Source organism: Polychytrium aggregatum (assembly GCF_025602895.1).
Source record: "Polychytrium aggregatum strain JEL109 chromosome Unknown BJ171scaffold_45, whole genome shotgun sequence".
NCBI classification, from domain to species: Eukaryota; Fungi; Chytridiomycota; class Chytridiomycetes; order Polychytriales; genus Polychytrium; species Polychytrium aggregatum.
In genome coordinates, this window is record NW_026516247.1 from 9,178 (window position 1) to 264,190 (window position 255,013).

Here is a 255,013-nt window from a genome sequence, read left to right on the forward strand (position 1 = left end):
TTCGAGTCGCGCAAACTGTCCCAACACGAGATCAACTATCCCGTGCACGAGAAGGAGCAGCTTGCGATCATCTACGCGCTGCAGAAGTTCCGAGTGTACCTCCACGGTACCGCCAAGCCCTTCAAGATTGTGACGGACCACCAGTCACTGCGTTACCTCGACACCAAGAAGAACCTGAGCCGACGCCAAGCGCGATGGATGGAGTTCCTCGCCGAGTACAACTACGAGGTTGTATACCAGAAAGGCAAACTCAATGTGGTGCCTGACGCACTGTCCCGACGCCCCGACTACCAATTGGCGTCACTGTACGAGTCGACTGTCAGTGTCGACAACACGATGCTGGATGTTGTCCGAGACAACATCGCCAACGACAAACAGTTCGGAGAACTGTTCCGAAAGGTGTCTAAGCTCCCCAAGGACGACGAATCATCCGAGTACACAGTGCGTGATGGCCTGCTCCTCCTGAAGAAGGACAGCCGTGTCTGTGTGCCGGACATTCCGTCGTTGAAGACCAAGTTGCTCCAAGAGGTCCACGACTCGCCCCTCGCTGGACACTTTGGAGTCGAGAAGACATACGACCGACTGGCCAAAGTCGCATACTGGCCTGGAATGAAGCGCACCGTCGAGAAGTACATCGAGTCCTGCCATACCTGCAAGATGGTCAAGTCACGCACGACCCGAGAGCAAGGATTGCTGCAACCCCTGCCTGTTCCCGACCGCCCCTGGACCAGCATGTCCATGGATCTCATCACGCATCTACCGACGACCAAGTTGGACCACGATGCAATCGCTGTCTTTGTCGACAGGTTCAGCAAGATGGCACACTTTGTGCCGTGCCAGACGACATGCTCCGCGCCTGACCTTGCACTGCTGTTCTTCAAGCATGTGTTCAAGCACCACGGCCTCCCAAAGTCCATCGTCAGTGATCGAGACCCCCGATTCACCTCCTTGTTTTGGACAAGTCTGTTCGACCATCTCGGCACCAAGCTGAACATGTCAACCTCGCACCACCAACAAACGGATGGACAGTCCGAGCGGACGATCCGCACCCTCGAGCAATACCTGAGGACATACGCCTCGACCAGCCAAGACGACTGGGACATACAGCTGAGTCATGCAGAGTTTGCATACAACACCGCCAAGTCGAGCACAACTGGCTTGAGCCCCTTTGAGGCGCTCTACGGATTCCAGCCTGATGTTCCCACCTCCTTGACACTGACCGAGTCCACGGCTGGATTGCCTCCCAAACCAAGTGCCTTTGTCAAAGATCATCAAGTCCGACACAAGATGATCGCCGACGCGCTCACGGATGCGCAACAAGTGATGGCGAAGTACTACGACCGCCGACACCAGGATGTCTCCTTTGAAGTTGGAGACCTTGTCTACCTGGACGCCGACAACATCAAGGTCCCCGAAGCCCAGTCAAAGAAGTTGTTGCCCAAGTACCGAGGACCGTTCAAGATAGCGGCCCGACCCAGTCCCCTCAACTACCTGTTGGACTTGCCACCTGGAAGCAAGCTCCATCCTGTCTTCCATGTGTCCAAGCTGCGTCGCCACACGACCCGCAGTCCAGCACAGTTCCCCGACGCCGACGAAGGTGTCCCGGACGACGCACCACTGGAAGACGACCTCGGACAATACTATACTCAAGAATATGAAGTCGAAAGGATCGTGAGGCACAAGAAAGTGGCTGATGGGTCACTTCGGTTTTATGTCAAGTGGGTTGGTTACCCACACTCGGGCAACACATGGCAAACACTGGAGGACTTGTCCCATGCACCCGAGGAGCTGAGTAAATACGGTAAACACCTCGAGGAGCCCCAAATAAAGAGCACACGCAGGGCTCCTCGCAGGAAGCCTTCTTAAGTGTGGGAGTGTAGGAGATGGTATCTCCGACGCTGTGCTGCGCGTACTGCGCGTACTGCGCGGCGCAGTGGGTCGTGACCTGTGCTGCGCTTTGCGTTTTCACGCACCGCAGGCAGGCCACCGCAGGGTATACCTGCGGGTTGCCCCCGTTCCCCCCGTTTGTCTGGAGTTCGGTTTTATCGTGAATAAACGTAAGTGCTCCCCGAGCTCACCCGTCCGCTAGAGTAGCCTAGCACCGCCCTGTTCTGCCCCGTCCTGTCTTGTCTTGTACCCCCTCCCTCCCCGTCTTGCCCCAACGTCCCAGTAGTGGACGTTACACCCTCCCTCCCCGTCTTGCCCCAACGTCCCAGTAGTGGACGTTACACGTTGACTCGAAACTCCACCAGTGTCAAGGTTGCACTATCAGCTTCCACCAGAACTGCAACCACAACCATGTCCATATGTGTGACTTTTGTCGCACAGGAAAGCTGTCTGACTGTGGGCTGTGTGGCAAAACTACCGTTATCGAGCCCGGTACCAAGCCGCCGGCATTCCGTTGTCATCGCTGCTACCTGCCTTGGCATCTGGAATGCATGAATACCCTCGAGCTGCCTCCGATCGGCCGCTATCGCCACAACCACAAGTGGAGCTGCTGCTTTTGTCAGTCCATACCTGCGAACGTCAAAACAATTCTGACATATACCGAAGACTGGAGCAATACCAGCGAGGCGCTTGGCGACATTTACAAGCGTGTCGCCAAGGTCTACAGCGACCATCCCTTTCGTCTGTACTTGGTCAAGCTTGAGAACACCGCCTACCGGTGGGCGCTGTGGGTTCCCGACTGGTGGATCAGCCGCGTGTGTGAGCCCAAGCTCTTGGCCTTTCTCAAAGCTGCCCTCCAATCGCCCGGCCTGCATCCGCGGCCCAAGAGTGCCGTGATCATGGAAGAGTGGACGCACGTCAGCCGAATCTTGCAGTTCAAATCCAGGACCCAAAAGTACACCCATTCTGCGCCACGAAATATCGCCTCGATCGATGAGGTCCTTGTGTCTTGGAAGGGCTTGGATATCGAGACCTCGACCTGGGAGTCCTGGCCCACACCAGAGGATGCCGAATACCAAGAGTTTGTCGATAGCTGGAAGCGAGAGCTCGAGCTGGAGAATCGGTTGTCGGTCAAGAGCCTCCCTCTCCCCAAAGCCTTCCGTCCCCCGGACGAGAAAACTCCTGAATTTTTGAACAACTGTACGCTGAAGCATTATCAGGTAATCGCGATAGTCCGCCGCACGTTTGTATGCACTTTGGCTGTTCCCGTTGATTAACTCTGGGTATCGCTCCTCCTATGCCTCAGATCGAGGGCGTGGGCTGGCTGCTCTACAACCACTTTCATACGGTTTCATCGATTCTCGCCGACGAGATGGGGTTGGGTAAGCATCGACGTACGACCGATATTGGCTGCTCAGATCAGGGCATTTGGCCTGTGACTCGCGTGTGGTGCGCCGGATTCGGAAGCATTGGGGTCGCGCACATCCAATCGAGACCTCGGAGACAGTCGACACGGCGATCACTGGACTTGATGATCTATGTACTTGGTGATCACCTTCTCCGCAGCTCGACTCCATCCTGATCCCATCCTGTCTGCTCGACTCTGCATATAGGCAAAACGCTCCAGATTGCCACCTTTATCGGGCACCTGATCAAAACCTACAACCGCTTTCCGCATCTGATCGTTGCGCCGCTCTCGTTGATCGACCACTGGATCCGCGAATTCAAGCGATGGACTCCCTGGATCGAAGTGGTGTCCTATTGCGGCGAAAAAGCGTCAAAGAAAATGGTGTACGACCACCTCATGTTCCTGGACAAGCGACGGTCCAGGATGCGATGCCACGTTATCATATCGACCTACGAGATTATGCAGAACGAGAGCCAGTTGTTTCGATTCGTGCCGTTTGAGACCCTCATTTGTGATGAAGGCCACCGAATCAAGAACGATAGCACCAAAACCTATGCCGCGATCCAGGCCAATATCAAGGCAGCACACAAAGTCGTCATGACCGGTGAGTCGTGCGTCCGTTGGTGCCCATCTGCGTGCTTGTCTGGCCCCACTGACCCAACCACTTGCCTTCGGATAGGTACGCCGCTGCAGAATAACTTGAAGGAGCTGCACAATCTGATGTGCTTCCTGGTATGTGCCGCGCCGCACTCGATGTGTTGCACGACGAACAGCATGGCTTGCTGGAATGCTCATCTCCTTGGTTCTCAGGATCCTGCAAAGTTCGCCAACTCCTCGTGGCGCGATAACAAGATTGAAGATCTCTCCGAAGAGAGCGTCAAGACACTCCACGACGAGCTCGTGCCATATATCCTGAGGCGCACCAAAGCCAAGTATATGAGCGACCTTCCCCCCAAGGTATAGTGTTTGGCGCCATGCGATGGTCTCTTATGCTTCTCGGTTATGCCGACCAAGCACCCACCCAAGCATCGCGCTGTCGGCACCACCGAACTCGTGCGCAAGGCTCCACGAAGCTACAGCATCACATTCTTGCCAATAGCGCAACGCCGGTCAAATCAAGGGACGCCGGGATGTGCTCATTGCGACGAGATTTGTGCCAGGAGTCCAAACGAGACAATATACAGCGCGAGCGAGCTTCCGTAATCCCGTACACTCAATGACATCGCCTCTTTTCGCTGCCATTGCCCATACACACCTAGATCGAGCGGTTCGTTCCGGTCAGCTTGACGCCGCTGCAACGTAAGATATACAAGCTAGCGCTGATGAAGAATGTGTGGCTCTTCAATCCAGACACCAAGAAGGGCCAACCTGAACAGGCACTCAGGCGGTGGGTAAATGGCAACTGTAGTGGCGCCAAGCGGCCTATATCTGCCAGCGTCGCGCCTGCGGGCAGTCGGGTCTAGCACTGAGCTCTATCGGTGCAAAATGGGTGGCTGTGTCTCATCGCTGCATCGTCGCAACCGGTTGTATCGAGGAGCGTGTGTCCTTCGCTCGGGCCAGCCGCCGCTGATGCCTGTGTCTCTGCAGCACACTTGCGGATCTCCGACTCCTCTGCATCCATCCGTTCATCGAGGAGGATAACGAGATTGCTTACTTCAAGGAAAACTATCCCGAGTTGGTGAAGCTGGATCCCATGGACTCCAGGCGAATCGCAAAGATGATAGAAGTCAGCGGCAAGCTCGAGCTATTGTCCAAGATGCTGCGGAAGCTGAAGCAAAATGGCAACAAAGTCCTGATCTTCTCGCAGTTCAAGCTGGCTCTGAACATTCTCGAGGACTTTCTCGACTTTGAACGCTACAAGTTTGTTCGCATGGTATGTTTTTGCGGTTCGCTGTTTCAGTATCCACGACAAAGCGCTGCCTGCGGCTTCTGCCCGCCGTTCCTGACTGCCTCTGCTTGTGCGATGCGTAGGACGGCGAAACGACCCAGTCGGACCGAGTCGATGTCATCGGCAAGTTTGAGGATGCAAACTCGGATGTGTTTGTGTTTCTGTTGACCACGCGAACAGGCGGTCTTGGCCTGAATCTAGTCGCGGCAGACACGGTCATCATCTTCGACCCCGACTGGAATCCCCAGTTGGACAAGCAAGCGGTTGCGAGAGCGCACCGCATCGGACAGACGCGGCCGGTCTGCATCTACAGGTTGTTCACCCAGCACAGCGTCGAAGGTATGTTGAGAGCCTGTCGTTGCATTGTCGTAGAAACTCGAGTGCACTCATTGACACATCGACCCATCTTCCGCATGTGCTCGGGGGCTACACAGAGAAAATTATGGAAATCGGCAAATCCAAGATCATCTTGGAGCACTTGATTGTCCAGAAAATGGACGAGAGCCTTGACAAAAACGAGGTCCAGGATATCCTCAAGTTCGGTGCCCAAAGCATCTTTTCGGAGAACTCGCCCAAGGCGATCGTCTATGACGACGAGTCGGTGGACAAGCTCCTTGATCGCACCGTTACTGAGGAGCAAAAAGCCGCTGCCGAAGCCGAGGAGCTCATGTCGTTTGAGGTCGCCAAGGTCTGGACCGAGAACGGGGACGAACAGGCGAAAAAGTCGGAGGAGGAGCTTGACCAAGAGATTTGGAAGCAGATCCAGATCGAAATCGAGCACAACAAACAGCAGCGACTCGAGCAGTATGCCATCGACGAGAGTGGCGGCCGCGCAAAACGAGCTTCGCGTATGGATATCAACTACCGCGAATCACAGCAGCGCCACAGAGTCGAGGACGTCGCACGTCTCGATCCCGAGTTTGTTCCCGTCGACTCGTCGTCGAGCTCCGACGACACTCTGCCTGAAGATCAGGACGACGACATGATCGGCGTCGACAAAGTTCAAGCAAAGCCAGACCCGCGCGCCACCAAGACTACCCGTCCCGGCCTGCCTCTCCGTACTGCCCAGCCTGCCGCGGCCGCCTCAGCTGCGCCCGTGCGGGCACCGATAACACAGACCGGATTCACTGTGATGATATCGCCGTCGCCGTTGGTTTATTTCTGCTGCTGGCTGTGCGGAGAGCCCACCTATCATCCTGTCGAAAGCTGCCCCAAAGCCCTGGATTACCATCACCTGCAGCTCTGCCGCGGAATCTTGACACAGCAGCTACAGCTCAACCTTGGGTCGATCATGGAGCTCAATGCCAAGATCTATCTGGTCGACTGTTGGATGAAGCGACTTCGACCCCAACCCCATGTCAGCATGGCGCCTCCAAGCACACCTACGGTGGCAGCGCTTCCTGGAACCGCCGCTGTTGCTGCCGCGATCCCAGAACCGGGCCCTTCTGCAGCCCCGCCTAACAAGGGGGGAAATGCCTCTTCTGTCAATCAATCGCATTCAAGCGCCGGCCCGGCCTCCACCCCTTCCCAGCCGCCGAAACCGGTGCCGGCTCAGCAATCCTCCACACCTAATCGTGCACAGAAACCGACGCTCCTTGCTGATAGAGAACCTCTCGCAGCAGCCAGCAATCCAACAACTGCTGCACCTCTTCCTCTTAGCAGCAACAACAACAACACCCCATCAACTCCCGCTGCTGTCGCCAACCGCCCAGCGGCGGCCAATCAACCGCCCACGAGAAAGTCTGCGGCGACAACTCCAACGTCCGCGCTGCCTGCTTCCCTGATCAGTCTCATTGGCTCTCTCAAGAAGCGTGAGTCTCCGTCGTCTGTTGCAAAACCTGTGCAGCCGGCGCAAAATGCAAAGGCCATCCTGGACGAGCTCTTCAAGGGCAGTGCGGCTTCTGAAGAACGGAATGAGCCAAACATCCCGCCCCAAGGCCCAGCTGCTCCCGTCGTAGCCCAAGCCTCTTCACACCAGGGTGCGATTGCGGCCGGGCTCGTGGGAATCCCTGTAACCACAATCTCTCCAACTGCGCGACCTGCTGAGTCGGCCCCGATCGGCACCACAAATGAGGCACAAGTCCAAAAGGCGATGACTGAGAATGGCTCTGGGAGATTCGAGCAGCTGTCACCGGGTCTGCCGACGACCGCACAGCCTTTGCGGGCACCTCAAGGCAATGTGTGCGAGCTTTGTGGCGAGAACGGACATCGAGTGATCGAGTGCGTCGCAGCCAAGAAAGACCCCCGTCGGATGGAGCAGGTTGCCAGAGAGCGACAGGCGCAAGGCTTGATCTCGCCAGCGCAGATGAGCGTCATCAGCAAGACCATCGAGCTGTTCAGGGGCCGACGGGATGCGCTGGAGAGCTCGGCTGCAGCGGCGCAGAATGACATCGAGATGATTTAGGAGCAGTGCTGGCCACGATGTGAACTGCGATGGCTGCATGTGGAAGTTGAATACACGCACATCCATCATCCTCAGCGACGGCCATTCCTCTTGATCAAAGTCTTGGCAACCTTGCAGCGAAAGACTGCGGGCTGCTCTCCAGTCTCCACCACCATCGAGCAGACGGCCATGGCCAGCGCGCGTGATGTTTTTGAGGCAGCAAGGCATTTCGTCGCTGATCAAAAGCCTGGGCGACCAACCATTTTCATCGGACTTGCTTTGCCTTTGAGCTCGGGTGCAGATCGCTCTCGAGATGACACCCGGCGATGTGCCGATTTATGTGGTCGATGATTCGACCGATGCCGACTCCACCGACGTCGATTCGGACAACGGCTCCTCGGGCCTGCATCATCTGGCAGCCCCCACAACCCTCCAGTCGCTCGATCGGAAGCGGATGGAGGCCGAGCGACTGGAACGGCTGAAGCAGAAGCGTAAATGCGATGCTGTTGAAGCAACCGTCGTCCAGCATATGCCTCTGGGAGTCGGCGACCGGCCGTCGTCAGTTTGCAAGAGGCCCCGCTTGGATACCAGCGAACGAGAGCAAGGCAAGCAATGCCTGCTGGCTGCTGCATCGCTGGGGCCGACCCATGCGAGCGACTGCTGCTGACTTCCTGGATCTTCTCTTTTTTTTGATGCCCCGTCAGCCTGCACGCATCTGCCGCAAGCTCGATATCTGGACGGTGTCGTGAGCCTCACCAGCTCCAGCGACGACGATCCCGCTGACGGCCGTATTCGGTTCGAAGACATCTTTGCGCCGCAGGTCCGCCAGACGAGCACTGCGGACGTTGCTACGAATCTGGGATGCGGAATACCCGATCGGGCACTGATGCCTATCTTTGTTTTGCTGCCCAGGGCCTGACAAAGGTGTTCTTGGCCGCCTTTGATATCGACGATGAGTGGCTCATGCGCAAGCTCCCCCGAAACCTCATGGTGTTCATAGCTCGGCAGAGACCTGCGGATCACCCAGCAAATGTGAGCACGAAGGCGGTTCTCCTTCGGGGATATCCGCATCGCCAGCCGAGCATCCAGGCCGCTGGAGCTCTAACTCACAATCCGGATTGCCTCTTGATCCTCGCCAGCAACATGTCGTCCAGATATCCCGAAACGTCACTTTTGTATTTCCTGCGCTTGGGTTTCAAGGCTACGGATGCATGCACATCAAGCTGTTTGTAGGTTTGTTAGCATTCGCGATCGCCCCGAGATCCATAAAACCCTGACTATTCACAGACACCGTGCGCTCGTATGGTCAGCAGCATGGCTGACTCTCACCCGCTGACCATATGCTATGGCCGTCTCAAGATCCTGTGGTATCGAGGGTTCCTGCGGGTCGTCGTGGGCTCGGCCAACCTCGTAGCTCACGACTGGAGCATCATCGAGAATGTAGGTCATTCCCGCACAGTTTGGATAGGGCTCTGGAAGGAATCACGCCCTAATCCTCGGATCTTGGCAGATCGTCTTTGTGCAAGATTTTGTTCGCTGGGACGCCGAGGCTACCAAGACAGATGATCCAGAGTTTCTGCAAGACTTGCGTGCTCTGCTGGGCGACATGAATGTTCCCGAGCCACTCCGCCGAGAGCTGGACGACTTCAACTTTGGGACAGCCAAGGTCAGTTGCCGTCGATGATGCCTGGGATGGGAGGCTCGCGACGGGAAGACGGGCTGATATGCTCGTCAACCAGGGACACCTGGTTGCCTCCAGGCCAGGTACATTCAAGAACGAACACATCCACAAGACTGGGCACATGAAGCTGCGGGCAGTTGCGAAGAAACTCGGTCTGGCCCTGGGCGACAACTTGTCGGACTGGGTCATACGATGCCAGGTCGGTTGTAGAAACAGTCGTCGAGCGAGATGCACACCAACCCACCGCCGAACGCCAACGAGATATCGGACCGAGCTGCTAACAAAAGGCGCCGCATCATCAGACATCCTCGCTGGGAGCTCTTCGCGAAAGCTGGGTCCGAGAGATGGCTGAATCGGCGCTTGGGTCTGAGAATCTTGATTCTCCGCCTGGCCGACTTCCCATCAGCGTACACTTTCCCACCAAGAAGAGCATTGTTGCCAGCGGCAAGCAGAACGTAAGCACCAAGCCGACCGCCGACGTAGCGCTGCCAACAGTGCATCCGCCACATCTTAGATGCTCATAGTGCGAGCCCTGCCTCGAGAGCTACGTGACTCGTTGCTGATCGCCTCGGCCATATCCCGCAGCATGCTGGAGTGCTCTTCTTTGCACCAAAGTACTGGACACCGGTGTTTCCCAAGCACTACATGCACAACGCCGAGTCGGCTGCTTCGGATCGAGTAATGCATTCCAAGGTACGGCCTCTGGCCATGCTGCTTTATCTGTTTCGGTCTCGAGGTTTTCCTGTTCACAGAGACCTTTGGTTGTCCCGAAGCCCGAGTCGCTAAGAGTGGCTGTGCTTCCTCCGTGCACACCTTTCGATCGTGATCGGGGTGTTGCTATGACGACCAGATCATGCTTGTATGCAAGAGCCAGGACGAGAGCAGTCCCAAGTTCACCAGCGGCTCGGCAATGCTTCCCAACATGCCCGATCTCGATCCAGAGGACCAGCCCATCGGTCTGTACTATTTAGGGTACGTTCTTTGCTCACCGGCACATGAGGACGTTATGCGAGCAACCCCCTGGTTGGCTGAAAGGACTCCCAAAGACATCAGATAGCTGATCGACTTGCTCATATTTCACCGACGCCGACCCTTGCCCCCTGTTTCCCGATCGACTCCAAGCAGGAGCCACAGCTTTACCTCGGCCGCCTGGGGAACTTTGACTCGGCCGTCGAGATCTGACCCCAGCCTCCGACTGACGATCCGTAATTGGGAGCTGGGCATTGTATTCCCGCTGGTGTCGGGGCAGAGCAGAGCGAGGGACGACCTGGTGGCCCTGCCGTCTCCGCTCAAGACTCCTGCAGAGAAATACGGCCGCGATGATGAGCCATGGAGCGAATGAAGAGTCAGGGAGGATGCAGACCAGGATGCAAGGGGGTCGCTGAGGACTGGACATGCTGAACATGGGGAAACGCTGTTATCAACATGCTGAACGCGCTGCGCACATGGATTGTGGGGATGTTTCATGGACATGCGAGGATTCACCAGCGCGAACGGATCTTCGATGCCATTCCCCCAGAATCGATTCGGTGCTGCCGTCCCCAGCTACGCCGTGCTTCGCCGGCCTTCCTTCCTGCCGGATTGTTGCCCCGCCCTTTCGGCCGAATGTTGCCATGCCCTTCCAATGGCTTCGTTTCGGTCACCAGCGTCGGTGGCTCCGCCTTCAGGTGATACGACTTCGCCTCCCAGGAGAGCACGGCCATTCGCCCCCGGGGCCAGCCAATTGCAGATCGCCAGCCCCATCGCCGGCCCCGACATAGCCGAGGGGCCGTCAGCATAAATGGAGCCGCTCGGGCCGCTGCAAGTTTCGTCAGCACACTCATCGCCAGCGACACATCCCAGGCAACAATGGCCACGAAAGCCACAGCCCCTCCCACCGCCAACGCCAAGGCGATCGCCCAGATCTCACAGATCAAGCTCAAGACGCTCGAGCAGCAGTTCCAGAGCTTTGAGCGCGAGCTGACCGAGTTCGAGAAAGCCTATCAGTCTGCCAACTCGGGCATCGATCGCCTCCATCTGATCAACGACCTGTTTGGTAGCAACTGGGACGACATTGACGACGAACGCGACAAGGTCGATGACCTCTTGGTGTGTATTGACTCGGAGTTTCAGGACAAGTACGAACGAGTGGCCCAGACCTGGGCCGACAATGTGTATGAAAAGGTCAAGCTGATCAAGGTAGGTGTCGGATGTTGACAAGGTGTATGATCGCCGCTACCGCACTCACTCACCCACTCACCCACTCACTCACTCACTCACTCACCCACTCACTCACTCACTCACTCCGACTCTCGTTTGTGCCCCAGACCAAGCACCATTTTGCCCAAGCCTTCTCGGCCATCATTTTGGAGAGAATTCAAAACTCTAGCAGCGATGTCTCTGTCCCCGAGCCAGACGTCCAGGGTGACACCTGGCCAGACACTGCCAGCGAGTGGTCGGTGCTTTCCGAGTCCAACAGCTCCATGAATGCGGATCTTCCCGAGCCGTCGCTGATGAAGAAACAAGCCATTCAGATGTTCGAGCGTACTTGTTTCGGCCGGGACACCGTGGACGGCGACAAGCTGACCCAATTCATCCAGGAGAAGCTGCTTGTGCCGCACAAGAACTTTGACGGGCCCTGGGGGATCCTCACCGAAGCGATTCAAAACTTTTCGTACAGGGCGCTGAACGACAAGATCGACAAGGATGGCCTCAAGGAGCTGCTGGGGTCCATGTCCAAGAGCAAGTACTTTGCCTACTGCTCCGAAGAGATCCAGAGCATCCTCGGCGACGAAACCACGCTCGCGGAGATGATTGAGGTGCTCCACCTGATGCTCGACGATGTCCAGGCGGGCCGGTGGATATGGAGAAACGGCGGCAACTCGGTCGCCTTCAACCGCATGTCCCTCAAGGACAAGTATCGTCCCCAGATTTCGATGGACACGATCAGTCAGGTGTTTGTCGAGTATGTCGGCATCATCTGGAGCGAGTGCTTTGCGGAGAAGCTGCTTCAGTTTACTGCTTCCAGTGCCTGGAAGTGGGGAGGCGATTCTGCTTCCAAATCGATCACCTCGGTTCGAAGCACGCTCCACCGCTCGACTTTCTGCAACGCTAATCTCAAGCCATTCTTGGGCAACACCGCCAGCTCAGGCAGAGGCAGAGGCCGAGCTGGACGGTTCAAGCGATCGCACAACTCTTATGACCGCCACGATGAAGACAACTCCGAAGAGCCGCCGATCGACCGGTACTTCCGGGTGCTCACGGCCGACTGCCGGCTCTACCAGGCGATCCAGCCCACCGAGGCATTCACGGCGATCCAGACCGACATTCTCAACTTTGGCCCGACCGTCTCGCACCGAGTTATCCTCGAGCTGCTGAAGGCCCTCAAGGTCTCTGACAGATGGATCCAGTTCTTCATGGCGTTTTTGGAGATGCCCATCTTGTGGGGCCCGTCGCAGACGCCTCGACAGCGGACCCGAGGCATCAACGCCAACTGCACGCTGTCCAAGCTCTTTGGCGAGCTCATCCTGTTCTTTATGGACTTTTACATCAACCGAACGACCGACGGCGTGACGCCAGCACGTTTCTACGACGACATTTGGATCTGCACTCCAAGTGCGTCGGCTGCGACAACGGCGTGGAAGAGCATGAACGAGTACCTCGGAGTCGTGGGCCTGAGCCTGAACCTCAAGAAAACGGGCTCCGTCTCCGTATTCTCGCCCGCCCACCTCTCGGATGTCCAAAAGACCGATGTATATCTCTACGGACCCAGCCCGCTCCCGCGCTCCCCGATTGTCTGGGAGTTTTTGATCCTGAAGAGCGACGGCCAGTTCTACGTCGATCTCGAGGCCATCAAGCCATACATTGCTGATCTCCAGGGGCGCCTTGCTCGAGCCAACTCTGTGATCGAATGGATCACCACGTACAACCGCTTCATGAAGTTTTTCCTGCGTGGCTTTGGCAAGGTGTCCAGGGCCTCGGGCGAGCACCACTGCCGGGAGATTGTGAAGGCTCTGGACTTTATCCACGCGCAGCTCTTCCCTGAGCATCATGGCAATGCCGCCGACACCGTCAAGGACCTGATTTACAAGCGCATTGCTGCGTGCGCGACCATGGAGATCCCGGACTGGTGGCTGTACTGGCCATCGTCCTCGGGCGGACTGGAGCTCTTTGATCCGTACATCGACGTACTGGCGATGCTGCGCCAGCTCCATCGCCAAGAAGGCTTTGTCGAGCTTTTGGAGGGGGACGAGAACCTGTATACGGTGCTCGAGAAGCTGTATGCCCGCAAGAAGCTCATCGTCGACAAGGTCCTGGGCGCTGCTGCCGAGAACAAGGAGTTGGAGGAGTACCTGCTCGACAAGTGGAAGACCAGCTTTGGCACATTCTTCAAGTCCAAACACAACGCCGACCGCCGCGATGTGGAGCTCGCCAGTTTGATCAAGCTCGATGCCACCCGAGTCTGGAACCTGGCCCTGGGTGCCCGCGAGACTGTCGAGCAGTTCCAGCTCTACGGCGCTATCGGCGACTACAAGGGCCAGGCCGCCAGTCCGTCCGTCCCAGCCAGTGCTGACTCGACTGTCCTTTCCGATGCGCAGTTCAGGGAGAGCATCGAGAAAGAGTTTCCAGCCCTGAAACTCGAATCGGGCGACAAAGTGATCTACAAGTCGCATCGGTTCACGATCGACGACTACTTGCGACCGGCCGGCGATGCCCAGCGCGAGAACTCGACGGAGATTGTCCGACTGATCTCGAGGGAGGAGTTCAAGGGCCTCCGGATGAGCCATCTGCCGCACTGGAACTCGGTCTTTACCAAGCTCATCAATTCGGCGCCAGAGGTCGAGGTCTCCGTCGACTTTAACGATGATGACGACTATGATGCGGGACACAACAGCCCGTACTGGAAGAACATCTTTGGACAGTTCCACTACCAGTTCCGACGCTCGGTCGGCAACAGCGTCCGGTTCATTTCTCCGACGCAGATTCCAAACAGACTGATCAGTCTCTGGAACCGAGAGGCGGCCACATCCAACTCTTGAACGGATCTGTGAGAAGGTGGGGGGGGAGGCAATCTGGGCTTTGGAGTGGGAGTTTCTCAGTTTCTCAGTTTTTCAGTTTCGTCGTGTGTGAACAAGAGGCTGCTCTTGCTGGACAGCCTCGATGCAATAGCAAAATATAGCCCTTCCAGATTGAAAATGGGATACTTGGCGTCGCGGATGGCTTGTGCGGGTTGAATGGTATTGATCGGTCGCCTGGTGGAGTAAAGTCGGTCGGCGCTCGCGCTGCTGTGATGGACTCGGCCGATGTGATATTGAGCGCAGAGATATTGGAGTCATGAGTCTGCTCCACGGGACGGACATCATTGGCTTACTGGTTCGTTGTTGGCCGAGTGAATGGCATGGTCCAACGTCAGCGTTCGTTCAGCATGCTGTACAATCGTCGGCGCTATGTGATTCCGAGCTGGATGGCACTGCGACACGGACTGCAGAGGCGGGCCGCTCTCTGCTCCTGGTCTGCATCGGTCCTGCCCTGGTCTGAACTTGGGCGGACAGGACCAGCGAGCGACCCGGTACATTCGCTGCTCCCGCACTGCCTCCGACATCGCTTCGATCGGGCATCATATGCAGGCATCAGTAACGCCGCCGCCGCCGTCGTCGCTGCTCCCTGGTCTTGGCCAGATCGCATGTGTTGTTGATGACGAAGACACCGGCGAGCCATACATGGCCTGGTCCGAATGCCTGGGGCCGTTCTCGAGCTGGAATCTCTTTCTGATTGCATGTGGCAACCAGGCAATCTTCCAGCTCGAAGGCGATCGCATGGCAGATACAGGTCGAGGAGATCGGCCTGTGATCGACCAGACGACGGCCCAAATCCGTGAAGGTCTCCGAAATGGCGATGTCGTGTTCCGATCGTCCGAGAGCAAGGTAGGTGAGTGGGCTTGGTATCGGGTGGTCTCAGTGGATTCGATGGGAGGGAAGCGAGGGGAGGGAAGCTGTCGATCCGATTGCATTGTTTCTCGACTGACCAGACCAACATCCCCTCGCTGGTGGAATGTGCAGCTTGTGGTGGGACGGATGAGCAGGCAACCAACGGAGATTGCGATGCATGCCGTGCCTGCAGCCCAGTCTGGGGAACTCTCAAGGAGGCTTCTGGTGCAGGTACAGTATCTCGCTCGATAGCGAGGCAAGAGGCTGCCGCAAGCAATGTGGGCTGACCGCCTGTCGATCGACGATAGGTTCTGGGCAGAGTGGCTGCGAGCGAGTGCGGCGACACGGACAACAACGAGCGACGAGGTAAGTGTGCCAGATCGACTGATGAACGACCCGATGAATAGCTGGATGGGTGGCCAGATGGCCGACTGGATGGATGGCTGGATGGCTGGATGGCATACGGACAACTGACCCACAAACTGACCCACAAACTGACTCAGCAGCAGCACACCAGGGCTGCTCAAGGCAAGGATCGAGCGAAATTGATGCACTGAGACGAGAAAACGAGCGGCTTGAGCGGGAGCTGGCCAGGGAACGAACGATGAACGGCTCCTACAGTGCCGGTGCGTATACCCAGCACCGCAGAACCGGCTTACAGGGATGGCCATGCGGTGGTGTTGCCTCGTGGTGATGCCTCGCAGTGGTATAGTCTTGCTGCCGATCGCCCAGGGCTCGCTGTGACAGAGCCTCTGGATCCAGATCACCACGCTGATCTCTCGGGTGGATCTCAGCATCGATGACATCGCTGCGAAGCCAGGCGACATCCAAGCGACGCCCGGTTCGTCCACCGGCTGCGAGCCTGGTCAATCCCAGGACCAAGATGTGAGCGTCCGCATGCTGTGCTGTGGCCGAGTGTAATGGAGCTGAGTGCTGGGTGCTGCCGACGATGATGGTGCACTGACGTTGCATTCTTTGGCGGTGGACCGTCACATCCAAGGACCAAAGCCCGCGGCACCGAGTTCGGCAGCGACAGCGAGGCGGACGGCTGACTTTCCGAGTGACGGGGGCCGTTCGTGCCGGAGGAGGATTTGAGCTGGGCGGGGCTGGAGCAGGGCGTCGCATGAGTCATCTCCAAGTGCAAGAAAATCGACTGTCCGCTCAACCGTCTGTCAGTCCGCCTTGGTGCGGCGAGTTGCGGCAGAACGCAGCATCGTTGAGAGCATTTGTCCGCGGGGCGGTTTGCATGGCGATCGTTGCTGGTGCGGTCTCGTCGCCGTTGGGGCCGGGTCGCTGCTGTTTCGCTGGGGGGGAGGCGACGCAGCCAGCATCAGGACAGCTCCGAGTTGGCATCATGATCGTTCAGGCGGTGCATGGGTTGTCGCGGCTCTGGGGGTGTGCTGCTGCGGTATCGCCGGGCTCCTATCGCAGCGATAGCGTCCTGGTGCAGCGTCTTCGTCAGGCGGGATCCCCGTTGGAGGCGAGAGCAGCGGGCCGCTTATGGGAATCGGGCTGCCTCTTATGGGAGGGCGCCGTCCTCTAATGGTAGGTTTGGGGGAGGGCGACGGGACCGGCGGCCATGTGAAAGGCGCCATGGAGAGCGACGACAACAGGGGGGAGAGAAAGGGTGGCCTTTGTGGACAGCATCGACAAGCCTGCGATTCCCATAAGAGGCAGAGCGATCCCGCTGGGTGTCGGAAGCAAATGCAGATGATGGGGGGGGGACCTCAGCGGCGGGTGGTGATTGTCGCGGGGGTCGCACGGTGTTTGGCCGCTGTTGAAGCAGATGTGTAGCTGCTAATGCAGTCATTAACGCAGTTGTTAACGCAGTTGTTAACGCAGTCGTCGAGTTGAATCGCCACGATCGCCGTCGCGGCAGCAATGTGCCCACGGCCTTGCCTGCTCTCTGGCCTGCCGTCTGGCCTGCTCTCTGGCACCTGCACGAGCCCGGCGCCCCCCAGTGCATCGCAGCGGCCATGTGTGTGTGTGGGGCGCCTTGTTCGGCTGCCTTGCGCGCTGCTGTACGGCGCGGCACTGTCGCTGTCGACTGTGGACTGTGTGCGCAGCGGCCGGAATGCTTCCATCGTGACACTCTGTGCGACGGCGCTTCCACAGCCACGCAGTGCCGACAACTGGCGCCCGACTGTGGCTGTGCCCCCCCAACCGCCTTGCGCGCCAGCGTGACCGCCGGGTTACGGAAGCCTTCTTGGTCCCACTCGGTCGTCGTCGGCAACTTTTTTTTCGAGCTCCGTTGCTGCCCGGCGTGCTATAAAGCCCGTCGCCCTCCCCGCCGGGTCTCGACCGTCGCTACCTCTCGTCTTCTCTGGGTCTCTTTTGCCGATCCGGCGCTGCCGTCTCTGTCGTCGCTGCCGTCGCTGGACTGCCCCTGCTGCTGCTACACCTCCAGAGACTGCCCATCCCGCAAGCGACCCTCCTTCCCGGCTCGCTCCATCCCGATCGTCCCTCGGTAGAAGGTGGGGATCGCTCCTAGCGTACATGCCGGGTCGTGGATTGTCGCTGCGTTTGCCTCCGTCTTTGCCTCCGTCTGGCCTGAATTGCACCGATCATCGTCTGATCTCAAACTAACCCGCATCTCGTAGCTGATTACTCCCGTTCACCACCACCCCAAACTGCTTCTCTGCCTTGGCTTCCCTTTCGCATCCACATACGCATCCTCGCCAGTCATCCAGAAGAGATCCCGCCATGTTTGCCGCTGCCACCATCCGTGCTGCCCGCTATGCCTCGGCGGCTCCGCTGATTGCCGCTCGCTCAGCCTCTCGCCATCTTGTTCGCTCGGTCACCGCTCGATCCTCCCCCGTCCTGTCGGCCTCCTTCTCCTCTGCCGCCCGTCTGCACTCGGCAGATGTCTTTGCTCCCCGCGACTCTTTCCCCAGACGCCACATTGGCCCCAACGACTCGGATGTCGCGGAGATGTGCAAGGTCGTCGGTGTCAAAGATCTCGCCGATCTCGTCAACAAGACCGTGCCCGAGGCCATCCACGTCGTCAAGGGTACCAAGCTCGGTCCGGCCGTGCCCGAGACCGAGACCCTCGCTATCCTGCGTGAGATTGCCTCCAAGAACAAGATCTTCAAGTCCTACATCGGTATGGGCTACTACAGCTCCATCACCCCTCCTGTCATTCTCCGCAACATCATGGAGAACCCCGGCTGGTACACCCAGGTATGCATTTGTGTGCCTGCCGCTCGCATCCTCTGCCTGCCCTCGATCGCAAGCGGGAGCTTCATCCGCACTATCACTTTCGAATTGCATCTTCTGCCCCTGAATCGCACTTTGTGCCATCGGAATCACCCTCGTCGCTGTCCGGCTGGGTCTGGCGCGCGGTTCTGGACGGTTGCTTGCTCATTCTGCTCACGCATTTCACATGTCCCGGCTCCTTCCGGCTCCTTCCTCCCGCCATGCCATTCCTCGTGCCATCAGTACACTCCCTACCAACCTGAAATTTCTCAGGGCCGCCTCGAGTCGCTGATGAACTGGCAGACTATGGTCCAGGACATGACCGGCCTGCCCATCGCCAACGCCTCGCTCCTCGACGAAGGCACCGCCGCCGCCGAGGCCATGCTGATGTGCTTTGGCCAGGCCAACCACAAGAAGAACATCTTCTTTGTCGACCGTGCCTGCCACCCCCAGACCATCAGCTGCGTCAAGACCCGCGCTGAGGGCTTTGGCATCCAGGTCGTCGTCGGCGACTACGAGACCCTCAACTTTGACGAGTACAAGGGCAACCTCATGGGCGTCTTGATCCAGGTGAGGATCTGCTCTGGCAAACGGCTCATGCCGTCGATCCATCGTGTCTGCCACATCTCTCTTCCACTGGCAATCGGCCCTCCTTCCGTATTCCCCACCGCTTTGCTGGATGAGTCGCTGCATGGTCCATATGCTGGAACCCCTGTCTCTGCTATACCACCGTCTCTCTGCACTGCCTGCCTGCCTCCCGCGTCCGCCTTCAGTCGCCCTCAATCACCACTACCACCAATCGCGGAATATTCCTGCGCCCGTGTCCAGCATCAGCCGTGTCCGTGCGTTTGGCTGCACCTCTAACCTTCCACTCTCTGTGCTCGTCCCCAATCGCAGTACCCCACCACCGACGGCCGTGTTCTCGACTACGAAACCTTCACGAAGAAGGCCCACGAGCACAAGGCCCTCGTCACTTGCGCCACCGATCTCATGTCCCTCGCCCTGCTCAAGCCCCCGGGAGAGTTTGGCGTCGACATTGCCTTTGGTAACTCGCAGCGCTTTGGTGTCCCGCTGGGCTACGGTGGCCCTCACGCCGCCTTCCTGGCCGTTCGAGATGAGTACAAGCGCCGCATGCCCGGCCGTCTCATTGGTCTCTCCAAGGACACGGAGGATCGCCAGGCCTACCGTCTCTCGCTCCAGACCCGCGAGCAGCACATTCGTCGCGAGAAGGCCACCAGCAACATCTGCACCGCCCAGGCCCTTCTGGCCAACATGGCCGCCATGTACGCCGTCTACCACGGCCCGACGGTACGTGTCTGGTAGCTGGTCGCTGTGCTTCGTTGTTGTGTCTCGCTGCTGCTATACTGGCGGATGCCGCGGCAATCGCTACAGCAACTATCGCAACCGGCAATATCGCTCACCGTTGCTTCTGTATACCCACTGCCTCCCAGGGCATTCGCGAGATTGCTCAGCGCATCCACAACCTCACTGGCGTCTTTGCCGAGTCCGTTCGCCGTCTCGGTCACACCGTCGAGACCGAGAGCTTCTTTGACACCGTCACTGTCCGCGTCCAGGGCGGCTCCGATGCCATCGTGCGTCGTGCCGCCGCTGCTGGCATCAACTTGCGTCCCGTCGACGAGCACCGCGTCGGTGTCTCGCTCGACGAAACCGTCACCAAGGGTGACCTCGAGGCCCTGGTCTCTGTCTTTGGCGACAAGACCATCGACATCGAGGCCGTCGCTGCCGATCTCAAGCTGACCCCCAGCTCGGGCGCCTTCTTTGCCACCCAGCTCACCCGTCAGTCGGCCTACCTGAAGCATCCCATCTTCAACATCTACCACTCCGAGACCGACATGCTCCGCTACATCACTCACCTTCAAAAGAAGGACCTCTCGCTCGGCGACGCCATGATCCCCCTGGGCTCGTGCACCATGAAGCTCAACGCCACCACCGAGATGATTCCCGTCACCTGGCCCGAGTTTGGCGCCCTCCATCCCTTCGTCCCCGCCGACCAGGCCGAAGGCTACAAGATCATGCACGAGCAGCTCCAAGATGCCCTTGCCCAGGCCACGGGCTTTGACACCATCTCGCTCCAGCCCAACAGTGGTGCCCAGGGCGAGTACGCCGGCCTGCGAGTCATCAAAAAGTACCTCGCCTCCATCGGCCAGGGCCACCGCGACGTTGTACTCATCCCCGTCTCGGCCCATGGCACCAACCCGGCCTCGGCCGCGATGTGCTCCCTCAAGGTCGTCACCGTCAAGTGCGATGAGAAGGGCTACCTCGACCTTGACGATCTGGCCGCCAAGGCCGAGAAGCACAAGAACAACCTTGCTGCCACCATGATCACCTATCCTTCGACCTACGGTGTCTTTGAGGAGGGCATCAAGCGCGCCTGCGAGATCATCCACAGCCACGGCGGCCAGGTCTACATGGACGGCGCCAACCTCAACGCCCAGATGGGTCTCTGCAACCCCGCCGAGATCGGCGCCGACGTCTGCCACCTGAACCTCCACAAGACCTTCTGCATTCCCCACGGCGGCGGTGGCCCCGGCATGGGCCCTATCGGAGTGTGAGTCCATCTTCCCATTTGCTGCAGCAATGTCTCGCTGCATCGGTGTGCTGTTGTTCATTTGCCGGGCTGTCGGTCCACCACATCATGCGTTCTCTTCGACCTTGCGAGCTGTCCGTCTGTCCAGTTTCCGCGTGTCCCGTTGCCCCTTTGTCCCTCCGACTCTCCCCGCATGGCCACATGGCCGCTGGCAAGTCGCTCCTGGCTAACGCTCACTTTGCATACCTTGATCTTGCAGCAAATCCCACTTGGCTCCCTTCCTGCCCTCGCACCCCATCGTCCCCACCGGCGGTGAGAATGGCATCGGTCCGGTCTCGGCTGCTCCTTGGGGATCCGCCAGCATCCTGCCCATCACCTGGTCGTACCTCAAGATGATGGGCGACCAGGGTCTCAAGAATGCCACCCAGGTTGCTCTCCTGAACGCCAACTACATGCTCAAACGCCTCGAGCCCCACTACAAGATCCTGTTCGTCAACAAGAACGGCATGTGCGCCCACGAGTTCATCGTCGACTGCCGGCCGTTTGCCAACACCTCGCACATCCAGGGCATCGACATTGCCAAGCGTCTGCTGGTGAGTTTGTCTTGCACTGCCCCTTATGCTTCCCTTCTCGCCCTCCCCTTCCTCGCAAGGGATGCGCGATGGTTCGTGGTCTTGTCTCGGTTTCGTTTTCGGTTTCGGTTTCGGTCTCGATTTTGTTGATCGTCTCTCATCATATCCCATCCCATCCCATCCCATCCCATCCCACCCCGTCTGTCCAACCTTGCGCTTCCCTCAGGACTATGGCTTCCACTCCCCCACCATGTCCTTCCCCGTTGCCAACACCCTCATGATCGAGCCTACCGAGTCCGAGCCCAAGGCCGAGATTGACCGCTTCATCAACGCCATGATATCGATCCGCAACGAGATCCGCGAGATCGAGGAGGGCCGACAGCCCCAGACCAACAACGTCCTCACCAACGCCCCACACACCGTCGAGGATCTGCTCAAGCCCGAATGGGACCGCCCTTACTCGCGCGAGCAGGCCGCCTTCCCTCTGCCGGGTCTCAAGAAGAAGAAGTTCTGGCCGACCGTCAGCCGCGTTGATGATACCTATGGCGACCGCAACCTGGTAAGCTTTGCAATCTCTCGCGGACTTGAGATTGTCGATGAGACGGCGACCGATGTGAAAGTGCTAGCTGGGGGCTGCTACTGCTGCTACTCCGGATTGGAATGTATGCTGACCCAGACCTCGTGCTCTCCTTTGATTGCTCCTCTAGATCTGCTCCTGCCCGCCCCTGGAGGACTATGAGTAAACTCGCCGGGACGATGCCGGCTGTTTTTGCCCCCATCTCCTCCCCTCAACTCTCTTCCCCTATATTCTTTCCACTCGCTAATTTCACGCACCCACGCTCTGATGTCACACCGTCGCTGTGTATTCCCGAGCCTCCTCTCCTCTCCTCCCCATCCATCCATCCCGCTCCGCCCATCCTACACCCTGCGCACTCGTATGAACGAGCCGCGTGCATCTTGTCTTTGATAGAGAACCACCGGGCGCCCCATTCACCCTCTCCCCTCCCTCTTCGCTGGATCTTGAATACATACAAGCTTTGTCATACGATATGGCATGCTGTGCCAAGCTGTGCCGAGCTGTGCCGCCACTGAGGGCTCAACAAGTGCAGCGATCCAAGTCAAACAGCGATACGACCAGAACTGCGCTGGTGGAATAGATCATCCAACGAGGCCCCTTCTTCACGAGACATTTCGATCCAGAATACATCGTGCACCTCTGAGTAGTCCTCGATAGTCAGGATTTCATCCCCCTGTCACCGCAGCCATCTTCTGAGAGAGGCAAAGCCGGAGATGGCAACACCAGGGACGATGCTGTGAGGGAAACAGCATAAAGTATTTCGACACAATCTTTATTTTTCCGAATGAGGCTTGGTATCGCCAGAAATAGTGAGTGGCGACAGTATTCGGACAAAGTATGTCGAGCATTTACTGCCTCACATGCAAACTTGGGCGGTAGGCCTGGATGCTGTTCATGAGCTGCCGACGCGCATACGCTTGTGGATAGTGGCCATTTAGAATGAGCTCGCGCAGGTTGGGCATGTATGGAAGTCCATCGATCGATTTCAAGCCACTCACTTCCAGGACAGTGAGCGCTTCCAGGGTCGACGGAAGCCCTCGGAAAGAGTGAGGCTCGGAAAGAAGGTTTAGGTGCTGAAGCGCCGGCATATGCGGGAAGCCCTGGAAGAGGTTTCCGCTGGTCCGACTGCCCTTATTGAAACAAAGCGACTTCAGCCTCGGCAAGACTGAGGGGAGGCCGTGCATGGACTTGAGCTCGTTGGGGAGAGAGAGGGTCTCCAGGTTCGGCATGTCGGGAAGGCCCTCCACGGATGTAAGCACACGACAGGTGTTCAAATCCAGAACCCGGAGGGACGGGATCGTCCTCGGTAGCCAGCTGAAGTTGTCGATGGATTGAGGCGGCAACAGCGATCGCAGCTTTGGCAGTTGATGGAGCAGGTCTCGCGCATCAAAAAAAGAGCACTGGCGCATATCCAGCTCCAGAAGCGATGCCATACGAGCGCCAGAGATCCCCGGCTCTCGGATTTCCGGCGAGAGCACCAGCTTTTGGATATTTGGGAGATAGGGAAGGCCCTTCAAGGTTGTGAGCAAACAGATGTCGCCGAGGGTGAGGTCCTTGAGTGAGACGAGAGTCGCCGGCATCCCTTCCAGACTGGTCACGGGTGCGCGGATTATCAGCTCTTTTAACTTTGGCAGCTCGGACATGCCCTTGAGAGACTCGAGCATCTTGCAGCCATCCAAATATAGTCGTCTGAGCGATGGGAGAGCAGCCGGGAGACCTCGGAGATCGGCAATGTTGGCTGATATCGTGAGTTCCTCAAGCGAGTTCATGGACGGCATTCCCTTCAGTGACTTGATTTCTCCACTTATCAGATTGAGAATCTTGACCGATCCAAGTAGAGCTGATGCCCATTCAAGGGATTCGACGATGTTGGGTATGGCCACATGTGTGTGAGACATACCCGAAAGATCCAGGACCTGATTATCAGCAACGGGAAGCCTCGCGCCGGCCGGAACCTTAGCAGGGGACGGGCCTGCAATTGCCTTCACTGGTAGTCGGCCTTGCTTTATGTGGTTTTCAGCGAGCACCAGCATCGGCATGAGTGGCTTGCTCTCATCGATATCGCCTTTCATATAGCTGTGCCATCTCTCGAATGAATGGTAAATATCGAGGGAGACGGGGGGTCCCGCGATTTGGATCATCTGGTCCACTGTAGCATGGAGGTATACCGAGCACGCTTGGGGGATCGGCGGTAGCTGAGAAAAGAGGCTCTCGGGCCCATCCAAGACGATGTGAAAACAAGTAACTGACTGGAAAGCTTCCGACAGCGCCTCGATACCTCCAAGCGACAGCGACATTCATAGAGTCCTTAGTCTGGGGAAGACGGAGACAAGCCTATCCTCAGCGTCAACGTGACGTTTCCATTTCCGGGAATTCTTGAGCCAGGCAACCCAGTCAGAAATGCTCTTGAGGGAGATGTTGGACTCTGGAAGTCTCAATGAGCTCAAACTTGGCATCGGATGCAGCCCTTTCAGGGACACCAAGCGGTGACACCTCCACATATCGAGCGACTCGAGGGCGTCGAGCGACAGAGGAAGCCCCTCCAGGGTCTGGATGGGCGGCGGAAGCTTGAGGATATTCAATTTTGGCATGTCGGGGAGGCCACGAAGAGAGTTGATCTGACAGCGGCCAATGTCCAGCACCCTCAGATTTCCAAAGTATTGGCCGAGATTGTCGATACTGCGAAGCTGTGGGGGAAGAAGCAGCTCTTCGACTTTTGGAACGTGTGGAAATCCCTCCATGTCGACGACTTGGTCACAGCGAGACAGGTCAAACTTGGTCAGATCCGGCAGGGTGTGGGGCATGCCTTTGAGGCTGACGATGCCGCTTGGCATCACGAGTTCCGTCAGTTGCGACGAACTCGGAAATCCTTCCAGGCTGGCAAGGTCGTTGCAATCCGATATCCAAAATCTGCTCAACCAGTCTCGACAAGACGGTACACCATCGAAACTGAGAATACCACTGGGCATAGAGAGGGAACTCAATCGAGGCATTCTCGGAAACTGCCCTGTGCTGGTGATCTTCACTGTCGAGAGCGATTCATGAAACGTCAGCGTTTGGAGGTCATCGAGCGACTTTGGAAATCCCGAGACCGACGCAAATGAACAGTTGACAAAGTGGAGATCACTGCATTGCCTGTGCTTGAGGACAAAGGCTTCGTGCGGGAGAAGCTTGGATCTTTGCTCGGTGGTGAGGAATGGATGGGTTTCAAACCGAGCAATCCAGAGGACACAATCATCTTTGCCCGTTTCTCGAAAAGCTTCGCTCATATCGAAGGGAGAATCGTCGTCGTTGTCGTCGGTATATTCGATATCTTCTTCGCTTTCTTCACCACTGTAATATTCGTCGTAGCCGATATCATCAGGGAACTGGTCCGGCCCGATGTACTCGAGAATACGAGCGCTGTCAAACAGTTTAAATTGCACGGTCCGACCGAGTAATTTGATGTCGGCAATACCGCTGTCGTAGCTCTCCAAACAAAAGGGGAACTCGAGGCACAGATATCGCCTCAACTTCTTGGCCAGGGCTTTGGATTCGGAGGCCGCCCACCAGAGAGGAAGCTCCTTTTGGTAAGCTTGAAAGCTGCGAGGGTATCCGTCTATGCGCATGAGGAAGTGGAAGATCCCTTCGAGGAGATCCTTCCGACAAACGGAAGCGTTCACGCCTCTGGTGAGCGTAGCGATGGTCTTGGCGATATTGAAATAGCCGTTTGCTCCAGAGTAGTTTTTGCCAGGCTTGAGAGATCGCATATGCGACTGAGTCAGATGCGCCCATCCGGCCTCAGAGATCAGCGACAGGATGTTTTCGTACTGGGGAGCGAGATCAGGGAATGTGACCAGGACTGCTGGATCAATACTGGCGATGAAAGCGCTGTTGCAGACCAGGATGGTGATGAGATCGTGGTGGTTGAGGCTACTTTCGATTCTACTGGAGCCGGGCGGGCGGGCGGGGACGGCAGGCTGGGACGCTGGTTGTGAGTCAGCGCCCGATCGACGGATCTTCTTGGCGGAAGGACGATTGGGCAGGGGATTCCTGTCCCCGCCGCCGGCTCGAGAGCTGCGGGGCGGTGGACGGTCAGACAAAGATCGTTTGGGGGGCATTGCCGCAAGAGAATTGACCGAGGGAGGCCCGATTGCTGGATGGACGCGCTTGGACAGGAAGAAAAACCGAACGAGCCAGGGCCGGTGTGGCTTGGGCAGTGTCAGGGCTGGAGCTGTGGACACAAGGAGCGCTGGACTCGGAATCCGTTTTGCATCGCCGTTGCGAGGGAAGTGAGAGATGGGTGAGAGTAGGCAATGTTGGTGGTCGTGGAGAGATACCAGGAACCGCCGGCAATGCATTCGCCATTGCAGTGATCACCGACACACCATGTGAATCAATCGATGATCGTGGAACAACACAGGTTTGCATATTTGATAGAGTGTCAAATACAGCATCACTCGTGATGGGTTGGGTGTTTTCCCATTGGGAGTGGACTCGGGAGGAATCAGGGTCATTGGTCGAGTTCCTTGAATCTGTCGATAGCCAAACCGGAGCCACCACAACAGTGCCGGACGATCACTGTTGTTCAGTCAGATCGATCAATGCCATTGAATCCCAGTGTGTGGCAGCCCACAAAGCTCCGGATAAAGTGAAGCTTTTCAACACCAAGTGAGTTTCTCGGCCAAACGGTGTGCTCACAGTGTCTGGAGGCCATGTTGGGCGGTGAAAGTGTATTCAGGACCAAAACAATGACACACCTTACTCATAACAGGATATCTCGTTTCGTTTCAGGCGACCTGCATTTGTGTGTCGGTTGGAATCGGTCCACCACCTTCGACCACTCAATTTGCTCGATGTCTCTACTTTTCGACTGCATCTGGATATCGGAATTGATCCTGCGGCTGGTTGATAAGGGAGTGGTGCTGGTAGAGCTTTCTTGGCTCGGGCCCGGACTCAAGTCACGGAGTCTGTGTCGTTGAAGGCAAAAATCAAGTTGCGAATCAGTGAGCCGAGCCGGATGCTGATGTACAGGTAAGACAAGAACAGCGACTCGTTGCCCTTCGTCGTGAACGACTGTCACCTCTTGCTTTACATTGGCATTTTCCCCTTGTGATGCCTCCAGGTTGACTGTCGTGTTCCTTCGAACTTGAATACTCGAAGGTATTTGCATTGGAGGGTTCGCAGAACTGCCACCGGGTCTGGACACTTTGGCACATCCCTGGCGATGTGTCGTATCAAGATCCTGTCCACCAACGTAGCGGGCATGGCCGCAATGAACACAGTGGCAGTCGCACTGGAACTCATGCTTGTCCACAAAGGTGGCACATGCACAGCTGTGGAGTGATTTTTGTTGTTGTCCATACTTCTCCATAAGATGTGATTTCATCGAGCAGAGACTTGGCAACTTCTCCATGCTTTCGCCAAAGCAAGTATTGAAGAGGTCGATGAAGGATTTTGCAACCTCCTTGCTGACGTTGAGGGTGGCAAACATTTTAAAGAGCTCAACTGCAAAGTGTGACAGTTCTGGTGATGTACCGAGTATCAGTGACGTGTCCCATCCGATGGAGACAGAAGATCTCAACCAGTTCCACGTACCCTTGGTTCGGCGGACCTTGGGGCGCTGACTCTGCTGGTCCGTCTAATGATCCGAGGGAGTCGACTCGGTTGCGGATTCTGGATCCGGTCCGTGAGTGATGAGCGTCATGGAGCCGACGTTGTGTGTATCAAGTCGCGCAGAGACGCTTCGAGCGATTCACTCCGACACCGGGATAGTATGGAGCTCACCTGATGCCAATGACTCAAGTTCCTCGACCACATTTTGGTCGTCGTATAAAAATTGATGATGATCTTCGGCCAGCCTGGTGAGAACATCCAAGGCTAGAGATTGACTCGTTCGCTCGGCAATACGTCGCGTGAGTGTGTCATGGTAATATTCTTGAACTTCATCTTGAGCTGTATCTTGAGCTGTATCTTGAGCTGCATCTTGAATGTCTATATCATTGAGGACATCGTTTGTACAGTCTATTTTGGTGCTTGCTGATGAAAGAGAGCCAAGGGCAGCATCAACTGGCCCAGCAGCGGATTGCGGCCTTGAGTCAGACTCGGCGATTGCTATACCGTTGGATGAATCCGATACCGACGCGTCCTGGATCGAGATAGACTCATGCTCCATGTTTGGTGCTCCCATTGCTGCATTCTCGGTTTGGATACCGATACGAGACGTCGAGGGGAGAGTGCCCGTCGGAGTGGATGTATCACTGCTGTGAGTATTCGAACAGTCGCTGAGTGGCTGAAGGTGAACCTCGGCTGAAGCAACAGCCCGTCGTGAGTCGCTTGGATGAACTTGAAGAGTTGAGGGCAGGAAACCGAGGTCGTGAGTCAGATGGGTATTATCATATAGAGCCCTTTGACCAACAGGACAGCTCGCCGGATCCACTGAGAGGCCGAGTGACAGCCCGAGCCCTCGGGTTTGATGCCGCCAAATCATAATGAGCACAACTAGACAAGCACTGACCTGTCGTTGAGGTCGGCTCTGCCCCTCCGTTGTTCAGTCTCATGTACTTGTTGGCTCGGCTGAAAAGGTTCTCGAGCACGAGTTGCCGACTCGCCACAGGCTGATCCGGAGCACTCACTGGCGACGAGTTGACTCCACAAGATGCTCTTGGGGTCTCTGAGAAGGCAGCAGTGCGTCTCTGCTCCGCCCTTACTATGGGAGTGATCTGCTTCTCCTTCGGGATTCGTCTTCGCGCATGATATCGGTCTAATTTCTGGTGCTCGTTCCAGGTGAGCTCGGAGACAAGAACACCTTGACGGGATCGCTTCAGGCAGTATGCGGGGCACATGCATATCTTGGCGACGAACCCATCCTCGTTTAGACGATGGGCGATATCGGGCGATATGAATACGCCGTTGATATATGGAGTGGACAGCCTCTGGTGCGCCATACTGATATTGGGAAGGGCGAGAGTGCGATGTGGGCTTGGGATGTGAGAAGAGAGGCCGAAGGGGCAACGGGCTTGGTGGTGGGAACAGCGATGGGCCATGTCCGAACTCCGCTCTGCCACATTTCCATCGGCCGATCATGGTCGTGTGTGTGTGTAAAGTGTGTGTGACGGCGAGAGGCCTCTCGCCGACCGAGGTGACCCGAGAGCGCGTTCTTCGTTCTCGCCCATTCTGTGAGACGAATAGCTTTCACAGCGACCGCGACCGTCACTCAGGCGGAATCAGGTGCTCCGCCACCCGCACCAGTTCGTCTCCATCATCGTGGCCAGCCTCTCTGCCCGCTTGCTCGGCCATCGCCAGTCCAACGATACCCATCCAGCCATGTTGACCGCCACCGGCAGCCGGCTCTACGCCTGCAACAACCACGGCCCCGACCACGACCTGTTCCTCTCGTACCGGGTCGCCACCGATGCAGACACCGCCAGGGAACTCAAGCAGATGCTCTCCTTGGCTGCCCTCCGTCGATACGGCAAACCGCTTGCTGTCTTCCACGATGTCGACTGCCTCGTCGACGCCCGCGACTGGCGAGACGGCTTTCTTGGTGCCCTCCCCAAGAGCAAGGCCGTTATCCTCCTCCTCAGCCAGGCTTCGATGGACCTGATGAAGGACAAGGTCCTCTCGAGCCAGGAGGACAATGTCGTCCTCGAAATCAAGACCGCCCTCGACCTCAAGGATGCCAATCCCGCTCTGCCTGTCCTTCCCCTCGGAATCGCCACCAAGGAGACCAAGGACGGCGTCGATGTCTTCACTCCCTTCCTACCGCACAAGGTGTCTCTCCCCGACGACCCGGCCTTTGCCTCGGTCAAGGAAACCCTCGGCAGAATGAACCAGATCCAGATGTTTGGCATTCGTCCCGACCAGATGCACCAGCGAGTCTACCGCATCCTCAACCTGCTCCACCCCGTGCAAGTCGATTCCGCCACCAAAATCGCACTCTACGACTCGCTCTTCTGCGACTCCAAGTTCCGAGTCGATCCCGCCCACCTCGACACCTTGCTCAAGCAGCTCACCCTGACTGGCCGCGCCGTCATCTCGGGCATGGGCGGCATGGGCAAGTCCGTCCTGGCCCTCCAGATTCTCCACTTCATGATGGGCACCCTCGACGTCAGCAACAAGGACGACCTCAAAACCGTCAAAGACGAGACCATCGGCATCAAGCCGCAGTACAACCAAGTCTTCTGGATCAACTGCTCGACCGAGTCGACTGCCCTCGATGGGCTGTGCGAACTGTTTGATGGTGTCGAGCCAGAGAAGGTCAAGAAGCATGCCGCCAAGTTCCTCGCCAAGACACGCGGCTATCTCCTGGTGCTCGACAATGTCGATGACATCGGCGTGGTCGACTCTGTGTTTGAGCACTCCAAGTCGGTCGGGTTCAGCGGCGATGTGGTGGTGACGACCCGACTGGCCTCGCTGCCTCCCGGTGCATTCGCCAGTGCTGTCAAAGCCAAGAACCCTGGATATAGACATGACCCACTCCGCCTGGGTAACTGGGACGATACAACCACCCTGAACTACATTCTGTCAACGTCATCTGTCTTTGCCGAGAGGATTGTTACCGAAGAGGCTCGAGAGGCTCTCAAGCGAATCATGACCAAGATCGACGGATATCCGCTCGTTATTCAGACATTCATGACCTTCTACGAGAACAACGAGGTGCCGCTGTCCGAGATCGAGCGGCTGTTCTCCAAGGTCCTCGAGGAGCAGGATGGCGAGGACGAGACTCGGTCGTCGCTCAAGGTGATTGTGGATCTGTCGCTGGACTCGATTATGAAGCGAGGGAATGAAGGCATCGAGGCGGCCAGGCTGTTCGGTGCCCTCAGTCTGGTGGCGCCGACCAACATCCAGTTCGAGCTGATCAAGGAGATCGTGCAGAAGATGGAGCTCAAGACCGATGGTGAGTTGTGCTGCGTGGAGATGCACACAGGATGCGACCGAGCACCGCGGCTGCGTGTTGCTGACATTGTCTCATCACAGTGACTGATCTGATCAAGATGGTGATCCAAAGCGGCCTTCTCCGAAGCGGAGCCGAAGGGCTGTACTCGACCCACTCGCTGACTCAATTCGTTGCCAGAGAGTATATCCAAAAGCGTGAGGAGCTCAACGCAGAGGAGGCCCGGCGTCTGATTGGCAACGTGTTGATTTCGATGACGGACTCGCTTGACGCCAAAGCACTCAAGTTCTCGAGCCACCTTGATACTTATTCTGCCATCGCGATTCCGGAAGAGTACTCGAGCAAACTGCATCCGCTGCTTGTTTTCCGAATCTCAATGTTGGCCCACGGTCAAGCACAATATGGCAAAGCTATTCACGTGTTGCTCAGCAACCTCGACCGAATCAAGGCATTTTGTTGCACCGAAAGCCATCCGAACGTGGCCCAGGCTTATACATACCTTGGAAACGCGTATTTTAGCCAGGGCGATGTGAAAGCAGCCCAGCGGTACTACCAGCTGTCGCTTGACGTGTACTCCAAAATTCACCGGTCAGAAAATCACCGGTCGATTGTCGCAATCCTGGGAAACATGGGTATGATTTCGTACCAGCAAGGCCGAATGAACGACGCCCTTCAGTTTTATCAGCGATCGCTCGACATTGCATCCAAGGTGTACAAGACCCGAGAGCACCCGATATTCATCCATATTCTGAGCGGCATGGGCTCGGTGGCCCTCTTTCAAGATCGCTTTGACGATGCCATGCAATACTATCAGGAGTCTCTTTCCATCGCCAATACCGTGTTCAAGTCCCGCAATCATCCTCAGTTCGCCCGTACGCTCAGTGAAATGGGGGACGTTGCCCGTGCTCAGGGCCGGTTGGGAGACGCTATCGAGCACTACCAAGAGTCGCTTGATATTGCAGTCAAAATCTACGACTCACGCAATCACCCCATTGTATCTCGGGCGCTGAATGGGCTGGGCACAGTCGCCAGGCTGCAGCTGAGATTCAACGATGCACTGGTGTACTTGCAAGAGTCACTCGACATACGATACCGAATCTATGGCACCCACGAGCACCCCGAGATATCCACTGGTCTGCTACAGCTGGGAAACGTGAATGTGGAACTGAAGAACGATGACGAGGCGCTAAGGTGCTACTGGCAGGCATATAAGGTGGCTACGAAGGTGTACGGCACCGACGATCACCACGACGTTGCTGTCGCCCTGGATAACATTGGCCGGCTGGAACAAAGGCGAGGAAACCGGATCCAGGCTCGCGAGCTGTTTTCCAGGGCACGCGACATCTATCAGAAGGTCTATGGGTCTGCAGCTCATCCTGCAGTTGTGAAGCTCACGAAAAAATTGGATGCTACTCTCTCCGACACCTCCATTGGCCAACCGGATACTCAATGAAGTTTACTCTCTCGGCGCTTCGTCAGCACGAATCTTATTATACTGTACATTTCGGAGCAAGCTCCGACTAGTTTGTCAGATCATGACAGTACCTGATCCTGCAACATTTGAGCTCAATAGAACACTGTTCCTGACTGCTGCTGACCACAACTCATTCCAGTATCGCCATAATGCGAGTCTGTCCGTCAGGCCCAACGTTCTGTGTGTACTGAAAGAACTCGGGCCCGATCATCGAATATAGAGCCCGCACGAGCCTGGCGTTGGCACTCTTGATCTCGGAGCGGTTATCAGGGAGCAGTTTCAGCGAAACGGGCAGAACCACTTTGGTGACCAGCTGGGGCTTGGAAGAGTAGAGATTTTGGCATAGAACTGCATCGGGCACATGGTGAATAGCTTTCAGTCTCGATGCACCCAAGACCGCCGCATCGTCTCGAGACCATACGGATCATCTGCAACAGCCACAGAGCAGCGGCTCATGGCCGATCGATCACCCTCGATCCTGCCAAGATGCCACCGTCCGCTTGACCACATCAACTTAGCGGTGGCGGCGCCTATTTTGTCTCACCTATCATTTTTTCGACTACGGCGGCCTTGACCTTGGCGTTTGTTCCGTATTGGGCAATGCTCGTCAGGCTCTGCAGGAGCAACGCATTGTCGGTATGGTCAACCAGCCGGTCCAGCGTCTGGCCTGCCGCTGTTCGAAGTGGAAGATTTGACGACCCAACGAGATTGGTGACTGTTGGAACTATGTTGGCAACATATATATCCGCGCGATCCTGATTGGCAGCGTCCGAGTAAAATGGTCGCATCAGTGACGTCCATTGTGAACCAAACGACCCCCCCCTCAAGGAACATCGCATTCCGCTCTTGGTACCATTCGTGCAGTAACAATGGTGGGGATTTGTTCGACTATACCTTGAGCATCGGTAAGAGTGCATCGAAGCACTGGAGAGCACACAGAGCCACCTTGCTGTTGCCGTCCTTGATGCGCTCGTTGATGTGGTCCACCACTTTGACCATATGGGTCGATTCGATAATCTCGCCGCTGCTCTGAATCAGCTCCGCCGTTTTTACCAGTCCATCGTGGCGCTGTTTCCAATCTGAAGGACAAAATTTGATATGAGCGCTGGTTTCCTCTCCAGTCGCATCGGAGATGGGGCACAAGAATCGAGACGGTCATTGGCTGGGCAGACAGTGCTATCGACAACGCGCGGCCATACCGCTGGATGTCATCTCAGCGTATAGCCCTTGCAGCCTTTCCATCTCGTCGTCGGCGACCTCCTTGAGTTTGATTCTAGACTTTGTGCTCTTTTGGCGTGAGAGCGATCGTGAAGCCCGCCCTTGTTCAGCTGTGCAGATGCGATCCATTCGAATGTCAAAATCAGCACACAGCAACCCCTCATTGCGCTAATAATGATAAGCTGTGTGATTGCAAACCCACATGGTCCGATGTTTGAGTCTGACTTGACTAGCTGCTGCGTCGAGTCACGGGCGCTCTTGCTCGCTTGTCGCTGTGCATCCCGGATTTCACGGACGCTTGAAGGTGGAAGACTCTTCTCGACCGCTTTGTCAAATTCAGGGAGCTTGGACAACGACTGCACAATCTGGCGTGCTGCCTGTCGGGTTTCACTCGATCCATCCCGAAGAAACTGAACCAGCACCGTAAATAGCCTGTCGGCTTCCATAGGCTGCAGATACTTGACTGCCTGACCCTCGCCCATCCCGACAATCGCCCGAGAGAGCAGCGTGGCAACCTTGGTGCGAACGACTGTGTTTTTGTGGTCGGCATTGGGCAGAACGGCCGTGACGAGACGAGCCGGTCCAACGGCCCCGCTCATAAGGGAAAGCGCCTTGTCGGCCTCTTCAATGATGAACCCGCCCTCTCCGAGCTTCTTGAGTAGAGTGGCCGTGGTGATGTCCAAGTCTGCTTCCATGGCTTTGCCAAGCTTGACAAACATGTCTCCGAGCAATCCAATCGCCACTTTTGAGACCGACGATCGCAGATTCTGCACCTGGCCTACCACCGATAGCACTAGTTCATGGAGCTGTGTCTGGAACATGTCTGGACGATCGTCCAGGATTCCTCGCAGGCTCTCCAGCGCTCGCGATTTGACATCCCACTCTTGCTCCGATTTGAGAATCGCTAGGGCATCGCGGAACTGCTGGTCGGCTGGCATCGTGGCAGGCTTGGTGTGGTCGGGTTTCCGTCCGGGCTGAAGGCCAGACTTGGTCTTGGGCTTTTCTCGGGTGACACTTGGAGGGGACTCGAGGGCGGCGACATGCTTTTGCAGCGCATAATCGGCTGCTTTGTTGGATGGCTTGTTGTGGCTCTCGGTTGCTTCGTGTGATTCACCTCTTTCGTTCTGGCCGGGTTGCTGCGACTTTTGCGTTCGCATCGAGTTTGAAGCAGCGGCAGGCTGATGGCCTTGGATTTGATGGTCGACGTGGCTGCTTTTTTCCGGTTGATCGATCTTGGTCGTCGCAGCTCGCTTCACGGAACGCACCGGTTTGGCTGGGAGTTCTTGATCCCCAGGCTTGTCGGCATTGATTGCAGTGTTGGTCTCCTTTCTGAGGAATGCCGTTGGAATGTTTGCCGAGTCCTGGGCATCTCGTGCATGGGAGAAGGCTTGAGCCGAACGATCTGTATCTCTCTCCTGCATTGTGTATATCGCCGGTCTCTCAGCAGTGGCTTGCCTACTGCCAGGTACCATAACGGTCTCCGACGACGGCGCGAGATCGCTGCTCCTCTCATCTTGACTCAAGGCTAGCTGCCCTTCGCTCACCGTTGCCCGTCGCTCGTGCGATCGGCTTGGGTCCCTGGTCTTGGTGGTTGGCAATGCTTTTCTTGACGCCAGTGTCGGTACATACCCTTCCCCGGCATTGTCAAGAATGTGCTGCCTTCCAGACGGAGCGTTTCGTTCGCGCTTCGAATCATCAAGGGACTCCAGGACCCCACTTAGTTTATGCGATCCATAGGTTGGAAGATCGTCATCGTTGTGAGTCAAGACACTCCGTGATAGAGTCGACGGCTCTGCCGCAACCGATATCGAGCAGCTTTCATGGGTATCAGTCAGTGTATGATATGCGATGGAATGCGTAGCATCGGTAGTGATGAGATGAGTTGCTTTGTCAACATTTCTGCGAGTACTCGGCAGAGGAGATTTGCTTTCTTTCGATGGTGCACAGGAAGCTGCTGCCCTTGGCTTTGGGCTGCTTCGCACGAACGGCATATATGCGGGATCTCTGTGACTTGCTGATGGATCTGTCTCGTCGGAAGGGCTCCGCCAATGCGGCTCTGAGGATTTGGAATGTGGGTGGTCCTTTTGGCTTCCCAGGCGTGGCATCGCAGGAGTTTGTCCATGCAGCAAGTTCGCGCTGTCAGATGAGGCTTCGCGCCGGTGTGGGGCAGCACGGTGTGTCTGTGGACCCTGATTTTTCCAAGGACGGTCGATTTCGATGATGGTACTCGAAGGAGCCACCAAAATCGGCTCGGACATGGATGATGTTGAGCGTGCTGCATCCAGCTGCATATGGTCGTGACTGTTCTCTGCAATGGGGTCAAGTTCATCCGAGACAGCAGCACTCACGCTGCGGATACGCGGGAGCTTGGGACGCTCAAAGCCCGCACGCGCCGTTGCCGTAACTACCCTGCTGCCCATCGCGGGGTCAAATCCAGGGCGAGGTGCTGGATTCGATTCGGAAAAGCGTCTGGATCCTGCTCCCGGCGCCAGTACACAGCCGGGACTCAGCGTCTGGCGGCGATCGGACCCTTGGGCTGAGCTGGGCAAACTCGAGTCGCTCTTGAGCTCAATATAGTCCGAGGACCCGGTCGAAGTAGTCTGTGAGTAGCCAGAGCCATAGCTGACCGTGGTAGTCGTCCTTGCCGACGGACTGGCATCGCTGACCTCGTCAGAGTGACCGGGGGGTGTAGAAGACATGCTCGAGTACCGTCGGGGCGGAGACGGCTTGTCATCGTCACCGATCTCTGAGGCGATTGCGGTTGAGGCGTCAGGCGAAAACAGAGCTTGGCGACTGAGACCACGGCCAGCGCGGCTGGGGGTTTCCCGCGGCGGCTTTGCGAAGACTGCTGGTGGTGCGACCCGGCGCATATCAGCAGCTGTTGACGATGAACGACTTGGGTGGTATGCGGTGCTGGCGTCGTCCCTCTCGGTGGGAACACTAGAGCGCCGAGACGAAATCGAGCATTGGGTCGTGGGCGAAGTCAGGACGATTTGCTGTCGTACATCAGTCGAAGGCTTGGCTGGTGAGCGCTGAATTGTAGGGAAGGGAGCGGCGTCGTTGGCCAGTGAGAGTTGAGACAGCGGCCGAGGCGTCGTTGTGTTGGAACGGGAGATGATGTGCTCGACCAGCCCGTCGGCGTTTAGCTGTGGGATTGTCGGATCAGAGAATCGGAGGAGCAGTAGCTGCAGCGTTTCGTCGTCGACGCCATACTCCCTCAGCATTCGAAGCAGGCGCTCTGGGGTGATGAAGGACGAGATGACCGAGTATGCTTCGACGGTGACGTACTTGACCTTGGCCTTTGGGTCGCGCAGAGCTGTCAGCAAATCGACGACCAGCGACGGCACATCAAAGTTGCGAACCTCAAAGTTCAGAAGCGCCGTGGTGATGCAATTGACAATTTCTTCTCGTACTCTTGGATGAGGGTGGCCGAGACTCCGCAGGAGACATGCCAGGACGCTCTTGGGAGAGTGGATGGTCATCAGCAGCGTAGTGATCTTCATGGCTGTCTGGCGCATGACCATTTTGTTGTCTGCAAACTTTTCGATGAGCGATGCAATCACGGCGCTGAGGTGCGGCCGCATGTCCTCGCCCATGTCCTTGGCCATCCTCCCGAGGATATGCAGAGCCGTTAGAGAGATCTTGAAATTGTGGTCACCCATGAGTACGCTCAAAAAGCTGAGAAACGACCTGAGGTGGGGCCGGAGCGTGGTTTGGTTGTCGTCGCGGAAGCACAGGTCCTGCAGCTCTTCGATGGCGGCCGCCCGAGTCTTCCAGTCCCCGTCGACTTGTAGCCGGGCGATAATCGAGAGCGGCACGAAGCCAAACTCCAGGTTCAGGGCCCCACCCGAGCCGCCGTGCTGGCCCTTGCCCAGGATCTTGATGCTCTGGTCTGCTTGCGCGCGATATCCAGATGCCTCGTCGAGGGCATGGGCTTCCAAGGAGACTCCAACTCTCCGGGGCAACGCCGGCTGCTTTGTTCTCCCAGAGGGCTCTGCCGCCGAGTGAGGGCTTGCAGAGGCCACGAGCTTGCCACCCATGCCTTGCGGATTGGAGCGGAACACTTTGTAGAGCTGTTTTTGAGTTGGCCCAAGCATCTGGACAGACTCCTGAATGGAGGCGTCGCCAAAGAGCTCCACGAGATGAGCGAGGGCCTTGCCGGCGCTGTTGACGACAGCATCCGACACATCCCGAAGGCGACCGACCAAGCCGCCGACAAGCTGGTCAAAGTCCCAGCTGCCGCTATCCTGATCCATCACCACAAGGGCAGCGTCGATGGCTTCCTTACGGACCCGCCAATCCTCGTTCTCGATTCCGTATTTTACGAGGCAGGAAACGGCCATTTCGGCGCTGCTGGCGTGCCGCAGGTACGCCTGGAAAGTCTCGAAGGCGGCCTTGCGCACCAAGAACTTTGGGTGGCCAAGCGAGACCACGATCGTTGGAAGCAGGATTGCAAATGCGGCTTCAGCGGGAGAGATGGTATAGCTATCGGCTTCGTCGTTGCTGTCGCCGCTCCCATCAGTACGGTCGTCACTGACGCTGCTGCTACGGCTGTGGGTCTTGCTGCCGTTTCTCGATCGACCAACCAGGAGAGGGATCAGCTCGATCAAAAAGTTGAGGGTCTCGATCGATACTTTTGGATTTGAGTCCGAGATGCGGGACTTGAGGCGCGAGAACAACGTGGACAGATCCGTAAAGTTGCTTGTCGACACGATCGGGAGGTGGTTTTGCTTCAGCTCAGCCCGGAGTGCTTCGACGGAATTAAGGCGCACGCTTGGATTCTCGCTCTCGAGGCCGCTGAAGATACTGCTATCTAAACGAGGAATTGTTCCGTATTCCAGACTCATGGTGGGGCTGCGCTGAACGTGGGAATGACGGGGGGGGGTGAAAGCAAGCGCGGCAGCCATCAAGCACCGCGATGGCCAGAGGTCGAGAGAGCATGCAAGGGATGGGGTGAGCAGATCGGCATGCGGGCTCGCATGTAATGCAGAGCGAATGCAATCCAAAGCCCGTGCAATCAAACGGCAACCAGTAATCGCATCTGGAGGCCATCGCTGAACCGAGCATTCACCCGCACCGGACTTCCACTCGCGGTCTTACTCAGGAGCAAAGGCCGCGCGGAGGGATCAGAAGGGCTGGTCAGTTTTTCGGTTTGAGATGGGGAGAGTCGCAGATGGGTTGTTTGGAGAAGGCCGAGGTAGGGCGAGGGCAAGGGTCGGCTGCAAAGGTCGCATCGGCAGGCAGGCAGGACAATGTCGCCGACGCAACCACACCCCCTGAATCAGGGGCTACCACGTGAGCGGGGCTCCCACATACCGAAACGGAACTTTTCAACATGTGGATGGCTTGTGGGGATGGAGCGCTGTCGATCGGGGCTCGCACTGTTTTGATGGACTCGACCGAGGGAGGGGAGATATACCGCAGAGATATGGAGCCCTGGACGGACTCTACGGGATGGGCATCCAGGAGACGATTTGTGGACTCGTAACATCACCACGACCATGTACCACACACTTGACTTTCACACCGCCGCTCGATCGAAGAGGAGGGGTGCGGTGCTCGATTTTTCTGAATATATATCGGCCGTCATGCCAGTAACGGCGTTGGACAAAGCCAGGCCAGTGCGCCGAGATACTCTTGGCTGCATTTCGTTCAGGCCGAAGCCACTCACCGCGCCGCCATTTGCTGTTTGGCTTGCGAAAGCCTTGGGTCGCATCGACAGCGACCGCATGCGATCGCCGTCTGAGCTCTTGCCGAAAGGACCTCAAGTTGTGCTCCCATCCCCGCTCTCGGCCTGCACAGGATGAATCATACTGCGTGCTGTATTCTGTTATGGTGACGATGCACGGGAGGATCCTGTGCTGTCCGATCCTTCAGGCAGATCCTCTGGCTCCAGCGACATTGGTCGTGTTTTGCGGATGACATCGAGGATCTCGGTCGAGTCATCCAGATTGGCTCTGGGGATGCGCGGCAGTGGTCCCTCCGCAAAGCGCAGGTGGTGTGCGCCGGATCCTTTGCGCAGAGTCCTCCTCGGGTGCACCTCATCGGGCATCAAGACGGTCTGAGACTGCGGCAGTGCAAGCAATAGCGATGCCATCTCGTTGGTTTCCGGTGAAACGGCCCTCGAGGCTGGCTTGGAAGCCGATGGCGCTGATAGAGTCGACTCGGGCTCGGTGGAAAGTTGCAATGTCTGAGACGAAGCTTGCTTGGAGGGCGACGTCGAGGGCCTCCTGGATCGGGTTCGGGGTCGTGTTGCGGCCGTTGACCGAGGGGCCGGATCCTCGCTTGGAGCAGATGCCGGTGTTGTGCCTGCTGCGCCGTCGGCAGGAGCAGCGGGCACCAATACTTCTGTCGCATCAGTAGAGCCGCTCTCCGCGGCGTCATTGGAAGGGGGCTCGGTTGCTCGGCCAGAGTCGGACTCGGTAGTTTCGTCGGCCAGTGCTTTTGCTTCTGCAAGGACACTTGCTGAAGGCCGGCCTGATTCACGGAGCGACGACGAGCCTCTGGTGCGTCCTTTGCTTGGTTCCGGAGTCTCTACGGTCTGTGCCGTACTGGATGTCGATGGTCGATCTCTCTTTCGCCTCGAGGATGGTGTTGGTGTCGCTAGGGGCAGCCTTTGGTCTGTCGACAATCCATCCGCGGGCATCGGAGTTGCAGGTTCGTCGATGCGTCGTTTTGACCGCGAGGGGGGCGTGGCTCCCTCTGTCTCTGCGGGCGAAGAGCCTGACTTCTCTGTGCTGTTGTTGGGCGCCCGCGACCTGCCTTCGCTGACGGGAGCCGCGGTAGGAGTAACGAGAGCAGGCTCTGACTCTCGTGATCTCGCCGATTCTCCTGCTCGGTCCTGAATCCGCTGCGAGCGCTTCCGTGGCGTGGCGAGTCGGCCAGACAGCATATCTGGAGCTTTCGGAGCCTCTACTGTCTCTGGCAACGCATCGATATCCATTTGGTGCTCGCCATCGTGGGAATGGACCGCCACCGGAGATGAGTCTGCTACAAGCGTCGTCTGTCTGTGGCCACCCGGAGTGGCTGATCGCAGTTCCAGCAATCTCTTGCTGCTTCGCGGGGTAGCTTGGGGAACGTCAGTGGTCTTTGGTCGCTTGACTCGCCGGTTCTTGTCCGCTGTGGCTTCGCTGCCATCTGGCAGAGTCTGATCGGGCAGTTGTCCATCCCTCGTCTCTTCCGGACCAGCATCGCTCGCGACAAAGTCCTCAAAGAGGACTTTACCACCGCTGTATTCCTGCGGCGCTGCTCGTCTTCGAGTAGAGGATACCGAGCCTCCGTGGGTTGCCTTATGACGGCGAGGCGACTTTCGCGGCGACGTTGAAGTTGCGGCAACCAGAGCCTGGTTGTCTGTGTGCTGCTCAGCAAGAGCCTCCTTTGCAAGCCGGTCGCCGGTTGGGTCTCCGTACCCAAACAGCTCCAGCAGTGGCCGGTAGCTCATGAGCCGCCGAGCGGCATCGTGTTGCGCGAGCACCTCACACCGAAACTTGTACTCGGGATACAGGACTTTCGCTGCCTTCCTTAGTCGGTCAGCAGCCTTCCAGTACAGGGTATCGGACCTATTATAGAGCATGGCGTTCTCCCAGATCAAAGTCAGGTCGGTCTGGAGCCGGAGATGGGAGGGAGGAACGGAAACAGTCGTCTGAGTATGCATGTGACGAGATCTGTGGCCGAACATTGGCCGCGATGCCGTGCATTGGGGGCGTCCTTGAGCTCAGGTGAGACCACAATACCCCACTTGTCGGCGCGACAACAGCCAACATTGCCGCGCGGCAGACACTGACGTACCCAGAGTTGATTCAGGTCTTCGTACTCGTACTTTTCGATGCGCTTGGATATCAGGGACATGTCCATCGGCGACTTTACAACATCCAGATAATCTGGAACATCAAACAGCGATACTGGGTGGAGGAAGAACTTGCGACTGTCCAGCCTGACGGATAATCCGGGCGACATGCCAAGGGAGTCAGTGGCATGCGTTCCTGTGACTCACTCAGCAGACCATGAGCAGTCGGTGCAGAACAGCATGGCTAGCAGCATGGCGGATCAACAGCCCCTTCCGGCACATCGCAGCACGACTGTCAAGTTTTGTTGACACAGCGGCAAGATGCCTCCAGCGGCACCGCGTGAAACATACTTTTTGAACTCTTCAAGCACAGCCCGGAAGATTCGGGTCTGGGGCAGCAGAACCTGCTCAATGTACTCCTTGTACACACCGTACAGCTTGAGCTTTTCGCGTTCACGCTTTCGGACGAGCTCACACAGTGTCCGCACTTTTTCGAGGTCGGTTCGGAAGCGCACGAGGAACTCGTAGCGCTTGGCACTGATCATCTCGTCCTCCTGGTTTGCCGATGTCGTTGCTGTCCATGGCTGAGGGCAATAGATGCCACACGAAATGCCAGAGTGCGAATGCGTCAGACATCGCGTTCGGGACAGTAATGCATCGGTACCATCCTCGACTTACTTCCAGATGCAGTCGCTTGAGCAGCGGTGCCCCCCGCCGAGACTCCCGCTTCAGTGCCCAGTACTTGGCAAGGACCTCGAGGAAGTTGGATTTCTTGATCGAGGCGAAGCGCTTGCCGCTGTGTTCGCGGATTTTGTTCAGGATGTAGATCGGAATCCGCGGCGCATCGAAAAAGCTCCTGTTTCCCTTGATCGGGGCTGCTCCGGGAGTGGAGCTTGCAGAAGGTCCCATGACGGACTGGTGGGCACCGGATGTAGAAGCGGTGCTGCCTGATATGTCGGCGAACTCATCGTCGGTATGGCCGTTGCTCTTGGCCGAGCCATCCCTGCCTGCGCCAACAGAGTGCCGGCCAGACAGATCGTGGTGAGTCTTTTCGCGGTGCTCCTTCTAAACATATAGCGAAAGCAGGACCAGTGAGTGTGCTGTCAATGATGGAGCGCCATCGGCGATCTGTCGTACAGCACCAATTGAATTGGTAGCCCATGCAGCTTACCGGCGCATGGCGATCACACAAAACACGGAGGCCGTTGCTGTCCTGTGGCGAACCGGCCTTCATCTTCATGTATAGTCCCGCCTCGCGAGCACACATGACGTGGAAAGCAAGAAAGCAACTCTTATTGCTGCACTGGATGCACGCACCCATCTTCTTCTTGCAAATGCAGCACACCTGGGTGTCGTCAGCGAAAAAGTTGGGCACAGCGTTAGAGTCGCGGGCCGCGCATTGCGACTGTTCGCCGAGAGACCGATATAGCAACGGGGCAGGCTGCCTCCGGTTAGCGTACGCACCAGCTTCCAGCGATCGCGCGGCACTTTATCAATGTTGTCGATGGGCTCCATATATATGGTGTTCGATATGATGACTTCGGGTATAAACAGTGCACACAAAAGATGTGCCCACTGGTTGGTCGTCGTCTGCTTGAAGGCCCCGCCCTCCACTGGGCAGAAGATACACGCCTGGGAGCCATCGGTTGGTTGCGGGTTGTCAGCGATGCATCCAGCGTGCGTTTCAAGAAATCGAGTATGCTTCAGACGCCTACCACTTTGGCTTCAGGATTGATCATGCATTTGCGACAGAGCCACTGGCCTTCGGGGATATATGGGATGCCATAGCAGTCTTTGGCGACGGGTGGGAATCTTGACGTTAGTTCATGATTTGCAGCAGCCGGGATGGTGCCTAAGCACCAACTGTGCAGCGGGGTGATGGGCGTACCCTGATGAACTGCGAGATTGCAGCCATCGCAGAACACAATGGCGTTGCTGTTTTCGCACTCAGCGTCGTCGCAAATCGCACAGGGACAGTCCTCGGGCACGGGGACCTGCCCCTTGCTTCCTTTCGGAAGATCCTTGGTCTGCGATGATTGCGAGGCCGTGATCCGAAGCAAAGCCGCAAATGAGGCGAGACGTGAGATAAAGAGCTGTCGTGAAACGAAGCAGGCGGGCAGTCGGTTGCCCACACAGCTGCATGCATAGTGCGGCATTCGCACAGCGCAATCTATCCACACTCTCCTTGAGTCAAGAGCATTGTGCAGTACCATGCCAGGCAACGCGACTTGTCATTCAACATACCAACTCGAACCATTCCTTTTCGAGCAGATCCATGATGAGTTCGAAATTCTCTTCGGTCAGGAGCGGAAGGCTGTGCATCTTGCGCTCCTCGTTGAGCGAGGCAAGCCACACTTGATCTGCAAAAGCGCACCGACAGATCAGCTGCGCTGTCTCTGGCTCCAGCCATTCCAGGTGCATCACATGGGGGCAAGACGACTGTCGATTCAAACACAACATACCTTGCTCGTCCATATCGTATTCGATGCGGCTTGCCAGTTCATCCTCGGAGGGATCTGCATTCAGAACAGACAGAGTGAGGCGAGGCGAAATGCCTCGACGCGGACAACTTTGGTCTGCATGGCAGATCCGCAGCTGCTATGAGAGCAGCAGGCACATCTCTATGGGCAAGTTTGAGGATTCTGCGCGTCATGGACAATCTGCGCAAGACGGCAGCCTACCCAGATATCGAATAAAGGGCCGATCGGCGATTTTGAGCACATTACTGGGCGTCTGCGGCTCTGACTCAGGCTCCGGTATGGCATGGACGCAGTCGATTCGGCGGAAACTCGGCTCGGGAGGACGGACGTTTGGCATCAGCTCGCGCAGCGAGGGAATGATGGTGGGCAGGTGTGATCCGTCTTCATCGCCAGATAGCGGCGAAGACGGTGGCTGCCAGAATCGGTGCTGGCGGTTTTCGTCGTTCAATCGGGCCCACGGACCAGCGGTTGCGCCGACATCTTTCTCGCCCTGGCCGTTCTCCAAGGGTGGGCCGTCGACATCTTCCATGGGCTCGCCTTTGATTTCGGCGGATAGCACCGGCTGCGGCTCGTCGATGGCCGGATCCACGGCCGGATCGACGGCCGGATCGACGGGTACCGAGCGATCGTCTGACTCTCCTAAATGAGGTTGGTTCTTTGCGACATACCTGCGCACACGAATCGGCAGCTGGATGTCGAGATCCGGATAGAGCTCCTCGAGGGCGATCTCTTCCCGAGGTTTGTCGTCCTGGGCGGCGCGAGCCGATCGCCCGGAGCCATGATCGAGAGGCGATTCATGCGAGGAGCGCCGGCCATGGCCGCAGCTATGCTGTATGAGGTCGTCTTGCTGGCCCCGCAGGGGTTCCGACGACTGTCTGAGCTTGATTGGAGATGGCGGCTCGGCCGAGAGCGAGGGCTCCTTCAGGGGTCTGATTCGCCTCTTCCGGGAAACAGCCCCGTCCGAGGGGGTGTCCGAGACAACCGAATGTCGGCGGTGTGGGGAAGCTTCCATGGCGGTTGGGATGCAGCTTTGCGGATTGGATCTGCAACGGAGCAGTGTTGGGCGATGACGCTGGATCAGGCCGATCCGGACGAATGCAGGGCTATGTGCCGGGGGGACGCTGATGCAAGTGTGTCGATGCCGATGTGGGATGATCCTATGTCGATGCCAATGCCGGTATCGATGGCGATGTTGATGGCGATGTCGATGCCGATGTCGATGCCGCTCGATGCCGCTCGATGCGATGGTTGCTCGAGCCGGTTGTGCCGATTCGCAGCCGGGCTGACGAGCGAGGGCCGCCGAGAAGCCGGTGGGGGCGAGAGCGCGGCGAGAGCGTCCTCGGCCCTCGGTCGCGTCTCAAAACGTTCGTCGTCGCACGTCGATGTTCGACCTCATCGCTCAACCCCATCGGCATCCGCATCAGCATCGGCATCGGCAGCCGTCTCCAGTCCCCGGACAGCAGCCCCGCGCACGCCCTGCATCTCACCGTCCCAACTGCTTCGTGTCCACGCATCTCTGCCGCCCTGGCCCTGCCGTTCCAGCCTTGCCGCCTGATCGTCTTGGAGATTCCCCTGCCGACCTTCCCATGAGCGTCTTCGAGTTTGCCAAATCCACCATATCCAGAGCCATCGGCTCTGCCGCCGGCCCCGCCCTGCCCTTTTCCATCGGAGAGCCGATCTCGTCGAGCCCCTCGAGTCTCTGGGCCATCCACCGTGGCACGAAAAAGGTTGGCTGCTCATGTTGCTGCCTGCATCGCTGGCGACCCGCCGGCGACTCGCTGGGAGGAGCGCCGGCCCCTTCAGCAGCGTCGTTCGCTGCGATCCGGCTCCCTTGACCGGTCGCGTTCTTATCAGTCCGCCTGATCACTCGAGAGGCACTCCGCGCCACATCATCATGCCACGACACGGCATTTCACTCGGAATTAATAGCACTTTGCACGGCATGCAATCGCCTGGGCAGGACGACAATACCCCCGTATCTGTCTTTGTCTTTGACTGTGCGCGATTCAAAGACAAGGTTGCCATCGCCCGCAACTGTCTCAAGCGATTCAAGACCATTCGCCATCCCGACATTCTCAAGTTTATCGATGGCGTTGAAGTAAGGGGATTGAGCTGCCTGGCAAGCCTCCTCAAAGTGCTCGATGTTCACTCGCCCCACATTGACACTGACTGACTCGAATGTGTCTGTTCATATCTGCAGACCGACAGCCAGATTATAATCGGCACCGAAGCCGTCGAGCCTCTGAGCTCGCAGCTTGCCGAATCCTCCAACGAGAACATGACCGCGTGGGGACTGTTCAAGATTGGAGTAAGTGGTCCGACCCAAGGCGGCGCTATCAAGAGCACAGGGAGTCATCCGGCTGTGCATTTCCTTCAACGGCAGCCTTCTCGTGGCCATTTGCGTGTGGATGCTGATGCGCCATGATCAACGACCTTGTCAACGCAGCGCGCCATCAAGTTCCTGAACACCGATTGCTCAATAATCCATGCCAATGTCCGTATCGATTCGATCTTTGTGACCAAGGCCGGCGAATGGAAGTAGGTTCAGCACCGACCCCAGCATATGGACCAGCTCCGATGACTGGTGTGCGTTCGTCTCACACTTCGTGTTGCGCCGCGAATCAAACCGGATGATTCAACAGACTCGGTGGGCTGGAGTTACTGTGCTCGTTGAAAGAAGAGCGGCCATTTGTGGTAGACTATGGCAACAGCCTGCCGGACTCTTCAAAGTACATTCCCCCCGAGTTCCGCAACGGAAGTTGGTCGATGGTCAAGAGGTGAGTCTGTCCATCGGTGCGTCCCAAAGGATGCAACTACATGATGCAGAGTCCAGCGCACTGCTGGTGGGCCCGAGAATACCATGCCAACGTCAAGGACCAGCCAAATCGCCTGTCAAAGCAAAGGCCTCTCAGACTGACTTGGTTCGGTGGGCAGCATTCCTGTGTGGGCGATTGATTCCTGGCAGTACGGCTGTTTGCTCTACGAAATCTTCAACCAGCCGTTCTCGCGCCCAGAGGAGCTCGCAAAGAAGGGCGCGATTCCCCAGGTTGGTCCGAGCATCCGTAATGGTCGTCGGCCGGACATTGTGCATGCATGCGTATCGCTCTCGTCCACTCTGCCTCGCATCCCCCATGTGTATGGGGGGGGGCAGTTCTGATTCGTGCATCTAATGCTGATCCAATGAACGCAGTCGCTTGCCTTGGCATACAAAGGACTGCTCAACAGCGACCCCAGATCGCGCATGGATATCGAAACTGTGCTGGAGCGTGGCGACCGCCAGGGTGGATACTTTGACAATGACTTTGTCAAAGTCAGTATCTTCCTCGAGCAAATCGCCATGAAGGACGCTCATGAAAAGGATCAGTTTCTGAGGTGGGGTCGAAATTGCATTTGATGCGCTTCAACTGCGGCCTTCGTCGACCTGGCTGATAGGCACACACCTTGCGCCCTCGACATGCAAGCAGCGAGGCGGAACGAAGAATGGCACGAACTTGGCGGCTTTAGAGCGGCCACACTCTCTCGCTGCTGACTCGTAACACATCTGCTCATCCTCGTCGTTTCCTTTGGATCGCTCACACTCTTGCTCCGCCCAGGAAAATCGACGCCTCCATCGACACTTTCCCCACAGACTTTTGCAAGTACAAGATACTGCCAGAGTTGATCAATGCCCTGGAATTCGGCGGGGCAGGTGCCAAGGCCCTGACGCCCATCCTGAAGATTGGGTCTAAGATGACGCACGAAGAGTTCGACTCGCTGATCACGCCGATTATCGTGCGGCTCTTTTCCTCCAACGACCGGTCGATCCGCTCGAGCCTGTGCGAGAACCTCGGCCACTTTGTCGAGCACCTGAGCACTAAAGTTGTCAACGACAAGATTTTTCCAAACCTGGTGCGCACTTGCATGCTGTCTTGATCTGCCGCTTTCTACATGATACCTCGCGCGTCCTGTTGCTGTCGGCATCTTGTGTACGTCGTCCTCTGCGTGACGTCGGCGGACCAGCGGCTGACTGTTTACCGTTTCCATGCCGACATCTCCTTCGCTTGCACCACCAGGCGACTGGATTTGGCGACACTAGCGTAAGTACCGGCACGAAGATAGTCCACCGGCCACAAGGCAGCCACCGGAGCAACGACCGTTGCTGCGATCATGCGGGAGATCGATAATGACATTGCTCGCAGCGACGTGGCGGATCTGACCGTCTTATCCGCCTCTGACCCAGGCGCTTATACGAGAGCTGACACTCAAGTCCATTCTGCTGATCATTGGCAAAGTAAGTTGCTTGCCTATGAGGCCGATTCAGTTCCCAGGTGTGTCCATGCTGCCAATCTAACGCTCGTCACTGGCGTCTCCGTTTAGCTGAGCGAACGTGTCATCAACAACGACCTCCTACGCTATCTGGCCAAACTCCAGACGGACGAAGAACCCGGCATTCGAACGGTAGGCCTGTGCACGGTGTCTTGCAGCCGCCCGTACGCCTTCGCACTGATACAGCCAGGTTCTAACGCAGCTTGATGCCACCTGAATCGACAGAACACCACCATTTGTCTTGGCAAGATCAGCAAGCATCTGAGCGACTCTGTAAGCAGCCGCCAGAGACCCTGGCCGTTGGAGGGTCGGGAATGGCTTTGTCGCCTGCGGGCTGCAGAGCGTTGCGGAGCGCTGCTGTCGATACGTCGATCCTGGCTGCAATACTGCAGCTCTGCGGTGCTGTGATATCGCTCGTCCAGGGCGCCGACCTGCTGACGCCGATCTGGGCCCGCTCTCTTCTACCCTGCAGACTCGCAAGAAAATTCTGATTCCGGCATTCACACGATCGCTGCACGATCCCTTCCCGCCATCCCGAAACGCGGGCCTCCTTGCCCTGGCCGCCACCCAAGACTATTACGACGCCACCGATATTGCACTGAAGGTCTTGCCTCATATGTCCCCGCTGCTTGTCGACAATGAACGGTGAGGATCCAACAGGCACTTTTGCCAACCTCCGACTGGGGTGGGCTGTTGCTGCTGCTGCTGCTGCTTCTTTGTTGGCCCTTGGTGTGGCTGTCCGGCCTTCCTCCCATCCCTCTCCGTATTGGTGTCGACATAACTGAACCCGCATCCGGTTTGAATTACCCATCCATCCCACAGAAATATCCGCGAGCAGGCATTCAAGGCCTTTGACGTCTTCATCAAGAAACTAGAGGCCCACTCCAAGTCCATGCCAGAGCCACAGGCCCCCGCGGTCTCCCCTGCTGCCCAAGTCCCTTCTGCCACAGCCCCTGCCGCCACAAGCAACCCAGCCCAAGCTGGCCCTGCATCGAGCCCCGCAGACTCGTGGTCGTCGTGGTCGGCAGTGTCAGTCCTATCGAGCAAGCTCACCAACACCATCATCGGCTCTGCTGGCGCCCCAGCGACACCCACACCGGGATCAGGCATCGGCGCTCCTCCAAGCGCTGGACCAGCAGGCCAGGCTCGCCCCGTCGCTCTCGATCGAGCTGCCAGTGCCTCGCCGCAGATCCGCACAAACCCCCCGACCCAGTACGGCGCAAATAACGCCTCGGCCAGCAGGCCCGCTGCAAGCAACGGTCAAAGCTCCAGCAGCAAACCGACGGCCGGCGATGGCTGGAACGACGACGACACCGGTGGATGGGATGTCGATGAGGAAGCGGACTATGACGATGGATGGGGTGGGTGCCAATCGTCTTGCGAGTGGACTCGTTGGTATCTGATGGTGCTTTCGACGTCGGTGGCGGCTGGGGCCGCCTGATGACGCCAGTGCGCTGACCTGTGTGCCAACTTCAACCCTGACAGAGAAAGCCTCTGGCTGGAGCACCGGTCCCGCCGCTCCTGCCAAAGCCGCCCCATCATCTAGCGCCGCCAGCGCCACCCGAAACAAAAGCTCGATGGACCACTCGGCAGTGCGAAGCTTTGGTGGCCACACGGCGCCGTCCTCTGCTCCCGGCCGGACCCAGACTCCCTCGTCGGTATCGTCGCAGGCCAAACCCAGCACGAGCGGCTGGGACGATTGGGGCGACGATGACAACAACAACAACAACAACGATGATGATGACACCGGCAGCAGAGCCCCCAACACCGGACGCGACAGCTTCGATGACTGGGGCGCCGCCAGCTCGTTCCCCAAGACGACCGGCGGCCTCGGTGCCTCTGGCTTTGGCGCAACGTCGTCGTCGTCAGCGTCCTCGGCCGTGTCGTCGTTTGGAGCACACGGGTCGTTTGGATCGACCAGTCCGGTACCATCCTCGTCCAAGAGCGTGGCCGACCGAGAGCTCGAGAAAGAAAAACGTCGGCAGGTGAGTTTGCGTTTGCACGCTGTACTCGTTCGCCCGTGGGCCTATGGTCACTTTCCCCTTGATCGGCTCGAAACGGCGCTCGGTCATCTTGGCCTCGCAAGCCCATATGCACTGGACATCTGTCCGGTGGCATATCCATCCCGAGCTTGCGCAAGCTGACACTGCAAGCCTGCAAACTAACCTGCAAACCCACATGTACCAACAGAAAATGGCAGAGGCCCGCGAAGCACGAAAGACACAGCGAGCCAGCGTCAAGAAGCTGTAGCCTCCCAGACCCCCCCCCACACGATCACGGTATCGCTTGTGCCTTGGACCGAGCCGGACCGAGCTGGACTGGATGACACTCGATGAGATAAAACTGAACAGCAGTGGAATCATGCACCGCTGCAACCACACGGGGCTTCATGCCGTCCACCTTGCCCGGCGATTACCATCGACAATTGACATGTGCAGGAATGTGGATCAGAGGAACGATGTATTGGGTTGTCTGAGAGACGACGTTCTCGCTTCGTTCGCGAGGTCAGCCACCACACAACCCCACTCGCTCAGGTTGAGGGAAGAGGGGAGGAGGGGGAACTACCCTTGCGCATCGCAAATACAGGCGGCTTAGAGCCCAAAAATGGAAGGGGAGGAAATATCAACATGGAAATGGAGGTGCAAGAAAGGGATCACTCGCACAGGGGGAAGGGCATCATCAGCCAGGAAACAAAAAGAGCCAGGAGCAGTCACATGGCGATATCCGTGTGAACGGACGGGCATCCAGATCCTGCCGAGATCATGTCGAGGCCATGGGTCGTGCTTGTGGTCTGGACTCGCGGTCCAGCTCGACTCACGGCTCAGCAGACATCTGTGGGCTGCTCGGGTGAGCATCATTCACAACTACCCGAGAGGACTTGCCGAGTCGCGGCGATTCTCACTCCGGTAGCGACGCAGACAGAGATCCAAAGCTGAAGGACTTGCTCATGCGCATGCTGGTTCTCACGATCTTGTTCCGGAGCCCCTTGGGATCGGCAGCCTCGGGAAGAGAAGGCAGACTCGGACTCTTGGATAGGGCACTGATGGGCAGGGTTCCTTCGAGAGCGAGCGACGACGAGGCCGACGAGGACCGAGAGCGGCCCGAGAGGGTATCCAGGCGGGTGGCCAGGCTTCGCCGCTCTGGGGGAGGTGTGCCGACCGGCGTCGTCGACAGAGACTGGAACGGCGACGGGGCCGTCGAGGGAGGCGCACGGAAGAGCACCGTCAGGCGCTCGGCATCCGTGTTCCAGTGTGGGATGCAGAGTCGGTACTGGATGGGAATCACAGTGGGACCCGGCCGCTCCCACATGCGCCAACGGGTGGTGTAGTGTTCAAAATACGGCCCCGAGCAGAAGGAGCACTTTGACGACGATCCGAGGTACTCCTTGATCTCGTCCTGGGTAATGCGCAGGATGGGAATCTGCTGGCGGACCAGAACCCGTGCCGCCAGCTCCCGCAGCGTTGGGAAGGTATGCTCGCTGTCGTCATCGATGCGTTGCAGGACCGACTCGGACGGCGAGCACTCGAGGGAATGGCCCTGGACAAACCGCCGACGAGCCCTGCGGTCGCCCTCGTCAATCGCAGCAGCGGCTTCGGGTGTTTCAGCCAAGGGACATCCGTCGACTTGCAGCACGCGCAAGTACTTTAGCCGGGTGAGCTCGGCCGGGAGGAAGGGAATCGGATTGTGGGAGACATCCAGCTTGGCGAGGGCCTTGAGCGCCGCGACTTGAGGCGGCAGCCGAGTCAGCAGATTGTGGTCGAGATACAGCTTGTTGAGCTTGGTCAAGGACGAGATGGAGGCCGGCAGGGCGGTGAGCTTGTTGCTGCCGACCTTGAGCTCCTCGAGCGAAGTCAGGAAGCCAATCGTGTCCGGCAGCTCGGTCAGCTCGTTCCGGGAGAGGTATAGGATCTTGAGCGAGCGCAGGTAGCCGATCTCGGGAGGGATGGATTTGATCGAGTTGCAACAGCTACAGAGCCGGCGGAACAGGCGGGAGGGGTGGAGCAGATCGAGTTGTTAGAATTGGCTGGGCGGACAAGACAGAATCTGCGAGGGCAGGGTCTCGGGCGCTGGAGGAGGAGGCAGGACTGCATCGAGCGAGCCTCGAGGCAAAGCCAGAGGACGCTGACATGGCTCATCCGGTCCAGCAAACTCATGCGAACCACAGCAGGGTATTTGCGTCCAAATCAAGCGGACGCTCTCCATCCCAGGGGCTGGACATATCCTCTACGCAGAACCTTCGCTGCCGAGGGCGGCAGTGACTTACAGCTGCAGCGTCGTCGTAAACTCGAGCAATCCAATGTTCTCGGTGATCTTGACGATGGACTGCGAGCACAGACCGATGACAAATAGCGAAGTGAGCTGCCCAAATCGAACGGGCTTGAGCGAAAGGTCGAGGGGCTCGGGGCGAGACGGGGCGACCGACGAGGATACATGCAGGTCTCGAGCCCGGCTGAGCAGTTCGTTGAACCGGCTATGCTCGATCTCAAAGCCGGCAGGACCAGCGGCATGGTTGTTGGCCGAGATGCGCAGAGAATGCCGGCCGTTGTCGTTGTCGATACCGTCATCGACGACGGCTGGCAGCGGCGGCGGCAGGTCGCTCTGGGGGCTGTATGCATACGCAAGTACGAGCGAAGCCTGCTCCTTGGTGAGAGAAACGGCGTTGCCCATGGCAAAGACGATGGTTCAGAGGAGCAGCCTGCAAGCGAGCCAGCGAGCGAGCGAGGAAGAGCTGCGGTAACGGAGGCAGCGGATCGAGCTGGGAGGCGGCGAAAGGAAGGGGAGGGTCGCTGGGGGGGGGCAAAGGCAACTTGGAGACGGAGACCAGAGGACAGCTGAGCCGGAGGGTCCAGCGGCGAGAGGGTGCGACAGAAAACAGACGGACTCGGGACGGAGAGGGACAGCGAAGGACAGGGAGGGATCGAGAAGCCGCAAGAGGCAGCAAGAGGCAGTAAGAGGCAGCAAGAGGCAGCCAAGGGACGCAGCCAAGGGACGGGCTGTCCGGAGGAAGGCGGATGAATGCGGATGTGAGTAAAGGAGTAAAGGGGAGGGGGGATGCAGAGTCTGCAGAGTCTGCAGCGGATTGGGCAGATGGACAGACCACCCAGGCGGATCGAAGAGGGAGGTGGGCTCGGCACCAGGGCAGACGATCGGCGAGAGCGCAGGGCAGATGATCGCCAAGAGCACCACCCCGGGGCAGACGAAGGGCAACGGAAACAAGCCGGTCGGCCGAAGCACAGAGCAAACGAATCTGCGCTGGCGACGACAAACAATCGGCCGGGCTGTGCCGATGCCCTGAGCAGGCACAAACAATGCGGCCATGTGCCCAAGGGGCGACCAACTCTGTCTGGTTGCATCCGAGCACCGGAATCCGGGCGACGATCGCTGGAGGTTGCCAAGAGATGCACGATATCATGGAATGCGGGTGGACATTCTGTTGTTCGACACCATGGCGGCCGTCGTGGGGCCCATGGCGCATCGATGTCCTTGAATCCACCACCATCACCACCACCACCAGCACCACCACCAGCACCACTAGCAATGCTGTTCACACCAGGTCGAGCCGGTAGACGTCGCTGCGGCGATGGTTCTCCACCGGCATCTCGGTGCGGATCTTGTCGAGGCTGCCCAGATCGATCTCGGCAAAGCCCAGTTGCTGCGACTGTTCGCCGCACTGGGCAACGATCGTTCCTATGCACGGAATCCGGTCTCAGCGACCCGCTTCAATCGATCGGCTCTATGCACACCATTCAGATGCCTCGACTCACCCCATGGATCGACGATCTAGGCAATGGATATATCGGATGGATCGGATATATCGGATATATCGGTCAAACCCGGTCTGTCGCTGCATTCGTATCCCCACAGCCGGCGTGCCCGATAGACACATCGTTTGCTCCAACGAGCCACTCTTACCATTGCATGGCCGAACGACTCTCGCTTGGCGTTGTGCCAGCCGGTCTGTGCTGCGGCAACGACGAAGGACTGGGTTTCGATTGCTCGTGCCCGGAGGAGGATCTGGATTCCAGAGCTCGAGCGTCATCGACGAGCAGTCATCGTCTGCACCGCAAGCACGATGCTCTTAATCAGCTCCGCTTGGCGGCCTCCCCCATGGCAACGTTACCTCCCAGTGTGCAAGCCCAGTCTTCACTGTAAATGCTAGAGTGTCATCGAACGCAGGGTCCGGTGAGCCAACACGACGGCCGGACTCCATCGGTGCGGCAAGATGAATCCTGGCGACAACATACCTGATGGATACGTCAGGATCTGGGCGCCCATCCTGCGGAGCAAAAGCGATTGTTCTGAATCGACAACCATTGGGTCAGTGCCGGCCCGGCATTCTCGAACGAGGCCATCCGCTCGTGGGCCATCACAAAGCAGCATCCGGTCGACTCGTGAGCTTCACGAGAAATCGCAAGCCGGTGCAAGCCAGCCATCCCAGGGGGGGAGGAGAAAGTGCAGCTGGGGAGGACACCGACACCTACCCGGAAACCGAAGATCGTAGCATACAGATAGTCCCACTCGGCCAATGGGGGTTGTCACAGGAGCAACAACTGGAATATGGCTTGCCTGTCAGAGCTGCAGGGCCGAGCGGCGAGATCAAAAGGCCAGCCATAGCCCAGAGGCGACACCCACCTTCGCTTCCAGGGATCGTGCTGGCCGACTCAAGCAACTTGGGTCCGTCTGCAATGTCCTGGGTGGCCGGAAGACAGTATGATGAGGCCGCTCTCACATCAAGGGTCCGGGTCGCCATGAGGGCCGCCTCGGCCCGAGGCCAAGTGCAGCTTACCACATCGAACAGGTGGATTTTGCGGTACAACCCAACCAAAGTGCCGCCACGATCGATGACGAGGTGCGAATTGAAGATGCGCTTCGCATCGTCCTTGCTCTTCTCATGCACCCCGACCGAGATGAAGATGTTGTGTTCCTGGGCAGCTTTCTTCAGGGTGCTGACAAAGTTTCCCTCCAGAGACTCGGTGAGCTCCACTGGCGCACAGTCCGAAAGGGCACAAAGAGAAGCCACAGAGATTCAGTGCTCCAGACGGATAAGATTCGCTTTGCGCCAGCAGCCCAGAACGAGCCCCGAATGCATTTCGGCTTACGCGTCTGCTCTTTGGATTGGCCGATAAAGTCGCTGTGGTTGAGGATCGCTGCAAGGTCAGGAGCGGGCCAAGGGCGAGCGGCCAAGGGCGAGCCGTGGGTATGAGACTTACGTCGCCTCCGGGAAGAATATCATCTGGATCGACAAGGGCAGGAAAGACGGGATGAGCGGCGCTGGGTCAGAGAATGCCGAACAAAAGCTCGAGGATATGAACAGACCTGGGCGCCGCGAGCAGCTGCCTGTGCCGTCAGCGACAGACAGGCCGACAGATTGTCCGCGACCGCTGCAGTGGAGGTGATCTGGGCGACAGCGCAGAGAGCTGGCGACATGGTCCGGGCGATGCGAGCAGAGAATCTGGAAGCCAGTGCCATGCCGGTTGCGAGATGGTGGGCAGACCCGGAAGCCTGGCCGATTGTGCTTCCGCCCCTGGCCTGGTGGCGCCAAGTCGCGTCTGTGCGACGCCGGCACCGTGTGTGTGTGTGTGGGGGGGGCAGTGTTTGGTCACGATGATCGCACGTGATGTGTCGGAGGCGCGGCTGCACGTGTTTGGCGAGATCGCCAACCGAGAACCGCCCTTCTCGGTCTGCCGAAATTTTTTCATTGTGTTGCACGAATCGCGCACCCACAACACTCGCATCGCCTGCATCGTCGCCTGCATCGCCTGCATCATCTGCATCACCTGCATCCAGCCACGCCAGCGACCGCCGCAGACCAGTCAAGAGACACCGATACGCCATGGGAAAGCGACATCCAAAGAGCAGCAGAGGCAGGAGAAAGGTGCGAACACTGCGCACTCTGAGCCGCAGCCCATCCGGCCCCCCATCCAGGCCGGTCTGGCACATCACAGCGAGGCCAAGATCTAGAACGGCATTCGCAAGTCCCGGCCATATATCGCTACGAGGCTCCCTTCCTGTTTACTGCATGCTGATGGCTTTGCGGATGCACCCCGGTTGGTCTCTGCTGCTGCTTGAACTGACCTGTTGCGTACATCGGTCTCTCACAGGGCGGCCGTGAGCGCAATGCCATCACCCGCGGCGAAGGCTCGAGCCATTACATCTCCGACTTTAACCAGAACAATGAAAAGTTCAACACCTATTACAAAGCCCAGGGCATCTTGACCGAGGAGGAGTGGGAGGAGAACATGGCGTGCATGAAGACGCTGCTGCCCACCAACTTCCGATTCACCGGCAGCCGCAGGTAAAAACCGCTGAGCCGTCGTGAACTGGTCTAGGCGCCGTCGTCTCGGCTGGATCGTCGTTCTGGAGCGGCCTCGCTATGGCTGCAGGATGGATGATTGTTCGATGCGGTCGCTCCAGTGCGGTTGCTGGGTGTGGTCGCTCGAGCAGATCGCTCGATGCCGATCCCCTACGGCACACCACTCACTCACCCATCCGCCGATCCATTTTGTTCCAGTCATGCCGTCGAGCTCCGAGATCTGATGGTCAAGGAGTACTTCCCCGACATCAAGGACTTTGAGGTCGATGGCGAGCTGATCAAGGTGCCTCTGCCCACACCATTGCCGTGGTACCCCAACAACCTCGCCTGGCAGTTCGACTGTCCCCGCAATGTCCTCCGCCGATCGCCTGAGATTGGAAAGTTCCATCGATTCTTGGTTTCGGAGACGGAAGTGGTGAGTTGGCCAGCTGCAGATGCAGCAGGGTATTGGCCTCAGCCTGCTCCTTTTGCGGCTGATGAGGGTGGACACGCTTGGGGGCAGGTGGATGAACAGCGTCTTGGCATCGAGCGGCTCTGCAGCGATTGCTCGCACTGACGACTGTGGCAACAATCGATTCGACGGCGGGGACTTTAAGGAGCTTGGGCGCCCTGTTGGTGATGGCAGCCCGTATTGATCCGCTCTGCATGGCTCCAGGGCAACATCAACCGCCAAGAGGCCGTCAGCATGATTCCCGTGCTGCTGCTTGACGTCAAGCCCGAGCATATCGTCTTGGACATGTACGAGTCTGCGTGGCATTCACAGATAGCCGATTGCATCGCTGAGTCCCGAGCCTGGGCCTTGGGCACCCTTTCTTGATCGGATGTCGCGGTGCTAATCCGCACGATGTTTGCGGTGACAACCGGATGATCTCCCTGTCGGCTTCCAGGTGTGCTGCTCCCGGTAGCAAGACGGCCCAACTGATCGAGGCCATCCACGCCACTGAAGAAGTCATTCCCCGTAAGCACATTTCTCTGTTGAAGCGTGGTTCGGGAACGTCTGAGCCTGTCTCTGGGCGCTGTGACTGAAATATGCTATCTGCCCTTGCCGGAACCGACCACTCTGTCTTTCTCCAGCTGGGCTTGTCCTCGCCAACGACGCCGATTACGACCGCAGCCACATGCTGATCCGTCAGGTCAAGCGCCTGCAGAGCCCCTGTCTGATGGTCACCAACCACGATGCCCAGTGCTTCCCTTACATTTACTTTGGCGCAAAGGTGAGAGAGCGCAGCCGTGCCACTACGCTACGGGGGGGGAGAGTTGTGCGAGCTCATACTGACCTTGGTTCGGACAGGGCACCAACTGCAAGTCTCTCCAGTTTGATCGCATCCTGTGCGATGTGCCTTGCAGGTCAGTACATCCATCGACGACCAATGAACGATGACCGATGGATGATGGCTGCTGATGGCTGCTGATGGCTGCTGATGGCTGCTGATGGCTGCTGATGGCTGCTGATGGCTGCTGATGGCTGCTGATGGCTGCTGATGGCTTCTGATGGCTGATGGCCTCCTCAGTTGCTGCGGGCCTCCCCACTGATATATTTTGGCATCGACAGTGGCGACGGCACAATCCGCAAGAACAAGACCATCTGGAGCTCCTGGCATCAGAACCAAGGCATGGCCCTGCACAAGTATGTATAGCTGCGTCCATCTCGTGTTCACAGAGAGATAACTGTGCCATCGACTTGGCGTCGCTTCCTCAGCAAACGCCCACCCCCACGAAAGGCGGTCTCTCACTGACATTTTCATTTGCTGCTCGCAGAATCCAGGTCAACATCCTACAGCGCGCGTGCGAGCTGCTCAAGATTGGCGGCAACATTGTCTATTCAACTTGCTCTTTCAACCCTGGTGAGACACTCGCGCATCCCGCACATCATACCCAACGCAGCTGGGGCGGGGCAACGGCGCGAGACTTATTCACCCAAACCGTATCCATCCGTGCACGCCCACACCCTCAGTCGAGAACGAGGCCGTTGTCGCGGAGCTGCTGCGCCGACACAAAGGTACGCTTCTCAGCCCTGCATCATGAGCAGAACAGCGACAAAGTTACGGCCCTGTCCGTCGATGCTTTGGTTGGTTCAGTCAGCGCCAAAGCAGGCCCGCTCGTGGGATTGCATGTTCTCATTGCAGCTTTGCGGCCCATCACTGCTTGCGCGTACAGGCTCTCTCGAGCTGGTCGACATCTCGGAGACGCTTCCTGAGCTCAAGCGCAAGCCGGGCATCTCGACTTGGAAGATCCTGTGCAAGGACGACCAGTTCTATGACAAGTTCGAGGACGTGCCCAAGGAGAATCGCCGAAACTGCCCCGAGTCGGTCTTCCCACACCCCGACAACACCACGCTGCATCTGGATCGCTGGTACGGTGGATTGGCCGACACGGCTGCCTGTCTGCATGCCCACTTGCGAGATGGATTGGTGCTCGATCTTGCCAAAGCTGACTTTGCTTGTCTGGACTGCCCAGCATCCGCCTGTATCCCTACCTCCAGAACACTGGCGGGTTCTTTGTCGCCTTGCTGAAGAAGACGGGACCTATTGGCTCCTTGGACCGAACGGATGTCACAGCCGATCAAGTGCTGGCCGAGTTGGACGAGAAGGAGGCTCTCATCAAGAAGGAAAGCGAAGAGGCCGGAGGGTAAGGGCACGGGCACGGGCGATCCCACTGCTCGACCGCGCAGAGGACTCTACGGGGTGCGACGCTCGTTAGCGCGCGCGGCGCTGCTGGAATGGACGAGGGCCCGACAACTAACACCTCTCTCTGGATTCCAGCTCTGCTGGCTCAAAGAGAAAGTCCGAAAAGAACAGGTGCGAGCCGTTTGGCTTTGAACGGCCATCTGCTCCGCGCGTGTCTGCGACAGGGACCCATGCTCGAAGGCACAGTCAGTCCTCCTAACTAACAGACGTGCATGCATTCTTGTATTGCCCTCTGTCACAACAGCCATGGCTCGAGCAAGAAGACCAAGACCGACGACGACAGCGAGAAGCAGGCGGCCGATGCTGCCCAGAAGCCTGTCGAATTGGACAATCCCAAGCACCTGGACAAGGCTTGGTCTGGCAAGGAGGATCCCTTTGTGTTCCTGACTCCTGACCACACTGACATTGTTTCGTGCGGGTGAGCCAAACGGTCGCAAACGACCTGTACCTGTCTCTAGATATGCAGCTTCGCCAGAAGGACGATGCCGAGTGTATCGAGCTTGGAAGTGAGGGGGGATGGAGGAGCAGCAAGCCCGCTAGAGAACGCCTTGCTGAAGTGTTGTCTGGTGTGTCCATTGATGTGTTGTCTGGTGTGTCCATTGATATGTTGTCTGATGTGTCCATTGGTGTGTTGTCTGATGTGTCCATCTGCCCGCCTTCGCTTCCTCCAGCAACTTTTATGGTCTGGACGCCAACTTCCCGCGCGATCGATTCGTGGTCCGATCCGAGACGGCCCAGCACCGCACAATCTACTTTGTCTCCCAGTCGGTCAAGAACATTCTGAAGGCATACAATTCGAGCCGTCTCGAGGTGGGTGTGATCCGTCTGTGGCCATGGACTTGTGACAGACCAGAGCGCGGCGAGTTCGATGAGGTGGCGGACACACAGAGCAGCAATGTGCGGCATATTAACAATCAGCCATCTGTTACGACAGATTGTCAACTCGGGTGTCCGCATGTTCTCCCGCAATGTCGGTGACGGGGGGTAAGTCAGAAGAGCAGGGCCATGTCATGGCTTTCGTTGCACAGCGACCAGGTGGATCGTGTGGCTTGAACTTGGAGATTGAGGAAGTGGCCGACGCCTGACATTTGTGCCGTTCCTGCTCCACTCGTAGCATTGCCTGTCCCTATCGTCTGAACAACGAGGGCTTGTACATCCTCGACCCGTATCTGAACAACAGAACGGCCAAGGCTTGCCTGGCCGACATCCTGGTGTTGCTCACAGTCGACTACCCCAAATTCAAGGAGTTTACCCCAGAAACCATGAAGGTTCTTGAGACCATGGGTAAGCATGCGACGCAGCCCAGGAAGCTGCTGGCAAAGCAAGGAGCGGACGCTGGAAACATCGATGGCATTGTGTTGGTCATGCCGCTGGGACGGTTTTGGCTTTTGGCTTTTGGCTTTTGGCTTTTGGCTTTTGGCTTTTGACTGACGAACTTTGCCCGAATGCCCAGAGCAAGGCAGTTTTGTCCTGCGGTTCAACCCTTCCGAAGAGCCAGGCTACACGGGCAGGTGGGTTTCGCATCGTGTCTGAGGCATGACTTGACCCTGTGGGTGGATACACTTTGGCCCCTGTGGACCGATCGAGATCAAAGGGCTGACTCTGACGCTGTTCTGCCAGCCTCCAACTGCCCATCACGCTGCCTGTCTGGCGTGCCAATGTCAGCGCATCGCTGCTGCTCAACCGCCACGAGCGCCGAGCCCTCATGGCCCGCCTGACGGGCGAGGAGTGGATCGAGTCCAAGATCACGGGTGCGGAAAAGAGGGCCAAGCGAGTCGAGAGGGCAGCCGGTGCCGGTGCCGCCGACGACGAGGCCGGGGACAACGGGGAGGAAGACGGCGACGATGGAGCCGAGGACGACGAGGACAAGAACGGCGGGGAGAGCGATGCCCAGGAAGAATAGGAGACGCACTGTCCAGTGCAAATTTGAATACATCGGGAGCTCGCCACCCAACGGACGAGCCAGATGCACATGCACATGCAGGCGGGGGAGGGAGACACCCGACAGGAGACGGGCCATGTGCGGATGGATTTGGCACATGCCATTGGCTTGATTGGCTCCAGTTGCTGACGGTGAACCTGGGCTCGCCAATGGTGAACTTGGGCTCGCCAATGATTAGACCATCGTCACGTGCAACGTTAGAACCGTCATCGTCACCGTCATCGTGATCAATATCAATATCAATATCAATATCAATATCAGTATCAGTATCAGTATCAGTATCAATATCAGTATATCAGTAATATCACCGCCATTCCCACCGCAGCGCCACAATCATATGCAACACTGGTCAGCGCGACTCGCCGCCCCCATTGTCTACCGCCCTTATTGGCCCGCATCCTTTCGCCCGCATCCTTTCGTTCGCATCGATCTGCTGCCCTCGCTGTCCTCGCTGTCCTCGCTTGGCCCGGCCTGGAGCACGCTTGGCCCAGTCCGCCTGATCCGTTCCCTTCTGCCCTTCTGCCCCGTCCACCCCCGTCCACCCCGTCCACCACCCGTCCATCGCCATGCTCGATGCCCCGCCGCCTCCGTATCCGGCCGACCCGGCGCCGTCCATCCAAATCACCCTCACCGTCAAGAATGAGTCTCCGCAACCCTCTCGGGCCTCGATAAATCGACAGAACGTACGCTCTGTCCTTCCCTCTGTGTGCAGCCAAGGCTTCCTGCAGTGCCTCTTGGCCCACCGACCGTCGCAGCTCTCCACCCGCCCACTCATTCTTCCCGTCGTTGCTTGTCCGTCTCCGCTCTGCGCTGCCTCTTGCTCCCACCCCCCATTCTCACAGCTCGAGCGTCTCCGAAGTGCAATGACCTCCATCCACACCACCCAGCAGCAGCTGATGGGCGTCATGGCCGACCTCCAGACGCACATCCAAAAGATGGAGCCCATGCTGTCGGAAGTGTGCGAAGCGACTGCTGAACCATTGCCCAGGTATCATGTTCGCCTCAGGCTCCGAGCTACAACAGCAACTCATCAGCTCCAACGCCCATTTCTATCGCCCATTGCACCTCACTGTTGTTGCTCTCGCCCGCCCACATCCACTGACCACCACCTCCGCTCTGCTCTCAAGCATACACATCGACTCGAGCAGCACCAACCTCCGGACTCCGCCGATAGTCGTGCTCGAGCCCAGCGGCACGACCCAGACTCTGACTCCCGAGTCCGCACCCAAGGACGCTTCGCTCTCTGCCGACCACGACCAGGACAACTTTGACTCGATATGCCTGATGCTCGAAAGTCTCCTCAGCTCCGCCAAGACTGCTGTCGAAGCCCCCGTGCCCGACATTCACGACGACTCGCACGACGACTCGCACGACTCGCACGACGAGGACAAGCCCGAGGATATCTTCTGGGATGTCAGCGAGGAGTACCTGCCCGGCGCCGCCGATGCCCCCGAGAACTCGAGCGAGCGCATCGATTCGCTTGTCGACGAGGTTCTGGAGTCCATATCCACGGTCCATCAAACCTATCTGGAGCATCACCCCGTCGCGCCGAGTCGTCCTGACTCCGTGCCGGATACGCCCAAGGTCAGAAGGTCTCGGTCGAGCACGATACTGGTGTGGCCCGCAGACGCAGCCGATGCCCGACTGTCGCCGTCCCGCTCGCCTTCAGTCGGCAGCTCTCCGGCCTCCTCCCAGAAGCGCTATCCCTTCCGAAACCTGGCCGCATCTCCCCGAAACTCGCCCCGGCGGAAAACCTTAATCCAGAACCTATTCGACCGACCTGCATCGCCAACAGAGCACAGCGATCCCCACGACCAGAGCGATTCGCTGCCTGCCCCCCAGCTCGACGATTCAGGCTTGTCGAGCTCTGCCCTCAGGTCCTTTGGTCTGTCCAGCTCAGACTCGGGCGTGGCACTGTCGGATTTGTCCCCGAGTCAAGCCTCTCGACCGGCGTTCTCTCCGAGGTCGCCAGCAACATCAACGGCTTCCGGCCCTTCGCCGGACACACCGTACTTCCCGTGCACCGAGCAAGTCGGCGCCGGTGTCGGTCTCGGTGTCGGTCTCGCCGGTGGTATTGCCTTTGCTGCTGACCCCGACCCGGTCCTGGACGATCAGGAGCCGACCCTGCGCTGCGAGGGCGACGAGCTGCTCGAGCACGAAAACGGCTACGAAATCGAGCTGGGCCGAGGCGACTTTGGCCGCCTGGTGCTCGACCGGTACTCGGCAAGGGATTCCATCATGCTTTTGTGGGAGATCCACATCAGCCTGCTAATGATCTTGGTCACGGGCTGCTGGGCATCGATCTACCTGTCCTTTGTCCATGGTATCTACGCCGACACCAAGACCTGGCCGTGGTGGGGCCGTCCCAGCGACAAGAAGGCGCTGGAAGAGCCTGCGCTGCACATGCCCGGCTCATGGGACGCCGGTCCCGCCGGAGCCCTGACCGTCATCCTCGAAGACGTCGACGACTGAGCGGCCAATGCATGCGGCCTGGGCGACGACCGCAGAGACAGCGCCATTGCCTTCCAGATCCGCTACTCGCTGCATATAACCCAAACCAACTCGGCTGCATCTGCAATCCGCCTCCGCTCCTGACGACGACTTCGGGCGCATCGCTACCGCTCCCTGCACCCGTCGACTGTCCAGACCCTCAAGCGCATCCACTCTAATCTCTCTTCCGCTTCCGGGCATGCTCGTGCAGCCTGATTTTTGACGCCCCGCCTTTGCCGCTGTCCTCTCAGTAGAATTCAATAAACATCGTTGATCCTCTCGCTGTGCACGTCCGCTCGCCCAGAGCAAGCCCCAGCCACGTTCGCCCGATGCCGATGCATCCAGCAAGAATCCAATTCGCTCCGCGCCCTCCCGTCCACGTCTCCGATCGATTGATGCGGACACAAGCCCCCCCCCTCCGGCAATATGGGCGATTGAAGGCTGGATCGATGTGACGACACAATCCATCGGCTCTGCCCGAAGAGTAAGAAACTTTTGAGAGACCAAACATCCAAGTTTCACAAAGACGAGAATCCATCGCTTCCAAGAAATGGACAGATCAAGCAGGCTTGGAAACCTATGACACTGGATCATGATATGTGTACACGAGGAAGAGGTGCCAGTCGCTCTGCAGCCAGACCATCCGCCACCGCACAGGAGCCCATGGCAAGGGCATTGAATCGGTGCGGGACGGTGATGAGAGTCTGGGGGGTGGTGATGGTGATAGAATGGGAGTTCAACGGAGTATGACAGGGCGCACCCGGGAAACCGCTGACCGATCCGAAGCGTTGCTGTCGAAGCGACTCGGGTAAATCGATGCCGTTACGCATAGTACATCTCCAAGCTCATGCCGTCGTGGATCTCGTCTGTGAGGCCGGGCAGGTGGGAGGATGCAACAGGCAGAGGACACAGGCGTGAGTGTTGACTTCAAGATGGCCCTCGGCTGCTCTGATAAGATCACGCCGAAGCCCCGACTGTTCGACACAGAGGGAGGCGGACAGTTCAATCCTCCATGGAGGTTTAGCTTCTCCATGGAAGTTTAGCTTCTCAATCGCCAGCAAGCGCCATTCGCGATCCAGACTCCAGCGACTCCAGCGACGACTCCAGCGACGATTCCAGCGACGACGACTCTCTTGAGCCGAGCTGTCTGCGGTCGCCTCTCGCTCCCTGCCGCTATCCCACCCAGCCCTCCGGAGCGAGACACTGCGGCAACGTACAGTCTTCCAGAGTGATGTGGTCCTTGTAGATTGTATACCACTTCTTCAAGACAATCTTCTCCCACTGGGTGCCGGTCTGCAACGCAATGATCTTTTTGAGATCGCCGATGGTGTCGGTGGGGTCGCACTTGACACGCACCTTCTTGCCGAGGCGGTCGTTGGCGATGATTTCGATCATTCTCGGGGGCGGGGGATCGGAGGAGCGAAGGGAAGGGGCAAACTGCCTTGGGGCGTTGGACTGAACAATGCGCACCTCAACACGTGGGTGGCTTGTGGATGGCATGATCTGGATGGTGCTGATCACCGCCTGCGCTGTTGCGATGGACTCTGCCGATGGTATACTCTCGTGGTCGCTCCAGATCGGGTGTATGATGTGATTTAGCCCAGGTGTATTTTGGTCCGAACGAGACGACGCTACCCACCGTCAGGTCACCACGCTACAAACTCCCTCCCCTCGCAAGATGAATGTGCTCCCCTTCCGTTCGGGATGCTGTATTCAAAGTTACGTGGCCGGCACTGTTACTGCACTTGCCCTCGAATTTGTGCCCTGCACTTGCATTCAGCCGATGCCAATGGCGTGCTTTCTATCTGATGAGCACTCCGTCGACTTGACGCTGGGCAACAATCGATTTCATGAGCAGTCGACTGACCCTCATCGAGAAGACCTGTTTCGCCATGTTCGAGACGGAGACGCAAAATATCCAGCCCATCCACGATTGGTTGTTAGCGACTCTCGCGGTGGCGGCTCCATCACACTACCTTATCGATATGGAAGAACAAGCTTCGCTCCCACAGCCAAGTCTACCTTGAGTGTCGTCTCGACCACAAAGACGATGACCAGGTTGAGAGCGATCCACCAGTCATCATAACTGTATGCAGAGATTCTGCCGACCAGATCAAACGCCACCGACATGAGCGAGAGACGGTTGTACTGCAGCACCGTCGTCAAGTGCAAGAGCGGCCGATGGTAGGAGCCCGGCATACAATAAATGCGGCGTTCACGTCAAAAGTGGAATGCGGAGAGTTCGAAAACGGGCAATAGAGCCCAGTCAGCATGAGCATGACCACCGGTATTCCAGCAGAATATATAGAAAGGTCGGACAACTCGACCAGTCACCGATTTTCGAGGCGACCACTTTGCGCAGATAAAGTGCAGTCCTCACCAGCTTGAGCCCGGCAAGTGATTTTTGGTCTTGGCTCATGAACCCGAGCAGCTGTGCGAATATGCATGAATGATAAGAGTGAGTTGCCGAGAACACTGCAAGAGGCCCCTGCGAGTGCGAACAATCGGTTGTGACGCTGCTTCTGAACACCCGTTGCAGCAGCTCCGCAAATGACATTTGACCGCCATGGCTGTGCTTACCAGAATGATTGTATCGTGGCTGGAAGGGAACAAATCGATCGTCGTGATGGTTTCGAAAGTGTAGTACACTATGTTGACGGCCTGGAGACCGATATCGACGGTGAGGGTCGAATGCGGTGTGCTCGATGCCAAAGACCATCGCTCGCCAAGAGAGTTGGCGCGACGAGTCGCCCCGACTGATTACCGGGGCTGGCTGCTGAATAACGAACACTAGATGCAGCCATAGAGCACATCTTCGCGTACGAGCGCATTTGCACCCTCTCTCTCACTCTCCCTCATCGTCAGCGCGCCAGCATCTGGGTTTGATGGCAAGGGATTTTCTCACCAGCAACGCGAGCAGCGACTTGCGGAACAGCAGGGCCAAATCCGCCCACTCATCTTCAAAATCGCGAAGGTGACCTGACGGGCTGGCGGCAGTGGGGCCGGCAAAGGCCTCGCGGGTCACGTCGTCGAGCTGGATGGGTCCCGTCTTGGCTTGCCCAAAGAGCGATTCGCTCAGGTCCCGGATGGCTCGGAGGGGCCGTTGCCAGATGCCCCGTCGGCCCGAGTTCACCAAGCCGCGTCGTGAAGTATCGAGCGTTGCCCAGTCGTCGCCCTGGAACAGAAATAGAGCGGGCGTCGACGGCAGCGATCGTGGTGGAGACATAGACGCCAGCGACGACGGTGCCAAGGTCTCGCAGCCAGCAGCAGGCGCCGAATTGGCTCGGACGGCCGCATCCACAACCGCGGATGGAACGAGTCGCCTCTTGGTGGTACTCTCCGGGTTACTTCGGCCATTTGCTGCTGGCTCTTCGCTTTCGATCACGAAACGAGCATCCTTGGGCATGGGTGTGCCTTCGCCGCTGCTGCCTGTGGAAATATCTTGGGCAGGGCCGGATGTAGGCTGAGGCGAGTGGGCTGGTGCTGGGGCAGGCTGGACAGGGTCGAGCGGGATCGGGTCAAACTCAGACGACAACATGAGGGCGGCTGGTACGGAGTCGAGGATGCAATGTCCGCACACGAAGAAGAAACAGGCTTGAGCCGCAGTTTCCCACGGATCTTGAAGGCCCCTCGCCCAGTCTAACGAGACCGCCAGGCAGCTTGGCGCCCAAAATTGCAGGCCCGAGCCGGGCCTGTGCCCACTAGCGAAGCCGGGAGCATGAGCCCGTCGCCCATAGCCGCATTTTCCATAACCGACTCGTCATCTGCCCAGGCGAGCTACTCTGTATTGGTCCAGACCTGCGCCGAGTCATGGGAGCCCGCTGAGGAGCGGCCATTCCACACATCATCACATACAGCTACTTCTTGAGGAACATTTTACGAAAGTCATCCTGGGACTTTCCTTCCTTTGGGGCTCCCTTTTCGGCAGGGGTGGGTGCCAGCGGCTCATCGACGGCCATTGGCGATGCCGCTGGTGCAGCTTTAGGTTTGCGCGGCACATCGAGTCTCGGTTTGCGCTGCAGCACAGTTGGAAGACTGAAATCAAGACAAAGCTGATATCAGTTCGAGCTCCCACCGATGTTGGATTCAAAAGACAGGTATCCGAATGGCGTTCGCCCAAGCGGCCGAGCCGCTACTCCTTTGCGATACATACAAGAAGCCGGCTTGCGCAGAGCTTGCAGCGGCAGCCGGAGCCGGAGCTCGCGTTTGAGCCGTTCCTTGGAAGCCAAGACCGGGGCGAGGCTTTTGCGTCGAGCCCCGAAAACCACCGGCGTTGTTATCGGGGGCGTTGACATTTCTGGAACAAGCGAACCGTCAGGAATCGACCGACGACCGACACACACAGCATCCGAGTGTGGTGCACGATATCTTGACGGAGCAGGCGTAATAAGCAAAGCACATGGCCCGGGAGAACACATACCTTGCGCCGCCTTTCTTTCCCTTGCTGTTGGGGTCGGAGACACTAACGGCAATCTTGCGGCCCTGGACCAGGCTGCCGTCCACCTGAAGGGCTATTTGCGCAGCTTCCTCGGTGTGGAATGCCACAAAGGCGAGTCCCCGTAGAGCTTGGTCTTGGGTACGCAGCAGGCGCACGCTCTTGATCTGGCCGGCCTTGGTTATCAAACTCGTCAGCAGGATCTTGGATGACACAATAGCATTGGGCTTATGCTGCCAGGACAATTCTCGCAGATCGGGAGCAGTCTGGGATTGTTTACCTCTTTGAATAACTCGCGCAGATCGGCCTCGGTGAAGTCTTTCTTGGGCAAGTTGGCCACAAAGAGCTGCTTGGGATCGGCTTGATTGTGGCTGACATGTCATCGCATCCATTGCAGGCAAGGACACAGCAAGCAGCAGTGAGATGAGGCGCACACAATTAAGGAATGCTGGATCGAGCGCCAAAAACAAGCGATCGCTTGGGAAGGCAACACTTACCTCGCCTTGGCTCCAGGAGGGGCCGAGAGAGCGACGCCAACGAATCTGCCTGGCTCGATCTCGGTCTTGTCCAGACTCAGGCTCTTGGATGCTGCCTCCTGGGACATGAAGTGCATAAAACAATTGTCAAGCAGACCGTCGAGCGCTGCTGTGGCGGGACTCGATCGTACGGGGCGAGAGAGTGGGCCGGTGCAAGAGCTATGCAATCGCAGCAAAGCCCTGGCAATCGACACGATACCTCGCTTTGGAACTCCAAGTAGGCAAAGTTGTTCAAGCCATTTCTGCTCTGCATAAGGCGGACTTCCTTGACAGCGCCAAACTACACAGGCCAAAAACGGAGGGCAAATTAGCCCATTCCAATCGTCCAGATGCGGTGCTTCGTTATTGGTGCGTGCGGGTGAACTCGGCGACATGCTCCTACCTGCGAAAAGATTTCGCGGAGTGTGCGCTGCCGCATGCTCTGCGACAGGTTCTTGATAAAGATCTTGTTTTTGATGTCAACATCGACAAAGTTCCATGTTCGCTGCAGCGGAATGCAACGGAGCACCTTCATGACCTTGCCAGGGGCAATCAGAACCTCGTGCTCGGCGCTTGCCGAGCGACACGATGCCTGCGATAGACAGGATGAGCGCCGGTTGGTCGACAACAAGCGTCAAGCGTGGCTTGCGCGACTGAAGCTCTCTGGCGGTCCTTGACCCAGCGAGCCTTTCGAACTCACCACATCGTAGAATTCAATTAGGGTCTCTGGTTCGTTGGTGTCGGGATCCACGATAGGGATGATGTCTTTGATGTGCCCGTGCTGCAGCAGAGCAGAGGTACGGCGGTAAGCGGTTGTTGGATCCGTGCTGTGAATCCGTGCTGTGGATGCAGTCGCAGCAGCGCTAGCGCTCACCTCTGAGAAATGCTCCTCCAGTTGGGCCTCAGTCCACTCGCCCTGGTAGCCTGAGCAACAAACCATATTGCCAGCCATGGACCTGGTGTTGGCCGAATTCACGACAGACAGTTACAAAGTCGCAGAGCCGATAAACATGCCCGTCTCTCCCAGCCGAGCATCCGCATCTTCCAAACAATCTGTCTGAATTGCGTTGCATGAAATGATTGAGAGCTACTCACTGATCAACGGGCTTGAATTGGTCTTCCTCCTCAGTCTCTCGTTCAACTACTTCAAACGGTCAGTCAGAAGCTCATTAGGCACTCGGCGAAAGACACCCGACAACGAATAATAGAATGCCCAAAATAAAGCCAGTCCCGAGCCGGCGACCACGAACACATCGGTATGAATGGGGAATCATCGGCTCGCAAGTGTGAATCAACCCACCTTTCTGTCGCTTTTCGACTGCGAAATCGTCATCGCCGGCATGAGCTCGCTTATTTTGCCTTTCCTTGAGCTTGTCCTGCTCGCGCCGTCGGAGACGATACGTTCGTTCGCGATCTTTCTGCCTCTGGGTCTTTTTGGCCTCGCGTTCCGCAAGCTCGGCTTCCATCTGCGCTTGGACTTCGAGAGCCTTGGCTTCCTGTTGGCGACGAAGACGACACCAGCAGGGGCAAGAAATCAACGCCTGCTCTGTCTTGATCCAGTCCGCCCGACTGCCGATGGCGGTCATTTCGTGTCCATGGTATCTTTGCAAACATGCGGTCCGCCAATGATGAAGAAATTCCCACCTTTTGGCGCTGAAGCTCCACCGCCCGCGTCTCCTTCTTGATGCGGTTATACGCCTCGTAGTAGGATTCGATTGATCCACTTTCCTGTTCAAAGGACAGCCAGGCCGTGAAGATGGTCTCTGGCCAATCGGTTTTGTGGTTGACAGCGACCTTGAAGAGGCCGACGATTTCGCTTGCGGCTGCACCGAGGTTTCTGGCCGGCAAATTGGCGATCCACAGCGCAGCAATTCGACTGTAAGCCAAAGAGCTCGCCTAGAACGCAGTAGAGCGATGACCTGCCATGCTGCCCACCTCATGAACTCAATGTAGTCCAGCCACAGCGTGCTCGACTTGCTGTTTTGTTCGACGAGCTCCTTGTAAAGAGAGCGAGCCCTGTCGGTCTCGCCAAATACACGGTGCTAGAGAAGTGTTGATATGGTGGATACGTAGGCGTGCAGCAAGCCAGCGTGCCAAGCAGAGTACTGTCCGTGAGGACAGCGTGGCTCAACTGCGACCGATACCTCGAGACGGATCCAGCTGCGCTGGAGACGATAGTAGGGGTCGCCGGGAGGCAAATCTGCAATCCCGATGAGGCGTGGAAGGTGTCAGATGCCAGTCGCATGCGCAACTTGAACAAAGCAATGGACAAGCGAGTGTGCTTGTGATCACATCCAAAATATAGACACCAGCAAGAGAACGTGTGCAGTCCGTACGATACGCACGCTGGGCAATCGACGAAATCGAGTCCTGATATATCTGTCGAATGGTGTCCATGGCTTCCTGGTTCAAATGTCCTAGAATCGCCAAAGGGCAACATTGGAGTTTCATGCATATGGCAAAGTCAATAGGAGAACACCACAATAGCTCCGAAACAGACCCTGAGTGATGCTTTAAATCAGAGGAGCCACAAGGATAAGCACAAGCTGGGACTGGCTGGAGCTGCAGTTGATATCCGCAGCCGATGCCTCACCTGGCCCGGCGGTCAGCCGACGGCGATGAAACGCAATTCGCGCCTCGCAGATCTTCACCAGATCGTCAATGTTTGAATTGGCCGAGAGAAAGCCGATGGCGCGCCGGAAGGTATCTGCAGCAACGCAAACCAACAATCATCAGCGACATGCCGCTGCGGAGAGGCGGCTCGCTCTGGCTAGCGACCTGCATGCCACCTGAAACCAGAGTGGCCGAACGCTGCAAAGGACCGTGGCCGACCTTCGACTTCCTCTGTCGTGGCAAACTCTTCCTGCAATTCGGCGTGGATGTGAGAAGTCCGTGAGCAAGCAAGTTCAATGCACCTCCACGGCCAACGCAAGACTGACAGACACAGAGTGCAGTGGAATGGCCTCATACCTGCGCCCTCAAGAGGTGGCCCCATAAGTCTACAGACCACGAGCAATTGCGAACGGCCCTGTTGGCGACAGAGAGAATCACATTGGCGATTCTCATGTTTGCCATCTAGTTGCATGATCGCGACAGGGGCAAATAGACACAGCGGTAAGTACACTCTGGCTACTCGATGCTTTGGAATGGCTGACAGACCGCAACACTCACCAGAAAGGAGATAAAAAGATCCCAGGGCATGGGATGCAGACAGTGGACCGTCACAGCCCTCTCGAACAAAAGGCGCACACGCATTTTGTTGACGGGCTTGACGGTTTTCTCGTAGTCAATGTAGTCGACGAATTCGGCAAGCCCCAACTTGGACTCAGACTGAAGGACGACCATCAAGACAGCAGAAGGAGATAGGGGAGCGCGAGTCAGCGAATCTGTTTGCGACCGAACATTGGCGACAGGTCTCGAGGCCGTGCTCAAGAGAGGCGATGTTACCAGGCGGCGTTCATAGGGCTCCCGAGCCTCAAACTCGGCTTTTGCCTTGCTGTAGCTCGGCTGGGCCGATCGCAAGCGTTTTTCGTAGTTTGCGCCGTCGTACTTTGTCTCGAAGGAGGAGTACTTTGAGAACGTTTCATCGATTTCTGGATCGAATCGGAGAAGGGTGAGCACGACATTTGGATGGGATGGGCCATACGAGAACCCCGAGAGATACGATCGAGCCCGCCCTTGAAGGGGATATTGGGCAAGCATTCGAAGGAACCTCGGCAAGCGGCTTACCCTGGTGAGGGACCTGCAGTCGTTTGAGCAGCACATGTCGAACTGTCTCGACTGACCTTCATAGATGGATGGGTTCGCGATGGCGAGCACAACGGTAAGTACATCGGGTAGTCGACCAAGTGATGATTGCTTGTGTTCAGCAACACGACACTGACAACGGGGCTGCTGCGATAGAGATACAGAGCGGTCCTTCTTACGATTGGCCATTCTGGAGCCCAGGCGAGCGACAAGGGATACGGGGCATTAGCTTCCAATGGACTGTTGGGCCATATTGCCGCCCAGAGGCCCATGGAAGAGCACAGATCGCAGCGCCATGCCTGTGGTGACCTACCTCCAGAAGCCGGACTTCGAAGCGAAAGTGAATGGTCCACACTTGCTGGCCCTGATGGCGGATGGTGGGTTAGGCAAACGCAGTCCACGGCGATATGGGCACCTCACCCGCAAAGCTTCCTGTTTGATATGGCGGGATGCAGCAACCACCCGTCCCTCTCACCTCGGTCGGATGCAGCTCTACAGCGTTAACGGCCCGTCCGCAAACTTCTCGGACTTGATCCAATGCGATCCAGCGATCCGATACGAGATACGGATGCTTTCGAATGCCCAATTCCCCGTCGTGGCTGAGATGATCTTCGTCGCCTTCGTCGCCGTCCTCGTCATCGCTGTCGTCGATATCCTCGTGTACGAGCTTGAGCCCGTGGCTGACGAGATACTCGTTGCAGACAAATCGCAAGTAGGCCGCCCACACTCGTACAGCTATCAAAGTCCATCGGTTTGTGATCCGAAACAAGCGCCGTTAGCGTATATGCAGCTATGCCCCCCCCATCCTCATGTCTCGATGAGACCTCGCTAGATGCGTACAAAAATAGTCTTGAATCGCCCGATCGAAGAGCGCCGCCGCGGCCTGCTTTCCAGATATGCTTGAGTCCAGGCGACAGAGGTCGTCGATCCACTCGAGCCACAGGTCTGCAATAATAGGCGTCAGTCCCGGTTGCCAAGGCGATGCAACCCTCATCCGACAGCCGACAGCGTGCGCGGGCCACAGCGGTAGCCTCGGCAGCTGGCGAGGACCGATCTTGCTCACCTTCTGTAAGGGGGTAGTACGTGCTCATGGCCTCTCTGGCTCCCTGGAGTCGATTGGGTTCGGCGGTGCTTTGCAAGAGTCGGATGCGCTTAATGTGAAGCTCGTATTGATATGGGTTGGCAAGGAGCTGAAGAGATTGCCGTTCGGATCGAGCATGGGACAAGGAAGGCGGTCGTCGTCAGAGACCTGAAACAGTCCCATCCGAGACAATCGACAAATACATTCAGGTGGACGAATCTTGCTCGCGATGACACTTACGCTCTCATCGAGCTGCTTGAGCTCGGGGTTCTCCTCGCCCATACCGGTCGGCGCAGGGACCGAAGCGCCAAAAGCGACATCGAGCGGCATTGGCGAGGCTTCATCAGGCCCAGCCACCGACTGGCGATTGTTTTCCGAGACTTCCGCTGAACCGGGTTGCTTGGGAGCCAGGTCGGCCATCGAGGCGTCGAGGTTGTCATCGCCGTCGCTGTCCGAGTCGGATGTATCGGTGGAAATGTCGTCGATAAAGCCAGGATCGTGCGGTGGATCCTGATCACCTTCATCGTCACTGTGAGCGTATCTGTCTGCCATGGGCGGTAGATGGCGGACGGGAATGGATTGTTGAGGGATGATCTGGTCGAGCCGGATCTGGTCGCGCTGGATCTGGGGTCAGCCGCTCTCGCCTGAACTCGATTTCGCGGGATTCCGACCGAGAGAGAATACACATACCAACGGATATCGACCTCCCGCCGGGTTTCCATTGTGGGGGGACACTGGTGCATTGGCTGGAGCCGGTTCGGCACGATCATGCTGCGGATTGGTCTCGGGCATTTTCTGCTGATTGCCCACATCGCTTCATCATCACCCCCCGACCCCGGCTTTCACCTGATCTCGATTTTTCGGGAATCTTGAGAGAGCGAGACGTGATAGTAAACCTCACACTACCCCCAACGACCGCCCCCTCCCCGAGAGGGACTGGTCCTAGACTCCCCCCCATTCAACCAGCTCGCCGAAGAGCCATGCCAGCGGCGACTCCTGCGGTGCCCCAACCCCCCAGAGGCGCGGTCCCTATAGAGGGCCAGCTCGCCATCTTTCTGCCCCCTGACCTCGAAACCCTCACCGACAAGGCCCTCAAACAGGCCTGCAAGGAACGAGGTCTCGCTGTCACTGGATCCAAGAAAGACCGAGAGAACCGCCTCAACCAATGGAGGTTGAGCCAAGGGGCCGATCCGGCCCAAGATCACACCGCTCCTGAAGTGGCTGACCAGCCTCCAGCCGAAGACGAAACCGCCGACTTCGAAGACATGGCCGAGCCTCCCGGCCTTGAACAGACCGTCGCCCGTCCATCCGCCCTGACCACTCCAACCCTCGTAGAGAGAAGGCGTGAAGCGGCTGGGGACCGAAGTGGGCTGTCCATGCGAAACAGCCTCAACTACCTTGCTGCCGAGATCTTGGCGGAATCTCGAGAATCCCCCCGCGATCAGGCCAAGACCGCGAGGGAGCTCTTCAACGCAGCATGGCGACTGGCCAGCACCGTTGGCGAACTTAGATATGCCGCTCAACACATCCCGGTTGAGAAGATGTCCCCCGAGCTCTGGAGGACAGTGTTCCCCGAGCTCCAGCACACTGTGGAATGCCAAGTGTGCAAGTCCAACGCCACCTCGACCTGGACGCCCATCAAGAATGGCCAAGAGGTCCAGCTCCGGTGCCCCAACGTCCTCGACGGCACTCCCTGCCGCGGACAGATGCCAGCCCTGGTGTTCTGGGGCAGAATGACCCGCTCATCCAACCAAGATAGAGCGAGATACCTCGTAGCAGCCGAGTCGGTCCTAGGATCGAAAAAAGCCACCTTCTACCAACGCTGTGGCCTCAAGATCCAAGAGCATACACAGGCGAGGATCGAAGCCCAGCACAGACCAGCAGCTATCAACGGGATAGGGAAGATCTCCTATGCCCAGGCGGTGGCGGGCAAGGCAAACAACGCTGAGCCAGCCGCTCGGCGAGACGAGGATGCACGCCCAGACCCCAGAAAAGCTAGCCAAGCAAAACCACATCGCCCTCCTGGAGAACCTCATGGGCAAGTTCGTGGCCCAGCTCCAAAACGCCCTGAATGTGGCCCTGGCCGAGAAGCACAACCCTCCCACGGCAGAAGAAACCAGACACACGGAGGGTGCGCTCAACGCCCTCATCAAAGAAGGACTGGAGCTCTCGAACTCGAGCAAAGTCATCTTCAAGGCGGCCCGAGAGCAACAACGGGAGGCTGAGAAAACCAGAGAGAAAGCCCCCACTCCCCCTTCCCGCACATCACAGGACACCAAGCCTAAGCCGATGGGACATGTACCCGCGGCGAAACCAAAGCCGCAAGAAATTGCCACACGCATCGCCCTGCAGCCCCAGATCAAGCAGCCAAAGCTGTGGATAGGCATGCTCCAAGGTGCGCGCCAGAAAACGAGACCCGCGGCCATCAGTGGTAGCATCGAGAATGCTGACCTCGAAAGCCCAATGCTGAGAGATAAGTTCTCAAGAACCAAACGGTTGTACTTCAAGGGAATCCAGGCCATGAGCCTGAAGCTCATCCGAACGGCCCTCAAGGGATGCGGCATTGACGACAGAAAGATCGCCGACATCTCATTCCACGGGCGAGACATTATCGATCTCCTCCTCTGGGACAGCCGAGACGCAGACGCAATCATCAAGTCCCTCTGCAAACCCCCAGGACGACGGCCGGTGGTGACCCACCTCCCGAACTTCAACCCTGCAGCTCCACCGGTCAAAATGACATCGCCCCAAGACAAGCGCAACCATATGCGCAGGTTCCTGTATGCCTCGGTGACCCAAGCAGCCCGTGCACGCGGAATGACGGTCGTCCGAGACATCCAGATGCGAGTGCCCAGAGAACATCGGCCCGAGTTCGATCGGCTTCTGGCGCTGGTCCGACGAGGACTGACGATCGACAAGGACAGCGTCAGGGTCGACCCACGGGAATACCCCGTGGCGGAGAACATCCGCAACAGCCCCCGCCAGCGCGAAGAAGCACAGACCACCCCAAGCCAACGAGCTATAGAAGTGGAAGCGGAGCCTGAGACGCAGCAACAGACAGACCTACCGGCCGAGACGGTACCCGAAGCGCTTCGGAGCTCGTCAGACCTGGTCGAGGGGGTGATCGAAAGGTCATACCAGATTCATACTGAGGCCGAAGCGGCGGGGGCCGCAGAGCGATTATGAATCAGCCCCACGACGAAGGAGACGCTGAGGTCAAGACCAACCTCACCGTCGCATCCTTTAACGTAAATGGTCAAAGCACCGAGGATGGTGTCTCCACGGAGCACACCATCCGAGAGATCCTGAAGAACGAAGGAGTAGACTTCATCGCAATTCAGGAAACGAAACTGGCACCGGAAGCGCGGAACCCCTTGGCCAAGGTCACAGCCCATGAGGCCCGTCGAACAGACAGCCTGGGCGGTGGACTGGCGCTGGTGTTCAACCCCGAGACAATCGATCCCGACGACCTGAACATCGAAGAGACCGACGAGGGAAAGCTGTACATGTGGATCAGGTACGGCACCAGAACATACATCGGAAACTTTTATATCCCCCACCCGGTGAAGACCGAAGAGTTTGCGCAAGCGGTACAGTCGATTGAAAAGTATGCGCGGATGCCCAATGCCCAAGTCATCGGGATGGGAGACTTCAACCTGTCGCTGAGCGACCTCAACGGCGGAAGGGTGATAAACAGAGCCAAGGAGACCGCCCTCACGACCACCCTGCGGAGAGCCAGGATGAAAATCATCCCACCGGCAGCGATCCCGACCCCAACTCGGATCCGGGGTAACCGAAGATCGACCATCGACTATATCTTTGTGTCGGAAGCGGAAGCCAACAACGACCCGCTCCTCAAGGTGGACATGGAGGGACAATACCTCATATCCGACCACCGCCTGATCTGGACCACTGTGAAACTCACGAGGAGTGTGTACCCAAAAGCCGACAACTGGCAGTGGAACCTCAGACTCCTCGAGAACCCGGAGGTCTGGGAAACGTACAAGTGCTCCATTGAGCGAATAAGCGGCCTAGTCTTAAACGAGATAGAGAGGCTTCTCCAGCCCATCCACGACGGCACCGAGATACCCATCAGCCAGGCGGAAACACAACTGGCCATGGACCAAGCATGGGAAGTCATCAAGAATGCAATCAACACGGTGGCAGATAGCGTCCTGGGTCGATACTCGGCCAAGACAGTGACGAGGGTGTTCAAGACCTTCGTTCGGCCCATGCTCGAGTATGGACTGACCCTCAAAGTGCTCACGAAGCAGCAAGCCGTGATACTCAGACGAGCACAGATGCACTGTCTGACCCGACTCTTCAGAGTGGTGCGGAACACGTCCTACGGAGCGATGCACCTCGGATGCGGACTCATCACCCTGCCCAACCGCCTCAAGCAGCTGGCCCTCCAGAACCGAGCCGTCTGGGAAGACCGTCTGGACCACAACGACAAGATGGTCTCGATGGTGCTGAGATATTCCCGTACCCAGCCCAGCCTGATGGATGCATCCCTCGGCTCCCAGTTCTACCTCGACGAGTACTGGCGGCAGCTGATCGTGCTGAAAGAGCAGTGCCAGCCGGACTACCCGATGAAGGAGCTGTTCAGGAATGGCTACTACCAGCTCCCAGGGCCACCAGTCAAGCTGCAGATTCACATCGAGGACGCGCAAGGCTTCGACAGGTCAAAGGAACTGACCTCGGCCCGCACCGTGACGACGACCATGTCGGGACTGTGGGCCGAGCGAGGGCCCAAGAGAGATCGATACTATCACAACATGATGGTAAGATGGACCCTCGGTGCCTTCCCCGGACACCCGTATGGCCACTATCGGCTGTGCATCTCCTGCACGAAGAGCCGAGGAGAGTTCGTCGCGATGTGCCGGACCCACACCCAGAGCTGCGTCGGAAGAGGCGGCTCGTGGCAACGGATAGTGGACGAGCTCAAGCTGCGGCACCCCGAGTGGCAAGAAAGCGGCCACGAAAAGGTCGGTCCGATCGATAAGCTCCTGGACCTGACGAACGTAGTGGGTTACTACGAGCTGGATGGCATGAGAAGGCTCAACTGGCAAGACCCGGATGTACACCTCCTGTGGCGAACACTCCGAAGGGTGTTCAAGACGCTGATCATCGCCAAGGCGGGGTGGAAACCCCCCAGGCGATAGGCGGCATGGTCGAAGCAGAGCGAGAGATGAGGGCATATAGCTTTCATCGAACGCAAACTGCCCATTAGGCCAATTTGGACTCGATTTTTCAATCTCTCTTTTTCTTTTTCTTTTTCTTTCCCCCATGTACTGCTAGGGCCGACCAGGTCTTGATAGCTTTTAAGTGAAATATAAAAAAAAAAAAACTGGTGGGCTATTGGCAGGAACTGATAGGGAGAGTAGCACAACCGAAAGTACCAAGTTATGGTTTGGTTCAAAGCATGTGGCTCAAGTTCATTCCGAATATAGCTGGATGTACTCGTAAACAGTCGGAACTCAGGACTTTGCGATACCAGGCAGTGGAGGTGTACATGTTGATTGTTCGCTAATGCGCCAGGACCAATTGGATATCCACGAGATCGACCACCCGGTGGGCGAACACATCCATTGAAAGCTTCCAGAGGGAATCAATTGCGCATGGAGAAGACCGCAATCTTGGTGCCACGGAAGGCCGGTTGCTTGTTGGTTGGTTGAGAGTTGCTTTCTCGGGCACCATGTGACGGGTGGTCGGGAGAGTGTTCATTTCACCCCGCCATCAATGGCATCGGGACAAGTATCGAGTTTGAGTACTGAGCTTGTCGGTGTCGGGTGATTCGACGTTTCAATCGGTCGATCAGCATGAGGGATGGATGTATGACTATGTTGGGTGTGGAGTTTGTGAGGAACTCGGGATCAGGGTCACTTGCCAAGGCTCTTGAGTTGGTTGATGGAGTATTGGTGACCCTGGTCGGCGGACCTGCGATACCAAAAGGCGGCGGTCTCAACGTCTTCGGGGACACCATGCCCATTCTTGTAGCAGCCACCGAGATAATATTGTCCGTATCGATTTCCCTGTTCGGCAGACTCGCGATACCACTCGGCTGCCTTGGCGTAGTCCTGGGTGACTCCGTTTCCATAGAAGTAGCAGTAACCAACCATATACTGCCCATACGAATGACCTTGGTCAGCCGACTTGCTGTACCACTCGAATCCCTTCTCGCAGCTCTTTGATACACCCTGGTCATAGTAGAAACTTCCGATCCAGTACTGGCTGTCGCTGTGGCCTTCGTTGGCGAGCTGCTCAAAGATACCCGCTGCCTTCTCCTGGTCCTTCAAAGTGCCGAATCCACAATCCAGCCACAGAGCCATGAGATGTCTGCAAAGCCATTCACGGTCTGATCCCAGCAGGCATAGATTGAAGAACTTGCGGGATGCGGGTGAGTTGGATGAGGCCACGTAACCAATCAGGACACCCTCCTCGAGCCTGAACCCATTCGATTGGTTGAAGGCGTCGACATCGCTCTGGTCAACATCACGACCGATGAACGAGAACCAGCCACGGAGGAACACCATGTGGAGTCGACCATCTTCGCTGCCTTGGTTTGCAGCCTTGGAATACCACTCGATGGCTGTCGTGTAACCTTGATCGACACCTTCACCATTCTCATAGCATCGGCCGAGAGCGATTTGGGCCTGAAGGATTCCACGCTCAGCAAGACTGCGATAGAGCCCGGCGGCCTTGGTGTGATCCTGGTTGGTTCCAACTCCGCTGCGATAACACTCGGCCAGTTGGAACGGGGCCATAAAATGACCGGCGTGGGCGGCTTGCTCGAGCAGGAAGAATATGCGTTGGCATGTCGCCCACCACTCCCGATCGGGCACACGATCGAGTTCAACTTGAAGGATCCTTGCCAGGAAGCCTGCTGATTCGTAGGCTCCAGTGGGAAGCCACCCTGGTGATCTTGGGACATGGTGTGGCACTCATCCAGCGCATTTTGGGCTGGCAACACTGCCCACAATGGCAACCTTGATTCAAATCACAGAATGGTCATTCCCAGCGCGTGATGTTTTGAGGCAACAAACTATTTGCTCAACGGCCAAAATCCGGGGTGTCCCGTTTTATATTGGATTGCCCGTAAATTCGAAAATATCATCGATGATAGCTACTTTCCAATCAACGACACCCACTCGACAAAAGCAAGATCAAGAAGAGAGAGAGAGAGAGAGAGAGAGCGAGGGAGAGGAAGAGGGAGAGGGAGAGGGAGAGGGAGAGAGGAGACCGAGTTCCATCAGATGGCATCACTGTGCAATTCAGCGTGGAGCCGAGCGAGCTGTGAGACATCCATCAGGTCCTCGATCTGCTTGTTGCACTCAGCCACAACAACAGGCCCGGAAGCACCCGGCGTGTCAAGAGACTTGCTCGCAACAAAAAGCGCAGAAGAGTCGGCGGGCTCAGCGGCTGGTGGCTGGCCGGTCACTTCAGCGGCTGCGTCGGGCTGATCTGGGTTTTCGTGGGTAGACGAGGTCGTGTCAACGAGGATGGCGCTGTCTGTGGGACCGTTCATAGAATCTCGAATGTGATCCACAGCGGGCTCAAGCACGGACGAGCACGTCGTGTCTCGAACAGAGCCCACTGAAATAGGACTGCCCAGGTGGGTCTCTGTTGATAAGACCGATGCCGGCATGTGACGATCCTGGGCTGCCTGATCGGGCTGTAGTGTGTCTGCCAAGTCCAGCTGTTCTTCGGGCTGGGATGGTTTGGGGACAAAATCAGCCGAACGGTGTGGCTTTGGCGTGTCGGGACTGCTGGGAATCAAGGTTTGACCGGACTGAGTTCGGCTCATCGCCAGAGGCAGGCCGAGGTCTTGGTTGACCGGCAGGGGGCTCAATAGGCTTGCGGCGGCGTCTTCTTCTTTGGGCGAGGTCGAGTCCTTAGCCTTGGCTTCGAGCACACGCAGTTCCTCCAGCAGCTTTTCCTTGAACCGACGCTCCTCCTCGATCGTCTCTCGAAGGCCAAGGTTGCGGGCGCGCCCGCTCTCGCATGCATTTTTGAAGACCTTGAGCTCCAGTTCCTTCTCGTCCAGCTTGCTGTCGCGGGCCTGCTCGACGCTCTGGATCTGCTCCTTCATGCTTTCCTTTCGTGACCGGGCTGCCTCGATGCGGGCCTCAATCATCGCTGCGCCAGGCCCCTCGAGCTTCTCACGTTTCTTGGCCAGGGCCGCGGCTTTGCTCTGGAGATGCGCAAGATCGCTTAGGATCTGAGCGAGCTCCTGCTTGGTGTCGATGCAGGCCTTTTTGAGGCCGGCAATGGCTTTGGCGTTCTGTTTCTCCGCGCGCTTGATGGCCTCCTTGGCATCGGCGACGCTCTTGCTGAGCACCTGGATTTCCTCCTCTTGGGGCCCTCGTTGGCTCTGGAGCAGTTCCAGCTGGCTCTCCATTTCGCGACAGCGTTCTTGCGTCTGGGCCGTGTTGTCCTTGAGGAACTGCAGCCGCTGCTTGGTCCGGATATCATACTGCTGGTCCTTGATGATCTGCTTGCGACATGTCTCGAGTTCCGACTTGAGCCCTTGGAGCGATCGCTGGCAGTCGCGCTTGAGCTTCTTGAGGAAGGCTTGGATGGCTTTCTTGTTCTCGCGGCCCGTGGCGCACAGCAACTCCAGGTTACGATGGGTCTCGGCCTTCTTGGCGTGCTGCTGAGCAAGGTTTTTGGCAGCGCTGTCGGTGGAGGGGAGATCGCCACCGACGGGGCTTGCGGACTCGAGCACGTTCTTGGAAAAGAGGGTGCTATCTGAATCCGGAGAGACAGGCTTGGTAGCCGTGTCTTCGACATCGCTGCTGAAACTTCTCGCAACTGGTGGATTGCATGCCGGCAGTGAACAAGCGACGTCAGTATGGGACAGGTAGCGATAGTGTGTCAGGAACTCGTGAGCAGAGACACTCGATGCCGATGGTCGGTGTGGAAGATCGGTCTCGCAGCACAAAGATAGGGGGGGGATGTCGCCAGATGAGTGCTATCCAGAAAAGTGCCAGTTGCCGACAGAAAACGCCGACTGCTCGGAGAAATGCCAGCAGCCCACAGAAGCGCTATCTCCGCGGCTTTCAAAGCCAAGTTGCAAGGTGCACCAAAGGCAAGAGCGCGCAACCTACCATCGGTGTCTCTAGATGCGCCTTTTGGCTCAGAGACACTAGGCTGACTGCGGTGGAGTCGCGTTGCAAGGAACTGAGAAGGCTTGCCTGTACATTGATAGCAGCCGCGATCCAAGGGACAGGTTGTCGGGAGCCCATCGATAAGCATGCATCAGGGAGGCAATTACAGAGCCCGCAGGCAGGGTCGAGTGGAGTAAAAATCGTGTCAGCGCAAATCTCAGCCACAGCCTTACTCGACCAACACTCACCACGGCTACTGGCGTCATGACCGACAGCAGCGATTAGGACACATACCGAGCTTCTCGAGCGTGGTCATCCTGAGTGGCAGTGAGCGATAGCCCTTGATGGAGACAACAACCTCATACGGCGTGGTGGGCTCGAGGCCCTTGACGTGCATCGTGAATTCCTCCGATGTCGGTGTTGATGTCACGCTAAAGCTTGACCAAGCGCACGCATTGAGCGTGATGGTGGTCTCCTTCATGATGGTGGCGACGAGATCGGCTGGCAGCAGATGCACCGCGATGCTGCGTTGATGTGGAGCTGCGGAAAAGAAAATCGACGGGCTTGGTACTCGAGAGTACTCTGTGTCGGCCGAGCCCGAAGGCGGTGACGAACGTGCCATAGCTGTTGGCACGGAAGAGGAGCCGGGAGCTGCGCTGGGAGGTACAGCCAGGCTCGAGGGATCATTCGCGGTTGGATCGGCGTCTTTGGACGGGACCAGCTGGGCAGACGGCGCAACAGATGGATCCAGCAGCGAGGCCGAGGTCGGTGGGGCCGCGGTCGATGCCGAGGGCTGGGGTGCGGTTGGAGGCGAAGCAGCGTTACCGAAACTTGGAAGCGACAGCGGAATCGGAGGGACAAAAGTTGAGCCTACGAGGGTACTCAGAGTTACGACGAGCGACTGCGGCAGGCTCCAGGACAGGATCATCGAGTCGTGGGTAATGGACTGGAGACACAGCTCGAACCGGTTGTCCTCGTCAAAGTGGTTCGAATAAAAGTACTGGATCGTCGGCGAGGTCGGGGAGCTGAGGGGCTCGGCGTGCCCAAGGATGTTGACGGGCGGAGGCAGTTGCCGGTCCTGGGTGACGGCCGAGGGCGTAGTGCGCGAGGCATTGCGCTGACGGGTGGCATTGAAAAAATTGCGCTGGATGCGGGGGTAGTAGATTCGGTTGCTGATGTGGGTCGGGATGGAGGTGGTTTGTGACAGATACGAGTGGTAGGGTCGCAGCTCGCCAAAGATGGCGTTGTTGCGGGCGATAATCTCCTGCTGGTACTCGACAATGGTGACGACGACTTCGGAGAAGAACGTAAAGATGCCAAAGGAGATGCAGTGGACGGCAACGAGAATGTAGTAGCCGTAACGCGGCGGCTCCTTGAGCAGAAACTCGGCAACGACAAAGAGGGCCCACAGCAGCCACGAGAGCGGCTCGGACATACCGCCGCGGAAGCGGTTGACGAGGAAAAAATAGACCGACGACGTGGCGACGATGGCGAGGAATTGCGGGTGGATCCCATAGAGCAGCAACGAATAGACAAAAATGTCGAGGCCGAGAATGAAGAGAATGGCCGAGACAAAGGAGCGAAGCGATAGCTCCGAAGTCCGGTAGAACGAGCGCACCGAGTAGGCCGAGAACAGGACCCACTCGATACGCACGGGCACGATCGTGAGCGCATCGAGGATCATGATGATGAGCCAATAGCCGATAAACTCGTGGACCTTGTAGTCGGTCGACAGCCCTTCAAGAAAGCGGTCGATTTCGACGATGTTGTCGAGGAGTCGGGCAAACCAGCTGGCGTTCGGGGGCAGATGGGAGGTCTGTAGATGGACTTGAGGCGACGCAAAAATCTCGGACGGGCCGGCGCCAGACAGCGGCTGAACGTAGCTGACGGTCAGCGGACTCTTTGAAGCGAGCGCCGGCTGGGACGCTGGTGTCGATGTCAGTGCCGATGCCGATGCCAGTGCCGATGGTGAGGCTTGGATAGAAACGGGTGGAAGCAGCGACTCGGAAGAAGACAGATTGCCAGACGACAGATTGCCAGACGACAAATTGCCGGACAGGCGACCCGATGGCGAGGCTTCTGGCGGACGCAGGTACGCCGATTTGGATGCCTCCTTTTGTCGGGAATCAGCCGAATCCGAGTGCGAAGCGGCTCTGCTGGAATGCCGGGCAGGCCTGCGATGCCCCACGGGGTGGTCCGGGGAAGGCGGTAAGGGCGATGCCGGGAGCGACGGGTCTCCCGGCTCTTGTGCAAGCGAGCCCGAGCCCATCAGACGAACTTTTGGCCACTGAAAGGACGGGGCCGAGTCTTGTTCATGCTGCGCGAATGAAAGTCCGGAAGCAGCAGTTCCAGCCGCGGAGCAAGAAAAGGTGCCGACAAACGTTGAAGCGGCAGCGGGGTTGATACGTGCGAGCAGTGGCGATGAAGCCGGGTCGTTGGGGAACGATACGGATTTCGATTACAAACACCGAGAGTCACGAAACAGGACGGAGAGCGAGGACAGAGTTAGGGCAAAGCGAGCGGTGCTATGGTATGGATTTCTGGACTCGATGCACAGACAGCGCACAATGCGATGCGATTCAATGAGTCGTGGTTTAATTTGTCGCAACGGGATGTGCGATGCGATGCGATGCGATGCGATACGATGTGACAACTGGGTCGTGCATAGCAGCGATGCGAGCGTGGCAGCGAGCCTGCGATCGTGCAGTCGCCGACGACGGCATCGAGTTCCACGTATCGTCTGGGCGCAAATGTGTCGCCATTCCACCTTCCCCCCCCCTCAGGAACCTCTTGCTGTTGATGCAGATGTCGCAAGCACATGCCGGCCAGTACCGAGCCGTAGAGCGTGTTGAAGCAGGGATACGACGGCTGCCAAGCACCCGAGGCAGCAGCAGTGGAGAACGCCGAGCGGAATCGCAGCGACGTGAACAGCGCTTACCGAGAGCGGCGAGGACGGCGGGGACTTTTGCAGGGTCTTTTTGCGGGGGGAGGCCAATGCAGACATCAAGAGGCGGGTCCATCAATGGAGGAGAGCCAAGGGCGAACAGACGATGGCCAAAGGCAAAGACCGCAGCGAAGACTCGGAAGAGCACCAGCGAGGCCGAGGACGCGGCGAGGACGCGCAGAGGCGTTCTCGGCGAGAGCACTGTGTCTGTTGCACTGTCTGTTGCACTGTGTCTGTTGCACTGTCGGTTGCACTGTCTGCTGTGCTCTCTGTTGCACACCTAACAGTCGACTCAGCACCAGCCCACGGACTGTGGCACATCTCAACTGTCCCAGTGGCTCTCTCTGTGCCGCATCCGCAAACGCGCCTCGTCCATCCACAATCACGTCTTGTGCAACATGGCTCGCCTGTTCTGCACCACGCTCCCGGGCCGCAGTCTCTGTGCCGCTTGCAAGCTGGAGCCAGCAACATTCCCACGCCGTTTCCGAGAGCAGTCGGTCATTTCTGGGTCCGGAGTGCAACCTTTGATCTTCTCCAGAGGCACCCAAGGCAGCACTCGGTTGGGAAAGAACACATGCGCGCTGGCCATGGCCATTCTGTGATGCGGTGCAGCCCTCATCCATATTCAGTGTGTCCAAGAGCACCATTCACCGCTGGCACTCCGAGACCAGTGCAGGTCGATTGTGGAGACCGGAGAGCATCCCAATGCACTCGCTCGGAGGTAATCGGTTGAATTGCTTGTGGCATAGTTGGATGCATGCCATCGCATACCACGCCGACTTATGGGATTGTGAGGGTGCCCCGTTTGTTCATCTGTAAATTGTACTCGCCAGGACTACCTCACCCCTGATTGTCCCCCTCGCTCCTTTCGTTCTCAGACCTCGCCCGCCCGCCCAACTGGGCCCGGCAGCTCCTGTCCAACTACTGTTCAGTTTCGCCTCCCGCCCTGGGCACCATCCGGGCCTGTCGCCATCAGTCAGCAGCAGCATGCGACTCCCATGCTCCCGCCTGGCCGCCAGTCTCCCTCCCCGCCTCTTCCTGCTCGCGCCACCCGCCAACACCACCGCTTGCATCCGCCAAGTCGTTCGCTCGACGCCCCTTCGTCCTTTCCTTTCTCACATTAGCATCGCGGCAGGCATCAGCACCGCCATTCGCTGCCCTCGCCACCATCATCGCCAAGGCTTCCACCGCTGCTTCAGAAGTATCTTGCCAACAGTACGCACTTGTCACGATCCACCCTGATCTGGTCTGATCCCGCTGCATTCCCACGCGCATCGCCTCTTAGCAACACTTCGGTCCTCATCACGAGATGGACCCACCTGCTGATCAAGAGCAGCCGCAGGAGGAATTCTCACCGGCTCCTCCAGATCCAACTCCTGCAATTGAAGCCCCATCCTCGGCATCAGACGATGCTCCCCAGACCGATACCGCCAGCACTGCTCCGGCCGAAGGCGGTGGCATCGCCTCCGCCAGCAGTCCAAAGAAAACCGCAGACTCGGCCACTGATGATGGCGATTTCGGGGACGACTTCTCGCGAGGCAGAACGGGTGACTCGCAGCCCAAAGACGACTCCACCTCCCGCCAGGGCGACGCTTCTCTGGCTTTGGACAACGCGTCCGATTTCGCGGCAAACGAAGCAGGCCCTGCCTTGCCTGCAGAACCAACCATTATCGAGCCGCTCCCGGAAGCAACCTCCGTCGAGTCGATAGAGATCATAGACGTCGGAAAGCTGATTCAAAAGCTCAAAAGTAGGAAGACTGAGGCAATCGCGCTCGACTTTGGTCACAGCGTCTGTTTTTGAGAGCGGGGGTTGGTCTGGTTTACAAACGCGCTCCACGTTTGGCTTCTGGATGCATCCATTGTGGGTGCTATCTACAATCGATCTTTAACATTCCACTACTCTTTTCCACTCCATTTCTGATTCTCACGTATCGATTCCATCGCAGAACTCATCATGCTTCCTGGCTTTTCTCTGGACATGTGGGAATCGCATCACGAGCAGATCGCCTCGGATTTTCTTGGCAAGAATGATGCGCACACCAAGCGCCTGATCGCCTACGTCAACGAGGAGCAAAAGCCGCCTGTCTTGTGCCTCCAGAGCTCTGTTCCTGTTCATCGAGTGGACGAGTTCATGTACTTCCTGCGCGACTACCACTCCATCTCCGACGACTTTCTGCGCGAGAGTGACTTTGAGAAGCGCATCCAGTTCGGTACCGTCTCCGGCAGCCGCATGGGGAGTCTGCTCAGAACCATGCAGGGCATCTATGTTCCACTCATACTGGAAAACAAGAGCTGGCCCGACAGCGTCCGCAAGGAATTCACCAGCCAGCTGCACAAGTTCATGGCCTTTCTCACCGACACGACCTACCAGATGAAGGGCCACACCGTGCTGTACGTGCCGCTCGAGAACCTGGCCAACCCCGAGAGCGCCGCAAAGGCCAAGGACATGGTTCAGCGTCTGGAGTGCATCCTAGTGCACTGGAACCGCCAGATCAAAGAGGTCGTCAACAACCAACACACCTCCGAGACCACCGAGAATTTGGGCCCTCTCGAGGAGATCCAGTTCTGGAAGAGCCGCTGCGAAGACCTCTCCAGCATCAGCCAGCAGCTCAATCGCCCGGACGTCCGTCAGATCATCACGGTTCTCGAGATCGCAAAGTCGTCCTATGTCGAGCAGTTTGTGCGCCTGTCCAACTCGATCCTCGAGGGCACCGTTCAGGCCCAGGACAATCTCAAATTCCTGTCTACGCTGTACACCTCGTGTGGAAACCTGGCCAGCGCCGAGCCCAAGAACATACCTGCGATCCTGCCCAAGCTCCTCAGCTGCGTGCGCATGATCTGGGCCAACTCGCGCTTCTACAACACAAAAGAGCGCATGACCAGCCTTTTGCGCAAGGTCAGCAACGAGATCATTCTGCGCTGCTGCGCCAAAATCTCGCTCGAGGACATTTTCCGGGGCGATGTCCAGTCCAGCATGACCAGCTTGCAGGAGAGCATCAACTGCGGCGAGTCCTGGAAAGTCATCTACAAAAAGACCTGCGCCCACATCTCCAAGCATACTCAGTCGGCCTGGGACTTTGATCCCAGCAGCATCTTTGCCCAGATCGACGCCTTTGTCCAGCGATGCCGCGACTTGCTTGAAGTTTGCGAGGGCCAGATCCAGTTTGCCCGCAAGATCGAGGGAGGCGAAAAGTCGCCCATTCCGATATTTAGCGGATCTCGCGGACTTGAAATCACCAAGAGGTGAGTTACCAGAATCGAGAGGCAGCTGTGCTGGATAGCCATGAACAAATCGTCACGTGGAAATGCCATGTGTGGGAAGCCGTATGCTGGCGACCTTATGTCGGTGATCATATGTGGAGAGTCGGTATGCTCGCGGACATCTGTGACTCTTCTTCTGGCGCCTCGGTCGTCATGCCACGGCACCCATTGCTGAGATAGCTGCGATCGATGTGGCTGTCGCGGTGATTGAATGCTGATGCCACGGATGTCATCGGTTCTTCCCCCCCCCCACGCTCACCACACATCGCCGTGCCACGACGCAGCCTCGAAGACATTGAACTCGCTTTTGAAAAGCAAATCACCACCCTCTGGAACATCCGCAAATACATCTTGGACGTCAAAGCCACGCGATGGCACGACGACTACAACAACTTCAAACAGTGTGTCAAGGACCTCGAGGTCATGACCCAGAACGTCATCATTTCTGCCTTTGAGGGCGTCTCGACCGTCGAGGCCAGTGTCGAGCTCCTCGAGATCTTCCACCACCTGGCCAAGCGCGAGGCCATCAAGCGCACCGTCGAGAAAAAGACCGCCGACGTTTACGCGCTGTTCATGACCGAGCTCAACACCGTCAAGGTCGAGTTCGAGTCGCGCAAAAAAACGCCCGATCTTTGGCGGACGCACCCGGACTATGCCGGCTCGGCGTACTGGGCGCGGTCGCTGCTGCGCCGGATCAACTACTCCATGAGCATCCTGCAGAATGCATACTACCTCCCTGCGACACTCTTGGCCGAGGAGGCCAAGGCACAATACGAGCCGCTCGTCGCCGCCCTCGAGGATTACATCATCAAGACGCACTCGGACTGGTGCGCATCGCTGCGTGCGGACATTTCCGATGCGTTGGAACTGACGCTGCTTTCACGCCGCGGTGAGGCGCTCGAGGCCAAGTTTGACAACGACTTGATGCGTGTCTTCCAGGAGGTGCCCTACTGGCAAAAACTCAAGAGCGAGGTCCCCTTCCACGTCCAGGAAGCCTACAGCAAGAAGGAGGAGATCCGGGTCTTGCGCGAGAGTGTGCTGCTGGTCGTGCGCGACTACAACAGCATCATCGAGACGCTTTCCCAGGAGGAGCACTGGCTCTTCCGCGAGCGCATCCGCTTCCTCGACCGCAAGATCAATCCGGGCTTGACCAACCTGACTTGGGCCTCCAAGGGCATCACCGAGTACTTTATCAAAGAGTGCCGCCGGCACTCTCACGACGTCCAAAAGACCGTCTCCGAGTTCATCGAGTCCAACACGCGCATCCAGAACAACTGCAAGTTTGTGTCCGAGTGTCTGCTCTGGAGTATCGAAAACAAAAAGATCTACGAGCTCGCTGAGTTCGAGAAGGCCCAAGAGCGCCATCGCGACGTTGTGCGCAAGAAGCTCAAGGCCGCACACGACGACATTCTGGCTACTCTGCAGACTACCTACGAGGTCTTTCGCAACGACGGCAGGGATGTCTATAATCACTGGGTGCGCTACATCCAAAAGATTGACACGTCCGTTGAGGAGTCGCTGCGCCTGACCGTCAAGCGCTCGCTCCAAGAGATTGCCAAGGCCATCAACGGCGAGGGCAAGAACCGCGACGGCGCCACCGCAGAAGTCCATGCGCTCTTCAAGGTCAACGTCGTCCTGGACATGCACAAGGTCGACTTCAACCCGACGCTGCAGAAGCTCGAGGAGACCGTCAACAAAGTCGCCCGCGAGATGATCTCGACTATCGACGTCATTGCACGCATCCCCGAGATCTTGGCCTCGGACACCGTCAAACCCGGTCCGCGCATTTACGACATCATCTCGGGCGAGGAGGATATCCTCAAGATCTTTGTCAGCATCCAAAACGGCATGGGCAACAACGCCGCAAAATGCCAGACCTATCTCCACAACTGGGACTCGTATCGCGAGATCTGGGAGATCAACAAGGATGCCTTCATCCGCCGCTACGCCAAGCTCAAGCCGACCCTGTCGACCTTCGACGCCGACATCAACCGGTACAACGAGATCGCCAACAACACCCAGAAGGAAGAAACCCTCACCAACATCAACTTTGTGCGGCTGGACTGCTCGCCGCTCAAGCACGCCCTCGTGAGCCACTGCAATTCCTGGCAGAACAAGCTCACAACGCTCCTCAACTCCAATGCCAGCGGCGAGCTCAAGGGCCTGCACGACATGTTTCTACAAAAGACGCAGCAGTTGCTCACACCCCCGACCGACCTCGACAAGCTCTCCGAGAGCCTCTCGACCCTTTCTCAGATCCAGGGCGATATGACCTCCATCGAAGCGCAGTTTCAGCCCATCCACGACCAATACAAGGTCCTGGAAAAGTACGAAGTGCCCATCAAGGAGGAAGAGAAGATGCTGCTCGAGACTCTGCAGCCAGCTTGGGTCAAGTTCCAGCAGATGATCGTCGAGTCCGAAAAGCTCCTACAAGAATCCAAGCTGAGGTTCAAGGCCGATCTGCTCTACTCTGTCGATGAGTTCCAGAAGGGCATCACGGCCATGCGAGACGAGTTTGTCTCCAAGGGTCCCTTCAACGCCAGCTACGGCGTCGACCGCGCCCTCAAGGCCATCGCCGAGTATCGTGCTCTGATCCAGACTGCCACCTCACAGGAAAAGAACCTTGCCAAGGGTCTGGCCGTCTTCAGGATGGAGCAAGCACCCTCGAAGGAGATCGACGCCATGAACTCGGATCTCGACAATCTCAGTCAAGTCTGGACGCTCTCGCAGGAGTGGTCCCAGACTTGGGAGAACTGGAAGAGCAAGCCCTTCCTGTCCCTCGAAAACACCGAGATCGAAGAGACGGTGCAAAAGTACCTCAAGCGCCTCACCAAGATGTCCAAGGATGTCAAGGACTGGGATGCCTTCCTGACGCTGCGCGATCGCATCACCCAGATCAAGCGCACGCTGCCCGTTCTCACCGATCTCAAGAACCCGGCACTTCGCGATCGCCACTGGTCGCAGTTGATGGAAGAGATCGGCAAGACCTTTGACCCCCACGGGGCCGACTTTACCCTCGAGAAAATCATGGAGATCGGCCTGGACCAGTACGTCGAGTCCATTTCAAACCTCTCTGGAGCTGCCACCAAGGAACTGTCGATCGAGGAGGGTCTGGCCACCATCCGGGAGGCCTGGCGGGTCCTCGAGCTCGACATTGTCCCTTACAAGGAGGACAAGGGGTACTACAAGATCCGCAGCACCGACTCAATCTTTGAGCTGCTTGAGGACAACCAAGTGACGCTGTCGTCCATGAAGGCCTCAAAGTTCTTCCTGGCCTTTGAGGCCCAGGTCGACCACTGGGAGCGTGCCCTCTCGCGCATCGTCGAGGTCATCGAGCAACTCCTGCAAGTGCAGCGCCAGTGGATGTATCTCGAAAACATCTTTGTCGGCACCGAAGACATCCGCAAGCAGCTGCCCAAGGAATCGGCTGTCTTTGACGCCATGAACGCCGCCTTCAAGATCATCATCGGCGAGATGATGGCCACCAAAAACGTCTTGGCCGCCACCCACAAGGAAGGCCTGCTCGAGACCCTGACCGACATGAACACCAAGCTCGAGAAAATCCAAAAGTCACTCGATATGTATCTCGAAACCAAGCGCCAGGCCTTTCCGCGGTTCTACTTTCTCTCCAACGACGATCTGCTTGAAATCTTGGGCCAGTCCAAGGATCCAAATGCTATCCAGCCGCACCTGAAGAAGTGCTTTGACGGCATCAACAAGGTTGAACTTGCCCTCGTCGGCTCAGACAACCGCAAGCACTTTGAAGCCACCGGCATGCACTCTGGCGACGGCGAGTTTGTGCCTTTCAGCTCGCCGGTCGTGATCGACGGTATGTAGAGCATTCCAGCGAGGCTGTTGGCTGTTGGATTCCTGAAGCGGTCCACGGGGCATTGGCAGCACGCATGAATATCAACGCAGCTAGATCATAGAGACTACGCACACTGCACACATCATGCACATCACACCGCGCACCATATTGATTCTACAGAACACATCCTGGATACTGACTGGGCACTACTTTGTGCTGTCGTTTGTTGCTCACACACACACGCACTCTCTCTCTCTCTCTGCCTGGCACCGCATGGCCATCTCCACAAAGGCCCTGTCGAGGGCTGGCTTACCGAGATCGAGTCCATGATGAGAATCACTCTCAGAAAGCTGCTGCTGGGCACCCTCTTGGCCCTCAAGAAGGTCAAAAAGGATAAATGGCTCAAAGACTGGCCCGGTATGCTCCTCATCACCTCGGGTCTCATCTCGTGGACGCAGGACTGCACCAAGGCCCTCCAGGAGGTCGAGAAGGGTGGAAAGCACCCCCTCAAAACCCTCAAGAAGAAGCAAATCTCGAATCTCAAGAAACTCGCCGATCTCGTCCGCTCACCCCTCAGCAAGGTCGAGCGCAAGAAGCTCATTGCTCTCATTACCGTCGAGGTCCATTCGCGCGACGTCATCGACAGGATGGCAAAGAGCAACTGCTCCAACGTCAATGCCTTCGAGTGGCTCAGCCAGCTTCGGTTCTACTGGGAAAAGGAAGGCAAGGACGACGAAGACTGCTTCATCCGCCAGATCAACACACACTTTCGCTACGGCTACGAGTATCTCGGCAACAGCGGTCGTCTCGTCATCACGCCGCTTACCGATCGCTGCTACATGACCCTGACCACGGCCTTGCACCTGCGCCGCGGTGGCAGTCCGCAAGGGCCTGCAGGGACAGGCAAGACAGAGACCGTCAAGGATTTAGGCAAGGCCCTGGGAAAATATGTCATTGTCCTCAACTGCTCCGAGGCCATGGACTACAAGTCAATTGGCCGGACCTTCTCGGGACTCTCGCAGACCGGCGCCTGGGGATGCTTTGACGAGTTCAATCGCATCGATATTGAGGTGCTCAGTGTAGTGGCCCTGCAGATATCATGTATCCTGGCGGCCATTACCCGCAATGCAAAGGTCTTTGTGTTTGAGGGGCAGGAAATCAAACTCAACCCCACCTGCGGCATCTTTATCACCATGAACCCGGGCTATGCCGGACGTACCGAGCTGCCAGACAACCTCAAGAGTCTGTTCCGCCCCGTCTCGATGATGGTGCCGGACTCGGCTCTCATTGCAGAAATCATGCTCTTTGCCGAAGGTTTCTCCAACACCCGCAATCTGTCCAAGAAGGTCGACACGCTCTACAAACTGGCCATCCAGCAGCTCTCCAAACAGGACCACTACGACTTTGGTCTCAGAGCCCTCACGTCGGCCCTCCGAAGTGCCGGTGGTAGAAAGCGGCAGGACATGAACGTCCCCGACGAAGTCGTTCTGTACATGTCCATGCGAGACAACAACATCCCCAAGCTCACAGCCGAAGACGTCCCGCTCTTCCTCGGCATGCTCTCGGATCTCTTCCCGGGCGTCGAAGCCGTAACGGTCGACTACACAGACTTTAGAACGGCCCTGCTCGAAGAAATGGCGGCGCGAAACCTTCAGCCGAAAGAGTCGATGATCATCAAAGTCATCCAGCTGTTCGAGACCAAGCAAACCCGCCACGGAGTCATGGTTGTCGGGCAGACGGGCTCTGGAAAGACCTGCGTCTGGAAGTTGCTGCAATCCACCATGACCAAGCTCTCCAAACAGTTCCCCGACAAGTACGTGGCTGTCAAGACCTATGCGATCAACCCCAAGGCGCTGTCGCTCGGTGAGCTCTATGGCGAGTTCAACATTGCCTCGAACGAATGGACCGATGGAGTGCTGTCGAATGTTATGCGCACGGCTTGCTCTGACGAGAAAAAAGATCAAAAGTGGATCATCCTTGACGGACCCGTGGACACACTCTGGATCGAGTCCATGAACACCGTGCTCGACGACAACAAGGTTCTCACGCTCATCAACGGCGAGCGCATCGCACTGCCGGAGCAGGTGGCGCTGGTGTTCGAGGTCGAGGATTTGTCGACCGCCTCGCCTGCGACCGTCAGCCGCGCAGGCATGATCTACCTCGACTACCAAGACTTGGGCTGGCAGCCATACATTGAATCATGGCTGCGCGGACGGTCCGAGCAGCAGTCTGTCGAAACTCTGCGACGCCTCATCGACAAGTTCATGAACCAGGCCATGGAGTTTTGCAAAACCTGCCAGGCCTTGGTGCCCGTTCCGGAATACGGCGCAATCAAGTCGTTCTGCAACCTCTTTGATGCGGTGGCAATCGCCGAGAACGGTGTTGATCCAGACGACCAGGACACGTACCCACGGATGATCGAGTTGTGGTTTCTGTTCTCGATCATTTGGTCTCTCGGCGGCTACCTGACTGCCGAGAGCCGGAAGCGTTTCGACATGTTTCTACGAGAGCTTGAGGGGCAATTCCCAAGCAAGGACACCGTCTATGAGTATCTCGTCGACAAGCAGAGCCGAACGTGGGTCTCGTGGGAGGAGAAGCTGCCGAGCGGATGGCGATACGCCGCCAACATCCCCTTCTACAAAATCTACGTTCCAACGATCGACACTCTCCGCAACGAGTTCATCGTTCGGTCGCTCACGTACAAGAAGAGCCCCATCCTGATGGTTGGCGAAGTTGGCACGGGCAAAACCTCGCTGCTGCAGAACGTTCTGTACAATCTGGATGAGTCCCGGCAAGTGCTCGTGATCAACATGTCCGCACAAACATCCTCAAACAGCGTCCAGACCATCATGGAAAGCAGGGTCGAGAAGCGCACCAAAAACATCTTTGTCCCCATCGGCGGCAAGCAGCTGATTGCCTTCATCGATGACCTCAACATGCCCATGAAGGACACTTTTGGTTCTCAGCCGCCACTTGAGTTCATCCGCCATTGGCTGGATTACGGATTCTGCTACGACCGCCAAAAGCAGACCGTCAAGTTCATCAACGATATCCTCCTCGTGGCATCCATGGGCCCTCCGGGCGGCGGACGCAATCCCATCAGCGCGCGCATCCAGTCTCGATTCAACGTCATCAACATGACCTTCCCGAGCGAGCCTTCGCTCCACAAGATCTTTGAAACCATCATCAATCAAAAGCTTCAGGACTTTGAGGAGGACATCAAGCCGCTGGGAGACATTATGGCCCGTGCCACGATCGAGATCTACCACACGATTGTCGCCCAGCTCCTCCCGACACCGGCCAAGATCCACTACCTCTTCAACCTCCGAGACATCTCCAAGGTCTTCCAGGGGCTTCTGCGGGCAAATAAGGAATACTACGACTCGCGCGAGTCCATCACCAAGCTGTGGGTCCACGAGACATACCGGGTCTTCCACGACCGCCTGGTCGACAAGGATGATCGCGAGTACTTCCGAAAGCTCATCGACGACAAGCTGATTGCTCATTTCAGCAGCTCGCTCAAGCAGCTCTGTCCCGATAAGCGGCTTCCCATCTTCTGTGACTTTACCAAGGATAACGGTATGGAAAACGCCGTTTACGAGGAGATTCCCGAGATCGACAAGCTCAAAAAGTTCATCGAGCAAAAGCTGGAGGAGTACAACTCCGAGCCCGGGTTCATCCAGGTTGACCTCGTGCTCTTTGTCGATGCCATCGAACACATATGCCGCATTACCCGCGTGCTCCGGCAGCCCTGCGGCAACGTGCTGCTGGTTGGCGTGGGCGGTAGCGGACGTCAAAGCTTGACCCGTCTGGCGGCATATGTGGTCGAAACCGCCGTGTTCCAGATCAAGATCTCGAAACACTATCGGTACATTGAGTTCCGTGAGGATCTGAAGAAGCTCTACCGCATGGCCGGCATCGACAACAAGCCCACAGCCTTCCTCTTCACCGACACTCAGATCATCAACAATCTCTTCCTCGAAGATCTCAGCAACATCCTCAGCAGCGGAGAGGTTCCCAACTTGTTCCTTGCCGACGAACTGAGCGAGATCAAGCAGGCGCTGCTTCCGTTTGCCAAAGCAGACCGGATTGCCGAAAATAACGACTCGATGTATGCCTACTTCATCGAGCGCGTTCGCAACAATCTGCATGTCGTTCTCTGCATGAGCCCCGTCGGCGACGCCTTCCGCAACCGACTGAGAATGTTCCCGTCGATCGTCAACTGCACCACCATCGACTGGTTCTCCGAGTGGCCCGAGGATGCCCTGCTGGAGGTGGCCATGAAGTACCTCGGCGACGTTGATCTGGGCTCGGATGCGATGCGCAAGGCCGTCTCGCACGTCTTTGTCTCGGTCCACATCTCGGTCGTGGAGGCATCCGCCAAGATGATCTCGGAACTCAAGCGCTACAACTATGTAACCCCGATCAATTACCTGGAGCTCGTCACAGGCTACCGCGAGCTTCTCAAGGAGAAGCGGCGCGACATTGGCACGGCAGCCTCGAAGCTGCGCAACGGTCTCAGCAAGCTTGACGACACCCGCGTCAACGTCGAAAAGATATCCGTCGAACTCGAGGTGTCCAAGAAGCAGGTGGCGCAGTACCAGAAGCAGTGCGAGGACTATCTCGTCATCATTGTGCAGCAGAAGCGTGAGGCCGATGAGCAAGCCAAGAGTGTCGCAGCCAAGGCCGAGAAGCTTGGCGGTGAGGAAGAGGAGGTGCGTGCGGTTGCCGAGGCAGCCCAGGCCGATCTCGACCAGGCCATGCCGGCCCTCAACGCTGCCGTCAAGGCCCTGGAAGGCCTCAACAAGAAGGATTTGAACGAGATCCGGTCGTACGGCAAGCCCCCTCCGCTTGTCGAAAAAGTCATGGAGGCCGTCATGGTCCTGAAAAAGTGCGAGCCAACATGGGACGAAGCGAAGCGCCAGCTTGCCAATCCCTATTTTATCAAGCAGCTCGTCAACTTTGACAAGGACAACATCTCGGACAAGATCCTCAAGAAAATCTCGCAGTATTGCGCCGAAGAAACCTTCCAGCCCGAGGTCGTCGGCCGCGTCTCCGGAGCATCCAAGTCTCTGTGCATGTGGGTGCGGGCGATGGAAACATACGGTGTCATTGTGAGACAAGTTGCCCCGAAGCGGGAAAAGCTGAGAGTTGCGCAAGAGACTCTCGAGAAGAAGCAAGCCTCGCTCCGGGAAGCCAAGGGGAAGCTACAAGAGATTCAAGACAAGCTCATCGAGCTCAAGAACCAGTACGACGAGAAGGTCGCTCTGAAAGAGAAGCTGCGCAAGGACTCGGAGGAGACCGAGATCAAGCTGAACCGAGCCGAGCAGCTCGTCTCTGGACTCTCCGGCGAGCGCGATCGGTGGGAGCAAAGCATCAAGAACTACGATGAGGCCATGCGCTATCTGCCTGGAGACTGTCTGATGGCGGCCGGATTCCTGTCCTATGCCGGCCCGTTCAACAGCACATACCGCGTGATGCTTGTCAACAACGTGTGGCTGGCGCAGATGAAGACCCAGGAGATCCCCTTCACCCCCGATTTCCGATTCGAGGTCTTCCTGGGCAAGCCAACCGATATCCGCGATTGGAATCTGCAGGGCTTACCGAGCGATCCGTTCTCGTCCGAAAACGGTCTGATTGTCACCCGCGGTCGTCGCTGGCCACTGATGGTTGACCCACAGGGCCAAGCCAACACATGGATCAAGAACATGGAGGCCAAGCGCGACCTCAAGATCATCGATCTCAAACAGCCCGACTTTCTGCGCACGCTCGAAAACGCAATTCAGTACGGCATTCCTGTTCTGCTGCAGGGAATCCTGGATGTCATAGATCCGGCCCTCGATCCAATCCTGAGCAAGGCGGTGGTCAAGAAAGCTGGTCGCTATGTGATCAAGCTGGGTGAAAAGGAGGTCGAATACAACCCCGAGTTCCGCTTCTACATCACCACCAAGCTGGCCAACCCCAAGTACGCCCCCGAGGTCTTTGCCAAAGCAACCATCGTCAACTTTGCGGTCAAAGAGAAGGGTCTGGAGGACCAGCTGCTGGGCATCGTTGTGCGGCGAGAAAAGCCCGAGCTGGAAGAGCAGAAGAACAAGTTGGTCATCAATGTCGCAGCGGCAAAGAAGAAGCTGGTGGAGCTCGAGGATGAAATCCTGGGGATGCTCAGCAACGCACAGGGCTCGCTGCTGGACGACACCAAGCTTGTCAATGCGCTGCAGTCGTCGAAAGCCACGGCCGAGGAAGTGACACAGCAGCTGATTGTCAGCGAGCAGACAGAGAAGCGCATCGATGCTGCCCGCGAAGGCTACCGTCCGTGCGCGCAGCGGGCTTCGGTTCTGTACTTTGTGCTCAATGATTTGGCCACGGTCGACCCGATGTACCAGTTCTCGCTCGACTCGTACGTCGATCTCTTTGACAAGTCCATCGCCAAGAGCAAAAAGTTCGACGATCTGCAGGAGCGACTGACCAGTTTGAACGAGTACCACACATACGCCGTCTACAAGAACACCTGTCGCGGCCTGTTTGAGCAGCACAAGCTGCTGTTCTCGCTGCAAATGACAGTCAAGATCCTCGAGACATCGGGCAAGCTCAGCAAAGACGAGTACGACTTTTTCCTGCGCGGCGGACAGGTGCTGGACAAGGATTCACAGCTACCAAACCCTTGCACAGAATGGTAAGGACAGCACTGTTGGGGAGGGACAAACCCCTCCACTCTATACAAGCCCACCTATATCATCCGAGCGCATCCATGCTGTGCAAACCCTTCCTATGCTCACAGCATGTACGAACTGCCTTTTGTCGTCGCCATGCAGGATCACCGAGAGCACGTGGGATAATCTCACCGAGCTCGACAATCTCGCTGCATTTGGCGGCCTGGTCAGCTCGATTGAACAGAACGAGCGCGAGTGGCGCGCGTGGTTCATGAGCAGCGAGCCCGAGACGCAGACCCTGCCTGGCGAATGGGAAAACAAACTCAACGATCTGCAGCGTATGCTTGTTATTCGGTCGCTCAGAACCGATCGAGTCATATTCTGCGCACAGAACTACGTGGTCAACATCCTTGGCCAAAAGTTCATCGAGCCTCCGATCCTGGACGTGGCCGATATCCTGGGCGACTCGTCACCCCGCACCCCACTCATCTTTGTGCTCTCGCCTGGAGTGGATCCCACCGCAACCCTCGCTGCGCTGGCGCAGAAGAAGGGCATGGGAGACAAGTTCCACTATCTGTCTCTCGGACAGGGGCAGGCCCCCAAAGCCACGCGCCTGATCCAGGACGGCATCAAGGACGGCAATTGGGTGTTTTTGGCCAACTGCCATCTGTCCATCAGCTGGATGCCGTCACTAGACAAAATCATCGAAGTCATCCCGGCCGAGAATCCCCACCCCAACTTTCGATTGTGGCTGTCGAGCAGCCCGCATCCGCAGTTCCCGATTTCGATTCTGCAGGTCGGCATCAAGATGGTGACGGAACCGCCCAAGGGCATCAAGGCCAACATGAGCCGCCTCTATGCCACCTTCACCAGTGAAAACTACGACCGCTGCAAAAGCTTGGATATCTACCGCAAGCTTGTGTTCTCACTGTCATTCTTCCACTGCATTCTGCTCGAGCGCAAGAAGTTCCTGACTCTTGGCTGGAATGTGACTTGCGACTTCAACGACTCTGACTTTGATGTCTGCGAGAACCTGCTGGTCGTACTGCTCGACGAGTACGCCGAGACGCCCTGGGATGCCCTCAAGTACCTCATCGCCGAAGCCAACTATGGTGGACGCATCACCGACGACTGGGACCGTCGCGTCTTGCGAAGCTACATCAACCATCTCTTCTGTGAAGAGGCCGTCAGCGCCCCGCAGTACAAGCTCACGTCGATGCCGCAGTACTTCATCCCAGACAACCTGGAGCTGGAGTCCTTCCGCGAGTATATCGCCACATTCCCTGGATTCGACAAGCCCGAGGTCTTTGGGCAGCATCCGAACGCCGATATTGCCAGCCAGATCAAAGAGTCTGGCAGCATGCTTGCGTCGTTGCTGTCGCTTCAGCCCCAGGTCTCGGTTGGTGGAGGAGCCAGCCGCGAAGACAAGGTGATGGGGATCTCTGCCGATATTTCCAAGCGGCTGCCTGAGGACATTGACTACGACTACACATACAAGTTGGTCAAGCTCGACATGTCGCCCCTTAACGTCGTTCTCTTGCAAGAGATTGCGCGGTTCAACTATCTGCTCAGAAAGGTCAGAAAATCGCTCGAGGAGCTGCAAAAGGGTATCAAAGGCGTGGTCGTCATGTCTCCCGAGCTCGAAGAGACATTCCTGTATATTTACGAGGGCCGGGTGCCACCTCTGTGGAGCAAATCATATCCGTCGCTGAAAACGCTTGCCGCCTGGACGCGCGATCTGGCACAACGAGTGGAGCACTTCAACGAATGGTCAAAAGGGTAAGCGCACAGACACAGGCGCATTCAGTGATGCAGCGCAGAGAACCCTCTCCAGGCGGACTCGTCCATTGGCCTTACAATTTGCATCTTGCCTCCAGGGCCGAGCCCAAAGTCTTTTGGCTTGGAGCATTCACTTTCCCAACTGGCCTATTGACGGCGGTGCTGCAGCGTGCCGCACGCAAGAACAACGTACCGGTCGACATTCTCTCCTGGGAGTTTACTGTACTTCAGCTGGAAGACGAAAACCACATCCAGGCGGGGCCCAAGGACGGAATATATGTCCGGAATTTGTATTTGGAGGGCGCGAGGTATGCAGCGGGCTGCTTGACTCAGTGCACTGCCATCGTTGCTGTGCGTAACAACGAGTGCCACAGTGCGACTAACACCCCTCCTGCGGATCACTAGCTGGGACAAGAAGGCAAACTGCCTCAAGGAGCCGCGCCCGATGGAGCTCATCACGCCCCTGCCGCCCATCCACTTCCGGCCTGTCGAGGCCAAGAAGAAGGTCAGCAAGGGCGTGTACGTCTGTCCCCTCTACTACTATCCAATTCGCTCTGGATCGAGGTAAGCTCACGTCGGCTGGGTGCAACCACGGACAGCCGCTGGTACCCATCGAATTCATCGGTGTGGGCACGTTTATACAACTGAAACCCGATGATTAACCGCGAGTGTTGTCTGCAATAGGGAGCGACCGTCCTTCATCATTGCCCTCGAGCTCAAAACCGGCGCACACGAATCGGACTTTTACGTCAAGCGCGGCACGGCGTCCTTGGCATCCCTCGGATAGATCTGCGGGCCATCCGTAGCAATGAAAACCGCAGTGCTCTTTTGAATACATCCTCTGGGGCCACCCGTGGGAAGAATCTGCCCGAGCGCATCTCAAAATCATGCACATGCTCTCGGCTGGATGGCCGCTCAATATATTGACTCGATGCAAATCGCCGACCATATTGGATAGCCCAGCGGAGGATTGGCCGCCTGTATTGTCAGATTCCGCAAGAGTTGCTGGAGTCAGACCAGTACGCAGAGGATGGGATACGCCGTTAATACGGATGCGTCAAGAGAGGGCAGCAAGCGGTTGGCCGTCGCATCGCGAGCAACCTGCGCGTACTTGACGCTCAAGCCTACATCACCAGCACGCCCGTCGCTTTCAAATCTCCGATCTCACCTTGTGCGCTTGGATGCTGTACCGCTCTGATGACAGTTCCGTAACCAAGGATTTGGAGACAAATGAGTTTGGCGTGAGTATCAGCACGCTGCACCCACATCAATCAAGAGCCCTGCGCATAGAATTGCTTCGCCGGCCGGACGCACTCACCTTCATCGTCATTGGTAAGGTAGAGGAGCTCGAGAATCAGATTAGCCCAGATGCCCTGTGATTACCGTTCGACGATTAAATCGGGATCACGGGCTGCCCTACGCTTCAGCAAAGCTCATATCCATCCAGATACCGAGCGCTCACACCGGCGCGGCTCTGGTGGCTTCACAGCTCAACCCGGGTTGACATCCAGCTGCAGCAGAAATACACGCACCTTGATGGCCTCAGGATTCAAGTGCCCGAGGTCTACAGATTGCACTCCGTAATTCATAATTCTGATGAGTATCTGCTCGTCCTTGATACCAGAGAACGCAAAAATGGCCCTCTGCTTGGACTGGATCTGGTGCTGCCACTCGGCAAAGAGAGGCTCGGCGTCCACTTGGTATTCACTCGGAGGCTCTACTCCGATGTGGTAGTCCAGCTCGTACACTGCCAAACGCGCAGAGAGCTCCCTGAAATCGTCGATCACGCCAAGGACGGACTGTTCGTATATGAGCATAACGGCACATCGGTAGGCACGTATGCAGGTTTGCAGCAGCGGCCTCTGGTCATCTTCCAAGAGCCACGGGTTGAAGTGGAGCTCCTGAAACTGGCCCAGAAACGATTCATAGAGGGCGAACTGAGTGAGATAGTCGGGGCTGCCTGCTCGCCGGTGAACAGAAGCAGTCGACCAGTCGTGGGCGTCAGCAATGATTCAACGGTGCTCAGATAACCGCTGCGTGTCTGCCCGATGACCAAGTGCGATTCATCGATAAGCGGCAGTGACATGAAAACCCAAGATGGGTTCCTCCAGATCAGCTGCACATCTTGGGGCTTTTGGAAGACAGTGACATCGAGGCTGCCTGAAAATGCCCTCCGATCGACAACCCTCGGCAGGACGACACCGCAAGCCGATGCACGGCTGTATGCAAAACGTGGGAATCACCTGGATGGACTATAAAGGAGTAGCATGCTGCTGCCACAACCATCATCGACTCGTCCATGTGCCTCAGCTCCTGGAGACTGGAGGCGGAGCTCTCGGAGCGAAGAAAATCGTACCACTTGACGGGAAACCTGCGCCAAGCGGACTGCACAGTCTCTTTGCTCAACGGAAAGTCCTGCCACCTGATGCCGGCGATGGTGCGGAAGAGTGCGAGCTGTCAGCCAAGATACAGCGTCAGAGAAAGCGACCTGTGTGCTTTCAAGTCTGGACCACCCACGCAGCAAGCCCGGACCACCCACGCAGCAAGCCCGGACCACCCACGCCGCAAGATCCTCTTGGCAAAAGTTTCGGTGGATGATCCAGACAAGCGTCTTGTATATGGTTGCTGGGAGCAGGCGAAGGTTCTCCGGATTGTCCAATATTCCGGTGGCGACGGTCCTGGAGTCTGAATATGTGGGTATCTTCACCGACGAGAGCGGCTGAGGGAACCAGAGTAATCAATGCCATGTGCGCAATATTGGGAGTGCTGGTTAATCAAACCCCGCATCTACTTCCACAATCAAGCTATCTCCCGTGAAGTTCATCCAAACCCAACCTGCATGGTATGAAGAAAGTTGCGGTTGATTGCTGAGCCGGAGGATGCAGACTCGAAAACAGACTCCATTCCGGCAGCCTCGACGGTATGGCAGCTGGTGGGAACCAATTCAAGACCTCGGACGAGCACCACGACGCCATCAAACCACAGCTCGCAAATCCTGATAAAAACGATCCGCGAGTCCAGCTTGGCGACAAGAGTGCTTCCGGGGCGCATCGAAAGCAGAGACATTCGGATCACGGGGTGTGCTAGAAGCGATGGTGCGAGATCGACATAGAGCGGCGCATCCCGCGAGTGTCCGTCCATTGCCTCCGTTCCTACAGGTATACGCAACAAAGCGAAAATCAAGGACGTGGTGAGCAACAATGGCCATGGCACAAATTCACACCGGATAACAAACAGCTCTTACACGCAGCGCGCCGACGAAGCACTGCATGAGAAATGTGTCGAAGAAAACATAGACCCTCGATATAATGAACATGCTGTGGATACGAGCCAGTTGCGCAAACAGACGTACCTTCCCACGGCCACTGCGACTGTGTACGAGGATAGCCAACCCAAAACACGGGCAGCCCCAGGAACGAGAGAAGCGGCATCTCAAGCGCTGCCGATAGTGCGACCAGCGCCAGTATCAACGGCGCCAACACAACTAGGTACGCCAAATAGAATGGCCACCCACGGCGTCGCTGCTTCTTGTCCGTCTTGTTATGGCAGACCATAGGTGAGTTAGATCAGCATCAAGCCGCAGCAATACTGAGCCCATGAGCGACCTCGCATTACATGGGCTGCGGTGATTATCGCCATCGATTGGAACACCAGATATGACAACGCTTCATCAATCAATGTCATGCGCATACCAGAAAGTAGAAGACGGTCATCGTGGCAAACCCAAGCCGATCTTTGATTCCCAGGACGGTAGCGACAACTAAATACGATATCAGGAGTCGCAAACCAATATCCAGCGAGTTGAAGGTCGAAAGGACACTCCCCCCGGCAGCTTCGGCGATACGAACAACAGAGAGCTCACAGAGCAACGGCAAAACTTCTTGCCAGGATCTCCGAAACGCTCGTGCCAGGAAAATGGCCGAAAACACATTCGGCAGATTCGACGGCGCCAGGTCCAGAGCGACGAAATAAGGAGCAACCAGATGGAGCAGCATGAAGCCGGCCGATAGAATCCTGTGTGTCTGGGGCGGAACTGGATTCCGCACGACGCTGAATAAGTACGGCCGCACAAGACGGGAGCAGACAACCATGGAGCCGAAGAGGACATAAACAGCATAGGCTGTCCACTGATGGGTTGAAACGACTGACTGAGATTGTACATAGACGAGGCTGCAAGAGAGGGCGAGTCGAAAGGCCATATGAGCCAGTCCTCTTGCCAGAGTCCGGCCAGGACGCGGAATCGACAGTCCAAACGGCATCATCTGGTTGATCACCGTCGATGAAAGGATACACGCCGATGCTTGAGCAACGATCACCACGGCGCCGAGGCTGGATGTGCAGAGGTACAGGGCCAGAACAGCGCCCAATAGCAGGTAGCCGAGCGATCGTAGAGCCAGTAATCTGGCAGCACCCCCGATGAGAGGCTCCTCTCCAAGAATCAGTATGCCGGCCTGGGAATGCCCAGCGGGCGCGCAGACACGGCGATGATGGTGAGAAGGATGCAGCCACATGGGGACAAACCCAGCGGTGCTTGGAGAGGCTATATCCACCTTTTCGGCGAGGAGACACAGAGAGAGTCGCAGCGACGGAAGGACGCCGGTACTCCAGAACAACGGCAGCGCCAGGAAGAAGACATCCGAGTAGGTGTAAACTGCATACACTTGCTGGTGTGAGAGAGCAGCACAGATTAGCCGTCGCCAACGCAAGGGCGGCGCTGTGCGATGGACAGCAACGGCCGGGCCACAACCGAGCCCGCTTTACGACAACGCCGATGGCTCGGTATTGTGATACTCACTTCAAGATATCCCCAGACGATCGCGACGCAGACATGAAACGGACGCGTGAACCGATCGATGCCATTCGGATCCTCGGGGAAGAAGCTGCCACGAGCGACCTGATCAGAGGAAGCTCATCAATGCGAGCGCAACCACCAGGCTAGACATACATGTTGGGTTCCGGCGGAGGCCCACTGGCGAGGAATGTATCAAGTCGTCAACGGGCGTGAGAATGTGTCGTGGTGCTGATTCTGCTCGGCTTGGCTTGGCTTGGTTCGGCTCGGAATCTAAACCGAACCAAGCACCCGTACTCTTGGCGGATCTCGGTGAGCCTCAGCTGTGCCATGGATGTGCAGGATATAGCATGCACAAAACCCACCTCGTCAGCGACCACTGCGCCATCAACACTGGAATCCATTCAAGACCGGCGACAACTTGCGACCGGGAGGACAAAGTGGAGGACCAGACCCACAGCCCGAGAAAGAGAGCAGAGAGAGCAATCCGCAGCATTGCAAACACCCAGTGTTGAGCCTTTGTCTGAAAGATAAACTGGAAGATCAGATAGGAGAGCGATCCCGAGTCTCGATCCTCGATTTCAGAGGGAGCGATGCTGGCATCGTCCAAGATCCCAACGGTTGCATATCGAGCCCGGCGGGCGTGGAGGAAGTATCGATCGGCGAGAGCGACAGCAGCGAGCAGAGCCGCAATGGTTCCTGGTGGAGACAGAGCACGCATTGGCGACTTTTTAGCCTGCAGCTGCAATGCAACAGCTCTCGCCAAGCGTGCCAGGGACTCATATGCAAGACTGACCCATGAAGCCGTACAGAGCTGTTGTTTTGTTGGATAGCGCCGCATTGAATATGGCCCACACGATATAGGGGGCGAGTGCAGCCGCAAATTGAAGCACGACGAGGAGGACCGCAAACCCGCGGGATATCTCCGAAGGAGGGAGCCTCAGCCCCCCTGTCAGAGTCGCAAAGGCTTCTCGCAGCGCAAAAGCCAGAGTGTATTCGTTCAGAAGCGGTGCGGACATGCTTCCGGGATCACGATGGGCTCGGAGCAGATGCCGTTGCTTTTCGGGTCCCTTTGCTGGACGACGCAGGCAGCGGCCTCGACTCGCAGCGAGCGGTTGGCGAGGTCCTGGCGCCGAATCGGCCCAGAACGAGCCCACAAGGAGCAGCCCGCCACTACCCCTGGTGCGAGCCCAGGCACTATGGATGCGGAGGCCGAGATGTGTCCCTTGGATATCCATCCCATGGAGCTGCTCTGCGGCCGATGTCTCATCGACCGAGTCCATCGCGGCAGTGCAGGCGCCGATCGACATCATTCGGCTGGGTAATTGATCGACATCACTCAACCCACATATACACAGGATCCCGCTTCAGTCAAGAGAGCTGTATTAGGGCAATCCAAAAAAAACGGGACACCCGGGTATTTGACCATTCATCGAATATTTTGTTACCCAATGTTATCGCGCGCTGGCCATGACCATTCGCCGGACAGTGTGGAATCGCGACGTCAATGCGGCGCGCAACATGATCACAGTATGCAGGTCGATTGTGGAGATCGGAGAGCGACCGGTGGTCTTCACTCGGAGGCTGCCAAAGTGATCTGTTTTATTTCTTGTGGCTTTGCTTGACGCAAGCACAGCACATACTACATGTTCATGGAAACGGCTATATTGTCCCGTTTTTTTCTGAATAAAGTGTAGGGCCCTGGAAATGGCGACACAGGCTGACCTCAGAGCCAGCGCCAAGTCGGGGCGTATGCTCCAAGCCGGACATCGACACATTCTCGAATCCGATCTGATTGGTATCGAAAGTGCCTCCAGAACCGGAGAAGCAAGAAGCAAGGCGCATTGTGTGGAAGGATACAAGGCAAACCGGCGCAGAATTATGAGCTGAGGTACTTTTTGATGAGGTCGGCCTTCTTGTCCTTAGGCTGAAACCGGACTCGGGCGTTGCGGAGGAGATCCTGCAGCTGGGCAAGGGATAGCTTGTTGAGGTCCTCGGTGACGATCCTGTTGATGATCAAATCGACAAACTCTTTCTTTTCGGTGGCGCCGCGGGTGCTGACGCTGCGCTGCCACAGCAGAATCCGGAGCTCCTTGCCAGACATCTTCTGGAGCTCCTTGACGGTGTGCAGGGCCAGCGTCTTGGGAATGGGCTGGCTGGTTGCGGACGGGAAGGGCCGGTACTTTGGCGGGGCCGACGACTTTGACGACCCAAACATCTTGAGGACAGGACCAAGGCCCTCGACAACCATGCCCACCAAGATGACGACGATAAGGGCCGTGGTCAGGGCTTTGCCGATGAACGTCCACGGGCTCCGGGCCCTTTCATCGTCCTCTTTTTGGAACTCAAGCTCGAGTGGGTCGTCCGGTTCGAGAGATGCGGCGCCGCAGCAAGACTTTTGCGGGGCCTTGCGACGACGAGTCGAGTTGGACTCGTGGAACTCCTTGATGTCCTCTTCATTGAATGTCGAGTCTGAGCCCTGGTCGGCCTGGGCGGAGCCGTACTTGTGGATGTTGCGGATGAACTCGCGCTCCTCGTCCGAGTCGATTTCTTCGATCTTTGGCATGCTTGCGAATGGACGGGGATATCCAAAGAGCCAGATGGAGATATCGAGAGCGCCGGATGGGGCACGAGGACGGAAAGGGCTTGTGGGGCGCTGGACGGTGTCGCACGCTGGTTGGTGCGCAGCAAAGCCGGGGCGGCTCGCGTCTCCGCGCGGCTCCAGCCACCCGGTTCGAGCCGCACCGGGGCGGATGGCGCCAAGCGTCAATCCTCCGCCCATGCACCAGGAATCCCTCTTGCTGCGTCAAGATCTCGACTGTTTCCGCCCCCGAGCCCATCTGCACCCATTCACACGCAAGCCGCCACCCCGCTCCTGCCAGCAGCATGAAGATTCAGGAAGTCCAGAGCACCTCGAAGGAGCAGAGGTACCGATCTCATCGCGGTTGTGTCCGAGTCCCACCCAGGCTCGCCCCGAGCCGATCGATCGCGCCTGCATGTTGATCGCCCAGGTCCATAAAGGACGATGTGCACACGGATACGCACAGCATAATCGGCCGATATTGTATCGGGCGCAGAAGCTAATGCCGTTTCGTGATGACGACAGAATCGCCACCCATTCACACATCAAGGGACTCGGCCTCCGCGATGACGGAACAGCCGAGCCTGTCGCCGCCGGCTTTGTCGGCCAGGAGAATGCCAGAGAGGTATTTGTGCCTTTAGCGCGCTCAGCAGTCGCATGGGTGTCGCTGGTTTTGGCGGATCAGTTCCACGGCTCCTCTGGATCGATGGGCAGAATTGGATATCGGCACCAGAGCGAGTCCCGATGCTCAACTGTCGATGCTCTGGTGGAAGCTGCGTGCATGCCGAATCACATCTCTTGGACAAGAGACAATCTCCCATCATGATCGAGCGCTTTGTGACTCATGGCGTAACGAATGCCTTGTCGCACGCTTGCAGGCCGCTGGTGTTGTTGTGGATCTGATCCGGTCGAAGAAGATGGCCGGTCGGGCGGTGCTGATGGCCGGTGCTCCAGGAACCGGAAAGACAGCGCTCGCGCTTGCTCTGTCTCAGGAGCTCGGCTCCAAGGTCCCGTTTTGCCCCATGGTTGGCAGCGAGGTGTACTCCTCCGAGATCAAGAAGACCGAGGTGTTGATGGAGAACTTTAGGCGGGCAATTGGTGAGTCCGCAATGCGAACCACATTGGCGCTCTGGCTCAGCAGCGCAGCCCGCAGTGCGATCACCGCCGGATCATGCCACTATCGATGCTGTCATATGCGGAACGATCCTTGCCTCAACGATTACTACAAGTGCTGATCGAGTCTGACTCTATGTGATCCATGACCGTGCATCGCGGCGATCTCATCCAGGTTTGCGAATCAAGGAAGTCAAGGAGGTCTACGAAGGTGAGGTCACCGAAATCACTCCAGAGGAGAGCGAGAACCCTCTGGGTGGCTATGGCAAGACCGTCTCCCATGTCATCATCGGCCTCAAAACCGTCAAGGGTACCAAGCAGCTCAAGCTGGATCCGGTCATCTACGAGAGCCTGCAGAAGGAAAAGGTGGCCCCTGGCGATGTCATCTACATCGAGGCCAACAGCGGCGCCGTCAAGGTGCGTCCAGCAAGCCGATCAGCCCGCTAGGCTATGGCATGTGTTCTGCGGGATTGCTAATCCTTGGCGCTCGTCGACAGCGTGTTGGCCGCTCCGATGCATACGCAACAGAATTCGATCTCGAGGCCGAAGAGTATGTGCCCATCCCCAAGGGCGAGGTGCACAAGAAGAAGGAAATCATTCAGGACGTGACGCTGCACGATCTCGATGTTGCCAACGCTCGACCGCAGGTAGGTTTGCATTGCTGAGTCGTCAGCGCCGGCCCTTAACTGCTCGCTGCGGACGCCCCTCACCAACACACGGTCGGATCGCAGGGCGGCCAAGACATCATGTCGGTCATGGGCCAGTTGATGAAGCCCAAGAAAACAGAGATCACGGATAAGCTCCGCAAGGAGATCAACAAGGTCGTCAACAAGTACATTGAACAGGGTGTCGCCGAGCTCGTCCCCGGCGTTTTGTTCGTTGACGAGGCAAGTACTTCCTGCATGTTTCTGTTGTCCGGCATTGCGCACTGAACGGAGTGTTTCCCTCCTCCGTGTCCACTGACCCCGCACAATGCCACCCGATACAGGTCCACATGCTCGACATCGAGTGCTTCACGTATCTTAACCGTGCACTTGAGTCTTCGCTCTCGCCGATCGTCATCTTTGCGACCAATCGCGGTATCTGCACCATTCGGTAGGGCGACGAAACTATGATACAATCTGCTTGGATCAGCACGGCAGCGTGGCGTTTGAAAGCGTATAGACTGCGCGTTGCTGACGCTTCATCCTCCCTGCCAAAATGCTTATCCCAGCGGGACCCAAGATATCGTGTCGCCTCACGGCATCCCTGTTGATCTGCTGGATCGCCTGTTGATTGTCCGCACGCTGCCCTACGCTCTGGGCGAGATCAGGACCATCCTCTCGATCCGCGCCAAGACGGAGAGCATCAACGTTATCGAGGAATCGCTGGACTATCTTGCTGATATTGGCGTCAAGACGTCGCTCAGGTTTGTGATGCTAAAGCACGATGGAGATCAGACTCTCTGGAATGGCTTTCACCCGCAGGCCAGGTTTATTTGGAACTCGACAGCTGATCCTAAATCCCATTCTCAGATACGCGATCCAACTCCTGAACCCGGCGAACGTGCTCGCCAAAATCAACGGCAAGGAGGCGATCGAGACTCCTGAGATTGAAGAAGTCCACCAGCTGTTCCATGACGCCAAGACCTCTGCCAAAAATCTCCAGGAAACCTCGGAAAGCTACATCGTTTAGGACGACTCAAATCCGCTCGGGTTGGCACATCCACTGCGACGGCGCCACTGGGGGACTGCCCTGGGCTGGATCTGACCTGACCTGATCAGCACTTTACTTAATTTATGAAATATGGACAGCACAAAGCTTGGTTGGATGTGCTAGCCATGATCTTTTGTGATGCCGTAATACACATGACGCATGCCACCACTCCTTCCGGGACATGGCCGTTTTGGAATGAGCGCCACGACATCACTATGGGGCTCGCCAGCGGTGTGGTGGGGAGCAAAGAATTGCACCGTAGTGATTGTATTGCCTCTGAGGCGAGCATCATCGGCCAGCACCGCGATGCCACGACACTGGGCTTCGTTTGGGCAGCAGAGACGCAAGCTCAGAAGCAAAAATGTCTTGGCTATGCGCATCGTCAACTTGCTCGTGTCATTCGTTTGGGCCTCTGTTCCGCTTGCGTTTCTCGTCCCGGAACTCGCGGGCGGTTTCGGACCGCTTGCCGCTGTTCCATACCCGACCAAAGTTTGGTAGCCAGTCGTCGCCAACATCCCCGCCTGTAGGCAGCAGCCTGGTTAGCCACAGCAGATGCGCCAAACATAATAACTCGCTGCATGGCCCGGATGTCGCTCACCAAAGGTCTGGTTGGCACCGACTCGGTTGGGATTGAGCCGCCGGGCTGCCTCATGTTGCTTATGCAGCAAGTAGTCCACGATCGATGGCCCGCACGCCGGAGCTTGTCCGTCGTCGCTGGACACTGGCTCGTCTTGGAGCCATGGGGGGATGCTGGGCTGGGACCTCTGCGGGCCCTGAGAGCCCGAAGGGAGAACAATCCGAGCGAGCCCTGGGAATGATGGTGAGAGCACCCAAGAGCGGGCATGAGTGGGCATGAGCGGGCATGAGCCGCCAACATCGTCGGCGCGCGATCAAGAAAATGGCCATACCGATGGAAGGATCGAGGCGGCTGGATATCGGACGATTCGACACAGAGGCATCTGCAGCACCAGTGCCGTGTAGATGGATGGCGCTGCTTGGGCCGGCAGTCGCAGGCTTCAGAGTCGATGTTTGGTCGAGCCGGCCAACAAGCTGCGGGTCTGGCGGGTGTGTTGGCGATGACACCCTGGGTTTCTTGAGAGGCGGCTGCTGAGCAAGCTTGAGTCGAGCGATGCAGTGAAACTAAAAGACGAGCTCGATGAGGCCACCAACCAACCAAAGGACCATCGAGATCCTGTCGATCGAAGGATCTGGTGCTGGGCGATCGACATCTGCTCCAGACACGAACCTCATCCAGCCGCTCGGCCGTCAGAGAAAACTCTCCGAGCCGCGACATATCAATTTTATGGGTATAGAGCCATCGCTTCAAGGCCTTGAGGTGCGATGCGCTGGCCCAGTGCTCAAAGATGTGAATGCTGGCGTTGGAGCGGTTGAGGGTGGATAGTTTCGGGATGAGGAAAGTGGCGAGGGTGCGGCCACACATCCTCGAGATGCTCTCTCGACGCAAGGGCAGATGATCGCCATCGCACAAGATCTGATAACCGGAGGACCTCACCAGTATATGTGAAAATCCGGCACAAAGTCGATGCTGGCCTTGATTTTGGAGTCGCAGAACAAGCACTGTGGATGTGGATACAAGCGATCGGAGCAGAGCAGATATCGGATTTAAGACTGGGTCTGCGTGCACTGCGTCGCCGAGGGGGGGGGAGACCGAACAGGAATCGATCCCAAGGCGAGGATAAGAGCGATCGAGGGATGGGCACAGCCGTACCCAAGTGTCGGGCTGCTTGGTTGAATCGGTGATGATCAGGACATTGCGGAGGTGTTGGCGAAAGCCATCGTTTTTCTGGGTGGGCGAGCGACGGACAGGGCAATGGGCACAGCGAGAGGGATTTTATCAGCACAGCGACTTAATAGCCAAGGATTTCGAGTGCGAGGCGAGGACTCTGCAGCAAGACAGCGGGCTGGATGGGAATGACACTGCACCTCCTTCTGTCGAGACAAGAGCCGCTGGACATTCGCAGCATGGGTCTGGGTGAAGAAATGGCGCTTGCCGTTGAGAAAGTTTGCCCGGCAGAGGCTGCAGTATCCAGCCTTGTCTGTGGGTGCGGCGACCGAGTCCGGGCTGGTGCTGTTCATCGGCCCAAGGACGGAATCGGTGCGGTTGGCTCGACCAAGCAAGTCCGTTTGGATGACGAAAGCGAGTTCGGCGCGCTGTGGCCTGGACATGACCGAGCGGGGGTTTGAGCCGGCAGGACAGCAAACCAGCTCGAGCGCTGGGCAGGATCGGCCCGATGCAAGAATGGGTTATGCCAGGAACACTCACACCAAGCAAGCAATGGCGGGGGCTTTACTGCCTGTCCGAAGGGCCGATTGATTGACGACACTGTCAGCGACTTTCTGGTTCCTCATGATGCCAGAGCCTCGAGATCTCCAACGGAAGCGCATCTGGATGAGTAACTCAACTCCCCAAGTGGCAGACAGCCGCCGGGTCAGCGGAACAAGCTATCTGATACTCCTTGCCACTGCCAGCGCAATAACCCAATGTACACACAGAGGACAACACCCCACACGGACGGACCGATGGCGAGACGAAACGAACGGTGCGCAAGTTAGGTTGTTGGGCGATCGTAGAATCACAGCGTGTTGATAGAATTAGTTGGGTGTATATATACAGAGGGAGAAGGCGGTGTCAGGGAATTAGATGGGACTATTTGAGTATGGGGAATGGAAGAGCGGCGACGAAAAGGCAGCGTCGCTCTGTTCGAAATCGCTCAATTCCTGATAGTTTATCGGTGACAAAGGCTCGAAATTGGCACCAAAGGGATCTGGAAGGAACGACGCATCGTCGGCAACGAGGGCAGAGTCGGGAAACTCGGTGGTATCGAAGTGGTCCTGGAGAGGGTGGCTCAACGGATTGTTTGGCATTGGGACGGTACTTGAGGGGAGGGTGAGTATTTCGGTGAAGCTGCAGTCGAGCTGGCTGTGAGTCTTGGGGTACTCGTCGATCGCCAAGAAATCCATATCCTCAGGCGCTTGAAGGGAGGGGAAGGGAGTACCGGGCAGGATCGCATCATTCTCGGCAGCAAAAGCGGGGAAGTGCAGCGCCGGAGTCGGCTCGGTCGGATCAAGGACATATGGCTCGATGAGTTGGTTGTCGTCCATGTAGCCATTGCTCGGCCTGTTAACTTCGAGGGACTGGAGGAACTCTTCATTCATAGGAAGAGTGGGAGTATTAATAAGGACTTGATGGCTGGGCAAGGTCAAGTAGTACTCGTTGCTATTCGACTCGAGAAACAGAAGAACATCGACGGGAGATCTGCTTGGGGTTGGCAACACTTGCATGGGCTGTTGCGGCGACAGGCACGAGCGGTCATTGTCGAATGGATACAGAAAGTTGTTGTCGAACTGCTGCAGGAGCATTTTGTTGTGCGCCTTGTCCCAGTCAAAGACATTCATTGTGGGTTCCGGGGAGATTGTCGGGGGATCCACCACGAAAGTAGGGACATGGGGGCAAATGATGTTTTGCATCGTGGGTGGAGCTGTGGGCACGTTGTTCGCAGGATATACGTAGAGGGGGACTGGCTCCGGCGGGGTCACTTGGAGGATGTCATCGGGAGCAGCCAGTCCAGAGTCGATGTCTTCAGCCAACTGGGTAATCAGCTCGCGAAACTCCTTGGACCCATCCATGCTGGGACTGTGAGGAAAGATGAGGATCGACTGTTAGCTGTGGCAAGTGCGGAGCGAGGAACAACTGAATTAAGCACAGCCAGGGTGATAGCTAGGTCAAGAAGAGCAGATACATACGTTTGTGGTTCGATGGTCGGCTCCGTCTTGCTCAGAGTCTTGGAGTGGGCGGTCTTGCACCGAATCGATCGGGGGCGGTGATGGGCAGGCGACTGAGGGGGTGTGCTGACCTGGGACGGGCTCTTTGCATGCATATTCAGGAGCATGTCGACAAAATCGGCATGGCTGGTGGCGCCCGAGAGCTTCTTGAGACGATGGAACCTGTCCAGGACCGGGCGGGAGACCCAGATGGTCCAGTCGGCAGATTTGGCCTTGTCCTTGCGGCTTACGGCCGAGGAGGTTGCTTCTGTCTCCCGGACGGCAGCGAGGCTCGCGGGCGGGTGCTTCATAAACAGGTCGAATTCATCCAGCAGACTACTCAGGCAGCAGCTGTATGGTGTGTGGAAGAGGGCCTTGTGTTGCTGCAGGACGGGTGCAGAAGGAGCCAGAGTCAGGAGCTGTCTGGGTGCAGACGCAAAGCTGGGACGGAGCGGATGGAGAACCTCTCCGATGCAGCCCCGGGTCCGACCCACTCCTGGGCTCCTCGCTGCAGACATGTCTCGCGAGGTTGCCACTCAGCGGACCGCTGGGTCGACACCAACCTCTTTGAGCTTCAGATTGCAGCGGTTTTCCCTGAGAGGGAGATCGGTTGGGCGATACACGAGAGACATGGCGCGGATGGTTTGGCAGAGCGAGACTGAGAGCCAGGCCGGGCTGAGGAGGCAGAGGTGGGCGGGAGCATTGATGCAGGCGAAGATGGCCGGGGACGCAGGGGGGGAATAAATAGGGCGATGGCGATGGCGCTGGTGGCGATGGAGGCAAGCCGGGCATGAGGAGTGCATGGCGATGAAAGGTTTTGGCGACACAGACTCTGGGAGGACGCGTCGCGGACGACGATTTCTGGCCAATAGTGGGCGAAGGATACGCGCCGGTCAAGGCGGGTCGACATATGACTGGGGGACGAGGCGGTGGCGCGGGGGGTATCAGAGGAACACCAGGTGCGGGAAAAGTCAAACGATGCCGCCAGTGGGCCTTGCAGCAACGGCGCCAGCAGCCACCGAGGTCGCACTGCACCGAGACGGAACGCGGGGAACGCCCACACTGACATTCTGGAACAGGCAGACGAGGTGCTTGCGAGAGCAGCCATGGAAGACCAGCCGGCATCGGTCGTGCTGGCTGCGGACGGCCAGCGTGATGCGCGATAGCGGCGACGCTCGTCCTGGAATGGAAGTGGCAAAAGCAAGCCCGAGCACGCAAGGCGACAGAGTTGGGAAATCGCTCGGGGAGTGGTCTGCACCGCATTCGTGCGTTGACAGCCCGGTCGCACCAATAGGCCGGTCTGGTCGACACACATCGCTGCAGCAAAGGCCAGTGCGGCCCGCAACATGGTCGCGGAGCCCAAGTCTGCCGCCCACGAATGCCAATCCCGTCCGTTTGGGCGCGTGCAGTATGAGACCAAGGGAGTGCCCCGCTTGCCTCTGCGACGCCGTCGATGGACTCTGGTGCTGTCGAGCATGGCACGACGGGCTGCCGCTGTAGTCTGCGGTCTGCGGTCTGAGAATATCGAGCGAGCGGTGTCTCTGCCGATACACACCGAGCCAGCATGCTCCAAGCAGCAGCGACCTGTCCATTCCAGTGCAGTCCATTCCAGAACGAAACAGAACAGCCAAGCCAAGTCACGCCAAGTCACGATGATTCTCGAGTGGATCGAATGGATCGAATGGATCGAGTGGATCGAATGGATCGAGTGCAGATGGAGCTGGATCGAGTGCAGATGGAGCGCTGTGATTGGTCCGTGCCAGCCAATCCGATGGCGCCGTCGCGGGCCAATCGTCGCCGTCGCCGCCCACAAGCGGCGGCAGAAAAACTCATCGTGCACCAGCCCCGTCATCCCTGCCCTCCATCGTCCCTGCCCTCCATCGCCGCCATCGGCGTCATTGCCATCTTCGTCGTCGCCATCTGCACGTCGCCATCTGCATCCGCTGTTCGCCATGGACGTTCTCCGAGTCTCAGTCGCCTCGACCCGCCAGTCGCATCACCCGCCGAACTGCACCCACCATCGGGCCAGCGAAACCTCGTCACCGAGCCCAGCGAGCTCGCCCACCCACTCGGTGCTGCAGACCCCTGCGTCCATGTCGGCACAATCCGTGGACATGCTGCCCACTGCCTCGCTCGACGGGGGCTCGCTGCGGTCCTCGATCGAGCACTCTGGCCGCTTCGAGTCCGCCACCGCTATCCCTGGCCAGTCCAGTACTGCTGGACAAAAGGTGGGCCATCCTGGACGGCTGGGTGCGTGTGCGCTGAAACAGAGGCAGCAGTATTCGGCTGGATCGGCCATTCGGTACCGAGCCGTCGCAGCTTCGAGGAGGAGAATGCTAGAGAGGCTCGTCGCGCAGTGGCCTTGGGTGTGAGCTGGCCAGGCCGATTGTCGTCAGGTTGGCTCATTGCCGTCACTGTTCTTTTCTGCTTGCGCTTTCAAGGGCAAACTCGGATTCTCCCTCCGAGGCATTTTCGGCTTCTAAGCAGCAACGTCTGAGTGCTGCTACCTCCTCGCCCTCTCTTGGACAAATACGATGGGATGCATGCATGAACGCGACACGGCAGTCTCGCTATAGCCCGTATCATCAGCCACTCCATGCCACCAATGCCACCAATGCCACCAATGCCACCGAGCGAACATGCTGTCTCCCACATCCATCCCATATTCTTTCTTTCCCTCACTCGCTGAGCCCGTTTTTGATCCCCCTCCCTTTTTGGACCTAATATACTCTATCCACCGAACGAACAGTCCTGTGCTGGATCAACGGGCTGTATTCGCTTGGCCGCCATCAAGGACTTGCAACCCAGCGCATGGATTGCGATGTGGTCGTAGCTTGGAAGATCTTGTTCACATGGGGAGGAGACCATGTCGGTTTGAACTGTCGTCACAAGCAACCATCGGACCACACGTCAACTCGAACAAAAGGTAAGATGGAAAGGATGAAGCTCATTTTATCTGCGGTGATGATGCAAGCATGTTGTATTGCCAGAAGTGCAGGCAAAGTCACCGAGGCAGAGGAGAGCCGAGGAGCGCGGCGCATACAGGTGTTCGATAGAAGGGAGGACAAATTGGGGATGTGGTTGGGGAGAGAAAGTGGGGGGGAGATGAAACAATGGGTTGATGAAGAAATGGACAGGTGGATGGTCCGCCACATCGGCTGTTGCACATGCAAGCGGCACACAGTCAGATGGGAGAGCAAATCAAACAAATCAAATCAAATCAAAGCAAAGCATATCAAAGCAAAGCATACCAAAGCATATCAAAGCAAAGCAAGGGAAGAGAAGAAGAAAAGGGGATGGCGGAAGGAATGCTGTTGCGGCCAGCCAGCATGCAATGTCTCCATCCCCTCGGACGTGAATGATGAAATTCCAGCTTCAAAAAAAAAAAAAACGCAACAAGATGAAAGCAAAAGGCAAATAACGATATACAAAAAAGCAGCCCGGCGGGTGGGTGGACGGGCAGAGCCCCAGATTTTGAGATACGTCAAGTCGCAGGCAGACAGGCAGACAGGCAAACAGGCAAACAGGAAAGCAAGCAGATAGGCAGCCGGGGCTGACACCAAAGCAGGGCAGACCCCGAATCGCATCTGTCCTTTGGTTCAGTGGTTGAAGCTGTGGATGGAAACAAATAAAGGCGTTGGATGAGAGGTCAAGTCGGAGACAACGAGCGGGATCCGAAGGAGATGGCGAGGGGGTCGGCAGAGGGCAGATGTGGGTGACCATGCGATAAAGCAGCTGACATGGCAGTTGCTCGCTCACAGCGACAAAGAGAGGGAGGCGTGCAGCCAAGTTACTCACAGTGGCAAAAAGTTGCCCACGATCGCGAGCGGGACATCAAAGATATCTCGCTTGATCGTGAAGCAGAAAGCGCACGGCACGACGACGTTCATGGGCGAGACCAAGTTGCAGGTTGTCATGACAGATTGCTGCGAGTTGTCAAAGGCAATCAGGCTGAACTTTTCCCAGTACTCGACGGCCGAGGGGTTGTCCATGAGCTCGTAGATGTATGTCTTGGAAGCCAGAAGCTGCTCTCGCGACCACTGCGTCAGCAGCGAGAACTCCTTGCCCACGAGCGCAATCTCGCCCGTCCGTCGCCAGACCACCGTGGGCGTGCCTGAGAACCCGATGAGCTGCTCAAACTCCTACAATGCCCAAACCGAATGAGTGAGTGCGTGAGTGAGGGGATCGGCGGAATAGGGGACACGCACACCTCAAGACAGCAGCGCACTTGCAAGACACACTCATCATCCCGACCCTCGTTTCCCCCCCCCCTTTCATCAACTACAACGACAATCAAGCCTTTGACGGACTGGCTCACCATCACTACGCGCTGGAAGCATTGCTCCATAAAGATCAGGTCCTTCTCGGAGAGATGCATGATCTGGGCCATGAAACTCGGCCGAAACAAACCGACAGACTTGCAGATTCGGATGATGTCGTCCTTTTCCATTCTGCTCATCCATCCCACGCCCAAGAGTAGTGTCAGTTGTATGATTAGCATCAGATTGTTGGCAATTCGTTTCTGGATAATTCCACGAGAATCGGTGGTGACGCACCGCACCGCACGCACGCACATGCTCACCTGTTTGTCACATAGTTCACCAGGTAATGAAACCCTTCGCGATAGTCGTATGGCTTCGACACGCCGCCGTAGATGTCTTCGATCGTCATCCGGCTGTCGCCAGGTCGGTGGGCGGCGTCTTTTCCTTGGTGGTGCTGGTGCTGGTGATGCTGCGGCTGATGCTGATGCTGGTGCTGATGCTGTTGCGGCGGCGGTTGCGGCTGAAGATGTTGTTGCTGAAGACTCGTTGTGGACGAAGATGGCGGCGAAGGCAGCGAGATGGTGTCATCCTTCTGGCCAGAGGACGACCTCATCGACGGGGACGGCCGTTGCGGCGCCGAGGATTCGGGCAGCCGGTAGTGCGGCGAAACTCGTCTTAGCCGGTCGCCATCGCTGAAGTAGCCGTCGGGTACGATCGACGCAGCCGAAGATACCGACGGCGCTGGGATGGTTGTGGAGGCCATGGAGGAGGACGACACTGGGTACAAACTTGGTATTGACGCATGCGCGGCCATGCCTGTCGACGGCCCTGCAAGCGCTGGGCTGGCCAAGATGGCCACCGACGACGATGGCGGATGTGACAGCGGCGGCTGAGACATGTCCGAGAGCGAAGCGCTGCTTGGTGAGTATAGACTGGCGTTGGGCAGGATCACCTCGGGTGCGTGGAGCCCCGTGCTGCCACTGGAAAACAGCATATTGGAGAGGATGGCGTATTCCAGATTGACGATCTCGGAGCCAAAGTGATGCGATGGCTCAAAGCTTCGAATCGACAGATCCGGTGAGGCTCCGATCAGAACCTGGGTGTTGGGCTCGGGATAGGTGAGAGCAGGCGGCAGCACAAGAGTGGGATGGGTCGAAGTTGAGCCGGTATCTGGAAACAACGATGGCGAGAGCCATAGATGGATGATAAGTTGGCGTTGCTGACATGCTTTCGATTGAAAACGGCCCCCTGGGATCCTACAGGTCGGCTCGGCATCCGAGTACTCACTGGCGGCGGCCCTGCTTTGGACTCTTGGTCTCGGGTCGGGCTCGAGATACTTTGACTTTTTGCGGCTGCCATCGACACAGGTGTCTTGCTGGTCGCGCTTGATGCAGCGAGAGCACGGGCGCACTGAAGACACGGCCATAGACGAGTGAAGTTGACATTGTTGAGGACAGATTGGTGCAAATGGATTAATACGACTCCATGGTGTAAGTCGCGGCGGAGTCTGCGGTTGCAACGGGGTGACGAGCCAGAGTGATGAAGCCAAAATCACTCGAGCGAGTCGAAGAGGATGCCATACAGCTCTGTGGGCTGCACCGAGTGTGCTGAGAGCGACAGCGACGATGGCGGTCGACGCCATGCATACGGAGAGTTCCAAGAAGACACCGATAACGGCCGCGACGATGAAGCCGATGGAGATCATCCAGAAGGAGGAGACACATAGGGCCCGCAGCACTTACATCCGTTGCAGGTGACATGTGCCTTTTGGCACGCCAGACATGCTTTTGTCGAGCCCGCGACTGCGGTAGCGTCGGCTGTTGCGGTGGCTGGAGGGGTCATGTCGGCAGGGCCAGGGGTTTGGTGCCGCAGGATGGCGGTGGATGGGTTGCAACAGATGCCAGAGCGGGTGCTTGCTGATGCAGGGGACAAGGTCGGAGGAGGACGGTCACGCAGAGTCCAGGTCGCAAGAAAGAACAGAGCCAACCAGAGTGGGAAGGTTTGTTCCGAGGACACAGATCGGGATCGAGCTGGTATTCAGAGTCGGACTCGGAATCGAGGTGGAGGAGTTGATCGTCGGTGAGAGGGTGGCTGGGTGATTGCTGGGCTGGGTGATGTTTATGGCGGGGTTGGGTCGGATGATGAGCGGGTTCAGGGCAAGGGAAGGGAGCTGCGGTTGCAAGTCTAGAGGCACGAGGAAAAACACGAGGAAACGAGCAAGCAGAGGATGGCCGGGAATGTGAGAGGACTGTTGGTGATAGGAGCGTGGAGCGGCGAGAGCGATGCGTGATGCAAAAGCAGAGGCAAAAGCAGAGGCAAAGGCAGAGGCGATCGGGTTACTTGGAGGGGGCTCAGAGCTCAGCTCGGCAGGATCGATGGGCGATGCGGGTGGAGGTAGTGCAGAGAAAAACGATAGTGGAGGCTAGAAGAGGATGGGTGCCTGTGGATCCTGAAGACGAGGACGGCAGCGGCAAGAGCAGACGAGGCGAGGACATGGGTCCGCAACGGCGATGTGCGATGGGCGATGGGCGATGTGCGATGGGCGATGGGCGATGTGCGATGGGCGACGGGCGATCGGGGTTGGAGATGGATGGAAGGCCGGGCGGACGGTGATGATGGGCAGGTCAAGAGTCGGGTGGATACGGAAGGGTTATTATCGATGGCGAATGATCGATACCGACGACGAAGGGCTGGTATCGCCGATGGAGAGTCCAGATGGCGGCAAAGGCGATCCCGGCGATCGGCCGATCGGCAGACAGCCAATGCCCGGTGGCGACTGTCTGATCATGGCAAAGTCCGCTGTCCATGGCAAAAGCAGCCCAGAAACATCGACGGCGTCCGCAGATATCCGCACCGCCGACCACAAACCAGCGCAAGTTGCATATCTTTGACGGGGGAAAACAAAGATATACTCCAGCCGGCAGCCCCAATAGCACTCAATGACACTCACTCAATAGCAACCCTTACCATTCGACCGTCCACGATGTTCAAGCTCGAGCCGGAGATAAGATACTTTGAAAACAGGGCTTGAGGGGAGCAACGGTATTTGCACTGGATACAGCCTGCGGTGCCAACGACAATGATCAAGCCAATCGGTGTGTAAGTGAGGTGCCAGCCACAAACCTGCCTGGAGCGGTGGCGAGAGGCGATATCCAAAGAAAATAGAGGCAAGGCACAGACAAAGCGAGAGAACGGATGGCTCTGTCCGCAAAAGCGATCAGCGACAGTCAGCAAACGACAAACGGGATGGAAAAGTGCGTGCTGTCGACGCAGCCCACCCCCGGCATGGGATGGCTGAATGCACAGGCCCCCCCCCAACACCAAGGACTATCCTCGCTATGAGAGGTAGATGCGTGGGCAAGGCAGAAGCCCGGTCGCAAAACAAAGTACTAACAAAGGAGCAACAGCAGAAGATACAATCCAATGCAATGCAATGCAATGCAATGCAGTCCAATGCGACGCAGCACAGTGCCTCTGCTCTCACTCCCACCATCAGCCCTATCAGCACTATCAGCGCTATCAGCACTATCACCATTTGCTGCTCGGCAGCAACAAGACGCCCAACGGACCCCGTCCAGCGACGGTGACAGCGGAAGGGCAAAGCGATGGCCCACTCGACTCCGTTACCCACAGGAGTCTGTGCCCAGGGCCGGTGGTTGCTGCAGGTACTGGGCGAGCCGCAGAGCCTCAAGAAGCAGAGGGTCGCCGGCGCGAGGATGGGAGGAGAGGGAGAGCGGGGATAACCACTCGGGCAGACGAGGGGCACACCGGGTGCAGAGGGCAGATTTCGGCGAGAGCCGGGCGATGCAAGCGGGCCGTGGGCGGTGGGACTATGGAGACCGGCGGGCGGGCAAGAAGGTATAAGACGGCCGGGCGTGTGTGTGTGTCGGTGCTGTTTCTGTTGCTGTTGTTTCTGTTGCTGTTGTTGCTGTTGTTGCTGTTGTGTATTGAGTGTGAATTGGCTGTGGCAATCGAATATCGGTTATCGGATATTGCGATTGAATTGGATGTTGGTATTGAATTGGATATTGCTATTGAATCGGATATTGGGATTGAATTGGATACGAGATATCAACTCCGAGTTTGAACCCCGCAGATCGATGTCGGCTCGTTGATGCTGTTGCTGCTGCTGCTGCTGCTGCTGCTGCTGTTACTGCTGCTACTGCTGCTGCTCTGGTCTCGGCAGCGCCGTGCAAATATCGAGCGCACTTGTTTGCCAGCCCGGCAGTGCCCCCAGTCTTAATCCGTCTCTCGCTCGCCTGCTTGGTCGTCCGCACCACCCCCAGCGACCCGCTCGCCCACAGGCGATATCTCTGGCGTATCAGCGCACAACTGTGGCATCGCCCGCGCGACCCGCCGCACGTGGCTCTATCTGCGAGATAACGGCTCGATCCGCTGTGACTGTTGCCGCTGTATCTGCTGGCCGATCCCGTCGCCACTCTATCGCTGTCCACTGTGGCTGCACCGCATGTGCACCCGTCCTTCTTCCGGCTGTCCTGCTCGCATCCAGCCCATTGTCGTCCACAATCGGCCGGTCCCTGTCCATCCCGATCCGCCACGGCGCCCACCGCGATCAACACCGATTCCGTCGCTGGCCCGGCTGGTCGGCCGGCCGGCCGTTAATCGCACCGCACACCGGCCCGCTGTCTTTCACATGCCCCCTCATGCCCTCATGCCTATCTCCTCCCGGCGGCTTTCCCGTCCTCGGTCTTTGCCTTCCCTGCCGGCCTCGGATCTGGCTTGGTTGCTCCGGCGGCACTCTGCACATGATCGCGAGTCGGGGTTGTCGTGGAGCAGGCCATTCAACCCATTCAGCCCAATTCGGCTTGTCTATTCCAGCTGCTACTGCTGCTGCTACTGCTGCTGCTGCCGCTTCTTGTCTAGCCACAGGGCTCGTGGCCCCCTGCGTGGCTGCTGCTGTCCCTGCACGTCCACCACCAGCGCCGCTGGGGAACGGGGACACGCAGCCCACCCTCATGTCTTCCCAGAGCCTTGTGGGCAGACGAGTGCTTTCGATCGGTCGCTCGCGGCACGCACTGGCTGCACGGCTTACTTCTTGTATGTCATCGACTTGATTCCGGACTTGGGCTTGAGCGACCCCCGCACGTCTTTCTTCAGGAGCTGTGGTCGTGCGCCAAAGCCAGAAGCATATGCATGTGCATGTCCGTGAGTGCCCATCGCCACCACAATCGCCAGCCGTTTCCCACGCAACCGCAGCCGCACTCGCCGCCGGCCTCAGCCCCATATCCAACCAAAATGCGCTCCTATCGCCGAGCTGCTTGCTTTCCATCCAGTCAGAGTGCTTCCCTATCAGGCCAGCGTGCCCGGACAGCTCGTCGGAACTCTGCTGGCCTGGCCCCTGGGGTCACTCGCGGCCGTATCGTTCCCTATCTTACCGCAGCACCATTCAATCCACATCACACCGCTCGCATCCACATTCAATCCACATCACATACACACACAACACCGCCCACCCACATGCTCGCTGGCTCACCTCAGGCTTCTCATCAACGACAGAATACGGGTCGAACACCTCGCTCTTGGCGGTCGCTGACTTCTTGGCCGGTCCTACATCGGCTCCGTCCTCGGTATCTCGCCGCTTGCGCACATTCGGTTTGTTGGCCTGGAAGAGATCGTGGATCGAGCTGTTCTGCTGGCTGTAGTCGAACGCTGCTGGCTGTGGTGTATCGCTAGTCGCTGCCTTCTTCTTGCCCTTTGCCGCCGACGAGCCAGTCTTGGTATCGTCGGGAAGGTCGTTGCCGTTATCGTCCTGATCGAACTTGACCACACCGTCCTGCTCGAGCTTGACGACGCCATCCTTTCTCGCCGAGCCTCCCTTGGGATTGGATGTGCTGCGCTCCTTCTTGATCTCCGACATGATGATCGGCGTGTGCTTTTGCGACAGGATCGACTTGGTCTCCGCGACCTGGCTCTCGATATCCTTCTTGGTCAGTTTCGGGGCGGGCTTGTCCTCGACGGGCTCCTCTGCAGCATCGCCAGTGGCCTCGTCGGATCCTTGGAGCGCCTCTTGCTCCCGTTTCAGCAGCTCGATGCCTGGCGAGATGAGATATAAGCTCGACCGGATGCTCTCCGATTTTGCCTGGGCCTTCTTGTTGTTCTTGACGATCGCAACTCCGGCCTCCAGGCTGCCAAAGTCGGCCCGAAGCGACTTGACCTTGATCTCCGCGATGGCGATACGAGGCCGGCCACTGCCAAAGTCACCCAGACGGTCCGACTGGCAAGCATCGTCTTTGTGCATGGGTGCAACTCCGGCTCCGGCTTTGGGCGCGGGAGTGCCCTTGGGCTTGATTGCCGCACCCTTCTTGGCAGATCCCACGGCACCCTTGCCTTCGTCAGTCGCAGCATCCTCGTCCTCCTTGCCATCCGAGAACCGAGTGTGCACGGGCCCGCGACGCTTGCGCTCCTCGTACTCCTTCTCGCGCAGCGCCAGGTCATTTTTGAGTCGGGCCAGCTCCTTCTCCCGCAGCTCCATCGTCATTCGCGCCTCGGTGCGTGTGCGCTCGATCAGCAGTGCAATGTCGCTGGCGTACATGCGCACCAGCGGCGGGACGGGGTTGCAGCACGACAGCACCCCCGCCGAGTCCGTGGGCATGCGGTCTGCGATCGCATAGAGCATGTGCATCGGACACACGTATCGGGTCGATTCGTCCTCTTCGCGGGCGGTGTGGTCTCGCCATGCGTGGACGGCCTTGAAGACTGCGAGCTGCTCGGCGTTCATGCTGAATCCGTAGCTCTCGAGGGGCTTGCGCCAGCCACCAGGTCCTTCACCCGATTCAAAGTCGTAAATTTCCTTCTGATAGAGGTTGAGCGAGGTCACCTTGGAGCGCTGCAGGACAGCGTGCATCAGGTTGTGTGTCGATGGGTTGCCTTGCTCGATCAGTTCGTTGCGCATCCGGTCGTAGATGTACAGCAAGTAATGTGTGTCGATGCGCGCGTACTTGAGCATCTCTGCTGGGATGGGCCTGGGCACCACGGCAAAACAGCGGAGCAGAGAACAGAGAACAGAGAACAGAGAACAGAGAACAGAGAACAGAGAACAGAGAACAGACAACAGAGAATCAGCATCACTACATCGTCCTCGGACGGTCGCGCCAGGCTCGTAGTGCACTGCATCCAACGCTGCGACACAGCATCCGACTTTGTGGCAGATCTGATTTTGCGACACTGCCGTGAGGGCTATCTCGATGGCTTTAGCGTGTCGTCTGTACCTGATGCGCCAGTCTGCCAGCTGGTATTTCTTGTCCGTTGCGACGTCACAGTATGTCTTGAGCAGGTGCGCCAGACTGTGGGCACTGCACTCGAGCAGATGCGACGCATGGTACGTGTCAAACATATTCACGACGTAGACGCCAAAGTCTCGCTGCAGCCAGATGATATCAGACTCGGCGCCGTGGAACACCTGAAAGCGGGGACAGGGTCGGTGAGCATGTCGGTGAGCATGTCGGTGTGCGTGGGACAGCGACCGAGATGCCGGCCAATTGCATACTGCGCAAAGCCGCATTGGGTATCGGGATCCGGCACAACACCATACAACCAGACGCCGCCACTGAGCTGAACAATGCCATGAGATGGCGGGTCAGCCACGGCTATGCACGAGAGGAGGAAATACATCACCTTGATGATCTGAGGGTCGCTGAGGGCCTGGTTGAGAAGGTGCATGTAGCTTCGGACTGCAAGAGTGTCGATGATAAAGTCCTCCGACCGCGTCGAGATCTGCATGAGACAAACAAATCCCTGGAAGGATCGGTAGTCGTGGTGCTCCAGATCGATGGCAAGCTCGCTCGCGCTCTCGATGATCGGAAGCGCCGCCATCAGCTGCTCCTTGGTGTCGATGTAGGTGAGCGGCGTCTCGTCCAGCGACGAGTACAGAATCTCGGGCGACTGCTTGAACATGCGCTCGGGGTAGCTGATGTTTTCGATCTCGTACTGGTATGGATGGGGCAGGCTGAAGTCGGGCCACGAGTGAGTTTCAGCAGCGTGGGAGACAGGCAGGCGGCATCCGTGCGAGGCCCGAGTCCGCGACACCGAAGCCAGGCCGACTGTGCGCTGCTTTCTCTCCAGATGCGGGCGGGTCGGCATCGCCTCAGCATGGATCAACATCCCCGCTTGGCGCCTATTCACTTCTCGCGCTCGATTAGCCCCACACCACCGCCGCACTCTTGCACACTTACTTGGCCGAGGTCGCATCCGTGATGCCCATCGACTTGAGATGCGCCGCCATCTCATCCGAGATGAGCCCCGACGACGACAGCCCATAGTCCAGCGGCCGAAGCGCATTGTGTTTGACGGCGAGCTTGCGCACAAACGGCCGGTTCGAGTTGTCGATCTTATCCTCGAACTTGAGCTGTGGCCGGATAATGTTTTGGGCGTGCACGACGGTGACATCCTTCTTCTGGTTCCTGGATCCGCCCACGGACATCTGCACCACCATTGGCGAGCTCTGTGTGGGCACGCTGGCGGCTCCTCGCTGCCCGGCTGTGCCAAGGACCTCATCAAAGCAGACGTCCTGAGCACGCGAGTCGCAGCAGAAGGAGCGCGGCGATGGAATGAAGTCGAGACGTTCGAGTTTGTGGATGAGCGAGTCGGCGAGCGGGAGCAGGGTCGGACAAGCAAAGTAGATGGAAAGGCAGTGCGGTGCCTCGGCAGCCAGAATCCATCCGTCGAACGCTTCCACATGCTGTCGCTGGCAAGACGACGACGGCCATATCCCACTGGATCCAGCAGTCTCATCGACAACCATGCCCTTTTGCATTGGGCAGACGCATCGACGACCATGAGGTCTGCGAGCGGATCATCGGTCGTGTGCATTCATCCCAATGGAACAACAAGTCCCTGCCCGTCCATTCGCTCGCTCGGGTGTACTCACGGCTTTCTCCAGCAGATTGTCGACCACATCCACGACGGCGTCGAAGCGATCGACCATGTCGTCCACATCCTCGAACCCAACGCCAACGAGGTCGCTGCCGGAGGAGTCGACACCGAACCCCTTGGAGGCATGGCGCATCAGCCGGTTGCAGAGCGACAGAACGCTCTCGGAGGTGTGCTCGAGCGACGTCGCAAACTCGCTCGAGTTGGCCTTGTAGAAGGGCAGCTCCTCGGCCTTGAGGAACTGTGCGGCTTTGGTGCACTGCACCAGCGATGCAAAAAAGGACTTTGAAAAGTCGTCGAATGTCGCCGGCTCGATGGGCGGGACTGGGGTCTTGTGCTTGCCCTCCATTCTGATGATGCTCTGCTGCTCTGGATACGTATGCGGAGAGACCGGGGTGGTATCTGGATTTGGGATCTAGATTTGGGATCTGGATTTGGGATCTGGATTTGGGATCTGGATTTGGGATGCTCGGCTCGGACGGTGGAGGCTGGTGCGAGATCGCGGAGGGACAGCATCCAGGTCGACCATCGCGGCCGCGAAAAAAAGGTGCGCGACCGACGCAGCCAAAAAGAAAAAAGCAGGCTCGAACCAGCCGATCCAACAGATCCGCTGTTTGCTGGCAAGACCCCAACGCCGGAATAACATGCAAAACGAGCCCATGTATTGGTCTCGCTGGGCGCAGATGCCAGAGGATGGCCTGGGCGAGATATGGCGCAACGTCGCCAATCCCGGCCGAAACAAAAAGCGAGGGGCGTCGGAGCAGCAGTGCCGCATTGCGGCTCGGCTTCGTCCTGCGGTCGATTTGGTCGATATGGTCGATATGGTCGATATGGTCGATTGGTCGATTTGGTCGGTGCAGCCGCTCTGTTTCCGCCTGTCCCAGGACGGTACGTCAGGCATTACAGAAGCCATACGGCCTCGTCGAAGTGATCAGATCGCGCTCGATCTTGAACTTGATATCGTCCGAGCAATGCGGAGAAGGTCGGGACGATCATGCTCGGCTGGGATCGACCTCGGGCTGATTCTCGAGCTGGCTCTCAAGCTGGGCTTCGAGCTGCTTGCCAAGATGCTCGCCGAGCCCCTCGGGGATCCCGCCCTGTTCCAGGGTGACCGAGCCGTCGATCAGGTATTGGTTTTCTCCGTTCTGGTGATACGCGATCGGAAGCTGGCATCGTGGGCAGTGACGGCGGCACTGCTTCTCGAAGCCCGAGGGCCTAAGAGATAGAGAATGGATGGATACACATGGGTTGGTTGGCTGGCCGGTGGATACTTCGCCGTCGTGGTCCAAGATGCCGGCGGACTGGACAAACCCAGAGACAGCCGCTGCGGAATGTGATCGCGGCGAGACAGGGCCATACCTCTTGATCACCACAGTGGGCCCGTCGACGGTATTGAATCGGAAGACCCGTTTGTTCGTCAGCACGTACGACCGATCCGTCGGCCTCTTGGGGAGATAGTCGATCTCCTTGTCTGAGCACGATGATCAGAGTGGAGAGACGAGCCTGCATCAGCAACCACGAATGCGGCCCTCCGAGCCACCCAATCGAGCCCAAGAGCAGATCGACAGGATCCGTACCAATGATGAGCACGTATTCGCCGCATATGCAGTAGTAGACATGCAGCGGCTTTTCATTTTGGTGGTCTGAGGCCGAGATGATGCTTGAGCTGTGGGCGGTGCGGGATCGCAGAAAAACGCCGAGCGTGAGTTGCATGGTTTTGTCTGCAGCGCGGGAGCGAGCTGTTCTCTCCGAGACGATATGCTCGATGCGATCTCCTGGGGCACCTGATGATTTTGGGCATGCTTGCGTAGAGCGATCAAAGTCGGAGGCGAGTGCGATGCAGAGCCAAGTCGACGGCGAGTGCGATGCAGGACCAAGTGCAGATCGGCGCTGGCTTTCCTGGATCTGGCAGAAGGCGTCTCGCCCGTCGCACCCACAACACCCACCGAGCAGATCCAGATCGTCCCTGTCGTGGGCACATCGGCCAACTTCGCAGCATCGCATCGGCCGCGCACGATAACCATCGTCCATCCGCTCTGTTCATCCATTTGCCCGGCTCATCCCATCGCTTCAGATCGGCCACTTCCATCGCCGCCATGGCCCGATCGCATGCAGAGCATGCACTCCAGTTGCCCACAAACGCAGGGCCATCCATCCCGCAGCCACCAGAAGCAGCAGTAGGCCCAGGACGGCCGGCAATGCACTCTTTGCCTGCCAGACCCATCCCGAACATGCCTGCTCCGGTGCGCCGCGAGCTCGACATGAACTCGGAATGGGTTCGCTCCAACATCTGCACGGCACCAGGCTTCCTCGAGCGCTACTTTACCAGCTCCAGGCTGCACTTTCTGAGCATCTGGAAGGCCGACCTGCGCGACAAGCTACTCAAGGTCACTGCCCAGTCCGGCTCCAGCTCCAGCTCCGGCGGCTCCAGCTCCAACCGCCATCTGTCGAAGGAAACCGTCCGCACCATCATGCATGTGGATATGGACTGCTTCTTCGCCTCGGTCGCCCTGACGACGCGGCCCGAACTGGCGGACTGCCCCGTCGCCATTGCCCATACCCAAACCGAAAGCCCTGCAGCCGTGTCGACCTCGGAGATTGCCTCCTGCAACTACGTTGCGCGCCGCTCGGGTGTCTCGAACGGCATGCGAGTCGGCAAGGCCAGGGAGAGGTGTCCCGATCTCAAGGTGCTGCCATACGAGTTTGCAAAGTACGAGCGCATCTCCCAGCAGCTCTACGGCATCCTGATGGAGTTTGGTTGCTTCGTGCAGGCCGTCAGCTGCGACGAGGCCCTGGTCGACGTCTCGCACGCTGTTTCCCAGCGCAGACTCGGCCAAGAGATCGAGATCGCCGAACGCATCCGGGCCAGGGTCAAACTCGAGACCGGATGCGTCGCCAGCATCGGGATCGGCCCCAATATCCTCCTGGCCCGCATCGCAACCAAGAAGGCCAAGCCCGACGGCGTCTTTGCCATATTCGAGGACAACTGCCAGGAGATCCTGGACCAGCTCGACATTGGCGATCTCCCTGGGATAGGCAGTGCCACAGCAGCCATCCTCGCACCCCGCGGCATCGCCAAGTGCATTGATGTTCGGACCAAGCCGCGCGATGTTGCGTCGGTGCTGGATGCCCGGCTGGCGCAAACGCTGAACGAGTATGCTCGTGGTATCGATCCTCGTGCGCTCGAGAACAAACCCCGGCAGAGCGTCGGCGCCGATGTGACCTGGGGCGTGCGCTTCGCCGACATTGGCCAGGTCCGCCAGTTCTTCAAGGAGCTCTCCGAGGAAGTTGCAAAGCGCATGCAGTCGGGCCAGTACAAGGGCCGGCACATACAGCTGCTCATCAAGAAGCGGCAGTACGAAGGGGAGCCGCCAAAGCTGCTCGGCCACGGGCCATGTGGTGGGTAGATCCTGCAGCCGCTCGATCGCGCACTGCGACAGAGTACTCGAGACGCACTCGGCAGTGCACCGGGCATGGGCATGAAGCGAGAGGTGGCCCATGCTTGCCCGCCGAGCAATTGTGGTAACCCAGCGGATGTGCGTTCCTGTCTCCTCAACCAGAAAACATATGCAAGTCCACGACCTGCCCTGGCTGGATCCGCACCGGCGACGAAATCTTCAAGGTGGCGTGGGAACTCCTCACACAGATCTGCATCCAGGTGGACGAGATCCGCGGAGTGGGCATCCATGTATCCAAGATCGTCTCGGGCCACCTGTCGTCCGAGAAGCAGAGCAAGGCTGCCTTTTTGGAGCGTCTTGGCTCAATCAAAGACAGCAAGGGTTCATCAGACCGACCACCAAGACAACACTCGCTCCCACCTCCACCAGCAGTAGCAGCGGCAGTAACAGCGGCAGGGCCACCGAATATGCACCCGGCAGAAGAGCTTTCTCAAGCGGGAGCAGTGCCCCCAGCCCCGATTCCAAACGCCCCTGTCTCGCTTGCGATTCGGTCGGCGATCGATCGTGCCCCACTTGCGAGACCCAAGCCTCGACCTCGCCGCGAGCCCGAAGGACTGCCCCCTGCCAAACGAACCAAGCTGCAACAACCGCCGGTTGGCACCAGCTCCAGGAAACCAGTGGGCTTGGACACTCTGCTCAGTACCGAGCACGCTCCTGTTGGTCCGAGTGTCCCAAAGGGCATCGATGTCGATCCCGAGACGTGGAAGTGTCTGCCCCAGAGCCTGCGCGACGAAATTGCTGGTGCGCTGGAGGATGGCCCTGCACAAGATACCCAAAAGCACCGGCTGGCCCATACCAAAGAACTCTCGATGAGCCAGCTGGTGCCGTCCGAGTCTCAGATCGACCCGGGTGTGCTCCAGCTGCTCCCTGAGGCTATCCGCAGCGAGCTCACGGTCACCAAGAAGCAACAGCCTCCACAACAACAGCAGCAATCGCAGCGACGGCGAAGCGAGCCCAAACGTCCGCTGTCTCCTCCGATGGCACCAAGCCCGGTCGCCTCCATCCAGCAAATCAAAATCACGCAGTTCTCGGGATTCGGCCCGGTGCCAGTCTTCAAGGGTATATCGTCAGCTCGCGAGCTCTACTGCCATCTCGACAACTGGATCGACAGCGACGGCTCGCCAAGGGAAGCCGATATCCAGGAATTCTTTGACTACCTGCTGCACCTGATCGAGGAGATGCACTTGGATCTGATCCCACGACTTCTCGGCCACATGGCTCGCCACATTCGGTCCACACGCGGCATTGGGGCTTTGGAGTCGCTGCAGAGGGACCAGGGCTGGGGCAACATCGTGCAGTTGATGTGGAAGAACATTAATGTGTTTGTCCAGCAGCGATACAACAGCCCGCTGAAGCCGCCGCCTTCGCTGGCGCTTGAGGAAGGGCAACTTCGGGTGTGAACCAGCACGACATATGCTGTGGCTGGATCGGCAGCATGGAAATGGAACTTGAACCGGAAACATGGAAACGATCTGTGTTGTTGTTTTTCATAATCCATCCCACCCTGCTCGTCCCCAGCAATCAGCGACTTGGTCTGCTGCCTGCTTTTCTATTTTGGTCCAGATGCGGCCACTGTGCCAGGGTCCGACTTTGGCACTCGGAGCGCCGGGGCTCGCTCAAAGGGCCCAAGATGGTCCGAAGTGTCTTGTGGTTCGGGACAGTCCCGGTCAGCGACTCGATCTGGAAGAGGGCCGAGATGGCTTCATCGTGATGGCCCATCCTCCCCAGCGCCTCCACGTACGAGTGGAAGGTATTGAGCTCGATGCTGCCGAGGCGGCCGCTGACAATCTGTGTCCATATCCTCCGAAGCGAAGCCATATCAGAGTGGAAGCCGCAGCCGTCGAGCACCGCAGCGCATGCAAACGACAGGGCTGTGGAGGAGCGGGTGTGGTCGGGTCGAAGCTTGTCCTCCCAAGTCTCGAGTGCATCTGACCAGTTCCCGGAGCGCTGCTGTGCGTCCAGCAGCCCGGCCCAGTGGAGGTCAGTAACGGGGATACCGAGCTCCTGGTATTGCTGGATCCACATGCTGATTTCGGCAGGCGAATGGTTTTGCGTGTGGCTGTAGGTCTTCATGATGCTGAGGAACATGACGTCGTTGGGCCGCAGCCCTTCCTGTCGAACCATCTCCCTGAACAGCGCCTGCATCGTCGCCGTGTCGCCGTTGTTTCCGTGAGCGCATATCAACGCCGTATACAGCTCCAGGCGTGCTTCATACGTGCTCCGCACTTTGGCCAGCTTCTTCTGAGCGGCGTAGAAGGCGTCAAAGGTTGTCTTGGCGCGGTCCATCTCGCCGCGCTGGCCGTAGAAGGAGATCAACGTTGCGCCGATCTCGGGCTGGTCGACACGGCTCGTCAGATTGTGGGCACGGATCCACTCCGCCGCCAGGCTCACCAGCCTGGGATCGCGGCTGTCGAAGAGCGAGGTGAGGTAGACCCAGTGCACGCGCGGTGTGAGCGGAATGTCCAAGGCGCCAATCGACTGGGTGCACTGGACCATGCCAGCGATATTCCGGGTCTCGGCATACCCCTTCATGAGCAGCACGATCATGTCCGGGCCGTATGTCTCCCGGGTGTTGCTGTCGTGGCTCATGGCTTCAGCAAAGATCCTTTGTGCGGCCGGGAGGTCGTGGATGCGGACCAAGCATCGCAGCCGGCTTGCGACAACTTGGCCGTCGACGGGGATGTCCAGACGCCGCATATCGTTGATAGCAAGCATCATGCTCGAGAGGCGGCCCTCCTCGGCATAGGAGTAGACCATGGTCTTGTATGCTTTCTCCATCAGCGACTTTTGTTCCTTCCGGATCGGACTGTTGGCATCCGTCAGCTGAACCAGACGGCTGAAGCGCATGACCATACGATCCAGCAGCGACCGCGCCGTCTTGAAGTCGCCCATGTGGAGCACAGCCGAGATGACTTCGCCATAGCCATCAACGCGGAACGAAGAGTGGCTGTGCTCCGACTTGAGGGCCTTGGCGAGTCTATCGAGCCACTCAAGCGCCAGTTTTTTGTTTCCGGCCTTGCTGTGGGCGATGGCCAGGGCCTTACAGACGGCGGCATCGACCGGAAGCTTGGGTCCATTGGTGGGCTTCCAGTGGCGATCAAAGAACGACAAGGCTGAGGCTGGGTTGCCGTGCTCAACGTAGGCTCGCAAGGCCGAGGTGTAGGCTCTCAGTAGCTGGTCCCGACTTGCGCCGCTGTCGTTGCGCTTTATAAGCTCCACAAGCTGATCCACGCGCTCGAGGTTGCCCGATTTCGCATAGTAGGCGACCATCATGATGTAGATCACTGGCCATGGCACTCCCGCGTCGCCCTTGAGGGAGGCAAAGATGCTCTCGGCGCGATCGCATTCTCCAAAGAGCAAGTGGTGTCGAATGAGCTGAATCTTGGTCGCAGACGAAGGCACAAAGTGCGGGAGCGACAGAAGGCCCTGGACGATTTCCCTCGATCCGTTGTGCTTGCTCACATGGGCGTTGACCGAGAACTGGAACGCCGTACGGGAACGCGGGCTTGGGAAGCTTTGGCCGGCAACCATCTGCGGCAGTATGCTCTGGATCTGGCCCGCTTGGACAATCGAGTCGAAAAAGGAGGGGCCGTCGCCACGATCGAGAAGGATGAAGTAGTTATCCTTGGCCGAAAGCCTCTGGCCACTGGCAAGTCGCTTCAGCAAAATCTCGAGCGCAGCTGCGTGGTTGCCAGATTCAAGGGCGTCGATGTAGAGTTGTATGGATGGGATACGCTGCTGCATGGAAGCGACAGGACCTGTGGGGCTGCTGAGAAGCGGCGCTGCTTGTGTGAGTGACAGTACAGGTTCAACTTGAGCGGACTGAATCAGCGCTAGCTTTTCTTGAACAGAATCAAAGCCCGGGTCCTGGTGAAATCGGGCAGCGATGGCATCGCGGATTGTGCTGCTGACGGGGCTGCTCCGGTGGATGCCCGAGTCGAGCAGGCGCTGGACACCTGCGAGATCCCCAGCAGCAATTACACGGGTCCACAACTCTTGGCAGAACCGGCTGCTGAGGGTTGCGTCGTGGCTGTGGATAATGGCAACCCGGCGGAGGGCTTCGTCCAGGCGGGATATCGCCAAACTCTTGGTGACATACTTTTCACACAGCCCCTGGTCGACGAGGCCGGGCATCTGCTGCTGTCTCAAGGCCCGCTCAAACAGGTCGTCGACGAGGTCGTGTCTGCGCAGCTTCCAGAACCCAAGCAAAATCGATTTGAATGTCTGGGCCGACAAGCCGTCGTCTGGGTAGTCGACAAGCGGCGAGATGACGGCATGTGCGGCGACAGCGTTGCCTGCACGCAAGAAGAGACGGCATTTTTGAAGCAGGAAGACCGGGTGGGTTTCGGCAAGATGGCGCAGCGTCGGGTGCTGGTTCATGAGTTCGAGCATCCAGTAGAGCTCCTCGGGCGACTCGAGACTGGAGAACGACCGCCAGGACCGAACCAGCTGATGCCGGTCGATGGAGAGACCACTTGGGAGTGCAAAGGCGCACAAGTCCAGCAGGGACTGCGGATCGAAAGCTGCGCCTTGCATGAGCAGGGCATGGTAGAGCTCCATAATCATCGCACGCTCCTGGTCGGAGGGGAACAGGCGGGCAAGCGAGCGAGTGAATGACGCATCGATGTTCTTGAGGCTAAAGAGCAACTGCGTTGTCGAGTCGGATGCACCTGTGGCTGACGAAGAAGCAAACAGCGAAGTCAAGGAGACGGCCCGCGGCGGCTCCAGATGCGATCTGCCCGTATGAGCGGTGGGAGGTCTTGGCGGTTGAGTCGTTGGTGCTTGCTGCTCGATCAGGGAGGCGAGCTGGGCAACGACAGCGGGAGGTGCTTGATTCAGATGGCGGGTCCATCTTTCCTGAATGGCGAGGGGAGCACTCTGCCGGGACGCTCTCGAGTACAGCCGAGCGCCCGAGTATCTCCACAGGCCTGTGTGGAGCCGACTCTTCATGGCCAGGCTGGGGACGTTGTTGATCGGGGCAGAGCAAAGGCCGATCGAGCCAGGCCAGATGTCAGATCAAATCGGCTGGACGGACCGCGGATCGATCCAGAACCGCCACAAGCACCGCCACATGCCTGGCCAACAAAGACATGATGCCGAAGTGGGTCCTGTCGTCACAGGCGAAGGCCTCGCCCTCGCCCTGCGGCAGAAGTAGCGACGCATCGGCCGCATGCCCGGCGACATCACGGGCATCCTGCATGTGCGGGGCCAGGGCGTCCGCTGCCGGCGGCGGATTGCCCTCGGGAACTGTGGCGTCGCAGGCGAGAAGTCCATTTCGGCGGACTGCCGTTCCATCGCTTCCTTTCTCCTGTCTGGTCCTCGCCCAGAGATGGCATCGCCAGAGGCATCCCCGACTCCAGGCGACTCCAATGATCCTTCTGCCGGCGTGCTCTCGCTCGCTACCATGGGTGGGCTGGCTTTTGTGGGTCTCGCCATCATGTCCTGCCTGATTCTTGCCCTCCTCCGATACAGTCGCATCCAGGGATTCATATCGGCAAGCCTGCCATCCTACCGCTCCTCATATCTGGACCTGCCCGCCTATGTCTCTCAAGAAGCCTTGGTGGCCGAAACACCACCGCCCTCGTACAACATGGACGAGCTCAGTCTTGCGGTACGTTTCCAGCCTCGCGGCATTGGATGCCCAAGGACACGGATCTCGGCCGGGCCGGACGCTGGCGAATGCATCTGCATGGCATCGGCATGGCATCGGCATGGCATCGGCATGGGCTGTGCATGCACCGACTGACTTTTGCTGTTTTTAGATCCCACAAGCAGCCCAGCAGCGAGCACAGCTCACACCGACTTCATCAATCCGTCCTGGAACACCTGGCTCCCGTCGCTCATGGAGGGTTTCAGGTCTTTAGGCAGACGCTCTTGTCAAGAATAGACTGCCATCGCCACTGCCATCCGCCCAAAAGAGAGCCATCAGTTTGAATACGACCCCTTGCAGAATCCGAAATAGAGCAAACCTGAGATGAACATGAACAACTGTCCGCCCAGGGGCATCGACGAGGGGCTATCGCGCTGGGTCCGTTCGCAGCGGCTGTGGGTGTGCAGCGAGGGCAGGGACGGCTGCTGTTTGGTCGGGATTGTAATACCAAGTGGTGCATGTTCGAGGAAGGCACCCGGCTCCCACGAAGCCATTGCCTTGGTCGATAGGATCCGTGTGCGATCCGTGGTCGAGTCGGCGTCCCTGGCAACCAGACGACCCTGGATTCGCGCGGATCTTTGTCTATTTTTAGATTGCTATATCGGCTCGGAGAATTGCAACCGACAAGCTCAGAACTAATAGCTTGGCATCCGCCTCTCCAGCCTCGATCCCTCATCCTCCATCGCCGCCTCGCTTCGGTCGCACCACCCACTACTTTTTACTTTCCACAGGCACGGGCCCTCTCACATAGCGCCGTCCGGATCAAGCCATGGCCCAAAGCACAGCCTCGAGAACGACAGTACTCCGTTCGAGCATCAGAATCAGCTCCCCAACATCGGTCCCGGTCGCTTCGCAGAATGCATCGGCCATCACCTCCCACCCTGACCGCCTCCCGTTCGAAATTTGGACTCGTATTCTCCGATGCATGTGCGCGACTGTGCTTGGCGATGAGTCTCGCTCGCAGCAGAGTTCCCACGCCATTTCCATCACCTTCCACTCTCGCACTCACCGCCAGGGGTATGTCGATGCTCTCCGCTGGCTGCGCTCGCTGTCGACTGTCTGCCGAACGTGGTACTCCTTCGTCAACCCATTCGTCCTGCGTCATACGCTGTGGAACAAAGCGATGATGAAGCGCTTCAAAGCCGAGCTCGGTCGAGATTCCTTCGCCAAATGCCCCCGACCCGATTTCCGTTTGATCCACAACCTGGACTTGCTGGATGTTCCACATATGCTGCCGCACGACCAGGCTCTTGTCCGACTTCTGAAAGAATGCAGCTCCCTGAGTGCGCTCTCGCTGCACATCAACTGCCTGTCGATCGTCGGGCTTGCGGATCTCGCCCGCGCAACACCAGGTGTCCGGCGGTTGTTCTTCAGAGGCTTCGGCTGCAGCGACAGCACTCCTGTTGCCGAAGACTATGTCGCAGTCCAGCGGTGGATTGGCGGCCTCATATTCCTGGACCTTTCGTCGCTGGACCCAAGCCAATCCGGATACCCTCTGCTCGACCTCATTTACGCCTCGCTTTCCGCTCAGCTAGAGTACTTCCGAGCGAGCGTGAGTCGGCCATTTTCTAGCGCCCTCAATCTACGAGCGCTATCGCAGCAGTCCCGATCGCTTCTCAAGGCTGTCCATCTCGAAAACGTCCAGGGCTTCTCTGTACAGGACTGGGACCAACTCGAGTTCCCGCACATGACCGCTTTCTCGTGCTCGTACTGTCCGTTCAGTTCCGAGATCGACAGCATCGTTCTTGCCCATGCTCGATTCATGCAGAGACATCAACGCAGCCTCAGGCATGTCGACATCTCTCGTATTCCGATCGGACCGTGCACCTGGGAAGTCCTCAAAACCCTGCGGCTCGAGTCCCTGGTTCTCAATGCAGGGCTGGATTCTGAGGACAGCCTCGTGGAGTATCTTACGTCCTCGCCGAATGCCTGCTCCTTGAAGTCGCTTTCGCTCAACTCGGCAGGACCAAAGGTGTCCGATCGCTCGCTTGTGACCCTTGCTCGCCGATGCCCGCAGCTGCAGCGGCTCGACGTCCGCAAATGCCGGGTGTCCGAGTGGGGTCTTTCGAAGCTCTACCTGGACTGCGCCGAGTTGGTCCTGCTCAAGGCAAGCTGCAGCGTCCAGGTGTCGCTGTCATTCATCAAGCTGTGCGAGCAAAAGAGTGGCTTCCATGACGACTCGGTACATGTCTTTGCCAGCTAGGGAGTCGGCCCGCTGGTGAATCGGCGACGCCCAGACTATGGCTCGATACAGCGTGAGCAGTCACTCATCTTGCAGCAGCCATATCGGGGAGCCTCATTCACACCTCGCTGCAGCGAGAGCCTGTGGGACAAGCGACCTATGTATATTTCCACTTTGCTTGCAAGCCAGGGACACATGCTTCCTGCAAACTTCTTTGCCCGTCGAAAAATAGAATGTCGTCCCAGATGCGTTGCAATGTACGCAGAGCACTCCCGGCACCCGGCGGGGGCTGAAGCCGCGCGCTGAACCCAGAAGTGCTTGTGTTCATGGCATTCGCTTCGAGATGGCGCCAAGAGGCCGTATGCTCAACGAAAGGAAGGTGCTCGTCTGCTTTCTTGCTCAACCGCGGTGATTCTCCAACTCCCTTAACCGCCAGATGCACAGCCACGGCATCTGCATGATCAAAATCGGATTAGCACAACAGCCAAGGACCTGGACCGCAGCCACAGCCGGGCATTCAGACATGCGACTCCAGTCGTTGGCTTGGAAACGGCTCAGACTGCGATGCACAATAACGCATACCCGCAGTGCATGCACTCGACAACCTTGCCCTCGTCCAGCTTGTCCTTGGGCACCCGACAGATGCATGTGGTTCCAAAATTGGTGTCTCGCGGCTGTATACATCTCAGGCAACACAGCTTCTCGTATCCTTGCTGCATAATTACAGGCAATAGCCAAGGCGTCAGCCGCATTCCAGAGGGGCCCTATCCCGGCCAACAGGATCGTCTCTGTTGGAGCAAGCACTTCCGCGGCGACGATTACCTTGCGCCACTTGGCAATCAGACTGCCGTCGGCATAACCCTCCTTCAGGCAGTAGTCATACAGCTCCTTTGAGATCGCCTTTCGCTTGTAGTACATATCAAAGATATATCGCGAGCGCTGATGGTGCAGTCGGAAGATTGGCCATCCCGATTCCACCCGGCGCTTGCCTTCGTGGGACTCGTTCTCGGCTGCGTTCGGCGATTCGATGGTTAAATGCCACGGAGAGCAAGCCGGTGCATCCGGTTGTGTGTGCGGGAGCAGGGATGCGTTAGCGAGTCGAAGATGCTGGGTGAATCTTGCGGCGAAGAGTGCCAAGCGGCTGCTGAGCGCAACCCCCCCCCGAACAAAGCGAGTCGGACGCACCCTCTCTCATCTTCTTGCTGATCTCGGTGAGGGTCGGCTCAATGAGCTCCCAGTCCTCCGGAGGAGGCTTGCTTCCGCGCTTGACTCTGGGCATCGCTTGTGTCGTCGGGGTGATCAAGGGCAGTCGCAGCAGCGGCGATCGGCCAAAACGGCGAAACCCGAGATCTCGCTGTTGCGGGGGCGGATCCGAGGGCAAGGGTGTCTGCGCCCCCCGGCGAGCCCCAGCCCTGGATCGCCACCACGTGGCAGTGCAGAATTGATCTGTGGCGCGGCCGCGTGTCGCCCGTCCTGGCTCGCCGTTCTTCCAGCGTCGTCGCTCGCCGCTCGCTGCCTGCATCCGCACTCCCACTCGCTGCCGAGCCGCCGACGCTGCCATGTTCAGCATCCGCTGAGGGCCTCATCTCTGCTTCATATTCATTCAACCCCAGCAACTGCGCCCGGCATCCCAGTACGCACAGCCATCCAGCGCAGCCCATCCAAGAGCAACCAACTCGCCCATACCCTTCGCCCAAGCCCAGCCATGGATCCAGCCAGCCCATCAATCAAGAATCGCTCGGCGCCGTCGTCCGGGCTATCGAGTGTCCTTGCGCCGACCGTAGCTGTGGAGGAACTGTTTGAGAATCAGCGAGGGTGAGCCTGGCATGTGCGATTCATCTTGGGCAGCATCGAGAAGACTCTCGCCAATGCGATTCATGCTCCTCTATTCGATGCGCACACCCACTAGATTTTACCTGGCCGGCAAGCCCAAGTTCACCAAGAAGGTCAGTTATCGTGGTTGTCCCGTCGAGGCTTCCGAGTCGGCTGGACCGTGCGGTTACTGGATGTGGCTTTGGCCAATGTGCCCTCGGCAGCAGCAAACATATCGTCGGAATCCGCACCCCGCAAATGCACTTGGGGATTAATCGGCGAAAGAGCATTCCGAGGCACTATCGGCGAAAGAGCATTCCGAGGCACTCGACGACTCCCCAGTACACCTATCTTTCGCGCATGCCCCTCGCCGTTTGCTGATTGCAAGACACCGCCCTCCCCGTGCAGGCTCTGCTGCCCACAGACTTTCCACCCTGGTCCGACGCTGCCGGCAAGTTTCGACCCGGAATGAACAAGCTTGCCTGTCCACCCCGCTGGGAGGTGAGGATGCCATGCGAGCAGCTCTCTGGATTGAAGTGCGGTGCGGATTGACCCGTGTTATCGACGGTGCTGACCTTTATTACATACGTGCCTTTGCTCATCCCACGACATGACCAACAATCGCTGGGCCATCGGACGACATGACCAACAATGCAGTGGGTTTCGGAATGGACGGTCGATGCGGTACGTCGACTCTGTCCTCGCGGGTCTGGCTCACTTCGCAGCTCTTGTCGCATGCAGTACATGATTCTCGCCACGCACTCCAAGGACCGATCGTGTCTCACTCATCCACCTATTCTCGATACCCAAGACCGGCGATGTCGATGCCAAGGGCTGGAGTTATGGCCCGCACTTCAAGAGCCTTCGGTGGAAGGGGCAGTGCGGCTATTCCCACTACGTCCGGAGGCGCCGCTGGATCCGCAAGCGCCATCTGCCCATCCAGCGACCGCATTCAATCATCCGCTCGGGATGGGATCCGTCCCCAGCCATCAAAGTGCAGCGGTCGACTGGGTCCTTGATCGACATGGCGCTCCAGCTTGACGACAATCGCATCGACTCTGAGCGGCTGAATACCCTCGAGTCGTGGACACGAGAGTCGGGGCTGAACTCGGCCCTCAGCGAGAATGTGAGTTTGAGCGCGGATCTACCACTTTGCCCTGGTCGCCGCCAGGGTTGCGAGTTTCGCCAAACGCTGGCCTGTCAATCAGTTGTCCTCCTTGCGACTCAAGGATCTCACCCTTGCCCCTTGCCGAGAGCCTAACTCGTTCTGCTCTGTTCATTGGCTCAGCTGACGCAAGTCCTCCGCCATTTCGAGTTTGATCACTACCGACTCAAGGCAGCCATGATCCTTTGCAAAGCGCTGCCGCCCTCCAAGCTCGACGAGTGCATCGGACCCATTCTGGAGACCCTTCAGTTCTTTTCGAGTCGAGTTGAGCTCCTCAAAGCCCTTGGCCTCGACCTCGCATTGCTGACCCGGCCGCTCGACGATCAGTAAACGATCGAGTCTATGATTCAGCCACATTTGTACGTTTCTTGAGTCGTGACTACAGTACATTAGTGCGTCGTTGCATGGTCTGAATGCGGATGTGTATTGCTCTAGCCGACAAGCTTTGCGAGATCCGATGGCGGCCACTTGGTTTGGGCAAATGTCATCAGCCGCTTGATCGCCTGGATCCACTTCCGCTGCGTTTCGTCGTTCAGAACATGCGCGACCTGGGAAGAAAAGATCTTTTCGCGAGCACTGCGCTCGTGGATGCCTGTTTGCATGGGCGTGTACAGTTGTAAAGTGGTATGGATGAGTCCGACATCACGCATCAGGTACCACTCATGCTGTAGTTCTGGATGCAATTCGAACTGGCTCGCTCTCCGCCATCGCCAGCACCACCACCAGCTGCTGGTCATTGCCGTGGCCCATCGCCTCTAAACGGCATTGTCCTCCTCCGTGAGTCCACACTCTTTTTGAATCATAAAAGGGCCGTTCGTCCGCACAGTTTACGATACCGTGCGGTCAGAGAGGGGCGAGCCGACTCCTCGTCTCGATACTCACCAACCATCGTAACTCCGATCGGCCATGGCGAGTTGCCGATGGACATGCGGAGATAGGCGTCGTTGGCTTGCAGGTACTCTCGCTGCTGGAGAAGCTTGCAGATCTCGGCCAAATGGGCAACGACGTCGTGCGGCACTGTCCGCTTCTTCAGCCCCTTGAAGAACGGCTTCATGTACTCGGCGGACTGGGCCTGTGTTGCCGACTGCAGTTTGCCCTCGTTTGTGCGCCGCACCTCGTCCGGCCGCTCCTTCAGATACTTTTCCCATTCCTTGAGCAGCATGCGGAAGTAGATGCCGAGCAGGCGGTAAGTCAGATCGGGATCGCTCTGCAGCAGCTCGGGGCTGACAATTGTGGTGTCGTAGTCGAGAAACTCATCGGGCTCCCGATCGGGCTCGTCCGTGATGCCGGCCTGGCGCTTGAGATGCTCGAGCTCGAGACCGGTGCTGGCCTGCTCGATCGCCTTCTTGAAGTCGTTGCGCTGGCCTTCGGTCTGCTCCTCGACAGACTCGAGCGCCCTGAGTCGCTTGATGCGATCCTTGTCGGACTCGCCAAATAGCCGAATCGGCTGGCCGCGCGATCGGAAACGCCGGATCACATCTTCTACCGAGATATCCAGGGTGTCCTCGTCGTCGTTGGCCGGTCCCTTGGCCTTGTCGGTCGATGCCGTCTGTGCCGAGATCTGTGACTCTCCGTCGTCCGGGTTGGCCCTGGAGCGCTTTCGGTTGCGCTCTTCCTCGAGCTTTCGCTGGTCCTCGAGATATTTTTGCTCTCGCAGCCGCTCGAGCTCGGATCGCTTGATGTACTTGCTTCCGGAGGCTGTCGTAGGGGCGGCGCTCTTGTCGAGAACGGTCTCGATAGCCTTGCGCTTTCGCTCGAGCTCGGCCTAGACATTCAATGAGACCGCAGAGAGATATATATTTCAGTGGACGTGGGCCCACAGGCAAACCGTCGTGGCCCGGCTCCTTCGTATCATTGTTGGTGTGGACTGCAAAGCGCTGGGCAGCCTTGTGATGGAGACCCGATGGATAGTGATCAGCCCAGCGCCTCGACTGAAAGCAATGCCCACCTTCAAAAAGTCCATCGTCCCAAGAAGCGGATGGAAAGCGAGATGCGGGATCGAGCCTGAGAGTGTCTCTGCGCACGCGGCAGGGACGATACGGATGCGACCGACGGATGGGATCGATGGATGGGATCGATGGATGCGATGCGCTGTTGGAGCCGAGGGCGAGAGAAGCCGACCGACGCCCTCGCCCGGCCGAGACGAATCTCGCCCACAGCCTCGCCGCACCGAGACGGCCTCGCCAACAGGAATCGGAGCCGATCTGCCCAGCGATCAGCCTGGCATTGCAACTTGCATCTTCCATCGCTGTGCCATGTCGAGCCCGCCGTCGCAGAGCCCTCCCGCAACACAGTGGGTCCAGAAAGTGCGGCATCCTTACCGACCGACCCGCTGCAGTCCATCGACTAACCGATGCCGCACCATGTCCTCGGCATGAGCGGTGCGCATTGCTGACATTGCTCGACACATCGCTCTGCACACAGTCCGTCAGGCTGTCGGCCAAGAGCCGGGGCTGCCACCTCGTCACAAAGGAGATTGAAAGGTGGTTGTCGAGCGGTCGCTCTCGCGTATGCATCGTACATGCAACCTGAGATGGTGTCGAACCCAATGGCTGACTCGATCGTACACTTCCAGACAGGTATAGCCAGGATACTCCGCGGCCCCAGTCGCTGGCTTCGATGCATCGCTCAAAATCGCTGCGCTCGGCTCCCGGCCCGGAGGACGAAGACCAATCGCACATCCACTAACGCAAGTCCGTCGACCGGACTTGACTGCAACAGATCCCCGAGCTGGCGTCCTTCAGAATCGGAATGGCCAATGTCTTCAGTGAGTTTGCCTGGCATCGGCCTCTCTCAGCCACGATCTGGGCCGAGGCGGCATTGCTTGACTGTTTGGTGTCGCTCGTTGCCAACCCGATTGACGGATTGTCTCCTCTAGTCCAGCACACCTCGGCGTCCCTGACTCTGAACGAGGTACTGTGCCATCGTGTATCGATGCAACCCTCCATCGATGGATGCTTCCGTATCACTGACATGTTTATGCATACCAGAACTGCGGTAAGGTGCTGTGAAATCCTATATCGAGGGCGGTCGATCGATGGATGTGCCCGGCTTAACGGCGATTGGACCTGTGTGAATTGAATAGATCCCGATGTCAGGTAAGTCGTCCCGCAGCATGATTGCTACAGCTCCTGGATGCATCCCTGATCATGCCACCCGCCGTTCTTTGCCCAGGGTCGACATGGAAATGATCCTCAACAAGCTCGCCCCAGAGGATGCACCCTATATCCACACGGACGAGGGGCCGGACGACATGCCGGGCCATGTCAAGAGCTCGCTCATGGGCGTGTCGCTCAACATCCCCATCAGCAACGGCAAGTTTGCCCTTGGGTAAGACTGGAGCATGGTGGAATACCTGTGGCAAGGGTGCCCGACGCGGGCATGCCATCGATGCAATCCGAAGCAGACGATCGAGGCGACGACTGCTGTTACTCATATGCCACTTGTCACCGGTTGTCTCTTCGGCCGCAGGACCTGGCAGGGCATCTGGCTCAACGAGCACCGTGATCACGGAGGTTCCCGTCGAATTGTCGTGACTCTGCAGGGAGTCTGCTAGTCCAGTTCTTGAATGAAGACGCACTTGGCGATCCAGGCCGAATATATTGTTACTCGGGCTTCTCGCGCCGGAAACGAACCGTCACAGCCCTTGCGATGTACTATCTTCCGCCGGGCGGGCCGAGAGACCATCTGTGGAGCTGCGACTTTCTCCGGCATAGCACTGTTGCAGCCCTCACCACGACAGCGCACAGGATTCTTATTCTTGTGTCGTCTCAGCTTCGGCAGTATCCTGATCCGGCGACAGCTCCTTCGAGTACATGCGACGACCCGACATCTCCAGGATAGCCGAAACCTCGGGGTTGGTCTCCAGGATCGATTTCTTGCCCCTCTTGGGCACCAGCCGGTCATCAACCTCCTTCTCCTTCACGATCCATACCTCCACTTGTGGGGTGTAGAAGTGCACGCATCAGTCATACGCCTTCTCGATATCGCCAATCGCCAGCACCGATACACAGAGGCAGATTCATCTGGAGCAGCGACATCCCTCACCAAAGTCGATCTCAAAGTCATCTGGGCCATTCAAGGGTGCGTTGACGTATGTCGATGAATATCCTTTGGAGTATCCTTTGCCAAACGAGGAGTCGATCCACAGCGCAAAGTAATCGAACTGCCCACCCAGTCCGCCGTCGGGATGCGCGGGCAACGTCAGCGAGCCTCTCGATGGCACAATGGATGATGGCTGACGGATGTGCTGGCGAGTCAACGCACGAGATCAGAGGGGCACGTACCTGGCCGCCGAATCCCAGTCCGTTGGGAAGCGTCTTGGTCCCCGAGTTGAAGTACTGGTAGTTGCCATTGACACCCGATGCCGGGTAGATGGCCGTGCTGGGCGACACCGTGAACAGGAAGCTGGACGAATCGCCGTAGAACTGCGTATCGCAGATGCAGCACACAGCTGGTCAGCAATCAAGCCATTCCACACAGAGTAAAGGGCCAGGGCTCCGAGGCTGATGTTGCCGCCGAACACTGGGACTGGCTGGGACGCAAGCGATTCAATTGTACCTTGGGCTTGGGATTCCATTCTTGAGAGGCATATCCACCGAAAACCGCATCTGAACCACAAGAACGACAAAGTCAGCGAGCCAATCTAGCACGGTATATCCCATAGCCACTCGAAGCAGCTGACTGGGATGCCTCCAGGGCCACCTCGATGCCCACATCCACACCGGACTCCACATGCCGATCCATGCGCCGCTTGCGCATCCAGTAGTGCTCACTTGTTTTCGATCGGATGAGCACCACTGTTGATCCGGCGTCCAGAATCGAGTCCTCGAATACCGTCCAGCTGTTGCCATGGATGGCCGTCGAGAAGGCCAGCTTCCAGACATCCGACCGCGCATCGAGCGTGAGCTGGTTGTTCACCACGAACATAACGTCTTCGGTCAACAGGCGCGAGGCTTGCGCTGGAAGCCGCTTGGGGAGACATGTCTTGAGAGTGGTTGTCGCTGCAGATGACAGCCCAGAGGAGTGCGAGTAGATGGGATGCAGGGCGCTGCCCAAGAACACTCGCGAGAGGGAAATCTCCCAGAGCATCTTGGCCCATATGCTATAGTCGATCGTCAGCCACAGCTCGGAAGGAGGCACAGGCGGTCTGGGCTTGTGGCCGCTGTCGGAGGCGGCCTCGAAGTCGTCGAACAGATTCGATTCGTTGACAGGCCTCCTGGCAGAGTGTGCAAGGAACTCGCCAAAGCGCTGGCACGAGCCGTCGGTGAGGAACCTGTGGACAAGACCGACAAGGGTGTCATTTCCATTCATCATGAGCTTCGTGGTTGCTGCAGGTAGACGCCGCGGCCTTGAGTGGCCTTACCTCGTCCGAAACTGCTCCGAGTCAGCCAGATGCACCAACGAAGCCGAGAGCCCCTGACAGAGGGGCTCGATAGACTCGGGGAGCTGCTTGCGCCCGAGCCAACGCATGTATCCATCGACAAAGGGCTGCCGATGGTCCGGACTGCCAAACGCCAGCACCCGCAGAGAGACCGCGAGCACCTCAAGCGAGATGGTGCGGTCCCTGGCGCTGGCTGTTTTTGCGCCCTGGGCGTGGCCGATTGAGCTCAGATGCCCGACAAACTCGACGAACGCCTCGCGGAGGGGCTCGCAGCAGAGGGCAGGCAGCGTTTGCTCGAGGTAGCTGGCGAAATGGCCGACTGTCGTGACGGCTCCGCCAGCCGCGCCGATGCGGGTTCGGTAGACAGACTCCAGCTGCTTGGAGAGCTCATCCGAGAGTCCGGGGAGGTCATTGTATCTCGCAAACGCCGAAGGCTGGTTTCCCATTGTATCGAGCGAGTACGGCTGCCCTATGGCGGATGCCTGGCGGTGAATTTGACGGTGAATTTGATGGTGAATCTGATGGTGAATCTGGTGGATGATGAATCGGGCCCAGAAACCGGGGCGGGTGGGCTGGAGTCGGATCGAACGGGGTGGATCGAGCCGGCCCAGAGACTCGGCTCGCCATGGTCCTGCCATTTCCACCCGCCATCGCCTCGCCATCGCTCCCACCGTCGCCTTCGCCAACTTGCACTCGTCGCCCCCTCGCCGCATGCTCCGGATTGGCCCTGGATTGCGCGCGAGATGCACCCGCCAGCTGGTCTCAAGAAAGAGCCACATCGACCCGCTGCATTTGGCGGCCATTTCGCACCAAAGCATCTGCCCAGCGCCATCAGATCTCTCTCAGACCACACGATCAATCTCGATCTCTGCCAGGATCCGCTCAAGAGGGCAGCCACCGAGCCAAGAGTCCCGAACCAAGGAAAAGAGTTCGCCAGACAAGCGATGCGATCCAGCCCGTCCGTCGGTGGCCAAAGCACAGCAACCTGACAACGCAGCTCCAAAGCACGATGTGAAGCGCAAGAATCGCCACGTTCGTATGCTTGCCGATTCGCTGCGGGCGGCATCGAAAGAACCGGCGGTCGGGCTCGCCGCACTTGTGGATGCATCGGCCGGCGATCTTGTCGATCTGGCACAGTACACGGCGCTTTCTGGGCGTCTGGACTCGCTCTCGTTTGGACTGCTGTGCGGGCTGCTCGAGAAGCGCATCGCAGAGTTTGATCTGGACTCGGCCCTCTCGCTGGTTCGGTCGCTGCTCATCCGACAGGCTGGCGTCCGGAGCACGACGATTGCCGTGCTGAAGCATATCTGGCAGCTGCAGGGTCAGTGGAGCTGCCTTACCCCGGACGACGTGCTCGCCATCGCCACCGCCTTCGACAAGACTCAGTGGCATGATGGGATGTTTTTGAATGCGCTGTGTACGCTCGCCGCTGAGCCTCGGCGGCTCGCAGGATTCTCTCCGGAACAGATTTCAACACTGCTCTGGACGGTCTCGAAGCACCGACACCAGCACCTCAGGCTCTTTTCGTCCGTTCGCATCCTTCTCGAGAAGCAGCACATCCAGACACACGGCAAGGTCCCCACCCAGCAGGCCATCCAACTACCCTGCGATGTCCAGTTTCATCCGAACAACCAACAGCAGCTGGAGCAAGTTGGCTGTCTCCGCCTTCGTCTCGATGACTTTACCGTCCTCGATGCCAGCCGAGCAGCCCGGGCATTCGTCAAGCACGGCAGAGTCCATTCCGCTCCGCTCCTGAGCGCATTCATGGAACTCTCGGCAGCCAAGCTACAACCCTCCAACGCCGAAGATGTCATGGACCTGGTGTGGGCGGTCGAATATGCTCAAGACCCTGCCGCCGACGTTTCTGCCAGGACGGCGTTCTTCAAGCGAGTTCTCGCAGCCATCGACCAAGCGCCGCTGGACGCCTGGAGCACGAGGAGCCTCTCGGTCGTCGTCTGGGCATGTGGCCCACTCCTCTGCGAAACACCGGGGCTTGTCTGCCGCATCGAAAGCTCTGTGCTGTATCGACTGGATGGCATCGAGCCTTACCATCTCGGCAAGCTACTGTTTCGTTTGGCTGAAAGTGGCCACGCCTCGCAAGAGCTGTTTACTCGCGCCGCAGACACCATCGTCAGACGCATCGCAGGATTCGATCGAGAGCTCGTCGAGATCGCAGCCGCATACGTCAAGATGGATGCCATGGCCCCCGCCCTCCAGGCGGCCCTCACTGCACAGATCCTCCGAACAGCCGGCCGGTTTGCGGTGGTGGATCTATGCCGCGTGCTGGCTTCTCTCTCGGTGCTCAGGCCAGCGCCCCGTGGTGATCTCTCGAAGCTGCTGGTGCATCTGACGGAGCGGCTCGATGGGCTGGCTGCTTGCGATGTGATTCTCATCCTCAAGACAGTGGAATCGATGGATACAAATGGTCTGAGCGAAGCTGCCTCGCTGATCAAGGTCGTCGCGACTAGAGCCGCCGAAGATTGGGACAACATGACGGTTGGAAGCCGTGGCAGAATCAAGAGCCTTCTGGTGCAGCTCGACTGCCCGCCTGAGCTCTTGGCACACATCGAGTCCAAGGAGTACATCTACCAGCACGACGTGCCGTTCTGACGAATCCCGGCTGGCCGCTAAAGCACGGGGGATGCTGATGAATACTGCCACTTTGAGCGGCGTGTATTGGCCAACGATGGTGCGTCGAGATGCTGCCGGGCCATGTCCGTGCTGCCACTCGCTCCTCATCAACTACAGTGGATGACAACAGGCCCAAAGCCCCCGTTCGAACAAGCCGGCGTGCCTCAGCAGGGTTCTGGAAGCGGTGCGTCCTCGGGAATCGGATCGTGGATCACTTCGCCGACGTAAAAGTACTTTTCATGCGTTTCGTAGAAATCGGCCCATCCGTCGATCGACTGAAGCCACGTCGAGCAGATGCAACCCGGCGAGCCAGCAGCATTAGTCGAGCGACGCAGACGAGGCAGATATCGACGCAATGCCCAGAGCAATGCATACAGCAGATGGCGCACCTTAATCTCGCCCTCGGTGAGTCCACGGACGTCATGCGTAAGATGCGTCTTGAAGCATCCGGTGACGTATGCTCTTGAGGCGTCGACGCCGGCAAAGAACGAATAGCCACCGCCCTGGTTGAGGGAAGACTCAGTCGGGCTTTCCTGAACCAGGCACAGCCGGGCCGAGAGCGCCAGAGTCGACAGAAACTCACCTTGCCGTAATACTGCTGGCCGGCCGTGACGTCAAAGACCTTGCCTCTGGGGAGAATAGCAGCCGATCATCAATACAACACAGGCATCGAGCTACAGCCCCTCCCAGCCAGCCCGATTGCTGCCTTACCTGATGGCGATATAGACGGGCTTGTCGGGATCGCTGCCGTCGTACTGGGCGAGCTCTTCGGGAGTGAATTTGCGTGTGGGTCGCTACAGCAGCGAGCGAGCAGTGTTAGGCAGAGGCGACCGATGATCGACGTAGTTTCATTGGGAGATGCATCTCGACGCACCCACGACAGGATGCGGCAGGCCGTACCGGAAGGAAGTGGTGGACGTTGGGCAGCTTCTGGCCAAAGGTGTAGGTGCCGGTGGTGACCTTGGAGACGGACAGAGCAAAGCCCACGGCGCCGACGAGGTAGACCAGGGCCCAGCCGACGGCCGCAAGGCAGGATGTCTTGCGGATGCCCTTGCTTTTGGCGGAGGGGTCGCTGGCATGCTTGCCCTTGGACGACACGGCGGGATCGGCCGCGGGGGCCGGCTTTCTCTGCTTCAGGTCGGACATGGCTGGCTGGCGGTGGTGCTTGGTTGCGGTGTGGTGTGGCTGCGGCTGCGGTTATGGCGATGATGGGATGGGATGGTGCTGGGTGCGATGAGGGGAGAAAGGTGCAATCGCCAAAGGCCAAAGCCAAAGCCAAGTGCGTGCTGGCGCAATCAGCGCCAACAGCCAACACAACCGCTGCCGATGCAGCTGCCCTTTGGTCTCGAAAAGATCTGTCTGGTGCGGTCGCATGCAGGCCTTTATTTCGGATGCTGGGACGCAGGGCCATCAGCCAGACACTCTCGTATTCCGGCCGCTCAATTGGACTCGTAGATGCGCTTGATCTCGGGGTCGTCAACGAGGTCGACGGGGGCAAATCCTTTCGAGTTCTTGATGGACCGATCGGCGCCCCGCTCGAGAAGCAGCTTGACCAGCTCGCGGGCACCCAAGAATGTGGCTGCAGATACAAATGCCCGGCGACGAGAGTGTCAGGGTGCGATGCGGCTTTGCACACCGCCCGACGGCTCTCCTCCTGCTGTGTTTGCTTGCCGATGGAGTACTCACCCAGATGGAGCGCTGTGTTGCCGCCCTGTGGGTCCGTCAAAATCGAACAGCGATGCATGTGAGAAGCCAGCGGCGAGGAAGCGGATGCAAACGACTGCCCCCGCAGACCAGATCCACCAGCAATCGGCAACGGGCAGCGCATATCGCTCCAGCATCAACCGACCCCGAACGCGACGTCAATATCGTCCTTCAGCGTTCGCTCGACAATGTCCTTTGCAATTGCATCCTGGCCGCACATGAGCGCCCACTGCAGAGCAGTAATGCTGCCGAGATAAGCTCCCAGGAACTTGTACGCGTCCAGCTCCAGCTCGGCGTCGAACTTGATGGTGGGATCTCGGTGCTTGGCCGATGTGAGAGACTTGTCGTTGAGGAGGATGTTCCGGACGTCGTCGGCACGGTTCTGCTTTATCGCTGCAGATAGGGAGAGGCGTTAGATCCCAGTCGTGCGTCGAGCATGAAGCGAGTGCGATATGCAGGCCGTGTGATGGAACATGCAAAATGCGTCTATCTGGACAGCAAGTGGTTGCGTCGTGGCTGGAGCGGATCGCGAGAACGCAACAGATCGCAGGAAGACCGATGTGGAAGATGAGAGGGCAGGGAAGGCATCGGAAATGCTATGCTCGCCGTCTGGACTACCTTCAAACAGCACCTGTGTTGGGAGCAGAGTATTGGCGTTAGTACAGCCTCGTCTGGCGGACAAAGTTGCTGAACGAGTACCTACTTCTATGGAGGCCATGGCGGCAGAGACCGAGTTGGATGATCAGCAGATGGCCTCGGAGATGCTCCCGAGACAGATGCAGTGCAAGCGCTTGGATGGGTGCCGACGGCGACAGCAGCGACGCTGTGCTCTTGGCAGCAGACCAATCAGCCCCGAGCGATAACTGCCGACGACGATGAGCAGCGGCGGTGATTGTGCGGCCTTCCCGCCAATTCCGAGTGCTGCGGGGGGGGGAGAGCGGACGGGCGACGGACACGAAGGCATCGTGTGGGGGTTGATTTAGGATTGATATCATATTTGGTACTGATATCATATTTGGTACTGATATTGTATTTGGTACTGATATCGTATTTGGTACTGATATCATATCTGGGATTAACATCAAGCACCAACCCCATAACCAATCCAATAACCAACCTGGCAAGCGCCCGTCCCCACGAGACCATGTGCCGCCGTGCTCCGAGCACTCCAGCGCTCCTCCGAACACTCCAGCGCTCCTCCGAACACTCCAGCGCTCTGCAATGCGCTCGGCAATGTGCTCTCCGATGCACCTGGCGATGCGCCCGTCGGTCCTTCAAGGGGCAGTCGCGGCGCCAGCAAGCCTCTCCTCTTTGTCCCCGATCTGCCTTCCAATCCGCGCAACATCAGCCATGAGCCATCTCACCGCCAACTGCATCTTCTGCAAGGTCGGCCACTCCCCGGCTGCGTCGCATCGTCGTCGGACTGTCGTCGGACTGTCGTCGCATCGTCGCTGCGGGGCCCGTCTTGCTGTTGCTGCCTCTCACCCTTTCCCTCCTCTCTCCTGGCCACCAGATCATCCAAGGTGCCATCCCCTCCCATAAGATCCTCGAGACCGAGCTGACCTACGCCTTCCTGGACATCAACCCCATCAGCACCGGCCATGTCCTTGTGATCCCCAAGTGTCCGTATCCTCTTGTCGTGTTGCTTTCCTGCCATGGCACTCGTCTGCATCAGACCCCTCGCTGATCCGGCTGGTCCTTTTGCCTCTGGCCCACCCCGATGGCCCCGATGGCCCCGATGGCCCCGATGGCCCCGATGGCCCCGATGGCCCCGATGGCCCCGATGGCCCCGATGGCCCCGATGGCCCCGATGGCCCTGATGACCCCGACTGGTCCTGCCACCGGCTTGGTTCTGCAGACCACGCCCAGTTCTTCCACCAGGTGCCCGAGGCCCACCTCGCTGACCTGCTCCCTGCTGCCCAGAGGATCGTCAAGGCCCTCGGCCCTGCCCAGTACAACCTGCTCCAGGTATGTCGATCGATGCACCACCAGCCGGTGGCGCTCTCAGGAACGGCATGCCAGAGCTCTGGCTCTGGGTGTTCAGTTCAAGCCAATGCACCTAGACCCGATTTCTTGGCGGCAGTGGACGCTAATGCAATCTGCACATACCCTCCCCCTGTATCCAGAACAACGGCCGCCTCGCTCGTAAGTTGCACTGATTTCCATATGTCGGGTCCGCGCTTGATCCTGCGGTCGTCTCTGACAAGCCTCTGTTCTGTTTCCTGCCCTCGGCAACTCTTCATGGCGATACACAGACCAAGCTGGTAAGTAGGCGCATATGGGCTCTGCATACGAGCGTCGATCTCAGGGCTGCACAGGCTTCGGCTGACCCCTGCTTGCTTCATCTATCCGCAGTGGACCATGTTCATTTCCACATCATGTAAGCGCATCCCACTGTCTTGGCAAAGTAGCAGCGCAGACTTGCGAAACGGGGCTGCATGTTAGATTGCCGATCGATTGTCCGTCGCTCTCTGGCGGTCCGCTTGACTTCCCAAGGTGTGTTTTTGAGTCTTACGTTTTGCTGATCTGCCACCCACCTTTCCAACAGTCCCAAGACTGAGACTGAAGGCCTCGGTATCCAGTGGCCCATGAAGAGCCCTACCCAGGAGGAGCTTGCCGCCATCAAGGCCCAGATTGTCTCCAAGCTCGAGGAGAGCAAGTAGGAAAGGTTGTGGTCGTGCTTCATCTCGCCAGCATGGTTCGCTCCTGCTCAAAGTGATCTTGTTGGGCCACATCGTGTGGATGCCGACTCTCACTGTCCCACAACTGAAGCTGAAACTAACTCATATCCGCCCCATTCCGCCAGCGATGCGCTTCCTGCAGTGCTAGGCGGCTCAAATCAAGATCCTGCCCGTCGTGTGCCCTCCCTTTGAGGTCTCAATCGACAGCGCGATCGAAATCCGTCTCTGTAATAAACACCCTCCACCGGATGGATCATCGAATATACCGCACAGTCACCTGTATAGCCCACTCAGCCCGATAGTCTCCAGGGTTCGGGATGCTAGCGAGGGATGGCATCTGGACCTGTCTGTGGACAATGCCATTCATCTGGAGCTCACCATGCGACTGCTTGGTCGGCGAGGCGGGGTGGTGCATCTGAGAAGACGAACAGAAAGCGGGGACTGTGATTGCTGAAATGGCGGGCTGTTGGTCTGGGCCCATGAAGAGCGAGGGCACTCGGCCGAGCACGCCTTCGGTCTTGCATCGGGAAGTGCATACGTGAAAGATGCCTGGGAACCAGTCGATAAAGATAGTACGCGGCATTTGCGCATGCTTCCATGACTTGTGGCTGCTCGCCGATGCTGTTCGCTTCAGCATTGGATGCAGACACGCCTGCAAGCAGCTTTCTGACGGCGCATGGATCCTAACCAGCAATCCCGTTCCCCATGCCGCAGCACTCGTCTCTGCCCCTGCAGATCGCGATTTACTTCAACCAGATATTCGCCATAGTATATCTGGTCGTGGCGCTGGGATTCCAGATCTACAAAGGTGAGGCTGCTGCAGACCCACGACCGCGAGTTGCATAGATCGTAGTCGGCAATGTGATGGATCGGTACAAGCACGCTCGTCGCACTGCGTTGCCATCACCTGTGTGCGTTGCTTTGCGAGCTGGACATTGTATCTTCACGCACGATCCTCGTCCCGGGCTGCATTCGCTCGGTCCTGAGGGCAGATTCTCACACAGCGACGGGCCCCATTGCTGTTTCTCGCGTCAGGGTATCGTCTGCCGTATCCATCGTCGGTTCTGGGTCTGGAGATATTTGGGCTATTTGCACTCACGGGCCTGGAGCTGGCTCGGCTTTCGTTCGGTATGCTACATCTAGATGGATCAAAGTCGCTTCTCGGTGAAGGGGGGATGGGCCCCGCTGACTGCACTGGTTCTTCGCACCGCTCTCTTGGTGCAGACTGGCAAGTGCAGCGACTGAGCACTGCCATGTCCTCTTGCTGATGCTTGCTTGACTACGGTCGCCTCCAGGATCAAGGGGAAACAAAACCGAGGAGCCGATTCCCCTGATGGTGTTTCTCGGGATGACGCCCGTGGCCATGTGTGGTTTTTTGTTTTACTTTCTCTGGCAAGCCTATGTGTAAGTGTCTCAAGCCAGCCCAGCGCCGAGCTCGATTTCCCACACGCGGGACAGACGTTTGCATGAATGTGAATGTGAATATGAATGTGAATACGAGGCAGAATCGGTGCTGCTCACGGCTGCCACGACTGCAACTCGAGATGGCAGCTGACACTCGCTTCACCACTCCGCCAGACTTATATTCGATGTGGCCCTCAACTCCGTCATGCTCGCGTTCCTGGCTGTCGAATTCTTTGTTGGCATTTGGGAGGCCTCGATTCTGAATCAGCAGTATCGCTGACGGACAGCGCCAGTCTGCACACTCTTGTGCCAATTGTGTATACGAGAAGCTAAATCAACACATGGATCCACTTATTCCTTCATATCCACTCTTGGCGTGAGATTGCTCGGCCAAGCGCCTGTCCAGTCTTGCGCGTTTGCAAGATTGAGAGCCCAGAACGAAACCAGGGCAGCGGGGATGAACGAGTCGCCCCAGTGTCTGGGTCTGGAGCCCAGCGTGTCAATCGATGTCGCATGGCACTCTTGCCCAGACTCAGCCCTTCCAACCACAGCGAGCATCCGTGCAAGCATGACAAAAGTCCGTGCGGCGACCAGTGTGCAAGTGCGCAACGCAGCCCGAACACGGGAAACAGTCGAGGGAATGCCATCACTTGAGTGGCTCTTGCTGGACACATGCAAGACGGCACAACACAGTGCACAGGCAATCGAGAGATTCAGATATTGAGTAAAACCGAATGCAACCGTCACCGCCACGACAGCGTTGTGCGCTTGTGGGGGTCGAAACAGAGAGGCAGCAAGGCAGAGAAACAGAGAAGCAGAAAGCAAGGCAGCAAGGCAGAAAGCACCTATCGCTGACGCTGCACCGTCGTGACCATACCGGCGGGTGATGGGTCAGACCTCCATGCGCTATTCCATTTCCATCGGCGAGCGGCAAAACGGACAGGTTCCCTTCTGGAGGACCTGATAGCACCATTCGTCCGAGAGAAAGAAGCGCTGGCACACGGCACACATCACCACTCGGGTCTCTGACCGCGCCATGCGATAGTACTCGTTTCTGATGCTGGCCTTGCCCCACTTCCGGATAAAGACCGAGTGGCGGTCCAGCTTCATGAGAGCCGTGCGGTTGAGCCGAGTTGGCATGTACACTGGATTGAGCCCTGCACCACCGGCCAGCCGAGAGCTATAGTCCTCGTCGCCAGACTCTTTGAGCAGAATCTCGGTGAGAGTATTGCCGTCCTCGCTGCGAGCATAGCTGTCGTAGGGCTTCTCGGACTCGATCAACTCCAGGGCTTCCTTCTCCGAGATGTCGGGGTCAAAGAGAAACTGAACCAGCGGCAAGTTGCAGTACGAGTAGTGCGAGTGAATCATAGGCTCCATGCAGTTGATGCAAAAGTCGCCCTTGAGATTAAAGTACGGATTGACGCTCGAGCACTGGAAGCACGACGGCAGGTGCTCCTCGTTGTCGACGAAGGGCTTGGCTCGGATAATGAGTGTGCCAACGTCGATGGCATCGGCCCACGGCTCGGGCACCCGGAGTGCCTGCATCTTCTCGTATGCATATCGCGCAAACTTGAATGTGCCTAGGCTTTGCGAGATCTTGGTGATGGCATAGAGGACGTACACTCTCGACAGGCCCCTGGGCAGCACCGGGTTCTTGTTGAAGAAGTGCAGGATAAACTTGGCCATGCACAGGATCGACTCGGGCAGATGCGAGGTGAAAGGCTCGTCAATGTAGCGCTGCACAAAGTAGTAGGCGTAGTAGACGTCGGCCAGCTCCTGATACCGATAGAAGGCCACGACATCCTGGCGCTGCTTGAAGCCCAGCTCGTTGTACTCGACATTGGCGGGGATCTGCTCGAGCGTCTCCATCGCCAGCATCCAGTAGTAATATGCGACATCGTCAAACTGCTTCTCGACGATGGCGTTGCGGGTCAGCTTCTCGAGCACCAGCACGGCCTCGGCAGCGCGCCCAGCCTTGCGGTAGTTGAGCTGTGCCTCGATGTATCGGCCGTTGGCGGCGAGCCAATTGGCGTAGGGCAGATAGATTTGCTCGTTGAACTCGGGGTGGGTCTCGGCCAGACGGAAGGCCTCGTCCCAGTGCTGAAGCTCGATGTGGAGGTTCAACAGATGGCCAATGTCCCCCATCTTGACGAGAGTCTCGGCCGCGTAGGCGTGGTGGTTGTGCTTGCGGAAAAAGTGTACGCAGCGGCTCAGGCTCTTGGTTTCGGCCTTGTTGAGACGACGGACGACCTCGATGAGCTTGTCGAGCCAGCCATTGGGTCCGAGGATGTTGATGGCCTGGATGTAGTCGCCGACTTCGATATAGGTGGTCGCCGCGGCGAGCAGATTGTTTTGGTCCTGCTGCATTTGCGCCTTTCGCTTGAGGATCTCCTCTCGGTTGGTGTTGGTTTCCTCGGCGATCTGGGTGGCGTACTCCCACATGTTGAGCTCGGTGTACATCTCGATGGCCTTTTGTGGATTCCCACCGCGCTTGAAGAGCCTTGCAGCCTGGACCGGAGCATATGAGTGAGGGGAGAGGGAGGAAGGGAGGGAGAAGGAGAGGGGAACGACATGGCCTGGTGAACTCAAGTTTACCTTCAACAAGCCGCATGCTTCTCCATACTTTGGATGGCCGCGTGATTTCGTTGTGGCCTGTCCATGCTCATATTAAACCAGCAGTTGCTGTCGACATCAACCTACCTCGTGGTACCTGCCGCTGTAGGCCATGATCTCTCCCATCCAGATATCCTGCACCGCCGTGCCGTCGCTTTTGGTTCGCTCGATTTGCCCAATCAGATCAATGTACTGCAGATCCCTGATGCGCGTGAAAGACTTTCGGGCCACCTCAAGCTGCATGTTCTCCAGGGCCTCCATGGCGAGACGTTTCCAGTCGCTTTCGCTCACGCCCAGGCACGCAACTCGGTAGCCCTGCACATAGTCCTTCTTTTCGATGTACCGCTCCAACGAGGTCGAGTGCGGCACATCGATCGTGGACATGGAGTAGCTGTGCAGACAAAAGACTTTGGAGCCCTTGAAGCCCACGACAAAGCCCTGCATCTTCTGTTGGTGTGGGGCAAAGTTGTTTGCCTTGATGTTGAGCACGCCATTGCCGGAGAAGCACAGCATATCTTCCATCTCAGAGTTCCAGGCCACGCTGTTGGCGTTGGGCTCCTGGTAGAGCAGCTCCTTTGTTTTGGTGCTGTAGACGAGGCAGGTGTTGTGCTCGTCGACGATGGCCAGCTTGGTGCGGCCCATGCTGAGATCGAGGCACCGAATCGAGGTCGATTGCTTGATGAACGGGATCGGGAAGGGGTTGTCGATGAAGATCTGCAGGATCTGTCCGTTCTTAAGTCCGATCTGCAGACCCTCTCGACCGGGCGGGCCGCCAATGACCTTGATGTACCGGATGAGTGCATCCAAGGTCCACTCACGCTCTTTCTCGCCGAGAAAGTTGTACATTTGCAGCTTCTTTTCGAGACACAGGATGATGTGCTGGGAGGTCACGACCAGGAGGTTGCAGTCGAGCTTCTTCTGCAGCTTCTCCTTGATGCGGTAGTGCATGTCCGTGGCGTCGTCGTGGAAGACCTCGTAAATGATCACCCGGTCGGGGAGCTGCACCGCAAGCCTGTCTTTATAGACAGCTATCTTCTTTACAAAATCACGGCACTTGATGCGAGCGCGCTGCTCGGTCGACAGGTGCTGGATGACCACGTCGGTCATGTTTTCACGGTAGGCATATCGATCATGGTAGAGCCCGTGGACGGTATTGAAGAGGATCTGGAAGACCGCTATCGTTCCGTCGTGGCAGCCCACAGCGACATAGTTCTGCTGCGGCTTGACCTTGCAGCACCAGACCCAGTTCTCACGCTCACAGACGACGCCGAGCCGGATGCCCTCGCTCGTCCACAAGGTTGCCTTGCGGTCAGACCCGCCCATGACGACATACTCGCCGCTTGGGAAGAACGAGACACAGCACGGATCGTAGTTGAGGTTGCGGTCCTTGCCGATTTGGCGGCCGTTTGCCTGGAAGAACGACAGCTTTTGGCTCCAGTCGGCGACCGCCAGGACCTCATAGTCACGATCGGCGCTGGGGCAAAATGCCAACGACCAAATGGGCGATGTGCCGCGCTCGATCCGGACCTTTTCGTCGCCGTTCTTGTTTCGGATCGAGACATTGCCGTTGAACATGCCCAGAGCAAAGCACTGGCCGTCGCTTGTCCAAGAGACCGCCAGGATGCGCGAAGAGACCTTGTGCGTGAACAACGAAGGACATGAGTGAGTGTGCAAGTGTGCAAGTGTGCAAGTGTACTGGTGTGCAAGTGCGCAAGTGTCGAGCGATGCCGTAAAGCGCTGTTGTCGTGGAAGTGCGATTATGGACCCGAGTCGAATGTCATTGGCGCGGAAAGCTAGATGACAGGCCTCTGTGCGGAAGCGATGCTGATTTGGGCAGCGTCGACATCAAAGAGCGCATCTGACGCTGCCGCCGCCCGCTATCCGAGGGAAGAGCGCCTGATCTCTGCATCCTCATATTTTGGTCATTCTCCTCGCCACCATTCTCATACCCACACTCGGCAGCTCACCTTATATTTCGAGACTGACTTTTGCTCAGGCGACCACAGCCCAAAGTCCGAGGTCGAGCACGACACGACCATGCTCGATGCCGGATTGCACGCGACGGCCTGAATCGGGTCGTTGTGGGAAAACTTGAGGACGCCCTCGAGTTTGGGGCTCCAGATGATGACCTGCTTGTCGGCGCCGCCAGACACGAAACGCTTGCCATCTGGAGCATAGTCGACGCAGTAGACGGTGTCCTTGTGAGCCTTGAGGGCCTGGATCAGCTCCCCAGACATGGAATCGTAGACGAGCACCTCGTGCCCTGCTGCGGCGATGATCTGGGTGCCATCAGGACGAAAGGTCAAATCGTAGATGGGCTGCGATGATCCGGTGCGGTCTTGGACCTGCGATGGTGTTGGGCATAACGGGCAGGGGGAGAAGACGAGCCAGAGTGTGAGAAGGCAAGCGAGACGGGGCAGCGTTGACCATCTTGGTCATGGCGATTTCGTTCTGGCTGGATCTCGCGTCACAATCCGTGAGCCCAACGAACGGAGGGAAAAGTGGGCGTGCAGGATTGCCAACTACAGGGCAGCCAGCACAGCAAGAGTGTCTCAAGCGAACCTTATCAGACCACGTCGGGACGGTACGCATCTCTGGCGCAAGATATAGACGCGGGAATGGTGCTGGTGCAGAGGCCGATGCGGACGAAAACGGCCGAGTGGGACTGGAGATCGAATCGCCGACAGACGCAGACGTAGAGGCAGACGCAGACGAAGAGATGTGTATTGAAGCGAGAGGGCGCAAAGAGGGAGCAGTCAGAGAGGCGGCGGCGGCAGATCCTGGGTCGTATTGGCGGGCACAGCAGAGAGTATAGGAGGCCGGCATCCACTCAACCAGGCTCAGGAAGCGAGGTCCAATTTGGCGCTCTGGTCCACTCCGGCGGAGGTCGAGACGCAACCATACTTGAATATGCGAGAAACAGCCACGATGTATTCTCACAACCAATGCAATAGATCGCGACACTCGGCGGATTCAACCAGGCCTGGTTGTGGTAAGGCTCAAGCGCCTCGCTTGCGGAACCACTTGAAGAGCCCCTGGAGTTTGGAAGCCTCGAGTATCTTCAGTTCCCCTTTGGCTTTTCTGGCTTCTCCTTCAGCCTGTCTTGCTGCTTCAGCCTGTCTTGCTGCTTCAGCCTGTCTTGCTGCTTCAGCCTGTCTTGCTGCTTCAATCTCTCGGACTTGCTCTTCATAGAGGGCTGTTGCGGCAGTTCGAGCTTGTTTGTAGGATGCGATGTGCGCGTGGATCTCGGGAGTGTCGAGATGGATGGGCTAATGTGGTGGAGATGTTAGCATGAGTCGCGGAAAGCAGAATGATGATGTGAACTTACCGTGACAATAGTAGGGCGGAGTGGAATGGCGCTGCTGAACAGGACGAGTGCACCCGATGGAGTGAAGAGGTGGAAGCTCCAATCGCCAAAGAGGGCCAGTGGGATCATGGCAGCGTTCTTGCCATGACGGATCCACGGGGACTGTCCGCTATCACTCCCAACCCACTCGGATGAACCAGGTGGAGCGAACGCATCGACAAAGTTGCGGGGAGATTCGTTGGAACGAACAAATGTGTCGCCTGCACGGACCCAGATGATTTCTGCGTCGGAATAATCACGGGACTTGATCGAGTTGCCATCGGGAGAGATCGTTACAAAGTTGACTTGGTTTAAGTGTCCGTCAAGAGTCTGGTTCACCTGGCCCGTGGTAGTATCCCACACTTTGATGGCCTTGTCTTTAGAACCAGAGACAATCCACTTGCCATCAGGTGAGATTGCGACCGAGTTGACCCAACTGGTGTGTCCCTTGAGGGTGTGCTTCAGCCGGCCAGTGGCGGCATCCCACATCTTGATGGTGCTGTCACCAGAACCAGAGACGACCCACCTGCCATCCGGTGAGATTACCACTGAGCGCACATAGCCTGTGTGTCCCTCGAGGGTGTGTTTCACTTGGCCCGTGGTGGCATCCCATACCTTGATGGTCTTGTCCACCGAGCCAGAGACAATCCACTTGCCATCAGGTGAGATCGCCACGGAGAACACACTGGCTGTATGTCCCTCGAGAGTGTGCTTCAACTGGCCAGTGGTGGCATCCCACATCTTGATGGTGCTGTCACCAGAACCAGAGACGACCCACCTGCCATCCGGTGAGATTACCACTGAGCGCACATAGCCTGTATGTCCCTCGAGAGTGTGTTTCACTTGGCCCGTGGTGGCATCCCACATCTTGATGGTGCTGTCACCAGAACCAGAGACGATCCACCTGCCATCGGGTGAGATTGCCACTGAGCGCACATAGCCTGTGTGTCCCTCGAGGGTGTGCTTCACTTGGCCCGTGGTGGCATCCCATACCTTGATGGTCTTGTCCACCGAGCCAGAGACAATCCACTTGCCATCAGGTGAGATCACGACAGAATTGACGCCGTCCGTGTGTCCCTCGAGAGTGTGCTTCAACTGGCCAGTGGTGGCATCCCACACCTTGATTGTATTGTCGCCGGAACCGGAGGCAATCCACTTGCCATCGGGTGAGATCGCCACGGAGCGCACTTCTCTTGTGTGTCCAAAGAGGATGTCCTTCAACTGGCCTGTGGTGGCATCCCACACCTTGATGGTCTCGTCCCAAGAGCCAGAGACAATCCACTTGCCATCGGGTGAGATCGCCACGGAGGTCACCCTGTCTGTGTGTCCCTCGAGGGTGTGCTTCAACTGACCTGTGGTGGCATCCCACACCTTGATGGTCTCGTCCCAAGAGCCAGAGACAATCCACTTGCCATCGGGTGAGATTGCCACAGAATTCACCCGGTTCTTGTGATCGGCAAGCGTCATCTCACACGGATCCCAGGTGGGTGCTGGACCGCAAGTGACCAGGAACGGGATCTTGTCCTCGAGCTGGGTGGCATATGTCTTGTAGATCGCCGTCTCCTTCGGTGTGAATGCATACCCCGAGTTGTACACCTGTGGCGCACTCTTGATGATCGGATAGGCAAACTCGCGGATGAATCGATACGTGTCCTTGACCAGTTCCTTCGTGGTGTCGTCGACGATGGTGCTGGGTGCCTTGGCGATCACTCCTCGCAGCACAGCCAGTTGCTCGATGATCGGCTTGACCACATGTGTGAGCGACCCACACTCGAGCCAGAAGAACACATGAGTCTTGACGAACCGAGTGAGCACCGCTGCCACATCGACCATCTCGGCCGACTGCCAAATCGGACTCGACTCGGCCTCTCCTTCCACACACCACACAAAGTGTGTGATCCAGTGCGCGACGCTGTATCGCAGCGACGGTGTGATCTTGACTGCGACCCTGTCCTCGAGGTCTGGGATCTTGTCGTGAAAGTCGTAGATATCGCAGATGTTGATCACTGGCTCGTGCGAGAGGATCACTCCGAGACATCCCTTGGCAAACACCGTGTGGAACGAGTCCGACACATGCCACGGATGGCCAGTCGATGCGTCGCCGAGGAGATAGTCCGCCACCGACTTGTGGTTGAACTTGACCTCGGTGTTGGTGGACTGGCTGTCTCGGGGACCCAATCCATTAGCGCCAGGATCGAGGACCAGACTGAGGCTCGTGAGACACTCGCGAACGACGCCGATCTCGAGTCCAAACACATCGGCGATTATCTGTGGGGTCAGGATCGACTGGGCCGTGGCAATCGCCGACACCACCGTGACCAGCTCGGCCGGGTGGCTCGACTGCGAGTGGATCTTGGCGAATGCTTGGGTGCAGTACTCTATTGGATTCTCGCAGCTTTGAGGGATAGGGAGACAAAACTGGACTCGTGGCTCGTACTGATCTTGCTTCGGCTGGGCGGCGACGTGCACGGCGTCCTCCCGTCGCTCAATTGCATTGGAAGCTTCGTGGATTCCGGTGGAAAGACGAGAAGGAACAACAGAGCTGCGCGAATGACCAGGCATTCTCAGCCCAGAAACCGAGGAAGACGCCGCGAAGGCACTGGGTGCATACGATGGGATTGAGCTCATATGGCTTGTAATCGATCTTTCATTTGCATCGTTGAAGAAAGGGGCAGCATATTGTATGACCGGCTCGGCTAACGATCGCTCACTTGGAAGCAGTGGGTAGCTTCCTGGTTGGTTGCTTGGCGGAAGATACGGCAGTGCATCATATGGCTGACGATATTGAGGAGGAAATGGCGGTAGGTCGTCGGGTTCAAGATATTTCGGAAGATACGATGATGGATACGAGAGCGGATATTGCGGGGCAGTTGGTGGGTCGGTTGGTGGATCATTCGACGGATTGGCTGGCGTGGAATATCGAAACGACACAGGACTGAGTTCAAGCACATTGCTCATGTCCTCCTCAGCCAGAGCAGCTGTCATGTTCGGACGGAGAATGCCGACAAGGCAGATGAGGCAAGGAGAACGCAGATGAGGCAAGGAGATGCGACAGGATTGGGGCAGGCGAGGCAAGGTGGCCATGACCAAGAGGCGATGTCAAGGACATCGATGTGCTCCGCCACCCGCACCAGTTCGTCTCCATCATCGTGGCCAGCCTCTCTGCCCGCTTGCTCGGCCATCGCCAGTCCAACGATACCCATCCGGCCATGTTGACCGCCACCAGCAGCCGGCTCTACGCCTGCAACAACCACGGCCCCGACCACGACCTGTTCCTCTCGTACCGGGTCGCCACCGATGCAGACACCGCCAGGGAACTCAAGCAGATGCTCTCCTTGGCTGCCCTCCGTCGATACGGCAAACCGCTTGCTGTCTTCCACGATGTCGACTGCCTCGTCGACGCCCGCGACTGGCGAGACGGCTTTCTTGGTGCCCTCCCCAAGAGCAAGGTCGTTATCCTCCTCCTCAGCCAGGCTTCGATGGACCTGATGAAGGACAAGGTCCTCTCGAGCCAGGAGGACAATGTCGTCCTCGAAATCAAGACCGCCCTCGACCTCAAGGATGCCAATCCCGCTCTGCCTGTCCTTCCCCTTGGAATCGCCACCAAGGAGACCAAGGACGGCGTCGATGTCTTCACTCCCTTCCTACCGCACAAGGTGTCTCTCCCCGACGACCCGGCCTTTGCCTCGGTCAAGGAAACCCTCGGCAGAATGAACCAGATCCAGATGTTTGGCATTCGTCCCGACCAGATGCACCAGCGAGTCTATCGCATCCTCAACCTGCTCCACCCCGTGCAAGTCGATTCCGCCACCAAAATCGCACTCTACGACTCGCTCTTCTGCGACTCCAAGTTCCGAGTCGATCCCGCCCACCTCGACACCTTGCTCAAGCAGCTCACCCTGACTGGCCGCGCCGTCATCTCGGGCATGGGCGGCATGGGCAAGTCCGTCCTGGCCCTCCAGATTCTCCATTTCATGATGGGCACCCTCGACGTCAGCAACAAGGACGACCTCAAAACCGTCAAAGACGAGACCATCGGCATCAAGCCGCAGTACAACCAAGTCTTTTGGATCAACTGCTCGACCGAGTCGACTGCCCTCGATGGGCTGTGCGAACTGTTTGATGGTGTCGAGCCAGAGAAGGTCAAGAAGCATGCCGCCAAGTTCCTCGCCAACACTCACGGCTATCTCCTGGTGCTCGACAATGTCGACGACATCAGCGTGGTCGACTCTGTGTTTGAGCACTCCAAGTCGGTCGGGTTCAGCGGCGATGTGGTGGTGACGACCCGGCTGGCCTCGCTGCCTCCCGGTGCATTCGCCAGTGCTCTCAAAGCCAAGAACCCTGGATACAGACACGACCCACTCCGCCTGGGTAACTGGGACGATGCAACCACGCTCGATTACATCCAGAAGATCTCTCCAATCTTCTCTGAAAAGGTAGGGGCGGACGCAACAAATGAGACGCTGAAGCGAATCATGACCAAGATCGACGGATATCCGCTCGTTATTCAGACATTCATGACCTTCTACGAGAACAACGAGGTGCCGCTGTCCGAGATCGAGCGGCTGTTCTCCAAGGTCCTCGAGGAGCAGGAAGGCGAGGACGAGACTCGGTCGTCGCTCAAGGTGATTGTGGATCTGTCGCTGGACTCGATTATGAAGCGAGGGAATGAAGGCATCGAGGCAGCCAGGCTGTTCGGTGCCCTCAGTCTGGTGGCGCCGACCAACATCCAGTTCGAGTTGATCAAGGAGATCGTGCAGAAGATGGAGCTCAAGACCGATGGTGAGTTGTGCTGCGTGGAGATGCACACAGGATGCGACTGAGCACCGCGGCTGCGTGTTGCTGACATTGTCTCATCACAGTGACTGATCTGATCAAGATGGTGATCCAAAGCGGCCTTCTCCGAAGCGGAGCCGAAGGGCTGTACTCGACCCACTCGCTCACCCAGCAGTTAGCTCGAAGCTACATCAGTCAACACGGAGAGCTGAGGGTCGAGGACATTGAGGATGCCACGGGCGGGGCACTGCTTCAGTTGACCGTATCGCTGCTTGCAGATGCCTATCCCTATGCCGGGCATCTTGACCGCTTTGCATCGCTGGCGGTTCCAGATCGATACACAAAGTATCTCCACCAAGCGACTATCTACCGCATTGCATCCATGGCAGAGACCCGTGGCTTCTTTGGCAAGGCAAGAGATGTCTACGAGCCGTACGTTGACCGATGCGCCGAGTTTTACGGCAGACGCCAGCACCCAGAAGTTGCCACTGCAATGCACTATCTCGGCGATGTCGTGTATTACCAGGGTGACTACGGGTCTGCCTCCAAGCACTACGAGGAGGCACTCGGCATCTTCAACGAGATCTATGGTCCGCACCGTTATCTGCCGGCTGCCACTACGATCCAAAATATGGGCAATGTCGCGTACAAACAGGGTGACTACGAAACGGCCCTTGCGTATTTCAAAGAGGCCCAAGAGTTCTTCATCGAGATGTACGGCACTCGCGAACATGCCAATGTCGCCGCCACGAACTATTCTCTCGGCCAAGTCGCCAACTCACAGGGCCACTACGAGGCCGCACAGGCCTACTATCAAGAGGCGCTGGAGATCGAATCCAAGGTATATGGCGGCCGGGACCATCCCGAGGTGGCTACCACGATCCGTCAGTTGGGCAGTGTGGCCAATGCCCAGGGCAACTACGATGCCGCACTGGCATACTACCAAGAGGTCCTTGCCACGTACACGAAGGCGTACGGCACACGAGAGCACCCTTCAGTTGCCACCACGCTCTTTGAGATGGGTAATGTTGCGTTTTCGCAGGACAATATCGAGGCCGCCTTCGCATACTACCAAGAGGCCCTCGACATCAAGACCAAGGCGTACGGCACACGCAAACACCCTGAAGTCGGCATAATCATCCACCGCCTGGGTAAAGTCGTGCAGTCTCGAGGCGACTATGATCAAGCCGAGGCACTGTACCAGGAGGCTCTCAGTATTGGACTCGAAGCGTTCAAGTCTCGGATCCACGAGCATGTTGCACTTGTCCTTGATGCCTCGGGGACGCTAAAGTGCCTCCAAGGCGAGTTGGCCGAGGCCCAGAGTCTTCTCCAGGAGGCCCTTGACATCTTCACCCAGGTGTACAAAACACGCAAGCACCCCGATGTTGCAACAACTCTCCGCAATCTGGGCGATGTGGCGCTTGCCCAGGGCGACGTTGCCAACGCGCTCGCACTGTACCAAGAGGCGCTGGCCATCTGGACTGAGGCCATCAGAAACCCAAACCACAAGGACATTGTTGCTGTCCTTGGAAGCATTGCTACCGTCGAGAACAAAGCCCGCGAGTAGCCTCAAATCGCCAGAAACATGTCGGATCCTGTCTTCACCCAGCCCGTCCAGCGCATTCCAGCGACACATTGCGACCAGCACCCGCTGTCGATTTCAGTGGTGCCATGCATTCTCGGCCAAGGTGGCTGGGTTTCGCGAGCAGATCCCGCTGGTGTCAATGCCGAATAAAACGATTGTATTACAAGTAAACTTCCCGAATGTCCTGATGGGCAAAAGTCAGCCCGCACGTTGGACACTTGCGCTGCCGAGAGGCACACATATCATCGATACACCCTTTACTGTTCGAGCGCAGGGGTACAAAGAGGTGACAGAGTGAGCAAATATGGTTCAATTATCGACCGGGCCGCACAGCTTGCCGGCCTGTCAACGAAGCACGCATCCAGCGAGGAAACAGCCCGCTCGTGGATAAACGCCCTTTTGACCAGACACGGCCCCACTTACCAAAACGTATGCATACACTTGAGCAGTGTGTGGCTCTTGAAGTTGGTATTGCAGGAGCTGCACTTGAGCAGAAGCTGTGGGCGACGAGCATGCCGAAGCAAACCGGCGGGTCAGTCCAAGCAAGGTATCGATCCCATGCATTGTGATAATATCGCTGCCGAGAAGAGCAATCGCGAGGAAATGAGGGCCCGCCGAGACGGAAGGTTATGGCGGGACTGACCTTGTAATCCTCAAGCTGCTTCCGCAGAGCCACGTCCGTCTGGCTCTCCTGCTTTTCCATGAGCATCTCGCTCTTTTTCTTGAGAACCTCGACTTGCTCCGCCAGTCGATTCCGCTGATCAGCGTCCTTCTCCATCGACACGGTTTTGTCCTTCAAGAGCCGCAGAGTCTTTTGCGGAGATGCAGTCGCGAAACCACGAGTCAGATATGATGGACTGTCACATTGGCTTGTCCTTGGAGAATCCAGCACACCCTGCGGCCCCCCTCCACCAGCACGATTGTTATGCTGGCACATGCTTCACCGCCCACACCCACCTCGTCTGCGCGGGTCTTTTGTCGCTCATGCTTCTCCTTAAAGTCTTGCAGTGACTGGAGGCTCTCGGCTGCCTTGCGCTTGAGTGTGTCGATCGTAGTCTGTCGAGCAGCCAGCTCTCGCTCAAAGTGTTGCTGCCCAACAGCACCGCCGCGCAGCAGGAATATGACGGCCGCCAAGGATAACGAACATCCGCGTCAGCCATGGTCAGTGCCACAGATAAATGGCTGGGAAACATGCTGAAAGCGAGCCCACAGTGCGCATCGCAACCAACCAATTGTAGGGACAGGTTCTTTTCGCGTTCCTCGAGCTTCCGGATCTGCTCCAGCTGTCGGTCCGACTGCTGTTGCATTGCCTTGCGCATGTGAGACATGACGTTCATCTGCTTGTACTGAGCATTGTACTTTTGCTCCATCCGCAGTTTCTGGGGGCACAATGGCAAGAGCCGGATGTCAGGTTCGAGATAGATACACAGCTGGACAACATCCATTTGGCATCGGCAAGTATCGCTGGCAGATCAAACACGGCCATGCTTGCTCCGGCCCACTTTGGTCGGTGCCATACCTCGGCTGAAAGTCGGCTGATTTGATCCTCCTTCTCGACGAGATTGAGCACCTTTTGCGACTTTTGGTCCTCCAACTGCGTCCACGCCTCACCAATCGTCTTGACTTCCTCCAGCAGGCGGGACTCTGTCTGAGAACGCAAAATGCAAATGTGTTTGAGCATGAGTGGAGCAGGCGGGAGAGTGGATGGACGACGATGTACAGTGTGGTCGGGACAACTAGACCAGCCAGCGATGGACATACCCGCTGGAAGTACTCGCATTTGAGCTCGAGCTCCTTCAGCTTGGCGTGCCGCTCCGATAACTGGGTCGCGAGGTACTTGGCCGTCGGGTGATCGGGCGAGGCTGTGTCCACAGCAGGGTCGGATCCGGACGATTCTAGCAGCTCTGGGCCACATATCGACTCGTACTCTTGGAGGCGCTGCTGCAGACGCGCTAGTTCTTGCTTCAGTGTGCGCTCTGAAAATAGCACCTGAATGGGTCATGTCGTCGCGGGCCAATATGAAAGCAAGTCCGACCGAGCGTTAGCGTTGCGGCTATTGCGCTGGTTGCGGGGCAACCTTATACAGGGTCGCTGTGTCTCGGGAACCCCCAATGACTGAATGCCAGGCAGCCAAAATCGTACCGCTTGCCGATCAAATATCTCATCTGAGGCCGCATCGCGGAATGACTGCACCGTGGTTTCAAGCTCTTTGACCTTGGCATCGGCATCCCTGGGTGATCGATCGGCCGGCACAGAGCACATCAGCGAAACGAATCAGCAACACAAGCCAAGCCTGGCGCTATATCTCTCCCACGCCCTCGTCAGCCCAGTGACTGCTCTTAGACTGTACAGCTGATGCATCGCCCATCACCGTCACATCGGATCGCGCTGCACAGATGACGCACTTGATCTTTTGTCGCAGATCCTCCAGTGGGTTGCCGCTCGGGTTCTCTTCGAAAAACAGCATCAGGGTTCGGTCGCCGGCGTTTGCTGCTATCCCCATCTTCAGCCTCTGTATGTGCAGCTCCAGCGCTTTGATTCGATCCTGCAAGAGCAACGGCATTTCCAGTCTATTAGCCTACCGAATCATGGACGCAGGGAGATGCTGCCTCGGATACATGCGATCCAAGACGCAACATGAGCTTCGAAGCAGCGATGGATGTTGTTCGGCATCGGAGCCTCTCGTCGCTGCCTGCTCCGTCAACAGCGCCTGCTCTTATCAAGTCTCTGGATGGACGGGCTGCCCTGTCTTGGCCAGCATTTTGATGCAGTGGCGTGCCGCATCGATCCGTTACCTGCCGATTATTTGCAATGTGCGAGATTTCGTTGTGCTGGATGATTTCCAACTCGCTCTTGACTTTGTACTGCTCCAGCTCTCGCTGAATCGCATCGCGATTTCCGCGCAAGCGCGTGACTTCATTGTGGATGTTGCGGATCTCATTCTCGAGCATTTTTCGACGGGCGCCTTCCTCGGCCTGTGTACAGTGCCACGACCATCCGTCAAGCGCGCAAGTCCAGCGTCAATAAGGGCTATCACCATTTCCTCGACAGCAACTGCCGTGGGGCGTCCGTTACATCCATCTGCACAGACAAAGGCGCACGGTGAACGATGGCCCTCGTTCTGGGTCACCGGCAAGGTTATCAGCTACCGCGAGGCACGCAGCCTTCTCAGAACGGGATACTGGCGCACCAATAAATGCGAAAGCAGCCAATCCAATCTGATTCAAGTCAATCCAATCTGATTCGCACCTCCAGTTTCTCGATAAACTGGCGCCGTTCGCCGTGTAGCTTCTCAAGCTCGGTCGTCGTTTTCTCGATCCTTTCCTTGAGCAGAACATTGTCGACTCGATAATAGTTAAGCTCCGACTCGATCGTTGCAAAAATCGGGGTGCGGCGAATGTAGTCCTCGGTGATTTCCTGGATCTATGATAGAATGTGGCACAGAGCGTCAGTTGTCTGACAGCCGCTACTCGCTGCTCCGCACAGAGCGTGTGCACGGGCTATTCCGCGATAAACGAGTGTGATGGAGACTCGGTCCAAGATGCACTGATGGCATTGCCAGTGCGGAATCATCGAGGGTCATGCGAGTGTCGCCGAGCTCTGCGGATTCACAGCGATATTTGCAGTTCGGTCTTCGTCTGTAGTGCCACGGACAGCATTTCGCTCGGATATAGCCCACAGCGACAAGGAGCCGGATCGGTTGCCCACCTGTGCCTTCCAAGTATCCAGTTCGGTCGCAAGCTGCATCTTTTCGTTGCGAAGAGCCTCGATCTCGGCTAGCCGCGACTCAGCAAGAACAGTGTTGGTGATGACCTCCTTGGACTCGGTCACAGCAGGCTCCCCGCCAGTTTGATCCGTCTGTGTGCGGTAACGATGCCGGATGAAATCCAGGAGGGTCCGCGGTGTTACAGGTGGCTCAAAGTTGTGGCCGCTGAGGCATATGAGAGGCACGACGTCCCGCCGACAACGTACCTTGCCTAACTTTTGTACTTCGGCACTATAGGCGTCCTTTGACGGCCCATTGGTCACCTTGGATCCCATTTTGGCTTTCTCGACTAACCTCTCGGCCGCAACAAGCTTCTCACTCAGCGATTCAACCGACGCCTCGAGCTCGCTGCGCCGTTTTTTGTTGATTGCAAGCTTGGTAGTGAGTGTTGCTGCCTGCAGAAAATATGTGCATCATCAGCAATCAATGCATTGGCCTAAGCACACGGCCACGCAATCGTCCGGAGGTTCTCGGATGTACCTCTTTCTGAGACTTGGACAGGTTCAGTTGATGCGAGTCCACCAACTTCCTTAGCCGATCGTTTTCTTCTCTCAGAGCCGCGATATCGGAGCCTTCTGTCGACGTTTTTGAGGCTGGGATGCAAGCGGCGAAGGGACACTCAAGTGCATCAGACGGGGCACGCATCTGTAGTCTCCATGAATGACTCGAATGATTGCCCAGGTCGCATCCGGAGCGTCGATACCACTGCAGCGCGTTGGTGTCTACAGCGACAGAAACCGCCAAAGCGGTACAGCATGCGTCCATGGACGCCTCCAGCAATGTGGTGATCGTGGCGTCATCGAAGCTCACCATTCTGCGAACTTAATGAGGTCGCCAGCGCCTGGACTTTCCGCAGCAAATGGCCGAGATTGACTTTGGTCGCTTTCCACCGTTCCCGCGACTTGGTCTCGACCAGATCCGGAGGCTGCTTCTGAGTCGATGCGTTCAGGATATGCTCCAGGAGACTTGTGAAATCGGGCGTTCCTGAATCCAGCAGACATGTTAGGAAGACGGCGGCGATGGCGACGGTGGTGATGCCGTGCTCGGGACAGTCCACGCGGTGTGCCTGGTCTGCCGATGGTGCGGCGTCGCGCCGACTGTGCATTGCATGCTGTCCAAAACGCACGTTCGAGGATGCTTTCGTCCAGCGGCCCGCCAAAATCTTGCGCCCGTATTGTTAGCAGATTGATGTCCTCGGTGACCTGGTTCCCAGATCGATGAGGCAGAGCGGTGAGTAGGAGAATGGGCGAGTGGGATGCCGGCGGACCAGCTCGACGATACGAGAGGACGAGGAGAGGACCAGATGCCAGCGTTGAATCCAGTGATCGCGACAACGCCTGGGCAGAGAGGCAAGCCTACCTCGTTCCAGTAATGATTGATAATTTGGACACTCTTCCGAAGGTTATTAACATTGCTTTCCAGCTCATCAATACGCTCGCTGCCGGCCAGCCAGAGGGTTTTGTATTCTTTCATGCGCAGATAGATGGCCTGTTTCTGGAAGGTTTCTAGCGGGTCCTGTGAGCAGATGGAGGCGGTGCGAATGCACAGGGAAGAACAGATCACGGACCGATTAGGCTCCTACAGATGCTAGTGCTTTTACGGATCCCTTCGGTTCCGCTTTGGGCCCATGTTAGATATAGATCTCGTGTGAGTCGCAGGATGCCGGCTGATGTGGGGCTGGATGCAGCCGATTGGCGACGGACAAAGGCAGCGCCAGCGAGGAGTGGCTGACAGGAGGAGATTGAAGGATGCAAAGTAACAGAGGCAGGAGCGACAGATGATCATCGGTTGGATGAGGATACGGCGAGTAGGATCACGCCGGTGGACGGGTGGACGAGTGGACACACTGATCAGGCCGCTGGATGGCGAGATGACAGCCAAACGGCGGCGCGATTGGAGATGGTGCGGGAGCCAAAGGAAACGAGCGAGGCGCCGGACAGAGACAGACCTCGTCGACATCGATGTGATTAGCGAGCACGGAAGCGGGTCCCTCGCTCGAGGGCGACGAGCTCGGGTGCATGCCGGGGGGGTTGAGAATCTGGCGTTTGGAGGGCTCCTGGGAAGGCAGATCAGTGGGATCGAGCAGTCGCTTTTTGCGTGGCTGGTCATTCTCGCCCTTCTGAGTGGAATCGGCCATTGATGGGGCGGAGAGGACATATAATCTGGGGGCAGACTCGAGCAGCAGGGGGGCCACGGCGACGGCCGATGGAGGCGAAAGAGGGATCAAGCGCAAGTGCGGGAGGAACCGGTCGCTGGCCTGGGAAAAAAAGAAGAGGAGAGAAGCGTGTGTGTGTGTGCCGGGCGGATTCTGTGCAACTGTGTCGGTGCAGACATGCGGGCGGAGTTGTGATGTTGAGACGGTGCGGTGATGATAGGGACGGTGATGTGTGATGTGTGATGTGTGATGTGTGATGTGTGATGTGTGATGTGTGATGTGTGATGTGTGATGTGTGATGTGTGATGTGTGATGTGTGATGTGTGATGTGTGATGTGTTTGATATGTGATGTGTGATGTGTTTGATATGTGCAGTGATGATATGATGTGTGTTGGCAAGTGACTTCACATCATTCAGGCGAAAGCCAGACTTGTCGCCATGATGCATTCCCAGCGACACGAGTGTGTATTTGAGATCCAGAGAATAGCAGCTCAAGTTGATAGCACCGTACTGCTGTTCTGGACATGCACCAACGAGAGGCATAGGATGGCATGTCATTGCATCGCATTCCAGCCGACACATTGCATTCCAGGGCCACCGCAGGGACAATGGCGACAAAGCAGCCAGGGTGATGGCGAGTACCGGACATGATGCGGCTGGACAGCGGCCAGCCCAGACGGACAGGTGCCCGGCCATGTGTTGATGTGCCGAAAAGCGTCTGGTTGCTTCGAGTTGGGGTGAGGTGAGCTGCGTTTAGCTTTGGTGAGTTGGGTAGAGGCGGGTTCAGCCGAAGTGGTCAGTCGAGTCGGGTCGCTACTTGCCGCTAAAGTATCAACATCCAATGCCAAATAACTACATCCAAACTCACTGCTGATGGTCATGCCCGGCCACACCCATCCCATCACATCCCATCCCATCCCATCACATCACATCCCATCCCATTCTCTCTGATACCCAAAGCGCGGCACCGACATGTCCCGACATGTTCCCTTCAGTCTCAGACACAGTCTCAGACACAGTCCCACCGCCGTCCCACTGCACAACGCCCCGTCGCAACACAGCACCCGCATGCGGGCATCGCTTTGTCGCAACATTCCCTGCTTTGTTTGTGCTTGGCACGCCTTGGTTCTTTTTTCCCACCGCAAACACACCCCCGGCCCGAGCACCCGCCCGGTCGCTCGTCTGCTTTCCACCCGCTCGCCATCGTTTGCTTTCGCTCCCCCTCCATCCATCCATCCATCCAGGCCCAGGTGCCCGAGTGTCGTCTTTCCCTGATCTGCTCGTCTTTCCCTGATCTGCTCGTCTTGCCCTGATCTGCCAATCCCCTCCCTCTCGCTGATCGCATCGGTGCACACTCCCCGCCATGCCTGGTATGTTGATGGCGGTCTGAAACCAAGCCTGCCCAGCCGGCCATTGCTGCCCGCGCTGGCTTACCAGTCGCTTCCCGCTTCGAGATCCCATCACCCACTTGCCTGTTTGCTCGCTTGCATCTGCTGATCGTCCTGCCGCCGTTCTGTTCTGTCTTTGCAGAGATCATCCTCTACTACATTGGTGGCCAACACTGGAGCGAGCTCGTCAACTCGCCTTACACATATGTACGTGCTTTGATCGACACAGCCCGGCAAGGGGCTCTATCCCCTGCACTGCTTGCGTCTGCGATCTGTTTAGCCGATGATTCGCATCCCTTCATTCCTGAGCCGCTGCATCCTTCATTCCTGCATTCATGCATGCTGTATCTCTCGCTAACCAAACCGCTTCTGTAACCATTGTTCACGACTCCTCCCGCTGCAGATCATCCTCTCGTTCGGTGTCGTCCCCAGCGGCAGCTTGAACAACTTCAGTCTGCCCACGTTCTGCACCAGCACCGTCGACTGCACCGATGGCATCCTGATCCTCCGCAGCAACGGCAAGAGGGTTGGCATCAGCTTGGGCGGCGGCGACTCCACCACCGGCCTGGTGCCCCGCATCTTCACCGGCCTCTACAACCTGTGGACCCAGCAGGTACGCACTGTCCTTTCTCCTCCCCCCCCTCACCTCGCTCGCAGACCTTTACTCTCTGCCATCAAGCTCGATGCCATCCTGCTTGGTGTCGGCTTGCTTTCCCGGCCCGTCGGCTTGTGCTCTGGGCCCATTCCACCAAGCCGCCGCTCCCATCAGCCACAGCGCCATCCAGCTCGCCCGGTCTCATCCTTGCATACCGTTTCTGCCTCCGTCTTGCAGGGCGACTCGGTCATTACCACTTGGACGAGCAACCTGGCCCAGTTCCTCGCAAACAACTACCTCGATGGCGTCGACTTTGACAACGAGGAAGCCCACACTGCTGCCACTGGCGGCACCGACGGCGCCAGCGTCGAGGCTCTGGCCAGCAGGGCGGTGAGTCCCACCAATTCCCCATCAACAGCCACCGATCAAACCATGGCCGCGAAACCCTGCGGATCGCCGCCGTTGTGTCAGCGATTGGCTGTTGCGTCTATCTGACCTCCCGCCCTCGCTCTCTGTGCTCTTGAACAAACGCTCCTCCCTTCAACACCGTCCGCATTCCGTGACTCGTGCATTAACCTCCATCCCGTCTGCGCGTTACAGGGCATGGATTTTATGGGCAAGCTCCAGATCGCCACCCGAAACGCCATCGGCCCCAACCGTATCTTCTCGGTCTCGCTCCAGCCGCCCTTCTATGGCGCCCCTGGCATTGCCGATCCCGGTGCCGGTGGCACCATTACCTTTCCCGTCGTCGCCGCCAGCCCCTGGTACAACAACTACATGTACCTGATCGAAACCAACCCCGACGCCTACAATGCCCTGACCTACTTGGTATTTATGTACTACCCCAACCAGAACATGTGGGAGTGGGTCAGCGCGCCGCAGGCCAAGGCCCAGTACACCATGTCCGACGGCACCACACCCAATCTCGCCGCCATCTACCAGTCCATGGTGCGCTATCAGATGGCCACCGGCTCGATCAGGAGCATCTCGCCTTCAAAGGTCATCATTGCCACGCAGATCAACGTCATCGGTGACTCTTCAGCGGCATACGTGCCCGAGGCCATGCTCACCCAGCAGCTCAGCTCTCTCAAGAACACCAACGAGACCCCCGCTGGTGTCGCTGCCTGGACCCAGACCATGACCTTCCAAAGCTCGGGATGCGGATTCCTCAACGCCGCATGTGCTCTTGCGGGATGCACCAACCAGTGCCCGCCTGCAATCAACCCCTCGCTGGATGTCTGCAACTCGCAGTGCCAGAGCCTGGGCAAAGCCCCGCCCTCCTTCAACGGAGGCGGCTCGGGCCTCAGCGCCGGCGTCATCGCTGCCATCGTCGCCGGCGTCATCGTCGCCGTCCTGGGTCTCGGATTTGGCGCCTACGTCTATATGCAGAAGCGCCGAGGATCGCGCTCCGCACAAAAGCCCTTGGTCCACGAGAGCACCTTTGCCGCATCGGCTTCGAGCCGAGCACAGCCCAAGGATGAACCGGGCTCAGCGGGCCCCTCGGTCACGAGCGGATACTCGCACCCCTACTCCTCGATCGACGCCCAGCAGCCCGGCTATGCCTCCACCAGCACGGCCACCGCCTCTGTCTCCAAAGCCAGCGCGAGCCCCATCTATCCCCCTAACCAGCAGAGCAAGTACCAACAGAGCCAGTACCAGTATCAGCCGCAGCAAGACGTGAGTCGAACCGATACCGACTTGTCCACCGCCTACTCGAACCAGGGCCAGTCCTACGTCGTCGCCAACCCCTCCCAAAGCCTCGCTAGCCAGCAAAGCTACCAGCAGCAACAGCAGAACTTTGGCCGAGCCCCCACCGATGCCTCCAACAACTATCCGGCCCAAAGCTCGTCGTACCCCGCCCCAAGCACCACCCAACAGCAGCCTACTCAGCAGTCGTACCAGCAGTCGTACCCTCAGTCGTACCCTCAGTCGTACGAGCAGCAACAGCAGCACTATCAAGCATATAGCGGACCCCAGGATCCATACGCTCACACGTCGGTGGCTGGCATTGGTCATCATCATCCCCCCAATGTTGTCGAGGCCCGACGAACTGTGTCCATGCAGCGCCCCGCCCAGCGCGCCCCGCCTTCGGCCTCCCATGTGGTCCACGCCCTTTGGGACCGCGATGCACAGCAGCACGACGAACTTGGAATCCGCACCGGCGATCGTCTCGAGTTGATCGAAAGCTACCCCGACGGATGGGGATATGCCAGAAACGTCCACGGAGAGGAAGGCGTTGTTCCGCTGAACTTTGTCGAGGGTTGAGCATGCAAGCGCTCGCCGAGCCTTTGTTCTATCCTGACGGGCTGCATTGTCGCTCTTCGTGTCGGGACGACGACAGGGCCGCGGCAAGGGTCGGCTCTGTTGCTTTTGGGATCGTGTGTTGCCGATCGATGTTGTTGCTTGGTCGCGTGTTGCTCTCTCCGTCAAAGTTCTATCCACCGCTTTTCTGAACCCAAGGCTGCTCCATGACTGAAGTGACCTGCTGCTTCGCTCCATTCGTCCTCTCCTTTCTTTTCAATCCAATTCACTTCACTTTTCGCCATTCATCATTCACCATTGCTCTAGATCTAGCTTTACTTTTCCTCGACGAGACCTTCCTCGTTTATCACCCTCTCATCACACCTCCTTCAAACTCAATCCCTGTCAATCCCAGCTTCCTTCTATTCGCTCGCTGTTCGGCCTCGTCAATTCTTTTTTTTTTTTTGCTCGCTCAATATAGAGAACCCCAAAAAACGACAAAGGCGGAGGACATCATGAAGCTCCGAGCATCAGGTTGCCTGGGCCCTTCACCACCCGTGGCATTCCTTCCCCTCGCTCTCGATCATGAGCATCGCGCAATGCAGGCTGGCTTCGTCCGCTTGCGGATGCACAAACAAGCTCTGCGGGATGCTCACAAGCATATTCGCTTGACACTGCCCGATGGTGAGACAGATGTGCTTTTATTTGCTCGTTCAACTTGGCGACGGTTGCGAACTGCGTGCCTCCGAGAGAGCGGATTTGCTGGACGCCTTTCGCATGGCTTCCAGGCTCTTGCTCTTGATGGAGATCTTGAGGGACTGCTCCACAATCGTGTCGGGACCAAAACGCTCGGGCGGCAGGTGGAGTAGCAGCGTGACGAGATCGGCGGTGGTTGGGCTTTTCAGCAGCGATGCTAAGTATCCAGGGAGGGAGTGGGCGAGTGAGTGGGTGAGCGGGCGGGTTGTGATCTCTGTCCTCGCATGGGTGGGCATGACTAAGACGAGTGCCGGGAACTGATGATACGAGAAGCCGTTTGCCGCACGCCGTTTCGCAGATCCATGCTCCAAGTCAGCGCTGAACGTACGCTCCAGAATCCTCATGATCGCCAAGCCTGTCCGGAAGAGCACCTTGACACCTGCTGCCGATGGAAAGAATGCATCAGAAACAACCAATCAGCCGCAGCCGCCTCGATGAACAACGGTGCTGGACTCTGCATTAGCGCACTCGCGCTGTTTCGGCTCACTTTATCCCTTCGTGCCAAGCAGCGTCTGAGATCCGTACCCTGCATGTAAAACATATCCCATATCCTCAGTACTGTCGGCCACGGCAGGACAGTCGTGTACAGCGTCAGAAACCATTGGGTCATGTACATCAGCGGCGTTACTTCTTGGTTGTTCTGTTGAGAAGAGTGTATCGAGGCGACAAAGTCAGCCTTGAGAAGAGGGAGGGGGCCGGGAGTGATCCGCAGCAAGCTTGTTGATGCATCCGCTGCACCAGTTATCGCTCTCCAACTCCAGTGCTTTCAGAGCATCGCACGGCTCACCATGTGCTTCCAGAGCCTCCGGGAGTGTGTCTTGAGCAGGCTTTGAAACACATTGGCGTCGCTCAAGAGCTTTGACATGGTTGGTGTGTAATATCCTTGCGAGTATCGGTCGAGACTGGCGACGAGCAGCCAGAATGCGTCCTGAAGGAAGCGCCGGGCGGAAGATAGCCAGACCGACCCCAGCACCACCAGCGCCGGCGCCAGCATCGCACACATGAGTTGGGTCGACAAAACGGTGGTAGAAGGCCGAGACTTTCAGTGGTTTCCGTACCTCGGCTTGCAAATGCATGAGCATCATTCCGACCAAGAACCCCATGCCCTGGCAGTATCCAACTTCGGGATTGTATATGGCGTAGGCTTGCAGAATATTTCGAAGCGACACTTGTCTGAGGATTTCCACCCCCCCCCATCACCACAGGAGATAAATGTGAAAACCGACAGCAAGCGCGACGGGCAGCAGAAACGAGGAAGGTCAGTAGATGTCCGAATCAAGTAATGATCCGGATGCTTGAAAGCAGCGACGGGAGATTGCATGCACCACGCCAACAAGTCCACGATCTCAAGAGACATTACCCATCTCCGTTAGCCTCCGAGAACATGGAATGGTTTGGATAACAGCGATGGATGTCTCGGTCAATGACCTCAAAGATCGGCGTGGGTTCTTGCTGCTGGAGTCTCTGGCAAAGTCGAAAGGGTGTTCGCAATGACGAAAGGACCGGGATCGCATCAGTCCGGAAGGTATTTGGCGCCGTCACTTATCCATCCAGTTTGAATGGCCGATGCAATCCGATGCAATCCGATGCACAGCGTCGCTGTTGGCTGCGACTTTTTGGCAGCGCAGGAGAGCCAGAGCCAGTTCCGCGATCTCCCCACCTCGAACTCGCCTTCTCTTCGGTATTGGTCGACGTTGGCCAGGGTCATCCACACTCTCCCGCGAAGCGACTGCGGGATCCCAGATCGCACGAGCTTCTTGAGCTGCATGGTTGGATAGATGGCACGTGCATGTGAGAGTCCAGATATACGAGCAAGAAACGGAAGGACGAGATCGATGGCGGATTGTGCGAGCACGTATCGGAGCGAGTGAAGCACATGGGCTCGACCAGCAACAAATCCAGCGTTCACCCGTCCGTTCCGACATGTTCGACAACGGTTCCCCTCCGGGACTGGGGCGAGGCGCTTTCCATGAACCAAGGTCTTGCAGGAGGGCACACTCCAAGTTCACGACGACAAGCCGAAAGTCTATGTGCGTTGCGTGAGAAGAAGCCGCAATGAATGCGACGGGGTTGTATCGTGTTGCCTGGCAGCCTCACCTTGCGCTTTTGCTTCAAAGCCTGGGGCCATCGGTCAAGCACCGAGATCCATTTGGACTCGAGCTCCTTTGTGTTGGGGCTCGTTGTTGGCGGTCTGGGTCAGGATTGCGATTTCAAGTAAAATCAAACGCCGGCGAAGGGGGATCCGTCAGACGCCGCCGTTATCGTCGTGGTCGTCCGTCATCGCCATGGATGCCGGCCACGTCGGCACATGGGTGTGAGCATGCAGGCTCGTCTCGCCCCGCTCCGCTCCTGCTCAAACAAGTGCCCAGCGTTCGCTCGGGGAGATGATCATCGATGGGCCGGTGAGAGTGAGAGGGCAAGGGGCGGAAGTTGAAAGTGAACCCTATCAACGCCGCGGATTTGGACGAGATTCGATTCATGTTGTCGGGAGAGCCATGCAAGAACAGCAGATGCAAGCACATACGCCGACGGGCCTTGGGAGTCTTGCCAGAAGCCGTAAGCATCGATGGAGCGAGGCTGAATGGGCGATTCGGCAGCCATAGCAGCACAGACAGTGCCGATGCAGCGCAGCCAAGGCGGGGCGTTGACACAGAGAGATGGACAAGCGACGGACAGGGAATTGAACTGTGGCTGTCCGCTGACGGGGATATCGAAGCTGGAGGGAGCCAGAGACGACGAAGGCGGCGGATCAGGCGCCTTGGATGTGCCGGAGCGGCGCTGATCGGGCTGGCGATGTGGTGGAAAAGGGAGAGGAGAGATGAAGCCCGCGAGATGTCTTGGCAAATGCCGGGCTCGCCTGAGTGAGGTTTGAGGTTTCCGGACAGACTTGGTGCCAAAAGGACGGCCGCCTGGCGGCGCTTCGTTCTGGATGCAGAGTAAGTACCTATCCTCGCTCGACGCAAGCTGCGGCGATTCGACTCCAGCCCTCAGCCTCTGTCTCTGTCTCCGGAGGCGTCTGACGGCAGCGCCTGCAGGTCGCCCCTGACACTCCTGCCCCCCCCCTGGCATCCTTGTCCGCCGCGGCTGGTACTTGCCGTGAGAACGCTCCCACGACCCACACGTGCGCGATGACTAAGCACCGGCGTGGAGCGAGAGCACCAGCGAGGACACCAGCGAGGACACCAGCGAGGACACCAGCGAGGACACCAGCGAGGGCAGCGAGGCCGACGACAAAGGTGCGGAGAGACGGCACATTTTCGGAGCCTCTCTCTCCCAGCAGACCCTCACATAGTTGACAGGAACCGTTGACTGAGTTATTCGCCATGGTAATGCCGAGTGACTGTCGCCAGATGGATGCATGGATAGATATACGGATGGATGGATAGATGCATGGATAGATGGATGGATGGATGGATGCATGCATGGATGCATGGACGGATCGACCGACACCACGACAGCCGCCTGGACGACCACAGAACCCGCAAGCATTTCCGTTGTATCAGCCCTGCGAGCCCGACCGTCACCGACACAAGCCACATCTGTTCGCTGTGGAACTGTCTCTAGCATGCGTCGCTCGACCTCGATGGAGCGTGCATTATCAATATCATCGTTATCGTCGACTTCAGCACATTGAGGAACAGGCTCGATGGATTCCATGGTCTGGCTGATGGATTGTCGGTCGGCGACTGGATTGATCGGGGCCCGGAGGAGCACCAGCTGCAGATAAGCCTGCACCCTGCATGGACGGCGATCGGTGCAGCGGCTTGGAAGCGTAATCACCCGCGATCCGCGACCGTTGGCAAGACTTTCTGGCTTGGAGGACGGACAATCCCGATGGAGGCAGTCGATTCCAAATGGGCGCTGATATACAACGCATCACCATCAGTGCCAACGATATCGATGGCACGTCCCGAGCAAACACCCAAGCCGGATCGGACCGACAAACCTCCTCCGACCTGGCTACGGCAGCTTGAACTGGGGTCCCCGCCATAGCAGACAGAGCCCTCGAGCCTCCTTTCTGACGTCCACCGTCACATCTGTCTCCCCCCGCTCTCATTCTGAAATGCAGCCGTCCAACAAGACCTTTGCTATCAAGCGCCACCTGGGCAAGGCTCAGAAGCAGAACCGCCCCATCCCCAACTGGATCCGCTTCCGCACTGATAACAAGATCCGGTACGTTTTCTTCTTCTCACGCGATGCGCAGCGAATGACGCCACGCCAGAGGCGAGAAGAGGGTGCATCAGCAAAACGAGTAGACCCCGTCTCTGCGAGCATGCTCCAGAATCAGTCGTTCGAGAGCGACGGAGAGGGGGAGGCAATATGGCCAAACTTTTGGCAGAGGTCGATGGGCACAAGCCTCACCCGCACTTGATGTCGCGCTGCTGTGCTGCTGTGCTGTTGTGCTGTTGTGGTATTGTGAGCTTAGCCAAAGTTGCCGTCAAGATGCGCTGACCCGGTCGCTGCCTTTCTTTGCTTGTTATTTTTTGCTCGTGCAGCTACAACGCCAAGCGCCGCAACTGGCGCCGCACCAAGCTCAACCTCTAAGCTGTTTTGCTGGGCTTTCTTCCGGCCTTCAGTTGTTTTCTGTCGGCAGATGGGATCGATTCATTGTTTTGACTCAGTGTCCACATCCGCCACACTCCCACTCTGCCATCAGACAAGAATTGATGAGCTAATATAACAGGTTGCAGTTTTTCGGCATGCCAAAACTGAGGGTCTATTTCTGTCTGGAGCATCGTCCGTACCATAGTGCGCCATGGGGGGGGGTCTTTTGGCATGACGTGCGTGATGGGGTGGGGTCTATATCCATCCAGGCCGCTCTGCGGACGACCAGATCGGGTTGAGGAACATGCGTCCATCCGACAGCCACTCGGATAATGCGGCGTTCCTGGCGGTACTCCAACAAGTCCCCGAGCAATCGCATGACCACCCTCATTCGCCAGCGCATCTTGCTCTCGCAGCATACACATCCTCCCCACGCATTCACTGCTGGAAGGTGGATCAATAACATCATCTCTGTTGCATTGTTGGTGCAAATGCCGCATCGGGCTGATTGCCCCCCCCCTCTCTTGCCGCTGAGGGGAGGGGAGTGAGAACTTGATATGTACACAAGGTGGCTAAGTGCTGGACAGAGAAGCAGCAGGCAGAAGCACATCTGCCTGAAGCGAAACACACTGGGCGAATCGTCAGGGCCATTACGGATGGAGGTTTGTGAAGGAGCAGGGACAAATCTTCACAGTACACTGCGTTTGCCTTCCAACTTCCTTTCTTCCTATTTGATTCGGCCGGTCCAGATCCTCACCCGAGGCTATTTACTGCTGCTTGCATTCCGGGGGTTTCTGTTGACCGAGGAACCCGAGAAGAGATGAAAGTCAAGATTGGATCGTATCAGCAATTGGCAGAGGGGGCAGGGCCATACTTGTATTGTTACATTGGGACAACTATGAATGGGGAAGGGAGGGGGCAAAATGCTCGGGTGAAAAGGAGAGGTAGCGAGAACGAACGAAGAGGAAATGATGGGCGGGGGGGGGTTTGCGCAAGTGCCAGTAATGGGAAGAGGAGAGGGGCCAGGGTTACCAAATCCCAACCAGGCCCTCACTGCTAGCATTGGAGGCACCGCCCTGGGATTACGAGCCGTTGGAGCGAATAGGCAGAAAAAGCGGCTCTCAAACGAAATGCCGCCAACGCGCTGTGGTGATTTCCGCTTGGGAAAGCGGCACAGGGCGAAGGGTGGGCGCGACGGGGAGTCAAGGTCTATCAATGGAAATAAAAGGGAGGACCCGTACGCAGGAAAGGAAAGGAGGGGTGGTCAAGTGCGGACGATCGAGGATAAACGAGACTTAGTTACGCACATCACCCTGGGGGGCCTCCTGGTCGTCATCTTCGTCATCGTCATCGTCCTCATCATCCTCATCAAGGTCGTCATCTGCAGGCGGGAGCAGACGGATGTGAGAACACGATCATGCGGGACGAGCGGCAGTGACTGGTGGTGCAAGATGCAAAGGCAGACAGAGTCGAGCCACACGTACCATCCTCAGCCCACGGGGGAACACCATCAAAGTCATCCTCGTACTCGAGAGCACGGCCGGTGAACCAGTCGACGGCGTTGGGGACGATCTTCTCCTTGATGATCTCGCCGGCCTCATAGTCGGCCTCGACGCGCTCCTCAATCTCGTCGAGGAGATCCTCGTCGACATCGGCATCGTCGGTGGGAGGGTTGGGGGGGCTGAAGAAAGTGAAGAAGGACTCGGCGGGGACGGTCTTCTTGACGGTGCGGGTCTTGTTGGTGCCCTTGTGGCGCTGCTTCTTGATCTCAACAGTGACAGTGAGATCCTTGCCTTCGTTCCACTCGATGGGGGTGCTGTGGAGATTACGATAGCACTGGTGAGTGGCTGAACATGACAGGCCCGAGTGCGACAGAATCGGAGCTTACCCCTCAGCGCGGTCGAAGAGGACATCGCCGACGTGGGCGTCAGGGGGGTTGGTGAGGTAGTAGGTCTTGGTGAGGACAGAGTTCTTGAAGTACTCGTTGGGCTCGAAGAAGAACTCGAGCTTGAAGCCCTGTAGAGCAGAGAGATCGCATTTGTTCCGGGGTGAGATCGGCTGGACCAGCGGGGAAAAGGGCACCGCCATGCAGGCGGACGATGCATGTGTGCAGCATGGCTAACACTTACGGCGTTGTCGTCAAGGTAGTGCGACTTGATGTCAACGAGGTGCTTGAGGACCTCCTCGTCCTTGGCAGTGATCAACTCGCTGAGGTAGGGGTTGTTCGAGAGGGCAGTGAACCAGAACTTGGGGATGCCGGTGGCGGGCTCGACAACCTCGCTCTCCTACAGGCAGAGTTGCAAGCAGGTCAGAAGGCGGGACTCAGCCAAGCATAGGGCCCGATATCCTCCGCATAGCGGCAAGATTGAATGGGAGCGATGAGATTGAATGGGACGAGGCGATCAGACAGCACATTCACCTCCTCCTGGTCTTCGGGGCTGCGCTCGCAATCAGCATCGGTGGGCTCGACGCTGCCGCTCACGATCTCGGCGCGCTGGAAGGGAAGGGCGGGTGGAGCGGTTAACGGTTAGCGGTGGGCGTGGGAACAGGAGCGGACCACACACACACATGGCGGAGCCTGCAAGCCAATGAGGCGCAGGCGGAGAATAGGCCGTTGGATTGCTCGAGGCAGGCGAAACGCTTCAGTGCGCTGCCGGGTCAAGACGGCTCACCTTCTCGTAGAGGGGCAGGTATCTGACATGGTACTTCTTCTCAAGAGCAAGAACCTCGTCGCGGAACTGGCTCTCGATCTTGGCGTGCTCGTCCTATTGCCATGATCACACCCGCGAGACGGCAGCGGCACAAGGGAATAGTATCCAGAGACAGCAGTGCGACAGGAATGTAGATGGTGATCGGCACGATGATTAGGGGAAGAGCCGCCATCCGGTCGGCACAGCGAGCAACATAAAAAGAGAGAGTTGGCTGGTCAGTTGAGGCTTGGCATGGAGATCGCGAGGCATGGCGGTGGCTGATGGGAGGAGCCGGCCGCCCACTACGGACTCGGTGGTCCTGGGCCCCCGAATGCAAATCAGAGAGCCAGCTCAGTTGCAGCACGCGGCTGCCGCCAGAAGCAGTCGAAGCGCGTCCGGAAAGCCGCGGCTCGATGCCGGCCGACAGCCAAGCATACTGTCCAGGAAGGAAGGCTGGACGCACCTGGATGTTCTTGAGGGCGTTCAGGCGGCGGTTGACATCCTTGGGATAGACGCCAATTTCGACTGGTTGAGACAGCGCAGACAAAGACAGAGGCATGCGCAGATTCGGGTTCGAGGGCAGCGAGTGGGAGGCAAAAGGCAGCTGCGGGTCAGAAACTTGGCTCGAGGACTGCTGGGCCAATGGACCAGGGTCGCTGATGCCAGTCATGGAGGCAGCGAGCGGGGGGGGGCGATCCGGGGCGTTCTGGCAATGGGCTGCTGCAGACAGAGAAAGAACAGCGATAGCAGTGACAGGAACATACTGATTTGGGGCTCGCTCATTATGAGATGGGTGCTTGGATGGGTGCGGGGTGCAAAGAGGCAGCAGATATGAGGGAAGAAGGCCGGCGGGGACAGGAACGGACGGGACAGGACGCCTTTTATCAAAAAAAAAAAGTTGGCGATGACGCCACAGAACGTGTGTGTGTGTGCCGGCGGTGCGTGTGTGTGTGTCCCTTAGTTTGTGCTGCGGCGCCCCACAGAAACAGCGCAGCGCGGCGCAGCCCACACACACACGCGTTGCACAGACACAGTGGCACAGAACAGCGCCGCCAATCGGCGCGCGCGTGCAAAAAAACACTTGCCATCTTTGGTCATATGGTTTGCGTCGCTGGCTCAGGCCGATCACCGTTTGATGCCGGCCGACGATGGCCGATGCCGGCCGATGCTGGCAGATGCTGGCAGGTGCAGACCAACGCTGGCAGATGCAGACCAGTGCTGGCAGACCAGACCAGAGCAAGTGCAGCGCGACAATCTCTTTCGAGTGCATGTCCAAGTGTTTGGAGCCGCATGTTGTGGTTCATACCGGGGCTGTATTGTCCCGTTTCCGACTCGCCCGCGGGTCATCCTCACTCTGGTTGCCGGCTCTGTCTTGCTGCTGCTGCGGCCTGCTTGGCCTCTCGCTCCCATCGCCGCCATATGCTGCCGCATGCCTCTTGCGCATCGGCAACACCATCCTGCTGCATCTGGCGGCAGCATTGCTCCAGAGCCTTGACATACTGCACGCAGCGGTCCTGGTTGTAGTCGTTCTTGACGAGACAGCCCTACACAGCCATTCCGCTTAGCCTCGCATCCAGCATGTGTCCATATATGCAGTCGCACTTGCCTCTCCCTATGGCTCAGCGTGGCCTACCTGAATCCGGCATGCATACTCCTTGCATGGATATTTGGTCGTCGTGCTCATGGCGCCTATCTGACGATGCCGGGCCAGAGTCAGTCTTGGTCCAGCAGGAGGCAAGCGGGCACGGCTGCTCTCCGTGTCCACCCGTGCTCCTGCGCCCGCTCACCTGGGTTGTGTCGTCGCCGGGGTACGTCGTGGCGATATAAGGTGGTGCGATCGAGGGAGCCAACCCGTCGCTTTGCTCTCTCGTCCAGGTGCTGCTGTCGTGGCCAGTTTCCGCCGCCCCACCAAGCGCGGCGATCGGAGTTGCATCTCCGATCGTCGCCCCAAGCGAACATCACCGCGGCCGTCGTTTCTTGCTGCTCTGGACGGCTATCGAGGTCTGCTGAAGCCGGCTCACACCGGCAACACTCACTCCATCAACTCATTACACTCCCATAAATTCAGTCCGCCAGCATGATCGCCGACCCCAGTGTCCCCGACCCTCGCCCCTTCGACATTTACATGGCCACCCAGCTCTCTGGGATCTGCATCCGGGGTCATCAGCCGTTTGCCCTCTCCAGTCGCTGGCTCGTCTGTCCTCTACAGAGTCCTTCGCTGCCCAAGCAGGCCCGCGGTCCATCGCCGCACACAATTGGATACATCCATCGGGATCGCATCCACTCAGGCAGCCCCGAGACGCAGGACTGGATCGAGCTCTGTGCCCTTGAGCGAGCCTCGGCGCCATACACCCTCCTCTTTGGCAGCGATCATGCCGAGTTCACCACCCTGGTTGTGATCCTGGATCGCCAGCTGCTCGTCTGGCGCTTGCCTCGGCTTTCGTTTTCCTCGCAGCATATGCCGCCTCGCATTCTTCTCCGCAACCTCGACAGCCCTCGCTTCACCAAACTCTCTCCTCAGGACCGATTCGTCGCCATCGGCAGCGGCCACGAGATCGTCGTCGTCCAAATCGCCAGCGGTCAGTCGACCCGGCTGCAGGGCCATCTCGATCAAGTGACGGCTGTTGAATTTCTTACGCCGTCTCTGTCTGGCACCGATCCAAAGCTCGACTCTCCTGATCGGCTCTGGCTGCTCTCCATCTCGGAAGACCGGACCTTCAAACGTATGTATCCAGAAGCAGCCCCGCCGTGCCGACGTTTCTTGTGGCGATGCAGCGCTGGTGTGCAGATGATCGATTGAGCACAATTCTGTCTGTATGGCTGCTCACCCTCTGGTTCCGTGCTTCGATCTTTTCCACAATGGCCATAATACTGCCACGGCATTCTCGTCTGGCTCGCTTGAACTGTGGCCCGTCGATCGGCACTCGTTCCCCGAGCCAGTGTGGGACTTGAGCTCGATGTGCTGTCTCTATCAGTCCGGAATAGAGTCCTCCCATGCCCTCACCAGCGCCGCCCGAGACCCAAAGGCATCTCGGTTCGCTATAGCGACCGAGGGAGGCAAGATCCATTTCTATGAATACGGATACCGACACGAGCCACCAGAGAATCGTTTTTTCATCCACCGGCTCACAGCCGTCGACGCATCCCTTGCACTATCCGCCGAAGCCCTGCGTCAAGAATCGGCACAATCTGCGCCAACTGACGAAAGCGCCGCCGTTGTCAGTAGCCTGCCAGCTTGGCGGCAGAGTGGCTCCTCAATGCCCTCCACAACAGCGGCCTCAGAACCAGACTCGATCTTGGCTCAAAACTCCCCTTCTGTCCTGTACCTGGAGTACATATACGTCCCGAAGCAGGCCAAGACATTCTTGCTCGCAGGCTTCATTCATGGCCTGCTTATCATCGATCCCGACTCATACCGTCCCAGCTTTGCTCTCTCGTTTCGGCACACGCCGCTGGAGTACTTGCCCGCCCAGGGCGGCGGCAGTCCTGAACCCGGCTTTCGGTACCTTCCCACGGCAACCAACTACTCGCTGACACCCTCCTCGGATGCACGGGACACCTGGGACCTGCTTATCGGCTCCTCAATGAGTGGCGAGCTGTCCGTTGTGACACTGCAAGTCCACTCACCCACACTTGGTCGCGAAGCCGAGGGTATCGAGACCATAGACTCAATCTGCATGGATGACTTTTCGAGCTTGGACGCCCTCGTGCAGGTCGTGGCAGCCGAGTTTGTCACCGGCGCTTGGCTCGACAACACCGTCTGCGACTGCATGAGGGCCCTGCATGCCGCCAGAATCACCGAGATTGCCCACTTGCGCGATCCCTCCCGGGCTCTTCCTGAGTGCATGCCGGCTTACATCTGCAAGTCACTCTCCAGCGTTCGTGCAGGCATAACCACCAGCGGCACTCCTGCGTTGTCCTTCTGCCACAAGGAAGCCGCTTTTGCAAGGGCCTCACCTCTCTGTCATGTCGACGGCCCGGTTTCGCCACGCTCGACGCCGACCCGGTCTGCATCCAAACCAGTCTCCAAGTCAGCCCCAAAGCCAGCAAAGTCAACTGCTTCCTTGAACCACCCGCTGACCTTCCGGTCAACGGTCAAATCATCTGGGTACGCCACTCCTCCCAAATCTGCGATTCTGTTCAAGCCCCAGACCAACGCCACCCGCTCCGCCCGAAAGCAATCGGCTCAAGTCCAGCCGACACGCACTCACAGAGCCGAGTACTCACCAGACACCGGGCTGCCCATCGTTCCGACACAGAAGCCATTCGCAATGAACCACCAGGGGTCGGTGACATGGCTGCGGTATCACCCTGCCGGTCACTTGCTGGCCACAGCTTCGGTCGACAAAACAATAGGGCTCTCCAGGCTCTCTCGAAACGAATCCCTCAAGAGCCTGACGGGACATAACGGCGCCGTTCTGTCGGGATCCTGGGGTGCTCGCAGCGACCCGGATGGCTCCGGACTGATCTTATCGACCTCGGCCGACAAGACCGCAAGGCTGTGGCAGACAGGTCGCTCCGAGCCTCTGCTGAGCTTTTGCTCAGAAAATCTACTGTCTTGTCAGCGCGAAGGCCGCCGAAAGCCCAGGCTTTCACCCGACCCGGCGGCGAGTTGTCGCCAAGAGATACGCGATGCACGCTTCTATTACCGCGATCGCCTGCTGATGCTGACGGTTGGACCAGAAGTTCACGTTCTTACGTATCACCTCGAGAGCGTCGATCCGCGCTGTATCAAGCCGCAGCTCAACTACAACTCATACAAGTGTCGATATCGGCTCTCGGCCCCGGCTCAGTCGCTCTGGAGCCTCGGCCTGGCCAACACATACGAGTCTCAGATCGTCGTCCTGGCAACCAGCAACAAGTCCGTTCAAATCTGGAATATGGCTCGATGCACCCTGGCCAAGTCGTACGAGGGACTGCTGGGCGATTCAAGCCGACCGATCCACACAATCGAAGTTCCAGACTACGGCACGCCCGTGGAGGGTCTCGAGGCGTGCTTCGTGACGGGCTCGGTCGGTGATGCGCTGGCGCTTTGGGACATGAGGACGTCGGCAGGGATCGTGCGCAAGTTTCACGGGTACGTCAATCGCATGAACGGGATCGGATGTCGCATCTCGCCCTGTGGCCGGTTCCTTGCGACGGGATCAGAGGTAGGCAACGCCGATGGCGGCATGGACGGTGATGCTACATGTGATATGCGATGGCTGAGCCTGAGTCTGCAAATCAGCCAGAACACAATGGTCAATCGCCCTGGTTGACTCGCGCTGCCGGAGAGCTAACGCCCGGATCCGATCGCACTATGCAGGACAACCGTGCCTATGTATACGACCTCCGCGAGGGCCGCATCCTCGGCAAGACCCCTCATCATCCCAGTATCGTGACGTGTGTGGATTTTGGTCCTCTCAACTGCGAGCTAGCGACCGGATGCAGCGACGGACGAATCCGCCTGTTTCGACCCGCATGAGCGTGCTGGGTGGAGCCCTGGGGGACGGATAAGTATTATTTCAGGTATTCTCCGCCACTCACTCGGAGCCAACCAGCAACCGAGTTGCCCAAATAGCACTGTTGCTTGTCGGGAGGACAGCAGCCTCGATCGCATTGGGTCTTGCCTGTGGGGATCGTGCGTCAAAGACGGTCTTCGATACTTGAGAGGCTCAACATCTCGCAAATCGGCCGGCATCGCATCGGAGCGCCAAGGAGTGAGCGCGCGAATCATGGTGCCGTCATCTCGGTATCCTGGGCCGCTGGTCATGCAGCGCCGTTCGCCGTGTGGGGATGCAGCAGCCAAGCGGGTGCCGCCAAGACCCCCGTGGGAAAGCGTCGTTGCTGCGCAGCCGTGTACAACGTCCGCCACCAGCCGCTGGCTTTTGGTCGCTGCCCTTGCTGCCCCTTCTTGGCCTTCGCTCGCCTCTCCTGCAAACCGACGTTCATCCAAGACCAGAATGAAGCATCATCTGCTGTTCTTGACTGCCCTTGTGTCCTCGTGGTCGCTGCTCGTCTCGGGTGCCGTCTGGAACTGCACCCTGACTCAGGGCGATCGCTACTTCAACTTGACGAGCCTCGCCGTGTAAGCGAGACTTGGCTGCTCTCCCCCCCCCTGTGCATCTGGACTGGCTCGGCTGCTGTCTGCACTCTGGAGACATTGGCCATCGGGCTGCTCCGTGGTGGCCTGTGCTTACCACTGCATATGCCTTATACTGTCATCCTGGCGCCTTCATCACCGCTCACCGCCTCCCAAAGCGAGCAAGTCATCACCTCCTCCACCCAACACTCAAACTCGATCGACTATCGCCGCACCTACTTCAACATTTGTGGCCCGCTGAAGCATAACGATACTGCTCCTAAAAACGGTGCGCTTCATTGCATAGTGGCCCAGTGGCTATCTCGCACTAGCCTCGATCTTTACCAGACACCACTGGGGCGCTGCCCAGAGTCCGAGAGCAATATCCTCTGGGCTCCACATGTCATCATGGTCTCAGAGATCTCCAGCACTGATATGCTGTCCGCTGCTTTCATTCAAATCCCAACTAGACCAATGCTCTGCGACCGCCAACTTCTGCGAGGTGCGTGGCGCGCTCCAAGGACAGTGCTCAGGCACTCGGCTGCCCGAGCCCGGCTCAGCATATCCCATCGTCGAGCAGCATTGCTAACGTCCATCTACCTGGCCAGATCACCACCAACGACAAGGACGGCGATGTCCGCGTCACTGATGTGGGTTGCTCCTCGACCAAGCGATGCAGCCCGCCCCGATGTGATTGCCATCCCGAAAACCCCTCTCTGTGCTTTGCTAAAGCTCTCGATTTGCATCGGCGTATATTCAGGTTGTCGAGTTTGCCGCCGATCAGCACACGCCTGAATTCACTTGGATCGACTCCACCAACACACTCAACCTGACTTTCTCCGGACGGTAACGATATATCCGCAAAGCGATGGGAGGTGGAGGGAGAAGGTGGGCCTATGTTTGTGCACATGCACTTAGTGCTCATACCCGGATCGACCTGGCGATAGATACAACGATACCATCCGCAAAGTCAATCTTGCCATCAAATGCATCGATAAGGCTGCTGATAAGGTAGGGTTGCGACCGTGGCTCCTTCAGGCCCTTCTCACTCAGCTTGGGTGCCGTTAGCTGTCTATTACGGAGATCCAAGTCCGCTCACTCCGCGACCACTTTGACTCTGCTCTGGATATGGGGGTGGTGGTCAAATCACTTACAGAATCAGGAGCCAGTGCGCAACTCGTATGAAAGCAACGTCCTCTCAATTTCGTGGCAGTCGCCATCAGCATGCTCCACCAGCGCGCCCCCCAACCCACCAACCGACTCCCCAACTCCGGGCGCAGGAAGCGGCTCTTCCTTCATCGGCAGTCTGTTCTACTACTCCTTTATATTGTTTGTGATCTACATGATTGGCGGATCGGCCTACAACTACTACTTCAACCGCATCCAGCGATTCCCCGAGTTTATTCCCAATATTACCCTCTGGACCCTGGTCTTCAACAACGCCATGGCAAGTGTCCAAGGCGTGTGGATTGCACCGCTCTGCTGCCGCCACGTCCGAGGCTGCCGACTGTAGACTTGGTTGGGCCGAGTGCTCTGGATGCTCCGGATGCTCTGGATGCTCTGGGTGCGCTGAGTGCTCTGCATGTGCTGAATGTGTTCTCTTCCTCGTTGACGCAGGACATTGTCTTTTCCCTCTACGACAAGATCGTTAGTCGAAGCTACAACAGAATTTGAGATCGCAGATGGCCCGCTTGACGCTGTCTTCCATTTTGTCCCGGTGGCTCTCGGCCTATGGAAATTCCTCCCTTTGCATATCTTTTTCGTGGACTTGCCGTCTTCTTACTGCCATCCTTGAGCGTGATTCAATCGTTTTCTGGTCGCCCTGGATTTGTTCTGCCCATATCTCCATCGCAGCCAATACATCGTTTTCTAGAGCCTCCACCGCCCTGATCGACTCAAGCATTCTCATTCCTAGTCTTATTTCTTGCCCAGTGGCCGGATCCGTTCTGGTCGACCTGGTGGCCCTTGGCAAAACCGGGGCGAGCGCGTTTCCTGGCAGCAAACCGGGATGCGTGCTTACATAAGCCCGATTTTCTTTTTCTGCGTTGGGCATCCGCCAATGATGCCTGATCAGCGCAACCTGATCGTCCTGATCGCCCTGATCGCCCTGATCGTCCTGATCGCCGCATCATCGGTCCGGCCTTCTTTCCATCGACTCTGCGGTAAGCCTGTGAGCACGGGGCGGCACCAGCACAAGATCCATCGGATGCACATGGAGCCGACCTCTCCCCACAGGCATTTGGAAAATCTCTGCTCGCGCCGCGGTCAGCTTGGGAATCTGTCTGTCGGGGATCGTCGTTCTCACCATGCTTTTGCTTGTCCCAGCCCACATCACTTTCAGGGGGAAGCATATCGCCATGTCTCTCGCTCTGGCTCAGAAATCCTCTTTCATCTCGTCGCTGTGGGCAAAGCTGTCATCAACGACGCTGCAAGCATTGCCTACATATATCCATGTTCCGACTTCTCCCTCGTCTGCGCTGGAATGGGTATCGTCGATTCTGTGGGCTGTCCCCAAGAAGAAGACCACTCACCGAAAAAAGGTCAGCATGGCCCTCGCTTGGCCGTGGCTCAAACGCGCTTTAGCGATGAATGCCTGGCTTGCTTATCCAGTCCGTTGGCCAAGTCTTCCGGCATCCACAGCCGATGTGCTAACGCTCCTACAACCAACGCATCTACAATCCACTGCGACGCAACCACAACCTGTGTTCTGGTTGCTCGCTTGTCCGGAACAGAGACTGCGCATGACGACCAAGTGGCTGCGTCCGATGCAAAACATCACTCCGTGTCCGTTCTGCGGATCGCCCACGCTGATGCACAACATCTGCAGAAAGTGCTACATGGAGGCCCGTCGACGGGCCCTCTAGATCATGCGTCCCTCGCCATTTCAACCTGCCCTTGGCATCTGTCTACATCATCGACATGACTTATGCCCCCCCCCACGATCAGGATGCACGTTCGCCCATCCTCAACACCACATACAGCCAGTTCAGCCATGGCGTTGCGTTTCCCGGGCCGCACCGCCGACATTCCGATGGTGGTCCGCCGTTTGCTTGATGGGAAAGAGCGCCAAGTACAGTCGTCCACACACAGCAATAAAGCATTAACGAAAGCATCCGCGACCTCTGTCCGTCATGGCTTGGTGATGTGAATGGGCGATTGAGTGTCGCACACTGGCAAGTATGTGCCGGATCTGCTCTGCTCTGCTCTGCTCTCCCACGCGATGCCTCTGCATTGCTCTCAGCGACTTGAGCACAACTTTCCCATGTGGGCAGTTCGTGATGGATCTTGTGTATTCCAAGTGCTGCCCCGATCGGCCGATGGGCGGGCGACCTTCAAGCGAGCCACACTGTTGCTGCGAGGTGCGCTGTCATCGATGGTCGGGGCGCTCGGAACAAATCGTGTGCAGAAGCTGTCGTAAAGACCTGGGTGCTGCCTGGCTTGCTCGTCAGACTGTGCGGTCCGCGAACAGGAAAGGACAGAAGATGACAAGGCATGGTGCACTCTGCCTTAGTTTCGAGGCGGAATCTTGCCGGCAATTCTCCAGTCATAGGGATCGTCTGCAGCAAGCCGTTTTTCAAACACAACGTATTCGAGCACATCGCTGACAGCAGCGGGATTGCCGCCGAGCAGCTTCGCTTCGGGTCCTTTGCTGTAGATTGCAAACGACTGCGACGATGGACCCAGGACAATAGGCACCAGAGTTAGGACTCTCGAGGAATTTTCTGGCAGCCCTCCTCCCCCCTTGCAGCACAGTGGCCTGCCTCCACCTGGCTCGATGAGGCTGCCAGCGGCAACTCACCTGCTTCGTGTGAATCTTGACCGTAACCTGGGCAACTCGAATGGCGTCGCCGCGCTGGCTTTCTTGGAGCTGGGCCACAGCCGCATGGACAATCACAGGCCGCTCAACCGATCCGTGATACTTCCAGACGCCCCGTCCGAGGCGCTGTGTTGCCTTGATGTCGGGATTGAGTTTCTGGAACCAATGACGGTTTCTCGATCAGCAGGAGTCCCGATTGCGACGACTGTTTCACGTGGAGCTCTGCCAGCCGGACCGAGCGGTACTATGAACCTACCACCAGCATGGCATCTGTGACAAGGTAAGGCAAGACATCCTTTTCGCCCCTGGGAACACCATGAGAGGGAGGATCAGCGTGATGAAGTCAGGACGGTAACGGCTGCGGTTGATAGGGCACCGCGACCACGCTCATGCCCGACGATCATGGGGAATGTGTCGGCAGCGATGCACCTGGCCGCTATCGCATCGCTGTGGCAAAGCGAGACCAGGATAGCAATTGCTGGCTTTACAGGGCTATGCTGGTGGTGTTGCGACTGAGAGCGCATTATACCGACCCAGCGAATGCTTCGTTCATCGCAATGTAAATTTTCTCGGCATCTGCGGCGAACGGCTTGGGCTTCCACTTCTCCACAGAGTTCCTCATGATCACCACATATCTGCAGATCCGAGCCAGATGCAGGGTCAGCTAGACTTTGCGACGAGCACTCAAGCCAATCGCATACAGATGACGCACGGTTCCAGCACCCAATGCAATACTTTGACGATAAATTCAGGACTGTTCTTACGAAACTGTTGCGGTGATAAACTTCTTGGCTTTCTCCCAGGCATCCTGGCGGCCCTCCACGGATAGCAGCGACGGTCCTTTGGTTTTTGGGATCCAAGGATCTGATACATGTCACATTCCAGCACCCAGACATCGGCGATCGATTCAGAGGAGCGATGATTAGGACTGTCGGTCACTAGTCCTCGGATACCGTCGATTTGCAGTCGGTTGCCAGCTGTTGTGCAGAGTGAGAAGTAATCGCCTACCAAAGATCTGAACGGCAACGGGCCGGATACGGACACCTGTTTCGTGCCGCCGTTGCTGGGCCAGTGCAAGGGCCGTTGATGCGGCAGCATTCAGGTTGTTGTAGCGGAATGACCGATGGAGGGCCAGCCCAGAGAAGGCGGCGTGGGCTGCCGGGCCTATCCTTGCAAAAGTTCTGGAAATCGAAGTCATGGTCCTGTTGGTGGCGGGAGTGCTGGTGGTGCCAAGTGCCGGTTCGGAGTCGTCAGATCGGCGGCAGAAAGAAGTCCAGACAGGCTGAGGTCCGCTGTAGTTTCAGGCTGGCTCCGCCGGTGCTGCCAAGGTCGCGGGCGTCGTCCTGATCGTCGCTGGTGCGGGCTGATCGTCGTTGGTGCGGGCTGATTGTGCATGGGCCGCCGAAAAAAATGGGATGCAAAAACGCAAAACATGATCACGTGTGCATGTCTGCGCGCCACGACCGAGAGCAAAACCAGGCTGATGACCACGCCCCTCCGTCCTCCATCCCTTCGTCCTGCGACCGCTCCACACGCCCCGATACCATGACAACAACTTGCCATCGACACCGAATTCTCGATAAAGGCGGGTCGACCCAGTTTGGGAGGTAATGCTGGCCGCTTCCCTCATGACGCCTGCTGGGGCCATGCCGAGCCATCGCCCTGATATCCGAAGCCTTCCATGAAACTCCTGACCCGACGCGTCGCGGCTGCCGAGACCGCTGTTGCAGCCATATAATGAGGCAGATGCTGAGACTACAGGCGTTGTCGTTCGTCTTCTCTCCGCCCCCCCCCAATTACAATCTGCCATCAGAGTGTATTTCCGCAGCGCTGTTGAGAAGTCACTTCCGGTGCTCTCGGATGTCATGTCACCCCACCTTGAGCGATTCAATACTCTGATTTTGGATGCAGATCGCATCAAGCGTGCCGAGGACTGGCTTCCGCTAATGCAAGCGTTCAAGGCCAACACCGATCTGCTTGGCATCAAGGTCTTTTCAAATCACGGTGGCGAGGACCCTCGCTCGGTCATGGCTATTCATAGCACCCATTCCCAGCCACAAGAGGGCACCCACAGACCGGCGAGCTCTTGGTCAAGCTCGTGTCAGCCGGGGGGCTTTCGCAGCAGGTATCCAATCGTCTCAGGACCTGGGCCTGCTGGGCCAAACAAGGTCTCTAGGGAGAGAGATTCCGCGAGGCTCAAGCCTGCAATTCTTCTGGATGGCAAGATTCACGTCAACCTCTGTCGGTGGGTTTGATGACGCTGAGCCGCTGCTTGTTGTGAATCGAGGGCGTCGCACTCGGGTGGATCGGTGGTTGCTCATGTGTGTGATATAATTACCGTGGCCAACAACGCACTGTCCAGATGTATCGCCAGATGCCTATCCCAAAACAAAGTGATCACACATCTCGACTTTGCCGGGGTCTATCTTATGCCATCGGCCCTCAGGATGCTAGCACAGGTACGATTGCGGGGCGCCACGGTCTCCCAACATGCCGTCCAGCCCTTGGCAACGGCTCCGCAGTGTGGCTCATTAACTGAGCTCTTTCTGTCACCAGGGCCTGGAAAACAACAACACAATCAAGTCGCTGTCGCTGGCCCGATGCAGTATCGGTGATGAAGGCGTGGCTCTTCTGGCGCCGTCCATCAAAGGCTCGCGTGTACTCACGACCCTGATTCTTGCAGCATGCCGAATTACCGAGCGAGGGGCTTCGATCTTGGCCGAGTTCTTGAAGGTAAAGCCATTTGGTGGCATTGCTGCCGTCCAGCAGCAGCGAAGCGCCGGCTCGATTCATTTTGCACTCGTCAAGCGGCATCCTGTTCCATGAGGGTCGCTCACACTCTTTGGCTCTATGCAGAACCAGGCAGTTCGACGGCAAGCAGCGCAGTGGTGGATGACGCTGCGTGCAAGTGACCATGATCTTCTCGAGCTTCAAAAACAAATCCAGCGTGACCATCCAATTCCGCTCAAGCGACTGAACCTGTGCAACAATATGATTCAGGACCGTGGTGTGGACTGCCTGATGGAGTCCCTGAGAGAGGAAATCGGGCTGCTTGGTAGGTCCGGTGGTATTTCCATGCTCTTCGGAAACGGGTAAATGCTTTGTCCACCCACTTTGGCCCAAAGTCGCAGGCATATTCGCTTCGCACATCCCTGGACGCTAGTGGTTGGACTCATGATGGTTTTCACGGCTGCACATTGGCATGGAAGCTTTGGATCTGCAGTTCAACAATATCACGGCGGTAGGCGGCCGCATCGTTGAACAAGTTCTCCTCTTGAACCAAGAGATCATTATCGTTGATTTACGAAACAACAATGTTGGTAAGATCCAGCTCTGCCGACGAGAGTTTGATGAGCCCAACTCAGTGCTGATTTCGAAAGCATGTCTCCGTTTCTATCAATATTCTGAGTAGACCCGATACTTTGGAAAGTCATCTGTGACTCGCTTGAGGTCAATGTGTCGCTTCAAAAGACTCGACCAAAGAACGGCCAGATACGTTCGTTTGCCTTTGCGGTCGGTAACGCTGATGGGATATTCGAGAGCGAGTGCAGCACCAATCAATGGCTCGTCCACGTCCATATAGTCTCGAGAGCCACAACGGTGCATCGATACTGTATCCAACTCACAGATGACTACTGTTGTTGAAATTGCTGTGCAGTCAGAGGATCCAGATCTTCAGTGGCTCGATGGGCACCGCCCGCTCAAGGATACGTTCCGCATACCCGTGTCCGATGTCACCCGCAAGCACCATTACCCGACTAGCTCATCGATTCGCAAGCGTGTCTTCTCTGTAGCTGCGACTCGATCGTCCAAGCCGGGTGAATCTCCTTCCGGAACGAACGCAAAGGATAGCACATACACATCCACTCAGCCTCGCTCCAGACGCACTGGCTCAGATTGCCACCCAAGCCGCCCAAGTGCACCCTTGCATTTTCATACGGGATCCAGATGGACCATGGATCCGGGCTCCTCGGCCCGATCGACGTCGATGACCCGCCTTGCACATCCTCCCCGACCGACGCAGACGGACCGCAAAAGAAAGGCGTCGCAACGGGTCGATCATGGTTTCAATCGCGAGAACGAGTCCATTGCCCTGCCTTCAATACGGTGGCAGTATGCCACCACAACAGTAGCAAGCAGTGCTGAGATGCATCAACACACCGACAATCTCGGGATAGCGTCGATGTGGCACTCACTGTCTGGCACCGCCCATATGTCGCCGGTCGTAACCCAAGACGCCAATCCACAGGTGGCGAGAGTGTGCTCTTCGGGAAGCTCCCGAGAAAGCGCTCTGAAGGATGATATGCAACGAACATGCCGCCACAGCGAACAGGGCGAGCCATCGCAGGACAAAGCACTAAGAGAAGCTGAAATCAGCCATCATAGCAAAGCGCTCAGCGGACGATCCGCTCCCAGTCCAAGTAGCCACAGCAGCGCTGGGCTGAGGGAAGAAAATGAATACCTGCGGATGAGAATCAAAACGCTTGAGGCTAAGCTAATGGGCCAGCTATCAGCATCAAGAGCCGCGCCCAATCCCAGCATGGTCACAGAAGTCGGTCCGAGTCCCAGCGCTCAAGCTAGCGCGCCGAAGCGGCACTCACGCACTTCAGGTTTCCCCAATTTCAAAGGCGAAACCAGCTCCATGGACCGGGATTCACATCCTCGCACCCGAATTCAAGTTCCCGATCTTTTCCGAATCAAGTCAGCGACTTTGCCGCAGGAGAGCCCCGATGAGTGCGGTGTCGAGCGCACAGCGACAGAGCACAATGCCAGTCCCCCTGCCTGTCATTCAGAGCTGGGCGGCTCTGACGTGTCATCCGGCTTTGATGGCTCTCCAACATCCAAGCCTGTCCAAGCATCGGCCGATGTTCTCTTTGAGGCCACCCATGCGATTCCTGCTGATCCATTTGTGACGAGCGGCGTTTTGTCGCCAGGTCCTCCTCCTCCAATGCAGCAAGGGCCTTCTATAGTACCGACAGAGATGGATCATGACAGGCGTCCGATGCATATTTCCGAGCTACACGATCAATCGTGCAACAGTGGCGATACTCGACCGTGTGACAACGGATATGCCTCGCCAGGGCCACGGAGAGGCGGCACGAAATCGGATTCTGAGCTCAATCGACTGCACGAGTCTCAAGATCAACTCCGGGCGAATGCTACAGCGGGTGTATCGGAAGTGCTGTCGGCTACGCCTCTGGTTGACCAAACTCTGGTTGGTCTCCTCGAGGAGATGGAGCAGGCACTCTTCAACTTTCACCATATCCTCGCGCGGTTTGAAGACGAGTCGATGCCAAAGCAAGTGCCACAAATCCATGAGTCTGAGCCGGAAGCGGCCCACAAAGCTGTTGGGGGTGACCGGACTCAAGCCACGGATCATCACGAAGGCTTGATCGTACTGGACACAGGCAGCCTCGGAGCGGGCAACAGGGCGACGACAGCCCAGGTCGCATCCGAAGCCTGCAACTCAAGTTGCGAGGCTCTGGGGCACTTGCAAATCCAAGAGGCTGCCGAAGCACTCGCACACTGCCTTGAGGGCTTCAACTCGAATGAAAAGCTGCGGCAGTACCTGGGCCTCGGCCGTTCCGCCGGCAGCATCCCGGACGATGATCGAGTGTTTGGACCTGTGAGCGAGGACGAAGCCTTGCTTGTGCACAAGATTGTGCGGCTGCGTGGAACGATCTGTGGAATATGCCAGCAGGCCATGCAGCTTTAGCCAATACATGGGTCGCAGGCGGGAGTGCCCAGTCACCCGCATGTCAGCCGTCCTTCATGTCGGAGGTGGTTCTCGGCGAGAGCCTCTGCCCACGCGAGTCACTCTCGCCGAGAAGCAAACAGGCGCCTTCGGATCCCGTGAGCACAACCACAGCCGATCATGGATGAGGCAGCCGCGGCCATCATCCCCATCTTGCCCTCCATCGCCCCTCGAGTCCTGTGTACCAGCAGCATCCCATCATGACGGCCCAGCCTGTAACATTTATCCGCATCAAGCGAAAGCGCAATGAAGATCCGGTCGATGCCCTGGGTTAGTTCCCTTGGGTGGATGCCATTTGCCGCCAGTTGCCCGGCCGATTGCAGCGGCCAGACACATCCGATCGGCTCTCCGACATCGTGGGCCTCTGAGTGCCTTGACCGATCCAATCACTTGGCTTATGAAGCGTTCTCCTCCCTCATGTTGCGGCTTGGGATTGCTCCAAATGCCGCCAGTGATCAATAACACCAACAGCGCCCTGGAGAAGAAACAAAAGCTCGGAGAAGGTTCGTCTCGAGGTGTCATTGGTGGGCCCTGTGTTCTGCATGCCAAGTCGCTGATCGTTGCCTCTTGTCGCTGTATTGTCGGTCCAGAAACACATGAGCAGATATTCCACCTCGCCACCACGCTGGAGATCCAGGAATACGACCAAGGAGATAGGCCTGCTCGACTCAAGGTGCGCTGGCTGGATGGCTTACCGGACCCGTCCTTGCCCTCCAAGCTACTCTTGTTGCTGTGATGTTGCCAACAACGATGCTGTTGCCCTTGTGGACATTCGACTAATCGCGAATATGCCACCTCAGGAGGTTTTTGCCAAGAGGAAGCTACTGCCGAAAAAGTCGTCCAAAATCATGTGTCCACCAGACTCTTCGCTCAAGAAGGACATGCTGGCAACGTACCTGGTCGGTTTGGATCATTTCGGTTGAGAGATTGCATGCAAAGGCCACCAAGCTGGCCCTCGAGTTATTATGGATCGTCACCAATGCGATCTGTCGGCCACTGGCTGACACGGATGCACCTTGGTGTCTGGTTGAACAGCAAGAGTCTAGACAAGCACGATATCGAGTCATGGCCCGAAACCGAATGATTGACGAAAGCGAGTTTTCTTGCGAGGTATTTAGCCACCCCCCCCCAAAGTGTCAGATGTCGATGTGCGCCATATTGAGCGAGCTGGCGGAATCAACCGATGGATGTGCGATCGGAATGGTGCGCACAAAGTTGCTGAAGCTATGACGGATCTCACCTTTGCAGATCGTCGATCTGAAGGCTGACACGCCAGAGTAGGTTTCCTCTCCGGTGGTCGAAGGATCGTGGAAGAAAAGCGGGGCTATTCATCATTTACAGCAGAAATGAAACGCCGCAACTTTGATGTGGTGAAGTGCAGCAGCGTCGTTCCGATCTACGGCTGACACACTCGTCCCGCCTGGAAGCAGGCCAGACCAGGAACAAGAGACTGAGCAAGACACCAATGGGTCCACCGAGGATCAAATCATGTGCAATCTCATGCCGATGGTCCGAGAGTATCTCAAGGGTGAGCACGGTCGGAGTCGGCTCAACGTCCAGCCGAAATTTGGAGGCGAAAACAGCGATTGACCTATTTGCATTGTGCTTTTGCGACCCAGTGTCCGGTGCACCCGCAGAGGACGAATACGTATACGACATATACTATGCCGACCACACCCTCAAGCCAGCGATAGGCGGATCGGTTGCCACAGTGTAAGTCGCAAGTTTGATGCATGGCCAAAGGAGGCTACATTGTCGATCAATGGGCAGTTGAATCGATCACCCGATACCGCTGACTTGGGTGTGTTTGACCATGTTTTCCAGCGAATGGGATCAGCCCCATGATGCGCTGATATTTGATGATGATGACGAGGACAACTCGGACGACTATGGCGATGAGGACTCCAATGGTAACGATGGAAACACCGCGCGGCCGCTCGATGCATCCAATCCATCGAAGCAATCTTCTGTCATACGGGGCGGGGAAACTGTATACACCAACACGATGACAGGAATATCCGATGGAGTCGATTCAGATGGAGTCGATTCAGATCGACCCACGGTCTAATTTCATACGGCTTTGCTTTTCCCAGCGGAAGACTACTGCGCTAACGACTATCCGGATGAAGATGACAGCGAGATCTGGTCCGATGAAGAATACAGCGACTATGAACACGAGTCACATGCCTGGGGTCATGATCAGGGCGACGATGACGGTGAGCGCCATATGATGTATTATGTGTCTGAGCAGCGCGGTTGCCTCTCAACCAGCATGATGTCCTGTCCTATCATGTCCTATCATGTCCGATCATGTCTGCTGTCTCATAGGCTGACTTGGGGGTGGGCGAGTATGCTTCCGAAGGCATCTGACGCCTGGTTTCATCAAACCATGTCTCCGATATTTCCCAGATGACTATTGATCAAGACCATCCGCGGGCACCTGTCAACGACGCTCTCTTCCGCCACGATGCCTTCTTTGGTCGTACTCGCTGCGGCGATCTTTGTCTCCGAGATCTCGCCTGTCTCGGGATCGCTGCTCGCTGTACCTGTCATTGGCACTAACACGACCCGGGGTTTGGGCGCCACGCTCGGCCATATCCTGGTGCTTGCGACGAGAGTCTCGCCCAGGCGATGGCGACCGATCTCTGCGATGACCCCTTGGGGCTGGCGATCGAGAGCGAGAGCGAGACCGCGACCGGGATGGCGAGCCGGAGCGAGAGCGGGATCGACTGCGTGTCTTGGACTTGCGTTTCTTGTCCTTTTTGTGCTTCCTCTCTTTTTTGTGCTTCTTTTCCTTCGTCCGCTTTGATGGGAGATTGTCGCCTATTTGCTCTTGGTGGTTATTGCCTGGGCTCGCATCATTCCGGGCATCATTCCGGACGTCATTCCGGACATTATCTATAGCCGCCACGGGCCCTTCTCCGTTCGGCGCCGAACAATCCCCATCTTGTGGTGCTGATATTGCCAGCGATGATCTGTAGGGGTCAAGGAGGTTGACTCGGTCAGATGCTTTGTCCAGGCACGATCCAATGCTGACGATCGTCATGGCCTCCTTTGATCGATTCATGGCCCCGCTTCGGCTGGCCAGCAAGGTTGTCCCAACCTACTTGTCATATCCGAGACCCTTGCGCTCGCCCGTACCGGCGCCGGCTTCGGGCACTTCAATATCGACGCCCTTCATCGCATTCTTGAGCTCGTCCTTGCTAACACCGCCACTTTGAAGCCGACGCTTGGGCCCGCCATAGCCTAATGCCTCCGCCATGGCCTCGGCCTCAAGTTCTCGGATGCTTTGGAGCTCCCGGTTGATATTATCGCTAGCGTCGGCGTTTTGCTTCTTATCATACCACGTTAAATCCTTATCCTGATGATCGGCCCGCATTCCCAGTTGCATGGGATGAAAGAGGAGGAAGGCAATGCGGAGTCAGATTGCCATAGAAGACGGCTCGGCAAAAGCTTACTGTGGCCACATCAGGCACCATAGACAGCGACACCATAGACAGCGACACCATAGACAGCGACATCATAGACCGCGGCACCAGAGACAGCGGCACCGGCCAGCCGACAAGGCCAAGTTCGGGCTGATGGAGGATAGATAACAATAGCGGGAATTCCAGCTTGTTGATCGCTCGGCAGACTGGTCCAACCTTTTGCCATCGTCCAACGGGCGCCATGAGGGAGTGTCCCAGATAATTTTCGCGATGCTATGGCGAACATACACCAACATGAGATTCATTAGTCTCGGGCTGCGCTGCAGCCGGATGTGCTTCGGCGCTCTCTCTAACTCGGAGCGGATACTGTCATCCAGCCACAACCCAGGGACGAACCTTGTCATCCTTGACACCTGAGTGCCGCAACACAGTGGAGCACCGATTTCAGGGCGAATACGTTTGCGGATTCAGTCCAATGATTCTGTCGATGCACTGGGCTGGCTCCGAATCTGAAGGTGCAGCCGCCGTATACTTACTATCCCACTTGAATAATCCCTGTTGGCCACAAGAAACGAACGGTCAGCTCAAGCCCGACCCAGCTGCTCGCCACGAACAAACCCATCGGATCCTGATCTCAACAGAGCGCGAACCTGGCCTCCTCTGTTCCCTCCGCGAGTAGGGTGAAACATTTTTGCTTCTGTTGCAATCGCTCGGCGATGTTGATCAAGTGAGGGCGATCATCGCGGATGGCGAGCAGCCAACAGAAACCGGGATGTTCCACGCCACGATCACGTGGGATGCACTCATCTCGCCGGGGGGCGAGCGCGTTCTCTCCTCGCCGAGAGACCAAGCGGCCACGAAGCGGCCACCGTGCGGCCAGCCCGCCGTTGACTTGGGCCTGTTGTCCGCAAGACCGCTGCCGTCCTTTGGTAGGAGCGGTCGTCGATACAGGATGGTCCAAAAAAACACAGCGCATTTAAGGAAGCTCCTCCTGCGATACTATCCACCGGGTATATAATGGAACATGCATCATGGGCTCGGGTGCTGCCTGCCATATTCGGACGAAGCAGCATTGAGTGCGTGACGAACGGGCTTTTGGATGTGGCTGGCTTCTCACACAGCGTCAACATCCATCTGGCGGGTGTGGTGCTAGGGATCATACTCGAATACGAGCATCAGTCAAGCATCAAAACGAAAGTTGTCGACGTCTCCGCAGCCGAGCTCGTGTGCCGATCCGAGGATCCTTCTGAGTACGCCCTGCTCATTCCGTGCAAATGGGACGAGATATTGTGATCGTATCCGACGAATGCATCGGGTCAATGCGTCGCGTCCGAGGACTGACGGACTCTGAACGGATATCTTTGTCGGCGATCATCTGTGTCACTGATCTTCGTCGGTATCGCCTTGTTGCCAACTGCCACTCCGACCATATCCCACGACGGTGTTCCCTCATGCCGCAGTGCAATCGATTTGGAGAGCCTCGCACGGAAGCTTGTTATATCCGAACCCATGATCCCAGACTCCAAGACAGACAAAGTTGTGATATTGCTCAAAAGTAAGAGGGCCCAAGCACATCCCGGGCACCATTTGGCTCGTGATCGCGCTGGCAACTGACCCTCCATTCGCACTCAGAGCTCTCTGAGAAACTGCAAACAGCTTCTCGACCCCAGCTGTTCCAAAAGTGCTACCAGAAGACCACACATAGCATGCCGCTTACAAACTGCGCCTTCAACAAGTCTGGCGATAGGTGCTGTGCCTCTCGACACACCGTCATACTCATGCCTAAGGCTCCGCTGACGTTACCTCCACGGGCGGTTCCAGATTTCTTACTGGAAGCTACGATAGATCATGCAAGATATGGGACTCGGATTTGGGGAGGGAGCTAGCCACACTAGAAGGCCATAAAAATGTCGTCTACGCCATGACATTCAACAATCCATTTGGGTACGATATTCACGACGCCGTTGTCTGTTGCTTTGTGTCTTGTCGTGCACTGATGCCTGTTTGATTCCAGGGATAAAGTCTTGACCGGTTCATTCGATAAGACATGCAAGGTTTGCGTCTTGCGCCACTCTCTGTTTGTCTGCTTGTATGCTCGTCGCTCGCTCGCCTATCATGTGTAATGGCAAGATGGAATTGGAAATCTGGTATCACTAGGATTGACAGCGGACCCGACTGGCGGCATTCTTCGCTCGATTGAGCCCATGCACAGCTATGGAGCGTCGAAACATCAAAGTGTTTGCACACACTCAAGGGGCACAGTCGAGAGATTGTTTGCTTGGGATTCAACCCTCAAAGCTCGATCGTGGCTACCGGAAGCATGGACAATACCGCAATCATATGGGATCTCCGTTCCGGGAACGAGATATGCAAGTTCAAGGTAATGGGAGCTCGGCTTGACGATATTTCTTGTCCAAGCCAAGTTCCCTCCCCGACCTGCACTCTAACTTGACCCACTGTCTCCGCAGGGCCACTCTGCAGAAGTGATATGTCTCGAATTCAATGCGCACAGCGATTTGTTCCTGACCGGATCGTTCGATGCCACGGTAAACATCTGGGATATTCGAATGACGAGGTAGGCCACGATACAGGAGCACCGGTGCTTCGGTGCTTTGCCATGAAGCAAGACAGTCACCCGATCAAATCACCCTGACCTAATAGTTCGGCTTCAGAAACATACACACTCTGATTGGACATCGTGCCGAGATTTCGGGGGCTCACTTCAACTACCAGTCATCCAAGGTTCTCACCGGGTCGATGGATGGCACGGCCCGGGTTTGGGACGTATTAACTGGAACAGCACTGGCGACTCTACGGTAAGCACACGGACACGACGTCTTCGCTACATATCATTGGTTTCTATAACCGAAGATTGATGTGCAACAGAGATCACTCGGACGAGGTCTTCGATGTATGTTTCAGCCTTGACGGATCCAAGATTGCCACGGCGTCTGCGGATCAAACGGCAAGAGTGTACGACTCCACAACGTTTGATTGCAACCACATCATGGAGGGCCATCACGGCGAAATCACCAAGGTGGGTTGGTGGACAGAGTAGTCTTGCAACACCGTTGCTATTCAAATTACCCACGCGCATGAGTGTGTCCAGATCAGCTTTAACTCGCAGGGATCAATGCTCCTCACCTCCTCGAGAGACAGAGTGGCAAAGCTGTGGGACGCTTCTTCTGGTGCCTGTGTGCAGGTAAGAGCGAACGGTCTTCAAGGCACCCAAGCTCTACCGATCAATTGATTGCTAAAGGATACTTGAACACAGTCCTGCGCGCTTGACTGGAGAGCTGCACTCGAGCTGATACGCCGCCACCGATAGACGCTAGATGGCCACACCGACGAAATATTCGGCGGGGTATTCAACTACGAGAGCGATCTCATACTGACAGGTGAGCGGCTGTGCCATCCAACTTTGTGGAGACCTGTAGGAGATGGTATCTCCGACGCTGTGCTGCGCGTACTGCGCGTACTGCGCGGCGCAGTGGGTCGTGACCTGTGCTGCGCTTTGCGTTTTCACGCACCGCAGGCAGGCCACCGCAGGGTATACCTGCGGGTTGCCCCCGTTCCCCCCGTTTGTCTGGAGTTCGGTTTTATCGTGAATAAACGTAAGTGCTCCCCGAGCTCACCCGTCCGCTAGAGTAGCCTAGCACCGCCCTGTTCTGCCCCGTCCTGTCTTGTCTTGTACCCCCTCCCTCCCCGTCTTGCCCCAACGTCCCAGTAGTGGACGTTACATGGTAGCATCGGAAATCCTCGTCTTGTTTTCGTCCTGTTTGTCCTCTTTCTAGATCCTCAAGCTGGATCCCGCCTCTCTTGCCGACCGACTCTCCTCTCTGTCCCTGGAGCCTGCCCCTGCCATGAGCAACCCCCGCCCACTTCCGGAAGCCTTCCTCAAGACCTTCCGTGCCCCAGTGTTTACTGGGAAGAGCCGCTCCTCCTCGGTGGAGGACTGGCTGCAGCAACTCGAGGACTACCTCGATGCTGCCCAAGTCGCCCCCACCCACCACATCGTCGCCGCCAAGCTCTGCTTAAAGGACCAGGCGTACCGTTGGTACCGCCGCCAAGGGTTCGACGAGCAGAGCGAAGGTGTGTTTGACGACTTCAAGGACCGCCTCCGTCGCCGCTTCGGCAGCCCCAATGCTGAACTCATTGCCCGTGACAAGCTATACTCTCTCGTGCAGCGTGGTTCTGTGACCCGCTACATCGAGGAGTTTGAAGACCTCTCCTCCCAGATTGAGGAGCTGGGCTCTGCTGATGCGATGTACCTCTTCCAGAAGGGCCTCAAGCCCAAGATCAGAGAGTACATCGCCAGCAACCCTGATGCCCGCAAGTCCCTGGACGTGATGATGGACGTTGCCGAGAACCTCGACAACGTCCAGTACCATGGCCGCCAGTTCTACCCGCAGCTGGCAGGCGGCCATCGGTCTCATCACGTCCCAGCCCGTCCGCCTCGCCCGGCCCCGCCCGCAAGACCCATGCCTGAGCCCATGGACGTTGACGTCAACGCCATGGAGGCTCGTGGCCCTCCCCGCTCCCGGTTCCAGCAAGCTGCCACTGTCTCCCCCAAGGACAGACAGAAGCAGGAGGACCTCCGCCATGGTTCCTGCTTCTTCTGTCACCGACCGGGACACCAGGCCAAGGAGTGCCCCATGAAGTCGGGAAACGGCCGACCCTACTAGGTGGCTCTGGAGCCCTAGTAGGAGACCAACGCCGTGGATTGCTCAATGCAGTCCACGCGTCTCCAGAGGAAGTTCACCTCGCCCCCTCCCCCGAAGGAGAAACAAACCAAGTGTTGTGCGTCGTGCGAGAGGTGCATGGTGGCGCAAGCCGCCTGCCTCTCCACGAACGTGAAGAGAAAACCAAAATTGAAAACCAAAACAAAAAAGAAAATCAAGAACCCTTGAGGGACAGGACCGCCTGTGCCCTCACCCCTGTCAAGTCGTGTGTGTCGGATGCTTCCGACATGTGTCCGCAAGCCGTGGACGTCGTGTGCAATGGCGTGCTGACGCCGCAGGCCCCCGCAATGGCCGAACCCTATCCAAAATGTCCGAGTGGCCGTGATGAAGCCAACCAAGACCAAGTGTCGCCCGTTCCCCCAAGTCAAGTCATGGTGCAGGAGGCTGTGCAGGAGGACCATGAAGAGTCCCTGCTGTACCTCCCTGCCACCGTCCAAGGTCACACCGTCCGAATGATGGTGGACTCTGGAGCAAGCTGCAACTTTGTCAGCAGACGCTTGCTCCAGGAGCTCAACATACATGCAACCAAGAAGAAGTCGCCGATGAGTGTGGCGCTTGCAGACGATCGTGTGCAGCAGTGCACACACCAAGTGGTCCTGCGAGTGGCCCTCCATCCCAAGTACCATCCTGTCCTGTTGTTCCAAGTGATCGACACCAAGTTCGATGCCATCCTCGGCATGAGCTGGCTTGCTCGTGCCGAGCCGACTCCAGTCGTCGACTGGAAAGGCCGCACTGTCCGTGTTGGCCCTGACATTGTCCTGCAGGGCATGGCCTCACCCAACATGCCACCTCTCCTCTCAGCCATGCAATTCAAGAGGCTGATCAAGAAGGACACGTCGTTCCTCTGTGTCGTGCGTGAGGTCGACGACACCGACCAAGCCGGTCCCGGTCCCCCGCCTGTGGTGACCAAGCTGCTCGACGAGTACAAGGACGTATTCCCCGACCAGTTGCCACAATGCCTGCCACCCCAACGCACCGTCGATCATCGCATCGACATCGAACCAGGCTCGTCGCCTCCGTCAAGACCGACGTACCAACTGTCGCTGACGGAGATGGACGAACTCAAGCGCCAGTTGGATGACCTCCTCGCCCATGGGTTCATCCGCCCGAGCCAGTCACCGTATGGTGCACCAGTGCTCTTTGTCAAGAAGAAAGAAGGTGATCTCAGGATGTGCGTCGACTATCGCGCACTAAACAAACAGACCATCAAGAACACCTACCCGTTGCCCAGGATCGACGAGTTGATGGATCGTCTGAGTGGAGCAAAGGTCTTTAGCAAGATAGACCTCCGCTCAGGCTACCATCAGATCCGCATCCACGAGGATGATGTCCACAAGACCGCCTTCAGGACTCGCTACGGACTGTACGAGTTCCTAGTGCTGCCGTTCGGATTGACGAACGCACCTGCCACGTTCATGCAGCTGATGAACGATGTGTTCCGCCAAGAGCTCGACAACTCTGTCATCGTGTACCTGGATGATATCCTTGTGTACAGCAAGGATGAAGCGACCCATGAAGGTCATGTCGCCCGCGTGCTGGCCAAGCTACGCGAGCACAAGTTGTATGCCAAACTGTCCAAGTGTGAGTTCTTCAAGAATCAAGTCCCGTTCCTGGGACACGTTGTCTCAGGAAGAGGAATCGAAGTCGACCCCGCCAAGGTCAAGTCTGTGGTCGAGTGGCCGCCGCTCGCATGCGTCTCTGACGTGCAGTCGTTTCTCGGTCTCGTCAACTACTACCGCCGATTCATCCCCGATCTGGCGCGCACTGCCGGTCCACTCACAGACCTACTCCGCAAAGAGTGCCCCTTCGTGTGGGACCACCCACAACGCCAAGCGTTCGAGACCCTCAAGCACGCCTTGACGAACGCTCCTGTCCTCGCTGTGTTCGACCCGAACACGGATGTCTCCGTGCACACCGACGCCTCCGACTTTGCGGTGGGAGCTGTTTTGATGCAGGAGGGAAGGCCCGTTGCCTTCGAGTCGCGCAAACTGTCCCAACACGAGATCAACTATCCCGTGCACGAGAAGGAGCAGCTTGCGATCATCTACGCGCTGCAGAAGTTCCGAGTGTACCTCCACGGTACCGCCAAGCCCTTCAAGATTGTGACGGACCACCAGTCACTGCGTTACCTCGACACCAAGAAGAACCTGAGCCGACGCCAAGCGCGATGGATGGAGTTCCTCGCCGAGTACAACTACGAGGTTGTATACCAGAAAGGCAAACTCAATGTGGTGCCTGACGCACTGTCCCGACGCCCCGACTACCAATTGGCGTCACTGTACGAGTCGACTGTCAGTGTCGACAACACGATGCTGGATGTTGTCCGAGACAACATCGCCAACGACAAACAGTTCGGAGAACTGTTCCGAAAGGTGTCTAAGCTCCCCAAGGACGACGAATCATCCGAGTACACAGTGCGTGATGGCCTGCTCCTCCTGAAGAAGGACAGCCGTGTCTGTGTGCCGGACATTCCGTCGTTGAAGACCAAGTTGCTCCAAGAGGTCCACGACTCGCCCCTCGCTGGACACTTTGGAGTCGAGAAGACATACGACCGACTGGCCAAAGTCGCATACTGGCCTGGAATGAAGCGCACCGTCGAGAAGTACATCGAGTCCTGCCATACCTGCAAGATGGTCAAGTCACGCACGACCCGAGAGCAAGGATTGCTGCAACCCCTGCCTGTTCCCGACCGCCCCTGGACCAGCATGTCCATGGATCTCATCACGCATCTACCGACGACCAAGTTGGACCACGATGCAATCGCTGTCTTTGTCGACAGGTTCAGCAAGATGGCACACTTTGTGCCGTGCCAGACGACATGCTCCGCGCCTGACCTTGCACTGCTGTTCTTCAAGCATGTGTTCAAGCACCACGGCCTCCCAAAGTCCATCGTCAGTGATCGAGACCCCCGATTCACCTCCTTGTTTTGGACAAGTCTGTTCGACCATCTCGGCACCAAGCTGAACATGTCAACCTCGCACCACCAACAAACGGATGGACAGTCCGAGCGGACGATCCGCACCCTCGAGCAATACCTGAGGACATACGCCTCGACCAGCCAAGACGACTGGGACATACAGCTGAGTCATGCAGAGTTTGCATACAACACCGCCAAGTCGAGCACAACTGGCTTGAGCCCCTTTGAGGCGCTCTACGGATTCCAGCCTGATGTTCCCACCTCCTTGACACTGACCGAGTCCACGGCTGGATTGCCTCCCAAACCAAGTGCCTTTGTCAAAGATCATCAAGTCCGACACAAGATGATCGCCGACGCGCTCACGGATGCGCAACAAGTGATGGCGAAGTACTACGACCGCCGACACCAGGATGTCTCCTTTGAAGTTGGAGACCTTGTCTACCTGGACGCCGACAACATCAAGGTCCCCGAAGCCCAGTCAAAGAAGTTGTTGCCCAAGTACCGAGGACCGTTCAAGATAGCGGCCCGACCCAGTCCCCTCAACTACCTGTTGGACTTGCCACCTGGAAGCAAGCTCCATCCTGTCTTCCATGTGTCCAAGCTGCGTCGCCACACGACCCGCAGTCCAGCACAGTTCCCCGACGCCGACGAAGGTGTCCCGGACGACGCACCACTGGAAGACGACCTCGGACAATACTATACTCAAGAATATGAAGTCGAAAGGATCGTGAGGCACAAGAAAGTGGCTGATGGGTCACTTCGGTTTTATGTCAAGTGGGTTGGTTACCCACACTCGGGCAACACATGGCAAACACTGGAGGACTTGTCCCATGCACCCGAGGAGCTGAGTAAATACGGTAAACACCTCGAGGAGCCCCAAATAAAGAGCACACGCAGGGCTCCTCGCAGGAAGCCTTCTTAAGTGTGGGAGTGTAGGAGATGGTATCTCCGACGCTGTGCTGCGCGTACTGCGCGTACTGCGCGGCGCAGTGGGTCGTGACCTGTGCTGCGCTTTGCGTTTTCACGCACCGCAGGCAGGCCACCGCAGGGTATACCTGCGGGTTGCCCCCGTTCCCCCCGTTTGTCTGGAGTTCGGTTTTATCGTGAATAAACGTAAGTGCTCCCCGAGCTCACCCGTCCGCTAGAGTAGCCTAGCACCGCCCTGTTCTGCCCCGTCCTGTCTTGTCTTGTACCCCCTCCCTCCCCGTCTTGCCCCAACGTCCCAGTAGTGGACGTTACAAGACCAGATAAAACTCGAGTGGCGGCTCATCGAATTATCGCTCGTGTTTGGTGCATAATTCAGGCTCAAAAGACAACACATGCATTCTCTGGAAAGCCCATCCGGAATCTCCTGAGCGCACGGTGGTCACTCCTTGCTGACTTTCAGCGCCGAGGTGCCGCCCAAATGAGTGTCGCCCGCTGCTCTAGTTTGTGGCTTCCGTGAAGAGCGTGTAGTCGTTGACGTTGTCTTTCAAGCCCTCGGCGTCGAGCTCGGTTGTCCAATCAAACAAGTTATCAAAGTCGTCATCGATCTCAAAGTCGTGGAGCGCATGGGCATGGACATGCACATGAGCCGCGCCATCAGCCTGTCCAAGACCGTACGCTTCTCGAAGTCGTCGGAGCTTGCGGGTTTGCTGCACCTTCTTTACCGTGGGCGAGGGTTTACTATCATCGTTCAGCGAGAATGAACCGGCATTGGCAGTGGTTAATCCCGTCGCTCGATGGATTTTCAACCATCACATCACGATGGTATCCTCCGGCGCTGCAGATTAGTTTAAGCTGGTGACGCGAGAGCATCAACCCAGCCATCTAATCGATGCAGTTGCTGTCTTGCCAGCCAACAACAACAGAAAATAGAACCTACGGTGGTTTCTTTGTCGGTATCAATATAGATATCTGAGCATTTTCGTCGTTGGGATCAGTTATCTGGTGCATGATATTGGGTACAGACGATGCTGCACTCGATTTCCGCGAGCCGGATTTGGGGTTGTACGGGCGCTTGAGAATCATATCGTACATCACAATCTGATTTGAAAATGCTTCAAACGCATCGATCGGGCGTATCAGTCAGTCGCATCGATCGAGTGTATCGGTCAGTCGCATCGATCAATCACAGTTGGAACAAATCGCCAAAGGGTTTCTCAGTAACACGGCGCTAAATGATCAAAGATGGCTGTAGCAAGCATTCGATCGACAGTAGAGGCCTGAAAGGATGCATGAAGCTCATTCTGCCGGCAGACTCCGTGGGTCTGGGACGGCTTATATTCGACGTTGGACAGATACATACGAAGGTTCGGAAGCTCGCGCCATTCATTGTTGCGTCCTCCCAAGAATGCAGGCTTATGATCCAAGGTGTTCAGGAACTAGGAATTGATATCGACAGCGGGCACGTTAAGAGATGAATGCAAAATCGGTGATGCCTCCGGCAAGCTGCCCGTTGACCAAGCACTCCCTGGACCATTTGCAGCATTTGCAGCATTGACAGCATTGACAGCATTGTAGACCACTGCATCTTCAGAGTCTTACCTGGACGTATTCCATTTTGTTGGTGACATCAATGGCCTCTGGGACGTGCAGTCCTTTGGCCTCGAGATCTTCGGCGACGCGATTTTCGACAAAGAGTCGGTTGCCCATGACCCTGCAGGCATCAACCGCCGCCTGCGACCCCGGGATAATGAGCCTTCCACCGCTAAAGTAGTGAACATTCCGGCCCTTTGTGTATATTTTGAAGAATATTTTTGGTGGGAAGGCCTCGCCGCCAAACCTGCGAACGAAGCAAACCAATTTGAGTCGATCCTGTCCCCGCTTGTCGACAGAGCCTTGGCCAACAGCGTCCGCTCACCCATCGGCCTGGCTTGATCTTCTGATACCGACCGAAATCGCACCCGCGTCTGTATAACTGGTTCACACAAAAACTCCATTTCGATCGGGCATAACTTTTTGATTATATCAACCGTCATCGAACGCTCCTGAATAGAGGTGGGTATCTCAGTGTCAATTATCGACACTGCGTTTGGGAGGCCGCGAAGCGATCACCCCGAGCTTTTGGTCATTGTTCGCGTCCCGTTGACGGGCACCTGCTCCACTAGCACTCTCACCGCAAGGAAAATTTTCTCCTTGAGCTGTCGGAATACCCTCCGGTAGTGAGATTTACGCCATGCACTTGATATTTTCTTTGCTGCCCAGTGACGCTCCGCGAGCCTAAGGCGGGAGAGCCGGTGGTCAGAATGGTAAGAAGCGGATAGGCACCCTGGAGAGTCACTGTGGAGGAGGTACTCTGGATAGAACTCAGCCGCATTTCTTCGAGTCAGAGGCGCTATGTATTACTGGCTGTCGGTCATCGGCCGATGTGTCTGTGACGGCAGAGGAAGGGGATTCGGAATCCTTGGCGGCGGCTGGGGCCTCCGGGCTTGGAAGCCCGTCAGCTCAGTATACTGCTTCGAAATAGGGTTGGATTGCATATTTTGAGCATCAACCAAAGATACAGGCGCAACTCTGTTGGAGCGGGGCACCTACAGTCGAACGAGCGGTCGCTTTCTGGCATCGGAGACTCAAGTCAGCTGATCCGTAGGCTCCAGTGAGCGAGCCGTGTGATTGTTTCCCGTCCTGGTTGGCAATCTGGCAATCTCTGTGATGACCAGCATCACAACGGACCAATGAGATTGTCCCGCATGCTCTCGCCCTCCGCACCAATCATGAGTCCCCACGTGTTTGTTTGCCCCCATGCATGAGCACGCGCCGTTGCCACCCGCGTCTACTGGTTTCCTGCCTCCCCCACCGCTCGGCACATGTCCCCGGGCTGTGCCAAGCCTCTCTCGCTTGCACACCAGCCACTCTCGCACCCCCTTCTCGCTTCTCTGTGATGCTCCACCCTTCTCGCCCACTTTTGCCCCTCGACCTCCTCCCGGTCTATAAATAGCCCTGCATGTCTGAGCCTATGTTGAACACCAGTTCGAACAAAACTTGTTCTTTGGTGTTCGGGGCTAAAAGCTAATAAAGCTCATACCAAGCACTTGGTCTTCGTCCTTGCGCTTGTTCACTCCTTACACTTTGTTCGAACTCTCTTCTACTGATACCACCTGCTTGGTATCTTCCGCTCCTAGCCCCGCCCCTTTCCTAGTCCTGTCCGAACCTCAAGCACACTTGTGCCTGAGCCCTCTTCGCTCTCCTGTTCTTGAACCTCCTCGCTTTTTTTTCCCAGTCCCAGTCCCAGTCCCGCCATGGATCCTGCCCTCGTGGACCGCCTCCGTGCCTTGGAGGCCGAGCTCGCCGAGCTCCGGACAGCTCGCGATGCTCCTGCCGCTGGGTACAGCGTGCAGATGCCGGACCGTTACGACGGTAACCGGCAAGGGTTCCGGGCATTCGTAAATCAGTGCAAACTGTATATACGAATGCAGCCCCACCGGTTCCCTGCTGACCCGATTAAGGTCGGATTCGTCATTAGTCTGCTCACTGGACCGGCTCTCCAGTGGGCGACTCCGATGCTTGAGATGGGTGATCCCCGACTCAACTCTTTTGGCGATTTCCTAGAACGCTTTTCTAAAGTGTTTGACGACCCTGATCGGGCCAGGACTGCCGAGTCAGTGATCACCACACTGTCTCAGGGCAACCGCCCGTGCGCAGTCTATGCATCCGAGTTCCTTCGTATTGCCGCCGATACGACTTGGAACGACGGTGCAAAGATCTCGTTCTTCCGACTTGGCTTGTCGGATGATGTCAGAGACGAACTTTCGCGAGTTCGCCCTCTGCCACGAGATCTGGAGGAGTACATTGAGCTTTGTAACGAGCTCGATGCACGAATCCGCGAGCGCCGTCAAGAGCGCCGAAGCACGCCTGCCCGCTACCGGTCTTCCCAGTTCGCCTTTGGTTCCGCCTCCGCTGCCGTTCCCGCCATCGCTCCCGCGCCAGTCCTCGCTCCGCCGCACCCCTCCTACATTGTTTCCGAGCCCATGCAAGTGGACTCTGCCGTCTCTGGACCCCTGACCGCCGAGGAGAAACAACGCCGCCGCCGCTTTGGACTCTGCCTGTACTGTGGCAAGAAGGGCCACTTGGTACGAAACTGCCCCGTCAAGTTTGGATTTACCAGAGCTACCGGACCGCCCCCTGGACCTCCCGGCCCGAGGATCATCCGCACCATCGTTTACGAGGATGGAGAAGTGCAAGACTTCAGTTCGGGAAACGACCAGGCCCGGTTCTAAGTGAAGGCCTTGAACCGGAGCCGTGCCCACCGCCTTCCGAAAGTGAAGACATTGGTAAGGTGCCTTTGGTAAGTACTGGGGAAGCAGTGATGTGCGGACAGCTTCGCCTTGCCTCTGGACCGGCGGACACTCTCAGCTCTGGCATAGTACCCGTGGCACCTCTGGTGTCACTGGGAACTGCACCTCATCCACAGGTGCAAATACCTGAGCTGTCCTGCCAACCCTCGGCAAAGTTAACTGTCTGTGCTAGCCGCAACCCTGGTGCCGAAGCTGGTACCGAACCAAAGTCTTGTGTTTCGTCTGTTCGTCGTTGCTCGTTGGTTGTTTCCGTCGCTGTTCGTCTTCCTTCTGGTGATTCTCTGTCGTGCGAAGGACTTGTCGATTCTGGTGCCTCTGGCAACTTTATCGACGAGGACTTTGTTACTCGACACTCTGTCCCCACCTGCTCCAAGGCTTCGCCCTTGGCAGTGGAAGGCGTGGATGGTAAGCCGCTGTCGTCTGGCCCCATCCTCCGCGAGACTGCTCCACTCGAGGTGATTCTCGGGGACGTCTCGCAACGCCTTCGGTTCGATGTGATCAGGTCTCCACATCAACCACTTATCCTTGGCTTTCCTTGGTTGCGCACCGCCGAGCCCAAGATTGTCTGGTCTCGCGGTCTTCTTTGTCTCCCTCCTTCTGTTGATTCCGACCCCTCTCCATGCACTACTTCTCTTTCGTCTTGCTCCACTTCCTCCAATGTCACTCCCCTTCTTGATGATTCCACTCCTTTGATTGATCTAAGCTCCTCTCCTACGCTCCCACCTTCGTCTTCCCCTTCTTGTCTTGTTCCTCCCGAACCCCTTCGCTCTTCCCAAACCCCTTCTCCTGCTGTCAGTTCTCTTTCCCTCCTTGATGTACCTCCTCCTGTTGTTTGTTCTTCGGACATTGTTCAGAATAAAGTAACCGTCGAACATTATTCTGACCTTGTCCACGCCCCTCCTCTCAGCTCGGACGCTCCTCTCCGCGTCTGCAGCATTGATTACCGCTCGATGCGCGAGTCTTTGGATGCATGCAGGCATGGAACGCAACCCCTGACCATCTTTCAGGTCCATGTCCTGCCCACTGACGAGCCGAGCACTGCGACTGTCGAAGTGCCTGCGGAGTACAAGGACTTCCTGTCTGTTTTCTCTAAACAGGAAGCTGACTCCTTGCCTCCGCATCGCCCTTACGACTGCCCCATTGACTTGGAGCCGGGCAAGTCGCCAAAGTTCGGGCCTCTGTACTCACTGTCCGAGCCCGAGCTTCACGCTCTGCGTGACTATCTCGACGAGAATCTTGCCAAGGGATTCGTTCGTCCTTCGTCGTCCCCAGCAGGCTCACCAATCCTCTTCGTCAAGAAGAAGGACGGCTCACTTCGTCTTTGCGTTGACTACCGCGCACTGAACGGTATCACGGTAAAGAACCGTTACCCTTTACCGCTGATCGGCGAGCTGCTGGACCGACTTCGAGGCGCGAAGGTGTTCACTAAGCTGGACCTTCGTGGAGCCTACAATCTGCTGCGCATCCGCTCCGGGGACGAGTGGAAGACAGCTTTCCGTACTCGATATGGGCACTTCGAGTACTTGGTGATGCCCTTTGGGCTCACCAACGCGCCAGCGACGTTCCAGCACTTCATCAACGACGTCCTGCGCACCGAGTTGGACCAGTTCGCAATTGCGTATCTTGACGATATCTTGATCTACAGTGCTGATCCGTCGCAGCATGTAGAGCACGTCAAGCAGGTCCTCTCGAAGCTCCGAGCTGCAAAGCTGTATTGCAAGCTGGAGAAGTGCGAGTTCTCCAAAACCTCGGTCTCGTTCCTTGGTTTCATGGTCTCGCCCGAGGGCATCGGTATGGAGCGATCCAAGCTCTCTGCGATCTTGGATTGGCCCATACCGCACAACATCTCGGATCTTCGATCCTTTGTCGGGTTTGCGAACTTCTATCGACGCTTCATCGATGGATACGCAAAGATCGCGGGGCCCATGACTCGGCTCTTCCGGAAGACGCATGGCTTCCAGTGGTCCCGCGAAGCCGATAAAGCATTCAGATCCTTGAAGGATGCCTTCGTTTCGGAGCCCGTTCTGGTGCATCCGGACCCATCCAAGCCGTTCGTCGTAGAGTCAGATGCGTCGGACTTTGCGCTTGGATGCGTGCTCTCCCAGCGGGGTGCTGATGATCGCCTTCATCCTTGCTCGTTCCATTCGCGGACACTCTCGAATGCTGAACGTAACTACAGCATATACGAGAAAGAGCTGTTGGCGATCAAGGAGGCTTTCGAGGCGTGGCGACACTACCTCGAAGGCGCCCAGCATCCCGTTGCCGTTCTGACCGACCACAAGAACTTGGAGTACCTGGCAACGGCTCGCATCCTAAACCAGCGTCATGCACGGTGGTCCCAGTTCTTGTCTCGGTTCGACATCCGCATCCAGTACCGTCCTGGTGCGAGGAACGGCAAGGCCGATGCCCTGTCTCGTCGCTCGGACTACATCCCTTCGTCGGCCTCCGTGTCGAGGGATCCGCCTCTGCTTCTCGATCCTGCCGCGGTGATACGCGTGCTGCGAAGCAGAGACGCCCGCTCTTCGGTTGCAAGTCGCAGTGACCCTGTGGACTTGCTGCAGCTCATAGCCGAAGAGCAGGCTCGGGATCCCGGTCTAGACAAATACCGTCGTGACCCGAAGTTCGTCTGGAATGGCCAGTACCTCACCTTCCAGAACAGGATTGTGGTCCCAGAGTCGTGCCGAGTTCCGGCGCTCAAGTCGTGCCATGACCCAGTCGCTGTGGGTCATCCAGGCATCCGACGGACTCTGGCTCTGGTATCGCGACAGTTTTGGTGGCAAACCTATCGGAAAGATGTCAAAGAGTACGTCTCGACGTGCGACACCTGTGCACGCTCGAAAGCTCCGCGACACAAGCCGTTTGGGTTCCTGTTGCCACTCCAGACAGCCGATCGACCCTGGGGGACACTGACCATGGACTTTATCACTGATCTGCCAAAGTCCAAGGGTCACACCTGCATCTTTGTGGTGGTATGCAGCCTCACAAAGATGGCACACTTTATGTCCTGGCGTTCACTGCCGTCGGCGGAGGAGACTGCGTCACTGTTCCTCGATAATGTCTTTCGTCTCCATGGCCTCCCCGACACAGTGGTTTCAGACCGAGGAAGTCAGTTCACCTCTCGGTTCTGGAAGGCACTCTGCACGCAGCTCGGGATCCAAACCAGTCTGTCCACGGCCTTCCATCCCCAGACCGATGGACAGACTGAGAGGGTCAACCAGGTCATCAACCAATACCTGCGCTGTTACACGTCGTATCAGCAAGATGACTGGGCCGAGCTGCTGCCGTTGGCCGAGTTCTCTTACAATAACCTCGAGAACTCGTCAACACATGCCTCGCCATTCTTGGCAACCTATGGGTTCCACCCAAGGTTCGAAGTCCCCGTTGTCGCTGGCGGCCCTGATGTTCCCTCTGCCACGGAGAGGGTTGAACATCTCCAGCGGAACCTGGCACTGTTGAAGGAGAATCTTGAGAAGGCAAAGTCTGACTACAAGCACTTCTCAGATCTCCGGAGGTCCCAGGCTCCCGACTTGCGTCCGGGCGATCAAGTCTGGGTGCTGACTCGTAACATCAGCACCACTCGCCCAAGCAAGAAGCTGGATTACCAGAGGATTGGACCATTCACCATCCTCGAGGCCGTCGGGACATTGGCTTTCCGCCTGGACTTGCCAAAGGACATAAAGGTGCACCCGGTGTTCCATGTGTCTCTTCTTGAGCCCTACAAGAAGAACTCGCTTCCGGGTCGGGTGCAAGCGCCGCCCCCTGCGGTGGTCATCGATGGGAACTTGGAGTGGGAGGTCGAAGAGATCTTAGACTCCAAGTTCGTGCGCGGAAAGCTGCACTATCTCATCGATTGGAAAGGCTACCCGGTCACCGATCGAAGTTGGGAGCCCGCCGACATTGTCTTTGCCCCAACGGTGGCCGCGGAGTACCACCGACGCTACCCAGACAAGCCTGGCCCCAGGAGAACTCAAGATGGAACACGCCGTAGTTTGAGGAGGAGATAGTGTGATGACCAGCATCACAACGGACCAATGAGATTGTCCCGCATGCTCTCGCCCTCCGCACCAATCATGAGTCCCCACGTGTTTGTTTGCCCCCATGCATGAGCACGCGCCGTTGCCACCCGCGTCTACTGGTTTCCTGCCTCCCCCACCGCTCGGCACATGTCCCCGGGCTGTGCCAAGCCTCTCTCGCTTGCACACCAGCCACTCTCGCACCCCCTTCTCGCTTCTCTGTGATGCTCCACCCTTCTCGCCCACTTTTGCCCCTCGACCTCCTCCCGGTCTATAAATAGCCCTGCATGTCTGAGCCTATGTTGAACACCAGTTCGAACAAAACTTGTTCTTTGGTGTTCGGGGCTAAAAGCTAATAAAGCTCATACCAAGCACTTGGTCTTCGTCCTTGCGCTTGTTCACTCCTTACAATCTCTTTGTGTAGTGTATTCGCTCGACCCTCTGGGCAGCTCTATGGTTTCTCGATATCACGATACTCGACCTTCTCGAGTTGCTTGGCTTCCTGGCATTGTGAGCATACCTGGGATGTGACAGAGCGCAGCAAGGCCGCCGATGACTCTGCCAACTCCGCTCCGCAGCCTCGTCCGCAGGCATCCGCACCTTCCGCAGCCACGCCCGCCGACCGCAGGCACCAGCTCACCGCCTGCGGACCGCGAGAGGAGGGTCGATAAATAGGATGCCCTTGAGCTTAACAAATAAACTCCAGGCAGACAACGCCAGTAAAACCAGTCCCAGCCCGATCCCAGTTCAGTCCCAGCCCAGGTCCAGTCCCAGCCCAGTTCCCATCCCCGTTACAGTTTGTCTGCCTCCTCTCATCATGAACCCCGAAGGCCACCCCGATGGAAACGCCGACAACATGAATCAAGTCCTCGCGGCATACAACCACCTTCGCGATCAATTCACCCAGCTGCAGGCCCACATGGCCGCTCTGCAACAGGCCCAAGCTGCAGCCAATAACCTTGCCCAGTTCCAGGCGCATGCCGTCCACAACGACCGAGAACCTAGAGTCGCTGACCCCGCCTTCTTTTCGGGCCGCCGTTCGGAATCTAGAAGCTTCGTCAATCAACTCCGACTTGTGTTTTCCATGCAAGCCCAACGATACAATACCGACCGAATTCAGGTCATGTATGCCGCCAGCTTCCTTAGGGAGACTGCCGCCGCATGGTTTGCTCCGATCCTGGAGAGAAACGACCCAACTGTCCTCGAGAACTTTGAAGAGTTCATTAGGAGATTCAACGCCTCCTTCGGAGACCCGGACCGTACCAAATCCGCGGAGAGGGCGATCGATGCCCTCGTCCAAAGGGGACGCTCCGCTGCAGCATATATTGCGGAGTTTCGCCGCCTCGCCGTAGACACCAACTGGAACGAGGCCGCCCTGCGTCACGCCCTCCGTCGTGGACTCAACTCAGAAGTTAAGGACGAGTTGGCCAAGTCCAGGGAGCCCGACGAGTTCGAGGAATGGGTAAACCATATTATCAGCATTGATGCCCGACTCTTTGAACGCCGAAGGGAGCAACGCACCGAACGTCGCCCCTCGCACCCCGAACCCAGACAGCTTCACAGGGCCGCCCCCACCTCACACCATGCGTCTCAGATAACACCGATGGAGGTGGATGCCCTCCGAGGACAAGAACCATCGGGTCATGCCAGCCAAGTTAAGCTTACGCAAGAAGAGCGCGACAGGCGCCGTAAGCTTGGCCTCTGTATGTATTGCTCTGCAAAGGGGCACTATGCCAAGAACTGCCCCGAGAAGCAGGGTTTTCGCTGAGTCCGACGGTTGCTACAGGAGTACCGTCGGACCCACCTCACCTAGAACCTCCTGACCCTCCGTGTCTCTCAAGCGGACACATTAGTAGTCTTACCAATAACGGGGCACCACTCAGCCTCGAAACCCAAGCCTTGTGTTGCTATGGGAGCACTAGCTTCCAAATGGTTGCTTTCATCGACTCCGGGTCACAATTGAATTGTATAGACATTGACGTAGCTGCCAAACACCGACTTCCCCTTCGTCGCCTCGAGCATCCAATCCAAGGTTACGCCGTGGATGGGAAGCTCCTCGCTTCAGGCCACATCACAGATGAGACCGAGCCGCTCGCAATGACCATCAATGGTCACCGTGAGGTGATCAGCTTCAAGTTGATTCAATCCCCGTATCACGAACTCATCCTGGGATACCCCTGGCTGAAAACCCACGAGCCTAATATCAGCTGGGCTACGCGGGATATACGCTTTGACTCCCCTCACTGCCAATCCCATTGCGGTGGACAGCGGAGCACGATACCTGATCTGCACCTGTCCGATAACCAACCAGCGGTGAGAGCTGTCAGCGCTCGGACCTTCAAGAGAGATATGTCCCAAGGAGAAACATACATCATCAGTTCCTTGGATGTCACCACCCCCCATGAAACGATTGTATTACCAGACAAGTACAGCGAGTACCAAGACGTGTTCAGCCCAACCCAAGCCAAGATACTTCCCTCACATCGGTCATGGGATCACAAACTGGAGCTCGCTGACCCAAACACGTTACCAGCACGAGGTACGCCGTACCCACTGACAGAGACCGAGATGAGCGCACTACGTAACTATATCAAGGAAAATCTCGAATGCGGTTTCATCCAACGCAGCACCTCCCCCGTCGTGGCCCCGATTCTATTTGTCAAGAAGAAGTCAGGAGAACTGAGGTTGTGCGTTGATTATCGCCGGCTGAATAAGCTCTGCAAGAAGCAGCACTACCCCTTGCCGAACATCAAGGAAATGTTCCGCAAAGTACGACGAGCCCGTGTCTTCACCAAGTTGGATCTAAGAGGCGCATATAACCTCATCAGGATCCATGAAGGCCATGAGTGGCTCACAAGCTTTGCGTGCCCTCTGGGTCAGTTTGAGTATAAAGTCATGCCCTTCGGGTTGCAAGGCGCACCCGCAACATTCCAATCGTTCATGGACCATGTCATGAGGGATCTGGATCACTGCGTGGCAGTATATCTCGATGACATCCTCGTCTTTTCAGAAGACCCAGCTGAGCATGACCACCATGTGCGACTTGTCCTCGAGCAGCTGAGAAGCCACAATCTCTTTTGTAAATTGGAAAAGTGCCAATTCAGCGCCGAAGAGATCGAGTTCCTTGGCCACATAATCGGCACACAAGGAGTGAAGATGGACCCTCGAAAGGTCCAGGCAGTCCTCGATTGGGAGCCACCCCGATCCGTCAAACAGTTGCAGATGTTCCTTGGCCTGGCCAACTATTACAGAACATTCATATCCGACTTCAGTAAGATCACCGTGCCTCTCCATGCCCTGACCGGCAAGCAGGAGCAGTTTCAATGGACCGAGGTGGCCCATCAAGCCTTTGACAAACTCAAGCAGGCCTTCACCTCCGCTCCGGTTCTTCAACATCCAGATCCGCAAAAACCCTTCATTGTTGAAACGGACGCCAGTGACTTCGCAATCGGTGCGGTACTTTGCCAAACCGATTCCGACGGGGTTCATCACCCTACATGTTTCATGTCACGCAAGCTAACGGCCCCTGAAATCAACTATGAGGTGTATGACAAGGAATTGCTTTCTATCGTCTCGGCCCTCAAGGAATGGCGCCAGTATTTAGCCGGCTCCAAGGACAAGGTCATCATCCACAGCGATCACAAGAACTTAACCTACTTCTCAACGAGCCGTGTACTGAACCGCAGACAAGCACGTTGGGCAATGTTCTTGTCCGAATTTGACTTTGAGATCGTCTACAAGCCAGGACGAGATATGGTCGTACCAGACGCCCTTTCCAGAAAACCCCAACACGAGCTCACGCCTGAGGATCCAGCCTCGATCCAACAGCGGCAAATACTCCTCCAACCCGAACAGTTTCGAATTGCAGCAATTGCAGACACTCCATTGACACCGTTCGAAGAAAGAGTTAAGTCCGCCCTCAAGGATGACTCCTATGCCCAGGAAGTAATGTCGGGGATGGACAAGCCCCAGTACCGGGTGTACGATATCGAAAGAGGTTTACTCTACCGCGAGGGCCTCCTCTACGTCCCCACGCTGCAGCTCCAGCTCGAGATATTGAAAGAGGCACACGACTCAAAGACAGCCGGGCATTTTGGGAGGGAGAAAACAATTGAGCTCATCGGAAGGAACTACTGGTTCCCGAAACTTTTCAAGATCACCAGCAACTACATAAAGTCGTGCGAGGTCTGTTGCCGCGCCAAGCCGACACGACACCTCCCATACGGCACCTTGAGACCATTGCCCATTCCAGACAGGCCCTGGGAGTCCGTCTCCATGGACTTTATTGTTGAGCTGCCCAAGTCAGAAGGCTTTGACGCCATTGCAGTATTTGTAGACAGACTAACCAAGATGGCGCACTTCCGACCATGCCACACAACGATAACGGCAGAACAAACAGCAAAGCTCTTTGTCGACACTATATTCCGGCTCCACGGAACTCCAAAGACGATCATATCGGACCGCGGTCCACAATTCAAGTCCACATTCTGGAAGCGATTCCATGAACTCTTGGACACTTCAATCAGCCTGTCCAGCGCATATCATCCAGAATCCGATGGACAGACCGAACGGATCAACGCAGTTCTCGAGACGTTCTTACGATGTTACTGTGGGTATCAACAAGACGATTGGGTGCAACTCCTGCCACTAGCCGAATTTGCATACAACAACTCGATTCATGCTAGCACGAAGATGACGCCGTTTTACGCCAATTACGGGCTCCACCCCATCTGCGACTTCAAGACGTCAACACAAGCAACTGTCCCCGCCGCCGAGGAACGAGTTCAGAACATGAAGCAGCAATTGGATACATTGAAACACGAACTCAAGAAGGCACAAGCACGACAAAAGGAATACGCTGATCAGCATCGCAAGGCCATTACAATTGCAATCGGTTCCAAGGTCTGGCTCTCTCGGAAGAACATCAAGACCCAACGACCATGCGATAAGCTTGACTGGAAGCGACTCGGGCCTTTCGAGATTGAAGCCAAAATCAACGATGTCGCATTCAAGCTTAAGCTCCCCAAGAGCATGAGCAAGATACATCCAGTATTCCACACGTCCTTGTTGGAACCCGTAACTGACAACGAAATTCCAGGCCGACATACACCACCTCCTCCGCCAATCAACGTCGAAGGACATGAGGAATTTGAGGTCGAGGAGATACTCGATTCACGCAAGCGAGGCAAAGGTATCGAGTACTTGGTACGCTGGAAAGGTTACGGCCACGAAGAGGATTCATGGGAACCTGAACGAAACTGCATAAGCGCACCGCTAATCGTACATCAGTTCCACAAGAAGTACCCGAACAAACCCCGAGGCAGCAACGAGAGCCAGAGAACCAACAAGGCCGCTAAGAGGTGACTTTAAAGAAGGGGTGATGTGACAGAGCGCAGCAAGGCCGCCGATGACTCTGCCAACTCCGCTCCGCAGCCTCGTCCGCAGGCATCCGCACCTTCCGCAGCCACGCCCGCCGACCGCAGGCACCAGCTCACCGCCTGCGGACCGCGAGAGGAGGGTCGATAAATAGGATGCCCTTGAGCTTAACAAATAAACTCCAGGCAGACAACGCCAGTAAAACCAGTCCCAGCCCGATCCCAGTTCAGTCCCAGCCCAGGTCCAGTCCCAGCCCAGTTCCCATCCCCGTTACATGGGATGTGTTGAACTCGTTCACCGAGCACACCTGGACGTCTCTGCCCAAAATACTTGACGTCTCCTAGGACTGGATGCATATCCCTTCCCTTGCTTCCAAGAGGCATTCCCAAGGCAGTCACCACCTCAGTCTCCTTGGACATAATGTTTGGCCATGATTGCAATCAGTGGGTGGGTGTATTCAGGTTCCAGCAAACAACAACTATCCTGGCTCAAAGGGGGTGTCCCATCTCATTTTGGAAACGCTGTAAGGCGAACCAGATCAGCAAGGAACGCTGCTACTTTTTGTGACAGAGCGCAGCAAGGCCGCCGATGACTCTGCCAACTCCGCTCCGCAGCCTCGTCCGCAGGCATCCGCACCTTCCGCAGCCACGCCCGCCGACCGCAGGCACCAGCTCACCGCCTGCGGACCGCGAGAGGAGGGTCGATAAATAGGATGCCCTTGAGCTTAACAAATAAACTCCAGGCAGACAACGCCAGTAAAACCAGTCCCAGCCCGATCCCAGTTCAGTCCCAGCCCAGGTCCAGTCCCAGCCCAGTTCCCATCCCCGTTACAGTTTGTCTGCCTCCTCTCATCATGAACCCCGAAGGCCACCCCGATGGAAACGCCGACAACATGAATCAAGTCCTCGCGGCATACAACCACCTTCGCGATCAATTCACCCAGCTGCAGGCCCACATGGCCGCTCTGCAACAGGCCCAAGCTGCAGCCAATAACCTTGCCCAGTTCCAGGCGCATGCCGTCCACAACGACCGAGAACCTAGAGTCGCTGACCCCGCCTTCTTTTCGGGCCGCCGTTCGGAATCTAGAAGCTTCGTCAATCAACTCCGACTTGTGTTTTCCATGCAAGCCCAACGATACAATACCGACCGAATTCAGGTCATGTATGCCGCCAGCTTCCTTAGGGAGACTGCCGCCGCATGGTTTGCTCCGATCCTGGAGAGAAACGACCCAACTGTCCTCGAGAACTTTGAAGAGTTCATTAGGAGATTCAACGCCTCCTTCGGAGACCCGGACCGTACCAAATCCGCGGAGAGGGCGATCGATGCCCTCGTCCAAAGGGGACGCTCCGCTGCAGCATATATTGCGGAGTTTCGCCGCCTCGCCGTAGACACCAACTGGAACGAGGCCGCCCTGCGTCACGCCCTCCGTCGTGGACTCAACTCAGAAGTTAAGGACGAGTTGGCCAAGTCCAGGGAGCCCGACGAGTTCGAGGAATGGGTAAACCATATTATCAGCATTGATGCCCGACTCTTTGAACGCCGAAGGGAGCAACGCACCGAACGTCGCCCCTCGCACCCCGAACCCAGACAGCTTCACAGGGCCGCCCCCACCTCACACCATGCGTCTCAGATAACACCGATGGAGGTGGATGCCCTCCGAGGACAAGAACCATCGGGTCATGCCAGCCAAGTTAAGCTTACGCAAGAAGAGCGCGACAGGCGCCGTAAGCTTGGCCTCTGTATGTATTGCTCTGCAAAGGGGCACTATGCCAAGAACTGCCCCGAGAAGCAGGGTTTTCGCTGAGTCCGACGGTTGCTACAGGAGTACCGTCGGACCCACCTCACCTAGAACCTCCTGACCCTCCGTGTCTCTCAAGCGGACACATTAGTAGTCTTACCAATAACGGGGCACCACTCAGCCTCGAAACCCAAGCCTTGTGTTGCTATGGGAGCACTAGCTTCCAAATGGTTGCTTTCATCGACTCCGGGTCACAATTGAATTGTATAGACATTGACGTAGCTGCCAAACACCGACTTCCCCTTCGTCGCCTCGAGCATCCAATCCAAGGTTACGCCGTGGATGGGAAGCTCCTCGCTTCAGGCCACATCACAGATGAGACCGAGCCGCTCGCAATGACCATCAATGGTCACCGTGAGGTGATCAGCTTCAAGTTGATTCAATCCCCGTATCACGAACTCATCCTGGGATACCCCTGGCTGAAAACCCACGAGCCTAATATCAGCTGGGCTACGCGGGATATACGCTTTGACTCCCCTCACTGCCAATCCCATTGCGGTGGACAGCGGAGCACGATACCTGATCTGCACCTGTCCGATAACCAACCAGCGGTGAGAGCTGTCAGCGCTCGGACCTTCAAGAGAGATATGTCCCAAGGAGAAACATACATCATCAGTTCCTTGGATGTCACCACCCCCCATGAAACGATTGTATTACCAGACAAGTACAGCGAGTACCAAGACGTGTTCAGCCCAACCCAAGCCAAGATACTTCCCTCACATCGGTCATGGGATCACAAACTGGAGCTCGCTGACCCAAACACGTTACCAGCACGAGGTACGCCGTACCCACTGACAGAGACCGAGATGAGCGCACTACGTAACTATATCAAGGAAAATCTCGAATGCGGTTTCATCCAACGCAGCACCTCCCCCGTCGTGGCCCCGATTCTATTTGTCAAGAAGAAGTCAGGAGAACTGAGGTTGTGCGTTGATTATCGCCGGCTGAATAAGCTCTGCAAGAAGCAGCACTACCCCTTGCCGAACATCAAGGAAATGTTCCGCAAAGTACGACGAGCCCGTGTCTTCACCAAGTTGGATCTAAGAGGCGCATATAACCTCATCAGGATCCATGAAGGCCATGAGTGGCTCACAAGCTTTGCGTGCCCTCTGGGTCAGTTTGAGTATAAAGTCATGCCCTTCGGGTTGCAAGGCGCACCCGCAACATTCCAATCGTTCATGGACCATGTCATGAGGGATCTGGATCACTGCGTGGCAGTATATCTCGATGACATCCTCGTCTTTTCAGAAGACCCAGCTGAGCATGACCACCATGTGCGACTTGTCCTCGAGCAGCTGAGAAGCCACAATCTCTTTTGTAAATTGGAAAAGTGCCAATTCAGCGCCGAAGAGATCGAGTTCCTTGGCCACATAATCGGCACACAAGGAGTGAAGATGGACCCTCGAAAGGTCCAGGCAGTCCTCGATTGGGAGCCACCCCGATCCGTCAAACAGTTGCAGATGTTCCTTGGCCTGGCCAACTATTACAGAACATTCATATCCGACTTCAGTAAGATCACCGTGCCTCTCCATGCCCTGACCGGCAAGCAGGAGCAGTTTCAATGGACCGAGGTGGCCCATCAAGCCTTTGACAAACTCAAGCAGGCCTTCACCTCCGCTCCGGTTCTTCAACATCCAGATCCGCAAAAACCCTTCATTGTTGAAACGGACGCCAGTGACTTCGCAATCGGTGCGGTACTTTGCCAAACCGATTCCGACGGGGTTCATCACCCTACATGTTTCATGTCACGCAAGCTAACGGCCCCTGAAATCAACTATGAGGTGTATGACAAGGAATTGCTTTCTATCGTCTCGGCCCTCAAGGAATGGCGCCAGTATTTAGCCGGCTCCAAGGACAAGGTCATCATCCACAGCGATCACAAGAACTTAACCTACTTCTCAACGAGCCGTGTACTGAACCGCAGACAAGCACGTTGGGCAATGTTCTTGTCCGAATTTGACTTTGAGATCGTCTACAAGCCAGGACGAGATATGGTCGTACCAGACGCCCTTTCCAGAAAACCCCAACACGAGCTCACGCCTGAGGATCCAGCCTCGATCCAACAGCGGCAAATACTCCTCCAACCCGAACAGTTTCGAATTGCAGCAATTGCAGACACTCCATTGACACCGTTCGAAGAAAGAGTTAAGTCCGCCCTCAAGGATGACTCCTATGCCCAGGAAGTAATGTCGGGGATGGACAAGCCCCAGTACCGGGTGTACGATATCGAAAGAGGTTTACTCTACCGCGAGGGCCTCCTCTACGTCCCCACGCTGCAGCTCCAGCTCGAGATATTGAAAGAGGCACACGACTCAAAGACAGCCGGGCATTTTGGGAGGGAGAAAACAATTGAGCTCATCGGAAGGAACTACTGGTTCCCGAAACTTTTCAAGATCACCAGCAACTACATAAAGTCGTGCGAGGTCTGTTGCCGCGCCAAGCCGACACGACACCTCCCATACGGCACCTTGAGACCATTGCCCATTCCAGACAGGCCCTGGGAGTCCGTCTCCATGGACTTTATTGTTGAGCTGCCCAAGTCAGAAGGCTTTGACGCCATTGCAGTATTTGTAGACAGACTAACCAAGATGGCGCACTTCCGACCATGCCACACAACGATAACGGCAGAACAAACAGCAAAGCTCTTTGTCGACACTATATTCCGGCTCCACGGAACTCCAAAGACGATCATATCGGACCGCGGTCCACAATTCAAGTCCACATTCTGGAAGCGATTCCATGAACTCTTGGACACTTCAATCAGCCTGTCCAGCGCATATCATCCAGAATCCGATGGACAGACCGAACGGATCAACGCAGTTCTCGAGACGTTCTTACGATGTTACTGTGGGTATCAACAAGACGATTGGGTGCAACTCCTGCCACTAGCCGAATTTGCATACAACAACTCGATTCATGCTAGCACGAAGATGACGCCGTTTTACGCCAATTACGGGCTCCACCCCATCTGCGACTTCAAGACGTCAACACAAGCAACTGTCCCCGCCGCCGAGGAACGAGTTCAGAACATGAAGCAGCAATTGGATACATTGAAACACGAACTCAAGAAGGCACAAGCACGACAAAAGGAATACGCTGATCAGCATCGCAAGGCCATTACAATTGCAATCGGTTCCAAGGTCTGGCTCTCTCGGAAGAACATCAAGACCCAACGACCATGCGATAAGCTTGACTGGAAGCGACTCGGGCCTTTCGAGATTGAAGCCAAAATCAACGATGTCGCATTCAAGCTTAAGCTCCCCAAGAGCATGAGCAAGATACATCCAGTATTCCACACGTCCTTGTTGGAACCCGTAACTGACAACGAAATTCCAGGCCGACATACACCACCTCCTCCGCCAATCAACGTCGAAGGACATGAGGAATTTGAGGTCGAGGAGATACTCGATTCACGCAAGCGAGGCAAAGGTATCGAGTACTTGGTACGCTGGAAAGGTTACGGCCACGAAGAGGATTCATGGGAACCTGAACGAAACTGCATAAGCGCACCGCTAATCGTACATCAGTTCCACAAGAAGTACCCGAACAAACCCCGAGGCAGCAACGAGAGCCAGAGAACCAACAAGGCCGCTAAGAGGTGACTTTAAAGAAGGGGTGATGTGACAGAGCGCAGCAAGGCCGCCGATGACTCTGCCAACTCCGCTCCGCAGCCTCGTCCGCAGGCATCCGCACCTTCCGCAGCCACGCCCGCCGACCGCAGGCACCAGCTCACCGCCTGCGGACCGCGAGAGGAGGGTCGATAAATAGGATGCCCTTGAGCTTAACAAATAAACTCCAGGCAGACAACGCCAGTAAAACCAGTCCCAGCCCGATCCCAGTTCAGTCCCAGCCCAGGTCCAGTCCCAGCCCAGTTCCCATCCCCGTTACACTTTTGAGCTTAATCTGTTCTGTCCAATAGCTTTCGAGCGACTTCCGCGTCTGGAAATTGGACTTCTTGAGCGATTGGAGGTCCTTCTCAAGCCTTCGCCGACAAGTGGCCAGGTAGTGTTCATAACCAACAGTAAACAGAGGACCAGGACAGTGCATTCAGGGACAGCGATGGCAAAAGTAGACTGATTAATATACGAGCGATTTTCCGACCGCCGTCAATAACCAAAGTCGAAAAGCGCACAGCACCAATACCGCTGCAGTAGTCCTTTGCAGCTGCCACCACCGCACGCCATCCCAGCTGCACTTACTCCTTCCTCGAAAGACACAGTCTCTCCAGCGCATTCTTCCGTTCGATATCTGCCACTCTGGCTTCGTACTCCCGTTTTTGTTTGATGATTGCCAGTTGCTCCTGATAGAGCTGTTTTGCCTTTTCTTTCTGGTACAAAAACATCAAGCTCTCACTTCGGGCAAAGGGATTGTCGGTCTCAGCTCCGGTGATTTGCTTTCGTCGCTCTTGGGCAGTGCGGATCTGCTCTGAGAGCGCATCCTGTTGAGCCTGTCTTCGCTTGAGCTTTTCCAGGTGTGCTTCTGTCTCGCTTGTCTTGAATCTAAGTTATGGAAGCAAGTAACATTCGCATTCACGGCTGTTGAGTCTATATGCGCTTCTTCAGCACAGCCACGAGCGCCGATCGGTCTTGACTTACTCTCTCAAGAATTTTTGATTCAGCACGCGGTCTTCGTACTCCTTCTGCAGCTTCTCTTGTGTTCTTTTGATCTGCTTGGACACTATCTGCTCGTGGAGGCCCTCAGAGAGCTGCTGGTTCTGCAAAATTCGATCGGGTGGAGGAGGACGATTCTCAAACAGATTCCCCATTGGCAGGTTGATGCTCTTGCGCTGGGCTTCTTTGTCCATGGCTTTGGTGTGATTGTACTGTGCCGTGGCTATGGCTGTCTTGAGCTTATCTAGCTCCAGCTCCTATGTATAACAAGGTGACCGGAGCCATTCCAATGAGTGCCTTGGCATACGTTATTTGGTTTACAAGGACGATCCATTACGAGCCAGATATTACCTTTGTTTTCTTCATAAACTCACGGTCAACTTCCAAAGACAAGTGGAGCAGCAGTCTGTCGTGGTCCTTCTCCCTGCGGACCAGCTGCTCCTTAACATCGATCACGGGCATGTTGCGCTGGCGACATATGGGGCATTTCACATTGGTCCATAGACGATCTCCGGAATGCGGGTGCGTATGTGTTCCCACTGGCGATAATGCAAACCAAGCGGGTGAATATCGCTAGCAAATCTGCAAGCTACGCCTCGTGCTTTCTTCTGCCATGACCCCTTTGTGTTTGCTCCATGGATATGGTCACCTCCCCATTTTATCAGCTGTCAATGTCCAGGGCATCCGTCGCCATGATACGAACCTACTCGGTAGCCGTACGGGTACGTTGGGTCATTCTCATCAGCCTTCGTCTTGGACAACTTTGGAGGTGGAGTGCCAGCGACAGAGCTTTCCTCGGTGTCCAGGTCTCGTTCACTGAGGTCCTCTGGATCATCTTCTGTAAATTGTGGTTCGGCTTGATGAAGTGCCGGTAGTGGGGGGAGAGTGATGCTGCTGGATGAAGGGGCGCTTTCGACGCTCTCGATCGGACTCGGAATTGGGTCGACGGCGACAGGATTGGATGGTAATGGAGAGTCCAGAGGAAGAATGTGCTCTGCAACCGGTCTGGACAAGAACAAACCCGCGACACTCAGTAAAGCGTGGAGTATATGAGATAGGATCCAAGCAAGTCGCAACTGTCGTAGCCAAATCTTGGGGTTCTGGCGGGACAGCTGTCTGACGAAAAAGCGTGGGCAGCAGCAACAGTGATAGTTACTCTGTCACAGGCTTGACCATATCACTTAGGCTTTTGACGAAACCGGGATAGAATCTGACGTCCACGAGGTTTGCATTATGATGGACGGGATGGGCCATCGTCTTAATACGAAACAGAGTGACAAAGTACACGGAGAGCAGTCGGAGGGGGGAGTCACCTCAGACGTATTTCAGGGTTTTGAAAATATAGCTTGCCGAAGCTGCCCATGGCCAAAACGACGTTTGTTCCTCGTTTCAGCACCCGATGAAGGGCATGAACAATGTCTTTTACTCCAGCTTCGAGTTCGTCTCGGGGATAGCTGCAGTATTGGGTCAGAGCAGAAAAATTCAAAGGCTCGGAGACGGTGGGTCCTACAAGTACCGAGCGATAAAATAGGCGGATCAATGGATGTGCCGTCTCGACGCCGCGACTGGTTATACTCTTGCTGCGAATGGTTATACTCTTGCTGCGACCCCAGTAGCGCCATGCGATGCTGCCCGTCGAGCAGACCAAATGCTACTCACCGTTGGTTGATGATCGACTCGACTGATAGCCCGGTATCCTCTCCCAGTTCTTGGAGGGAAAGAACTGTGGTAGACATACCCCCGTCTCATCTCCGGATATTTGCTTTACTCGTTTGACATAGAAGCACCCCAGTCCAGGGCAGTTCACAGACTGGCATGCATCGCTAGTCAGTCAAGAGATACTCCATGCCATCTTCAAGCAGCCTCTCTGTGCCTGGTCGAGAGGTTGTCAACCAGCGATATCTACCCGTTTGCTTCGAAGTTGTACTTCGATAAGCTGTGAAAGCGCCTTCCACAGGTCGTGGAGGTCTATAGAATGTCGGCGGTCCCGGATGTCAGGCCTTATCCTCGAAGGAGCAACCGAGTTGCGAGTATGCCAGAGGAAAGCAGAAGTGGCAACTGGCACTAAACTAACAGACGGCAGCGCATATATCCACAGCAAACAGCCCGGTGGCTCATTCCCACCAGATTCGGCAAGCCCAGAGAACCGCCGGTTCTTTGGTATCGTTTCGCATACGACCCGAAAGAGATCCTCGACTCCGAGCGTGTCCATCCTGCGATCCTGCTACAGATTTGTACTTGTCTGCCCGCTCAAATGGTGAATTGTTAGGCCCAAGGCTGATGAGGTGGTGCAAAGGTGCGCAACGGGGACTGCGAAAGAGAGACCGGAGGGCGAACTAGCAAAGCAGTGCATTTCGAGCCCGCACCCTTTCCCCCTCGTCTCCGTCTCTCGCCGGCCGTTTGAGGCCATTATGTAGAATGACGCCCCTCTCGACCTGCCAAGTGCGGCCAAGTTAAGGTTCAATGGGCGGAATTCTCTTGGTCAATCAAGGGTGACTCGGTGCATCATCTGGTCAGCGCCCCTCCCCCCTCCCGAACAATGCACCGTCAATCCACCGCTGCATATCTCGTTGCAGTGGCGCACTGGCTCTCCCTGCAGCGGCGATCTCCCATGTTGGTTTTCAGGCAGCCGCCCTGTGCCGTTGGTGCTGTTCGGGGCCCTCAATGAGGCAGGGACTCAGGGAGGGCGACCCCCAAACCCGACGCACCCCAGATCTCAGCACCTACCCCGATCGCCGCCATGGCTTCCCAGCCTATGTTGCTGCCGTTTCTCAGGCCCCTCCTGGACGCCGACTCGCCTAGAAAGCGCACCATCATCCTGGCTTCGGGATCCCCAAGACGAAGGGAGATCCTGTCGCAAATGGTGTGATCTACCGCCGATGCTGCGGGTCGACTCGCGGGCCTGCATTTTCTCGCCGGCGAGCTGCAGCTTTCATCGCTTCACAACGGGCTCTCGACAATCGCCAGCCAGACTATGGGCTAATATGTTTCTCGATCAATCGACTGCCCAGGGAATACCCTTCCGAGTCGAGGTCTCAGACTTTCCCGAGACGTTGGAAAAGGTGGGCTCGGACTGCATTTACCGCTGCCGAACCTGCAAGAGCAAACACGAGGCACTCACAGCCCGCAGCGAAACTCGGGCCGAGGTGCAGGGAGAACCAGGTGCGCCTGTCGCTCGATAAACTCATGCCCTTTCAAATTGGCTCTATCGCACCATGCACCGGGAGCAGTCATCCTTTTCGAATCCAGTCGATTACGTCCGACAGACTGCCTTTGAAAAGGGATATGCCGTTCTGGCCAAGTTGCGGCAGCAAAGCCCCGTCGAGCCGCTACTGGTCATTTCGGCCGACACCGTCATTATCACTCTTGACTCGCCTTCCTGCATCATCGAGAAACCCACCGACAACGAGCACGCCAAGTGCATTCTGTCTGAATTGTCGGGCAGGCCGCACTGTGTCGTCACGGCCTTTTGTCTGCTGTTCACGACCCAAGCCGGATCGCTCTCACGCATTGCTTCCACAAATGCCTCGGACGACTGGATCCACGGCGGCGGCTGGAAATGTCGAACATGCCATGAATCCACTCGGGTCACCTTTGGCGCTCTCGATGAGTCCTGGATTGATGCATACGTTCTGACTGGCGAGCCCATGTAAGTCCGCGAGTTTGGCCCAGTCGACCCAGTGCCTGTGTCGGTGACTTCGAAAGCGAATTGCGATCGAATCGGCTGCTGACGCTTCGGTTGGTAGGGGCAAGGCTGGCGGATATGGCTACCAGGGACTTGGGTCGGCCCTGATCAGCAAGATAGATGGCTGCTACTACAACGTCGTTGGTGAGTCTCCCGATCGAGAGCGGGCAACGTGCCGATGGCGGGATAGCGCTCATGGGAGAGGCCCAGCATCTTGCAGTCCGAGCTGGGCGGGGTGGTCGATGAAGATAGATTGACGACTGAGCCAACCGACCGACAGGTTTTCCGACACATAGATTCCTCAAAACCTTGGAAGAAGCCGCCGGCAGCGGAGACTTGTGAGGATCGAGCTGAACTAGGCGGCGGTGTGTCGGCTCGTTGATGCATCTGCACCTCAGTGCGTCGGCTCTTTGATGTACCTGCACCTCGATGTATCGGCATATTCAATATTCGCCCGGAGTGGCAACCGGATGTTGGACATGGACGACTCGACCAACGCACGCGGCGGAAGGGATCGAGTTGCACAGCAGCCCCGAAAAGTCGTGATGATGCATCGAGAGCGCCCATCGGCAGGTCGGTGGCAAACTCCCAGACTGGAAGAATTTGCATAGTCAATCGTGCGGACGGCGATCGAGTGCACAGCGAAAGTGCTCTTGGTCGGTGCTTTGGCCTCGACCACAGCATCCAGAGCTCGCCGTGGCCGCTCGTTGCACTTGATGACCGGTCGATGATGGCCATTCGATGATGACCACTCAACAATGATCAGTCGATGATGATCAGCCCATGATGATCACTCAACAATCAGCCGACGATCAACTAACGATCAACTAATGATCCAGGAGTACTGGCAGCTCCTGTCGCCTCCAAGACACCCGTCGCTCGCTCTCCCTCATCCCTGCTCTCCACCCATCCCTGCGTGCTGTCGACCGTGTGGCTCTTCCCTGAGGGTGGTTGCGCTGCTGTTGGTTGATCCAGGGTTGCCAAGAGGGTTCGTGCGGCTCCTGGGCACGACTTGCCGCCAGTCCTGGCCGCTCCCGCTCCGCCGAGGTACTTCCTCGGCCACCCGCTTGTTGGTGGACCCCAACGACAAGCCTTTGCCAGCGCTGCCAGCGCTGCCAGCGTCGCCAGCGTTGTCGGCATCGCCAGGCGGCTCTGGCAAAGATCGTCTTGCGAAGGGATCCCAGAGCGCCAATGCTCGGCTGTGACCGGCGTTTGGCGCGAAATCGACCGGGCTCGCCCGGCTGGCGGTCTCTTGGTCAGGTCGCCGATTAAAAGGCAGCACGGACGCTTTCCCGAGCCGCTTCTGCCGTCCCCGCGTCCAGAGCCAGAGCTTGCCGTTGGATCGTTGTCTGCTCACCAGCCCTGTTTGTTTGATTGCCAGCCTCTCGCCCATCCATGTCCGAGTCCTTCCTCCCCCGGAACGGCCAGCATCGCTCCAGGACCTCAAGGGTCGCCGCCATCCAGACACGCTCCATGACCCGCTCCTCCACGAGGCCGTCACTGCCCATCACCCCGACATCGCCTGTGCCGGCATGGCGCTGTATGGCGCTGGCCGATCCACACCAAGAGACCGCTCATCGCGATGGCCATCGCACCAAGAATGCCTGTATATCCAGGCCGATCCTGTCGCCAACTCTCATGCGCGACGCAGCCGCCCACAACCCAAACGCCGTCCCATCCCCCGCGATCCAGCCGCAGCGAGAACACATGGATGATGGTGCAAGACCCATCCCATCGTGCCCCAAGTACCTTTCCCGGGTGGTGGTGGCGCTCTTCGCCAAGCTTTGCCCCGACCTGCCCGCGCCCGTGCCGCCCAGCTTCCTGCCCTTCCTGAACCATGTGCTCGTCACCACCGACATCGGCACCCCTGTCGTTGTCCACGCGCTCTACTATCTCACACGACTCCGCACGCAGATCAAGTACTGCTGCAGCTCGTGTTTTCTCGGGACCTGGCGGGACCCCATGAGTCTGGTCCTGATGTTGCTTGTCCTCAGCAACAAAATTCTCGATGACCACACCTTCACCAACAAAACCTGGTGCGAGGTTTCTCATTCTGGCGGCCACTACATTGGCGTGTCCGAGATGAACCGGCTCGAGATGAAGATCCTGGATACGATCCAGTTCCGCGCCGTGGTGGCTGCTGAGCAGTATGACTCGTTTGAGCTCGATCTTCGATCATTTGTCGCCAAATCAACAAGAGCGAATCCTTGTCAGCGACTGCCATTACCGCCGAGCGACATGGACTGGACGCCCCAGCACCCTATCCCGCCCACAAGATCGAGCTGCTCGGGCCATTCGCAAGCCCAGCGATCACAGCCTGTGGACATCCAGCACCGATACCGAGCCTCGGATGCTCTGTGCGAAAGTATCGGCAATCCACATCGGTCCTCGCCTCGGACCAACACTTGCAGTTCCTCGGCCCCAACTGCATGCGGCTACCCAAGCCTCCGGCACGACGACCTGACGCTTCCGTTGCGGTCTTTGCCCCCAACACATGCCCATCGCACAAGATACGGCTCCGACCAAACCGGCGTCGGCGCACCAAAGCCGTTGGGGCGGGTGGATGCCGCTGGCACCTCCAAACAGTCGATTGGAGCATCATGCTCAAATACGAGGCAACGAGATCAGCGGTATTTGCCAGCGCACGATCGCAAAGACGACCATGGGCTTGTCTACTGTCACTCGCTGCTGGCAGCTTCGACAAATCAGAGGTCGAGCGCCCGGAGCAAGGTCCTGTGATAGAGCGAGGGGCGGACATCACCGTTCCTGTCTGGCCACTCCCCAAACCATATGACGATCAATGCAACACATTGCTGGACACACTGCTTCTACCGCCCTCGCAATTTAGACATGAATATACACTTTGTCCATCATCCATAGCGACTGCATATGACCTCAGAGGTGCTGAGGGCGAAGTGTGCTGACAAGGGCGGATCAGTGTATGTATTCAGGACCCAGAATCGAGCGGCCACTGGCCTCAGTACGGGCTGTCCCGGTTCGCTCTGTGAGTGCTGGAAATGCTTGATTTGTGCTTGAGCCGTTTCGATCGTCTCGGGCCAATGTCATCCTCTTGGCTATTTGGTGTTGCCGGAACGAACTCCTCATTTATGCTGGGTTCGGGCTGGGTCGATGGCGGCCGCTGCGCTTGCCTTGTTGATGCATCCATTGAATCAGCAACGTGTACGGTCCTGGGTTGGGGTGCGTTGGCCCGACCACGGCCTTTTTTCCGGGCAACATTCGGTCGTGACTGAGTGGCGCTCACGACTGACTCGACCCGGAGAGCATCGGGCGAAGCAATGTCGATCGAGACTCGTTCCGTGTCTACGCCATCCGGATCCGAAGCTGGGATCGGCGCTGCAGTGTTTGGGCTGAAGTGAATGGTGTTCATACCGGCGCTGAGATGGGTTTGGCCGCTGCTTTCGTCCATTACCCTGGCATCCAAGTCACCGCCACGATGTCCAGAGCTGACGAGGCTTATGCTCCTGTGCTCATGCAGGTCACTGCTGGCGGGAACGATATCGTCCCTAAAATATGATATGTTGAGTCCATCGTCGGCAGCCTGGTCTCCAAGGTCTTGATTCGTTTGCTGATCCACGGGATTGATCGTATCACCGCGAGTCATCTGAGCTGGGGCTGTTGCGTTTGCAACCGCAGCGATGAAGGGGTCTTGGGTGTGGTCCAAGCACAATTTCTGTCCAAGTCCATCAGAGACAGAGGGGGTGAGAGGGTGAACACTCGTGTCAGGCGAGCAAGTGTTGCGCAAGTGTTTTGGACACGCCAATGTGCTGAACAGACCTTCATCCATGGATGCTCCAAGGCTTGGTCTGTCGTGAGTCGCTGGGCTGGATCGACTGTGAGCAGGCCTTTAACGAGATCAATTGCTGCAATCCAAAAGAAAGGCGGTTAGGTGATTTTGCATATGGATCCGGAGAGCCTCGGCACAAGACCTACCTTCGGGCGAGATACTGTCCCACCAGGGCGATGGGAAGGCATATTTTCCGAGCTTGATTTGGTCTGTCATCCTTGGTGGCGCCAGCTCTTCTGAAAACGGCGGGAATCCTACCAAGCTGCGTGGAATTGGATAGAGACTCAACACTCAGCAAATAGTGCTGCTGAACTGCTTATGGCATCCGACAGGCGCCGACGTGGGATCATCCCACTTACCAGATATAAAGTATCACACCGCAACTCCACAAATCAACCGCCTTCGTATAGCTTCTGCCAGCGGCGTGTGTGAGCACTTCGGGAGCAACATAGTTTGGGGTGCCGCAGAGAGTTTTCATAAAGTTCTGCTCCCCTATCAGCTTAGCCAAGCCAAAGTCGCTCAGCTTGATGCGCATGTCATTGGCATCTTTAGAAACGAGCAAGACATTCTCGGGCTTGAGATCGCGATGAGAAATCTCCCTATCGTGGAGGTACTATCGATGGAGAAGCAGAATGAGCAATCGTGGAGCAGAGTCCGCTGTCGTTCTTGGATCCCACACAGCCGCCACAAATAATACCTTGAGGGCCGCGAAGAGCTGAAACATAACTTTCCGGGCATTGTCTTCCGAGAAGCGTGTTTCTTGGACGATGCGGTTGAAGAGCTCGCCACCTTTGACCCTGGTGGATTCCGTAGGCGAATATTGTGAGCGTCAAACCAAGTCAGTGGATATTGCATAGCACACTGCCGATATGAATCCCCCATCCCTGCTTTGATCTCTGCTGGCACCGGTAGCAGCATACTCACAGTTCCAGGATGATGCACACATCCTTTTGGCTGTTGTATACATCGTATATAGAGATAATGCACGGCTGATCCCGGCCGACGGGTAAGCATCCAGCCGCATCACATGCTGGCCTCGAATCGGCGCAATACATGCAGGCCGTACATGAGAAAGACTCATCAGGATGGAGATCTCGGCCTCAAGGCTTTCCAATACTTTGGCTTTGGCATTCTTGCCCTTGGAGATGACCTTGATTGCGTATCGCTTGCCAGTCTTGCGATGGGTGGCCTCGTACACAGTTGCGAAGCTCCCGCTGTTGTCCATCAGAACGAAGCCAGTGTCGCCCGCGGGCCGTCAGCATACGGTCGAAAGACCAAGACAAGGCCATTGTTCGACATGGCGCGCATAGCTTAGATATCGTACGGCATGGCTGTCGTTTGCCCAGCTTGCCCATACGCATTTGTCCAGCTTGCCCATGTGTATGGGCCATTGCCTTTCCATTTCCGAAACCCTTTCCGAATATAATGCAATTTTGGTCCTCCCACACCGCACAGGGCCTGGCGTGGTCGGCATCTAATCATTTTCTTGCAACCACATTGTTCTGGACGCACCTTCCGAGCTTACGGTTGACGACAAACTTGCCCCGGAGAGTCTACAGCCCCAGGAAGGTCAATCCTTTGGTGTCAGCATAGCCCACCGCCGCAAAAAAAAATAATCAGCGCACTTGGTGGCTCGCTCTCTCACCTCTTCGATTCCTGCACTCTTCTCTCCCTTGGGCAGCCGGAAGATGTAGACTGGCGGTTGGGCCATCATAGGAAGCATGGGTTAGCTCGTGCGAAAATACCGGTGACCAAGTCAAGGCCGCAGTGCAAAAGACGCATACATTGATCGTCAAAAGCCGCTCCTTTCTTGCTAGCATCGTAGACAGCCAGCTGGATGGTGTCGCCGTGGTGAAGCTGATGCCGTTGGTTCTTGGGAATGCGGACACCGTTGACGAACGTTCCATTGGTGCTGAGATGATATTTGTCAGTTCGTATGTGGTACACCAATCCTTGCATCTTTGACTCATATTTAGAGGCAGAGACATGCACTATCTGCTGACATGGTATGGTAAACAGCTGACGAGGGGGGGGAGACAGGGTGCACTGGCTATACCTGAGATCCTTGATGAAAACGCAAGTCCCATGGGTTGATCGATCCGAGCTAATGATCGATTCCTTCGGGGGTCAAGGTATTTAGCGTCAAAAATGCGACAGAAACGATGGCCCTTACTCTGGTTGGTGCGGCTGCTGTCGGTTGCCAGATCAACGAAGAACAGCCTCTTTCGCATGTCCGCAAAGTGTGCTGCTGGCACATCATGGGGATCCCATGACAATAATGCGTAAGGCGTGCATCATTGTTCAGGATACCTTGTAGATCAGACAGTGGCGATTGGAAACCATTGGAATGTTCGGGATGACAATGTCGCACTCTCGATTGCGGCCGAGAAGATACCCGCTTTTGTTGCTCTGGTTGGCATCGGCTTCAGATCCGCGCGGCGGTTCTGCGGGGGCGCTGTCTGCGGTCTTGTCGAGGACGACAGATGAGAGGCGCTCAGTCATGGACACTAGCACGCCCCATGTCGTATCCGTTATTTGAACTTGGTCCGAGTGCGTCGTCGAGGCCATCTTGAGGAGCATCGTCCGTCGAGATCGTGCCTGAGACAAGCAGCCAGGAAAGCCCAGGCGACCAGCACCAGATCCGCCCCAGAGCCAAATGGAGGCGCAAGGCCAGCGATCGATCCACCGATCGATCCGCCATCCATCCGGCTCGAGTGCGCGCACCGGTCGCCAGATCAGACCACACAAAGCCGACCAACACCCACAGATCCGACCGCCCGATCGCTCTGGACAAACGACCAGCAACAACCAGCAACAGCCAGCAACAACCAGCAACGACCTCTGGGAGCAGCAATGTCAGACAGAAAAAGCAGGGGTCATCCGACGATCCAGGGGAGCTTTGTTCACACCGATCGGCTCGAGGGCTCGGCCCCAGAGCAAGGCGGGCTCATCATCCGCAAAAAAGCTGCCCCCGACGCATCCGAGCATGTATTTAAGCAGCCGCAGCCCCGGGCCTCTGCTTTGGGGCTTGATACCCTTGCAAATCAGAAGAGGCTTGAGCGTGAGCAGCAAGGCGCCAACTCGGATGCTCAAAAGCGTCTCCGACTCGATTCAACCGACGAAGCACGAGAGTGTAGGTTACGAACGCAGCCATTCCCCGCCGTCCCTCAAGCGGTGCAAAGATTCATGTCTTGCAGCATCCCCGAACTAATGTGTATGGGCTCTCATTTGTGGTATCTCGGGCTGTCAGCTCGGTCGGAACATCCCTCACGATCGACACGGTATCGCGTACCCAAACCCGAGACTCCGTCGTATGGAGGAGGTGTTTCCGAGGTCGCCAGGGAGCGTTGGGTGGATCGGGAACGTCGTCGAGGTATGGCAAAGTCGCTTGTCGAGGTCCGTCGTGGTTCTGGAGCCGGCAGGGTCTATCGCAGTCAATGGTACGAATCGAGCTGTCTCGGCAAAGTTGAGTTCTCACATTTACTATCCACTTCTTCAAAGCGGGCGGTCTCCATCGCCCATCCAAAGACGGCCGGAATTCAGCCCCTGTGCAGCCACCAACGCCATCAAGCAGCAGATCCAGCGGTGGATGGGACGCCACTCCTTCCAGATCGTTGGGAGGAATGACCCCACGAAGTAAGATCAGCTCAAGTATGGGGTTGCTGTGTTCGGACGAGCGCCTGTGGCAGCACGACCCAAGCGTCGCTCAGCGTGAGATATCGACCAATTAATCAAGTGTTTGCACGGAAACGTACACAAATGCTCTGCCATGCGTCGCCCGATGTAGCCACAGCATCAACCTCAAAATACTCGTCGTGGGACCTCACCACTCCGAAGCACTCCACCGGCTATGAGGATGCGGGTCCGCTTGCATCCTCGCATGAGGAACTTGCTGACTGGGATGGAGAGCAGCAGCGCCTCGATCGCGAGTGGTACAATCAAGAGGAAGGAGGGGTAGGTGTTGTGAGAGCTGAGAGCTGAGAGCTGAGAGTTGAGAGCTGAGAGTTGAGAGCTGAGAGTATGTGTCGCTGATTTATTTTCTTACGACGCTTACTGTCCTACCATGGAGACTAGGCTGCCGATGACTACCACAATCCATTCCGCGATTATGAGGATTACTACCGCAAGAAAGAGGAGGAACTCACAAAGCAGCAAGTGGTAGGACACAATCCACCCCCCCCCCAACGCATGTTGTCGGTTTTCCTGTTCTCGTGGGCTGTGCCGTTCAGCCGATGCTATTCACTGACAGTCCCAATTTACTTGAACTTGCAATGGCGATGCTCACGGAAGAAAAAAATATCAGCGCGACAGGCCCAATACAACAGAGACAACGATATGTGGGAAACGAACCGCATGCTTACGAGTGGCGTCGTCCAGCGCACCGAGGAGGACTTGAACTTTGAAGACTCAGGCGAGGTGAGCAGTCGCCCAGGTCCAGATATCCCAAGAGTCGTGCTGAGGACAGCCTCATATCAACGTGCTGTGATCTGGAGCTTCTACATTTAGCAGGCTCGATCATCAACGATGTTGGGCGTCGCAGTCGTCTGGTCGTTGGTTGCGAGAGCCGACCTGGGCGCGTGGCGGATGTGGTCCATCAACCAACATGGCTGACTCCATCTGCTCTGCAGACACGAATCCATATTCTTGTCAGAGATTTGAAGCCTCCGTTCTTGGATTCCAAGATCGTCTTGACCAAGCAGCTGGAAGCGATCCAGTCGGTCAAGGACCCCACTTCCGACATGGCTGTCTTTTCTCGCAAAGGCAGCAAACTGGTTCGGGACCGAAGGGAGCAGAAGGAGCGAATCAAGGTATGTCCTTGATTGCAGTTAGAACCACCAAAGTGGAGGCTGACTCGCACGATTTGTCGACATGTAGGCTGCTCCAAAGTCTTGGGAGCTCGCTGGAACGGCGCTTGGAAATATCATGGGTGTTACCAAGCGAAAGGACGATCTACCAGAAGACACTGGGGAAGAGGAGTACAAAGGCGAAGCCAAATTTTCGGACCATCTCCATGAAAAGTCGGATGCAGTCAGCACCTTCGCCCAGTCGAAAACGATCCGCGAGCAGCGTGAATTTCTCCCTGCCTTTGCTGTGCGCGAAGAGCTGATGAACGTCATTCGCGACAATCAAAGTAATCAGACGCTACCATGCAAATCACACCATCTCGAAAGCTTGTTGCGGGCAATCGCATTTGTCACAGCAATTGACCATCCAATCCCGTTGTCTTATTCTCGGTTTACAGTTGTGATCGTTGTCGGCGAAACTGGCTCGGGAAAGACGACGCAACTGACTCAGTATTTGCATGAAGAGGGATACAGCAAATACGGTGTGATCGGCTGCACCCAACCGCGGCGTGTGGCCGCCATGTCTGTTGCCAAGCGAGTCAGCGAAGAAATGGACGTATGTTTTCGTCTGGCTGCTCTTGACAGCACTAGAGGTGGGGGGGGGCGGCGTCTGTTTTACCATGAAGCTTACTCATATGATGTGTTGGGGCCTCCAGACCAAACTCGGAGAGAAAGTTGGTTACTCGATCCGATTCGAAGACTGCACATCACCCGAAACCATCATCAAATGTAAGGCTTGTAGGATTGTCAATTTTCGATGGATTCCCGCAGACGCAGTGGCCGTTTACAAGTCGATTGGCTGTCGACCCTTTCGCCTCCCGGCTCCGCACTACATCACGCATTGGCCTACACATGCTAATGCGGCTGTTCATTGACTGCCTCTGGTCACGCCCTCTTGGTACCGAGGCTAGATATGACTGACGGTGTACTCTTGCGAGAATCTCTCACGACTCCAAACTTGGATCAGTACAGCGCCATTATCATGGATGAGGCACACGAGCGGTCTCTCCACACTGATGTCCTCATGGGCCTTCTCATCCGAAGTATGTCGACCAATTGCTCAGCGTAGTGCGAACGCCGCCTCGGTCCCGATGTACTAACAGCTCACTGTTGCCACCTATAGTCATCTCCCGCCGACGAGACTTGAAACTCATTGTCACATCGGCAACCATGAATGCTGAGAAGGTAACAAGTTAATGCTGCAGGACACACCTCGTTGGTTTCTTACGATGCTGACATGCAAACCACTCTTAGTTTTCGACCTTCTTTGGAAACGCTCCCATTTTCATCATCCCAGGCCGCACTTTCCCGGTCGACATCATGTTCAGTCGGACTGCCAGTGAGGATTATGTCGATGCCGCTGTGAAGCAAGTTCTTGCCATCCATCTTTCGCGACCCCCTGGGGACATCTTGGTTTTTATGCCGGGTCAAGAGGACATTGAAATTACTTGCGAGGTTGTGGAAGGTATGTTTCCCGCTGGTACAAGGTTCGAGACTTGAGGCAACCCACTCTGAGATCAAGCTGCCCACCCCTTTTAGTACATATTTTCCCAGTTCAACGTCGGCCCTTGCGTTTTGAATGATGGAGGGACACTCCTGTCGCGGTGCATGTTGACACTGCGTCTGAGACGAGGATGGAGCTGTTCCGAGAAACTATGCAGTGCATTAACATGCGTGAACGCCTTGTCCTGTGTCCTGATTCCCAGAGCGCCTTGCTCAACTCGATGATGCACCAGCCATGAGTGTTTTGCCGATATACTCTCAACTTCCTGCGGATTTGCAGGCCAAGATATTTGAACGTGCAAGCAACAGCGCTAGAAAGTGCATCGTCGCCACCAATATTGCAGAGACATCCCTAACAGGTGGGCTCTGATCGAAGTGATTCAAATTTTGGCTGTGAAGAGATTCAGAGTCGTTGAGGCAACGAATCAAGCCCGATAGCCATGTGGATGTTACCTTCATATAGATCATGGCCATGCCTCTCAGTTGTTTAGCCGACATGAACTAACACAACCATGGATAATGTAGTCGATGGCATCATGTATGTCATCGACCCAGGTTATTGCAAACTGAAAGTGTATAATCCAAAAATCGGGATGGACTCGTTGCAAGTGACTCCGATCAGCCAGGCGAATGCAGGCCAACGTTCGGGACGTGCCGGGCGTACAGGAGCCGGGTAAGGCGATGGCTCTTCAGTGGTCAGCCAGTGTGGGCTCGCGACTGGTTTATCGACAGCATACTAACGGGTTGCGTTGGGAATCCCGCTTCGACCTGATCTAGTACTTGCTTCCGATTGTATACCGAGTCAGCTTTCAACCATGAACTGTTCCCAAACAATATCCCTGAGATACAGCGGACCAACTTGGCCAATGTCGTGCTGCTTCTCAAATCACTAGGGATCAAGAGTCTCTTGGATTTCGAGTTCATGGATCCGCCTCCCCAGGTTTGTGGTCAACCGAGTGGAAATGTGATGCAGCCAGATCATGACATGGCACTTCGATCGCTATGAATCAACAGTTCTCGTTAGTCGATCACATCGCACCGTCCATAAGACTAATATGCCGCCAATGATATCACTCTGAACCAAAACAGGACAACATCCTAAACTCAATGTATCAGCTATGGGTGCTTGGTGCCTTGGACAATACCGGTGAATTGACCTCAGTTGGGAGCAAGATGGTGTCATTCCCACTGGAGCCGTCCCTGGCGAAAATGCTGATCGCCTCCGAGGATCTCCATTGTTCCGAGGAAGTTCTGGTATGCCAATGACTCGAGAAACATCGGTGTGAAGGCAGAGGGTACTACGAGGCGATCAGGCGCCGCGCCGTTGCAATCATCTGTCTCATCATTCCCATTGTCTGATTTCCGCAACCAAAGACAATTGTGTCGATGCTCTCTGTACCAACGGTGTTTTACCGCCCCAAGGAGCGCGCAGAAGAGAGCGACGCGGCACGAGAAAAGTTTTTTGTCGGAGAAAGCGACCATTTGACTCTGCTCTACATTTATCTTCAATGGAAGGCGAACGGGTAAGTAGAGCTGAACCTATCCACACCAAAGTGGCTCCGTGGTTGGCTGTGCAAATGAGACACTGATACGGAGTTTAACCGTATCGATTGCAAGTGCGATGCTCTTCACCAAGTCCCCAAAAGAGACATCGTATGTGATCCTGCTCGCGGGCGGTGGAAACAACCTTTCGACTAATGATGGCATACAACGGTTTCATTCGTGATGTCTTCGCATCTGTTGGAAACGCACAATCGATCATCGCGCGTCGTATCTGTGGAATATCCGCCCTGATGGGTGCTAGTTATCGGGATGACTGGTGCACGGAGCACTTCTTGCACTCAAAAGCCATGCGCAAGGCCCGGGAGGTTCGCACGCAACTGGCCGATATCATGAAATCTGAAAAGATGGCAAATCTTTCCTGTGGTATGGAGTGGGACGTAATCAGGTAAAAGAATCGGCCATGCTGATGCCGTCGCTTCGGCACCAGTTCATATCGAAGGCTGGCCAGCGTGTACCGATGGGGTGATGCAACCATATCTTGGCTAACACACGAGACAAACTTGGTCGCCAGAAAATGCATTTGCTCCGCGTACTTTCATCAATCTGCCAAATTGAAGGGTATCGGCGAATATGTCAATATGCGGACAGGCATGCCATGCCATCTGCATCCAACAAGTGCACTCTATGGGCGCGGCCATACATCCGACTATATTGTCTACCACGAACTTGTAATGACATCCAAGGAGTATATGCAATGCGTAACCGCTGTGGAAGCAGAGTAAGTGCCGATTTGCATCTATGAATACGGCCAGAGCTGTGCCGAAATGACTGCATAATGTGACGTAGATTGAAAGGCAGATTAGTAGATTCTTGAGTGCTGCGATCCAATATGCTGATGGCACCCGACGGTGATTCAAGGGGGGGGGGCGAACCTCGAACTAACAACCCATTCTGGAATATTGTAACATGGGGATTTACTTAGATGGCTGGCAGAACTCGGTCCCATGTTCTTCAGCATCAAAGAACAGCACTTTAGCCAGCGTGAGAAGCGACATCAGGATCGTGTGGAAATGTCTCATATGGAAGAGGAGTTACGGCTTGCAACCGAGAGAAAGCGCGCTGAGGACTCTGTCACAGAAGCGACCCCGGTCTCGAGGTAAAACGACAATGCAAGCGACCGTGTGGATATGATGGTGCGATTCGGATGCAAATCCAGGGACGATCTTATTGACACTGCCTCTTCAATCTCAAGATCCCGGATACTGACCCCCGGCAGAGGTCAGCGCGGGCGACGGGAGCCAGGAACTCCTCTGCAGCGAAGTCGTCTTGGGCTCTGAGCATTGAGGTTTTGTGGAAGGGAATAAACCCAAGTGAATTGTCACATCTATGAAAAATATGCTGATATCCAGAGAGGCCACCTTGGACAGGAAACCTGTGATGAGTGACTCAGCGAAAGATCCCAGATTTTAGGACACAACACAGTAACAAAGTTGCCGTTTGGAAGACGCTCCTCAGCCGATCAGGGCGATTTTTGTAATACAAGCGATCCGTCGCGACCGATTCACATGGAAAGATTGTCCTGAGAACGAATGTGACTACGCATCATGAGGGAGCGCAGGGTGTGGCAGATCAGGCAAGTAGTTGCCATAGCGCGAAACCCAATCACCCATCCCGCATCACCAAGCCATATTAGAGGTCAAAAACTCACACTTGTGTCTCGAGAGAGGTTGTCTCACGCAGCTACGTCGGATCACAGCCAAGGAACAAGATAGGCACAGCGAGGTGAATGGGAGAGGTTGATGACCGGGGGAAAGACGATGTCCAGGAATGTGAGAATTGAGTGGAAGGGTGAGATTGCCTGAAGCGAGAGGGAGGAGCTGAGAGAGGAGAGCAAATGAAGAACAGCCGGACGATTCGCTTGAGGTATGGATCCCAGCCTCGGATCATCACAATAATGGAAGTGTCCCTTGTCAATGTTGTCGTTGGGTCCTGAACCGATAAGCCAAACCGACGATCTGATTGAAAGAGTCTAGTATGAGAAAGGCGACTCCAGGAGAACCATATTCGTACTCCGGTTGGCACAAGAATCTTGTCGCCACAAGAAACCATATACGAATCCCTGTATCGTGAAACAGGAGGGTAAACCGATTGTAAGACGCTACGAGCAAGGCGGAGCACCCAGAGAGAGAGGTGAAGCACAGCGCAGTCGGAGGCGAAGTCAGAGTCATCGGCGCCAGCCAATCAGGGAATACACGCCGAGACAAACAAACATGACTCACAGTGCATCACGCGCAGCAGTCCACACGTGTTCCCAACGTGCATGATCATCACATCATCCCCTCCCCAAACTACGGCCACTCCTGCGAACAATAAGTCCAGGCTTGTCGGGGTACCGGCGGTGGAAGTCGGCTATCTTGTCGGGAGCGTTAACGTAGTTGGCGGGCTCCCAGCTGCGATGATCGGTCGAGTAGCCCTTCCAATCAACGAAATAGCTCAACTTACCGCGGACCAGCTTGGAGTCGAGGATCTCCTGGACTTCATACTCCAAGTGGTCGTCGACGCGGACTGGCGGAGGAGGGTCTTGGATGCGGCCGGGGAGGGTGTTCGACTTGTGGGGCTCGAGGAGGGAGACATGGAACACCGGATGGATCTTGAGATCCTTGGGAAGGTCGAGGCGGAAGGCGAGGGAACCGATGGCTTCGACGATCTTGTAGGGTCCAATGCGCTGGTAGTCCAACTTCTTGCTTGGACGGGTGGTCTTGATGTTGCGCGTTAGGACCCAGACTTGATCGCCAGGAGCGAACTTGGGAGCGTCGGACTTGTGGGCATCCGCAAAGCGCTTGTAGTCCGCCTTGGCCTTCTCGAGGTTCTCCTTCAGCAACGCCAAGTTGTGCTGAAGGTGTTCGACTCGGTCGGTCGCGGAGGGGACATCGAGGCTGGAAGGAAGGACCGGAGACTCGAATCGGGGGTTGAAGCCGTAAGTCGCCAGGAACGGGGAGGTCTTGGTCGAGGTGTGCTCGAGGTTGTTGTATGAGAACTCGGCGAGCGGAAGTAGCATCGCCCAGTCATCCTGCTGGTACGAGGTGTAGCAGCGGAGATGCTGGTTGATGACTTGGTTGACCCGCTCAGTCTGTCCATCGGTTTGGGGGTGGAACGCCGTGGACAGACTGGTCTTGATGCCGAGTTCCGAGCACAGGGCCTGCCAGAACCGCGAGGTGAACTGGCTTCCTCGGTCCGAGACGATGTCGTCTGGGAGACCGTGGAGGCGGAAGATGTTGTCGAGGAACAGCGACGCTGTTTCCTCGGCACTTGGGAGGGACCGACAGGGAAGGAAGTGGGCCATCTTGGTCAGGCTATCGACGACGACAAAGATGCAAGTCTTGCCGTTGGACTCGGGGAGGTCGGTGATAAAGTCCATCGTCACCAGAGACCAGGGTCGCGATGCCGTCGGGAGGGGCTGCAAGTATCCGAACGGCTTATGTCGAGGGACTTTCGAGCGTGCACAAGTGTCGCACGTCGAGACATAAGCCTGGACATCCTTGCGGATCGAGGGCCACCAGAACTGCCTCGAGATCAGTGCCCGAGTCCGCCGAATGCCAGGGTGTCCAACAGCGACAGGATCGTGGCATGACTTGAGGACGGGGACTCGGCATGACTTGGGAACAACGATCTTGTCCATGAAGGTGAGGAGATCATCCTTCAGGACATACTTGGGATCGTTGCGGAGCTGGTCCAGGGACGGGTCCTTGGGTTGCTCCTCGGCAATGAGCTTGAGCAAGTCCACGGGGCGAGTGGAACTTGCATCCGAGGAGCGACGGACGGCACAGGCGAACGACGAAGGTGGCAGCAACGGGGGAGGCTCCTTGGACACAGGTGCGGACGGAGGGACGTAGTCCGGGCGGCGGGAGAGAGCGTCGGCCTTGCCGTCCTTTGGACCTGGGAGATATTGGATCCAGAGGTCGAACTGAGACAAGAACTGCGACCACCGGGTCTGCGTGCCTGTCAATTTCTCACGACTAAGCTGTCATGAACTCAATCGGGTTCCCCTCCTCGCTCGGCCGGGACGTGTGCCTAACGCTGCAACCAGGTGGCTCGGGAGAGAACCCGGGCTGCTCCCGAGTCCCGTGGTTGCAACTGGTCCCGACTGTGGCGGGATCAGGTCGATGTCTGCTCGCCTGCCTGCGCCGAGACTAGTCGCAGGCATATGAACCCGACAGACGAGCCTCTTCCTTTGAGCTCGTCTTGCCTCTTGTACTTTTCGTAGTGTTCCTCGTCTCGAATATATTTGGCATTTCCGTCTTCCAGCCGCTGAATCCTTGACATTAGGCAAGACCTTCAACCACCCCCCCATATTCTGCCCTGCTTTTTTTCAAACCTGTCTGGCCCCTCCATCACCGAACAGGATGCCGCCATCCTCAAAGCAACCGTCAGCCATGTCGACGAGCACACTCAGGTACTCGACCGAATCTCAACCCAGCTGACCACTCAAAGGGCTGCCTTCAACGACCTTCGTGCCCTTGTCGTTCAGGACCAAGCCCAACGCCGTGCCGAGTTCAACGACGCCATAGCCCTTGGGGTCCACGAGGCTCTTCAAGCCCTTCGAGCCGCCCCTGGTCCTGCCCCTGTTGACCGCTACCATGACGACCCCGAGCCCCAAGCCCAACAAGGTCGTCCCGTTCGCCCTGCCCGTCAGACTCGGCCGGCTCTTGGCGTTGCCGCAAGGATGGGCCCTCCAGAACGCTTCTCGGGCAAGGATCCAAGCCGCCTCAACGCCTTCTTGGCCCACTGTCGTCTCGTATTCGCCTCCAATCCCCCGGACTACCCAACTGGAGTCGACAAGGTCTTCTACGCTCTATCCTACCTTGATGGCACGGCCGCCGACTACATGGCGCCGTTCATCGAAAAGATAGAAGCCCCTTGGGAGGAGCAACCCGAGGTCATCAACAACTTCGAAGCCTTCTCCGAGGCCCTCCGCACCGCCTTCGGCCGAGTCCAACCTGCTGTTGCCGCCGCCCGTGACCTCGTCAAGCTCTCTCAAACCGGCTCCGCTGCCACTTATGCCTCCGAATTCCGTCGCCTCCGTATCCACCTTGCTGATTGGGGAGACAAGGCGCTCATGTTCCACTACGAGCACAATCTCAAGCCGTCGGTTCAGGAAGAGTTGTCCCGTCAAGAGTTCGACTCCCTCGAAGAGCTCATCAGCGCCTCAATCCTGATTGACAACCGACAGGAGGACCAACGCTCGCGCCGTTCGGCCCACCGCCCCTCGGCCCCTGGGCCACGCCAAGTCCCACG

At 57.1% G+C, this 255,013-nt stretch overlaps 67 protein-coding genes across 67 annotated transcripts; 31 read left to right on the forward strand and 36 right to left on the reverse strand.

Moving 5' to 3' along the window:
• Positions 1 to 2,043: 2,043 nt before the first annotated feature.
• BJ171DRAFT_520341 (P-loop containing nucleoside triphosphate hydrolase protein) lies at positions 2,044 to 7,661 on the forward strand. Its single transcript, XM_053112422.1, has 10 exons — positions 2,044 to 2,138; positions 2,185 to 3,107; positions 3,194 to 3,269; positions 3,501 to 3,899; positions 3,975 to 4,027; positions 4,106 to 4,252; positions 4,555 to 4,682; positions 4,883 to 5,168; positions 5,267 to 5,522; positions 5,618 to 7,661. Exons 2-10 carry the CDS (start codon positions 2,307 to 2,309, stop codon positions 7,585 to 7,587), a joined length of 4,116 nt encoding a protein of 1,371 aa, XP_052962897.1. The 5' UTR covers positions 2,044 to 2,138; positions 2,185 to 2,306; the 3' UTR covers positions 7,588 to 7,661.
• A 135-nt stretch (positions 7,662 to 7,796) lies between these two features.
• On the forward strand, positions 7,797 to 10,821 carry BJ171DRAFT_520343 (tyrosyl-DNA phosphodiesterase-domain-containing protein). Its single transcript, XM_053112423.1, has 11 exons — positions 7,797 to 8,171; positions 8,271 to 8,386; positions 8,479 to 8,598; positions 8,706 to 8,795; positions 8,926 to 9,006; positions 9,077 to 9,232; positions 9,306 to 9,446; positions 9,550 to 9,702; positions 9,833 to 9,940; positions 10,098 to 10,219; positions 10,373 to 10,821. The coding sequence occupies exons 1-11, from the start codon at positions 7,880 to 7,882 to the stop codon at positions 10,587 to 10,589; spliced, it is 1,596 nt and encodes a 531-aa protein (XP_052962898.1). The 5' UTR covers positions 7,797 to 7,879; the 3' UTR covers positions 10,590 to 10,821.
• A 3,910-nt stretch (positions 10,822 to 14,731) lies between these two features.
• Positions 14,732 to 16,631, forward strand: BJ171DRAFT_520350 (uncharacterized protein). Its single transcript, XM_053112424.1, has 6 exons — positions 14,732 to 15,150; positions 15,286 to 15,384; positions 15,462 to 15,519; positions 15,657 to 15,779; positions 15,948 to 16,038; positions 16,154 to 16,631. Exons 1-6 carry the CDS (start codon positions 14,848 to 14,850, stop codon positions 16,203 to 16,205), a joined length of 726 nt encoding a protein of 241 aa, XP_052962899.1. The 5' UTR covers positions 14,732 to 14,847; the 3' UTR covers positions 16,206 to 16,631.
• Positions 16,632 to 17,479: 848 nt separating this feature from the next.
• Positions 17,480 to 22,533, forward strand: BJ171DRAFT_462908 (glycine cleavage system P-protein-domain-containing protein). Its single transcript, XM_053108528.1, has 7 exons — positions 17,480 to 18,333; positions 18,592 to 18,918; positions 19,246 to 19,656; positions 19,800 to 20,917; positions 21,156 to 21,489; positions 21,695 to 22,027; positions 22,176 to 22,533. The coding sequence occupies exons 1-7, from the start codon at positions 17,857 to 17,859 to the stop codon at positions 22,209 to 22,211; spliced, it is 3,036 nt and encodes a 1,011-aa protein (XP_052962900.1). The 5' UTR covers positions 17,480 to 17,856; the 3' UTR covers positions 22,212 to 22,533.
• A 267-nt stretch (positions 22,534 to 22,800) lies between these two features.
• Positions 22,801 to 24,084, reverse strand: BJ171DRAFT_632809 (uncharacterized protein; the record flags this gene model as incomplete). Its single annotated transcript, XM_053115657.1, has 1 exon — positions 22,801 to 24,084. The coding sequence occupies one exon, from the start codon at positions 24,082 to 24,084 to the stop codon at positions 22,894 to 22,896; it is 1,191 nt and encodes a 396-aa protein (XP_052962901.1). The 3' UTR covers positions 22,801 to 22,893.
• A 258-nt stretch (positions 24,085 to 24,342) lies between these two features.
• BJ171DRAFT_585760 (uncharacterized protein) lies at positions 24,343 to 28,214 on the reverse strand (the record flags this gene model as incomplete). The annotated part of the gene is made up of 5 exons (XM_053114379.1): positions 24,343 to 26,101; positions 27,391 to 27,532; positions 27,623 to 27,665; positions 27,935 to 28,018; positions 28,164 to 28,214. The coding sequence occupies 5 exons, from the start codon at positions 28,212 to 28,214 to the stop codon at positions 24,343 to 24,345; spliced, it is 2,079 nt and encodes a 692-aa protein (XP_052962902.1).
• Positions 28,215 to 29,287: 1,073 nt separating this feature from the next.
• BJ171DRAFT_570816 (uncharacterized protein) lies at positions 29,288 to 32,373 on the forward strand (the record flags this gene model as incomplete). Its single annotated transcript, XM_053113660.1, has 2 exons — positions 29,288 to 30,923; positions 31,004 to 32,373. The coding sequence occupies exons 1-2, from the start codon at positions 29,351 to 29,353 to the stop codon at positions 32,371 to 32,373; spliced, it is 2,943 nt and encodes a 980-aa protein (XP_052962903.1). The 5' UTR covers positions 29,288 to 29,350.
• Positions 32,374 to 32,448: 75 nt separating this feature from the next.
• BJ171DRAFT_224285 (armadillo-type protein) lies at positions 32,449 to 38,063 on the reverse strand. Its single transcript, XM_053106520.1, has 5 exons — positions 33,815 to 38,063; positions 33,594 to 33,722; positions 33,289 to 33,473; positions 32,939 to 33,149; positions 32,449 to 32,742 (listed from the first exon to the last, which is right to left on the reverse strand). The coding sequence occupies exons 1-5, from the start codon at positions 37,953 to 37,955 to the stop codon at positions 32,525 to 32,527; spliced, it is 4,884 nt and encodes a 1,627-aa protein (XP_052962904.1). The 5' UTR covers positions 37,956 to 38,063; the 3' UTR covers positions 32,449 to 32,524.
• Positions 38,064 to 39,170: 1,107 nt separating this feature from the next.
• On the reverse strand, positions 39,171 to 45,120 carry BJ171DRAFT_570819 (uncharacterized protein). Its single transcript, XM_053113661.1, has 11 exons — positions 44,080 to 45,120; positions 43,861 to 43,914; positions 43,643 to 43,758; positions 43,287 to 43,425; positions 43,114 to 43,190; positions 42,863 to 43,030; positions 42,570 to 42,743; positions 42,077 to 42,463; positions 41,750 to 41,982; positions 41,401 to 41,545; positions 39,171 to 41,215 (listed from the first exon to the last, which is right to left on the reverse strand). The coding sequence occupies exons 1-11, from the start codon at positions 44,888 to 44,890 to the stop codon at positions 39,443 to 39,445; spliced, it is 4,077 nt and encodes a 1,358-aa protein (XP_052962905.1). The 5' UTR covers positions 44,891 to 45,120; the 3' UTR covers positions 39,171 to 39,442.
• Positions 45,121 to 45,464: 344 nt separating this feature from the next.
• BJ171DRAFT_428213 (armadillo-type protein) lies at positions 45,465 to 49,624 on the forward strand (the record flags this gene model as incomplete). The annotated part of the gene is made up of 14 exons (XM_053107848.1): positions 45,465 to 45,605; positions 45,839 to 45,976; positions 46,079 to 46,186; positions 46,325 to 46,416; positions 46,521 to 46,655; positions 46,813 to 46,924; positions 47,069 to 47,250; positions 47,472 to 47,766; positions 47,931 to 47,954; positions 48,098 to 48,148; positions 48,235 to 48,330; positions 48,409 to 48,456; positions 48,656 to 48,828; positions 49,006 to 49,624. The coding sequence occupies 14 exons, from the start codon at positions 45,465 to 45,467 to the stop codon at positions 49,622 to 49,624; spliced, it is 2,214 nt and encodes a 737-aa protein (XP_052962906.1).
• Positions 49,625 to 50,813: 1,189 nt separating this feature from the next.
• BJ171DRAFT_224369 (uncharacterized protein) lies at positions 50,814 to 53,171 on the reverse strand. The gene is made up of 2 exons (XM_053106521.1): positions 52,448 to 53,171; positions 50,814 to 52,150 (listed from the first exon to the last, which is right to left on the reverse strand). The coding sequence occupies exons 1-2, from the start codon at positions 52,849 to 52,851 to the stop codon at positions 51,082 to 51,084; spliced, it is 1,473 nt and encodes a 490-aa protein (XP_052962907.1). The 5' UTR covers positions 52,852 to 53,171; the 3' UTR covers positions 50,814 to 51,081.
• Positions 53,172 to 53,617: 446 nt separating this feature from the next.
• Positions 53,618 to 55,679, reverse strand: BJ171DRAFT_520372 (nitrilase and fragile histidine triad fusion protein NitFhit). The gene is made up of 11 exons (XM_053112425.1): positions 55,501 to 55,679; positions 55,395 to 55,417; positions 55,284 to 55,315; positions 54,971 to 55,167; positions 54,817 to 54,874; positions 54,666 to 54,734; positions 54,429 to 54,482; positions 54,305 to 54,339; positions 54,097 to 54,198; positions 53,949 to 53,964; positions 53,618 to 53,871 (listed from the first exon to the last, which is right to left on the reverse strand). The coding sequence occupies exons 1-11, from the start codon at positions 55,651 to 55,653 to the stop codon at positions 53,729 to 53,731; spliced, it is 882 nt and encodes a 293-aa protein (XP_052962908.1). The 5' UTR covers positions 55,654 to 55,679; the 3' UTR covers positions 53,618 to 53,728.
• Positions 55,680 to 55,892: 213 nt separating this feature from the next.
• BJ171DRAFT_520376 (cytosine(34)-C(5)-methyltransferase) lies at positions 55,893 to 61,138 on the forward strand. Its single transcript, XM_053112426.1, has 18 exons — positions 55,893 to 56,059; positions 56,286 to 56,479; positions 56,696 to 56,912; positions 57,153 to 57,235; positions 57,385 to 57,455; positions 57,572 to 57,711; positions 57,789 to 57,844; positions 58,050 to 58,124; positions 58,256 to 58,341; positions 58,452 to 58,496; positions 58,655 to 58,850; positions 58,955 to 59,125; positions 59,429 to 59,602; positions 59,856 to 59,994; positions 60,119 to 60,168; positions 60,299 to 60,468; positions 60,638 to 60,695; positions 60,805 to 61,138. The coding sequence occupies exons 1-18, from the start codon at positions 56,018 to 56,020 to the stop codon at positions 61,085 to 61,087; spliced, it is 2,250 nt and encodes a 749-aa protein (XP_052962909.1). The 5' UTR covers positions 55,893 to 56,017; the 3' UTR covers positions 61,088 to 61,138.
• A 410-nt stretch (positions 61,139 to 61,548) lies between these two features.
• On the forward strand, positions 61,549 to 63,985 carry BJ171DRAFT_520379 (uncharacterized protein). Its single transcript, XM_053112427.1, has 3 exons — positions 61,549 to 61,809; positions 61,969 to 62,114; positions 62,254 to 63,985. The coding sequence occupies exons 1-3, from the start codon at positions 61,693 to 61,695 to the stop codon at positions 63,596 to 63,598; spliced, it is 1,608 nt and encodes a 535-aa protein (XP_052962910.1). The 5' UTR covers positions 61,549 to 61,692; the 3' UTR covers positions 63,599 to 63,985.
• On the reverse strand, positions 63,981 to 65,034 carry BJ171DRAFT_520381 (ubiquitin-related domain-containing protein). The gene is made up of 2 exons (XM_053112428.1): positions 64,834 to 65,034; positions 63,981 to 64,482 (listed from the first exon to the last, which is right to left on the reverse strand). Exons 1-2 carry the CDS (start codon positions 65,009 to 65,011, stop codon positions 64,439 to 64,441), a joined length of 222 nt encoding a protein of 73 aa, XP_052962911.1. The 5' UTR covers positions 65,012 to 65,034; the 3' UTR covers positions 63,981 to 64,438.
• A 133-nt stretch (positions 65,035 to 65,167) lies between these two features.
• On the reverse strand, positions 65,168 to 66,900 carry BJ171DRAFT_520384 (uncharacterized protein). The gene is made up of 5 exons (XM_053112429.1): positions 66,522 to 66,900; positions 66,197 to 66,277; positions 65,997 to 66,047; positions 65,639 to 65,764; positions 65,168 to 65,498 (listed from the first exon to the last, which is right to left on the reverse strand). Exons 1-5 carry the CDS (start codon positions 66,840 to 66,842, stop codon positions 65,418 to 65,420), a joined length of 660 nt encoding a protein of 219 aa, XP_052962912.1. The 5' UTR covers positions 66,843 to 66,900; the 3' UTR covers positions 65,168 to 65,417.
• Positions 66,901 to 67,365: 465 nt separating this feature from the next.
• Positions 67,366 to 74,066, reverse strand: BJ171DRAFT_520386 (uncharacterized protein). The gene is made up of 27 exons (XM_053112430.1): positions 73,635 to 74,066; positions 73,377 to 73,503; positions 73,154 to 73,258; positions 72,789 to 73,048; positions 72,627 to 72,677; positions 72,493 to 72,503; positions 72,296 to 72,351; positions 72,014 to 72,159; positions 71,738 to 71,896; positions 71,537 to 71,641; positions 71,399 to 71,429; positions 71,160 to 71,273; positions 70,912 to 70,983; positions 70,711 to 70,766; positions 70,502 to 70,608; positions 70,211 to 70,403; positions 69,867 to 70,062; positions 69,662 to 69,707; positions 69,441 to 69,522; positions 69,267 to 69,347; positions 68,970 to 69,158; positions 68,787 to 68,867; positions 68,549 to 68,646; positions 68,332 to 68,422; positions 68,037 to 68,227; positions 67,770 to 67,913; positions 67,366 to 67,651 (listed from the first exon to the last, which is right to left on the reverse strand). The coding sequence occupies exons 1-27, from the start codon at positions 73,944 to 73,946 to the stop codon at positions 67,474 to 67,476; spliced, it is 3,282 nt and encodes a 1,093-aa protein (XP_052962913.1). The 5' UTR covers positions 73,947 to 74,066; the 3' UTR covers positions 67,366 to 67,473.
• Positions 74,067 to 79,276: 5,210 nt separating this feature from the next.
• BJ171DRAFT_462922 (Sel1 domain protein repeat-containing protein) lies at positions 79,277 to 80,174 on the reverse strand (the record flags this gene model as incomplete). The annotated part of the gene is made up of 2 exons (XM_053108529.1): positions 79,926 to 80,174; positions 79,277 to 79,610 (listed from the first exon to the last, which is right to left on the reverse strand). The coding sequence occupies exons 1-2, from the start codon at positions 80,159 to 80,161 to the stop codon at positions 79,277 to 79,279; spliced, it is 570 nt and encodes a 189-aa protein (XP_052962914.1). The 5' UTR covers positions 80,162 to 80,174.
• Positions 80,175 to 80,447: 273 nt separating this feature from the next.
• BJ171DRAFT_520400 (uncharacterized protein) lies at positions 80,448 to 85,543 on the reverse strand. Its single transcript, XM_053112431.1, has 4 exons — positions 85,443 to 85,543; positions 82,799 to 84,821; positions 82,505 to 82,591; positions 80,448 to 82,208 (listed from the first exon to the last, which is right to left on the reverse strand). Exons 1-4 carry the CDS (start codon positions 85,506 to 85,508, stop codon positions 80,647 to 80,649), a joined length of 3,738 nt encoding a protein of 1,245 aa, XP_052962915.1. The 5' UTR covers positions 85,509 to 85,543; the 3' UTR covers positions 80,448 to 80,646.
• Positions 85,544 to 87,387: 1,844 nt separating this feature from the next.
• BJ171DRAFT_446030 (dynein heavy chain and region D6 of dynein motor-domain-containing protein) lies at positions 87,388 to 101,895 on the forward strand. The gene is made up of 7 exons (XM_053108185.1): positions 87,388 to 88,691; positions 88,994 to 92,538; positions 92,809 to 99,190; positions 99,330 to 100,946; positions 101,045 to 101,254; positions 101,352 to 101,510; positions 101,631 to 101,895. Exons 1-7 carry the CDS (start codon positions 87,403 to 87,405, stop codon positions 101,731 to 101,733), a joined length of 13,305 nt encoding a protein of 4,434 aa, XP_052962916.1. The 5' UTR covers positions 87,388 to 87,402; the 3' UTR covers positions 101,734 to 101,895.
• BJ171DRAFT_602243 (Pecanex protein-domain-containing protein) lies at positions 101,896 to 106,870 on the reverse strand (the record flags this gene model as incomplete). Its single annotated transcript, XM_053115141.1, has 14 exons — positions 106,532 to 106,870; positions 106,101 to 106,434; positions 105,892 to 105,915; positions 105,742 to 105,826; positions 105,497 to 105,610; positions 104,639 to 105,397; positions 104,299 to 104,482; positions 103,782 to 104,098; positions 103,508 to 103,665; positions 103,190 to 103,368; positions 102,479 to 102,906; positions 102,265 to 102,319; positions 102,115 to 102,140; positions 101,896 to 101,951 (listed from the first exon to the last, which is right to left on the reverse strand). Coding segments are annotated over exons 1-14 (2,940 nt in total), but the record flags the coding sequence as incomplete, so codon positions are not given.
• A 477-nt stretch (positions 106,871 to 107,347) lies between these two features.
• Positions 107,348 to 108,346, reverse strand: BJ171DRAFT_520408 (uncharacterized protein). Its single transcript, XM_053112432.1, has one exon. The coding sequence runs from the start codon at positions 108,299 to 108,301 to the stop codon at positions 107,615 to 107,617; it is 687 nt and encodes a 228-aa protein (XP_052962918.1). The 5' UTR covers positions 108,302 to 108,346; the 3' UTR covers positions 107,348 to 107,614.
• Positions 108,347 to 108,537: 191 nt separating this feature from the next.
• On the forward strand, positions 108,538 to 111,312 carry BJ171DRAFT_520409 (TIP49 C-terminus-domain-containing protein). Its single transcript, XM_053112433.1, has 9 exons — positions 108,538 to 108,662; positions 108,842 to 108,941; positions 109,195 to 109,414; positions 109,605 to 109,846; positions 109,927 to 110,076; positions 110,161 to 110,316; positions 110,418 to 110,524; positions 110,643 to 110,837; positions 110,944 to 111,312. Exons 1-9 carry the CDS (start codon positions 108,622 to 108,624, stop codon positions 111,101 to 111,103), a joined length of 1,371 nt encoding a protein of 456 aa, XP_052962919.1. The 5' UTR covers positions 108,538 to 108,621; the 3' UTR covers positions 111,104 to 111,312.
• BJ171DRAFT_224679 (coiled coil protein 84-domain-containing protein) lies at positions 111,297 to 113,309 on the reverse strand. The gene is made up of 7 exons (XM_053106522.1): positions 113,069 to 113,309; positions 112,854 to 112,928; positions 112,638 to 112,702; positions 112,371 to 112,497; positions 112,033 to 112,264; positions 111,723 to 111,932; positions 111,297 to 111,645 (listed from the first exon to the last, which is right to left on the reverse strand). Exons 1-7 carry the CDS (start codon positions 113,219 to 113,221, stop codon positions 111,521 to 111,523), a joined length of 987 nt encoding a protein of 328 aa, XP_052962920.1. The 5' UTR covers positions 113,222 to 113,309; the 3' UTR covers positions 111,297 to 111,520.
• Positions 113,310 to 113,694: 385 nt separating this feature from the next.
• On the reverse strand, positions 113,695 to 115,608 carry BJ171DRAFT_520412 (uncharacterized protein). The gene is made up of 3 exons (XM_053112434.1): positions 115,471 to 115,608; positions 114,890 to 115,290; positions 113,695 to 114,779 (listed from the first exon to the last, which is right to left on the reverse strand). The coding sequence occupies exons 1-3, from the start codon at positions 115,537 to 115,539 to the stop codon at positions 113,783 to 113,785; spliced, it is 1,467 nt and encodes a 488-aa protein (XP_052962921.1). The 5' UTR covers positions 115,540 to 115,608; the 3' UTR covers positions 113,695 to 113,782.
• A 1,163-nt stretch (positions 115,609 to 116,771) lies between these two features.
• Positions 116,772 to 117,561, forward strand: BJ171DRAFT_224710 (uncharacterized protein; the record flags this gene model as incomplete). Its single annotated transcript, XM_053106523.1, has 2 exons — positions 116,772 to 117,135; positions 117,349 to 117,561. Coding segments are annotated over 2 exons (420 nt in total), but the record flags the coding sequence as incomplete, so codon positions are not given.
• On the forward strand, positions 117,098 to 118,553 carry BJ171DRAFT_224722 (uncharacterized protein). The gene is made up of 3 exons (XM_053106524.1): positions 117,098 to 117,135; positions 117,349 to 117,833; positions 118,045 to 118,553. The coding sequence occupies exons 2-3, from the start codon at positions 117,547 to 117,549 to the stop codon at positions 118,448 to 118,450; spliced, it is 693 nt and encodes a 230-aa protein (XP_052962923.1). The 5' UTR covers positions 117,098 to 117,135; positions 117,349 to 117,546; the 3' UTR covers positions 118,451 to 118,553.
• On the reverse strand, positions 118,507 to 121,011 carry BJ171DRAFT_585780 (uncharacterized protein; the record flags this gene model as incomplete). The annotated part of the gene is made up of 6 exons (XM_053114380.1): positions 118,507 to 118,519; positions 118,706 to 119,049; positions 119,226 to 119,358; positions 119,490 to 120,339; positions 120,430 to 120,579; positions 120,912 to 121,011. 6 exons carry the CDS (start codon positions 121,009 to 121,011, stop codon positions 118,507 to 118,509), a joined length of 1,590 nt encoding a protein of 529 aa, XP_052962924.1.
• Positions 121,012 to 125,671: 4,660 nt separating this feature from the next.
• Positions 125,672 to 128,407, reverse strand: BJ171DRAFT_428271 (ribonuclease H-like domain-containing protein; the record flags this gene model as incomplete). The annotated part of the gene is made up of 5 exons (XM_053107850.1): positions 125,672 to 126,152; positions 126,399 to 126,589; positions 126,805 to 127,135; positions 127,395 to 127,696; positions 128,057 to 128,407. Coding segments are annotated over 5 exons (1,656 nt in total), but the record flags the coding sequence as incomplete, so codon positions are not given.
• A 643-nt stretch (positions 128,408 to 129,050) lies between these two features.
• BJ171DRAFT_585782 (uncharacterized protein) lies at positions 129,051 to 129,859 on the reverse strand (the record flags this gene model as incomplete). Its single annotated transcript, XM_053114381.1, has 4 exons — positions 129,051 to 129,273; positions 129,418 to 129,529; positions 129,636 to 129,724; positions 129,843 to 129,859. The coding sequence occupies 4 exons, from the start codon at positions 129,857 to 129,859 to the stop codon at positions 129,051 to 129,053; spliced, it is 441 nt and encodes a 146-aa protein (XP_052962926.1).
• Positions 129,860 to 130,289: 430 nt separating this feature from the next.
• BJ171DRAFT_602251 (uncharacterized protein) lies at positions 130,290 to 132,916 on the forward strand (the record flags this gene model as incomplete). The annotated part of the gene is made up of 3 exons (XM_053115142.1): positions 130,290 to 131,457; positions 131,619 to 131,837; positions 131,937 to 132,916. 3 exons carry the CDS (start codon positions 130,290 to 130,292, stop codon positions 132,914 to 132,916), a joined length of 2,367 nt encoding a protein of 788 aa, XP_052962927.1.
• Positions 132,917 to 132,976: 60 nt separating this feature from the next.
• On the reverse strand, positions 132,977 to 136,495 carry BJ171DRAFT_224774 (uncharacterized protein). Its single transcript, XM_053106525.1, has one exon. The coding sequence runs from the start codon at positions 136,464 to 136,466 to the stop codon at positions 133,038 to 133,040; it is 3,429 nt and encodes a 1,142-aa protein (XP_052962928.1). The 5' UTR covers positions 136,467 to 136,495; the 3' UTR covers positions 132,977 to 133,037.
• A 1-nt stretch (position 136,496) lies between these two features.
• On the forward strand, positions 136,497 to 137,514 carry BJ171DRAFT_224787 (uncharacterized protein). The gene is made up of 2 exons (XM_053106526.1): positions 136,497 to 137,127; positions 137,279 to 137,514. The coding sequence occupies exons 1-2, from the start codon at positions 136,687 to 136,689 to the stop codon at positions 137,378 to 137,380; spliced, it is 543 nt and encodes a 180-aa protein (XP_052962929.1). The 5' UTR covers positions 136,497 to 136,686; the 3' UTR covers positions 137,381 to 137,514.
• Positions 137,515 to 137,935: 421 nt separating this feature from the next.
• Positions 137,936 to 139,369, forward strand: BJ171DRAFT_570836 (uncharacterized protein; the record flags this gene model as incomplete). The annotated part of the gene is made up of 2 exons (XM_053113662.1): positions 137,936 to 138,718; positions 138,770 to 139,369. 2 exons carry the CDS (start codon positions 137,936 to 137,938, stop codon positions 139,367 to 139,369), a joined length of 1,383 nt encoding a protein of 460 aa, XP_052962930.1.
• A 121-nt stretch (positions 139,370 to 139,490) lies between these two features.
• Positions 139,491 to 140,684, reverse strand: BJ171DRAFT_520420 (G10 protein). The gene is made up of 4 exons (XM_053112435.1): positions 140,534 to 140,684; positions 140,171 to 140,358; positions 139,931 to 140,061; positions 139,491 to 139,801 (listed from the first exon to the last, which is right to left on the reverse strand). Exons 1-4 carry the CDS (start codon positions 140,625 to 140,627, stop codon positions 139,774 to 139,776), a joined length of 441 nt encoding a protein of 146 aa, XP_052962931.1. The 5' UTR covers positions 140,628 to 140,684; the 3' UTR covers positions 139,491 to 139,773.
• A 181-nt stretch (positions 140,685 to 140,865) lies between these two features.
• Positions 140,866 to 142,727, forward strand: BJ171DRAFT_520423 (uncharacterized protein). Its single transcript, XM_053112436.1, has 6 exons — positions 140,866 to 141,163; positions 141,258 to 141,294; positions 141,569 to 141,661; positions 141,818 to 141,844; positions 141,972 to 142,286; positions 142,449 to 142,727. Exons 1-6 carry the CDS (start codon positions 141,054 to 141,056, stop codon positions 142,653 to 142,655), a joined length of 789 nt encoding a protein of 262 aa, XP_052962932.1. The 5' UTR covers positions 140,866 to 141,053; the 3' UTR covers positions 142,656 to 142,727.
• BJ171DRAFT_520424 (Prp18 domain-containing protein) lies at positions 142,728 to 144,489 on the reverse strand. Its single transcript, XM_053112437.1, has 3 exons — positions 144,274 to 144,489; positions 143,208 to 144,090; positions 142,728 to 142,917 (listed from the first exon to the last, which is right to left on the reverse strand). Exons 1-3 carry the CDS (start codon positions 144,286 to 144,288, stop codon positions 142,757 to 142,759), a joined length of 1,059 nt encoding a protein of 352 aa, XP_052962933.1. The 5' UTR covers positions 144,289 to 144,489; the 3' UTR covers positions 142,728 to 142,756.
• A 554-nt stretch (positions 144,490 to 145,043) lies between these two features.
• Positions 145,044 to 145,881, forward strand: BJ171DRAFT_428283 (uncharacterized protein; the record flags this gene model as incomplete). Its single annotated transcript, XM_053107851.1, has 4 exons — positions 145,044 to 145,092; positions 145,204 to 145,243; positions 145,500 to 145,655; positions 145,797 to 145,881. Coding segments are annotated over 4 exons (330 nt in total), but the record flags the coding sequence as incomplete, so codon positions are not given.
• A 198-nt stretch (positions 145,882 to 146,079) lies between these two features.
• BJ171DRAFT_585790 (TLD-domain-containing protein) lies at positions 146,080 to 148,154 on the reverse strand (the record flags this gene model as incomplete). Its single annotated transcript, XM_053114382.1, has 6 exons — positions 146,080 to 146,264; positions 146,373 to 146,490; positions 146,612 to 146,752; positions 146,886 to 146,935; positions 147,101 to 147,600; positions 147,691 to 148,154. The coding sequence occupies 6 exons, from the start codon at positions 148,152 to 148,154 to the stop codon at positions 146,080 to 146,082; spliced, it is 1,458 nt and encodes a 485-aa protein (XP_052962935.1).
• Positions 148,155 to 148,419: 265 nt separating this feature from the next.
• On the forward strand, positions 148,420 to 150,176 carry BJ171DRAFT_477983 (uncharacterized protein; the record flags this gene model as incomplete). The annotated part of the gene is made up of 2 exons (XM_053108900.1): positions 148,420 to 150,133; positions 150,163 to 150,176. 2 exons carry the CDS (start codon positions 148,420 to 148,422, stop codon positions 150,174 to 150,176), a joined length of 1,728 nt encoding a protein of 575 aa, XP_052962936.1.
• A 234-nt stretch (positions 150,177 to 150,410) lies between these two features.
• Positions 150,411 to 152,033, reverse strand: BJ171DRAFT_224968 (cytochrome b5-like heme/steroid binding domain-containing protein). Its single transcript, XM_053106527.1, has 6 exons — positions 152,026 to 152,033; positions 151,214 to 151,918; positions 151,051 to 151,133; positions 150,923 to 150,968; positions 150,729 to 150,842; positions 150,411 to 150,614 (listed from the first exon to the last, which is right to left on the reverse strand). Exons 2-6 carry the CDS (start codon positions 151,748 to 151,750, stop codon positions 150,504 to 150,506), a joined length of 891 nt encoding a protein of 296 aa, XP_052962937.1. The 5' UTR covers positions 151,751 to 151,918; positions 152,026 to 152,033; the 3' UTR covers positions 150,411 to 150,503.
• On the reverse strand, positions 151,691 to 152,963 carry BJ171DRAFT_520438 (uncharacterized protein). The gene is made up of 5 exons (XM_053112438.1): positions 152,747 to 152,963; positions 152,662 to 152,674; positions 152,189 to 152,436; positions 152,026 to 152,050; positions 151,691 to 151,918 (listed from the first exon to the last, which is right to left on the reverse strand). The coding sequence occupies exons 1-5, from the start codon at positions 152,759 to 152,761 to the stop codon at positions 151,779 to 151,781; spliced, it is 441 nt and encodes a 146-aa protein (XP_052962938.1). The 5' UTR covers positions 152,762 to 152,963; the 3' UTR covers positions 151,691 to 151,778.
• Positions 152,964 to 153,291: 328 nt separating this feature from the next.
• Positions 153,292 to 155,006, forward strand: BJ171DRAFT_520441 (HIT-like protein). Its single transcript, XM_053112439.1, has 8 exons — positions 153,292 to 153,429; positions 153,557 to 153,665; positions 153,902 to 154,011; positions 154,170 to 154,188; positions 154,299 to 154,307; positions 154,399 to 154,423; positions 154,592 to 154,711; positions 154,850 to 155,006. Exons 1-7 carry the CDS (start codon positions 153,301 to 153,303, stop codon positions 154,704 to 154,706), a joined length of 516 nt encoding a protein of 171 aa, XP_052962939.1. The 5' UTR covers positions 153,292 to 153,300; the 3' UTR covers positions 154,707 to 154,711; positions 154,850 to 155,006.
• Positions 155,007 to 155,429: 423 nt separating this feature from the next.
• BJ171DRAFT_585795 (uncharacterized protein) lies at positions 155,430 to 156,408 on the forward strand (the record flags this gene model as incomplete). The annotated part of the gene is made up of 4 exons (XM_053114383.1): positions 155,430 to 155,532; positions 155,760 to 155,852; positions 156,020 to 156,128; positions 156,303 to 156,408. 4 exons carry the CDS (start codon positions 155,430 to 155,432, stop codon positions 156,406 to 156,408), a joined length of 411 nt encoding a protein of 136 aa, XP_052962940.1.
• Positions 156,409 to 156,714: 306 nt separating this feature from the next.
• On the reverse strand, positions 156,715 to 161,180 carry BJ171DRAFT_632865 (WD40-repeat-containing domain protein; the record flags this gene model as incomplete). The annotated part of the gene is made up of 4 exons (XM_053115658.1): positions 156,715 to 158,636; positions 158,829 to 160,376; positions 160,709 to 161,086; positions 161,169 to 161,180. 4 exons carry the CDS (start codon positions 161,178 to 161,180, stop codon positions 157,035 to 157,037), a joined length of 3,540 nt encoding a protein of 1,179 aa, XP_052962941.1. The 3' UTR covers positions 156,715 to 157,034.
• Positions 161,181 to 165,233: 4,053 nt separating this feature from the next.
• Positions 165,234 to 168,620, forward strand: BJ171DRAFT_602263 (uncharacterized protein). Its single transcript, XM_053115143.1, has 2 exons — positions 165,234 to 166,869; positions 166,950 to 168,620. Exons 1-2 carry the CDS (start codon positions 165,297 to 165,299, stop codon positions 168,428 to 168,430), a joined length of 3,054 nt encoding a protein of 1,017 aa, XP_052962942.1. The 5' UTR covers positions 165,234 to 165,296; the 3' UTR covers positions 168,431 to 168,620.
• On the reverse strand, positions 168,609 to 169,755 carry BJ171DRAFT_559421 (uncharacterized protein; the record flags this gene model as incomplete). Its single annotated transcript, XM_053113207.1, has 5 exons — positions 168,609 to 168,708; positions 168,872 to 168,945; positions 169,092 to 169,259; positions 169,406 to 169,537; positions 169,678 to 169,755. The coding sequence occupies 5 exons, from the start codon at positions 169,753 to 169,755 to the stop codon at positions 168,609 to 168,611; spliced, it is 552 nt and encodes a 183-aa protein (XP_052962943.1).
• An 892-nt stretch (positions 169,756 to 170,647) lies between these two features.
• BJ171DRAFT_225190 (uncharacterized protein) lies at positions 170,648 to 173,839 on the reverse strand. Its single transcript, XM_053106528.1, has 10 exons — positions 173,574 to 173,839; positions 173,341 to 173,416; positions 173,025 to 173,198; positions 172,695 to 172,807; positions 172,421 to 172,609; positions 172,157 to 172,306; positions 171,698 to 171,871; positions 171,248 to 171,423; positions 170,854 to 170,993; positions 170,648 to 170,678 (listed from the first exon to the last, which is right to left on the reverse strand). Exons 1-9 carry the CDS (start codon positions 173,685 to 173,687, stop codon positions 170,954 to 170,956), a joined length of 1,206 nt encoding a protein of 401 aa, XP_052962944.1. The 5' UTR covers positions 173,688 to 173,839; the 3' UTR covers positions 170,648 to 170,678; positions 170,854 to 170,953.
• Positions 173,840 to 175,631: 1,792 nt separating this feature from the next.
• On the forward strand, positions 175,632 to 179,096 carry BJ171DRAFT_520490 (uncharacterized protein). Its single transcript, XM_053112440.1, has 5 exons — positions 175,632 to 175,740; positions 175,901 to 175,965; positions 176,162 to 176,371; positions 176,591 to 176,743; positions 176,954 to 179,096. Exons 1-5 carry the CDS (start codon positions 175,734 to 175,736, stop codon positions 178,616 to 178,618), a joined length of 2,100 nt encoding a protein of 699 aa, XP_052962945.1. The 5' UTR covers positions 175,632 to 175,733; the 3' UTR covers positions 178,619 to 179,096.
• Positions 179,097 to 179,213: 117 nt separating this feature from the next.
• BJ171DRAFT_520497 (rab-GTPase-TBC domain-containing protein) lies at positions 179,214 to 182,395 on the reverse strand. Its single transcript, XM_053112441.1, has 9 exons — positions 181,875 to 182,395; positions 181,448 to 181,541; positions 181,011 to 181,112; positions 180,711 to 180,814; positions 180,409 to 180,523; positions 180,138 to 180,278; positions 179,876 to 179,990; positions 179,679 to 179,729; positions 179,214 to 179,507 (listed from the first exon to the last, which is right to left on the reverse strand). Exons 1-9 carry the CDS (start codon positions 181,949 to 181,951, stop codon positions 179,308 to 179,310), a joined length of 999 nt encoding a protein of 332 aa, XP_052962946.1. The 5' UTR covers positions 181,952 to 182,395; the 3' UTR covers positions 179,214 to 179,307.
• Positions 182,396 to 182,597: 202 nt separating this feature from the next.
• BJ171DRAFT_520507 (60S ribosomal protein L39) lies at positions 182,598 to 184,070 on the forward strand. The gene is made up of 3 exons (XM_053112442.1): positions 182,598 to 182,676; positions 183,420 to 183,523; positions 183,847 to 184,070. The coding sequence occupies exons 1-3, from the start codon at positions 182,674 to 182,676 to the stop codon at positions 183,893 to 183,895; spliced, it is 156 nt and encodes a 51-aa protein (XP_052962947.1). The 5' UTR covers positions 182,598 to 182,673; the 3' UTR covers positions 183,896 to 184,070.
• Positions 184,071 to 184,347: 277 nt separating this feature from the next.
• BJ171DRAFT_520510 (uncharacterized protein) lies at positions 184,348 to 187,693 on the reverse strand. Its single transcript, XM_053112443.1, has 10 exons — positions 187,671 to 187,693; positions 187,350 to 187,463; positions 187,049 to 187,110; positions 186,568 to 186,660; positions 186,315 to 186,389; positions 186,025 to 186,180; positions 185,784 to 185,911; positions 185,380 to 185,711; positions 185,203 to 185,276; positions 184,348 to 184,689 (listed from the first exon to the last, which is right to left on the reverse strand). Exons 1-10 carry the CDS (start codon positions 187,681 to 187,683, stop codon positions 184,663 to 184,665), a joined length of 1,074 nt encoding a protein of 357 aa, XP_052962948.1. The 5' UTR covers positions 187,684 to 187,693; the 3' UTR covers positions 184,348 to 184,662.
• An 82-nt stretch (positions 187,694 to 187,775) lies between these two features.
• On the reverse strand, positions 187,776 to 188,459 carry BJ171DRAFT_520512 (uncharacterized protein). Its single transcript, XM_053112444.1, has 3 exons — positions 188,373 to 188,459; positions 188,219 to 188,278; positions 187,776 to 188,129 (listed from the first exon to the last, which is right to left on the reverse strand). Exons 2-3 carry the CDS (start codon positions 188,267 to 188,269, stop codon positions 187,935 to 187,937), a joined length of 246 nt encoding a protein of 81 aa, XP_052962949.1. The 5' UTR covers positions 188,270 to 188,278; positions 188,373 to 188,459; the 3' UTR covers positions 187,776 to 187,934.
• Positions 188,460 to 192,494, forward strand: BJ171DRAFT_602269 (WD40-repeat-containing domain protein). Its single transcript, XM_053115144.1, has 3 exons — positions 188,460 to 189,308; positions 189,526 to 191,735; positions 191,891 to 192,494. Exons 1-3 carry the CDS (start codon positions 188,663 to 188,665, stop codon positions 192,047 to 192,049), a joined length of 3,015 nt encoding a protein of 1,004 aa, XP_052962950.1. The 5' UTR covers positions 188,460 to 188,662; the 3' UTR covers positions 192,050 to 192,494.
• Positions 192,495 to 194,542, forward strand: BJ171DRAFT_520515 (autophagy-related protein 27). The gene is made up of 8 exons (XM_053112445.1): positions 192,495 to 192,652; positions 192,826 to 192,935; positions 193,117 to 193,148; positions 193,255 to 193,296; positions 193,407 to 193,492; positions 193,594 to 193,657; positions 193,803 to 194,093; positions 194,264 to 194,542. Exons 1-8 carry the CDS (start codon positions 192,528 to 192,530, stop codon positions 194,318 to 194,320), a joined length of 807 nt encoding a protein of 268 aa, XP_052962951.1. The 5' UTR covers positions 192,495 to 192,527; the 3' UTR covers positions 194,321 to 194,542.
• Positions 194,543 to 194,725: 183 nt separating this feature from the next.
• BJ171DRAFT_520517 (uncharacterized protein) lies at positions 194,726 to 195,777 on the forward strand. Its single transcript, XM_053112446.1, has 3 exons — positions 194,726 to 194,808; positions 194,972 to 195,186; positions 195,379 to 195,777. The coding sequence occupies exons 2-3, from the start codon at positions 195,004 to 195,006 to the stop codon at positions 195,508 to 195,510; spliced, it is 315 nt and encodes a 104-aa protein (XP_052962952.1). The 5' UTR covers positions 194,726 to 194,808; positions 194,972 to 195,003; the 3' UTR covers positions 195,511 to 195,777.
• A 141-nt stretch (positions 195,778 to 195,918) lies between these two features.
• Positions 195,919 to 197,852, reverse strand: BJ171DRAFT_520521 (uncharacterized protein). Its single transcript, XM_053112447.1, has 6 exons — positions 197,472 to 197,852; positions 197,228 to 197,327; positions 196,997 to 197,098; positions 196,720 to 196,768; positions 196,446 to 196,619; positions 195,919 to 196,312 (listed from the first exon to the last, which is right to left on the reverse strand). Exons 1-6 carry the CDS (start codon positions 197,659 to 197,661, stop codon positions 196,154 to 196,156), a joined length of 774 nt encoding a protein of 257 aa, XP_052962953.1. The 5' UTR covers positions 197,662 to 197,852; the 3' UTR covers positions 195,919 to 196,153.
• A 155-nt stretch (positions 197,853 to 198,007) lies between these two features.
• BJ171DRAFT_570855 (uncharacterized protein) lies at positions 198,008 to 204,546 on the forward strand (the record flags this gene model as incomplete). Its single annotated transcript, XM_053113663.1, has 20 exons — positions 198,008 to 198,070; positions 198,277 to 198,708; positions 198,826 to 198,922; positions 199,020 to 199,196; positions 199,320 to 199,518; positions 199,673 to 199,783; positions 199,894 to 200,036; positions 200,122 to 202,147; positions 202,198 to 202,316; positions 202,410 to 202,488; positions 202,671 to 202,721; positions 202,809 to 202,891; positions 203,019 to 203,117; positions 203,254 to 203,328; positions 203,467 to 203,495; positions 203,595 to 203,746; positions 203,838 to 203,931; positions 204,043 to 204,128; positions 204,312 to 204,434; positions 204,470 to 204,546. Coding segments are annotated over 20 exons (4,315 nt in total), but the record flags the coding sequence as incomplete, so codon positions are not given.
• BJ171DRAFT_520528 (kinase phosphorylation protein-domain-containing protein) lies at positions 204,418 to 206,471 on the reverse strand. Its single transcript, XM_053112448.1, has 6 exons — positions 206,297 to 206,471; positions 206,183 to 206,201; positions 206,043 to 206,059; positions 205,863 to 205,919; positions 205,326 to 205,579; positions 204,418 to 205,193 (listed from the first exon to the last, which is right to left on the reverse strand). Exons 1-6 carry the CDS (start codon positions 206,333 to 206,335, stop codon positions 204,662 to 204,664), a joined length of 918 nt encoding a protein of 305 aa, XP_052962955.1. The 5' UTR covers positions 206,336 to 206,471; the 3' UTR covers positions 204,418 to 204,661.
• On the forward strand, positions 206,472 to 208,793 carry BJ171DRAFT_520530 (WD40-repeat-containing domain protein). The gene is made up of 9 exons (XM_053112449.1): positions 206,472 to 206,896; positions 207,107 to 207,201; positions 207,279 to 207,393; positions 207,468 to 207,590; positions 207,661 to 207,700; positions 207,859 to 208,026; positions 208,115 to 208,221; positions 208,319 to 208,462; positions 208,533 to 208,793. The coding sequence occupies exons 1-9, from the start codon at positions 206,664 to 206,666 to the stop codon at positions 208,702 to 208,704; spliced, it is 1,197 nt and encodes a 398-aa protein (XP_052962956.1). The 5' UTR covers positions 206,472 to 206,663; the 3' UTR covers positions 208,705 to 208,793.
• A 5,936-nt stretch (positions 208,794 to 214,729) lies between these two features.
• BJ171DRAFT_585812 (uncharacterized protein) lies at positions 214,730 to 215,939 on the reverse strand (the record flags this gene model as incomplete). Its single annotated transcript, XM_053114384.1, has 4 exons — positions 214,730 to 214,970; positions 215,170 to 215,330; positions 215,546 to 215,668; positions 215,832 to 215,939. The coding sequence occupies 4 exons, from the start codon at positions 215,937 to 215,939 to the stop codon at positions 214,730 to 214,732; spliced, it is 633 nt and encodes a 210-aa protein (XP_052962957.1).
• Positions 215,940 to 216,081: 142 nt separating this feature from the next.
• Positions 216,082 to 216,651, reverse strand: BJ171DRAFT_520547 (uncharacterized protein; the record flags this gene model as incomplete). The annotated part of the gene is made up of 3 exons (XM_053112450.1): positions 216,633 to 216,651; positions 216,404 to 216,506; positions 216,082 to 216,274 (listed from the first exon to the last, which is right to left on the reverse strand). Coding segments are annotated over exons 1-3 (310 nt in total), but the record flags the coding sequence as incomplete, so codon positions are not given.
• Positions 216,652 to 233,573: 16,922 nt separating this feature from the next.
• On the reverse strand, positions 233,574 to 236,764 carry BJ171DRAFT_520663 (uncharacterized protein). The gene is made up of 10 exons (XM_053112452.1): positions 236,503 to 236,764; positions 236,285 to 236,346; positions 236,038 to 236,188; positions 235,692 to 235,884; positions 235,535 to 235,588; positions 235,082 to 235,383; positions 234,730 to 234,917; positions 234,364 to 234,635; positions 233,968 to 234,267; positions 233,574 to 233,750 (listed from the first exon to the last, which is right to left on the reverse strand). Exons 1-10 carry the CDS (start codon positions 236,588 to 236,590, stop codon positions 233,609 to 233,611), a joined length of 1,752 nt encoding a protein of 583 aa, XP_052962959.1. The 5' UTR covers positions 236,591 to 236,764; the 3' UTR covers positions 233,574 to 233,608.
• BJ171DRAFT_520668 (acetylserotonin O-methyltransferase-like protein) lies at positions 236,765 to 238,548 on the forward strand. Its single transcript, XM_053112453.1, has 5 exons — positions 236,765 to 237,241; positions 237,390 to 237,440; positions 237,609 to 238,027; positions 238,125 to 238,207; positions 238,344 to 238,548. Exons 1-5 carry the CDS (start codon positions 237,119 to 237,121, stop codon positions 238,403 to 238,405), a joined length of 738 nt encoding a protein of 245 aa, XP_052962960.1. The 5' UTR covers positions 236,765 to 237,118; the 3' UTR covers positions 238,406 to 238,548.
• Positions 238,549 to 239,256: 708 nt separating this feature from the next.
• Positions 239,257 to 240,913, forward strand: BJ171DRAFT_520672 (uncharacterized protein). Its single transcript, XM_053112454.1, has one exon. It carries the CDS (start codon positions 239,459 to 239,461, stop codon positions 240,800 to 240,802), a length of 1,344 nt encoding a protein of 447 aa, XP_052962961.1. The 5' UTR covers positions 239,257 to 239,458; the 3' UTR covers positions 240,803 to 240,913.
• A 66-nt stretch (positions 240,914 to 240,979) lies between these two features.
• On the reverse strand, positions 240,980 to 244,481 carry BJ171DRAFT_520673 (kinase-like domain-containing protein). Its single transcript, XM_053112455.1, has 12 exons — positions 244,179 to 244,481; positions 243,925 to 243,986; positions 243,653 to 243,780; positions 243,514 to 243,563; positions 243,381 to 243,421; positions 242,935 to 243,082; positions 242,793 to 242,857; positions 242,566 to 242,665; positions 242,228 to 242,481; positions 242,015 to 242,130; positions 241,859 to 241,944; positions 240,980 to 241,754 (listed from the first exon to the last, which is right to left on the reverse strand). The coding sequence occupies exons 1-12, from the start codon at positions 244,446 to 244,448 to the stop codon at positions 241,041 to 241,043; spliced, it is 2,034 nt and encodes a 677-aa protein (XP_052962962.1). The 5' UTR covers positions 244,449 to 244,481; the 3' UTR covers positions 240,980 to 241,040.
• Positions 244,482 to 244,643: 162 nt separating this feature from the next.
• BJ171DRAFT_520680 (pre-mRNA-splicing factor ATP-dependent RNA helicase PRP16-like protein) lies at positions 244,644 to 251,448 on the forward strand. The gene is made up of 23 exons (XM_053112456.1): positions 244,644 to 245,001; positions 245,119 to 245,241; positions 245,370 to 245,519; positions 245,656 to 245,822; positions 245,943 to 246,026; positions 246,159 to 246,284; positions 246,497 to 246,676; positions 246,744 to 246,999; positions 247,111 to 247,268; positions 247,369 to 247,441; positions 247,624 to 247,755; positions 247,836 to 247,897; positions 247,967 to 248,177; positions 248,419 to 248,574; positions 248,741 to 248,888; positions 248,993 to 249,155; positions 249,305 to 249,469; positions 249,590 to 249,738; positions 250,020 to 250,163; positions 250,290 to 250,496; positions 250,701 to 250,874; positions 250,971 to 251,296; positions 251,426 to 251,448. The coding sequence occupies exons 1-22, from the start codon at positions 244,722 to 244,724 to the stop codon at positions 251,053 to 251,055; spliced, it is 3,393 nt and encodes a 1,130-aa protein (XP_052962963.1). The 5' UTR covers positions 244,644 to 244,721; the 3' UTR covers positions 251,056 to 251,296; positions 251,426 to 251,448.
• The last annotated feature ends 3,565 nt before the right edge of the window (positions 251,449 to 255,013 follow it).

Coding starts and splice junctions, on each gene's coding strand:
- BJ171DRAFT_520341 (XM_053112422.1), top strand. CDS start 2,307: ATGTGTGACTTTTGTCGCACAGGAAAGCTGTCTGACTGTGGGCTGTGT. Junction 4,253..4,554: donor TGAGCGACCTTCCCCCCAAG/GTATAGTGTTTG, acceptor ATACACACCTAG/ATCGAGCGGTTCGTTCCGGT. Junction 5,523..5,617: donor CACCCAGCACAGCGTCGAAG/GTATGTTGAGAG, acceptor GGGGCTACACAG/AGAAAATTATGGAAATCGGC.
- BJ171DRAFT_520343 (XM_053112423.1), top strand. CDS start 7,880: ATGACACCCGGCGATGTGCCGATTTATGTGGTCGATGATTCGACCGAT. Junction 8,599..8,705: donor CTGCGGATCACCCAGCAAAT/GTGAGCACGAAG, acceptor GATCCTCGCCAG/CAACATGTCGTCCAGATATC. Junction 9,007..9,076: donor ACTGGAGCATCATCGAGAAT/GTAGGTCATTCC, acceptor GGATCTTGGCAG/ATCGTCTTTGTGCAAGATTT.
- BJ171DRAFT_520350 (XM_053112424.1), top strand. CDS start 14,848: ATGCAGGCATCAGTAACGCCGCCGCCGCCGTCGTCGCTGCTCCCTGGT. Junction 15,385..15,461: donor CAAGGAGGCTTCTGGTGCAG/GTACAGTATCTC, acceptor GATCGACGATAG/GTTCTGGGCAGAGTGGCTGC. Junction 15,520..15,656: donor GGACAACAACGAGCGACGAG/GTAAGTGTGCCA, acceptor AAACTGACTCAG/CAGCAGCACACCAGGGCTGC.
- BJ171DRAFT_462908 (XM_053108528.1), top strand. CDS start 17,857: ATGTTTGCCGCTGCCACCATCCGTGCTGCCCGCTATGCCTCGGCGGCT. Junction 18,919..19,245: donor TCATGGGCGTCTTGATCCAG/GTGAGGATCTGC, acceptor CCCCAATCGCAG/TACCCCACCACCGACGGCCG. Junction 21,490..21,694: donor ACATTGCCAAGCGTCTGCTG/GTGAGTTTGTCT, acceptor CGCTTCCCTCAG/GACTATGGCTTCCACTCCCC.
- BJ171DRAFT_224285 (XM_053106520.1), bottom strand. CDS start 37,955: ATGGCCGTTTCCTGCCTCGTAAAATACGGAATCGAGAACGAGGATTGG. Junction 33,474..33,593: donor CGCTGAGATGACATCCAGCG/GTATGGCCGCGC, acceptor TTTGTCCTTCAG/ATTGGAAACAGCGCCACGAT. Junction 32,743..32,938: donor CGTAGTCGAAAAAATGATAG/GTGAGACAAAAT, acceptor TGCCCGATGCAG/TTCTATGCCAAAATCTCTAC.
- BJ171DRAFT_570819 (XM_053113661.1), bottom strand. CDS start 44,890: ATGGAAGCTTCCCCACACCGCCGACATTCGGTTGTCTCGGACACCCCC. Junction 43,031..43,113: donor TCAATCCTGAAGCCAAAGTG/GTAGGCGTCTGA, acceptor GATGGCTCCCAG/GCGTGTATCTTCTGCCCAGT. Junction 41,983..42,076: donor TCAAGCGACTGCATCTGGAA/GTAAGTCGAGGA, acceptor TATTGCCCTCAG/CCATGGACAGCAACGACATC.
- BJ171DRAFT_224369 (XM_053106521.1), bottom strand. CDS start 52,851: ATGGGCAACGCCGTTTCTCTCACCAAGGAGCAGGCTTCGCTCGTACTT. Junction 52,151..52,447: donor TTTACGACGACGCTGCAGCT/GTAAGTCACTGC, acceptor CCGGCTCTGTAG/CTGTTGCAACTCGATCAAAT.
- BJ171DRAFT_520372 (XM_053112425.1), bottom strand. CDS start 55,653: ATGGCACTGGCTTCCAGATTCTCTGCTCGCATCGCCCGGACCATGTCG. Junction 55,316..55,394: donor ATATTCTTCCCGGAGGCGAC/GTAAGTCTCATA, acceptor CCTCAACCACAG/CGACTTTATCGGCCAATCCA. Junction 54,483..54,665: donor CTACGATCTTCGGTTTCCGG/GTAGGTGTCGGT, acceptor TTGTCGATTCAG/AACAATCGCTTTTGCTCCGC.
- BJ171DRAFT_520376 (XM_053112426.1), top strand. CDS start 56,018: ATGGGAAAGCGACATCCAAAGAGCAGCAGAGGCAGGAGAAAG. Junction 56,480..56,695: donor CGATTCACCGGCAGCCGCAG/GTAAAAACCGCT, acceptor ATTTTGTTCCAG/TCATGCCGTCGAGCTCCGAG. Junction 60,469..60,637: donor GAAGGTTCTTGAGACCATGG/GTAAGCATGCGA, acceptor CCGAATGCCCAG/AGCAAGGCAGTTTTGTCCTG.
- BJ171DRAFT_520379 (XM_053112427.1), top strand. CDS start 61,693: ATGCTCGATGCCCCGCCGCCTCCGTATCCGGCCGACCCGGCGCCGTCC. Junction 61,810..61,968: donor CCTCGATAAATCGACAGAAC/GTACGCTCTGTC, acceptor CCATTCTCACAG/CTCGAGCGTCTCCGAAGTGC. Junction 62,115..62,253: donor ACTGCTGAACCATTGCCCAG/GTATCATGTTCG, acceptor TCTGCTCTCAAG/CATACACATCGACTCGAGCA.
- BJ171DRAFT_520381 (XM_053112428.1), bottom strand. CDS start 65,011: ATGATCGAAATCATCGCCAACGACCGCCTCGGCAAGAAGGTGCGTGTC. Junction 64,483..64,833: donor CCACATCACTCTGGAAGACT/GTACGTTGCCGC, acceptor CCGGCCTCACAG/ACGAGATCCACGACGGCATG.
- BJ171DRAFT_520384 (XM_053112429.1), bottom strand. CDS start 66,842: ATGTCTCCACCACGATCGCTGCCGTCGACGCCCGCTCTATTTCTGTTC. Junction 66,278..66,521: donor AGTCGCTGCTCGCGTTGCTG/GTGAGAAAATCC, acceptor ATCGGTCTCCAG/GCCGTCAACATAGTGTACTA. Junction 65,765..65,996: donor CACTTGCCGGGCTCAAGCTG/GTGAGGACTGCA, acceptor ACGGTGCTGCAG/TACAACCGTCTCTCGCTCAT.
- BJ171DRAFT_520386 (XM_053112430.1), bottom strand. CDS start 73,946: ATGGCAGACAGATACGCTCACAGTGACGATGAAGGTGATCAGGATCCA. Junction 73,259..73,376: donor GTACTACCCCCTTACAGAAG/GTGAGCAAGATC, acceptor CTATTATTGCAG/ACCTGTGGCTCGAGTGGATC. Junction 67,652..67,769: donor TCTGCGCAAGCCGGCTTCTT/GTATGTATCGCA, acceptor TCTTGATTTCAG/TCTTCCAACTGTGCTGCAGC.
- BJ171DRAFT_520400 (XM_053112431.1), bottom strand. CDS start 85,508: ATGTCTGCATTGGCCTCCCCCCGCAAAAAGACCCTGCAAAAGTCCCCG. Junction 84,822..85,442: donor CGCCGTCCTCGCCGCTCTCG/GTAAGCGCTGTT, acceptor TCATTCGCGCAG/CATGAACAAGACTCGGCCCC. Junction 82,592..82,798: donor GACCACGCTCGAGAAGCTCG/GTATGTGTCCTA, acceptor ATCAATGTACAG/GCAAGCCTTCTCAGTTCCTT.
- BJ171DRAFT_446030 (XM_053108185.1), top strand. CDS start 87,403: ATGCTTCCTGGCTTTTCTCTGGACATGTGGGAATCGCATCACGAGCAG. Junction 100,947..101,044: donor TTCAACGAATGGTCAAAAGG/GTAAGCGCACAG, acceptor TCTTGCCTCCAG/GGCCGAGCCCAAAGTCTTTT. Junction 101,255..101,351: donor TTGTATTTGGAGGGCGCGAG/GTATGCAGCGGG, acceptor GCGGATCACTAG/CTGGGACAAGAAGGCAAACT.
- BJ171DRAFT_520408 (XM_053112432.1), bottom strand. CDS start 108,301: ATGCCAAAGATCGAAGAAATCGACTCGGACGAGGAGCGCGAGTTCATC.
- BJ171DRAFT_520409 (XM_053112433.1), top strand. CDS start 108,622: ATGAAGATTCAGGAAGTCCAGAGCACCTCGAAGGAGCAGAG. Junction 110,317..110,417: donor GCGTTTTGTTCGTTGACGAG/GCAAGTACTTCC, acceptor CACCCGATACAG/GTCCACATGCTCGACATCGA. Junction 110,838..110,943: donor GGCGTCAAGACGTCGCTCAG/GTTTGTGATGCT, acceptor TCCCATTCTCAG/ATACGCGATCCAACTCCTGA.
- BJ171DRAFT_224679 (XM_053106522.1), bottom strand. CDS start 113,221: ATGAACAGCACCAGCCCGGACTCGGTCGCCGCACCCACAGACAAGGCT. Junction 112,498..112,637: donor CCGGATTTTCACATATACTG/GTGAGGTCCTCC, acceptor CTCCAACGCCAG/CATTCACATCTTTGAGCACT. Junction 111,933..112,032: donor CCGCCTCGATCCTTCCATCG/GTATGGCCATTT, acceptor CATCATTCCCAG/GGCTCGCTCGGATTGTTCTC.
- BJ171DRAFT_520412 (XM_053112434.1), bottom strand. CDS start 115,539: ATGTCTCTCGTGTATCGCCCAACCGATCTCCCTCTCAGGGAAAACCGC. Junction 115,291..115,470: donor GCAATCTGAAGCTCAAAGAG/GTTGGTGTCGAC, acceptor CCCGTCCTGCAG/CAACACAAGGCCCTCTTCCA. Junction 114,780..114,889: donor CCGACCATCGAACCACAAAC/GTATGTATCTGC, acceptor CTTTCCTCACAG/TCCCAGCATGGATGGGTCCA.
- BJ171DRAFT_224722 (XM_053106524.1), top strand. CDS start 117,547: ATGCTGTCTCCCACATCCATCCCATATTCTTTCTTTCCCTCACTCGCT. Junction 117,834..118,044: donor CACGTCAACTCGAACAAAAG/GTAAGATGGAAA, acceptor AGAAATGGACAG/GTGGATGGTCCGCCACATCG.
- BJ171DRAFT_224774 (XM_053106525.1), bottom strand. CDS start 136,466: ATGAAGAGTCGGCTCCACACAGGCCTGTGGAGATACTCGGGCGCTCGG.
- BJ171DRAFT_224787 (XM_053106526.1), top strand. CDS start 136,687: ATGCCCGGCGACATCACGGGCATCCTGCATGTGCGGGGCCAGGGCGTC. Junction 137,128..137,278: donor TGGACGAGCTCAGTCTTGCG/GTACGTTTCCAG, acceptor TGCTGTTTTTAG/ATCCCACAAGCAGCCCAGCA.
- BJ171DRAFT_520420 (XM_053112435.1), bottom strand. CDS start 140,627: ATGCCCAGAGTCAAGCGCGGAAGCAAGCCTCCTCCGGAGGACTGGGAG. Junction 140,359..140,533: donor CAGCAAGAAGATGAGAGAGG/GTGCGTCCGACT, acceptor CGCCGAACGCAG/CCGAGAACGAGTCCCACGAA. Junction 140,062..140,170: donor TGATTGCCAAGTGGCGCAAG/GTAATCGTCGCC, acceptor GTAATTATGCAG/CAAGGATACGAGAAGCTGTG.
- BJ171DRAFT_520423 (XM_053112436.1), top strand. CDS start 141,054: ATGGATCCAGCCAGCCCATCAATCAAGAATCGCTCGGCGCCGTCGTCC. Junction 141,164..141,257: donor CTGTTTGAGAATCAGCGAGG/GTGAGCCTGGCA, acceptor CACACCCACTAG/ATTTTACCTGGCCGGCAAGC. Junction 141,845..141,971: donor CGGAATGGACGGTCGATGCG/GTACGTCGACTC, acceptor TCGATACCCAAG/ACCGGCGATGTCGATGCCAA.
- BJ171DRAFT_520424 (XM_053112437.1), bottom strand. Junction 142,918..143,207: donor GATCGGAGTTACGATGGTTG/GTGAGTATCGAG, acceptor CCATGCAAACAG/GCATCCACGAGCGCAGTGCT.
- BJ171DRAFT_224968 (XM_053106527.1), bottom strand. CDS start 151,750: ATGGCCCTGCGTCCCAGCATCCGAAATAAAGGCCTGCATGCGACCGCA. Junction 150,969..151,050: donor CCCGTCTATATCGCCATCAG/GTAAGGCAGCAA, acceptor TATTCTCCCCAG/AGGCAAGGTCTTTGACGTCA. Junction 150,843..150,922: donor GCCAGCAGTATTACGGCAAG/GTGAGTTTCTGT, acceptor TCCCTCAACCAG/GGCGGTGGCTATTCGTTCTT.
- BJ171DRAFT_520438 (XM_053112438.1), bottom strand. Junction 152,051..152,188: donor ATATTGACGTCGCGTTCGGG/GTCGGTTGATGC, acceptor ACGGACCCACAG/GGCGGCAACACAGCGCTCCA. Junction 151,919..152,025: donor CAACACAGCGCTCCATCTGG/GTGAGTACTCCA, acceptor TTGTATCTGCAG/CCACATTCTTGGGTGCCCGC.
- BJ171DRAFT_520441 (XM_053112439.1), top strand. CDS start 153,301: ATGCGCCCGTCGGTCCTTCAAGGGGCAGTCGCGGCGCCAGCAAGCCTC. Junction 153,430..153,556: donor CCAACTGCATCTTCTGCAAG/GTCGGCCACTCC, acceptor CCTGGCCACCAG/ATCATCCAAGGTGCCATCCC. Junction 153,666..153,901: donor TGTCCTTGTGATCCCCAAGT/GTCCGTATCCTC, acceptor TTGGTTCTGCAG/ACCACGCCCAGTTCTTCCAC.
- BJ171DRAFT_602263 (XM_053115143.1), top strand. CDS start 165,297: ATGTTGACCGCCACCAGCAGCCGGCTCTACGCCTGCAACAACCACGGC. Junction 166,870..166,949: donor GATGGAGCTCAAGACCGATG/GTGAGTTGTGCT, acceptor GTCTCATCACAG/TGACTGATCTGATCAAGATG.
- BJ171DRAFT_225190 (XM_053106528.1), bottom strand. CDS start 173,687: ATGAAAGAATACAAAACCCTCTGGCTGGCCGGCAGCGAGCGTATTGAT. Junction 172,307..172,420: donor AAGTACAAAAGTTAGGCAAG/GTACGTTGTCGG, acceptor TACCGCACACAG/ACGGATCAAACTGGCGGGGA. Junction 171,424..171,697: donor AGTTTATCGAGAAACTGGAG/GTGCGAATCAGA, acceptor CACTGTACACAG/GCCGAGGAAGGCGCCCGTCG.
- BJ171DRAFT_520490 (XM_053112440.1), top strand. Junction 175,966..176,161: donor TCAACTCGCCTTACACATAT/GTACGTGCTTTG, acceptor CTCCCGCTGCAG/ATCATCCTCTCGTTCGGTGT. Junction 176,744..176,953: donor AGGCTCTGGCCAGCAGGGCG/GTGAGTCCCACC, acceptor TGCGCGTTACAG/GGCATGGATTTTATGGGCAA.
- BJ171DRAFT_520497 (XM_053112441.1), bottom strand. CDS start 181,951: ATGGCTGCCGAATCGCCCATTCAGCCTCGCTCCATCGATGCTTACGGC. Junction 181,542..181,874: donor GACTCCCAAGGCCCGTCGGC/GTATGTGCTTGC, acceptor ATCCTGACCCAG/ACCGCCAACAACGAGCCCCA. Junction 181,113..181,447: donor CTTTGAAGCAAAAGCGCAAG/GTGAGGCTGCCA, acceptor CCAACCATGCAG/CTCAAGAAGCTCGTGCGATC.
- BJ171DRAFT_520507 (XM_053112442.1), top strand. Junction 183,524..183,846: donor CGCACTGATAACAAGATCCG/GTACGTTTTCTT, acceptor TTGCTCGTGCAG/CTACAACGCCAAGCGCCGCA.
- BJ171DRAFT_520510 (XM_053112443.1), bottom strand. Junction 185,277..185,379: donor TCCCCCGTGGGCTGAGGATG/GTACGTGTGGCT, acceptor TCCCGCCTGCAG/ATGACGACCTTGATGAGGAT. Junction 184,690..185,202: donor AGGAGGCCCCCCAGGGTGAT/GTGCGTAACTAA, acceptor CTCGGTCAACAG/AAACCCCCGGAATGCAAGCA.
- BJ171DRAFT_520512 (XM_053112444.1), bottom strand. CDS start 188,269: ATGAGCACGACGACCAAATATCCATGCAAGGAGTATGCATGCCGGATT. Junction 188,130..188,218: donor AGTATGCATGCCGGATTCAG/GTAGGCCACGCT, acceptor ATGGCTGTGTAG/GGCTGTCTCGTCAAGAACGA.
- BJ171DRAFT_602269 (XM_053115144.1), top strand. CDS start 188,663: ATGATCGCCGACCCCAGTGTCCCCGACCCTCGCCCCTTCGACATTTAC. Junction 189,309..189,525: donor GGAAGACCGGACCTTCAAAC/GTATGTATCCAG, acceptor TCCCCGAGCCAG/TGTGGGACTTGAGCTCGATG. Junction 191,736..191,890: donor TCCTTGCGACGGGATCAGAG/GTAGGCAACGCC, acceptor CGCACTATGCAG/GACAACCGTGCCTATGTATA.
- BJ171DRAFT_520515 (XM_053112445.1), top strand. CDS start 192,528: ATGAAGCATCATCTGCTGTTCTTGACTGCCCTTGTGTCCTCGTGGTCG. Junction 193,149..193,254: donor CGACCGCCAACTTCTGCGAG/GTGCGTGGCGCG, acceptor CTACCTGGCCAG/ATCACCACCAACGACAAGGA. Junction 193,493..193,593: donor AACCTGACTTTCTCCGGACG/GTAACGATATAT, acceptor ACCTGGCGATAG/ATACAACGATACCATCCGCA.
- BJ171DRAFT_520517 (XM_053112446.1), top strand. CDS start 195,004: ATGTCTCTCGCTCTGGCTCAGAAATCCTCTTTCATCTCGTCGCTGTGG. Junction 195,187..195,378: donor AGACCACTCACCGAAAAAAG/GTCAGCATGGCC, acceptor TGTCCGGAACAG/AGACTGCGCATGACGACCAA.
- BJ171DRAFT_520521 (XM_053112447.1), bottom strand. CDS start 197,661: ATGACTTCGATTTCCAGAACTTTTGCAAGGATAGGCCCGGCAGCCCAC. Junction 197,328..197,471: donor CGTTGCCGTTCAGATCTTTG/GTAGGCGATTAC, acceptor GACATGTATCAG/ATCCTTGGATCCCAAAAACC. Junction 196,313..196,445: donor TCAAGATTCACACGAAGCAG/GTGAGTTGCCGC, acceptor CCATCGTCGCAG/TCGTTTGCAATCTACAGCAA.
- BJ171DRAFT_520528 (XM_053112448.1), bottom strand. CDS start 206,335: ATGTTTCACCCTACTCGCGGAGGGAACAGAGGAGGCCAG. Junction 205,580..205,862: donor CCGTTGGACGATGGCAAAAG/GTTGGACCAGTC, acceptor GCCGATCATCAG/GATAAGGATTTAACGTGGTA. Junction 205,194..205,325: donor AAGGGTCTCGGATATGACAA/GTAGGTTGGGAC, acceptor TGACCCCTACAG/ATCATCGCTGGCAATATCAG.
- BJ171DRAFT_520530 (XM_053112449.1), top strand. CDS start 206,664: ATGGAACATGCATCATGGGCTCGGGTGCTGCCTGCCATATTCGGACGA. Junction 207,591..207,660: donor ACATTCAACAATCCATTTGG/GTACGATATTCA, acceptor GTTTGATTCCAG/GGATAAAGTCTTGACCGGTT. Junction 208,463..208,532: donor ACAGCACTGGCGACTCTACG/GTAAGCACACGG, acceptor GATGTGCAACAG/AGATCACTCGGACGAGGTCT.
- BJ171DRAFT_520663 (XM_053112452.1), bottom strand. CDS start 236,590: ATGGACACGCTCGGAGTCGAGGATCTCTTTCGGGTCGTATGCGAAACG. Junction 234,636..234,729: donor AGTTTATGAAGAAAACAAAG/GTAATATCTGGC, acceptor TGTTATACATAG/GAGCTGGAGCTAGATAAGCT. Junction 234,268..234,363: donor AATCAAAAATTCTTGAGAGA/GTAAGTCAAGAC, acceptor TCCATAACTTAG/ATTCAAGACAAGCGAGACAG.
- BJ171DRAFT_520668 (XM_053112453.1), top strand. CDS start 237,119: ATGGCTTCCCAGCCTATGTTGCTGCCGTTTCTCAGGCCCCTCCTGGAC. Junction 237,441..237,608: donor TTCCCGAGACGTTGGAAAAG/GTGGGCTCGGAC, acceptor CACCGGGAGCAG/TCATCCTTTTCGAATCCAGT. Junction 238,028..238,124: donor GTTCTGACTGGCGAGCCCAT/GTAAGTCCGCGA, acceptor TTCGGTTGGTAG/GGGCAAGGCTGGCGGATATG.
- BJ171DRAFT_520672 (XM_053112454.1), top strand. CDS start 239,459: ATGTCCGAGTCCTTCCTCCCCCGGAACGGCCAGCATCGCTCCAGGACC.
- BJ171DRAFT_520673 (XM_053112455.1), bottom strand. CDS start 244,448: ATGCTCCTCAAGATGGCCTCGACGACGCACTCGGACCAAGTTCAAATA. Junction 243,422..243,513: donor AGAGTGCAGGAATCGAAGAG/GTGAGAGAGCGA, acceptor CTGGGGCTGTAG/ACTCTCCGGGGCAAGTTTGT. Junction 241,945..242,014: donor GGACAGTATCTCGCCCGAAG/GTAGGTCTTGTG, acceptor TTTGGATTGCAG/CAATTGATCTCGTTAAAGGC.
- BJ171DRAFT_520680 (XM_053112456.1), top strand. CDS start 244,722: ATGTCAGACAGAAAAAGCAGGGGTCATCCGACGATCCAGGGGAGCTTT. Junction 247,756..247,835: donor CATGGGCCTTCTCATCCGAA/GTATGTCGACCA, acceptor TGCCACCTATAG/TCATCTCCCGCCGACGAGAC. Junction 249,156..249,304: donor TCATGGATCCGCCTCCCCAG/GTTTGTGGTCAA, acceptor GAACCAAAACAG/GACAACATCCTAAACTCAAT.